The sequence below is a fragment of the Oncorhynchus nerka genome, linkage group LG4 (genome assembly GCF_034236695.1).
Source record: "Oncorhynchus nerka isolate Pitt River linkage group LG4, Oner_Uvic_2.0, whole genome shotgun sequence".
NCBI classification, from domain to species: domain Eukaryota; kingdom Metazoa; phylum Chordata; class Actinopteri; order Salmoniformes; family Salmonidae; genus Oncorhynchus; species Oncorhynchus nerka.
The window spans coordinates 17,952,455-18,218,544 of record NC_088399.1 but is presented as its reverse complement, the minus strand read 5'-3'; the positions used below and the strand labels follow the sequence as shown (position 1 = coordinate 18,218,544).

Here is a 266,090-nt window from a genome sequence, read left to right as displayed (position 1 = left end):
GTCCAGGAGTCTTGAGGCTTGGGGGTAAAAACTTTTGAAAAGCCTTTATGTCCTAGACTTGGCACTCCGGTACCGCTTGCCATGCAGTAGTAGAGAGAACAGTCTGTGCCTGGGGTCTTTGACAATTTTTAGGGCCTTCCTCTGACACCGCCTGGTGTCGAGGTCCTGAATGGCAGGCAGTTTAGCCCCAGTAATGTACTGGGCCGTACGCACTACCCACTGTAGTGCCTTGTAGTGATGCAACCATCCTGATGCTCTCGATGTTGCAGCTGTAGAACCTTTTGAGAATCTGAGGACCCATGCCAAATCTTTTTAGTTTCCTGAGGGGTGTCCCCCAGGGCTCTGTTCTAGGCCCTCTCCTATTCTCGCTATACACCAAGTCACTTGGCTCTGTCATAACCTCACATGGTCTCTCCTATCATTGCTATGCAGACGACACACAATTAATCTTCTCCTTTCCCCCTTCTGATGACCAGGTGGCGAATCGCATCTCTGCATGTCTGGCAGACATATCAGTGTGGATGACGGATCACCACCTCAAGCTGAACCTCGGCAAGACGGAGCTGCTCTTCCTCCCGGGGAAGGACTGCCCGTTCCATGATCTCGCCATCACGGTTGACAACTCCACTGTGTCCTCCTCCCAGAGCGCTAAGAACCTTGGCGTGATCCTGGACAACACCCTGTCGTTCTCAACTAACATCAAGGCGGTGGCCCGTTCCTGTAGGTTCATGCTCTACAACATCCGCAGAGTACGACCCTGCCTCACACAGGAAGCGGCGCAGGTCCTAATCCAGGCACTTGTCATCTCCCGTCTGGATTACTGCAACTCGCTGTTGGCTGGGCTCCCTGCCTGTGCCATTAAACCCCTACAACTCATCCAGAACGCCGCAGCCCGTCTGGTGTTCAACCTTCCCAAGTTCTCTCACGTCACCCCGCTCCTCCGCTCTCTCCACTGGCTTCCAGTTGAAGCTCGCATCCGCTACAAGACCATGGTGCTTGCCTACGGAGCTGTGAGGGGAACGGCACCTCAGTACCTCCAGGCTCTGATCAGGCCCTACACCCAAACAAGGGCACTGCGTTCATCCACCTCTGGCCTGCTCGCCTCCCTACCACTGAGGAAGTACAGTTCCCGCTCAGCCCAGTCAAAACTGTTCGCTGCTCTGGCCCCCCAATGGTGGAACAAACTCCCTCACGACGCCAGGACAGCGGAGTCAATCACCACCTTCCGGAGACACCTGAAACCCCACCACTTTAAGGAATACCTAGGATAGGATAAAGTAATCCTTCTCACCCCCCTCCCCCTTAAAAGATTTAGATGCACTATTGTAAAGTGGCTGCTCCACTGGATGTCATAAGGTGAATGCACCAATTTGTAAGTCGCTCTGGATAAGAGCGTCTGCTAAATGACTTAAATGTAAATGTAAATGACTAGGCTTTGTCGTGCCCTCTTCACGACTGTCTTGGTGTGTTTGGACCATTCTAGTTTGTTGGTGATGTGGACAGTAGCTAAATATACTTAACAAAAATATAAATGCAACGTGTAAAGTATTGGTCCCATGTTTCATGAGCTGAAAAAAAATCTGACATTTTACATATGCATGCACAAAAGGTATATCTCTTATGTTGTGCACACATTTGTTTACATGCTTGTTAGCAAGCATTTCTCCTTTGCCAAGATAATCCATCCACCTGACAATAAGCTGATTAAACAGCATGATCATTACACAGGTGCACATTGGGTTGGGGACAATAAAAGGCCACTCTAAAATGTGCAGATGTCTCAAGTTGAGGGAGTCTGCAATTGGCATGCTGACTGCAAGAATGGCCAACAGAGCTGTTGCCAGATAATTTAATGTTAATTTCTCTACCATAAACTGCCTCCAATGTCATTTTAGATAATTATGCAGTATGTCCAACTGGTCTCAACCGCAGACCAAGTCTGAAGCGCGCCAGCCCAGGACCTACACATCTGGCTTCTTCACCTGTTGGATCAACTGGGACCAGTCACCTGGACAGCTGATGAAACGGAGGAGTATTTATTTCTGTAATAATGCTCCTTTCTGGGGAAAAACGCATTCCGATTAGGCATACATTATTTTTCATGGGGATCTACTCTTGTGAATGGTGATTTTCATGGAAGGAACCGTGTTTCCTATTGGTTTGACGGATTTACGTATTACATTTTGATTCGTCACCGGTGTCCGGGAAAAATGGCGTCTGAAGAACAGTGCTCGGTACCACTTCGATGGCGGTCGATATCGCTAACCCACATAGAGTTCCCTGCTGGTAAGTGTATTTAAGCGTTAATATTCGCTTACATTCGTATGATAGATGCTTGACGATTTGGTAATCTGCAAGAGATCTTGGGATGATTTGCAACTGACTGGGCACGACCGACGGGAACTGCCAAATAGTGAGACCTGGAAAAAGCGTATACACAGCTCCGAACATGAACTGCCAAATTGTGTGATAGTTCCGCATGCGCAGTTGACCATAATGCCAAGCTAACTAGCTCGAGCTTTCATTGCTACTTTGACGTGTTGCATTTAAAAATGGTCATGTACAACCCATGCCCATAATGAAATGTATTCGTTAGAATATATCTTTGTTTGCCACTTGACTACTGGCTCCGTATAGCCAACTCGTTTTGACTGTGAGACCGTAAGGTAGCTAGCAAAGTTAGCTAGTTGAAATACACTGAGTGTAGTTGGCCAGCTAACGTTATGCCTTCCATGCCTCAAACACTGACAAAACATTTGTGGATCGTGTTACATTTATCACGCAAATTGATCATGTGTAATACATTGTACGAACATCTTGACGTTAGCTGGTTTAGATAACTTGCCAACTACCCAGTACACCAACCATCACCCATTTTAATGGAACGTGAAGATGTAAAAAAAAAAGTATCATCATACAATTTAGCTAAACTACCTTTATGGTGTTTGAATATTAACCCAAATTAGTTAGCATCATGCAGAAGTTAGTATCAATGTGATAACTACAGATTGTAACACCTGAAACTGAGTTTACCATGTATTTTTGGTATCCATTACTGGAGAGTTACAGGTTTGGTACTGTTTAGTGTAGCACAGAATTTTCCACCAACCGTAAAGATGTGCTATGCAGAAATCGCTCCACCATTTCCTGGTTGCAAAAATGTTAGTTTGCCTAATTTCCGTTTGTGACAAAACAAGCAAGGACATTGAATCATTGTTCCATCTAAACCGCTGTGAAGTATATTTTCCATTAATGATTAATGAATATATTGTATTTTCAGTCCTTTGAAGTTGGTGTACAAAACAGGAAGCATAGAAATGGCTCAAATAGAACATATCTACTGCATATTAGACTTGCTTTCTATGAGAATGACAGATCTAACATATTTCTATGTGAATTTGGTCAGGTTGCCCAAAAACATACACCATTTAGTCGACTCGCCGATTGTTTGGTCGAAAGGCTGTTGGTTGACTGAGATTTCTTTAGTTGAGCAGTCGGATTTTATTTTTTTCAATGATGCACAAAACACCTACCTGTCTGATTCGCACATGTCTCAGACTAATCCATTGCGGATGGCACAGTCAATCACTCGAAGACATGTGATACTGATTGTATATGGTTATATTATGTCAAGATAATGGTGCATCACTAATACATCATATTATTATTTTTTGATAACAAATGCGTTTTCTCCTGTGTTGGATATGGTCGCTGTCCTCTGTACTGAAACAATCTAGGGTGCGCAGTAGAATTGGCGCCTTTCACTATGTTGCTATGTGCATAATAGCAAAATTAACCTGCATATTGAGAGCAGCAGAGGCAATTAAACAGCCATTGCCTTAAACCCTATTCGGAAGGGATTCGTTTTACTGGGGTTGGTCGGGTAATGAATGTAATTATGTGCACAAGCACAAAACACATTTGTAATTTGAGTCCCGTCCGAATCTGCCATGTCAGTAATTTGTGCAGAGTAACAATTTCAGCCAGAATAACCTATTTTTTGGTGAACTCCAAGGTCCTCTGATAACTCTACACGCTTGCGAATCGACATCCATGTGTTTTGAGAGAAATGTCTGAGTTTGACAGGTGTTAATCATGGTTTGAGCAAGAAAACAATAACTGATTCGATACATTTAATGAAGTGCTACGCATAGCCTATATGAAGGGCCTACATGTATCAACTTTCACAGTGAATTATTTTGTTAAAATGTTTTTTATATATTGACAAATGCATTAGTAAAAAATATTGTGCCTATTTAATATAAGCCTTGCTGTTAATAGATTCCCAAGCAGCGTACAACTGGCCTAAACGTTCAGAAATTATACATTCACTTGCGCATATAGCCTTAAAACACATCTCAAGTGCACTGTTTAGCTCACATCTGAAGGCTGGTGGCCATTTAGTATGTCGACTACGGATTGCTAAAAAATCCTAATGATTATGATCATACTTGCTCAATTCAAATATTATGGCGACGTGGGAACCAAGCTCTAGTTATAAGTGTAGCCCTGTTATCGCCTGGACTTATTCCCGCCTATGAAAAAAAATAAAACTCTAGGCATCGGTCATAATGGTCCATTTATTTGTAGAAAAAGTTTGGAAAAAACGAATCCAGTCCGAATCACCCTCTGGAATAGGACATTCTGGGGTAATAATTACATAACCAACATCCTCTAGTAATACTAGTCACGTGCAAATAGGGCTTACCCTAATTGTCTAATAAAATTGAGAGCGCAAAGTCCAAAGTAATGAGGTCTATAATCAGTAGCCTAACTGTTAAATGTACGTGGCTTTATAATTGATCCATATACACTGCCATTCAAAACGTTTGGGGCCACTTAGAAATGTCCTTGTTTTTGAAAGAAAATCAAGTTGTTTTTGTCCATTGTAAAATAACATCGAATTTATTAGAAATACAGTGTAAACATTGTTAATGTTGTAAATAACTATTGTAGCTGGAAATTGCTTTATTTTTTTGTTTTTATTTTCCTGTGTTCCAATAGCACTTTGTGTTAGCTAATCCAAGTTGATCATTTTAAAAGGCTAATTGATCATTAGAAAACCCTTTAGCAATTATGTTAGCACAGCTGAAAACTTGTTTTGATTTAAAGTACAATAAAACTGTCCTTCTTTAGACTGGTTGAGTGTCTGGAGCATCAGCATTTGTGGGTTCGATTACAGGCTCAAAATGGCCAGAAACAATTAACTTTCTTCTGAAACTCGTCAGTCTATTCTTGTTCTGAGAAATGAAGGCTATTCCATGCGAGAAATTGCCAAGAAACTGAAGATCTCGTACAACGCTGTGTACTACTCCCTTCACAGAACAGTGCAAACTGTCTCTAACCAGAATAGAAAGAGATAAATACATTAATGTCTTGTTTGAGAAACAGACGCCTCACAAGGCCTCAACTGGCAGTGTCATTAAATAGTACCCGCAACGCTTGCTTCTATGTGCCAAGTTTGTAGCATCATATCCAAGAAGAGTCAAGGCTGTAATTGCTGCTAATGGTGCTTCAACAAAATACTAGTAAAGGGTCTGAATATTTCTGCAAATGTGATATTTAAGTGTTATTTTTATAAACTAGCAAAAATGTCTGGGGTATTGTGTGTAGATTAAGGCTGTAACGTAACACAATTCGGAATAAGTCAAGAAATCTGAATACTTTCCTGAAGGCACTGCCCTGCTGGATGTTCCCCTGAATGTTCACATTTTCCTGCAAGGGGATTGTGTTTAAGAATTTCTTGTTGGTTGTTCTCAAAGGTGATCTGACTGGACAAGTGTTGGCCTACACCAGCCTGCTGCCCATAGCGATCCTCGTAGGCTTTGTCACCCTCATAGTGTTCAAGCGTGAACTGCACACGGTAAGTAATGTAACCCAGATCCTTGCCCCATACGGCGTTACCCAACTCCCTGCTGGATCACTAAATGAGGACAGGACACGTGTCACACTGACACATGACACACGCTAAGCCATACAGTGGCTTGCGAAAGTATTCATCCCCCTTGGCATTTTTCCTATTTTTTTGCCTCAACTTGGAATTATAATAGATTTTTGGGGGGTTTGTATCATTTGATTTACACAACATGCTTACCACTTTGAAGATGCAAAATGTTTTTTATTGTGAAACAAACAAGAAATAAGACCAAAAAATGAACTTGAGCGTGCATAACTAATCAACCCCCCCAAAGTCAATACTTTGGAGAGCCACCTTTTGCAGCTATTACAGCTGCAAGTCTCTTGGGGTATGTCTCTATAAGCTTGGCACATCTAGCCACTGGGATTTTTGTCCATTCTTCAAGGCAAAACTGCTCCAGCTCCTTTAAGTTGGATGGGTTCCACTGGTGTACAGCAATCTTTAAGTCATACCACAGATTCTCAATTGGATTGAGGTCTGTGCTTTGACTAGGCCATTCCAAGACATTTAAATGTTTCCCCTTAAATCACTCGAGTGTTGCTTTAGCAGTATGCTTAGGGTCATTGTCCTGCTGGAAGGTGAACCTCCGTCCCAGTCTCAAATCTCTGGAAGACTGAAACAGGTTTCCTTCAGGAATTTCCCTGTATTTAGCGCCATCCATCATTCCTTCAATTCTGACCAGTTTCCCAGTCCCTGACGATGGAAAAACATGATGTTCTCGGGGTGATGAGAGGTGTTGGGTTTGCGCCAGACATAGCATTTTCCTTGATGGCCAAAAAGCTCAATTTTAGTCTCATCTGACCAGAGTACATTCTTCCATATGTTTGGGGAGTCTCCCACATTCCTTTTGGCGAACACCAAATGTGTTTGCTTATTTTTTTTCTGTAAAGCCCAGCTCTGTGGAGTGTACAGCTTAAAGTGGTCCTATGGACAGATCCTCCGATCTCCGCTGTGGCGCTTTGCAGCTCCCTCTAGGTTACATTTGGTCTCTTTGTTGCCTCTGATTCATGCCCTCCTTGCCTGGTCTGTGAGTTTTGGTGGGCGGCCCTCTCTTGGCAGGTTTGTTGTGGTGCCATATTCTTTCCATTTTTTAATAATGGATTTCATCGTGCTCTGTGGAATGTTCAAAGTTTCTGATATTTTTTTATAACCCAATCCTGTATTTCTCCAAAACATTGTCCTTGACCTGTTTGGAGAGTTCTTTGGTCTTCATAGTGCTGCTTGCTAGGTGGTGTCCATTGCTTAGTGGTGTTGCAGACTCTGGGGCCTTTCAGAACAGGTGTGTGTATATATACTGAGATCATGTGACAGATCATGTGACACTTAGAATGCACACAGGTGGACTTTAACTTGGGGCGGCAGGGTAGCCTAGTGGTTAGAGCGTTGGGTTGCAAGTTCAAATCCCCGAGCTGACAAGGTACAACTCTGTCATTCTGCCCCTGAACAAGGCAGTGTTCCTGAACAAGGCAGTGTTCCAAGGCCGCCATTGAAATTAAGAATTTGTTCTTAACTGACTTGCCTAGTTAAATAAAGGTAAAATAACTAATTATGACTTGACTTGCCTAGCTAAATAAAGGTAAAATAACTAATTATCTGACTTCTGAAGGTAATTGGTTGCACCAGAACTTATTTAGAGGCTTCATAACAAAGGGGGTGAATATGCATGCACCAGTATTCTGTTTCTGTTTTAAAAAATTAAACAAGTTATTTTTTTCATTTCACTTCACCCACTTGGGCTATTTTGTGTGTGTCAATTGCATGAAATCCAAGTAAAAATCCATTTTAATTTCAGGTTGTAATGCAACAAAATAGGAAGAACGGAAAGGGGGGTGAATACTTTTGCAAGGCACTGTACATAAAGAAATGCTTGTGCAAGGTCATATCGATATAGATATTGCCCATTAATAGTAAAGTTTAGGCTAATGTTGCAAGCTACATTTCTGTAAGAAAATATTTAAAAGCTGTAGTCCACCATGTGTATGAATAAGGCATATGATCACGCATAATCCTTTTCCCAATCCTCATCCCTAGATCTCCTCCTTCGGTGGGCTCGTCCTGAACGAAGGTGTGAATTGGCTGCTGAAGCATATTCTACGGGAGCCCCGCCCATGTGAAGGTGAGGAAAGCGACAATTCACTTACTGTAGTGACCCAGTACATTCGGAACGTGCCTTGACTTTTTAAAATATTTTTTTTAAGTCGAGGCGTCTGAACTTTCCAAAATATATATATTTTTATTTTTCTATTTCACCTTTATTTAACCAGGTAAGCTAGTTGAGAGCAAGTTCTCATTTACAACTGCGACTGGGCCAAGATAAAGCAAAGCAGTGCGACAGAAACAACACAGAGTTACATGAAATAAACAAGCATACAGTAAACACAATAGAGAAAAAAAAGAAAGTCTATATACAGTGTGTCCAAATGGCATGATGAGGTATGGCAATAAATAGGCCATAGTAGCAAAGTAATTACAATTTAGCAGATTAACACTGGAGTGATAGATGAGCTGATGATGATCAGATGCTGGTGTGTAAGTAGTGATACTGGTGTGCAAAAGAGCAGCAAAGTAAATAAAAACAATATGGGGATGAGGTAGGTAGCTTGGGTGGGCTATTTACAGATGGATTATGTACAGCTGCAGCGATCGGTTAGCTGCTCAGATAGCTGATGTTTAATGTTAGTGAGGGAAATGTAAGTCTCCAGCTTCAGCGATTTTTGCAATTCGTTCCAGTCACTGGCAAGAGAGAACTGGAAGGAAAGGCGATCAAATGAGGTGTTGGCTTTGACCAGTGAGATATACCTGCTTGAGTGTGTGCTATGGGTGAGTGTTGTTATCGTGCCCAGTGAGCTGAGATAAGGCGGAGCTTTACCCAGCATAGACTTGTAAAATGACCTGGAGTCAGTGGGACCGGAGACTAATATGTAGCAAGGGCCAGCCAACTAGAGCATACAGGTCGCAGTGGTGGGTGGTATAAGGCGCTTTGGTAACAAAACGGATGGCACTGTGATAGACTGCATCCAATTTGCTGAGTAGAGTATTGGAAGCTATTTTGTAGATGACATCGCCGAAGTCTAGGATCGGTAGGATAGTCAGTTTTACTAGGGTAAGTTTGGCGGCGTGAGTGAAGGAGGCTTTGTTTGCGAAATAGAAAGCCGATTCTAGATTTGATTTTGGATTGGAGATGTTTGATATGAGTCTGGAAGGAGAGTTTACAGTCTAGCCAGACACCTAGGTATTAGTAGTTGTCCACTTATTCTAGGTCAGAACCGTTCAGAGTAGTGATGCTAGTCGGGCGTGCGGGTGCTGGCAGCGAACGGTTGAAAAGCATGCATTTGGTTTTGCTAGCGTTTAAGAGCAGTTGGAGGCCACGGAAGGAGTGTTGTATGTCATTGAAGCTTGTTTGGAGGTTAGTTAACACAGTGTCCAAAGAAGGGCCAGATGTATAAAGAATGGTGTCGTCTGCATAGAGGTGGATCAGGGAATCACCCGCAGCAAGAGCGACATCGTTGATATATACAGAGAAAAGAGTCAGCCCGAGAATTGAACTCTGTGGTACCCCCATAGAGACTGCCAGAGGTCCGGACAACAGACCCTCCAATTTTACACACTGAACTCGATCTGCGAAGTTGTTGGTGAACCAGGCAAGGCAGTCATTTGAGAAACCAAGGCTATTGAGTCTGCCGATAAGAATACGGTGATTGACAGAGTCGAAAGCCTTGGCCAGGTCGATGAAGACGGCTGCACAGTACTGTCTTTTATCGATGGCGGTTATGATATAGTTTAGTACCTTGTGCGTGGCTGAGGTGCACCCGTGACCAGCTCGGAAACCGGATAGCACAGCGGAGAAGGTACGGTGAGATTCTCAATGGTCAGTGATCTGTTTATTAACTTGGCTTTCAAAGACTTTAGAAAGGCAGGGCAGGATGGATATAGGTCTGTAACAGTTTGGGTCTAGAGTGTCACCCCCTTTGAAGAGGGGGATGACCGCGGCAGCTTTCCAATCTTTAGGGATCTCGGACGAAATGAGAGGTTGAACAAACTGGTAATAGGGGTTGCAACAATGGCGGCAGATAATTTTTAGAAAGAGAGGGTCCAGGATTGGTCTAGCCCAGCTGATTTGTACGGGTCCAGGTTTTGCAGCTCTGCCAGAACATCTGCGATCTGGATTTGGGTGAAGGAGAAGCTGGGGAGGCTTGGGTAAGTAGCTGCGAGGGGTGTGGAGCTGTTGGCCGGGGTTGGGGTAGCCAGGAGGAAAGCGTGGCCAGCCGTAGAGAAATGCTTATTGAAATGTTCGATTATCATGGATTTATCGGTGGTGACCGTGTTGCCTAGCCTCAGTGTAGTGGGCAGCTGCGAGGAGGTGCTCTTGTTCTCCATGGACTTTACAGTGTCCCAAAACTTTTTGGAGTTCGAGCTACAGGATGCAAATTTATGTTTGAAAAAGCTAGCCTTTGCTTTCCTGACTGACTGTGTGTATTGGTTCCTGACTTCCCTGAACAGTTGCATATCGCGGGGACTATTCAATGCTATTGCAGACCGCCACAGGATGTTTTTGTGCTGGTCAAGGGCAGTCAGGTCTGGTGTGAACCAAGTTCTACATTTTTTGAAAGGAGCATGCTTATTTAAGATGGTGAGGAAATTACTTTTAAAGAACGACCAGGCATACTCGACTAACGGGATGAGGTCAATATCCTTCCATGATACCTGGGCCAGATCGATTAGAAAGGCCTGCTGGCAAAAGTGTTTTAGGGAGCGTTTGACAGTGATGAGGGGTGGTCTTTTGACCCCGGACCCATAGCGGATGCAGGCAATGAGGCAGTGATCACTGAGATCCTTATTGAAAACAGCAGAGGTGTATTTGGAGGGCAAGTTGGTCACGATAATATCTATGAGGCGGCAGGGTAGCCTAGTGGTTAGTGTTGGTCTAGTAACCGAAAGGTTGCAAGTTCAAATCCCCGAGCTGACAAGGTACAAATCTGTCGTTCTGCCCCTGAACAGGCAGTTAACCCACTGTTCCTAGGCCATCATTGAAAATAATAATTTGTTCTTAACTGACTTGCCTAGTTAAATAAAGGTTGTTTTTTTTTAAATGAGGGTGCCCATGTTTACAGATTTAAGGTTGTAGCTGGTGGTTTCCTTGATAATTTGTGTGAGATTGAGGGCATCTAGCTTAGATTGTAGGACTGCTAGGGTGTTTATCATATCCCAGTTTAGGTCACCTAACAGAACGAACTCTGAAGATGGATGGGGGGCCATCAATTCACATATGGTGTACAGGCCACAGCTGGGAGCTGAGGGGGGTCTAAAACAGGCGGCAACAGTGAGAGACTTATTTCTGGAGAGATTAATTTTACAAATTTGAAGCTCGAACTGTTTGGGCATAGACCTGGAAAGTATGAAAGAACTTTGCAAGCTATCTCCGTGACGACGAAGGGACTGGGCCAGATGACGAAAAAGGTATTGTGGTTGTGGGAATTTAGTTTGCTAGCCGGGAGATGTGCCTGGCTCTGGGCTAGCTTCGGGGCTGGGTCACTCAGTGGCAGCTAGCTAGCTGTGATGATCAATGGTCCAGGGTTTACGGCAGGAATCTGGCGTCGTAGTGGAGAAAAACAGTCCCGAGGCTGGCAGGTATTATCCAGGCTAAAAAAAACGTCTGGTGCCTGAGCAGAGGGTAAAGGCCGCTAGCAGTGGCTAACAATGACTAAATTGATAGTAACTTAGTTAATTAGCTGGCTACCTTCTGATAAAAGTTTTGGCTATAGGGTCTAAAAAAAATAGTGGATCCGTGTCACATTGAGTGAGGCGGGTTCCCGGAAGGTATATTTAATTTAAAAATGGAAAAAGAGATGAAAAATACAAAAAGTAAACGAGAGGACAAGAAACCACGTCTGCACTGCTACGCCACCTTGGATATGTCTGTACACATACAAATAAGGCCAAAACAGGGTCTGTCTGTGCATCAAATAAATATACAGTAGGTGTATTGTGTTAATTCTCAGAGTAAAACACTCAACGGACACTGAAAGCTTAAAGAAGTTTATTCTTCCCAGAGGGTCAAGACAGCTGCATTAGACAAAAAAACATTTTTACACAAACACTGATATTTAACCATTCCTCATAAGCTGAGTCTCCTTCTACCCATCTGTACAAACATCATTCTTTACTGCTAGGCAGGACACTAGTGATACGCCCCCCCCCCCATCACTAATCCATGGCTCTCTCCCCTTACCATTCACGCCTGCCACATGTAATCGCTCCCCTACACTCATCACAAATACACATGAAGTATATTTCATATTCTCAGAACCCAACAATGGTAACATAAGTTCATATTGTAGGCAAGACAGAATGCAGAAATGGTACACAGCATTACTAAGTTCATGCTTCCAGGATGCAGCCAGACACAGATTTTGTATTAGTCAAAAACAAATGAGCCAATCGCTTTTGTATGGGTCACAGTGCAGAGAACGGGGAGCATTCTCAGTTGTCAGTCGATTTAACGTAGTAGGTTTTATTAGTTTCTTTCAGTCATAGACCGAATTGTACACCAATTTATAATCTTCACATCAATTATATAATCCCAAACTAGCAAAACACTTCATATGATAGTGATAATATATACACAAAACAACAATACTATGGGTGGCAGCTTGTTGAAGGCATTTCTAACGGAAGCATCTCTGACATTAACTGTCACGAGTTTGACTAATTTGAGCTTTTGATGGACAAAAATGCCCATAAATATTAGTAATTAATGTCATAGCATGTGGTTTAACTCTGTTCTATTTGTGATTGTCATAGCGTGTGGTTAAACCCTGTTCTTCTGTATCTTTTCCCAGGAGCTCACACAACCCTGACAACAGAGTATGGGATGCCCTCCAGTCATTCCCAGTTCATCTGGTTTTTTGTTGTTTACTTCTTTCTTTTCCTTTATTTACGGTGAGTTACCATTCTCTCGCAGACTACATTTATTTAAAAGGGGAAGAAATGATGCATTGTAACCATACATAACATTTGATGTCGGCTGACGCACTTTGCCCCCTGTGTCTAGAATGCATCAAACGAACAACGCTCGGTGTGTGGAGCTGCTGTGGAGACACATACTGTCCATCACCTTGTTGGGCGTGGCCTTATCAGTGTCATACAGCAGGTGAGGGACAAGTCTAATTTATCTAGATTTTAATGTATTTTTAGACCATGACACATTTGTCAATTTGGTCCCAACTCTTAACCATTTAGCACAATTGCACAATTTGTATTTAAAAAATGCTCAATGTACCTTTTCGCAGGGTGTACCTGTTGTACCACACTTGGAGTCAGGTCTTCTATGGGGGAGTGGCCGGTAGCACCATAGGAGTAGTCTGGTTCTTCTTCACACAGGAGGTGCTTACACCGCTCTTCCCCAAGATAGCAGCATGGTAAAGAACAGGGACACCTCTCAGGGGGGCACACAGGCTTAGCAAGAAGTGAACCATCAGAGCCTGGTACAGATTTGGGCAGCGTATACTGTAGCTACTGATGTGTTCATCTTGATTATCTGTTGTGTACTTTTCCCTTTCTCAGTGTGTCTCCATTTTTTATTTTGTCCCACCTCTCTCGCCATCCTTAACTGCTGACAGGCCGATATCAGAGTTCTTTCTGGTGCGGGACACGAGTCTGATCCCCAACATCCTTTGGTTTGAGTACACAGTGACCAGGTCAGAGGCGAGGTAAGGGACATATTTTAATAACCACATTAGGTGGGAATCTGTGTGACTCCAAATAGAGTTGATGTTTTTAACCATGTTTACATGTGTAGTAATGATTTGAATGTCTGCTTATCCTCCAGAAACAGACAACGGAAGCTTGGAACAAAGCTTCAGTGATCTCAGCAGTTCCTTGGAGAAATTGAGTAAAGGAACATGCACACACACTCTCACTCACTCACTCATTAAAAAACACACTGGAGAATCAATTATCTTCTGGACTGACCTGGTTGAAATGGTATAAAGGCCATCGATTTACAGGTGGACCAAAAGAGTGTCTGGACTCGGCCCGGATTCCACAGCCTTAGCAAGTCCGTCCATATGCCTCTCCTTGTATAGCTTGCCGAAATGCTCCCCCAATGCATGCAAGACTGTGCAAGAGGTATACTATTTAATGATAAATTAATATAAACTCAGCAAAAAAAAGAAACATCCTCTCACTGTCAACTGCGTTTATTTTCAGAAAACTTAACATGTGTAAATATTTGTATGAACATAACGAGATTCAACAACTGAGAGATAAACTGAACAAGTTCCAATGTCATGTGACTAACAAATGGAATGTGTCAAAATCAAAAGTAACAGTCAGTATCTGGTGTGGCCACCAGCTGCATTAAGTACTGCAGTGCATCTCCTCCTCATGGACTGCACCAGATTTGCCAGTTCTTGCTGTGAGATGTTACCCCACTCTTCCACCAAGGCACCTGCATATTCCTGGACATTTCTGGGGGAGAACGGTCCTAGCCCTCACCCTTCAATCTGATCCAACAGGTCCCAGACGTGCTCAATGGGATTGAGATCCGGGCTCTTCACTGGCCATGGCAGAACACTGACATTCCTGTCTTGCAGGAAATCACACACAGAGCGAGCAGTATGGCTGGTGGCATTGTCATGCTTGAGGGTCATGTCAGGATGAGCCCACAGGAAGGGTACCATATGAGGGAGGAGGATGTCTTCCCTGTAACGCACAGCGTTAAGATTGCCTGCAATTGCGTGCAGTCCGATGATGCTGTGACACACCGCCCCAGACCATGACGGACCCTCCACCTCCAAATCAGTCCCACTCCAGAGTACAGGCCTCGGTGTAACGCTCATTCCTTCAACGATAAACGAGAATCTGACCATCACCCCTGGCAGACAAAACCATGACTCGTCAGCGAAGAGCACTTTTTGCCAGTATTATCTGGTCCAGCGACGGTGGGTTTGTGCCCATAGGCGATGTTGTTGCCGGTGATGTCTGGTGAGGACCTGCCTTATAACAGGCCTACAAGCCCTCAGTCCAGCCTCTCTCAGCCTATTGAGGACAGTCTGGGCACTGATGGAGGGATTGTGCGTTCCTGGTGTAACTCGGGCAGTTGTTGCCATCCTGTACTTGTCCCGCAGGTGTGATGTTCGGATGTACCGATCCTGTGCAGGTGTTACACGTGGTCTGCCACTGCGAGGACGATTAGCTGTCTGTCCTGTCTCCCTGTAGCGCTGTCTTAGGTGTCTCACGGTACGGACATTGCAATTTATTGCACTGGCCACATCTGCAGTCCTCATGTCTCCTTGCAGCATGCCTAAGGCATGTTTATGCAGATGAGCAGGGACCCTGGGCATCTTTCTTTTGGTGTTTTTAGATAGTAGAGTCAGTAGAAAGGCCTCTTTAGTGTGCTAGGTTTTCATAACTGTGACCTTAATTGCCTACCGTCTGTAAGCTGTTAGTGTCTTAACGACCACTCCACAGGTGCATGTTCATTAATTGTTTGTGGGAAACAATGTTTAAACCCTTTACAATGAAGATCTGTGAAGTTATTTGGATTTTTACAAATTATCTTTGAAAGACAGGGTCCTGAAAAGGGACGTTTCTTTTTTTGCTGAGTTTATATTTTAACTGTAAAAGCACATGCGCAGATGGTAACCATGTACTGTAAGAAAAAGATTTTCAGAAAAGCCAAGAAAGAGGGCTCTGTCAAGTACAAATATTGGCTGATGTTAAAACAGCATGAAATTAGTTATTTTTTATATTGCATAATTCTAGGGGGAAACAAGCAAACATTTTTTTTGGGCTCTTGTATTACGAAAAAGAGAATAAAAAAATAAAAACTTGTGTAAAACGTAATATAAACACATTTGAACTCTGAAAATGTAAGAAAAAGGTGGAGGAGAAAGATACCTCTTTCCTGTCTCTGTATGACTGCCAACCCTATGTATTCGTTTCTAAAATTGACTTACAGGCGTTTAAGCGCTCACATACTGTACAAGCTGGGGCTAGTTTACCTGCTGTACAGCAACGAATTCTGGATTTCTGTTTGTTGGAGATGATCGAGAAGCAGAGAAATAAGCGCCACAACACAAGGGGAAGTGTTTTTCTGCACCTCTTACTCACACAGTGAGCAAAGGATTGTTTTCTCAACCCCTTTCTCCCTGCATGTCTGACACCCCAGGAGCAGAAACCTAGGATTTGTTTCTTTTTTTTCCATTTTTGTTGCAGTTCGAGAGAACATGAAATGGTGGATTGCCACTTGTCTTTCCAAACATTCTTTTCACCTACCTTTCCAAAACATTCCATATCTTTTGGTGGAAAAACAAACGAGATGACTGCTGAGGGAAAAATGTGTTTTTTTGTTTGTTTTTCAAAGGAAACCTCAGGTCAATTGTAGCATTTGATTACGCTGTGTTCCTCTCGTAAATGCAACAACTGATGTTTGAAGCGGTCTGGTGAGGGTCAAAAGCTGATTTGGAAATGTCATTAACTCCATAAAGGGAAGTAGTTCTCTTAGATTATCATTTTTTTTTCATCTAGTGTAACCCATATCAGGCTGAATAAAGACATTTCGTGTTTATGTACAATTGTAGGCTTCTTTTCCCTCCAATTCTTCAGTGAATAGTCAACAAAAAGTGGTCCATGGTATGGAAATGGACAGAGGTCCAGATAAGCATCATTATGTATTTTATAGATATTTAGATAGATATTTTGGGACTATTGAACAAAAATGTTGGACATATTTTTAAGGTCATGAAGTGTCAATCATGATATTTGGATGAAACCAGATCAAATTACTGTATGATAACAAGTATGAAAAATTACTGTTACTTTCACATTGACAATGTTTGATCATAGTTTATGGTTCCCTCCCCCATGTCAAACACTTGGATTCAGGAGGCAGGATTATTAAGGGGACAGCGTGATGTCATCCTAACTCTCCGTTCCATACACCAATGGTAACATGATATTCTTACCTAATTTAAATAAGTACTGCCTTGAAACCAACATCAGAGAAGGTGTGTTTGCAGAGGGCTGTGGTTTATAAAGACTGCTTGGTTGTTTAGCAACAAAACCAATGCATGCACAACTATGGGTCTAAACAGACAGGATCGCATTACATTATTGACATGTAAGCTATATTTCATCTCAAATGTTTATTTAAAACCTACATTTGCATATTGACCACTTGTGTCCAATACGTCGTTACAGTTGTTGGTTTGCGAGCTAGAAATATTTACCCTATTGACATGAAATCAGTCAAAACACCTCAAAACAAGACATGGTATCAAGAACAACCTGAAATGGGCCACTTACGATACCCCACACATGGCACTTTCTTCCCTTACAAAAAAAGATTGCAGTTTTGAAACTGCAATAAAAGTGCAGTAACTGCAGTTGCCTGGTATTTTGGATGCAGAATAACTGCAGTGTACTGCAATTGAACTTTAGGTAGACTGCATTGTAACTGCAATTACCCTGCAAAAGTACTGCAGTAATACTTTTTTTTTTAAGGTGTAATTTTGGACATAGTATTTTTTTGTGTACTGCAGTAATACTCTTGACTGCAATCTTTTTTCTTAAGGGATATTCTTCCAAGCAATTTGGCCATCCAGAATCATAACAACTTCTTGACTTCTGCCCCATGGAAGCGTGCACATTGTTTTCATGACGACGTCCACTAACCCATCTATAGAGGGCTTCAGTGTTGCAATGTTTCTGGTTTTCTTGCAAATTGGGCTACTTTGAAAACAATGTCATGGGTGAATATGTATTGGTTGCGGGAGGCAGGTTTTTGGGCTACTTTCGAAAATGTACCACTGCCGCTATGACATTTTTCTTTCAAAAAAAAAATATATATATTTCACTGTGACCTTCTGTTGACTATCAGGCAATGACCAGGCTGTTACTGAGTGAGTGAGAGCTCATTGGCTCCTTTTGGCAAAAAATGTAATTATAGTTGGAGATACATGTAGATAAACTCCCCCCCCAAAAAATTGCAATGACTTATACAGGAAACTAGAGGAAGACATTGCATAGATAACAGCACTGAAGGTGGAGGAAGAGGAACACATGGGACAGATAACAGCACTGAAGGTGGAGGAAGAGGAACACATGGGAAAGATAACAGCAGTGAAGGAGGGTGTGAGAAAGCTGAGGAGTGACAGCGAGCAGGACACTCCCCCAGAGAAGCCAGCACAGCAGCCCACCTCAGACCCGGAACCAGAACGCCAACACCACAATGGGACAGACGACACAGGACCCACCAACCCAACAGACCCCACCCCCTCCTAACTGCCCCCCTGTCAGCTCCCCTCATTGCTCTCTTGACAACCCCCACACATCCACTAAGGACACACAAAAGCCAGAAAATGTGCTCCTCATTGATTCAAATAGCAAATACATTCAAGAGATTAAACTTTTTCCCAAACACAAAGTGGCTAAACTCTGGTGCCCAAACACTAGGCATGCCTTGGAGAAGTCCGAGGACAGACTAGGGTCCCCCAGCCACATTTATAGTTCACAAAGGCACAAATGACCTGAGGGCCCAGCAGGAACGGGTGGCCACAGCACTCAAGGGAGTGATTAAAAAAGCTTCTTCCACTTTCCCCAACACACAAGTGGTTATCCTACCACGAGAAGACATTCACCTTGCCACCACACAGCGGGTGAACGCAAGCATTTCTCGGGACTGTGCCTCAAAACCTAATGTCTACCTGGCCCACCATTACACCCTGGACTTGAACAGTCTTTACAACCAGGTCCACCTCTACAAGGCAGCAATCCCAACTTTTTCCAGGACCCTTAAGGACATCACCCTCAACCGCAACACCCGGAACCTCACACAGGAGCAACAGACACCCCGCCCAGACCAGCGAGACCCCCTCCCGAAGGACCTCCACCGAGAGAACCCACGCCAAGAGGACCTATACCCAGACCACAGCTTCACCAGCCACACCCCAACCAGCTGAGACCACCCCAAACAAACCCTGGCAACACCCTAGATCAGACCTATGCCCCTTCTGCCACCCCATGCCCCCGGTCCTGCAGCAAGGACCTCAACATGACAGCCACACATATGCCCAGGCCATGAGCAGAGCAACAGGCCCAACCCCCACTAATGTGTGCACCCCCCCTCCCCCCCAACCTAGGAGGTTTGTATCAGATGCTCAACATGCTCTGCTCACACCTACTGTGATGATCCGGGCCTAAACCACAGGAAAACAACACTAGACACCATGGAACACAAAAGCTTTTACTATCTCATCCTGGAATATACAAGGTCTGAGGTCATCTGCCTTTGGCCTAAAAAGCAGGAACCTAGACTTCATCAAATAAATTGGAAATACAGACATTGTCATCCTACAAGAAACATGGTATTTATTTATTTAACCTTTATTTAACCTTTATTTAACCAGGTAGGCAAGTTGAGAACAAGTTCTCATTTACAATTGCGACCTGGCCAAGATAAAGCAAAGCAGTTCGACACATACAACAACACAGAGTTACACATGGAGTAAAACAAACATACAGTCAATAATACAGTAGAAACAAGTCTATACACAATGTGAGTAAATGAGGTGAGATAAGGGAGGTAAAGGCAAAAAAAGGCCATGGTGGCAAAGTAAATACAATATAGCAAGTAAAACACTGGAATGGTAGTTTTGCAATGGAAGAATGTGCGAAGTAGAAATACAAATAATGGGGTGCAAAGGAGCAAAATAAGTAAAATAAAATAAATACAGTAGGGAAAGTGTTGTTTGGGCTAAATTATAGATGGGCTATGTCCAGGTGCAGTAATCTGTAAGTTGCTCTGACAGCTGGTGCTTAAAGCTAGTGAGGGAGATAAGTGGTGGAAAGAGGTGGAAACTGAGCTGCACTTCCTAACCTCCTGCCCAATGTATGACCATATTAGAGAGACATATTTCCCCCAGATTACACAGATCCACAAAGAATTCGAAAACAAATCCAATTTTGAAAAACTCCCATATCTTTTGGGTGAAATTCCACAGTGTGCCATCACAGCAGCAATATTTGTGACCTGTTGCCACGAGAAAAGGGCAACCAGTGAAGAACAAACACCATTGTAAATACAACCCATATTTATGCTTATTCATTTTATCTTGTGTCCTTTAACTATTTGTACATTGTATAAATATAATAATATTTGTAATGTCTTTACTGTTTTGAAACTTCTGTATGTGTAATGTTTACTGTTAATTTTTGTTGTTTTTCACTTCTATATTCACTTTGTATGTTGTCTACCTCACTTGCTTTGGCAATGTTAACACATGTTTCCCATGCCAATAAAGCCCTTGAATTGAATTAAGTGTTTCCAGTTTCAGAGATTTTTGTAGTTCGTTCCAGTCATTGGCAGCAGAGAACTGGAAGGAGAGGCGGCCAAAGAAAGAATTGGTTTTTGGGGTGACCAGAGAGATATACCTGCTGGAGCGTGTGCTACAGGTGGGTGATGCTGTGGTGACCAGCGAGCTGAGATAAGGGGGGACTTTACCTAGCAGGGTCTTGTAGATGACATGGAGACAGTGGGTTTGGTGACGAGTATGATGCGAGGGCCAGCCAACGAGAGCGTACAGGTCGCAATGGTGGGTAGTATATGGGGCTTTGGTGACAAAACAGATGGCACTGTGTTAGACTGCATCCAATTTGTTGAGTAGGGTATTGGAGACTATTTTGTAAATGACATCGCTGAAGTCAAGGATTGGTAGGATGGTCAGTTTTACAAGGGTATGTTTGGCAGCATGAGTGAAGGATGCTTTGTTGCGAAATAGGAAGCCAATTCTAGATTTAACTTTGGATTGGAGATAGAGGAGACAGACCCATTGGTTGACCTTTAGGTTACAGAGAGTTGGTAGTCCCATCCACCAAACGACCAGGTGTAAAACAGGGAAGAGACTCTGGGACTGTGGTGGAAAAGTACCCAATTGTCATACTTGAGTAAAAGTAAAGATACCATAATAGAAAATTACTCAAGTAAACGTGAAAGTCACCCAGTAAAATACTTGAGTAAAAGTCAAAGTATTTGGTTTTAAATATAAAGTTGAAGTCAGAATTTTACATACACTTAGGTTGGAGTCATTAAAACCCATTTCTCAACCACTCCACAAATGTCTTGTTAACAAACTATAGTTTTGGCAAGTCGGTTAGGACATCTACTTTGTGCATGACACAAGTAATTTTTACAACAATTGTTTACAGACAGATTATCTCACTTATAATTCACGGTATCACAATTCCAGTGGGTCAGAAGTTTACATACACTAAGTTGACTGTGCCTTTAAACAGCTTGGAAGATTCCAGAATATGATGTCATGGGTTTAGAAGCTTCTGATAGGCTAATTGACATAATTTGAGTCAGTTTGAGGTGTACCTGTGGATGTATTTCAAGGCCTACCTTCAAACTCAGTACCTCTTTGCTTGGCATCATGGGAAAATCAAAAGAAATCAGCCAAGACCTCAGAAAAACAATTGTAGACTTCCACAAGTCTGGTTCATCCTTGGGAGCAATTTCCAAACGCCTGAAGGTACCACGTTCATCTGTACAAACAGTAGTACGCAAGTATAAACACCATGGCACCACGCAACCGTCATACCGCTCAGGAAGGAGACACGTTCTGTCTCCTAGAGATGAACGTGCTTTGGTGCGAAAAGTGCAAATCAATCCCAGAACAACAGCAAAGGACCTTGTGAAGATGCTGGAGGAAACAGGTACAAAAGTATATCCACAGTAAAACAAGTCCTATATCGACATAACCTGAAAGGCCGCTCAGCAAGGAAGAAGCCACTGCTCCAAAACCACCATAAAAAAGCCTGACTACGGTTTGCAACTGCACATCTGTGTTGTTGTATGTATCCAACTGCTTTGCTTTATCTCGGCCAGGTCGCAGTTGTAAATGAGAACTTGTTCTCAACTTGCCTACCTGGTTAAATAAAGGTGTAATAAATAAATAAAAGTGTGGACAAAGATTGTACTTTTTTGAGAAATGTCCTCTGGTCTGATGAAACAAAAATAGAACTGTTTGGCCATAATAACCATCGTTATGTTTGGAGGAAAAAGGGGGATTCTTGCAAGACAAAGAACACCATCCCAGGGGGTGGCAGCATCATCTTGTGGGGGTGCTTTGCTGCAGGAGGGACTGGGGCACTTCACAAAATAGATGGCATCATGAGGAGGACAATTATGTGGATATATTGAAGCAACATCTCAAGACATCAGTCAGGAAGTTAAAGCTTGGTCGCAAATGGGTCTTCCAAATAGATAATGACCCCAAGCATACTTCCAAAGTTGTGGCAAAATGGCTTAAGGAAAACAAAGTCAAGGTATTAGAGTGGCCATCACAAAGCCCTGACCTCAATCCCATAGAAAATTTGTGGGCAGAACTGAAAAGGCGTGTGCGAGCTAGAAGGCCTACAAACCTGATTCATTGTGGGAAGCTTGTGGAAGGCTACCCGAAATGATTGACCCAAGTTAAACAATATAAAGGCAATGCTACCAAATACTAATTGAGTGTATGTTAACTTCTGACCCACTGGGAATGTGATGAAAGAAAGAAATCATTCTCTCTACTATTATTCTGACATTTCATATTCTTAAAATAAAGTGGTGATCCTAAGTGACCTAAAACATGGATTTTTTTACTAGGATTAAATGTCAGGAATTGTGAAACTGAGTTTAAATGTATTTGGCTAAGGTTTATGTAAACTTCCGACTTCAACTGTATAAGTATCAAAAGTATACGTAATAGTTATATACACTTGGGGCTCCTGATTGGCGCAGCGGTCTCAGGCACTGCATCTAAATTCTAGAGGCGTCACCACAGACCCTGGTTCAATCCTAGGCTGTATCACGCCCGGCTGTGACCGGGAGTCAAATATGGCGGTGCGCTATTGCCCCAGCGTCGTCCGTGTTAGGAGAGGATTTGACCGGGGTAGGCCATCCTTGTAAAATAAGAATTTGTTCTTAACTGACTTGCCTAGTTAAATTACAAAGTAAAAGTAATGATCAAAATGATCAAAATCCAGAAAAGAACCTAATGATCTTAATCCAGAAAAGAACCGTTAAATTCTACAACCATCTAAAAGGAAGCGATTCCCAAATCTTCCATAACAAAGCAATTACCAACAGAGTGATGAACCTGGAGAAGAGTCCCCTAAGCAAGCTGGTCCTGGGGCTCTGTTCACAAACAGACCCCACAGATTCCCAAGACAGCAACAAAATTAGACCCAACCAAATCATGAGAAAACAAAAAGAGAATTACTTGACACATTGGAAATAATTAACAAAAAAACAGAGCAAACTAGAATGCTATTTGGCCCTAAACAGAGAGTACACAATGGCAGAATACCTGACCACTGTGACTGACCCAAAATTAAGGAAAGCTTTGACTATGTACAGACTCAGTGAGCATAGCCTTGCTATTGAGAAAGGTCGTTGTAGACAGACCTGGCTCTCAAGAGAAGACAGGCTATGTGCACACTGCCCACAAAAAGAGGTGGAAACTGAGCTGCACTTCCTAACCTCCTGCCAAATGTATGACCATATTAGATTACACAGACCAACAAAGAATTAGAAAACAAATCCAATTTTGATAAACTCCCATATCTATTGGGTGAAATACCACAGTGTGCAATCACAGCAGCAAGATGTATGTGTGTAGCTGAGACTGCAGCTGAGACAATGCTCGCCGTGACAACTTTTTACAAGTTGTAGGTAGGCTATTTAGATTGGTCATTATGGAGACACCCTGTTTCCATTAAACATATTGGAGCACTAGAACTGAGAGAACGGGAACAAAGCATTGGAAAACTACTTTAGACGTTTCTTTCAGAGGTGGTTTAAAGTAGAATTCATTATAATGTAGACTTAACACTATCTAGTGAAGGGTTTTACTCGTGCACAGTTCTAGGGTCTGGAGCACTGCGTGAGTGGACATTTGGAATGGAAGTTACTTCCTTGTGTGCTGGTGTTATGGTCAAAAGTCCACATTGAAAGTGGATAATCATAGGTTACATTTGCATATACTGGCCATCAAGTAGGCTATTACTTTATAAGCCATTGCAGGCTACCGTAACCTACCATTTGATACAATACATATATATTGAAATGATGATATCACTGGAGTCATTGCAAATCATTTTGTGCCACTTATGTAGTCTACCTAGAGCTGACAAACAGATGTAATTAACAGCCTATAATTCTGTTTGTTGTTGTAGCCTTGTGTGATTTTGCCATTATTAATGGCCATGTTTAGTTAATTCAATTGGAAGCTGTCAATTGTGATCTTGGTCACAGCTCTATCGCAAATGTATCATTCTCCACATGTAATGTCAGTTTCATTGTGGACTTTTTCCTGAAATTAGATGTTGGCCTATCAGGGGCTATAGCCTACCTGCATCTAGCTCAGCAAACCATGGCAAAATGTAATTGCAATTATAAACCCAGATTTTAGTCAGTAGCCTATGCCTAATAAAATAAGTAAATCTCACATATAGGCCATTTATAACGGTTTGTAGTCTTAACCTCTGGCACATAATAATGGCACAATTGCCAAAATATAGTCTAACATTAGTTTGTTTAAGTTCATCCAAGTGCTTCTTGCACAGAGATTTCAAGATCCTGTCTAACTTTCTTTGCTCAAACTCTCCTGTCGGATTTATCGATAGTTATGCACATGCGCAAACAGGATGGATTTACAATTATTAACTGGGTGTTTTGAGCCCTGAATGCTGATTGGTTGAAAGTCATGGTATATCAGAGGCGTACCACGGGAATGACAACTTACTTTTTACTGTTCTAATTATGTTGGTAACCAGTTTATAATAGCAATAAGGATCCTCAGGGGTTTCTGGTATATGGCCAATATACCATGGCTAAGGGCTGTTCTTTGTGGTATATGGCCTGTGGTATATGTCCTAAGAACAGCCCTTAGCCATGGTATATTGGCCCTATACCACACCTCGGGCATTGTTGCCTAATCATAGCAGTCAAAGCAAGTTGACTGACATCCATTGATGGAAAATTATCTTTAGAGTTTAATAAGGGCGTCTTGTCTTTTCTCTTGCAACATATCCTTAAATTAGCTTTCATTATTATTTTGATGGAAAACCCTAATTTTGCTTCTTAGCCTACGTTGTTAAAAATAAAGTCGATATTCCTTCTTATTTCGCTCGAAAACGTAATAGGAAAAGGGTTTATTGGATAAATGTGGCAACTCCCCTCTTGCTGCAAAAAGGCCTTGTGAGTGGGTTTTCACATGTCATCGGGCTAGAAATTTTAGTTGGACCTGGCAACCCTGGAGAGCTTTCAGTTGACGTAGAACGCCTCCTGGCGGCTATGTTGGAAGACTACTGCATTAATTATTCTGACAACAGCCGAGGGGCTAGCTACCCCAAACTGAATGATAAAAGTGACTAGAACTAGTTGATTCATCACCACGGTCATTTTCTGTGGAGTATATGGCTGCTCAAACGAGGCCGGAAACACAAAGGGGGGAAAAGATGTTTACAGATTCCACGCAATCATGAAACACCATTTTGGCAATACCAATGAGATAAGACTCAAGAACTCAGAGAAGCGAAGAAACCTTTTTGCCCGTCAAGACCTCAACCCAGACAGCTGTCAATACAGGGTTTGCTACGATCATTTCATCATTGGTAGGTCAAGTCTTATCGATTTTGATTTTAGTTTCGCTGTTATGCTAACCAGGCGTTAACAACACTAAGTTAGTTGGCTCGATAGCTTGTAGTCTAGCTTTTAGCATGTGTCGCGTGAGTTTCAAGTTTTGGAAATCCATTTTTTTTCACCATAAAAATGCCTCTTATAACAAAGTATTGCATGCCTCTATCGTCGCATTTGCGGGCTAATGTGAACCTACTATTCCTAATGTGATGAGTAGATTGGATAGTGATCATTTAGGCTGTTAATAAGCGCGTAGTGGCTTATTAGAGACGTTTCTTTCCTTTGCACGGGAAAAATGTGGCCGTTGATAACTTTGGGGCGGCAGGGTAGCCTAGTGGTTAGAGCGTTGGACTAGTAACCGGAAGGTTGCAAGTTCAACCCCCCGAGCTGACAAGGTACAAATCTGTCGTTCTGCCCCTGAACAGGCAGTTAACCCACTGTTCCCAGGCCGTCATTGAAAATAAGAATTTGTTCTTAACTGACTTGCCTGGTTAAATAAAGGTAAAATAAAAATGCAATTCTACTACACTTTATATCACTGGAGACATTAACAGAATATTTTTTTAATACGATGGTAGTCTAGGCCTACTCTACTGACAACAGATCAATTAGAACGACCTTGTCTTGAAAGCAACCATGTAATCTAGACCGAGGTAAAGAGTATCGAGTTGGATATTCGCCTGTAGTTTTCCTTACGTCCACCAACAGTAGTTATGGACCGTCAACATAGTGACAAATCAAAATTTTCACATTTCAATAGCTCTTTAACCATTACTCCAAACACGTTCAAAACTGGTTGTAGCTAACCCGATTGCATAGACATTGCACACCCTTTAGTTTGTCCATTTTCATCTCACATGGTTTTACATTAATTTTTCAAAATGTAGAATTTCAATAGCTCCTTGGTCATGTGACCTGGTGATTTTAAACACGGTTCAGAATGTCCACTTTTACTACCTTCTTTATCGCACACCCTTTAGTTTGTCCATTTTCATCTCACATGATTTTACATACATTTTTCAAAATGTAAAATTTCAATAGCTCCTTGGTCATGTCCGCTGACTACCCTTCTATATTGCACACTCTTGTTTGTGTACTTTCTAGAGGTCGACCGATTGTGATTTTTCAAGGTCGATACCGATTATTGGAGGACCCCCAAAAAAAGCTGATACCGATTAATCTGCCAATTTTTTTAATTTTATTTTTTAATTTGTAATAATGACAATTACAACAATACTGAATTAACACTTATTTTAACTTAATATAAAACATCAATAAAATCAATTTAACCTCAAATAAATAATGAAACATGTTCAATTTGGTTTAACTAATGCTAAAACAAAGTGTTGGAGAAGAAAGTAAAAGTGCAATATGTGCCATGTAAGAAAGCTAACGTTTAAGTTCCTTGCTCAGAACATGAGAACATATGAAAGTTGGTGGTTCCTTTTAACATGAGACTTCAATATTCCAAGGTAAGAGGTTTTAGGTTGTAGTTAATATAGTAATTATGGGACTATTTCTCTCTATACCATTTGTATTTCATATACTTTTGACTATTGGATGTTCTTATAGGCACTATAGTATTGCCAGTGTAACAGTATAGCTTCCGTCCCCCTCCTTGCCCCTACCTGGGCTCGAACCAGGAACACATAGACAACAACCACACTCGAAGCATCGTTACCCACCGGCAAGGGGAATAACTACTCCAAATCTAAAAGCGAGTGACGTTTGAAACAATATTAGCGCACACCCAGCTAACTAGCTAGCCATTTCACATTGGTTACACCAGCCATTAGGCTGATAGGCTTGAAGTCATAAACAGCGCTGTGCTTGCGAAGAGCTGCTGGCAAAACACACGAAAGTGCTGTTTGAATGAATGATTACGGGCCTGCTGCTGCTCAGTCAGACTGCTCTATCAAATCAGACTTAATTATAACATAATAACTCACACAAATACAAGCCTTTCGTCATTAATATGATCGAATTCGGAAACTATCATTTCGAAAACAAAACGTTTATTATTATTTCACTGAAATCCGAAACCGTTCTGTATTTTATCTAATGGGTGGCATCCCTAAGTCTAAATATTCTTGTTGCATTGCACAACCTTCAATGTACGTCATAATTACGTAAAATTCTGGCAAATTAGTTCGCAATGAGCCAGGCAGCCCAAACTGTTGCATATACCCTGACTCTGTGTGCAATGAACGCAGGAGAAAGTACACAATTTCACCTGGTTAATATTGCCTGCTAAACTGGATCAGTAGTTATAACTAGTGATTATGATTGATTGTTTTTTATAAGATACGTTTAATGCTAGCTAGCTATTTACCTTGGCTTCTACTACATTCGCGTAACAGGCAGGCTACTCGTGGAGTGCAATGGTTAGAGCGTTGGACTAGTTAACTGTGCGGTTGCAAGATTTGAACCCCTGAGCTGACAAGGTGAAAATCTGTCGTTCTGCCCCTGAACAAGGCAGTTAACCCACAGTTCCTAGGCAGTCATTGAAAATAAGAATGTGTTCTTAACTGACTTGCCTAGTTAAATAAAAGGAATAAAAATGAAATATATATTTTTTATTTTTAATAATCGGAAATTGGTGCCGATTACCGATTGTTATGACAACTTGAAATTGGCCCTAATTAATCGGCCATTCCGATTAATCGGTCGACCTCTAGTACTTTCATCTCATGCTATTAGACTTAAATCTGTAGGCCTTCATTTCACATGGGTGTAAAAAATAAAATTATTTTTTTAAATAAAAAAATGTACCAGCCTTGCAATAACTATCTTTCACATGGATACTGAAAAGATCCGCAAATGGCTGTACAGTGGGTCAGCCACCAATTTTTTTATTTTATTTTTACATTTGTAATAATGACAATTACAACAATACTGAATTAACACTTATTTTAACTTAATATAAAACTGTGAAAGTTCTCCCACTTAAAAAGATGAGAGAGGCCTGTAATTTTCATCATAGGTACACTTCAACTATGACAGACAAAATTAGAAAAAAAAATCCAGAAAATCACATTGTAGGATTTTTAATGAATTTATTTGCAAATTATGGTGGAAAATAAGTATTTGGTCACCTACAAACAAGCAAGATTTCTGGCTCTCACAGACCTGTAACTTCTTCTTTAAGAGGCTCCTCTGTCCTCCACTCGTTACCTGTATTAATGGCACCTGTTTGAACTTGTTATCAGTATAAAAGACACCTGTCCACAACCTGAAACAGTCACACTCCAAACTCCACTATGGCCAAGACCAAAGAGCTGTCAAAGGACACCAGAAACAAAATTGTAGACCTGCACCAGGCTGGGAAGACTGAATCTGCAATAAGTAAGCAGCTTGGTTTGAAGAAATCAACTGTGGGAGCAATTATTAGGAAATGTAAGACATACAAGACCACTGATAATCTCCCTCGATCTGGGGCTCCACGCAAGATCTCACCCCGTGGGGTCAAAATGATCACAAGAACGGTGAGCAAAAATCCCAGAACCACACGGGGGGACTAGTGAATGACCTGCAGAGAGCTGGGACCAAAGTAACAAAGCCTATCATCAGTAACACACTACGCCGCCAGGGACTCAAATCCTGCAGTGCCAGACGTGTCCCCCTGCTTAAGCCAGTACATGTCCAGGCCCGTCTGACGTTTGCTAGAGAGCATTTGGATGATCCAGAAGAAGATTGGGAGAATGTCATATGGTCAGATGAAACCAAAATATAACTTTTTGGTAAAAACGCAACTCGTCGTGTTTGGAGGACAAAGAATGCTGAGTTGCATCCAAAGAACACCATACCTACTGTGAAGCATGGGGGTGGAAACATCATGCTTTGGGGCTGTTTTTCTGCAAAGGGACCAGGACGACTGATCCGTGTAAAGGAAAGAATGAATGGGGCCATGTATCGTGAGATTTTGAGGGCATTGAAGATAAAACGTGGCTGGGTCTTTCAGCATGACAATGATCCCAAACACACCGCCCGGGCAATGAAGGAGTGGCTTCGTAAGAAGCATTTCAAGGTCCTGGAGTGGCCTAGCCAGTCTCCAGATCACAACCCCATAGAAAATCTTTGGAGGGAGTTGAAAGTCCATGTTGCCCAGCAACAGACCCAAAACATCACTGCTCTAGAGGAGATCTGCATGGAGGAATGGGAGAACTTGCACAATTGGTGGCTGACTAAATACTTTTTTGCCCCACTGTATGTGGTATGGATCAAGGACAGGACAGGTGTTCGAACAGAGGTGCTTAAAGGAAGGCGCACAGGTAGGCCTCTTTTTAAATCACAGTAATAGGCAGTGATTTGTCGGTCACAGTGAGCTTGATAACGTGAAATAATAATTTTCATAGTATCACTTTCATATACTGTACATTAAGACAAATAGAGTATTAGAACGCATTTTACATAACCTGATAATGACTTGATATTTGAGTGCATTCACAACAAGCCACCTGCAGACAACTTACAAAATGCAATATTGCATTTGAGGGTTAGTTTTTCTGATGAAAATAGTTATTTGATGCATGGCCTACCATTTATCTAACTGGGAAAATAAATTCCTATGTCTTGTGTGTAGAATCCTTTTTCCAAAATTGATTTAGGTACTTTTTTTGAAGAGGTATGAGGGTTGTGGTTTTTGGTTGACCCTGATGGACAGAAGGAGAAGGAGGAATCGGAACACGCTGCATTCAAATTCAGATCTTAGTTATTCAATTGTACTGGATCTAAGTGTAATACTTTTTTATGACATACTGTGAAAAACTCTCTTGGCTGCTGGCTCTGTCACTTTCAGACATGTGCAGAGCAGACTTGAACCACAGGGGTTCTCTGTAAAGAGAGAGTAATCCAATAGGCACAGACACACCCCTTGACTTTCAATTGGCACCGTTGACCTGTATGTATTCTCTCCTGATTGGCTCTGTGGTGCACAGTCAGGCAGTCTGACTAACGTGCCAGAGGTATGAGGAGAGACATCCTCCTTTGTATTTATGGGAACAAATATTTCCTAACACTTTGGATCCTATTCTTGGACAGTTAGAAGACAATGCAAAAATGTATTACTGTCCATGAGTAACCTCAACCTTGTGGGTCTATGGGTGTTTGGGCCAATAAAGTGCCAACTCAATTCTACCACTGACTAGTCTCTCATCCTCTATGAACGGAGACACAGGGCAATAGTTTTTCATCTAAATCAGCTTTTTTTACTGGAGTACACTAACCCCTAATTGGGGCTCTTTTCTTGACAGCAGTTTACCAGATAAGAAGTTAAGAAGATCAAAAAGTAGATTGTTGTAAGGGTGTATTCCATCTTGTGCTGGCCTCATTGTCATATCCATTCTGGATTCTGAGTGGTAAAATCATAGTCGAAAAATGCCTCTATGTATGTGTATACATTTTCTGCCAAGACAGATCTGCCAAAGGGGGTGGAGTTGCAATCTACTGCAGATACAGCCTGCAGAGTTCTGTCATGCTATCCAGGTCTGTGCCCAAACAGTTTGAGCTTCTACTTTTAAAAATCCACCTTTCCAGAAATAAGTATCTCACTGTTGCCGCTTGTTACAGACCCCCCTCAGCCCCCAGCTGCGCCCTGGACACCATATGTGAATTAATTGCCCCCCATTTATCTTCAGAGTTTGTACTGTTAACTGGGATATTGTTAACTGGGATATGCTTAACACCCCGGCCGTCCTACAATCTAAGCTAGATGCCCTCAATCTCACCCAAATTATCATGGAACCTACCAGGTACAACCACAAATCTGTAAACTCAGGCACCCTCATAGATATCATTCTGACCAACCTGTCCTCTAAATACACCTCTGCTGCCTTAAACCAGGATCTCAGCGATCACTGCCTCATTCCCTGTGTCCGTAGTGGGTCCGCGGTCAAACGACCACCCTTCATAACAGACAAACACTCCCTAAAACACTTCAGCGAGCAGGCCTTTCTAATCGACCTGGCCCGGGTATCCTGGAAAGATATTGACCTCATTCCGTCAGTAGAGGATGCCTGGTTATTCTTTAAAAGTGCTTTCCTCTCCATCTTAAATAAGCATGCCCATATTTCAAAAAATGTAGAACCAGGAACAAATATAGCCCTTGGTTCACTCCAGACCCGACTGCCCTTGACCATCACAAAAATATCCTGTTGCGTTCTGCATTAGCATCGAATAGCCCCCGTGATATGCAACTTTTCAGGGAAGTTAGGAACCAATATACACGGGCAGTTAGGAAAGCAAAGGCTAGCTTTTTCAAACAGATATTTGCACAAACTCCAAAAAGTTCTGGGACACTGTAAAGTCCATGGAGAATAAGAGCACCTGCTCCCAGCTGCCCACTGCACCTCAGCTAGGAAACACTGTCACCACCGATAAATCTACGATTATCGAGAATTTCAATAAGCATTTTTCTACAGCTGGCCTTGCTTTCCACCTGGCTACCACTAGCAACTTGCCCAAGCCTCCCCATTTCTCCTTCACCCAAATCCAGATAGCTGATGTTCTGAAAGAGCTGCAAAATCTGGACCCCTAAAAATCTGCTGGGCTAGACAATATGGACCCTCTCTTTCTAAAATTATCCGCCTCAGTTGTTGCAACCCCTATTACTAGCCTGTTCAACCTCTCTTTCTTATCGTCTGAGATCCCCAAAGATTGGAAAGCTGTCACGGTCATCCCCCTCTCCAAACTGTTTCAGACCTATATCTATCCTACCCTGCCTTTCTAAGGTCTTCGAAAGCCAAGTTAACAAACAGATCACCGACCATTTCGAATCCCACCGTACCTTCTCCGCTATGCAATCTGTTTTCCGAGCTGGTCATGGGTGCACCTCAGCCACGCTCAAGGTCCTAAACGATATCATAATCACCATCGACAAAAGACAATACTGTGCAGCCATATTCATTGACCTGGCCAAGCCTTTCAACTCTGTCAATCACCGCATTCTTATCGGCAGACTCAACAGCCTTGGTTTCTCAAATGACTGCCTCGCCTGGTTCACCAACTACTTCTTAGATAGAGTTCAGTGTGTCAAATGGGAGGGCCTGTTGTCTGGACCTCTGCCAGTCTCTATGGGGGTGCCACAGGGTTCAATTCTCGGGCCGACTCTTTTCTTTTTTTTCTTTTGTATACATCAATGATGTCGCTCTTGTGGCTGTTGATTCTCTGATCCACCTCTACGCAGACGACACCATTCTGTATACTTCTGGGCCTTCTTTGGACACTATGTTAACTAACCTTCAGACGAGCTTCAATGCCATACAACTCTCCTTCCGTGGCCTCCAACTGCTCTTAAATGCAAGTAAAACTAAATGCATGCTCTTCAACCGATGGCTGCCCGCATCTGCCCGCCCGCCTAGCATCACTACTCTGGACGGTTCTGACTTAGAATACGTGGACAACTAAAAATACCTAGGTGTCTGGTTAGACTGTAAACTCTCCTTCCAGACTTCCAGATATTAAGCATCTCCAATCCAAAATGAAATCTAGTATCGGCTTCCTATTTCGCAACAAATCAGCCTTCACTCATGCTGCCAAATATACCCTCGTAAAACTGACTATCCTACCAATCCTTGACTTCGGTGATGTCATTTACAAAATAGCCTCCAACACTTGACTCAGCAAATTGGATGCAGTCTATCACAGTGCCATCCGTGTCACCAAAGCCCCATATACTACCCACCACTGCGACCTGTATGCTCTCGTTGCCTGGCCCTCACTTCATATTCGTCGCCAAACCCACTGGCTCCAGGTCATCTATAAGTCTTTGCTAGGTAAAGCCCCGCCTTATCTCAGTTCACTGGTCACCATAGCAGCACCCACCCGCAGCACGTGCTCTAGAAGGTATATTTCACTGGTTACCCCCAAAGCCAATTCCTCCTTTGGCTGCCTTTCCTTCCAGTTCTCTGCTGTCAATGACTGGAACCAATTGCAAAAATCACTGAAGCTAGAGACTCATATCTCCCTCACTATCTTTAAGCATCAGCTTTCAGAGCAGCTGTCACATTCTGACCTTTATTTCCTTTGTTTTGTCTTTATTTAGTATAGTCAGGGCGTGAGTTGGGTTGGGCAGTCTGTTTGTGTTTCTATGTTTTTCTATTTCTGTGTTTGGCCTGATATGGTTCTCAATCTGAGGCAGCTGTTTATCGTTGTCCCTGATTGAGAACCATATACAGTGCCTTGCGAAAGTATTCGCCCCCCTTGAATTTTGCGACCTTTTGCCACATTTCAGGCTTCAAACATAAAGATATAAAACTGTATTTTTTTGTGAAGAATCAACAACAAGTGGGACACAATCATGAAGTGGAACGACATTTATTGGATATTTCAAACTTTTTTAACAAATCAAAAACTGAAAAATTGGGCGTGCAAAGTTATTCAGCCCCCTTAAGTTAATACTTTGTAGCGCCACCTTTTGCTGCGATTACAGCTGTAAGTCGCTTGGGGTATGTCTCTATCAGTTTTGCACATCGAGAGACTGACATTTTTTCCCATTCCTCCTTGCAAAACAGCTCGAGCTCAGTGAGGTTGGATGGAGAGCATTTGTGAACAGCAGTTTTCAGTTCTTTCCACAGATTCTCGATTGGATTCAGGTCTGGACTTTGACTTGGCCATTCTAACACCTGGATATGTTTATTTTTGAACCATTCCATTGTAGATTTTGCTTTATGTTTTGGATCATTGTCTTGTTGGAAGACAAATCTCCGTCCCAGTCTCAGGTCTTTTGCAGACTCCATCAGCTTTTCTTCCAGAATGGTCCTGTATTTGGCTCCATCCATCTTCCCGTCAATTTTAACCATCTTCCCTGTCCCTGCTGAAGAAAAGCAGGCCCAAACCATGATGCTGCCACCACCATGTTTGACAGTGGGGATGGTGTGTTCAGGGTGATGAGCTGTGTTGCTTTTACGCCAAACATAACGTTTTGCATTGTTGCCAAAAAGTTAAATTTTGGTTTCATCTGACCAGAGAACCTTCTTCCACATGTTTGGTGTGTCTCCCAGGTGGCCTGTGGCAAACTTTAAACGACACTTTTTATGGATATCTTTAAGAAATAGCTTTCTTCTTGCCACTCTTCCATAAAGGCCAGATTTGTGCAATATACGACTGAGTGTTGTCCTATGGACAGAGTGTCCCACCTCAGCTGTAGATCTCTGCAGTTCATCCAGAGGGATCATGGGCCTCTTGGATGCATCTCTGATCAGTCTTCTCCTTGTATGAGCTGAAAGTTTAGAGGGACTGCCAGGTCTTGGTAGATTTGCAGTGGTCTGATACTCTTTCCATTTCAATATTATCGCTTGCACAGTGCTCCTTGGGATGTTTAAAGCTTGGGAAATCTTTTTGTATCCAAATCCGGCTTTAAACTTCTTCACAACAGTATCTCGGACCTGCCTGGTGTGTTCCTTGTTCTTCATGATGCTCTCTGCGCTTTTAACGGACCTCTGAGACTATCACAGTGCAGGTGCATTTATACAGATACTTGATTACACACAGGTGGATTGTATTTATCATCATTAGTCGTTTAGGTCAACATTGGATCATTCAGAGATCCTCACTGAACTTCTGGAGAGTTTGCTGCACTGAAAGTAAAGGGGCTGAATAATTTTGCACGCCCAATTTTTCAGTTTTTGATTTGTTAAAAAAGATTGAAATATCCAATAAATGTTGTTCCACTTCATGATTGTGTCCCACTTGTTGTTGATTCTTCACAAAAAAATACAGTTTTATATCTCTATGTTTGAAGCCTGAAATGTGGCAAAAGGTCGCAAAGTTCAAGGGGGCCGAATACTTTCGCAAGGCACTGTAGGTAGCCTGGGTTTTCACTGTTGGTTTGTAGGTGTTTGTTTCCGTGTGTGTGTTTGTCACCACACGGTACTGTTTCGGTTTGGTTATTTCACATATTCGTTTATTGTTTTTGTATTTCGGTGCTTTTCTTATTAAAATCGTCATGAACACTTACCAATGCCGCATCTTGGTCCGATTCTTACGAAGAGGAGGAAATCTGCCGTTACAGCAGCTTACAGATCATTGCACCTGTACGTAGCCCATCTGTAAATAACCCATCCAACTACCTCATCCCCATATTGTTATTTATTTATATTTTAAAAAATTGCTCATTTGCACCGCAGTATCTCTACTTGCACATTCATCTTCTGCACATCTCACTCCAGTGTTTATATGCGAAATTGTAATTATTTCGCCACAACGGCCTATTTATTGCTTTACCTCCCTAATCTTACTTCATTTGCACACACTGTATATAGACTTTTGTATTGTGTTATTGACTACGTTTGTTTACTCCATGTGTAACTCTGTGTTGTTGTTTGTGTCACACTGCTTTGCTTTATCTTGGCCAGGTCGCAGTTGTAAATGAGAACTTGTTTTCAACTGGCTTACCTCGTTGAATAAAGGTGAAATAATATATTTTTTAAATACTGTATGTGGGAATGTCCATCCTACATGTAGTGTTGGTACATGGAATATTCCTCAACTGCATATATCATACATTTCTATTGCAAATAGAAGTATTATGTTCAACAACTGATATTTTCAGATATTATTTTGACAAACACACGTTGGTGTTTACAATTCATTCTCTATTGTCATAGATTTGGTGGGCACTGTCATCTGTGATCTTTGTGATATGACTTTCTTTAAGCACGTACTGATGAAACTGTCACTTCCATATTTTTTTCTTAAAGTCTACAAACGCTCTACATTTATTCACTCTGTTATAGAGTTGGATCCTATATGCTACTTTTATTATTGTCCTGTAAATGGTTCAGTGCCTATAATTTAGGCTGTGTGAAGAATGGGGAATAAAGGAAATGAATTACTAAATAAATTACTACTAGATTATAGTTATAAGGAAAACAGCATACAAAGTTGGCTTGTGTATCCATTTGCCTATAACTAATCATAATTCCATGATTTTTACATAAAAAGAGAATACTTCTAAACGGAAAAGACTGGGGGGACATAAAGTGTAAAGGAGGGGAAATAACTCCCACCATGCAGCAGGACACCTTCAGCTGTGGGGTCTTTGTAATGCAGGTTTGATAGTTATATTTTCAATAATGAATGGTTAGCTGTTATGTCCAATTAGGTCAAAAACCCTCATTTATTTTTTGGTGTAGATGGCCAAGGAAGTTGCAGAGAACTTCCCCAACATCGCCTTCCAAATTGATATGGAACCTTCAAAAACACATGGAGCAACTGCGGAAAGAAATGGCAGAGGATAGACAAAAAATGTCTGGTATGTACGGACGTTTAATTCGAAGTAAATGTAAATTCTTTATTTTTATGTAGTTGTGTCGGACAGCCATATGTTCAGTTCATGCCTATGATTTCAGAGTTCAACAAAGTCAACAACTGCTTCATGTGTGCCACTGATAAAGAACCTGGATGTGGCACAAAGACTGACTGGGTTAGTAACTTTATTTAACATGTTTATAATATTTTGACAAGAGTGACGGCATGTAAGACCATTTATGATATAACAATGGATGGCTAATTCGTCATTCCTCAGACTGCATTGATGTTTGATGTTATTTATAACGTGTTACGTTTTGTTTTGATTGAATGTTTAGCGTTCCAACGGTGATGTGCTGTGCCTAGGAATGAAGACAAGAGTTCAACAGAGTAAAGAACACAAACTGGAAGTGCTGTCTTTGTTGTTAAAAATGTATGCTATACCCCATCCACACTGAAGAGGCTCTGACATGTACATCAACTAGGGATAAAGAGAAAGTTAACACGGTGAAATGTTTCATACTTAACTTCAATTAAGTGTCTGACATGTTGGAAAAGATGAAAGGTCTACAATTTATGTTTAATTTGTCAATATTAAATTTTTATTCATTGATTTACTGGCCACCATTACTGTGGTTACATGTTCAGTATATGTATTGACCAGCAAACCCACTGCAGCCTACCTCACCAGCTCACTCTCCATCCCTGCTTTGGACAATTAATAGCATGACTCTCATACTTTGCCCTTTTCCTTTATGGTTGATATTAACGACGAAAGGAGATATTATCTGTCTCTCCTATTGTGTACCACTGTTAAATACTGTGGACAAATAAAAAAACTGGGAAAATAGCTACTTAGAACTACCAATTATTGTAGATAAATATTAAAGAAAAGGGTAAACACAACACTGGACTGAACCCCCTAATTGTCAAACTAATATTAATGTACAACAATATAGAAGATACATGACTAGAGATTATGCAACATGGGTGTACATCCACTGCACACTTCTTAGGTGTGTAATTGACATGACCAAGGAGTTATTGCAAATTTGAAACTATGAAAAATGTACATGACACCGTGTGATTTTACAGTACACAAACAAGAGTGTGCAATATAGAAGGGCAGTCATTGGACATTAGGTCACATGACCAAGGAGCTATTGAAATTTTACATTTTGAAAAATGCATGTAAAACCATGTGAGATGAAAGGGCCAAAGGGTGTGCAATGTGTAGGCCCACGGAGTGGACATTCTGAACCTTGTTTGAAGTCACTAGGTCACATGACCAAGGAGCTCTTGAAATTCTACATTTTGAAAAATTAATGTAAAACCATGTGAGATGAAAATGGGCAAACTAAAGGCTGTGCAATATAGAAGGGTAGTCAGTGGACATTCTGAACCTTGTTTGAAGTCAGTAGGTCACATGACCAAGGAGCTATTGAAATGTGAATGTAAAAAAACATTGTACTTTGTTTATGCTCCCTAACTAATTCAACTTGGAATACAAAATGCTGCTCACATTTCCACATTTATTAGCTTTGGAAAGCAAATTATTGTCCGAATCGTGAAAATAAGACCTGTGCAATCTTGTGCACAATTTTTCCAACATCATGACAGTTATTTGGAGACTGTGGCTCAAGTGGTTTGAAAACTTAAAACTGTCTTTACCTCTGTGTAATAATCTAGGCTGAAAAGCGGTCTTGGCTAAAAGGGATCCAGTTTTTCGCAAATTGACGTAAAAAGTTTTATTTGACTTTTTAGCTAACCTTAACTTGTTTCACGACCTTATCCTAACTCTTCTAACCCGCTTGCGTATATTCTCAGTATCTGCTATGAAATGCAAAATATTACGTTCATTTTACAAAAGGTTTCCTTCTTGCCATGACCATGAAAAGGGTAGACACAAATTGTACAATATGAAGTCCATATAGTCTGAAAGAAATTATTGTTAAAAAAAACATTCATATGATAACTCAATGATAATTTTATAACTTTATTCATAAGATGAGGGAAAATGTATGGACATTACCGCATAGGACAAAGGCCTCAATGGAATATGCTGGAGCAACCAATGGTAATGGTTGCTCTAGCCCAACAATAGATGTAATCTTTATATAACACTAAAACACCTGAATCAATGAAACACAACCAAACACTTAAGAGCCCCGGTGGTATAGGGGACCTGAAGATTTGATATTCTAAATTCAGGTGTGCTTCTCATGTGTTTATGTACAGTAGGTTCACCAGCTGACCTATATCAAGACACCCATGTTGACTGGATTCCCCTGTGAAGATGAGTAATGCTGCAGCAGCATCAGTTTCTACTACTTCTTCATCTTTTACCAGACATGAAAGAAGACTCCCCACAGTTATATGACATGGTTGTCATATGCTGTGCTTTGGACAATTTGAATGATTCTGTTGTGTCAATTGAGTAGAGCACCTTGTCATGACAAAAGTGCCCCCTTAAACTGTATGAATATAATGTATTTGGAACGTTTAAAAGACTTGTTGATATTGTAAACATACTGTACTTTAAGCCATGTTGTTGTCCAAGTGTAAAGACAAGTATTTTGTCATCTTTGCTTTGCCTAGCCCCATTGAATAAAAAGTATTTCTTATGGCCCAACTGTTGCCATGTTCCTTGCTTTTCAGAAACGTGGTTCTGAAACCAGATGCACCCCATGGCTATCCAACTCCATGGATTCTTCATTCACCGGGCAGACAGGATAGTGGCGTCGGCTATCCAACTCGATGGATTCTTCATTCACCGGGCAGACAGGATAGTGGCGTCGGGGAGAGGCTGCCTTTCTGGTTCCGCTCATTTTAATTTGGCGTCACTAAATCAAAAAGATATATAATTCACATGCGCCAAATACAACAGGTATAGATAGACCTTACAGTGAAATGCTTACTTACAAGCCCTTAACCAACAATGCAGTTAAGAAAAATAAGTGTTAAAGTATTTACTGAAATAAACTGAAGAAAATAATGAATTAAAAAATTAAGGTGCAACAATAAAATAACATTAGTCGAGGTAATATGTACATGTAGGTAGAGGTAAAGTGACTATGTTTGTATAATAAACAGAGTAGCAGAAAAGGTTTGTCATGGGCTCTCAAATCCTGAAACGGTTCTACAGCTGTACCTTTGAGAGCATATGGACTGGCTGCATCACTGCTTGGTATGGTAATAGCATCGCCCTCGATCACATGGCGCTACAGAGGGTTGTGCGAGCAGCCCAGTACATCACTGAGGCCGAGCTCCCTGCCATCCTGGACCTCCATATCAGGTGAAAGACCCCAACCACCCAAGCCATATATTCTCTGCTGCAGCACAGCAAGAGCTTGAACAGCTTCTATCCCCAAGCAATACGACTGATAATTAGCTAACAGAATTGCTACACGGACCAAGTTTACCTTGCATCTTTATTGACCTTTTATTTCAGTGTTTTGCACCATCTATGCACACTCACAGGGCCCTACACACGGTCACTCCAAAACAAACACTCCATTTTCTCACTCACACATAATATGCACATACATTTATACAAGCTGCTGTTACTCTGTTTATCTTATATCCTGTTGCCTAATCACCTTACCCCTATACATATCTACCTCCATCACCCCAGTATCCCTGCACATGTAAATATGGTATTGGAACAAACTCTTTTAATATTTCCTGTATATAGTATGTTTGTTTACTTTATTGTGTATTTCATATTTCTTGTGTGCTTTTTTCTAGAAATACATTTGATTATTGCATTGTTGGTTTTTGAGTTTGCATTAATTAAAGGCATTTTACTGCGCATGTGACATTAACTTGAAACGTGTCATTCCTTTACAATTTAAACACATTTAGTGTAGACAATGTAGTTGTGGTAGTCTTTAAAACGATCTTCAATATCACGGTGGTGCCTCCAAGTGCCACTCAGACCCTCTGGGAGAAAAGTATCTGGCATTGAACTTGGTAGTAGTTGTATGTTTTAAGCTAAGGATCCCATCTGCTTCCAGACATTTCACCACCTCGATTGCAAGGGTTGGATATGAACTAAACAATCTTGTCAGCACAAGGCATGTAGAAAATCTAGTATAATGATCAGCCTCATACATTGCCTACTGGTATAGTTTTTAAATTGATAACATATAGCTGAACAATACAAACATTGTGTGGGTTAAGCTATTATCTAATTCAGATGCACAATGTCAAGGTGTAGAGTTTTATTCTAGCCCCAGACAAACAGACCTGATTCCTCTTGTCAACTAATTATCAGGCCCTCAATGAGTTGAATCCGGTGTGCTGTTGGGGGTACTCAAGGACTGGAGTTGGGATCCACTGCTGTAGGCATATGGCTGCATTGGTGTCGCATGCCATTATCAGCTGCATAATAGGTTCACTTTTAAAAAATTATTTAACCTTTTTTTAACTAGGTGTCACTGGAATTTCATAATTCCTATTAATTATACATCAATTAAATCACTGTCTATTTTATAAAAATGTGTAAGATTCCTATTTACATAAAATAGACAGAGACCAGTCTTATCAATATTAGATAATAGTATTTATTCTCGGAGCGCGCTCCCATGTAACCACAAACAACAGTTTATATACAAAATGTGAGGTCATAGGTTATAAAACATTTGTCCTCCTATCAACCATTCCAACCCCTTTGCTCTCTTAGTCCAGACACACAGTTAAATCAAGATAAACTTCTGAAGTTTTCATCCATCACCATTCAGCAGACAGTTCCAGCTAATGGAAAACCTGAGAAAACACACTCTGCCTTATCTAAACATCACAGAGCTAAGTTGAGTCTGCTCAACCATAGGTTAATAACCTTTTCTGCTTACTTAAAAACCCACAATTCCAGTCCCCTCTAACCTGGCTGGAATGGTATTTATTTTATTACCCCCTGTTTCATGCTCCACAATCCCTTCCTTATGAAGTAATATTGTTAATCAGATATAATAAAACAGAGTAGAGTTTAATTAGTTATAGTTCTATTTAAAATGTAGATATTGTTTAGTCATTATTCCTATCAATCCAAAAAAATCCTATCACTAGGCAAGTCAGTTAAGAACAAATTCTTATTTACAATGACGGCCTTGGGTTAACTGCCTTGTTCAGGGACAGAACGACAGATTTTTACCTTGTCAGCTCGGGGATTCGATCAAGCAACCTTTTGGTTAATGGCCCAACGCTCTAACCACTACCTGCCGCCTCCCACATGGCTGATATCCTGAAAAAATTGTGACAATCAAATAAATCTAATTGGAGAGGATATGACTGACAAAATGGTCATGTTCATTTGAGAAACAAACACAAACATTCCATTCCCCTCTTTATTGCAGGATTGTGATCTGTAATTAATCAACATTAACACTAGTTAATCTTGAATAATAGTTAAGTTAACAATTAAAACATGTTTAAACACTTAACTTCAAAGAATCAACACTGTTTCATATCATTTCAAAGTGTACAAGTAAGCTAACTCAAATGTAAAGTTTTAGTAACAAGTAGGCTATTTATCACAAAAGCATAATTACAGGTAAACAAAAATAATTCAATACCGGAGGTGGCCAACCTCACTCCACTGATCCCTGATCTACTGGGTGAGCAGACTTCCGTTCCAGCCCAACAATAGCACACTTGATTATAAACTATTTAGGTTTGATACCTTGAATCAGGTGTTATTTCTGGGCTGAAACAGAAGTGTGCACACCTAGTATGGTTGGCCTGCTCCAGTTGTCAAAGGTTTATACATTGCATGACTTTTAAACTGTATTTTTGTTTACAAACTTTGCCAACATAGGTACACATATAATATATATATATAATACATATAATATATATAATACATATAATCAATGGTATACAAGGATGCACCCTTTTTCTCTTGGGACATTCATTGAAACTGCCTGCAGATATAGAGGTCCCGTGGCTCTCTGAGGACAGAAGACATCACAAAGAAACAGGCTGCAGATGTAGAGGTCCTATGGCTCTCTGAGGACAGAAGACATCACAAAGAAACAGGCTGCATTTTTACTCAAATTAGACAACCCTAATTATTTTACTACATCTCTGTCCTCAGTTTCTTCTTGCTAGGGACTAGAACTGGAGAATATTTGCATAATGTCCTCCCACAAAGGTACCTGCTCTATCCAGAGTAGTCTGCTCTCCCTTCTTTGACATCTAGAACTGCTAGCGAATCCTTTCACCGTCTTCCATGATTGTTAGCTAGCTAGCTACAAATGCATTTAGTTACAACAATAAAAACATCAAGATAGCTAACTAGCTAATATGAAGTTAGCAAGCTGGTGATATTTAATTAACTTAGCTAGCCAAACAATATGTAAAGCACAGGAGGTTGGTGGCACCTTAATTGGGGAGAACGGGCTCGTGGTAATGGCTGGAGCAGAATCCGTGGAATGGTATCAAATACAAACGCATGGTTTCCAGATGTTTGATATTCTATTTGATTCGTTCCAGCCATCATTATGAGTCGTCCTCGCCTCAGCAACCTCCACTGATGTAAAGGCAGTGAACGTTACCTTAGCAGCTCATTTGAGTTAGTCTGCACATTACATTTCTGTAGCAAGCTAAGTTAGCTAATAATACATTTTTGATCATATATGTTCTTACTTGAATAGAATCTCCCACTGCCTCAGTTTTCTGGGTTCATAGGAAAAAAATACAAATAATGGGCAATCTTCCCAAAGTTTCCGGTGGCAGCCACCAAGTGGACAATTGGAGGTATCCAGAAGACTGAGGCTTCGGTCCAAACACTTAAACCTCATAGAAGAAGAAGTGTGTCTTTTAACGGCGGTTGGCATCCACCACCTACTAGACTGGAGTACAACTCCCTTATACTTTACTTGAAAAATAAAAATGTATAAATAAATACCCTACCATCTAACAGTATACTCACTCATTTCAAAATTATATAAAATAAACACCCCCCTACTCCACTAATTAAATGTATGTATTCCTACCTCAGGCCATCACCCTGAAAGGATGGGACATCACCACTTAACACATCCTGTAACTCTTCTGCTGTCAAGTCTCGTACACCCAAATAGCTCTCTGCAGCTGTCACCACAACCCCAACTTTATGAGATTTCCAATCCATCCCTGCAGTACAGTTGATAACCATTGATATAAATGCTAAAAATCCAATCTTACTGAAACTTATTTCACTTTTTGGCCTCTCCCTCTGTACTGGTATATCTCTACTACTCTCCCCACTCCTCCCTCTGTTTTGGTATATCTCTACTACTCTCCCCACTCCTCCCTCTGTTTTGGTATATCTCTACTACTCTCACCACTCCTCCCTCTGTTTTGGTATATCTCTACTACTCTCCCCACTCCTCCCTCTGTTTTGGTATATCTCTACTACTCTCACCACTCCTCCCTCTGTTTTGGTATATCTCTACTACTCTCCCCACTCCTCCCTCTGTACTGGTATATCTCTACTACTCTCCCCACTCCTCCCTCTGTTTTGGTATATCTCTACTACTCTCACCACTCCTCCCTCTGTACTGGTATATCTCTACTACTCTCCCCACTCCTCCTCTGTTTTGGTATATCTCTACTACTCTCCCCACTCCTCCCTCTGTACTGGTATATCTCTACTACTCTCCCCACTCCTCCCTCTGTTTTGGTATATCTCTACTACTCTCCCCACTCCTCCCTCTGTTTTGGTATATCTCTACTACTCTCCCCACTCCTCCCTCTGTACTGGTATATCTCTACTACTCTCCCCACTCCTCCCTCTGTACTGGTATATCTCTACTACTCTCCCCACTCCTCCCTCTGTTTTGGTATATCTCTACTACTCTCCCCACTCCTCCCTCTGTACTGGTATATCTCTACTACTCTCCCCACTCCTCCCTCTGTTTTGGTATATCTCTACTACTCTTACCACTCCTCCCTCTGTACTGGTATATCTCTACTACTCTCCCCACTCCTCCCTCTGTTTTGGTATATCTCTACTACTCTCCCCACTCCTCCCTCTGTACTGGTATATCTCTACTACTCTCCCCACTCCTCCCTCTGTTTTGGTATATCTCTACTACTCTCCCCACTCCTCCCTCTGTTTTGGTATATCTCTACTACTCTTACCACTCCTCCCTCTGTACTGGTATATCTCTACTACTCTCCCCACTCCTCCCTCTGTTTTGGTATATCTCTGCTACTCTCCCCACTCCTCCCTCTGTTTTGGTATATCTCTACTACTCTCCCCACTCCTCCCTCTGTTTTGGTATATCTCTACTACTCTCCCCACTCCTCCCTCTGTACTGGTATATCTCTACTACTCTCCCCACTCCTCCCTCTGTTTTGGTATATCTCTACTACTCTTACCACTCCTCCCTCTGTACTGGTATATCTCTACTACTCTCACCACTCCTCCCTCTGTTTTGGTATATCTCTACTACTCTCACCACTCCTCCCTCTGTACTGGTATATCTCTACTACTCTCCCCACTCCTCCCTCTGTTTTGGTATATCTCTACTACTCTCACCACTCCTCCCTCTGTACTGGTATATCTCTACTACTCTCCCCACTCCTCCCTCTGTTTTGGTATATCTCTACTACTCTCACCACTCCTCCCTCTGTACTGGTATATCTCTACTACTCTCCCCACTCCTCCCCCTTAACCCAGCTTCCTCTACTTTCTTCACTGCCTCAGCATGACAACTTCTGCTCTACTCTAACCCTGGAATCCTGCCTCTCTCGCACAGGACATTTCTGATCCCCAGCTCCATAGGCACCCCTACAATTAACACATTCCACTACTTTCCCAAATACTACACATTCCTTTGTCTCATGCACTTCTGCACATTTCTCACACATTGAACCTCCCTCCTGCACTCTTCTGCCACATGCCCATAAGCTTGACACCTGTAACATCTTAATGTATTCGGCACATGCGCTCGTACAGGATAACACATATCCTAACTTCACTTTTGCAAAGACTCAACTTCAAAACTCAAAAGGACAGACAATGACTTCTGTTTCTCCACTCTTGCTACCCTGTCTCCGTCGCATCAAACAACGAGCATCATATACACCGGGAATCTTTGCCCTCAGCTGGTCAACATTCATATTTATCTTTCATTTGCTTTCTCTAGGGACTCCATTTTCCCCTTCCGAAGTTCTGCTCATGTCCGCAATAACGTGCAATAACGTGCATAAAACAACGTAGCTGGGCCTTCCGACCTTCCAATACAATTCACGCCAGTCCGTTCTGTCGACAATCGGTAGGAAAAACTCTTAAGACACACCTTTTAATTTTATATTTGTCTTTTTAAAATGTATTTTTTATTAACAAATCAATACAGGAAGTACATGTGGGAACACAATGATATATAAATAATATACAAATGACAATTGGAGCTAGGGGGTCCAATATCACATTACACAAGGACCTTAAGGGACATACATACACTTATAATTGTCAGGATTGTCGTATGAAGCGGACCAAAATGCAGCGTGGTATGTGTTCATGATGATTTTTTAATTTAAAAAAGCACTGAACACTGAATACAAACTATACAAAACAATATACGACCGTGAAGCTATAATGAGAACTGTGCTGACACAAGCAACTAACAGACAATCACCCACAAACAAACAGTGAAACCCAGGCTACCTAAGTATGATTCTCAATCAGAGACAACTAATGACACCTGACACTTTTAATTTTACCAGGCAAATCAGTTAAGAACAAATTTTTATTTTCAATGACGGCCTAGGAACAGTGGGTTAACTGCCTGTTCAGGGGCAGAACGACAGATTTGTACCATGTCAGCTCGGGGATTCGAACTTGCAACCTTTCGGTTACTAGTCCAACGCTCTAACCACTAGGCTACCCTGCCGCCCCTCTGATTGAGAACCATACTAGGCCGAAACATAGAAATCCCCAAATCATAGAAAAACAAACAGACTAAATGGCCCCACTGGACTGAGGGGCAGCTCTGGACTGAGGGGCTCCGGCGCCTCTGGACTGAGGGGCGGAAGCTCTGGCAGCGCCGGACAGGCGGGAGACTCAGGCGGCGCCGGAGAGGAGGGAGGCTCTGGCGGCGCCGGAGAGGAGGGAGGCTCTGGCGGCGCCGGAGAGGAGGAAGGCTCTAGCGGCGCTGGAGAGGAGGAAGGCTCTAGCGGCGCTGGAGAGGAGGAAGGCTCTAGCGGCGCTGGAGAGACGAGGCGCACTATAGGCATGGTGCGTGGTGCCGGCACTGGTGGTACTGGGCCGAGGACACGCACCTCAGGGCGAGTGCGAGGAGGAGAAACAGGGAGTACTGGGCTCTGGACACACACAGGATGCCTGGTGCGGGGGGCTGCCACCGGAGGGCTGGTGCGTGGAGGTGGCACTGGATAGACCGGCCCGAGAAGGCGTACTGGAGGTCTTGAGCACCGAACCTGCCCAACCTTACCTGGTTGAATGCTCGCCGTAGCCCACCCAGTGCGGCAAGGTGGAATAGCCCGCACTGGGCTGTGCAGGCGAACCGGGGACACCATGCGTAAGGCGCCATGATGCCATGTATGCCGGCCCAAGGAGACGCACTGGAGACCAGATGCGTAGAGCCGGCTTCATGGCACCTGGCCCGATGCTCAACCTAGCCCGGCCAATACGAGGAGCTGGGATGCACCCGCACTGGGGACACCGTGCGCTCCACAGCATAACACGGTGCCTGACCAGTACAATGCCCTCTCTCACTCCGGTGGGCACGGGAAGCTGGCGCAGGACTCCTACCTGCCTTGGCCACACTCCCCGTGTGCCCACCCCTCAAGAAATGTTTGGGGCTGCCTCTCGGGCTTCCTTGCCAGCCGTGTTCCCTGGTATCGCCGGTTCCTCTCGCCGGCTGCCTCTGCTCTCCTAGCTGCCTCCACCTGTTCCCAAGGGAGACGATCCTTTCCCGCCAGGATCTCCTCCCATGTGTAGCAACCCTTGCCGTCCAAAACGTCCTCCCATGTCCATTACTCCTTCGTGCGCTGCTCCTGCTGCCGTTGCCTGTTACCACGCCGCTTGGTCCTTGGTTGGTGGGTGATTCTGTCAGGATTGTCGTATGAAGCGGACCAAAATGCAGCGTGGTATGTGTTCATGATGATTTTTTAATAAAAGAAAGCACTGAACACTGAATACAAACTATACAAAACAATAAACGAAATAACGCCCGTGAAGCTATAATGAGAACTGTGCTGACACAAGCAACTAACATAGACAATCACCCACAAACAAACAGTGAAACCCAGGCTACCTAAGTATGATTCTCAATCAGAGACAACTAATGACACCTGCCTCTGATTGAGAACCATACTAGACCGAAACATAGAAATCCCAAAAATCATAGAAAAACAAACATAGACTGCCCACCTCAACTCACGCCCTGACCATACTAAATAACGACAAAACAAAGGAAATAAAGATCAGAACGTGACAATAATTCTTAACAGCATTTTTTGTTAGTAGAGTGTTTAATTGTCTTAGAATATAGTTCAATTTATTTTTGTACGGTAAGGAAATGTGGTGTTTTGTTTGTAAATGTATATTTGTGAATATGAAATTTGGCCAAAAGAATAATGAAATTAATTACATAAAATTGTTTCAGCTTATTTCTAATCATAGGTAAAGAATCCAAGCAGTACATCTTTAAAATCTTCATAAATGTGTTCAATTATAAATCTACTAAAATCTTGCCACAGTTTCCTTACATGAATACAATGCCAAAAAAGAAGCAACACCGTTTCTGGGTGGTCATTACAAAAGGTACAATTTGAGTTTATGTTTTCCTTTTGTAAACTTTGCTTTGAGTAGAAATTCCAGTTTTGATTTGACCGAAATTCAAACTCGATAGACAATATGCTCTCTATCAAATCAAAACTGGATTTTTTTTTAAGAATGCTAGACATTTATCAAATAAACCATACCTAGTTTCATGTTTCTGTGACAAACAGTGAATTAGTTATTGATTTTTACCGCTTTAAATGGCATTTTATAGATTTTATGTATTTATATGAAATCAAAACAAAAATTTGTATTCAAAACAAAGGTTGGAAAATTATGCAAGACAGTTATAGAATAAACCATAATTAATTTTATGTTTCTGTTACAATCAATTAATTAGTTTAGATTTTTACCATTTTAAATGGCTTTTGGCGACTGTCTGTGGACTGTCCGTTGAATGTCTGTTGACTGTCCGTTGGCTGTCTGTTGACTGTCCGAATGTGTGAATATAAAACCAACTTTACCTTGGTGATTAAAGTGATGTAACTGTGGGGACGCCGATTGTGTGGCATATGGGGGTTGTGCAGTGGTGAAAAGACAGGTGGAACTTGTCTTTTCGTGGACTTCAGGAAACACCAGAGGGTGCACACCCTTATATACAGGTACATCGGCGGGACCGCAGTGGAGAAGGTGGAAAGCTTCAAGTTCCTTGGCATACACATCACTGACATACTGAAATGGACTACCCACAAAGACAGTGATGTGAAGAAGGCACAACAGAGCCTCTTCAACCTCAGGAGGCTAAAGAATTTTGGCTTGTCACCTAAAACCCTCACAAACTTTTAAAGATGCACAATTGAAAGCATCCTGTCGGGCTGTATCACCGCCTGGTACGGCAACTGCAGCACCCTATGTCACAAGGAGGCCAAAAAGATCATCACCGACATCAACCACCTGAGCCACTGCCTGTTCCCCCCGCTATCATCCAGAAAGCGAGGTCAGTACAGGTGCATGAAAGATGGGACCGAGAGAGTGAAAAACAGCTTCTATCTCAAGGCCATCAGACTGTTAAACAGCCATCACTAGTACATTAGAGGCTGCTGCCAGTATGCATAGACTAGAAATCACTGTGCAGTTCAAGGAATGGAACACCAGTCACTTTAATAATGTTTACATATCTGGCATTACTCATCTCCAATGTACAGTTGTGGCCAAAAGTTTTGAGAATGACACAAATATTAATTTCAGATGAATTGCAATTAATTGCTAATTAATTCCTCTTAGCCATGCAAATGAACTGAATCGCCAAAAATTTCCACTGCAATTCAGCCCTGCCACAAAAGGACCAGCTGACATCATGTCAGTGATTGTCTCGTTAACACTAGTGTGAGTGTTTACGAGGACAAGGTTGGAGATCACTCTGTCACGCTGATTGAGTTCGAATAACAGACTGGAAGCTTCAAAAGGAGGGTGGTGTTTGGAATCATTGTTCTTGCTCTGTCTACCATGGTTACCCGCAAGGAAACACGTGCCGGCATCATTGCTTTGCACAAAAAGGGCTTCACAGGCAAGGATATTGCTGCTAGTAAGATTGCACCTAAATCAACCATTTATCGGATCATCAAGAACTTCAAGGAGAGCGGTTCAATTGTTGTGAAGAAGGCTTCAGGGCGCCCAAGAAAGTCCAGCAAGCGCCAGGACCGTCTCCTAAAGTTGATTCAGCTGCGGGATCGGGGCATCACCAGTACAGAGCTTGCTCAGGAATGGCAGCAGGCAGGTGTGAGTGCATCTGCACGCACAGTGAGGTGAAGACATTTGGAGGATGGCCTGGTTCTTCTTGACAAAGGGCAGCAATCAAGCCACTTCTCTCCAGGAAAAACATCAGGCACAGACTGTTTTCTGCAAAAGGTACAGGGATTGGACTGCTGACAACTGGGGTAAAGTCATTTTCCTGTGTCATGCCAATAGTAAAGCATACTGAGACCATTCATGTGTGGGGTTGCTTCTCAGCCAAGGGAGTGGGCTCACTCACAATTTTGCCTAAGAACACAGCCATGAATAAAGAATGGTACCAACACATCCTCCGAGAGCAACTTCTCCCAACCATCCAGGAACAGTTTGGTGACGAACAATGCCTTTCTCAGCATGATGGAACACCTTGCCATAAGGCAAAAGTGATAAGTGGCTTGGGGAACAAAACATAGATATTTTGGGTCCATGGCCAGGAGACTCCCCAGACCCTAATCCCATTGAGAACTTGTGGTCAATCCTCAAGAGGTGGGTGGACAAACAAAAACCCACAAATTCTGACAAACTCCAAGCATTGATTATGCAAGAATGGGTTGCCATCAGTCAGGATGTGGCCCAGAAGTTAATTGACAGCATGCCAGGGCAGATTGTAGAGGTCTTGAAAAAGAAGGGTCAACACTGCAAATATTGACTCTTTGCCTCAACTTCATGTAATTGTCAATAAAAGCCTTTGACACTTATGAAATGCTTGTAATTATACTTCAGTATTCTATAGTAACATCTGGCAAAAATATCTAAAGACACTGAGGCAGCAGACTTTGTGAAAATTAATATTTGTGTCATTCTCAAAACTTTTGGCCATGACTATATATACTGTATTCTATACTATTCTACGGTAGCTTAGTCCGTTCCACTCTGACATTGCTCGTCCATATGTATAAACTCTTAATTCATTCCTACTTAGATTTGTGTGTATTGGGTAAATGTTGTGTAATTTGTTAAATATTACTGCACTGTCAGAGCTAGAAGCACAAGCATTTCGCTACACCCGCAATAACATCTGCTAATCACGTGTATGTGACCAATAAAATTTGATTTGATTTGGGTATGACGCTACAAGCTTGGCACACCTGTATTTGGGGAGTTTCTCCCATTCTTTGCAGATCCTCTCAAGCTCTGTCAAGTTGGATGGGGAGCATCGCTGCACAGCTATTTTCAGGTCTCTCCAGAGATGTTCGATCAGGCTCTGGCTGGGCCACTCAAGGACTTTCAGAGACTTGTCCCGATGCCACTCCTGCGTTGTCTTAGCTGTATAATTGGGGTCGTTGTCCTGTTGGAAGGTGAACCTTTCATCAAGAAGCTCTCCGTACTTGGCTCTGTTCATCTTTCCCTCGATCCTGACTAGTGTCCCAGTACCTGCCACTGAAAAACATCCCCATAGCATGATGCTGCCACCACCATGCTTCACTGTAGGGATGGTTGCAGATTTCCTCCAGATGTTAAGATTGGCATTCAGGCCAAAGAGTTCAATCTTGGTTTCATCAGACCAGAAAATCTCGATTCTCATGGTCTGAGAATCCTTTAGATGTCTTTTGGCAAACTCCAAGCGGGCTGTCATGTGCCTTTTACTGAAGAGTGGCTTTTTTTTTTTTTTTTGGCACCCTTCCCTAGATCTGTGCCTTGTCACAATCCTGTCTCGGAGCTCTACGGACAATTCCTTCTACCTCATGGCTTGGTTTTTGCTCTGACATGCACTGCCAACTGTGGGACCTTTATATAGACAGGTGTGTGCCTTACCAAATCATGTCTAATCAATTGAATTTACCACAGGTGGACTCCAATCAAGTTGTAGAAACATCTCAAGGATGATCAATGGAAACAGGATGCACCTGAGCTCAGTTTCGAGTATCATAGCAAAGTGTCTGAATAGTTATGTAAATAAGTTATTTCTGTTTTTTACATTTTAAATACATTTGCCAAATTTCTAAAAACGTGTTTTTGCTTTTGTCATTATGGTGTGTTGTGTGTAGATTGATGAAAATAAATGATGTAATTTAGAATAAGGCTGCAATGGTAAGGGAATGGTTCTGAATACTTTCCGAATGTACTGTATGTCAGTCAAAGACACTCATATTGTACCACAATTTGGTACACATGTTGCTAACACTGTCAAGACTCAACATATGCGAGAACAATCATGTTTATCTCTTGGTCTGTATGAAATTTTTCACACATGCTCAGGGATATGAGTCTAGCTAACCCACACGATATCTCAAACACCACTAGCCTGACTTTTACGAAACTCGGGTGAATGATGCATCTTGCCATAGACATCCGGTATGTACATCATTCGTGGGGGACAACATGTTTACTGTTTCCTTGTTTTGGATTGAAAAGGTCTAGGTAGACTAGCAACCTGAAGTTTGAATATATACCAAATTTGATCACATTCACATTTTTCCTTAACACAAAAAAATGGGCCTATTTTAGGCTTTAAATACCTAGTGTAGGCTATAAATATTTTAACGCTACCACTTTGTTTCCCCTGGCCATAGGGGATCCGAGCGTATAGGCTTCTCTGGGCTATCTGCAGCTGTGGTTATTATCGGTTGATCATATTGAAGCACAGATTAATTGTGCATGATTGGATAAATCATGTGGCAAATCAGTCTAAACAACAGTACTTTTTCTGCTTTTCAACGCTTTTGTGTCAAAAGTGCTGGGGCAAATGTCAGCTAGCCGTACGTTTGCCAGCAGCCCTGCTGTGCTGATCTCTGCATTAAGAATATATGGAAATCGGCACGCAATGCTACAAATTAAGAAACTTATCCTATATGTAAGCTCTATCTCTATCTAAATGTTTAGATAGTACTGATATTAAAAATGATTATTATGTATTATTATTACTACATATCATCATTAATGATATTCATTCAACTGAGTTAGTTTCCCTGTGTGTTTATTTGTGTAATAAATAACTAGTCCCTGAGTCGGAGTACTATGTCAGGCCTTACCTAAAAACAGACTGTTAGAATTACAGTCTGACTGAAGCAGTAGTCTTTACAAGTCAGAATGTTGAATATAATTACATTTGAACCTACTCTACCAGTTGTACATGCTGTTGGTCCTTTTGGTGGTAGCAGGTGGAGATGAGTAAAACAAGATTTTCCAGTGGATACCCTTGTTCGCCCAACTTTTTACAGCACCAGTAGGTTCTGTAGCATCGCTTATTTTCCATCTCTTGCAATACGTAAATAATAACCGAATGTAACCAAACATAGTCAACCGAAACACACTCACTGGCAATCAGCTGGAAGTGTTTGGAGCCATATTGTGCAAGTGTTTGTCACATGTGGATTGTATCAGTATTGAAAATAAAAACCGGAAATACAAACTGATATGCAAACCAGTGTACTGAAGGTTAGGTTGATAACGCTTCCCTGTAGATATTTTGTATCAGATTAACTCAGACATAGGGACAAAATCTGCGGACAACAGGTGAAGTAAGTTGAAAGAACATTTGTTCAACATTCTAACTTGTTCAAGAATGCTGAACCCACATGTTAGACGAGAGAGTGAGTATTTCACTCTTGGATTCTAAAAGGCTACATCAGGCACACTTCTCTCTAAAATAGGTCCACTTCTCAGTAAGTAAGGAATGTGGAAAGAGCCTCCCTTGCAGAAGGAAGATGGCGGAGAGGTGGTGGGGTGTTGGACGAAGGCCGCTGTGGGGAAGATGGCGAAAAAGGAAATAAGGAAGAAAGTGGAGTATATTCTGACTAAATGAGTGGGGGATTACACAGGCCTTCTGAAATATCTGGTGAAGGAGAAGATGATGAACAAGAAAAAAAGGAGAGACAGAATATTTTTTGAGTGAATATGGAATGGAGGATTGCACAGAATTTTTCGAAGAGCTTGGGGAGGAATTGGGACAGGATGAGAGTGAGGATACATTTAAATGTAGTTGCAGGTGCAGTGATGACTGCCGAGAAGAAGTTGAGTGTAGAGGGAAGTAGTGTGGTGAGGAAAGTCGGCGTCAAGTGCAAAAACAGGGATATGTGCTCCAGTAGTTCAGAGATGGAACTTGTTGAGTGTGATTGCCGAGTTTGGGCCTAGTCCCAAGGAAGATCAGGATGATTTTGGCCCAGTGGGAGTGAGATTTGTAGAGATAATGGATCCTTGCTGTTTGGTTGATTCATATGTGGTGTCAAGTTGGGTGGAGGAGAGGTTGGGGACTGTTGAGTTGGTGAAGGTAACTCGGAGTGCACTTGTGATGATTTATTGTGTTTCCAATGCTCAGAGGAGAGGGCGCTCCAGATTACGAGATTAGGGATAATAATTGTGACATGCTTTGCTCTCCGGAGCAGGGTGCCGTTGAAAGGAATGATAACAGGGGTGGCATTAATAAGTGCTGAGGAAGAGCAATTGAAATGGAAGATGTGTCTATGACACCTGCAACTTGATAAGACGTAGATCCGGTAGGGAAACTGAGAAGACATTATCTGTCATGCTGAGTTTTGATGCAGAATCATTACTAGATAAGGTCAAGGCAGGAAGTGTCAGTTATCCCGTGAGAGTTATGCGATGAAAATATTACGTTGTTTTAGGTGTCAGGGTTATGGGCATATTACAGCAGTGTGTAGGAGGGAGATGTTAGTTGTACTGCAGAAATGTATCTTAATTCACAGAAAATAGAGAGAAGAGAAGTACTTGGGATTGTGAGAATTTACTGCAGAACAGCTGCAGTAGGTGTTGAGTGGTAGTGATATCCTCTCAGACCTGGTCTGGAGTAGGTCTAGGTGGGGTTAAATAGTGGATGGGTGGTGTTGTTGTTTTTTTAGATGGGGCTAATATGTGGTTGGGTAATTTTCCTTATCCTTTTCCTAATTTTGTGTCTAAGATTATAATGTAGGTATGCCGTGAAAGGCCTCACACACCAGTACAGTAGGTGGCGGTGTATGCACCTAAATGTTGGATGCGATCTGCCAACCAAATCCCAAAGAAGAAGTAATAAGTAAATCAGCAGGGGACAAGGGGAGTGAGAACATCACTGGTTTGGCTCAGAGGAGGTTTTGTTCTAGAATGACCGCGTGTGTTTGCAGTGTAAACAGCACGTTAGCGAGAAATGTAATTGAATGTTCGTTATATTGGGAATCTATATATCTACCAAGATGAAATAAATTAGTGCACCGTTTGGATTAAGCACTTGTTCAACATGGTGAGTTCTGGTTAAACAAGACGCGACTTTGTAGCTAGCTAACGACTTTCCAGACCTCGGCAGGGTTCGACTCATGCCACCAGGTTTACATCCTTGCTTTCACCAGACAACTTTGTCGACACAACTGGAAGCTAGACTACAAACGTCTCTAAAATCGCCAACAAATTGAATGTCGTGACATTTGCTGACAAGGAAAACAAGTAGCTAGCTAACTATTAAAGTTGGCGTCATATCTAGCTAGTTAAGTTAGTTACATTTAAAATGTTCCTGTTTGTTGTGCATCTAGCTGAAGCTAACGGTGCGTTAGCCGGGTAACTAGCTACAATTTGCGCTGCTAGTTGCTAACTACCTAACCAGCCACTTGACGAATCACTTGATGATTTACAGATTTAAAACAACATTTAGACAGTCACGCACACCAACATATGGAATATTAGCGATATTGGAGCTCTTTTGTTGGTGAAATGGGGCCTGACACTGCTAGGCCAAATAGATATGGCCAATGTCACTGTAAACGGTGTTAGTAGTACAGTAGACGGCCTAGTAATGTTATTACTAAATGCTCGTAGTAACGGTAACTTGGTTACAACTTTCGCATGTGTCAACATCAAACATTTCTCAAGCTTTTTCTACTAGTTATATAAGACTTCAAGTTGGCATATTCACTTTAACAGCAGTTACGGTACCAAAAACGACCTTAAAATAAAAAGGCATACTTACTGTAATTTAGCTAGCTATATCAAGCCCTGTTTACTGTACTTTAGCTAGCTAAAATACAGGAAGTAGGCCTTTTTATTATTTGACGGTAGTTTTTGGGACCGTAACTGCTGTTAAAGTGAATATTTGTACTTGACAACTCCAGGTGTTTAGAGTTTTGGGCCAAGTAACCGAAAGGTTGCAAGATTGAATCCCTGAGCTAACAAGGTAAAAATCTTTCGATCTGCCCCGGATCAAGGCAGTTAAACCACTGTTCCTAGCCCGTCATTGTAAAATAAGAATTTGTTCTTAACTGGCTTGCCTAGTTAAATAAAAAATTGTCTCAAACTGTGGTTTCAAACCATGGTGTTTGAGACAAAGTAAGCTTGAAGTGCCTGTCTTCTGCCAGTTTTCTCACCTCCCGGACAGGGTTTCACACCCAACTCAATGGGATTGTTTATGTTGGATAAGGCTTCCTGGGGTACTTGTTTCTTGAATGGGAACTTGTGACCTTGCTGTACTATCCACTTAACTATTGTGACTGCTCAGCCAAATCCCAGTGTCATAAACATTTACCAGTTTGTAGCACCAAATACATTTCTACAGATTTGATTTAGGCGGCCAATACTACTCATTGATAAAGTGGATGTGTGTCAGCAGAACCAACGAGTTCATTGTCCTCAAAGGAGTACATTCTTGCATGTTGGATGTCAAATGATCACAAGGTCTAGCAACACTCTCATCTTGTCCCTTGTAGATGAGCATGTGCCGTTGGTGCACGTCATTGGGTGACGATGTTGCAAAACTGCTCCAGAGGTACTGTGCTGTGTCTTGGTTAGCAGAGGATGAGGAGGCAGTCAACGAGAAGGCGGCACTCAACGATGACCTCGATAAGTGCCTGGAGTGTGTGGTAGCGTACCATCGGGCGAAGGAGGAGTTACCTGGACTGCACCGGGTAAGGATGAACCAAACAGTGGTTGCTCAACTGAAAGTTTTGTAATACTGCGTGACTTCAAAGTAATGTGTGGTTTAGTACGGTACTCTGCATCACTACTTCATTGCTCCAGACCAGCGCAAGGGGGAGTTAGAGCACGGATTATGATTTTGGGTCCCAAGGTGCTACTTTGTCGAACTGACAGTGAATTGGCGACATAAACCAAATAGAAACTGATAATCGTGCGTGTCTTCAAAATTGAATTTCAATAAACTGAATGAGGATGAAGGTGATTGAATATAGAACAATACTGTAAGAATTGCTAATCCTCTGTCCTGCAGCTCACACCCAGATAAATACACAGATTTTTTTCAAATAAAATTGTATTAGTCACATGCGCCAAATATGGCAGGTAGTATAGTGAAATGCTTACGTACGATCCCCTAACCAACAGTGTGGTTTTAAAAAATATGGATAAAAATGAGAAGTAATTAGAGCAGCAGTAAAAAAAAAAAAAAATTATTTGCACACATACATACAGGGGGGTGCCGGTTAGTTAAGGTAGTATGTACATGTAGGTAGAGTTATTAAAGTGACTATGCATAGATGGCAACAGAGATTGGCAGTGGTGAAGGGAGGGGGTGGCAATGCAGATAGTCTGGGTTGCCATTTGACAAGGTGTTCAGGAGTCTTATGGCTTGAGGGTAGAATCTGTTTGCCTCTTGGACCTAGACTTGGTGCTCTGGTACCGCTTGCCGTGTGGTTTATGGTTAGGTACATTCGTGCAATGTTTGCTTTTGTTAACTCATCCTTCGTTTGGCAAAGTAGGCTGTGATTCAATGATAAATTAACAGGCACAGCATTGAATATATGCAACGCAGGACAAGCTAGTTAACTACACATGGTTGATTTTACTAGGTTATGTGAAGATTGATTGTTTTTTATAAGATAAGTTTAATGCTAGCTAGCAACTTACCGTGGCACCTTACTGTACTCACGTAACAGGTGGTTAGCCTGCCACGCAGTGCTCGTGGAATGCAATGTAAACGGCCAAACTGTTAGACGTATATCCATCCTGCCCTGCCTATCTAAGGTCTTCGAAAGCTAAGTCAACAAACAGGTCACTGACCATCTCGAATCCCACCGTACCTTCTCCGCTGTGCAATCTGGTTTCCGAGCCGGTCACAGGTGCACCTCAGCCACGCTCAAGGTACTAAACGTTATCATAACCGCCATCGATAAAAGACAGTACTGTGCAGCCGTCTTCATCGACCTTGCCAAGGCTTTCGACTCTGTCAATCACCATATTCTTATCGGCAGACTCAGTAGCCTCGGTTTTTCTGATGACTGCCTTGCCTGGTTCACCAACCACTTTGCAGACAGAGTTCAGTATGTCAAATTGGAGGGCATGCTGTCCGGCTTTCTGTCGGCTTTCTATTCCGCAACAAAGCCTCCTTCACTCACGCCGCCAAATTTACCCTAGTAAAACTGACTATCCTACCGATCCTCGACTTCGGCGATGTCATCTACAATTCGGCGATGTCATCTACAAAATAGCTTCCAATACTCTACTCAGCAAACTGGATGCAGTTTATCACAGTGCCATCCGTTTTGTTACTAAAGCACCTTATACCACCCACCACTGCGACCTGTATGCTCTAGTCGGCTGGCCCTCGCTACATATTCGTCGCCAGACCTACTGGCTCCAGGTCATCTACAAGTCCATGCTAGGTAAAGCTCCGCCTTACCTCAATACTTTACTGGTCACGATGGCAACACCCACCCGTAGCACGCGCTCCAGCAGGTGTATCTCGCTGATCATCCCTAAAGCCAACACCTCATTTGGCCACCTTTCGTTCCAGTTCTCTGCTGCCTGTGACTGGAACGAATTGCAAAAATCGCTGAAGTTGGATACTTTTCTCTCCCCCACCAACTTCAAACATCTGCTATCTGAGCAGCTAACCGATCGCTGCAGCTGTACATAGTCTATCGGTAAATAGCCCACCCAATTTTACCTACCTCATCCCCATACTGTTTATATTTATTTACTTTTCTGCTCTTTTGCACACCAATATCTCTACCTGTACATGACCATCTGATCATTTATCACTCCAGTGTTAATCTGCTAAATTGTAATTATTCTCCTACCACCTCATGCCTTTTGCACACAATGTATATAGACTTTGTCTTTTTTTCTACTGTGTTATTGACTTGTTAATTGTTTACTCCATGTGTAACTCTGTGTTGTCTGTTCACACTGCTATGCTTTATCTTGGCCAGGTCGCAGTTGCAAATGAGAACTTGTTCTCAACCTGGTTAAATAAAGGTGGAATAAAAAAATCTAAATAATCGGCTTCCAAAAATGCTGATTAATTGGTCAACCTCTAGTATGTACAGTTGAAGTCGGAAGTTTACATACACTTAGGTTGGAGTCATTAAAACTCGTTTTTCAACCACTCCACAAATTTCTTGTTAACAAACGATAGTTTTTGCAAGTCGGTTAGGACATCTACTTTGTGCATGATACAAGTCATTTTTCCAACAATTGTTTACAGACCTATTATTTCACTTACAATTCACTGTATGACAATTCCAAAGGGTCAGAATTTTACCTCCACTAAGTTGACTGTGCCTTTAAACAACTTGGATAATTCCAGAAAATTACATCATGGCTTTAGAAGCTTCTGATAGGCAAATTGACCTAATTTGAGTCAATTGGAGGTGTACCTATGGATGTATTTCAAGGCCTACCTACAAACTCAGTGCCTCTGCTTGACATCATTAGAAAATCAAAAGATATCAGCTAAGACCTCAGAATAACAATTGTAGACCTCCACAAGTCTGGTTCATCCTTGGGAGCAATTTCCAAACGTTCATCTGTACAAACAATAGGACGCAAGTATAAACACCATGGGACCATACAGCAGTCATACCGCTCAGGAAGGAAACGCGTTCTGTTTCCTAGAGATGAACGTACTTTGGTGTGGAAAGTGCAAATCAATCCCAGAACAACAGCAAAGGACCTTGTGAAGATGCTGGTGGAAACAGGTACAAAAGTATCTATATCCACAGTAAAACGAGTCCTTTATCGACATAACCTGAAATGCCGCTCAGCAAGAAAGAAGCCACTGCTCCAAAACCGCCATAAAAATGCCAGACTACGGTTTGCAACTGCACATGGGGACAAAGATCTGACTTTTTGGAGAAATGTCCTCTCGTCTGATGAAATAAGAATAGAACTGTTTGACCATACTGACCATTTATGTTTGGAGGAAAAAGGGGGAGGCTTGCAAGCCGGAGAACAAATCAAAATCAAATGTATTTATATAGCCCTTCGTACATCAGCTGATATCTCAAAGTGCTGTACAGAAACCCAGCCTAAAACCCCAAACAGCAAGCAATGCAGGTGTAGAAGCACGGTGGCTAGGAAAAACTCCCTAGAAAGGCCAAAACCTAGGAAGAAACCTAGAGAGGAACCAGGCTATGTGGGGTGGCCAGTCCTCTTCTGGCTGTGCCGGGTGGAGATTATAACAGAACATGGCCAAGATGTTCAAATGTTCATAAATGACCAGCATGGTCGAATAATAATAAGGCAGAACAGTTGAAACTGGAGAACACCATCCCAACCGTGAAGCACAGGGGTGGCAGCATCATGCTGTGGATGTGCTTTGCTGCTGGAGAGGGACTGCTGCACTTCACAAAATGGATGGCATCATGAGGAGGCAAAATTATGTGGATACATTGAAGCAACATCTCAAGACATCAGTCAGGCAGCCAAGTTAAAGCTTGGTCGCAAATGGGTCTTCCAAATGGACAATGACCCCAAGCATACTTTCAAAGTTGTGGCAAAATGGCTTAAGGACAACAAAGTCGAGGTATTGGAGTGGCCATCACAAAGCACTGACCTCAAACCTACAGAAAATTTGTGGGCAGAACTGTAAAAGCTTGTGCGAGCAAGGAGGCCTATAAACCTCACTCAGTTATTCCAGCTCTGTCAGGAGGAATGGGCCAAAATTCACCCAACTTATTGTGGGAAGGCTACCCAAAATGTTTGACCCAATTTAAACAATTTAAAGGCAATGCTACCAAATACTAATTGAGTGTATGTAAACTTTTGACCTGATGGGAATGTGATGAAAGAAATAAAAGCTGAAATAAATAATTCTCTATTCTGACATTTTCACAATCTTAAAATAAAGTGGTGATCCTAACTGACCTACGACAGGGAATTTTGACTCAGATTAAATGTCAGGAAACTGAGTTTAAAATATATTTGGCTGTGTATGTAAACTTTAGACTTCTGTACGTACTGTCACTGTGAGGACGATGTCATCGATGCACTTATTGATGAAGCCAATGACAGATGTAGTGTACTCCTCAATGCCATTGGGGGAATCCCGGGAAAATATTCCAGTCTGTGATAGCAAAACAGTCCTGTCGTTTAGCATCTGATTCATCTCACCTCTTTTTATCTAGTCACTGTTGCTTCCTGCTTTAATTTTTGCTTGTAAGCAAAAATCAGGAGGATGGAATTATGGTCAGATTTGCCAAATTGAGGCCAAGGGAGAGCTTTGTATGCATCTGTGTGTGGAGTAAAGGTGGTCCAGAGTTCTTTTCCCCCTGGTTGCACATTTTAACTTGTTGATAGAAATGAGGTAAAAAATATTTAAGTTTCCCTGCATTAATCTCTTGAAGCTAGGGGGCACTGTTTTTATGTTTGGAAAAATAACGTTCCCAAAGTAAACGGCCTATTTCTCAGGACCAGATGCTAGAATATGCATATAATTGACACATTAGGATAGTAAACACTCTAAAGTTTCCAAAACTGTCAAAATGTTGTCTGAGTTAAACAGAACTGATACTGCAGGCTAAAACCTGAGGAAAATCCAATCAGGAAGTGCCCCTGTTTTTGAAACCTCTGTTCTTAATCATCCCTATTGCCCATTTTTATATCAACCATATGATATAAATCAACCAGATTCCTTTTTCTATGGCTTCCTTAAGGTGTCAAAAGCCTTTAGACATAGTTTCAGGCTTTTATTTTGAAGAATGAGCGTGAACGACCACATTGCGTAAGTGGATAGGTGGGGGCTCTCGGAGTGTTGTGCGCAAAAGAGAAAGGCGGCCATTGTTACTCCCGGTCCTAGTGAAAAGCCAACTGTCCCGGTTGATATATTATCGAATAGATATTTAAAAAACACCCTGAGGATTGATTATAAAAACCGTTTGACATTTTTCTGTGGACATTATGGATATAATTTGGAATTTTTGTCTGCGTTGTCGTGACCGCTCTTTCCGGTGGATTCCTGGGCATAACGCACCAAACTAACGGAGATATTTGGATATAAAAAATATCTTTATGGAACAAAAGGAACATTTGTTGTCTAACTGGGAGTCTCGTGAGTGAAAACATCTGAAGATCATCAAAGGTAAACGATTAATTTGATTGCTTTTCTGATTTTCGTGACCAAGTTACCTGATGCTAAGTGTACTTATTGTTTTGTCGAGCGACCGATAGACTTACACAAACGCTTGTATTGCGTTTGCTGTAAAGCATCATTTCAATCTGAGACGACAGGTGCATTAACAGAAGGCTAAGCTGTGTTTTGCAATATTGCACTTGTGATTTCATGAATATGAATATTTTCTAGTAATATTATTTGACTGTGGTGCTATGCTAATCAGCGTTGCTGATGTCAATTATACCGGATCCGGGATGGGTGGTTCAGGGGTTGAAGTCCTTGGCTACTAGGAGCGCCGCCTCTGGATGAGTGTTTTCCTGTTTGCTAATTGCAGTATACATCTCACTGAGTGCAGTTTTAGTGCCTGCATTGGTCTGCGGTGGTAAGAAAAATACAAACTCTCTAGGTAGGTAGTGTGATCTGCAGTTTATGGGAAACTCTTCCTCAGGCAAGCAATAGCTCGAGACTTCCTTAGATATCGTGCACCCGCTGTTGTTTACAAAAATACACAGAGCGCTGCCCCTTACCAGAAGTCGCTGTTCCATCCTGCTGGTACAGCGTATAACCAGCCAGCTGTATGTTGATATTGTCGTTGTTCAGCCACGACTACGTGACGCCATAAGATGTTCGTTTTTCATTTCCCGTTGGTAGTTTAATCTTCCCAATAACTCATCCATTTTGTCCAAAAATTGCATGTTTGTGAGCAGAATTGAGGGGAGTGAGGTTTTTTTCGCTGGCCTCTTTCTCCGCCGGCCTCTTTCTCCACCTCTTCAAGCAGATCACTGGGGTCGGGGCCTGTTCCCGAGGGAGCCGTATATCCTCTGGCTCGTCAAAGTCATGAAAGAAGAAAAAGGACTCTGCTAGTCTGAGTAATCGCAGTCCTGATGTCTATAAAATATTCTCGGTCGTAAGAGACTGTAGCGGCAATATTATGTACAAAAAGAGTAAAATAAATAAATTACGAACAAAAAACACTATTGGATGGGGACACGAAAAACGTCTGCCTTCTGCACTTGCGCCATCTTATCATTTTTGTTACTACTTGTCAGTATTACTATTATTAAAACTGTTGCTCTTAAGGTTTTTATTCTAAGAGAAACTTGGATTACAATTAGGGTGTTTAAATGTTAGTATTATTTTGCTCCTACAGTAGTACTCCTGACCGGTCACGTTGTACAGCCCCCGAGGGGTGCAGTGGTCTAAGACACTGCATCGCAGTGCAAACTGTGTTGCTACAGATGCTGGTTCTCTCCCTCTAAAACCAGAAATAAATAATTCTATATAACAAACTGGCTTTATTTACAAATTAGTAACAATGTCTCACCCCATGTTCAAGAATGGGTTTTTCCCCACTCACTTTATGTTATTTGAAAACAAAATAATCTCTAAAATATCGTAATTTTTATAACAAAGCTATTAATTAATTTAGAATTATATAAAAGCCCCTTAAATATTCTCAGATATATTACCACCCTTTTTCACAAGTGTAGCAGGCTGTGAATTCTGCAAACAATGTTTCTAGCAGGACATTGTATATTGGTCATGGCTCCTGAGTGGTGCACAATGGGATTGCCTTGCAGTTCTCCAGCTTTATCCACTGAGATAGTGGTAGGCGCACAAGGTTCAAGGCACAAGTGCAGGAGGCACGGAACGGGCGGCAGAGCAGCACACAGAAGACTGACCTAGCCCATGGGGAAGGGAGGAGGAGGGTGGCGGGGTGGACCCCCTTCCCACTGGGTAGCACAGAGCAACATTTTAAGGGCCATTGCAGTAATAATGGCGCTGACTAGGTGAACGTTCACGCTGTTCTTAGTGCCGGTTTGTTTTAGTGTGAACTTGCAATGAAACTAATAATGGTGTGAAAAATGCTCCTTAGATATGAACTCAGAGGGCAGAAATGATTCAATATTAGAGCATTAGACCTGTCACTAAAGGCATCAGTCAAAAGATCTACTTAAATCCGAACTGGATTGATCTACCATTTCTATCATGGGCTGCTGTAATCGATGGGGGCTCAGGGCGGTACCATTTAGGTCATCTGATGAAGGTGCACATGGATCAGATTCAAACTTTGAAGACCGAGATCAAGTCATTGAAGGCAGACCAGTAGAAAGAGAAGCATTATCTGAGGGCAGAAAATACAGGCAAAAGCTAATGCGTTGGTGGAGAGTCACGCGTCATTGGCGGAGAGTCACGCGTCATTGGCGGAGAGTCAGGTGGAGAATGACGCATTGAAGAGGGCAAGGAACAAAATGGAGTCACAATCCATGCCAGGCACACCTGTGAGCTCTGAAACTCCACTTCCGACAGGCAGAGCCAAGATGGGCGGGCAGCGTAGCCTAGTGGTTAGAGCGTTGGACTAGTAACTGAAAGCTTGCAAGATCAAATCCCCGAGCTGACAAGGTACAAATCTGTCGTTCTGCTCCTGAACAAGGCACTGTTCCTAGGCTGTCATTGAAAATAAGAATTTGTTCTTAACTGACTTGCCTAGTTAAATAAAGGTAACCCCCCCCTCAAAAATAAACATAACGGTATTTGAATGTTTGGTTTGTTAAAGGTGATATGCCATGTGTAATGTCAATTTTTATAGTTTAATTTGCTACTTGAGTCATCGCTCTATCTCTCCATGCCACTTTCCACACTGACCTAGCCATGACCCCAGTCACTCAAGGAGGCCATTTGATGTTCCTCAACCACGAGACACTTGCGTTCAGTCTGCATGGTCAATGCAGCACATGCAACAATGTTGATGATAACAATGCTGTTTTCACTTTGTTTCGTAATATAAATCCACTAGCGTTCTATAATGACACTCAGTTTGTTTCTTACATCAGCAAACCGCTAGTTTGTATTTTCTTAGCAAGTTGCCAGGAAACTTGACACTAATTGTTATCTGCTAATAGCTAGCTAGCTAATAAATGTACTGAGTAAGAGCAAACGTAGCTAGCTAATACAGCCTGATAATACCAGTGACGTTGTAGACCTAAATCAGCATGTTTGTGCAACAGTATCTTCTAAATCAAAGAGGAATATGCAAAGCAAGAATATGTTAGCTACATGAAGTAGCTAAGAGAGAACATGCAATGTAGCCAAAGCTTATAGGGTCCCCTAGGAAACACTTATCAACACTTTAGTTTGTACCCTGTCTCAATAACTGCCTGGCATTTTAATTTGTTGTCATATCAAACACTGTATATAGTTATTCTATCTTCAAAGTAATGACTCGGAACATCGGGTTGAATTGAAAGCTTCTTTTAGTAATACTACTTGTTCACGTTACATTTAACAACTTTAGATTCTGCAAAACAAAGTTGCTAGCGAGAGTCTGGATAATCACTTGTACATAACTGCCGAGTTCTCTCTCTCTCTCTACTTCCTGACGCAAGGCATTCTGAAACTTGCAGTCAAAAGCGTAATCCAATACTCACCAATACAACAAAATATGAATGTAGTTCTCTCAATCTCCAACACACATTCTAATACAATTACATATGTAAATAACTGTAAAGAAAATATCTTTAGATACAGCTCAATGAATTAACTGTAAACATTAACTCTGTAACCCATTCAAGTTACAACATCCTCCTCCCGATGAACAACTGTGATCATCTAAATCTCTCGGCAGTATATCAACTGAATAGGTCTCCACGAAGTTCCTGAAGCAGTGTGAACTGAACATGACCTAACTAGGCCATCTCGGCCTGGAAACACTTCCTCAATCTTTCCTAGTTTCAAGGTTTGTCTGGGTGTATTATCTTGTATAATCCTCTCCTTGATGACTCTTTTTAGAGCTAACAGGAATGTCTCTGACTGATCTGAGACCAGTCCCAAATGCACTGCTCTGGTTACAGCACAAGTGAACAGTGCAATGTATGACTTCTTCACAGAACCATTTTCTTTCACGTTGAGCGGTCCTGCAAAATCCACACCTGTGACTTCGAATGGTGGGATTCAATTATTCAGACTTTTCGGTAAAGGTGCGGTGACCTGCTGTCCGGCCCTGGCCTTGCATCTCTTGCACACTATACATCTTACCACTGTGCTCTTGGCTAGCTGCCTAGCAAGCAAGATCCAGTATCGCTCTCTGATTTGTACTTGAGTGTGTCTTACTCCAGAATGCATCACCTTCTCATGGTGGTACTGTATCAGCATTTCTGAGTATCTGTACTTGTTGGGCAGAACCCATGGGTGCTGCTCTCAATGTGAAGTTGGTCTGTTGCAGTCCTCCTCCTACACTGAGTAGTTTGTGTTCGTCCAAGAACGGTTTCAGTTATCTGATTTTTACAGTCATTGTTTAGACCTTTTCCTGCCTTCAGTAGTTTGATCTCCTGTCCGAAACTCTTGTTACCTTGATCCAGTACTTTTCTGCATCGAACAGTTCATCAGCAATCAGTTCACCTTGCATCTTTGTTTGTACGAGCATTGGCTATGAATCTCTTTATCAAGGCGGTGACTCTGAACACTCTTTTCAGTTTGCTGTACCTTTTGAAGCTCCAACACAGGGTCAGTGATGTCTGTGCTGTTTGCTGCGAGTTGTACAGTAACCTGGCGACTGGACTTAAGTTCTGCATTTACCTCTTCTGGAACCTTGTTATCATCAGGCTCCTTGGACTGATTGGGTGATGTCAGAATTCTGGGTCCATTCCACCAAAGCTGGCTCTGTGGCAAGTTTCGAACAGTTTGTCCTCTTGTAGGGCTGGATTCATTTTCACTTCAATATGTGACCATGACTCTGGATTGGTCAAGGACTGGATCTCTCACTTTGTTCGCGATAAACTGTTTCCATTTCAGTGCTGAGCTGCAAATCCAATGCAGCACGATCATCGAGTCTGTCCACATTTTGATCTGTTTTTCTTCTTTTTCCAGTGTGGTCATTAGGTTGTGTGCTAGTCTCGCTCCCATGAGCTAATTTTTTTTGAGTTGGGCTACCCTGGACTTGGATGCAACTAGACATGTCGTTGTTTCCCTGTCTTGTGATTAACCTTGCATGTTAGCTACTGCACCGTAGGCCCTTTCACTTGCATCACAGAACACGTGTAGTTTCAGGGTGTGGCTCTTCTCTGGCCGCATGGCTGTTCTGTACCACCTTGGTATGGTGAGCTGGTGTAACTGGGGTAGTGTTGAACACGACTGTTGCCATTCTCCTGTCAGATCAGGTGGTAATTCTTTGTCCCAGCTGAGTCCCCTCCTCCACATTTCCTGGAACATGCACTTGATCCTAATGGTGAAAGGGGTCAGGGAACCAAGAGGGTTGAAGATGCTTGCAGACGACTGCAGAACACTTCTCTTTGTGTTTTCCTTTTGCGTTAGAAAATGCTCAGTAGCGGCCTGAGGTGAAAGTCATCTGTTCTCAATCTCCATACTAAACCTAAAACCTTCAGCACTACTCCTTGTGTTTCTAGTGTCAATGGGTGGAAATTTGTCGTACTCTCCCATTTTGTTTTCAGTTCAGGAGAGTTGGTCATCCACTTGCAGAGGTCCATGTCTGCAATCGACAGCATTCGCTTTGCAGTTGTCACAATGTAAGCCTCTTCAACGTTGTGTGAACTTGCGATGAAATCATCTACATAGAGAAAGTCACTATCTCTACAACTTCTGGTTGTTCTTTTTCATATTGTTTCAGGTGCTTCCTGATTTTAACTGCCAGCAAGAATGGACTTGGGGGAAGCTCCAAATACCACTCTTTTCATCCTCAGCACACGCAGCTCCTCTTCATTTTCTGAGCCATAGGAATCTCACGCAGTCTCTGTCTTTCTCTGCTAGGGATATCTGCAGGAAAGCTTTCTTGATGTCTGCCATGAATGTGATTTCATGTAGTCTGAACCTCATAAGAACGCTGAGCAGATCCGGATTCAGGTTTGGTCCTGAGAGTAGACAGTCATTGAGGGATGGACAGCCATCTTCATGGGACGAGGCATCAAACACCACTCTCAGTTTTGTCGTCACCTTATCTTCTTGGAGTACTGCATGGTGAGGTAAGTAGTATTTTACATTGTCTACGCTTTATGCGTTGTCCTTGGGCACGTCCTCAGTACAATGTCACATCCCTCAGTCTTTTCTTCAGACCTTCAAACCGTTTCTTGTATACTTGTCTTGGAGTTCTGGCATTTCTCATTTCCATGGCAACTCCACGTGCTATCGTCCATCTTTGAAGGTGGTTGTTTCATCGAACTTCTGTAGAGCCTCGTTTTCCTCTGGGTTCTGTGTTTTCTCCCTTATAATACCCAGAGACTCAAGCTCCCAGAATGCATGCAGTTGTTTGGAGACTAGTGTGTCTTCATCAAGTGGGATGAACATGCATGTTGCCTTGGCGACACTTGACATGGACACTGGTCCCTGCACCGACCATCCAACGGTGCTCTCTAAAGCAACTAGTGTCTCCGTCAGTTGCTCCACTCTGCCTGATACTGTCTGCCAGTAGTAGTCTGCTCCTATCAGGACAGAGTTCAGGATCATTGTCATCTCCTGGAACGTCTGCAAGCTGCAGTCCCTTTCTATTGAGCTCATGTTGAATCTGTTCACTATAAACTTTCATCACAGCTGTGCACACTTGTAGGATTTCAATTGTCTTTATCGCTAGTCTCTGCTGTTTGTCCCCGACATTCTCCAAGATGACTCACTGTGTTGCGTTTGGACGTTGCTGGAGCAGAGGAGCCAAACGTGTGAAGAGTGAGTGCCTCTTGTCTGATTTACTTCAAGCCCTTCACAAGGTTTTCATGTACAAAGCTTCTCTGACTGCCTCCATCTAGTAAGCAATGAGCGATCTTCCTGCCCGATGGGCCTTCTACCCATGCCTTTGCTGTTTGTAGCAACAGTGTTCTATCCATCTGGTTTCATCTTCACTGAATGGGGAATAACTGAGGAAACAACAGCATCTGCAGATACAGTAGGGGGTTGCACCTCACTCCTCTTACCGGCACACACAGCAATGTGATGTCTGCTTCCACATGTTGCACACATCTTTGACTTTACAGAATTTTGCAATGTGTTTCTGTCCTAAACATACAAACCATATTCCCATTTTCTTTTTCTCTTTGCGTATAACAATATTGTGGTCAGGGCAGTTTTCTGATTTGTGGTCTGCACTGTCACAGAATAGACAGTTTTGTTCCTTCTGGCTGGATGTGTGCAGTGCTGCAGCAGATGGCATGTTGGGTCTTTTTTTTGTTTTCATTTCATTGGAGGAGCATGACTTGTTCCATGGTTTGCTCTCTTACTGTTGGTTGCATGATCTTGTCATTTGTAGTGCTCTCTCCCTGCTCTGAACCACCTCCTGTAGGAAACTGACAATCTCAGACACTTTCCATTCATCTACTCCCCTCTGACGAATATAGTCGAGCTATGTCCTCTGGAATCATCTGCAGTAAGATTGGGCATAGTATGCTTCCATAGGTTTCTGACACTACACCCAGTGGTTCCAAGCTTCTAATCTGAATTTCACATTCATCATATACCTGCCTCAATGCGTTTAGGTCAGAGGATTTCTTCATATGAGTGAGATTCAGCAGCTTTGACATGTGAGCACTAATCACAAGATCTTTCCTTCCAAATCTGCTCTTGAGCAGAGCGATTGCATCACAGTTACTGTCTGTCTAGCATCAGTCCTGCTACTGCCTTTGCAGCTGGTCAAGTGAGATGTTTTCAGATAGGTAAACTTCTTTATTACACAGTGAATCATTGTTGTGAATAGCAGTCTCATACTGGCTCCAAAACATCTCCTTACTGATTGTCTCTGTGATCTGTTTGAGTTAGCGTCACTCACCCGTGCTGGTAGTGGATTGCGGTCCTGTGTTTTTCTTTATCACTCGTTGTGCACGGCTCTTCAGCATAACACGCTCTTTATAATCATCCGTGCATGCAATCCCCGCCTCCAGTCTGCCCAATGGCATTAACTGTTAAATTCCACGATCAAGTTCAAACAAGCTGTCCTCTTTAGCTGACAGCAATTCCAACAATGTATCCAAGTGATCGGTATCCGAATTTGACTGGGTTATTTCCACGTCAAACTGAACCAAAATCCGTGTTGTGGCACCTCGAATGGTACCCCGCTTTCGTCTCATTCTTTCTGCTTCATGCCGATGCTCCTCCTCAGCCATTTCAGCCGCTTCATCCCTACGATCTTCGTTGCAGCTCATACTTTTCCCGGGCTTCGGCACCAAAATATAGAAGAACTACAAAGTAATGACTTGGGACGTCGGGTTTGAAATGCAAGCTTCTTTTAGTAATACTACTTGTTCACGTCACTTAACAACTTTAGATTCGACAAAACAAAGTTGCCTGCGAGAGTCAGGATAATCACTTGTTCATAACTGCCGAGTTCTCTCTACTTCCGGTCGCAAGGCATTCTGGAACTTGCAGTCAAAAGCGTAATCCAATACATATTTTGTTGTATGTAGTTCTCGCAATCTCCAACACACAAATTCTAATACAGTTACATATGTAAATACCTTTTAAAGAAAATATCTTTAGATACAGCTCAATGAATTAACTGTAAACATTAACTCTGTAACCCATTCAAGTTACAACACTGTATTCAAAGTGCCCACTATTATATTCTAACAATAGAATTAGAATAGTCATTCTATTTCCAACAGTTTTGCTCTAATTCACAAGTTAAATCGCAATTGCAACATTTGGTTAACTTCTTGATGCACCCATCCCATTAGCGGGATCATTTGTCAACATCCGCTAAATTGCAGAGCGCCGAATTCGAATTAACTAAAAATATTACATTTTCATGAAATCACAAGTGCAAAATAACAACACAGCGTAGCTTGTTGTTAATCCACCTGGCATGTCAGATTTCAAAAAGGCTTTTCGGCGAAGGCATACCAAGCGTTTATGGAAGGACATCTCTCTCAGCAGACAAAACATTAAACAGCTAACAGCCAAGTAGATTGGTCACAAGTCAGAAAAGCAATAAAATGAATCGCTTTGATGATCTTCGGATCTTTGCACTCACGAGACTCCCAGTTACACAAACTTTCCATAAAGATTTTTATATCCCAAAAACCTCCATTTGGTTGTTGCGTTTTGTTCAGAAATCCACAGGCTCGAGCGGTTACGACCGGGCAGACAAATTCCAAATAGTATCCGTAAAGTTCATAGAAACACGTCTAACGTTTTTATAATCAGTCCTCAGGTTGTTTTTACAATAAATAATCAATATTTCAACCGGACTGTAGCTTCTTCAATAGGAGAGAGAAAATGTCTGCTCCAGCCTGTTGCACATGGAAAACGCTGCTGGCACCCAGCCATCCAATGACGCTATGTGATCTTTCTCGCTACTTTTTCAAAATAGAAGCCTGAAACTGTCTAAAGACTGTTCACAACATGTGGAAGCCATAGGAAAAGGAATCTGGTTGATATCCCTTTAAATAGAGTGAAGGCAGGCAATGGAACAGAGAGCTTTCAGGAAAAAAAGCACGTCCAGGTTTGATTTTCCTCAGGTTTTCGCCTGCAATATCAGTTGTTATACTCAGACAATATTTTGACAGTTTGGAAACTTTAGAGTGTTTTCTATCCTAATCTTACAATTATATGCATATTCTAGGCCTGAGAAATGGGCAGTTTCATTTGGGTACTTTTTTAATCCGAACATCAAAATACTGCACCCTACACAACAGGTTTTAAGAGAACTAGATGTCACCATTTTCTTTATATTTACAGATCGCCAGGGGCACCCAACACTCAGACATAGTTTACCATCAAAGCATTTGTGCTTAGTGAGTCCTCTAGATCAGAGGCAGTAGATGACCAGGGATGTTCTCTTGATAAGTGCGTGAACTGGACCATTTCTGTCCCGCAAAGCATTCAAAATGTAACGAGTACTTTTACATGTCAGTGAAAATGGCGTAAGAAGTACAGCATTTTCTGTAGGAATGTAGTGAAGTAAAAGATGTCAAATAAAAAAATTAAGTTCAGATACCAAAAAGGAATACTTCAGCAGTACTTCAACGTATTTTTACACCACTGCTCAATTGAGAATTCCCACACTGCCACGTAGGACTGCACTATGGGCAAATAATCTATGGTTTAACTTCTTGCGACTAGGTGGTGTTAGAAATTGGATATGAAGATGGGTGAGCCGGTCAAGGATCGATTCAGACTAAGTGGTAAATTTTATGACAAGTAAACAGTTTATTCAGAGTGAAAATATGTAGTACAGCGTAATTACGGCTCTTCCGTTAGTTCGTGTTGGAACAGCAGGCAGAGAGCGAGTAAACAGTCAGCACAGCCCTTATATACGTCACAGAAAGTAGGTTGACTCTAGGAAGATCGGATCTCCGGATTGGTTCAGCTGGTTGTAGTCTGTAGTCTTCCGCCATTGGCTCAGTTGTCTGTCCGTCATCGTAGAATCTTCTTCGGGCACACAGTGTTCGGTTAAAAGGGAGATTATGTGTGTAATGTGGGAGCTATCCTGTAGGGGACCCCACAGGCTTTACTGTGAAAATACGTTGCTATGTGTTGTCTCAGTTATAACAATGCAATAGCCATGTATTTAGCAGTAGATTGGTCTCCTGCATAATAGCAATTCTTTACAGTGGCACTATTAAATTTTTTTGCATGAAAAACGTTCCCGTTTTAAACAAGATATTTTGTCACAAAGATGCTCGACTATGCATATAATTGACAGCTTTGGAAAGAAAACTCTGATGTTTCCAAAACTGCAAAGATATTGTCTGTGAGTGCCACAGAACTGATGTTATAGGCGAAACCCAGATAAAAATCCAAACAGGAAGTGCCGCATTTTTTGAAACCGCCTTATGCCAATGACCCCTTATATGGCTGTGAATGAGCTTACGTTTTCCACGTATTCCCCAAGGTGTCTACAGCATCTTTTTAGGCATTTCCATTGAAGAATGGCTGTAAGGGACCATATATAGCAAGTGGTCACATGTGTCTCCCGCAGAAAATCTTGCATAAAATACTGAGGTAGCCATTTTTCCAATCGCTTCTTATGAGAAACCAATTGCCTCGACGGATATATTATCGAATATATGTTAAAAACACCTTGAGGATAGATCCTAAACAACGTTTGCCGTGTTTCTGTCAATGTAGCTAATTTTGAAAAAAGTTTGGCGTTGTAGTAGTAGCATTTTCCGGTCGATTTCTCAGCCAAGGATGATGAAGAAACGGGAGCTTTTTCGCCTACAAAAACCATCTTTTTGGAAAAAAGGAACATTTGCGATCTAACTGGAAGTCTCCTGAGTGAAAGCATCTGAAGTTCTTCAAAGGTAAATGATTTAATTTGGTTGCTTTTCTTATTTTCGTGACAATGTTGCCTGCTGCCAGCAGAGCCTAGCATAGCATTATGCCATGATAAACTTACACAAATGCTTGTCTAGTGTTGGCTGTAACGCATATTTAAAAAATCTGAGATGACAGTGTTAACAAAAGGCTAAGCTTGTGTTTGAATATATTTTATTCAACTCATTTGCGATTTTCATGAATAGGAAAAGTTTCTAGTGGTATTTGTGTCCTCTGCGTTATGCTAATGCGTTTGAGGCTATGATTACGCTCCCGGATACGGGATTGCTAGTCGCAAAAGGTTAAACCCTCTTAGAGCTACCCCTCTACTTGTTTCAATTTCCGCCTGAAGACATACCCAAATCTAACAGCCTGTAGCTCAGGCACAGAACCAAGGATATGCATATTCATAGTACCATTTGAAAGAAAACACTGAAGTTTGTGTAAATGTGAATTGAATATTGGAGAATATAACACAATAGATATGGTTTAGATAATACAATGATAAACCATATGTTTTTTATTTTTTGTATCTTTAAAATGAACAAGATAAAACAAACATTCAGATAGGATGATGGGGACAATTTCAGTGAAAAATTATAAGAGGGCAACAGTACAGAATAATAACTTCCAAAATGAGTGTGTTTACATGACATTTATCATGAAGTCACCCAGGTGTCCCACACAAGTAGCCCAAATGTACCCAAGTGGCCAAATTGGTGAAGGTATACGTTTTGAAACCAATAACAATATACAAAATAACATGGGTAACTATTTACACACTTTAAATATTTGGAAGACACTCAGTCTATCAAATCAAATGTATTTATATAGCCCTTTGTACATCAGCTAATATCTCAAAGTGCTGTACAGAATCCCAGCCTAGAACCCCAAACAGCAAGCAATGCAGGTGTAGAAGCACGGTGGCTTGGAAAAACTCCCTAGAAAGGCTAAAACCCAGGAAGAAACCTAGAGGAACCAGGCTGAGGGATGGCCAGTCATAATCTCCACAGAGAACATGGCCGAGATTTTCAAACATTCATAGATGACCAGTAGGGTAATAATAATAATAATAATAATAATAATAATAATAATAATCACAGTAGTTGTAGAGGATGCAACAGGACAGCACCTCAAGAGTAAATATGAACAGTTTAGGGTTCCATAGCCGCAGGCAGAACAGTTGAAACTGGAACAGCAGCAAGGCCAGGTGGACTGGGGACAGCAAGGAGTCATCATGCCAGGTAGTCCCGATGCATGGTCCTAGGGCTCAGGTCCTCCTCCGAGAGAAAGAGAAAATTAGAGAGCATACTTAAATTCACAGGACTCCCGATAAGACAGAAGAAGTACTCCAGATATAACAAACTGACCCTAGCACCCTGACACAAACTACTGCAGCATAAATACTGGAGGCTGAGACAGGAGGGGTCAGGAGACACTGTGGCCCCATCCGATGAGACCCCCGGACAGGGCCAAACAGGCAGGATGTAACCCCACCCACTTTGCCAAAGCTCTACACAATATTGTGCTGCTGATGCCAGGTGCCATAGTGGTCTCTTTCTGCTGTAAAGCATGTGGCGCAGTTGATGGAGGACTTAATTTAGCAAAGAACACAGTGACGCCTCCATGCTGTGCCCTTTTGGCACTGAGGCACATCCATGTCTGCAGAAATAATATATATATATATTATTATATATATGTATTATTATTATTATATATATTTATTATTTATATTTATTATTATTTATATTTATTATTATTTATTATTATTATTATTTATTATTATTATTATATATGTTTATTATTATTATAATATATGAATATGTTTATTATTATATATATTTATTTATTTATTTTATTATTAGATTGAATATACACTGCTCAAAAAAATAAAGAACACTTAAACAACACAATGTAACTCCAAGTCAATCACACTTCTGTGATATCAAACTGTCCACTTAGGAAGCAACACTGACAATACATTTCACATGCTGTTGTGCAAGTGGAATAGACAACAGTTGGAAATTATAGGCAATTAGCAAGGTGATGACCACTTCTCAGTTCCTATGCTTCCTGGCTGATGTTTTGGTCACTTGAATGCTGGCGGTGCTTTCACTCTAGTGGTAGCATGAGACGGAGTCTACAACCCACACAAGTGGCTCAGGTAGTGCAGCTCATCCAGGATGGCACATCAATGCGAGCTGTGGCAAGAAGGTTTGCTGTGTTTGTCAGCGTAGTGTCCAGAGCATGGAGGCGCTACCAGGAGACAGGCCAGTACATCAGGAGACATGGAGGCCGTAGGAGGGCAACAACCCAGCAGCAGGACCGCTACTTCCGCCTTTGTGCAAGGAGGAGCAGGAGGAGCACTGCCAGAGCCCTGCAAAATGACCTCCAGCAGGCCACAAATGTGCATGTCTGCTCAAATGGTCAGAAACAGACTCCATGAGGGTGGTATGAGGGCCCGACGTCCACAGGTGGGGGTTGAGCTTACAGCCCAACACCGTGCAGGACTTTTGGCATTTGCCAGAGAACACCAAGATTGGCAAATTCGCCACTGGCGCCCTGTGCTCTTCACAGATGAAAGCAGGTTCACACTGAGCACATGTGACAGACGTGACAGTCTGGAGACGCCGTGGAAAATGTTCTGCTGCCTGCAACATCCTCCAGCATGACCGGTTTAGCGGTGGGTCAGTCAGTGGGGTGGCAATTCTTTTGGGGGGGGCGCACGGCCCTCCATGTGCTCGCTAGAGGTAGCCTGACTGCCATTAGGTACCGAGATGAGATCCTCAGACCCCTTGTGAGACCATATGCTGATGCGGTTGCCCCTGGGTTCCTCCTAATGCAAGACAATGCTCTAGACCTCATGTGTGACCTCTTGTTTTAAGGACATTACATCAGTTGGATCAGCCTGTAGTGTGGTTTTTCAGTTTAATTTCGAGTGTTACTTCAAATCCAGACCTCCGTGCGTTGATACATTTTATTTCCATTGATTTTTGTCAGCACATTAAACTATGTAAAGAAAAAAAGGATTTAAAAGAATATTTCATTCATTCAGATCTAGGATGTGTTATTTTAGTGTTCCCTTTATTTTTTGGAGCAGTGTATTATGACAGATCAGCTAGATCTACTGTCTTTATTATATTACAACGGTCCAGCTGTATCTACTTTCTCCATTTCACTTTGGCCATTATTGTGGGCATGCCCTCCCCTCAACAGCCTCAAATAGGCTATTTCATGTGGTTTGGGGTGGGGCGGCAGACACACGCATCTCACATTTCATGACATTACATGTTTATATATTGCTTCTAAAAATTTTTAAAAATCACATTTTATATTATTAATTTCAAACCAAGGGCATTAGCATGAGAAGAACTTACCAGTCCAAAACGATGTCCTCTCTCGTTCAAAAAATATTCCTCCACTTGGGAATCGCAAAATGAATCGTCCTACAACAATCCCTCACTTTCCCAATCAATTTATTCTAAAATTGTGTGTACATCTGTATATTTAGATTTAGCTTTCCCTGACGTAGTCGCCATAATGATTGAGATATAAATAGCTGAATATGCGAAACAACGCTGTGCGTAATGTGTTGCTCCTTCCGGTATGAAACTTCAATAGCGAATTACTCTCTACGCCGGAGCTTACTACATGGGTTGGTCTTGCAACACATAAACATGACCTATTGCCGTTTACCTCAGCTCATTGACTATCTACCCAGCTAGATTTCAAGACGATCAGTTGTCATTGGGTTAAAATACAGTCAATCAACGAAACAGGGCAAATCATTGGTGCAGAATGATGTCATTACTTGTCTTCAAATCTGCTTCTTTCAGTCAATACATCCTGCGAAATGACCCATCAGGTTTGATTGGGAGTCCCATTTGGACATTTCTCTCCCTCTAAAAACATAAATATTTTGCCCTTTATTCAAATTACAATCGCTCACTTTTTTTGAAAAATGAAGTAATCTCAAATATATTTTATTTTCATATATAATCAAGTTGATGGCACAGTCATATAGCCCCGGCACCTACATAAAGCTTATGCTCTTAGTACTGTAGCCTACTCCCGATCGTCACATTGTACAGAGCCATACTTTCGGGTTCCATCCTAACAAAAACCCAGAGGGTTTCGTTTTTCTTGCAATAGAAACGACAATGTTCATCAAATTAAGCAAAATGTGGTAATCAATCTATGTTCTTACAAAAAAGGTTTTAAATTCTATAGTAATGCCAATTTTAAAGACTATCAAATGCTTCTCAAAGATTCCCTCTGGTGGTAAAAATGTATGACAATTAAATCAAGTGCCATAGAATTCTGCAGCAGCCCACACAACTTTTAAAGGAGGAACTGTTAAGAGAATTAAGTTCTCATGTTAATTAACCAATTCAATTAAACTACTGTCTGCTATATCAGGATTTGTAGGATATTGTAGACTGACAGAGGCCAGTCTACAATAGTCATGAATGTTTATTTATGAGAGCTCTGCCTATCATTTCCTGTACATTGGTCTATATACCTCACATTTTGTCATAAATGTCCCTCCTCCTCTGAGACAATGACAATATAGTTCACAAGTCTTCTCCTTCTCATACATTGTCTGCCACCTGTTATACAATCTACTACAAGCCCAAGGTCTCTCCCCTCCCTGGGTGGGGAGAGAATGTCCTGTAAGTAACAGTAGTACAGCTTGTCTGTCAATAGCTCCTCTTATCATTTGTTTCACTCTTGCACCCTGCTTACGTACTAAAAAGGAATAAAAAGTCCTAGTTCTAATTCTGACTAGATTTATGATTCTAATGAATTTCATACAATCGTACAGTGACAGGGTAGAATTCTGTTAGTTATAGTTCTATGTTAAATGTATACATAATTGAGTCATTTTTCATAACAGGAACCTCTATGGTTTGTGGTAGATTAATCCACAAAGATGAGCATTAAAATAAGACCACAATATGGAGAGGCAGGTGTGATCACAAAAGGCACTTACTTGAAATACTCTAGTCAGTGTCCACATACTTTACCTACGTTTTTATCTACTCCTTTCCTCAACACAACCCCTTTGATCTCTTGCTCTTTCTCCCCCTCTCACTCACTTATCCCCCCCCCAAAAAACTCTCTCCCAAACAGAGGCTATGGGAGTTGGAGACGTCCAGGCTCCTGGACTTGTTTTCACATGCAGCAAAAGACGCACAGCCGGCAAAGGACCTCAGCTATGTAGAAGAGGACGGTCGGGAAATCGGAGTGTCAAACATCAGCCCCGCAGTGTACGAGGACCGTCTTGGGGTTCCCCTGTCAGAGGTCCTCAAATACCCCTACCTGCTGGCATCCCCTGAATTGAGTGAGTACTCTTTCATTTCAATTTAGGTGATGAATTCCCTATAAATGCCCCCAAACCAAATGTAGGAATGAAACATGCTTGATTAAGTCCTGGACTGTGTTCTTGGTGGGAATAAATTCATCAGATGTTCTCTATTCCAGGTGAAATGTGTGTTGAGGCAATTTGTAAGATGGAGGAATATAACTCCTTCCGGGTGTGTTCTAAAGATCCAGGGATCTACCTCCTCCTCGTCCACCCCAACGAGACGGTAATAACTTGCTGAATTGTTACAAAAAACAAATGTGGACTTTTATGGTTCGATGGTAATAAAACAAAAAAATTATACATTTGGTTTATCTAACACGTCTTTATATTTGCTAAAGAGCTTAAGGCTCTCGTCTGTCTGACATGGTCACAAAAGCTTCTCGAAGTCTCTACGGTCATAACTTCTGCTGTTATTTTTTCTTTCAGGTTAGGCGGTGGGCAATTGGTGCTGCAAGGTCTTTAGGTAAGGTGGACCGAGACGACTTTTATGACCTTCAGGACATCTTCACCTGCATGTTCTACATTGTCGAGCTGAGAATCCCCCAGAACTTCCCAGACATGGATACGTCCTATGATCCGACGACTAAGATGACATTGCTGCAACCGCATCTTTACGATTCCAAAAATGCAAAAAACTACTGGTTGGGTATGTTTCTTTGCCCTGTGTTCACATTTTGGGGTCTTCCAGACCTTTCTCCAAGAGTATGTTTTTTTGTGAAACAAATGATAAATGCTCGACGTTAAGTTAACCATTTCTAAAGTGCAAACAACTACTAAACCCGTTATATGATCCACAGCAGTGTTTTATACACCAAACAAAATATATTAACGCAAAAGATTTTACTATTACAGTTCATATAAGGACTCAATCAATTGAAATAAATAAATTAGGCCTTAATCTCTAACTCCCCATCCCGGGTCCGGGAGCGTAATTATCGACTGACACTAATTAGCATAACGCAACGGACATAAATATTCCTAGAAAATATTCCTATTCATGAAAATCACAAGTGAAATATATTGACACGGCTTAGCCTTTTGTTAATCACCCTGTCATCTCAGATTTTCAAAATATGCTTTACAGCCAAAGCTGCTAGACAAGCATTTGCAAGTTTATCGATAGCCTAGCATAGCATTTTGTCCAGCTAGCAGCAGGTAACTTGGTCACGGAAATCAGAAAAGCAATCAAATTAAATCGTTTACCTTTGAGCTTTGGATGTTTTCACTCACGAGACTCCCAGTTAGATAGCCAATGTTCCTTTTTTTCCAAAAATATTATTTTTGTAGGTGAAATAGCTCCGTTTGTTCTTCACGTTTGGCTGAGAAATCGCCCGGAAATTGCAGTCACAAACACAGAAAAATATTCCAAATTAGCTCCATAATATCGACAGAAACATGGAAAACGTTGTTTATAATCAATCCTCAAGGTGTTTTTCAAATATCTATTCGATAATATATCCACAGGGACAATTGTTTTTTTTTAGTGGGACCGATTGGAATAATGGCTACCTCTGTATTTTACGTGAGACTCACTCTGAGAGCCATCAGGGGACCACTTGCGCAATGTAGCCGCTTATTCTTCAACATAAATGCGTAAAACTACGTCACAAAGTAATCTGGTTGATAGCCCATTCACTGCTCAATTGGAACGCAGAGCTTTCAAAAGATGAGTCACTTCCGGATTGGATTTTTCTCAGGCTTTCACCTCTGCAATATCAGTTCTGTTATACTCACAGGCAATATTTTTACAGTTTTGGAAACTTTAAGCTGTCAATTTATATGCATATTCTAGCATCTTGTCCTGGCAAAATATCCTGTTTACTACGGGAACGTTATTTTTCCAAAAATGAAAATACTGCCCCCTAGTCACAAGGTTAATCTATGAATTTCAAATGACTGGGAATACAGATATCCATCTGTTGGTCTTTGTGTATCAGAATCATTCAGTATCTGGTGTGACCACCATTTGCCTCAAGCAGTGCGACACAACTCCTTCAAATAGTGTGGATTAGGCTGTTGATTATGCGCAGTGGAATGTAGTCCACTCCTCTTCAATGGCTGTGCGAAGTTGATGGAAATTGGAGGCAACTGGAACACGTCATACACATTGATCCAGAACATCCCAAACATGCTCGATAGGTGACATGTTTGGTGAGTATGCAGGCGATGGAAGAATTGGGACATTTTCAGCTGTTAGGAATTGTCTACAGATCCTTGCGACATGGGGCTGTGCGTTATCATGCTGAAACATGAGGTGATGGCGGCGGATGAATGGCACGGCACGACAATGGGCCTCAGGATCGCATCACGCTATCTCTGTGCAGTCAAATTGCCATAGATAAAATGCATTTGTTTGTTGTCTGTAGCTTATGCCTGCCCATACCATAACCCCACTGCAACCATGAGGCACTCTGCTTACAATGTTGACATCAGCATACCGCTCACTCACATGATGCCTTTGACGCTGTCTGCCACCTGCCCGGTGTAGTATCTGGGATCTACATCTGTTTATATTAGTTACTGTGCTGTTACTAAGCAGTAATGCATTACGGCAGTGTTACGTTACTACACCTAATAGGAAATGCACATGCGCACTGGAAAGCCGGGAACTGTAGAGCACGAGGGGTTTTTGACTAAACGACAACTGTACTCCCGTCTCCTGCCTGGTCATTTCTCCACAACACAAATATTACACCCGGTAGAATTTAAACTTCCCTGGGACGGTTTCTGACAGTTTGTGCAGAAATTCTTTGGTTGTGCAAACCCACCGTTTCTGGACGTCCTGGGCTGGCGCGGTTACATTTGGTCTGCGGCTGTGAGATTGGTTGGACCTACTGCCAAAGTCTCTAAAACGAAAGAGGTGGCTTACAACCTCATCAAAAAAAGAAACACAACTTTTCAGGACCTTGTCTTTCAAAGATAATTTGTAGAAATCAAAATAACTTCACAGAGCTTCATTGTAAAGGGTTTAAACACTGTTTCCCATGCTTGTTCATTGAACCATAAACAATTAATGAACATGCACCTGTGGAACGGTCGTTAACTTTTTATGGCTGCAGGGGCAGTATTGAGTAGCTTGGATGAAAAGGTGCCCATTGTAAACGGCCAGCTCCTCAGTCTGTTGCTAATATATGCATTATTATTATTATTATTAGTATTGGATAGAAAACACTAAAGTTTCCAAAATTGTCAAAATATTGTCTGTGTATAACATAACTGATATTGCAGGCGAAACCCAGAGGAAAATCAAACCAGGTGTCAAGGTGTCAAGTCTTCAGACATAGTTTCAGGCTTTTATTTTGAAAAATGAGCCAGAACGATAACATCGCGTCAAGTGGTCACATGAGTTTTGCTCACGCAACAGAATTTGGACAGCTGTTGTTTTTCCCTCTCCTACTGTGAAAGACATTTGCGGTTGATATATTATCGATTATATATTTTAAAAACAACCTGCCAATCGATTATAAAAAACATTCAACATTTTTCTGTGGACATTATGGAAACTTTGGAATTTGTCTGTGTTCTCGTGACCGCTCTTTCCTGTGGATTTCTGAACGCGACAGAGGTATTTTGGATATAAAAATCATCTTTATGGAACAAAATGTAACTGGGAGTCTCGTGAGTGAAAACATCCGAAGATAATCAAAGGTAAACGATTCATTTGATTACTTTTCTGATTTCTGTGACCGAGCGAAGTGTACTTAATGTTTTATCGTGCGATCGCTAAATTTACACAAACGCTTAGATTGATTTCGCTTTAAAGCATAATTTCAAAATATGAGACAGGTGGATTAACAAAAGGCTAATCTGTGTTTTCCTATATTGCACTTGTGATTTCATGAATATAAATATTTATATATTTATTGTATGTAGCGCTATGCTATTCAGCGGTTGTTGATGACACTTTTCCGGATTGCAGCCATAAAAAGTTAAGACACAAACAGCTTACAGACAGTAGGCAATTAAGGTCACAGTTATGAAAACTTAGGACACTAAAGAGGCCTTTCTACTGACTCAAAACACACACAAAAAGATGCCCAGGGTCCCTGCTCATCTGCGTGAACGTGCCTTGGGCATGCTGCAAGGAGGGATGAGGAATGCAGATGTGGCCAGGGCAATAAATTGCAATGTCCGTACAGTGAGATGTCTAAGACAGCGCTACAGGGAGGCAGGACGGACAGCTGATCGTCCTCGCAGTGGCAGACCATGTGTAACAACAGATCGGTACATCTGAACATCACACCTCCGTTACAGGTGCAGGATGGCAACAAACTGCCCGAGTTAGACCAGGAACGCACAATCCCTCCATCAGTGCTCAGACTGTTCTCAATAGGCTGAGAGAGGTGGACTGAGGGCTTGTAGGCCTGTTATAAGGCAGGTCCTCAACAGACATCACCGGCAACAACGTTTCCTATGGGAACAAACCCACCATCGCTGGGCAAGACAGGACTGGCAAAAAGTGCTCATAACCAACGTGTCACGGTTTTGTCTCACCAGGGGTGATGGTCGGATTCACGTTTATCGTCAAAGGAATGAGCGTTACACCGACCATTATTCTGGAGCGGGATCAATTTTGAAGTGGAGGGTCTGTCATGGTGTGGGGCGGTGTGTTGCTGCATCACGGGACTGAGCTTGTCATTGCAGGCAATCTCAACGCTGTGCGTTACAGGGAAGATATCCTTCTCCCTCACGTGGTACCCTTCCTGCAGGCTCCTCCTGACATGACCCTCCAGCATGACAATGCCGCCAGCCATACTGCTCGTTCTGTGTGTGATTTCCTGCAAGACAGGAATGTCAGTGTTCTGCCATGGCCAGCGAAGACCCTGCATTTCAATCCCATTCAGCACGTCTGGGACCTGTTGGATCGGATGGCTAGCCCCCCACCCCCCCAGGATTGTCCGGGAACTTGCAGGTGCCTTGGTGGGAGAGTGGGGTAACCTCTCACAGCAAGAACTGGCACATCTGGTTGCAGTCCATGAGGCGGAGATGCACTGTGGTACTTAATGCAGCTGGTGGCCACACCAGGTACTCACTGTTACTTTTGTTCAGGGACACATTATTCCATTTCTTGTTCAGTTTGTCTGTTTAATCTTATGTTCATACAAATATTTCCACGTTAAGTTTGCTAAAAATTATCGCAGTTGACAGTGAGGACGTTTCAATTTTAGTGTTAGGTAGTGAAATAAAAATTACGTTCTCTGGCAACAGCTCGGGTGGACATTCCTGCAGTCAGCATGACAATTGCATGCTCCCTCAACTTGAGGTATCTGTGTCATTGGGTTGTGACGGCTACGTTGTAGTGTCCTTTTATTGTTCTTAGCACAAAGTGCAACTGTGTAATGATCATGCTTTTAATATGCCACACCTGTCAGGTGGATGGATTATCTTGGGAAAGAAGAAATGCTCACTAACAGGGATGTCAACAAGTTTTTGTACAACATTTGAGAAATAAGCTTTCTGTGTGTAAGAAATTTTAGGTGAGATTTAATTTCAGCTCATGAAATGTGGGACCAACACTTTACATGTGTTTTGTTCAGTATAGATTTGATTGAGCAACAGGGTAAACAGTATAGAATGTGAATAGAGAACTTGTTTATGAGCAATGGCGTCAATATTAAGCATCAGTTTATGCCCTCTCCCCACCCCCAGGTATCTGTATGCTTCTGACACAGCTGGATGCCCAGGCTATGGACTCCCTGTTCCTGGGGCCAGACAAACAGGCCAACATACTGCTCTGTATCCTTAATGCCTTGAAGGGTAAAGGAATAGCTACTTTATATCTTATCGTAAAATGTTTTTCTTTTACCATTGTGCCAAATTAACATAATGCTGGTCAGTAGAGCTAATTTGCTGTCTTCAGTTTCATCTTTGCGAGTAGTAACCTTTAATTTAACCAGGAAAAGACCTTAATGGTTAGAAACCTATTTTGCAATAGGAACCTGGCAAGCGGTCAGTAGGAAGAAGTCTGCATGTACATACATACACTGCTCAAAAAAATAAAGGGAACACTTAAACAACACAATGTAACTCCAAGTCAATCACACTTCTGTGAAATCAAACTGTCCACTTAGGAAGCAGCACTGATTGACAATAAATGTCACATGCTGTTGTGCAAATGGAATAGACAACAAATGGAAATTATAGGCAATTAGCAAGACACTCAATAAAGGAGTGGTTCTGCAGGTGATAACCACAGACCACTTCTCAGTTCCTATGCTTCCTGGCTGATGTTTTGGTCACTTGTGCTTACAGCCCAACACCGTGCAGGACGTTTGACATTTGCCAGAGAACACCAAGATTGGCAAATTCGCCACTGGCGCCCTGTGCTCTTCACAGATGAAAGCAGGTTCACACTGAGCACATGTGACAGACATGACAGTCTGGAGACGCCGTGGAGAACGTTCTGCTGCCTGCAACATCCTCCAGAATGACCGGTTTGGCGGTGGGTCAGTCATTGTGTGGGGTGGCATTTCTTTGGGCGGGCCGCACAGCCCTCCATGTGCTCGCCAGAGGTAGCCTAACGGCCATTAGGTACCGAGATGAGATCCTCAGACCCCTTGTGAGACCATATTCTGGTGCGGTTGGCCCTGGGTTCCTCCTAATGCAAGGCAATGCTAGACCTCATGTGGCTGGAGTGTGTCAGCAGTTCCTGCAAGAGGAAGGCATTGGTGCTATGGACTGGCCCGCCCGTTCCCCAGACCTGAATCCAATTGAGCACATCTGGGACATCATGTCCCGCTCCATCCACCAACGCCACGTTGCACAACAGACTGTCCAGGAGTTGGTGGATGCTTTAGTCCAGGTATGGGAGGAGATCCCTCAGGAGACCATCCGCCACCTCATCAGGAGCATGCCCAGGCGTTGTAGTGAGGTCATGCAGGCACGTGGAGGCCACACACACTACTGAGCCTCATTTGGATTTGTTTTAAGGATATTACATCAAAGTTGGATCAGCCTGTAGAAATTCAGACCTCCATGGGTTGATAAATTTGATTTCCATTGATAATCTTTGTGTGATTTTGTTGTCAGCACATTCAACTATGTAAAGAAAGTATTTAATAAGAATATTTCATTCAGATCTAGGATGTGTTATTTTAGTGTTCCCTTTATTTTTTTGAGCAGTGTGTAATACATTCAAAATAATTGCAATGGTCAATTTGAAGAAAATGTATCAGGGTTCTAAACACTGACAGCGATGTCTTCAGTTTTTTAGTCTTTAGTAGTTTGTTCCAACACCAGAGAATGTTATAGGATATATATATTTTTTGTTCTTGCACATTTCAGCCCTAGGAACTGGGAAAGAGCCCTGACTGAGCATAGGCTGTGGGATTGTGATGTTAGTTGGGAGCAAAGATATGTAGGGAGTTGCCGAGCACTGCCTTGTACTCAAGTATGTTCCCGTGCTTAACCATAGTCCAACACAGATAAAAATGAACCTTCCTAAATGACTTAGCTAGTAATATGTTAACGTTTATTTCCCCAGATGAAGAACCATCCAACGAGATGGATCCCTTCTGGCCAGTCTTGCAATGTTTTATGGTGATCTTGGATTGTTTGGGCTCCAGGTTTTGGGGTCAGATTGAGCCATCCCAAGCCTTCCAGGCCATCACACAAAGCCCTAGCTACTCTGGAGAGCTCGATAGCATCCGACAACAAACCATGATGTACATTTCACTCTTTATCTTGCCTTGAATTCTTTCATATTGTTATTTCTTCCAAGTTAAGAATATGGTTGATACTATTCTTCTTTTGCTCCTCCGTAGATCACGGGTTAAAACAGAAACTACATATGATGATGATGACATGGTGACCTGCAGTCAGATGGTATATGACAGTAACGCCAAAGTGAGCAAGGTAATAACAACCATCTGTTGCATTTGTATATTATTAGTTGTATCTAATTCCTTTGTACATCTGTGGTTAGTGTTGTGCACTTGAAGCTTTCCCAGAACATTACCTTTAGAGTAAAACGCACGATGCGGAACAACACCGCTTTAACAAGCTCTTCTCAAGCTCTTCTCCCTCATCTTTCTTACAGAAGGATTCAAAGCTTGTTTCATGTGCTACCAGTCAAGAGCGTCCACTAGTCAGGGACAGTGTTGAGGTTATTTATTGCGAGCTGTCTTAACAAGTCCAATACAGCAAATGAAAGAGACACATCTTGTTAATCTACCCATCGTGTCTGATTAAAAAACAAAAAAAACATTGTTTTACAGCGAAAACACGACATATATTTGTTAGATCACCACCAAATCCTAAAAACACAGCCATTTTCCCCAGCCAAAGATAGTCACAAAAGCAGAATTAGAGATAAAATTAATCACTAACCTTTGATAATCTTCATCAGATGACTCATATGACTTGTTACACAATACATTCATGTTTTGTTCGATAATATGCATATTTATATCCATAAATCTCGGTTTACATTGGCGCCATGTTCAGAAATGCCTCCAAAATATCCGGAGTAATTACAGAGAGCTACATCATAACAGAAATACTCATCATAAACTTTGACGAAAGGTACATGTTTTACATATAATTAAAGATACACTGGTTCTTAATGCAACTGCTGTGTCAGATTTTTTAAAAACATTACGAAAAAAGCATACCATGCAATAATCTGAGACGGCGCTCAGACGTAAATATATTTCTCCGCCATATTGGAGTCAACAGAAATACGAAATTACATCATAAATATTCCCTTTGATGATCTTTCATCAGAATGCAGTGCAAGGAATCCTAGTTCCGCAATAAATCGTTGTTTTGTTCCATAATGTCCATGACTAGAGTCCAATTAGCTACTTTGCTAGCACGTTTAGTTCACATGTCCAAAAACTGGCACTGGTCCAGGCGAACTCGGATAAACTTCAAAAAGATATATTCCTGGTCGAATAAACTGGTCAAACTAAGTAGAGAATCAATCTTCAGGATGTTATTATACATTTACATTTAAGTCATTTAGCAGACGCTCTTATCCAGAGCGACTTACAAATTCATATATCCAATAACGTTCCAACCGGAGCATTCGTTTTTGTCTACAGAGTAATGGAACGCAAGGCGATATAATGACTACTATGCGTAACCAGGACGTAGGAAGTGCGAACAGATCCATATCTTATTTGGATGTGAATAGGCGATGAGTTGAAAATCAACCAGCCCCAGAATTTCCACTTCCTGTTTGGAAGTTTGCCTGCCCTTTGAGTTCTGTTATACTAACAGATATAATTCAGACAGTTCAGACAAACTTCAGTGTTTTCTATCCAATAGTAAGCATATATTAGCATCTGGGACAGAGTAGGAGGCAGTGAGTTAAACATGTGGGGTACATCTCTGTGCAGTGGCCTTTAGTTTGATGGAGCCATTCTAGGTGTGACATGGTTTTATTACATGTCATATTACAAAATACATTGAGTTGAAGGTATGTTAACTTCCTATGCATTTCTCTAATCTTATGTAATACCATGATATGTATTACTATTTTATTTTGTAGGGAAGCAGACGCTCACGTGGTGTGGATAGCAATGTGGTCTATGAGGATATGAGTTCTCTGGTCAACCTCCTGCATTCAGACGTTGGACAGGCATTGCGTGTGCACGACAGCACATTTCTCTGGTTCATTCCCTTTGTAAAATCTGTTATGGACCTTGACGAACACAGCGTCCTATACATTACTGAGGTTGTCCACTACCTATGTGGGGAGATCAGCACAGACCTCCCGAAGCCCCAGGTTCGCATATGTGACAAGGTCACAGAGTTCTTCACTCTTATTCTGGTCCATATCATCGAATTGCACCTGGGGAGTGGCCGCATGAATATGCTCTATTACTGCGCTCCCAAGTGGGTGGGCGTGTTAGTGAAATGTGCCACCCTGCCAGGTGACGCTTTCGTCCATACCTCGGAAGGTCCAGTTTCTCACTCTGTGTCTTCCACATCCTCCTTGAGGGTCAGTGTGCCACGAAAGGCCTCTACTAGCAGGGCTGTTCCACAGGCATGCATGCATATCATCCGGTCCCTGCTGAAGGAAGGGACCAGGTTGAACCCCAACAGCAAGTGCCACCACTTCCTGAACCTTCTGAACAAGCACCTCAGAGACGGGCAACAGAGGGAGTGGAAGCTGATTAGGCCAGAGATTCAGGAGCTTCAGATCTGTTTGAAGGACTATGTCAAGATGATGATGAACAGGCCAACCATAAGTACTTCTCCACCTGAACCGCTGGACATTGAGGCAGGGCCTGTGGCACCAACCACACCTCCACTTCAGTCAAGCAATGACCCCTCGGGACCTAGCAGCTTAGCTGAATTTAACCCTCCTATAAAACGGGAAGGGTTGTGGGATGATGTCGAAGGCAGTACATCTGGTGGTGGGGATTTTTCTGGAGTTCAGAGGGGGTGGGACATAAACATAGCGTTGGTGAAAAAGGAGCCCCTAACGCCTGAAGAGGAGTTTGTAGAGCCGACTAATGATTCTAGACCAACCCAAGACAACTTAACTTCCTTGAGGGCAGATCCAGAGAAAATACAGGTGATCAAATCCAGACTCGGCCAGCTTATGACCAAGAAGTCCAAGTCTGAGAGAGCGAGGCCCTCTGTAGGGCTCAGTGAATTCGGTAAAGAGAAACCTGAAAATCTGCTCACCAGCCGTAGAGAGGAGGCATCCAACCTTCAAGGCATTAGCAGACACCCTCCATGCCTCCAAGAATCCATGGACAATGTGCCTCTCTCTGTTTTAAAAAGTTATCTTAAAGGGAAAGAAGGCTCCAAATCCTCACGAGATCTGAGTAAAGGAAACTCGAGACAATTTGACCGACCGCAATCCCCACCAAAGTCAACTTCAGATGTAATTGTTATATCTGATGATGAGGCTACATTAGATGTTGGTAGAGCAAGAAGGCCTGAGTGTTTGTCTGAGACCTCCCAAATAAAAAATGAACCAGATGCCTCTGACCAGAATCCTAGTCCCTGGCGTGATTACGATGGAGACATGAGTGAATCTCAGGTGTTTGAATTTGAAACACAGGAAGATATGGTGTCTGCCTGGTCCAACAGAGATTCGGAAAGTAACATGCCACCCGAAAAGCCCAAAGACGATAGCCCTGTCAGTCCATCTTCAAGAGAGCCTTTATCAAGCTGGGAATGTGATACACAACCGATCTATGACGAGGATATCGAAAGAGCCTGTCAGCAGGTTGAGAAGGAGCTTGAGAAGCCTAAGACCCCACCTCAAGGGCTCAAACGGGCCATTGTTGTCAAAAAAAGAAATCTTCTTGTTGATGCAAAACCATTGGCCTCCAAATGCCTGAGCAAGAAACCTACGGTGGTAGAAAAACGAATCAAAGAGCCTGTGAAGGATGCTCCCCATGCAGTCACACCGCCATTGAGAAAAAGCAGTTCAACGGTACGTTCAAACAGACTGGAAACTGAGACACACTCTTCCTTAACCACATCAGCTATCTCACACAAAACGTCATTAACTCCAGCCATTGTCCCTCCTAAAAAAGTCAGAAAAGCCACAGAGCCTGTTTCCACAGCTGAGAAGCTTGGCCTTAAGAAGAAGGTGCGAAAGGCCTTTGATCTTTCCCAGGGATCACGTGATTCTGTTGGTGATCTGAGGCACCACGGCGCTACAGTCAATGTCCCACAGGCCAAGAAGCCGACCCGACAGACCAAGAGGTCGAAGGTGACCTTCCCTCAGAAGGGAGTGGTCAAAGGGAGTAACACTAAGCTGTTCCAGTTCTTCAGGCAGAGCAAGCAGGCATTGGGAGCAGGAATTTCTGAAAAGGCAGAGCCAATGAAGAGAAATCTGAAAAAGATTGATGAAATTCAAACTCCCAGTTTTGCTACAGAGGAGGACGATGAAGACGAGGACCTGCAGTGTTCCCAGCAAGATCCTGCCTGTCATGAGGAACAGCTGACGTTCAATCGCAGCTCTCAAAGAGCCAATGAGGACAAACCAGCATCCTCTAATACAGTGAGTAGTGTGTTGTCTAACATGGACAGGCAGATCTCTCCATACTTTCAAAGGAATGATGTCACACCTGGACCTTCTGGTCAAGTCCCCAAAAGCAATGAAGGTGAAGATTATGATGCAGACTGGATGCACCTCACCCAAATGGAGCCAACTGAAATGGAGATGTGCACGCAGTTGGAGGAGGAAGAAGATTTCTTCTACACACAGCGGGACCCTGTAGACATGGACATTGACGCAGACAGCCAGAGGCCCTTTGAGGATAAAGGAGGGTCTTCAGACTTGACATGGTTTAAACAGGCAGACGAAGGGCAAGAGGCTCCACTTGCCACACAGACTTTTAAGAAACCGGCTACTCCGCCACCCTCACGCTCTAACTTGACTCAGGATGATGAGCGCTTGTTCCTGAAACCAGGAATGTCTCCTATGTCAGTTAAAAAGGCCAAGCCGTCCACCACCAAGATCTACGCAACCTCTAGCTCCAGGAGTGCCTCCTTGGTGCAAGAGATGGAGAGGACTGCCAATGCTCCATTTTCGGCTTCTTCTGCACCTGCTGGAAGAGGTAGGCCTGCCCGGCCAGTTGTGCCTGCCCGGCCAGTTGTGCCAGGCCTGCCAGTTGTGCATGCACAAAGTCCCTGTGTACGACAACTTCCTTCTCATCAAGAGGTTGGTCAGTCTCTTCCACTGAATCGACTCTTATACAAACCCATCGCGCCACAACCACCACCTAAACCCATTCCACCAAAACAACCACCACCCAGACCTGAACAAAACCTCCCCCATCCACCTTGCCTGCCCCTCCGCCCTGTCCAGCACAGCAACACATGTTCCACCCCCAGCCCTCCACCTCCAGGCATGACGCCCCTTTCCGAAGTCAGATCCCCAACCCAGAAGTTGGCTTCAGATTTGACACTACCTTCCTAGTTCAACACATCCTGAAATGGACCTTTGATATGTTCAGTAACTACAAGCAGTTTGGTATACCCTCTGAGGTATGTGAGTTACCACTGAAGGAAGTAGGATCCAGCTTCAGCTCTTATGATGAATACTACAAGACCTTTTACCCCCTGCTTCTCACCAACACTTTTGAGGAGGTCAGTAGTCAATTTGTTACAAAATAGATTGTAACTCGTTTAGGTGTGACTTTTGTCCTGCTATGGTGCATTTAGGCTGAAGGCAACTGAAAAGAATGGCCAGTCTAGCATTACAAAGAATTAACATTTTGGCAAATTTTAGTGGTGAGTAATGAGTCACAAAATAGTTTTTAATGGCGATCTCTTGGAGTTGATCTCTTCTATTAAGGTCAAATTCTCTTCTCATCAAAGCTTGCAGGTGAATGGCTAAAGAACAAGGAATCAGGAAAGGTGGTAACTCAGAATTTAAAAGTTGTCGCACATGAGTACAGCCACAGTGTTTGGAATGTCAGCTTTACAGGTAAGCTTAAGTAACCATTTTTTTTATATAGAGTATGCTAACCATTTAAAAACAGCAATGCTTGAAGCTTGCACTAGACTCTACATACTGTAAACAATTGTTAATTGTCATGTTGTCCCAAAGCTGAGCCACGTAACAAACCTATTTTTGTCAGCGAGCATTACTGCCAGTGATGACTCCCGTCAGATGTTCCCACGGGAGGAGGACCTGGTCATTCTGTGGCTGCCCCAGAATAGAGGTGCTTACTCTTGGCATGAGCAGGACCTCTTGGATCCCCAAGAACAATTTGGATATGTGCAGAGATCCAATGTCTGCAACGGAGGCGTGGGTGAGTACATTTGTGTGTAAGAGGCCAGGAAGTGATACATTAACTTTTTATGGTATAGGGGACGGATGCTTCCCACTTGGGCAAAAAACAGGGAAAATGCAGCGCGGCAAATAAAATAAAAAATGATATAAAAATCAAACTTTCATTAAATCACACATGTAAGATACTCAATTAAAGCTACACGTTGTGAATCCAGCCAACATATCAGATTTTTAAAAGGCTTTTCGGCGAAAGCATAAAAAGCTATTATCTGATAGCACAATAGTAAACAAAGAGGGTAGCATATTTCAACCCTGCAGGCGCTACACAAAACGCAGAAATAAAATATAAAACATGCATTACCTTTGACGAGCTTCTTTTGTTGGCACTCCAATATGTCCCATAAACATCACAATTGGTCATTTTGTTCGATTAATTCCGTCCATATATATCCAAATGTCCGCGTTTGATCCAGAAAAAAACAGCTTCCAAAAAACACGTCACCACAAAATATTTCAAAAGTTGCCTATAAACTTTGCCAAAATATTTCAAACTACTTTTGTAATACAACTTTAGGTATTTTAAAATGTTAATAATCGATTAAATTGTAGACGGGTCTGTGTTCAATACAAGAAGACAACAAACCAACGCTACTTTTCACGTCTTGCGCACTCAACAGTATTACCCAGTTCCTAGATGGCCTACTTCTTCATTGCACAAATGAATAACCTCAACCAAATTCCAAAGACTGGTGACATCCAGTGGAAGCGGTAGGAACTGAAAACCGGTTCCTAAGAAATATAATTTGCCAATGAGAACTCAGAACACAGACAGAGATAAAAAACAAAACATTCTGAACGTTTAGTCCTCAGGTTTTGCCTGCTACATAAGTTCTGTTGTACTCAGAAATGATTCAAACAGTTTTAGAAACTTCAGAATGTTTTCTATCCAAATATGCATATTTTTAGTAGATCTTATATTCCTGGCATGAGTAGCAGGAAGTTGAAATTGGGCACGCTATTTATCCAAAAGTGAAAATGCTTCCCCCGATACCTTAAGAAGTTAAGAGGGAAGGGGGTTGTAATTGCTATGGAAAGACAAGTTGAATAGAAAAACCATTGTAGACCTCCAAGTCTGGTTCATCCTTGGGAGCAATATCCAAATGCCTGAAGGTACCACGTTAATCTGTACAAACAATAGTACACAAGTATAAACACCATGGGACCACGCAGCCGTCATACCACTCAGGAGACGTATTCTGTCTCCTAGAGATGAACGTACTTTAGTGTGAAAAGTACAAATGAATCCCAAATGGACCTTGTGAACATGCTGCAGGAAACCGGTACAAAAGTATCTATATCCACAGTAAAACGAGTCCAATATCGACATATCCTGAAAGGCTGCTCGGCAAGGAAGAAGCCACTGCTCCAAACCGCCATAAAAATGCCAAACTACGGTTTGCAACTGCTCATGGGGACAATGATTGCACTTTTTGGAGACATATCCTTTGGTCTGATGAAACAAAAATGGAACTATTTGGCCATAATGACCATCGTTATGTTTAGCGGAATAATGGGGAGGCTTGTAAGCCGAAGAACACCATCCCAACCGTGAAGCACTGGGGTGGCAGCATCATGTTATGGGGGTGATTTGCTGCAGGAGGGACTGTTGCACTTCACAAAATGGATGGAATCATGAGGAAGCAAAATTATGTGGATATATTGAAGGAACATCTCAAGACATCAGTTAAAGCTTGGTTGCAAATGTGTCTTCTAAATGGACAATGACCCCAAGCATACTTCCAAAATTGTGGCAATATGACTTAAGGACAAGAAAGTCAAGGTATTGGCGTGGCCATCACAAAGCACTGGACCTCAATCCTTTGGAAAATTTGTTGGTAGAACTGAAAAAGCGTGTGCGCGCAAGGAGGCCTACAAACCTCACTCAGTTATTCTAGCTCTGTCAGGAGGAATGGGCCAAAATTCACCCAACTTATTGTGGGAAGCTTGTGAAAGGCTACCCAAAACATTTGGGCCATCTGAAGTTAAACAATTTTAAAGGCAATGCTAGCAAATACTAATTGAGTATGTCAACTTCTGACCCACTGGGAATGTGATGAAAGAAATAAAAGCTGAAATAAATCATTCTCTCTACTATTTTTCTGACAGTTCACATTCTTAAAATTAAGTGGGGATCCTAACTGACCTAAAACAGGGCATTTTTACTAGGATTAAATGTCAGAAATGGTGAAAAACTGAGTTTAAATGTATTTGGCTAAGGTGTATATAAACTTCCGACTTCAACTGTAGCTATGCAGCGACGCTCCCCATCCAACATGACAGAGCTTGAGGGTGTGCCAAGCTTATAGCATTTATTAAAATCGATTTCATTTTACCCTTTACCCAAGAAGACTTAAGGCTGTTATAATTTCCGAATCTGCTTCAACAAATAATTGAGTAAAGGGTCTGAATACTTATGTATTTCCGTTTTTTTATTTGTAATAAATTTAAACATTTCTAAACCTGTTTCTTCTTTATCATTATGGGCTTTTGTGTGTAGAATGATGAGGAATAAACATTTGAATCCTTTTTTGAATATGTGGAAAAAGTCAAAAGGGTCTGAATACTTTCCGTGTGTGTATACAGTACCAGTCAAATGTTAGAACAAACCTACTCATTCAAGGGTTTTTCTTTATTTTACAATTTTCTACATTGTAGAATAGTAGTGAAGACACCAAAGCTATGAAATAACACACATGGAATCATGTAATAACCAAAAAAGTGTTTATTCTTCAAAGTAGCCACCCTTTGCTTTGGTCTAATGCCCATTGCTTGTGTTGCCCATTGCTCGTGTTTCCTTCCGTAATGGTTTCTTTGCAGCAATTCGACCCATGAAGGCCTGATTTCACGCAGTTTCCTCAGAACAGTTGTTGATGTCTGTTACTTGAACTCTAGTATTTATTTGGGCTGCAATTTCTGAGGCTGGTAACTCTCTAATGAACTTATCCTCTGCAGCAGAGGTAACGCTGTGTCTTCCTTTCCTGTGACGGTCCTCATGACAACCAGTTTCTTCATAGTGCTTGTTAGTTTTTGCAACTGCACTTGAAGATATTTTCCGCATTGACTGACTTAAAATAAAGATGGACTGTTTCTCTTTGCTTATTTGAGACTATTTGGTAAAATACTTGTTCTTTTACCAAATAGGGCTAAAACAACTGATTGGCTCAAATAAATTAAAAAGGAAAGAAATTTCACAAATTAACTTTTAACAAGGCACACCTGTTAATTTAAATGCATTCTAGGTGACTACCTCATGAAGCTGGTTGAGAGAATGTAAAGGTTACTACATGATTCGATATGTTCTTTCATAGTTTTCATGTCTTAACTATTATTCTACAATGTAGAAAGTTGTAAAAATATAAAAACCCTTGAATGAGGTAGGTGTGTCCAAACTTTTGACTGACACAATTTGTGTGTGTATGAGAGCCATTTATCCATTCACTATAATGGGGATCCAGTTGATGACTAATAATGCCTTGATCTTCTGTGGCTTCATTTAGAGGGGCCAGTCATTTTACCCAGAGGGGTATACTACAAAGGAGAATCATTGTTAGCCAGCTAGCTTTCATAAGCAACCGCAAATAACTATTGATTTGATGGTTCCTTAAAAAAGCTAAACTTGGATGTCTTTATGTACGTTAAATCAATTAGACCATGCCCATATAAAATCAAAGTTTGTCACGTGCGCCGAATACAACAGGTGTACCTTACAGTGAAATGCTTACTTACAGGCTCTAACCAATAGTGAAAAAAAGGTATTAGGTGAACAATGGTTAAGTAAAGAAAGAAAACAACAGTAAAAAGACGGGCTACATACAGTAGTGAGGCTATAAAAGTAGTGAGGCTACATACAGACACTGGTTAGTCAGGCTGATTGAGGTAGTATTTACATGTAGATATGGTGAAGTGACTATGCATATATGATGAGTAGCACTAGCGTAACTATTTTATATAAAGATATCAGAATATTTAGTAAAAGGCCTCCCGAGAGGTGCAGTGGTCTAAGGCAGTGCTAGCTGTGCCACTAGAGACCCAGGCTGGTTCGAGTCAGGATCTGTCGCAGCCTTCCGCGACCAGGGGAACCATGGGGCGGCGCACCATTGGCCCAGCGTCGTCCGTGTTAGGGAGGGTTTTTGCCGGCAGGGTTGTCTTTGTCCCATTGTGCTCTAGCGACTCCTGTGGCGGGCCAGGCGCATGCACGCTGACACGGTCGCCAGGTGTTCGGTGTTTCCTCTGACACATTGGTGTGGCTGGCTTCAGGGTTTAGCGGGCACTGGCTTGGTTTGGTCGTGTTTTGGAGGACGCACGCCTCTCGACCTTCGCCTCTCCCGAGTCCGTACGGGGGTTGCAGCGATAAGACGAGATTGTAACTACCAATTGGAAACCACGAAATTGGAGAGAGAAAGGGTAAACTTTTTTTAAGAGATCACCATTTTTTTAAATGTAGTAAACCTCAGCTGGCTGACTCCTTTTATCCAACTTTGTAGTATAGCCCTCTGGACCAGTTTTTGAAGGTAGTTTAGCAAGCCACTGCTAACTAACGGTAACTCTGAGACTTCCAGTCATTGCGCTGAATTCCTTCAACTGCACGCAGAGACATAAAAATGGTATCCATGACTTCATCTGACTGTACAAGTAGAAAAAGGGCTTAATTGCCAAAATCACTCACTATCCCTTTAGAGGATAGCTGATAAGTCATGTTTTTTAAAACTTCAGAGTTACCTTTGTCCATTCATCCTCATCATATATGCATATAAACTGGTTGGTTCAAACCCTGAATGCTGATTTTTGGCTGACAGCTGTGGTATATCAGGCCGTATACCACAGGTATTACAAAACCATTTCGTTTTACTGCTCTAATTTCATTTGTAACCAGTTTATAATTGCAATAAGGCACCTCGGGGGTTTGTGATATATCAACAATATACCACGGCTAAGGGCAGTGTCCAGGCACTCCACATTGCGCCTAAGAACATCACTTAGCCGTGCTCTATTGGCCATATACCACACCCCTCGGGTCTTATTGCTTAAGTATGCAATGTATTATTTTACTATATTTCATTACTTTTAATACAATACTGTGTTTTACTGTTAGTGTTGATTTAATTTTAAATGTACTTTATCCAATGCTGGATATGATGTATTTCTCTGCTGCCCTTCAGGCCAGTGCCCAACTCTGAACCTGATGATAAAGACCCTGGGGAATGTGAGGTTGGCGAACAAGCAGGCAGTGCGCTGTGATGTGGTGGGCTCCCTGGTCAGCACCATGAGGGAGTTCAGGGCAATCTGTCTGCTCAATGGCAGCTCTATGTGCAAGCCCCTCCTGGCCCCACATGTCTCCTACTTCCAACCTGGCCCGGAGGTCATCCCCAGCCTCAACCTGCCTGTAAGAAACCGTTTGAGTATGGAGTGTTTAGGGTTTTAAAAGGAAAGTTATTCCTTTGTGGAACTATTGGATAACCAAGTACTGAAGATTTGTGACTTTACTTTTAAGTCCGACATGACCAATTGTTTTTGTTTAATTTGAGGTGGCCCTTACATGTGTAAAAATGGCCTTGTATAGATGTAAACAGTATGTCTGTATGATGCGTTTGGCCCAGGATTACAACCTAGACCAGGTGAGGGCGGTGAGAACCGGTTTGTCCGTCATCAGGAACCAGCAACTCAACCCAAAAATCTGCCTGATACACGGACCCCCAGGAACGGGAAAGAGCAAAACCATCGTGGGTATACTGCAAAAGCTGTTCTCTGAGGTATGCTGTTTGCCTTGTTTCTGGACACTGTGTTTTGTTGTTCAATCCTGGGCTAAGGTCATTAAACACAAGACATTTTCAAAAACCAAAATGAACTTTTCTTTTGCTCTCGTGTTCTTTAGTGTTTATTTTTATTTCCTATTGAATAACCTTGGCTTAAGGGCATTGTGAAATTCTAACTTTCATACAATTCCCTGTGTTCCCCTCATTCTCATAACCATATCCAGGGAGTACAGAGCATGACTCCTCCAGTAAACAGGCATTCTGAACCCCGCCGCATGAGGGTCCTCCTGTGTGCCCCGTCCAACGCCGCCATCGACAACCTGATGAAGAAGATTATCCCGCTCTTCAAGGAGAAGTGCAGGAACATCCAGGGTACGCTACCTCAACTATGGAAATCCTCATGAATTGGGAAACTGAAATAGATTAATGAAATATGCCAATTTGGAAAAATGTTAATGGGTAAATGTTAAAAGGCAATTCAACCACAAATGATTGTTTCACGGAACTGATATGGTGAAGTTGACATTGTCCTGGATGGCTTTCTTTAAGGTAACTGTGGGGACATCAATCTGGTGAGGCTTGGGAACGAAAGGACAATCTCCAAGAATTTAAAACCTTTTAGCCTGGACAGTCAGGTGAAAAACAAAACACGTGAGTCTGGAGAGCGTGCGCGGGCACAAGTATGCACACGCCTTCCTCAAATCACCTCAATAAAAAACATGTGTTTTGTCCCTTTTCACCTGCAGAAAGGGCCCAGATGTCACAGGACTCAGACATCCACCGGCGCAGAGCGCAGCTGGACGAGAACATAGACAAGATCTCCAAGATATTGCCAAAACTGCAAAAGAAAGAGGAAATGGTACATGCATGCTTCACCCAGCAGAGGCTACCAGAAGGCTGGCCACACCTACAGTTACCCAAATCTCCTGTTCTACTCTGGGCTCTTAATTTAATTATGGGCCTCTGTTCAGATGCGTTTACACTCGACATGGGTTCAATTCCAGCCCACTGCCCTTTGACTCACCCTCTTTCAATCTCCCCTATCTTTCCAACACTTTACTATCTCTTCAATTAGAAATTGCAAAAGGAGTGGGATTGCCCCACTCCTTAAAATACCTTTAAAAATATGATGGAATGGCATGTTTTTAAATTGTTCTGCTTTTCATGATTTCTCTTCCTGTGTCTTCCATTGGCTGGTGTGTAGTACCATGAGCTGGCAGCACAGAAGTCCAGAATGCTCCAAGAGAGAGAGACACTCAGCCTCCAACTCAAAAAGGTAAGGCCCTCAATCACATGACCATTATATACACTACATGTCAAAAGATTTAGAACACTTACTCATTCAATGGTTTTTGTTTATGATTCTCTACATTGTAGAATAATAGTGAAGATATCAACACTATGAAATAACACATATGGAATCATGTAGTAACCAAAAAAGTGTTAAATCAAAATATATTTAAGTTTCTTCAAATAGCCACCGTTTGCCTTGATGACAGCTTTGCACACTCTTGGCTTTCTCAACCAGATTCAGGAGGTAGTCACCTGAAATGCATTTCAGGTGTGCCTTAATTTGTTCAATTTCTTTCTTTAATGTGTTTGAGGCAATCAGTTGTGTTGTGACAAGGTAGGGGGGTATACAAAAGACAGTTCAATTTGGTAAAAGACCAAGTCCAAATTATGGAAGGAACATCTGAAATAAGCCAAGTTGAATGACAGTCCTTTAATACAGGAAGGTCAATCAATGTGGAACATTTCAAGAACTTTTAAAGTTTCTTGAAGTGAAGTTGCAGAAACTGTCAAGCGCTATGATGAAACTGGCTCTCATGAGCACCGCCACAGGAATGGAAGACCCAGAGTTCCTCTGCTGCAGAGGATAAGTTCATTAAAGTTACCAGCCTTAGAAATTGCAGGTTAAAGGAATGCTACAGAGTTCAAGTAACAGACACATCTCAACATCAACTGTTCAGAGGAGACTGCGTGAATCAGGCCTTCATGGTCGAATTGCTGCAAGGAAACCACGATTGAAGGACACCAATAAGAGACTTGCCTAGGCCAAGAAACATGTGCCGTGGACATTAGACCGGTGGGAATTTGTCCTTTGTTCTAGAGTCCAAATTGGAGATTATTGGTTCCAACCGCTGTGTCTGTGAGATGCGGTGTGGGTGAATGGATGGTCTCCGCATGTCTATTTCCCACCGTAAAGCATGGAGGAGGTTATTTAGAATTCATGACACACTTAACCAGCATGGCTACCAAAGCATTCTGAAGCAATACGCCATCCCATCTGGTTTGCGCAACGTGGGTCTATCGTTTTGTTTTTCAACAGGACAATAACCCAACACACCTCCAGGCTGTCTAAGGGCTATTTGACCAAGGAGAGCTGACCTGGCCTCCACAATCCCCCGACCTCAACGAAAGTGACATTGTTTGGGCTGAGTCGGTCCGCAGAGTTAAAGAAAAACAGCCAAGTGCTCAGCATATGTGGGAACTCCTTCAAGACTTTTGGAAAAGCATTCCAGGTGAAACTGGTTGAGAGAATGCCAAGTGTGTAAAGCTGTCATCAAGGCGAAGGGTGGCTACTTTGAAGGTTCATCTAAAAATATATATTTAATTTTTTTGTTTCCTACATGGTCTAGTGTTATTTCATAGTTTTGATGTCGTCTATTATTCTACAATGTAGAAAATAGTAAAAATAAAGAAAAACCCTTGAATGAGTAGGTGTTCTAAATTTGACCGGTAGTGTACATGAATGACCTTAGCAACGTTGTCATGTGTATAAGGGCTCATTAGAGGAGTTATTATTCAGGATGGATTAAAGAAAGGAGAAAAACCGCTTTGATGGGAAAGACTTCGAATTAGAAATGCTTCTTTCTCTCATAACCCTCATGCTTTCTCTTCCCTCTTTCTGTCGAACCCGTTCTCTACATTTTTCTCTCTTCTTCCTCCCACTATCAGTCTCGCATTAGGAAGCAGGAAACCCAGGCCCAGGTACTGCAAGATGCCCATGTGGTCTGCTGCACCTTGAGCACCAGCGGCAGCACCATCCTGGAGTCGGCGTTCCGGCGCCTGGGACACAAACCCTTTAGCTGCGTCATCGTGGACGAGGTCAGATTTTGGAGCCGCATTTCAATAGTTGTTCCATCTACCAAAGTGGTCCTGGAGACTCACGGTGTGCAAGCACACTAGGCTGCTGCAGCACCCATAACTCACATTGGTGCCACAAATGAAAAGCAGAAATAAATTGTGCCGTTTTTGGACATTGATTAGTGATTGTCAAGGACTCGCACACAGACATGCCAAAATATGTGTGGAGGCTACAAAAGAACTTCATAGGCTATTTATCTGATTATGGGGTTTGAAAAACACGAGGTACAAAATAATTTGCTAGATCTTAAAGCGGCAGTTTTACGTAATTATTCAGACCTTTTATTATGAGACTTGAAATTGAGCTTAGGTGCATACGGTTTCCATTGATCATCCTTGATGTTTCTACAACTTGGAGTCCACTTGTGGTAAATTCAATTGATTGGACATGATTTGGAAAGGCAAACAACTATCTATATTAAAGGTCGACCGATTAATCGGAATGGCCGATTTTAATTAGGGCCGGTTTCAAGTTTTCATAACAATCAGAAATTGGTATTTTTGGACACCGATTTAAAAAAACTTTTTTTTAAACTTAACACCTTTATTTAACTTGGCAAGTCAGTTAAGAACAAATTCTTATTTTCAATGACAGCCTAGGAACAGTGGGTTAACTGCCTTGTTCAGGGGCAGAACGACAGATTTTTACCTTGTCAGCTCGGGGAATTTTTACCTTGTCAGCTCAATCTTGCAAACTTACGGTTAACTAGGCCAACGCTCTAACCACCTGCCTCACGAGGAGACCGCCTGTTACGCGAATGCAGTAAGAAGCCAAGGTAAGCTGCTAGCTAGCATTAAACTTATCTTATAAAAAAACAATCAATCAATCATAATCACTAGTTAACTACACATGGTTGATGATATTACTAGTTTATCTAGCTTGTCCTGCATTGCATATAATCGATGCGGTGCACATTCGCGAAAAAGGACTGTCGTTGCTCCAACGTGTACCTAACCATAAACATCAACGCCTTTCTTAAAATCAATACACAGAAGTACATATATTTAAACCTGCATATTTAGCTAAAAGAAATCCAGTTTAGCAGGCAATATTAACCAGGTGAAATTGTCACTTCTCTTGCGTTCATTGCACACAGTCGGGGTATATGCAACAGTTTGGGCCGCCTGGCTGGTTGCGAACTAATTTGCCAGAATTTTACGTAATTATGACATTACATTGAAGGTTGTGCAATGTAACAGCAATATTTAGACTTATGGATGCCACCCGTTAGATAAAATATGTAACTTCTGTATTTCACTGAAAGAATAAACGTTTTGTTTTCGAAATGTTAGTTTCCGGATTCGACCATATTAATGACCTAAGGCTCGTATTTCTGTGTGTTATAATTAAGTCTATGATTTGATAGAGCTTTCTGACTGAGCGGTGGTAGGCACCACCAGGCTCGTAAGCATTCATCCAAACAGCACTTTCGTGCGTTTTGCCAGCAGCTCCTCGCTGTGCTTCAAACGACGTGTTCCTGGTTCGAGCCCAGGTAGGAGCGAGTAGATGGACGGAAGCTATACTGTTACACTGGCAATACTAAAGTGCCTATAAGAACATCCAATAGTCAAAGGTATATGGAATACAAATGGTAAAGAGAGAAATGGTCCTATAATAACTACAACCTAAAACTTCTTACCTGGGAATATTGCAGACTCATGTTTAAAGGAACCACCAGCTTTCATATGTTCTCATGTTCTGAGCAAGGAACTTAAACGTTAGCTTTCTTACATGGCACATATTGCATTCTTACTTCTCCAACAGTTTGTTTTTGCATTATTTAACCAAATTGAACATGTTTCTTTATTTGAGGCTAAATTGATTTTATTGATGTATTATATTAAGTTAAAATAAGTGTTTGTTCAGTATTGTTGTAATTGTCATTATTACAAATAATTTTTAAAAATGGCCGATTAATCGGTATCGGCTTTTTTTGGGGGGGTCCTCCAATAATCGGTATCGGCATTGAAAAATCATAATCGGTCTACCCCTAATTTATATAAGGTCCAACAGATGACAGTGCATGTCGGAGCATAAACCAAGCCATGAGGTCAAAGGAATTGTCTGTAGAGCTCCGAGACAGGATTGTGTCGATGCATAGATCTGGGGAAGGGTAGCAAAAAAATCCTGCAGCATTGAAGGTCCCTAAGAACACAATGGCCTCATCATTCTTAACTGGAAGATGTTTGGAACCACCAAGACTCTTCCTAGAGCTGGCCGTCCAGCCAAACTGAGCAGTCGGGGGAGAAGGGCCTTAGTCAGGGAGGTGACCAAGAACCTGAATCTCAGACCATGAGAAACATTGAAGAAGAAGCCAAGATTGTGGTCTTTGGCCTGAATGCCAAGTGTCACGTCTGGAGGAAACATCATGCTGTGGAGATGTTTTTTGGTGCAGGGACTGGGAGACGTGTCAGGATTGTGGGAAAGATGAACAGAGAAAAGTACAGAGATCCCTGATTTATAAACCTCATCCAGAGCTCTCAGGACCTCGGACTGGGGCAAAGGTTCACCTTCCAACAGGACAACGACCCTAAGCACACAGCCAAGACAAATCAGGAGTGGCTTCTGGACACAGTCTCTGAATGTCCTTGAGTGGCCCAGCCAGATCCCGGACTTGAACCCGAATCCAATATCTCTGGAGGGGCCATGAAAATAGCTGTGCAGACCCTTCACATGCAACCTGACCGAGCTTGAGAGGATCTGCGGAGAAGAATGGGAGAAACTCTCCAAATACAGGTGTGCCAAGCTTGTAGCGTCATACCTAAGAATACTAGGCTGTAATTGCTGCCAAAGGTGCTTCAACTGATTAAAGGGTCTGAATACTTATGTAAATGTGATATTTCAGTTTATAATTTAAAACATTTGCAAAAGATCTACCTGTTTTGTCATTGATGTGTGTAGATTGAGGCGGGGAAAAACGCTTCCAAACAATTTTAGAGTAAGGATGTAATGTAGCAATGTGGGAAAAAGTCAAGTGGTCTGAATATTTATTGAATGCACTATATGAAAACACCTTCACACTGCCTCAGTATGAATGTGAGAAACCAAGAACATTTCGTTGTGTGCTGCAGGCAGGGCAGGCCACCGAGACGGAGACTCTCATCCCTTTGCTCTACCATTGCAACGCCCTCATCCTGGTGGGAGACCCCCATCAACTGCCCCCTACGGTTATCTCCCAGGTACTGCAGCTCACTGTCACTACCTGAAAATACACCTGCAAGATTCTTATTTTACTTGGCAAGTCAGTTAAGAACAAATTCTTATTTACAATGACGGCCTACTGGGGAACAGTGGGTTAACTGCCTTGTTCTGGGGCAGAAGGACAGATTTTTACCTTGTCAGTCGTTACTGGCCCAACGCTCTGACCACTAGGCTACCTGCCGCCCCTTTTCTTACTCATGTGAGTCTTTCAACACTTCTCAGGTCAATGATTCTGACTAACAATGAAACAGAAACTGTATTTTCATTGTGTTCCCCTGGCTGCTTGTTTCTCCCCATATAGATATCCATTACCAGTCAAAAGTTTGGACACCTACTCATTCAAGGGTTTTTCTTTATTTTTTACCCATTTCTACATTGTAGAAAAATAGTGAAGACATCAAAACTATGACATAACACATGGAATCATGTAGTAACCAAAAAAGTGTTAAACAAATCCAAATATATTTTATATTTGCAGTACTTCAATGTAACCACCCTTTTCCTTGACAGCTTTGCTTTCACTCAGCCAGCTTCATGAGGTTGTCACCTGGAATGCTTTTCCAACAGTCTTGAAGGAGTTCCCACATGATGAGCACCTGTTGGCTGCTTTACCTTCATTCTGCGGTCCAACTCAACCCAAACCATCTGAATTGGATTGAGGCCAGGTCATCTTATGCAAAACTCCATCGCTCTCCTTCTTGGTCACATAGTGATTTTCTTTGCAGCAATTTGACCATGAAGGCCTGACTTACGAAGTCTCCTCTGAACAGTTGATTGTTACTTGAACTCTGAAGCATTTATTTAGTCTTCAATTTCTGAGGCTGGTAACTTTAATGAACTCATCCTCTGCAGCAGAAGTAACTCTGGGTCTTCCTTTCCTGTGGTGGTCCTCATGAGAGCCAGTTTCTTCATCAGTGCTTGATGGTTTTTGCAAGTGTGCTTGAAAACGTGCAACTTTTTGGAAATTGTCCGTGTTGACTGACCCTCATGTCTTAAAGTGATGATGGAATGTCATTTCTCTTTGCTTATTTGAGCTGTTCTTACCATCATATGGACTTGGTCTTTTACCAAATGGGGATATCTTCTGTATACCACCCCTACCTTGTCACAACACTGATTGGCTCAAACGCATTAAGAAGGAAAGAAATTCCACAAATTAACTTTTAACAAGGCACACCTGTTAATTGAAATGCATACCTCGTGAATTTGGTTGAGAGAAGACCAAGAGTGCTAAGCTGTCGTCATGGCAAAGGGTGGCTAATTGAAATAATCCCAAATATATTTTGATTGAAAACTTTTGGTTACTGCATGATTCCATATGTGTTATTTCATAGTTTTGATGTCTTCACTATTATTCTACAATGTAGAAAATAGTAAAAATAAAGAAATCCTCCAATGAGTAGGTGTGTCAACTTTTGACTGGTACTGTACATTAAAAGGTTTAGAGTTAGGTAGATTAAGTGTTGCATTTAAATGTGTGATTTTTCTTCTGTCAGAAAGCGAAGGAGTTGAAGTACGGCCAGTCCCTGATGGCTCGGCTGGTGAAGAACCTGGATCGCTACTGTAAGGAGAACAAGAAGCCCAGCCCTGTAGTCTTCCTTAGCTGCCAGTACCGCATGCACCCCGAAATCTGCGAGTTCCCCTCCAAGCACATCTACTGCAAGGCCCTTAAAACTGACAGGTAGGTTCCCTGCCTGCCCACGCCTTCAAGACACATGGACTTGATTCAGTAGGAATGAATTGTCTAGTTATGGTTTTCATGTTCCTAAAGCTGGAGAGATTGTGAGCAAATATTTAATTACAACTTAATGCACCTAACATTGAACACAATTTGTTTGAGTGTAGTGGTGTGCACAGTGCTGCATTATTAATGGCGACTGTTCCTATTTTTGAAGATTTTTTTTTTTTAATGTTAATGCTATGGAGGTTTCCAAACACTTTCTTTATTTTATTTCTAGTTTTGTCTCGCTTTTGAGAAACCTACCCCAGCCGCAATTCACTTAGTCATTGTGCAGTATCAGGGCATGCAAAATACATTTTTGAAACTGACATACGGTATAGTGATGTAGGTCTTTAATGTTGTACACATATAGTGGCTTGTGAAAGTATTCACCCCCTTGGCAATTTTTCTATTTTGTTGCCTTACTACCTGGAATTAAATTAGATTTTTTTTGTATCATTTGATTTACTCAACATGCCTACCACTTTGGTAGAAATAAGACAAAAAAAACAGAACTTGAGCGTGCATAACTAATCAACACTTTGTAGAGCCACCTTTTGCAGCAATTACAGCTGCAAGTCTCTTGGGGTATGTCTCTGTACGCTTGGCACATCTAGCCACTGGGATTTTTGTCCATTCTTCAAGGCAAAACTGCTCCAGCTCCTTTAACCTGTTGCTCCTACCCTCTACTTTTTTGAACATTTTTGTTAAAAATCGCGCAACATTTCAGCGCCCTGCTACTCATGCCAGGAATATAGTACGTTCATATGGTTAGAATGTGTGGATAGGAAACACTCGGACGTTTTTAAAACTGGTTAAATCACGACTGTGGCTATAACAGAATATATCGGAAAGCGCAGGAAAACCTGATCACAGAAAATGGAAATAAATATCCTTGCGCCACTTCCAGCAATTGTTCACAGTGAGCCGAATTAGATAAGACCGAGCATTCAACTCCCACAGCATCCCCATGTTGTCTAGAGTCTTGTGAATTGAATCATCTTTGATTCTTGGTTGAACCGAAACAGGGGAACCACTTACCTCCAGTCTCCGCCCAGATCATTCTGGAAGAGCTCTCTCGTGAAATTTTTTCCAAGACGACAGCGAATGATTTTTACATCGCCTCCTGATGATTTTTATCGCTTATTAACGTTTACTAATACCTAAAGTAGCATTACAAACGTATTTCGAAGTGTTTTGTGAAAGTTTATCGTCTACTTTTTGAATTTAAAAAAATGACGTTACGTTGTGAAATCGCTGTTTTTTTCGTTTATCACACAGTCTACATATAACGATATCTTGGCTTTATATGGCCCGATTTAATCGAAATAAAGACCCAATAGTGTTTATGGGACATCTAGGAGTGCCAACAAAGAAGATGGTGAAAGGTAATGACTGTTTTCTATTTTATTGTGCGGTTTGTGTAACGCCGAAATGCTAATTATTTTGTTTACGTCCCCTGCTGTGCTTTTGTGTTGTAGTGTATTGGTGCATGCTATCAGATAATAGCTTCTCATGCTGTCGCCGAAAAGCATTTTAAAAATCTGACTTGTTGCCTGGATTCACAACGAGTGTAGCTTTAATTCGATACCCTGCATGTGTATTTTAATGAACTTTTGAGTTTTAACTAATACTATTAGCATTTAGCGTAGCACATTTGCATTTCCAGAGCTCTAGTTGGGACGCAAGCGTCCCGAGTAGAGGGAAGAGGTTAACCTCTTGATTCTAGCCATCCCGGATCCGGGATCGTGAATACAGCCTCAAGCTCATTACCATAACGCAACGTTAACTATTCATGAAAATCGCAAATGAAATTAAATAAATATATTTGCTCTCAAGCTTAGCCTTTTGTTAACAACACTGTCATCTCAGATTTTCAAAATATGCTTTTGAACCATAGCTAAACAAGCATTTGTGTAAGAGTATTGATAGCCTAGCATAGCATTTAGCCTAGCATTCAGCATGCAACATTTTCACAAAAACAAGAAAAGCATTCAAATAAAATCACAGATGCTGTTCTTGGGTAATGAGAGGTGTTGGGTTTGCACCAGACATAGCGTTTTCCTTAATAGCCAAAAAGCTCAATTTTAGTCTCATCTGACCAGAGTACATTCTTCCATATGTTTGGGGAGTTTCCCCACATGCCTTTTGGCTAACACCAAATGTTTTTTTTTACACTCTTCTGTAAATCACAGCTCTGTGGAGTGTACGGCTTAAAGTGGTCCTATGGACAGATCCTCCAGTCTCCACTGTGGGGCTTTGCAGCTCCTTCAGGGTTATCTTTGGTCTCTTTGTTGCCTCTGATTAATGCCCTCCTTCCCTGGTCTGTGAGTTTTGGTGGGCGGCCCTCGCTTGGCAGGTTTGTGGCGCCATATTCTTTCCCTTTTTAATGGTGCTCCGTAGGATGTTCAGTTTGCAAAAAAAAAAAAATTAAGAACCTATCCCTGATCTGTACTTGTCCACATCTTTGTCCCTGACCTGTTTGGAGAGTTCCTTGGTCTTCATAGTGCCGCTTGCTTGGTGTTGCAGACTCTGGGGCCTTTCAGAACGTGTGTATATATACTGAGATCATGTGACACGTAGATTGCACACAGGTGGACTTTATTTAACTAATTATGTGACTTAAGGTTATTGGTTGTGGCAGATCTTATTTAGGGGCTTCTTAGCTAAATTGGTGAATACATATGTATCACCACTTTTCAGTTGACGTTAACCTGTTTATCCACTTGTCCTTCAGACAAGGTGACTGAAAATGTTGTTTGATGCAAGAAACCACTTAACAAAATAAATGCATTATTATTCCAATAGCCTTATTACAGAGAATCAGACAAATTATGCTACCCTCTGCCTATTGGCTACTTAACTTATTCAAGCCTGTCTCAAAACACAACACTGCCCCTTCAAGACAAAAATGTTCTTTACTTGACTTGCTTTTCAAATAGCTCTTGGAGGAAGCAATCACTCCCCTATTGCTGCCTACAAATTATCTATAACTGGGATAGTAACTCACTAACTAGCAAAGGATATGAAAAAAATTTGCACACATGGCTACATGCAGCTCTGGCTTTGATCTCAAAACAAAATCTCCTCACGACTGCTCATGCTGTAAACACCGTCCAGTTCAACATAAATGGCACAGATCCATATATGACAATGGTCTTTTTGCATAGTGGCCTATCGCAGCTCTGATTTGGTTATGCCGCTCAGGTCTGTGAGTACCGGCTGAGTTAGAATTGCAATAGAATCCTACACTGAATTCGGCCTACAACAAAATCTCCTGCATAGTTATTTTTTGTTTCAGTATGTTGCTTTGAAAGTGGCTAATATTATGTATATACCCCAACCAGAAGCCATGGATTACAGGCAACATCCACACTGAGCTAAATAGTGGAGCTGCCGCTTTCAAGGAGCGGGACTCTAACCCGGAAGCTTATAAAAAATCCCCCTATTCCCCCCTCCGAACCATCAAACAGGCAAAGCGTCAAAACAGGACTAGGAACTGTCACGGTGCTGACTTTTGCCCAATGCCTGCAGCAAAAGCCTCTACCCCGTCCTCTGGCTGGGCAGAGTACTTTGGGACTTTAGTTACTTCAGTGTAACAAGGGCCTTGCCGTGCAGCCCTACCAACCTTCCTATGTATTCGTAATGGCCCTTCGCGTGAGTTGGGTTTGTTCCTTCTTTCACGTTGTCACTCACTTATTTTCCGGTCTAGTATGAGGCCTTGGATAGATATACTCCTATTTAAATATTCTTAAGCGTTATGGATTCCTCCTATATTTCCTTACCCTCAAGTTATCTTTACCTATGTATATATCAATACCTAATAACAACTCCTAGTAGTTATGCTCGTCAGCTAGTAGTCACTCGGAAACTAGTATTGGTATATGTTTTGACTTTCTTAAAAATATATTATTGTCCACACAATGAAATATTCTTTAGTGCAATCACTTTAACCTATAACCAGGGTCACTTTCTGTTCAGTGAGAGTGTCAAAGGCGTTTGCTCTCCAGATCGTTAATCTGGCCTAGTTGTCAAAGTTTCATGCTTTTATTAAGTCACTCTGTTTTTTGTCTTATACACATCATTACAATTCAATGGTTATACAGTTTCTCAATACAACAATAATGCTCAATCAATCCTCAATGCTTTAAGCTATGCCAGATAATATTGCAAAACTTTAAATGTGTTTAACACTTCTAACAGTATTGACTAAGTAGCAAAAATAGTTCAATTACCTTAAATGCTCAGCCCCTTGGTCACTTTCCCGTAATCGGTATTCTCGCAGCTATGACGCTAGATTCCGAATTCCAGTATCTTAATACACTTACAACTCTGTGTATGGACTCAATATATTGTAACTGGTATTTTGCTGTTTCCTTGTATTGCCAATCACATCTGTACCTGATGTCTCACTGAGTGACCGCCACTTCGTCTGTATTCAAGAGGTGTTTAGACCTCTGTTTTTCGTAGACTCAGTCTCGGGGTCACCAAATTCAACCAAGTATATTCAGATAGTGATCCAATAAGTACTTAGGCAAAGTAATCCAATTCTCTATTGTTCTATTCTAACAGAGTATAGTGCAATAGTAAATTTACCTGTGATGATCCTCCATATGAAGTCTGTCTCACATGTTAACGAGGATCATGCTGTCTTATGATCTCTGTTCTCTTTATATATCTTTTTAAAGGGGAAGTTCCCACTGGTGCTGTAGACCTACGTAATCTTAGGCCTGTGTGTTAAACGGAAGCTTCCTATTATTACCATTTAAGGTCATGCACTACTGACTCTCACATTGCTGCTTCCGTGTTACTGTTGGCTGATTCTACTCAATCATACCAGCTGGTTGATTCTACCAGATGTCTATGATAGGTATCTCCTCTGCTTCCCCCCGTTGTCCAGTTTCTGCAGGTGTCCATGGTTCCATGAGTTCCCGTGAATGCCCTGTGTTGTCCCCATTGCTTGATGTAGTGGGCAGATTCTTTTCATCTCTTGTCACAGAATGAATCGTACTACACCGTCTCCAACGCTCGTCGGATGTGGCAGGGCTTGCAAACTATTAGATTACAAAGGGCAGCACAGCTGTGAGCTGCCCAGTGACCCGAGCCTACCAGACGAGCTAACTAACTTCTATGCTCACTTCGAGGCAAGAAACACTGAAACATGCATGTGAGCATGAGCTGTTCCGCACGACTGTGTGATCACGTTCTCCGCAGCCTACATGAGTGAAACCTTTAAACAGGTCAACATTCACAAGGCCGCAGGGCCAGACAGATTACCAGGACGTGTACTCCTAGCATACTCTGACCAACTGGCAAGTGTTTTCACTGATATTTTCAAACTCTCCCTGTCCGAGTCTGTAATACCAACATGTATCAAGCAGACCACCATAGTCCCTGTGCCCAAGAACGCTAAGGTAACCTGCCTAAATGACCACCGACCTGTAGCACTCACGTCTGTAGCCATGAAGTGCTTTGAAAGGCTGGTCATGGCTCACAACACCATTATCCCAGAAACCCTAGACCCACTCCAATTTGCATACCGCCCCAACAGACCCACAGATGATGCAATCTCTATTGCACTCCTCACTGCCCTTTCACACCTGGGCAAAAGGAACACCTACGTGAGAATGCTGTTCATTGACAACAGCTCAGCGTTCAACACCATAGTCCCTTCAAAGCTCATCAACAAGCTAAGGACCCTGGACTAAACACCTTCCTCTGCAACTGGATCCTGGGCTTCCTGACGGGCTGCCCCCATGTGGTAAGGGTAGGTAACAATCACATCCGCCACGCTGATCCTCAACACGGGCCCCCCCAGGGATGTGTGCTCAGCCCCCTCCTGTACTCCCGGTTCACTCATGACTGCACGGCCAGGGAATGACTCGCACACTATCATCAAGTTGGCCGCGTCCACGTCACAAACTAACATGGTCCAAACACACCAAGACAGTCGTGAACAGGATATGACACAACCTATTCCCCATCAGGAGACTGAAAAGATTTGGCATGGGTCCTCTGATCCTCCAAAAGGTTCAACAGGTGCATCGCCACCTGGTATGGCTGCTGCTCGGCCTCCGACCGCAAGGCACTAAATAGGGTGGCGCGAATGGCGCAGTACATCACCGGGGCCAAGCTTCCTGCCGTCCAGGACTTCTATACCAGGCAGTGTCAGAGGAAGGCCCTAAAAATTGTCATACTCCAGCCACCCCAGTCATAGACTTATCTCTGCTTCCGCATGGCAAGCAGTGCCGGAGTGCCAAGTCCGAGGCTTCTTAACAGCTTCTACCACCAAGCCATAAGACTCCTGAACATCTAATCAAATGACTACCCAGAATATTTGCATTGCCCTTTTAAGCTGCTGCTACTCTCTTATCTATGCATAGTCAGTCTAATAACTCTAACTACATGTACACTACCGTTAAGTTGGGGGTCACTTAGAAATGTCCTTGTTTTTGAAAGAAAGCACATTTTGTCCATTTAAAATAACATAAAATTAGGCCAGCATCCCGGAGTCGCCTCTTCACTGTTGACGTTGAGACTGGTGTTTTGCGGGTACTATTAATAAAGCTGCCAGTTGAGGTGTCTGTTTCTCAAACTAGAGACTAATGTACTTGTCCTCTTGCTCAGTTGTGCACGGGGCCTCCCACTCTTTCTATTCTGGTTCGATCCAGTTTGTGCTGTTCTGTGAAGGGAGTAGTACACAGCGTTGTACGAGATCCTCAGTTTATTGGCAATTTTTCACATGGCATAGCCTTCATTTCTCAGAACAAGACTGATGAGTTTCAGAAGAAAGTTAATTTGTTTCTGGCCATTTTGAGCCTGCAATCGATGCTCCAGATATTCAACAAGTCTAAAGAAGGCCAGTTTTATTGCTTCTTTAATATCAGCACAGCAGTTTTCAGCTGTGCTCACATAATTGCAAAAGGGTTTTCTAAAGATCAATTGGCCTTTTTAAAATGATCAACTTGGATTAGCTAACACGATGTGCCATTGGAACACAGGAGTGATGGTTGCTGATAATGGGCCTCTGTACACTTATGTAGATTTTCCAATAAAAACCAGCCGTTTTCAGATACTATAGTCATTTACAACATTAACAATGTCTACACTGTATTTCTGATCAATTTTATATTTTAATGGAAGCAAATTTGTAATTTTACCTTTATTTTACTAGGCAAGTCAGTTAAGAACAAATTCTTATTTTCATTGACTGCCTAGGAACAGTGGGTTAACTGCCTGTTCAGGGGCAGAACGACAGATTTGTACCTTGTCAGCTCGGGGATTCGAACTTGCAACCTTTCGGTTACTAGTCCAACGCTCTAACCACTAGGCTACCCTGCCGCCCCAAATGTGCTTTCCTTTGAAAAACAAGAACATTTCTAAGCGACCTCAACTTATGAACAGTAGTGTACATATTACCTCGACTAACCTGGACCCCTCTGTATATAGCCTCGCTATTGTTATTTTACTGCTGCTCTTAACTTTTTTTTGGGGGGGGGGGTGTATTGCTGCGTTGTTGAAGGGCTTGTAAATAAGCATTTCACTGAGGTGACAAAAAATATTTGATTTGATATTGTGTTGATTTTATCACAATTGCCACATTAAAGGGAAACGTTGATCGTGTTAACAGGGAGAACTCTAGAGTTACGTCGAAGTTCAATCTCGTGCTGCTTTCCGTGGGCTGATATTTCTAATGCGCAGCAGTCCCAGGGAGCTGCGCAGCAATGTCGGGGATATTGTACGACTGAGCGCGGCTTAGAGGGAACATTGATTATGTTGCGGAGAAAGTTCAGAATGACCAACAGTACAAGTCAAAAGTTCAGACACCTAATTTCAAGGGCTTTCCTTTATTTGTATTTTGTTCTACGTTGTAGCTTAAACCTCTTAAAGCTAGGGGGCAGAATTTTCACTTTTGGATAAATAGTGTGCCCAATTTCAACTTCCTGCTACTCATGCCAAGAATATAAGATATGCATATTATTCATAGATTTGGATAGAAAACACTGAAGTTTCTAAAACGGTTTGAATCATGTCTGTGAGTATAACAGAACTTATGTAGCAGGCAAAACTCCGAGGACTAACTGTTCAGAATTTTTTTTTTTTCATTTCTTTTTTTCATCTCTCTTCCCTATATTGTCTTTGCCATTGGAAATTTAATAGAAATATACTTTCAGTTCCTACATCTTCCACACGATGTCGCCAGTGTTTGGAATATGGCTGAGGTTATTTCTTTGTCTTAGCAGGAAGTAGGCCAACTCAAAACGGGGGACCCTTTTGTGAGTTGCACAAGACGTGATGAGTTTTTTTATTTTCGTTCATGCATTGAATACAGATTACCCCGTCTACAATTTGATCGATTATTAACGTTTAAAAATACCTACCGTTGTATTACAAAAGTAGTTTGAAATATTTTGGCAAAGTTTATAGGCAACTTTTGAAATATTTTGTAGTGACGTTGTGTTTTTCTAAGCTGTTTTTTTATGGATCAAGCGGGCTTTATAAATGGCCATTTTCGATATATATGGACGGAATTAATCGTATAAAAGGACCAATTGTGATGTTTATGGGACACATTGGAGTGCCAACAAAAGAAGCTCGTCAAAGGTAATGCATATTTTATATTTTATTTCAGCGTTTTGTGTAGCGCCTGCTACGCTAGCCCTTTTGTTTACTACTGGTGCAGATGGGTGCATGCTATCAGATAATAGCTTCTTATGCTTTCGCCGAAAAGCATTTTTAAAATCTGACATGTTGGCTGGATTCACAACGAGTGTAGTTTTAATTGAGTATCTTACATGTGTGATTTAATGAAAGTTTGATTTTTATATCATTTTATTTGAATCTGGCGCTCTGCATTTCCCCTGGCAATTGGCCAGTTGAGACGCTAGCGTCTCCCTATCCTCAAGAGGTTTTAATAGTTAAGACATCAAATCTATGAAATAACACATGGAATCATATAGTAACCAAAAAAAGCGTTAAACAAATCCAAATGTATTTTACTTAGATTCTTTCCTGTAGCGGTCCTCATGAGCTGGTTTCATCATAGCACTTGATGGTTTTTGCGACTGCACTAGAAGAAACCTTTCAGAGTTCTGTATACCACCTTTACCTTGTCACAGCACAATTGACTGGCTCAAACGCAATAAAGAAAGAAATTCTACAAATTCATAAGGCACACCTGTTAATTTAAATTCTAGGTGATTACCTCATGAAGCTGGTTGAGAGAATTCCAAGTGTGCAAAGCTGTCAAGGCAAAGGGTGGCTTCATATTTTGTTTAACACTTTTTTTTTTTTGTCACTGCATTCCATATGTGTTATTTCATAGTCTTCACTATTATTCTATATTGTAGAAAATCGTTTTTTTAAATGTAAACTCTGGCATGAGTAGGTGTCAACTTTTGACTGGTGCTGTACATCACAATACTGAGAGCATGTCAGTTTCTATAAGGATGTATTTGGGTCTTTGATCTTTTAATGTCCTTTGCGTGCCCTGATACTGCACAACAAGAAATGAGGGTGTGAATTGCGGGAATTCTCCTTTTTAAGCGTTTAACATTGCATGTGAAACATTTTTTTATTTATCCTTGATTTAACTAGGCAAGTCAGTTAAGAACAAGTTCTTATTTACAATGATGGCCTACCGGGGAACAGTAGGTTAACTGCCTTGTTCGGTGACAGAAGGACAGAGTTTTACTTTGTCTGTAACCTTTCGGTTACTGACCCAACGCTTTAACCACTAGGCTATCATTTGTGTCTGTGTTCCTGTCTTCAGTGAGACTGCAGAGAGGAGGGGGAACTTTGGATGGCCTCTCCTGCCCTACCGTGTGTTTGACGTGACCGACGGTCAGGAGGTCAAGGAGGGAGCGTAAGAAATGCTCTGGATCAAGTTCCTATGACTTCTCCCATTTAATGAATTCTACTGTAGGCTTCATGTTAAAGGGATAGTTCAGTGACTTTGCATGATTTAGACATTTGGTTTCTTATCTCCAACATTCTAGGGCACATAATCATTCCATGGAGGGCAGTGTGTTTGGTTTTTCCTTTCAATTAAGCCCTAGACGACCAGGTGTGTGGAGTTCCTTAACTAATTGGTGACCTTAATTAATCAAGTACAAAGGAGGAGTGAAAACCCAGACACTCGGCCCTCCATGGAATAAGTTTGACACATTTGATCTAGGACCTTCAAACTCAACTCTGGACCTTGAAGCCAGTTCCACTGCTTGTTTTCATTATTCCCCTGTAATCAGAGACCTATTTAGACCTGCCGTACCAGGTGGGTGCAATTCATTCTCAGGTAGAACAGAAAACCAGCAGGCTCCGGACCTCGTAGGGTAAGAGTTGAATACCCCTGGTCTAGGGACAGGGAGTGGCTGCGATCCACACTTTGATTTTGTTAAACTAGCCACGGCCAACAATTGTTAACCATTTTTGGTCCAATTCCCAACCTCTTGCTGAACAATCCCTTTAATGACATTGCGAAAAAGTGCTTGTGACTGAATACATGTTGAATGACTGTTTGATTGCCGTCTGGCTGGTCACCAGGTCGTTCAGCAACCTGAAAGAGGTGCAGCTGGTAGTGTGCCTGCTGAGGCTGATGGCTGAGAAGCAGCAGGTCAAGGTGGGGGTCATCACGCCGTACAATGCCCAGAAGGACCGCATCAACCGCGAGATGGCCAAGGTGGTCAACAAGAACCTCACGTGAGTCAGGTGCTGCACCATAAATGCGCATTCTCATTGGGGTTAGTAGATTGCCAGGGTCCGTTCGCACTGCTGGTGTAAAAAGAAACCATTTGCCAGAAAAGGAATCCATTTCAGTAGTCTTGCTTGCAGAATCATTAGAGCCAAAATAAATGGCTTCCTTTCTGCTGTAGTTGTTCCCTGCTAGCAGTGTGAAGGGACTCTAGAAAGACCAAAAGAAATGGCTTCCTTTCTGCTGTAGTTGTTCCCTGCTAGCAGTGTGAAGGGACTCTAGAAAGACCAAAAGAAATGGCTTCCTTTCTGCTGTAGTTGTTCCCTGCTAGCAGTGTGAAGGGACTCTAGAAAGACCAAAAGAAATGGCTTCCTTTCTGCTGTAGTTGTTCCCTGCTAGCAGTGTGAAGGGACTCTAGAAAGACCAAAAGAAATGGCTTCCTTTCTGCTGTAGTTGTTCCCTGCTAGCAGTGTGAAGGGACTCTAGAAAGACCAAAATAAATGGCTTCCTTTCTGCTGTAGTTGTTCCCTGCTAGCAGTGTGAAGGGACTCTAGAAAGACCAAGAAATGGCTTCCTTTCTGCTGTAGCTGTTCCCCGCTAGCAGTGTGAAGGGACTCTAGAAAGACCAAAATAAAAATTGTATTCCAGGGTGGACGTTGACACTGTGGAAGGCTTCCAGGGCCGAGAGATGGACTGTGTCATTGTCTCCTGCGTCAGGGCGAGCCACGAGCAGGGCGGCATTGGGTGAGTGTACAAGCTTTCCTGGTAAGGTCATGTGACCAGGCCGTGTACTTGGTAATGATATAACAAATTGGATTTATGTAGCGCTTTACGTAAAGTAGTATTCATACTACAAGTACTGTGCTTACCTGGGGTATGGGTATAGTTTCTGATCTATGGTGGACCCCCCCCCCCAGATTCCTGGGGAATCGCCAGAGGTTGAATGTGACCATCACCCGGGCCAAGTTTAGCCTGTTCATTCTGGGCCATCTACGGACACTCCAGGTAATTGGCTCCACCTCCTGTATCTGTATGGAGGCCTGTGTCTGGTTGCATTTCCTTTTCCAGCCTCGTGTTGATTGTGTGTCTGTCCTAGGAAAACCAAGACTGGGGTGCGCTCATCAAGGATGCTGCGACACGAGACGTCATTATATCAACGAATGAGATGACCTTCAAGACGGATGCCAGGAAGATCTTCAAAAAGGAGCTGACCAGGAGCTCGTCTTACCCCCTCAGAGAACCAGGCCCTCCCTCTGCTGCCCCCTGTCCCATCGCCGATCCCCCCAGGCCTGCTCCCTTCCAGCTACGCCGCTCTTCTGAGCCAGCCCTGTTCGCCCAGGGCAGGGACTCCCCCCAGCAGCCCTGGTCGGCATCCCCTCCCCAGGACGCTGACAGGCCCAGAGACCCCCGTCTGGTAGTCCAGACACTCCAGCATAGACCAGACTGGAATCCGCGAGCTGAAAGAATCAGGCTCCCACAAGCCGAGATCAGAAGAGACCCACGAGCTGAGAGGGATCCACGAGGATGCAACAGCCCAGAACAGCGTCACCCAACTGAGTACCAAAACCAGAGATGGGCTGTCAGGGAGAGGGACAGAGAGCAACACCGTTCACCAATCACCGCGCCATACCCAGGAGATGGAGTCAACAGACCACCGAGGGACCCCAGTCAGAGAGACTATAATCGCTACAGTGCTACAGCCTTCAACCACCACACACACACTCACCCCCGGAAACGAGACCCAGACCCCCGATGGATCCCTCCCACCCACTCCAAGAGGGGGAGAGAGAGGACTGACCACTGACTCTGTTTTGGTTTGTTTTTTTATTGGTGTGCTTTCTGATAAATTCAGGGAATGGGAACGAGAGTGGAAGGGCAAGAGATTACGCAGAGTAGTTTGGTTGTCGAACAGTCAGTCAAAAACATCACTGTTCACCATCTCAAGCAGTAATATGATGCTGTTGTATCATTTACAAGTCAGTTAATTTTATTTCTGTAATAAATGTAATTGTTTTTGTAATACGCTGTTTAATGACTGTTATGGCTGGAGTATGTGGGTTGGCCACTGGCCTCTCTGTAAAAAAACTGCCCTTTGTTTGGACAGTGGGGGCGGGGCCTTTTGAAAGGGCACTTGTACTATAACACTGGTACTTGTGTGTTTCCAGTTTATTACTGAGAGATGTAACCAGGGTAATGCACTGTGCCTGTGACTTTTATTCATTTTCTTTTTTTGGTTCACAATTTTATAATTTTCTAATCTCATTTTCTTACGTGCTCTGCATTTGTATAGAAATGTTCTGGACTTCATAAAAGCGCAAAGACTAATGTCACTGGTGCTCAATGTTTGATACCTGGTTATTTATTAGTAGTATAGCCCACTTAACAGAATGGCTGTTACATTACAATTTTAAGTACACACTATTTCCGCTTATAGCATATATTAAGTGCAAAAGTATATCTCGTCAGCCATAGTTATTTGACTATAGGCAATTATTTTAGTTTTATTTTGCTTTTAAAGTGTCGTCCTTGTTTAGCACCAGGATGCTGATTAACTGAGGCAATTAAGGTTACATTTTGTGATTGGAATGGGCCTGGTTGTTACATTAAGCATCTTTCTAGAATTTGTAACATGGACCCATACGTAGTCTAAGTGAGCGCTGTAGCTGGAGGACCCATACGTAGTCTAAGTGAGCGCTGTAGCTGGAGGACCCATACGTAGTCTAAGTGAGCGCTGTAGCTGGAGAATGTGGGACAGATTTTGTATTTCTAAATAGGGAGACATGTTGTACAGTAGTTAAATGCCATTTTATGCCCCGGAGAAGCTTTGACATCTCTGGTCACTTTCTTCTGCTGGTTTGTCTGTACGGTATTGGATGCACTTTTATTTGTTGTATCACACTGTGCATTTACACAAGCTCGTTTTCACACACACACACACACACACACACACACACAACTCTATCAACAAAAGTCATTTTAGGTTACCTTTCTTGTGGACAGAGACGAGGTTATATGTATTATTCACCACTGTTGGACTTCAGTCCAGCTACCTCTTCAAATGTTGGAACCAAAGACTTCCTGTGACTCTCAGCAACTGCAGTGAAGTATACATGGCTTTATTCCTTCTGCGTGTCACCTGTCACGATACTGTCCAGTGTTTAGAAGGTAATGGTTCAAATCATTTCTTCTTCATTTCAATGCAATATAGTTTCTGGGAGAAATAGTTTTTCTAAGACCTGTGCCCCAAAAGAACCACAGTGCCAGTTTAAACCAAATCAAGTATGTAGATCTTTTTTTAAGTTGATAAATGAATCATCTTATTTGAACTTGAACAATTGTTTACATTTAATTTTAATCTGCAAAATTATTTAATTTGTTTGCAATTGGTGCTTGTTCACCTGGGGCATGTTCAACAGGACTCATTGTTTTGGAACGTTCAGAAAGAAACATGCATCTCTGACATGCAGAATAAGGAGTCGCGTCGGCTCTACTTGTGGAATCTATCTGCATCTTTCGAGAACGTTTTCGTACTGAATATGGCCTTGTATATTATTGTTCACCAAACCAATCAGCTGATTCAGTCTCTAAAGTGTTAGGGAAACTAAATTGACCATGTTCAACATTGTATGCTTTGTTTTTCTGAACCACTGCTAAAATAGTGGTCAAATAAAAATGTGCATTTTGTTATAGGCATCTTTCACTTTACACACTTTACACAGGTAGATGGTACAACTCTCATCATACCACAATCCTTTCACCAGTTCTGATCGGCATAGGTACAACTTTCCTCTAAGGCCATAGTTTCCATTCTCCTAATGCTTGAGTGTAGGACTGTGTGGTAGGGGAATCTGGTCCTAGATCAGTGCGGTTCAGCCAGGACAACTCCCACACTGGTCTGATCTGTGCCCCATCTCCCAGAGGATCTCCCCCCCACATCTCAGTTCATCCCACTGCCCTTCATGTTAACAATACAGACCTCTTCTGAAGTGGAGCCCAGAATAGAGATGCCTTACAGACAGACTAGAACAGGATTTTATTTTACCACCGCCTGAATGTCTTCTGTTTTATTACATGCTGACACCCACCCACCTTTTTCTTTTTTTTTTTTTTTGCATTCCTCCCAGGTGTTCGTGGTGCTTTTGTCTAAATGTGTTCATCCTGTTACGGCGTGAGTCCTGTTACGGCGTGAGTCCTGTTACGGCGTGAGTCCTGTTACGGCGTGAGTCCTGTTACGGCGTGAGTCCTGTTACGGCGTGAGTGCATTTCACCTGTAGTTCTCTTGTTTACATCCAATGTCACCGACTCCACTAACACGGGGAACTACTTTCTCAATGAAGTGTTTATTTTTTAATACAATTCTACTCCAAATAAAGGATGCCACACAGTACCTAGGGTGTCATTAGGATGATCCTTTAAACCCTGGGTTTCCACGCCAATGACGATCTCTTAGTGGGAGAAACATAGAAATAGTGTTTCAGGGGTCTTTTCCTATTCTAGTAAGTCTATTTCTATGTGGAGACTATGTTTTGGCCTATTACTGTCATTTTGTTCTCAGAAGCTTATGGGTATTTAAATGTTTGTTAGGACATTATGGTGCCATTTTTGGTTTAATTTCAGTTCTTCCTAATTCCCAATGGAACTGAGCTGGATGTGTTGGTGTCAATCATGTCCGCTCCTTTTCTGTTTGCATAAAACATGTCTGACCTGAATGAAATTACATAGGTGAGAGTGGAGTATGTTGAGCCATTTTTTTTAACATTCAGCATCACTACGTCAAGGGAAATGTAGTATTCTTTCTAACAACGATATCTACATATACACTATATATACAGAAGTATGCTGCAAACAAGCCAATGTCAAGCGTCGGCTGGAGTGGTGTAAAGCTCACCGCCATTGGACTCTGGAGCAGTGGAAACGTGTTCTCTGGATTGATGACGATACCTGCCCGACTGCATAGTGCCAACTAAAGTTTGTAAGAGGAATAATGGTCTGGGGCTTTTTGTCATGGTTTGGGTTAGGCCCCTTAGTTCCAGTGAAGGGAAATTGTAATGCTACAGCACACAATAACATTCTACAAATTCTGTGCTTCTGACTTTATTGAAACAGTTTGGGGAAGAACCTTTCCTATTTCTGTGCACAAAGCGAGGTCCATACAGAAATGGTTTGTTGATCGGTGTGTAAGAACTTGACTGGCCTGCACACAGCCCTGACTTCAACCCCATCATATACCGTTGAGATGAATTGGAATGTCGACTGCGAGCCAGGTCTAATTGCCCAACATCAGTGCCTGACCTCACTAATGCTCTTGTGGCTGAATGGAAGTTTGTGGAAATATTGAATCAAATATTTCTCAGATACCGTAAGTTGTAAATTCAAATATACTTTATTACAAAGTAACAGAGCCGAGGAATTCCATGGAACAACTGACTTTTCTTATTACAGACCTCAGGCTTTGTAGGTTTCCACCTTCAAATAACACAGTCACTCTTCTCTATGTAGATAATTAACTCCCCTTGGCTTTGAGCCACCAATATTTTGTCTCAATTCTTGCTTGTTAACGCCCACATCTGCTTCAGTTTAGATTATATTGGTGGCGGCGCCATAGTGTTCATCTAAAAAATAATACATTTATTGCATATATACTTTCCCAGTATAAGTGCTTTTCTAATAATACTTGATTAGTACAACCATGGATTCTTTTACATTTTCTGCCTATGTTGTGTTTTTACATTTCTAGTGGTTATTGACCCAGTCTGTACACTCTCTTATGGATTCTGTTTCTGTTGTGTTTTTACATTTCTAGTGGTTATTGACCCAGTCTGTACACTCTCTTATGGATTCTGTTTCCGTTGTGTTTTTACATTTCTAGTGGTTATTGACCCAGTCTGTACACTCTCTTATGGATTCTGTTTCCGTTGTGTTTTTACATTTCTAGTGGTTATTGACCCAGTCTGTACACTCTCTTATGGATTCTGCTTCGTTGTGTTTTTACATTTCTAGTGGTTATTGACCCAGTCTGTGTTTGTTTTTACATTTCTAGTGGTTATTGACCCAGTCTGTACACGTTGTGTTTTTTCATTTCTAGTGGTTATTCTGTTTCCGTTGTGTTTTTACATTTCTAGTGGTTATTGACCCAGTCTGTACACTCTTATGGATTCTGCTTATGTTGTGTTTTTACATTTCTAGTGGTTATTGACCCAGTTTGTACACTCTCTTATGGATTCTGCTTCTGTTGTGTTTTTACATTTCTAGTGGTTATTGACCCAGTCTGTACACTCTCTTATGGATTCTGCTTCCGTTGTGTTTTTATAGGTTCAATGGTTAACTCTTTGTTTATCCAGCTCTGTCCATTCACCTGAGCTCAGCCTTTTATTCTGCTTACACATGTCTTATTCATTAGCCCTATGTTTTCTGTCTGAATATGTCTGGGAGGTCATTTCTAGATACTTGTAAATCAAACAGTCATGAATTTTTCACCTGCAGTAATGTTCCAACATCTCGTGGAAAGCCTTCATAGGAAGAGTGGAGGATGTTATAGCAGCGAAGGGGGGACCAACTCCATATTAATGCCCATGGTTTTAGAATGAGATGTTCAACGACCAGGTATCCACATACTTTTGGTCATGTAGTGTATTTCAGGATGTTGTGTATCCCTGGAAATAATCAGAATTCATGTAAACATAAACTGTTGTCTAAACAGTGGTCTATTGGTATGGGGTAAGTTTAGCATGGATCCACCTCGGGGGTAAGTGTGTGATGTCCTGTGACATCGGGGCATGGTGCTGGTAGGTCAAAGTTTAATTCATGGAATGCGGGTGTGCTATATCGTATATCTTAAATGTAGGGCTATATTCAGATATAGATCTCTGTTCAAAATCACTTACCGTTCCATTTCTTGACCAGTTGTCTGGGACAAGTATGTAGTTTCAGTGTGCAAGGACTCTGCATTTTGAAGCTACTAAGCCCATGAAATCAGTCTGAAATGATTGACATGTTCATCAAGCTCAGACTCCATGTCATCAGATAAGACCTCGTGTGCCTCTGCTACTCCATCCTCTCCTTCACATGTTAGTTTTCTTTTTTGTCATTGTGCCTCTTCAGTGTCATTCTTATTTTGTCATCCCTTGCTGCTGCTCAAGGGGACTTATTCTCTTATGTCACTAAATTGGCTGCTCTCTCAAGAACCTCAAGGGTGGCTAAACCCCTGCTTGTTTTACTTTTGTATACAGAGGGCCTGATGCACAGTAACAAGTTAATATGCATGACACATTGCAAAACTACTATGCATAAAACTCATTAGGGATGCACAATATATCGGTGAGCATTTCGGAAACGGACGGTATTAATTTAACGCCGATGTGCAAAACCGATGTCAAAGCTGACGTGCATATACCTATATAACGTAGGTACATGACGTGCATATACCTATATAACGTAGGTACATGACGTGCATATACCTATATAACGTAGGTACATGACGTGCATATACCTATATAACGTAGGTACATGACGTGCATATACCTATATAACGTAGGTACATGACGTGCATATACCTATATAACGTAGGTACATGACGTAATGATGCCACAAAATATGATAATCTTGGTTGTGAATGAAACGACTGAACAACGAAACAGCACAGCAAGTAAGTGAAAGAAATAGGTTTTGTTTATGTTTTACTGGTAATGGGGACATGTGTAAATGCCAACAAAATAACTTTTTGTGTGTGTGTGTGTTTCAACTATTTAACTACTACAATGCTTAAAATGACTCAAATGTTTTCAATTGGTTATCGGTGTCAAGTTCTTTGGCAAGGAAAATATCGGATATCAGTATCGGCCAAAAAATGTCATATCGGTGCATCCCAAACACTGACCAAATGTAATCATTGGTGGCCATTGGCTCAACTTACCCCAAGGCAAACATTCTGACTGTATTAGCCCACACAGCTACAAGGATGCACTTTCATGCTAAGTTTAGCACCTCATTTTGTAGCTTGAAGAGAACCCAACTGATGTACAAAACAATCGTAAAACTATCTACTTTGGTTTAGACACAAGCATCATGAAACACATTCATCTGACTTTGAGACAATCTATTTTTTATTTTACCTAACTTACTTACCATTTTTTCCATGTGGATTTTTCCTTCACAGACTCTATGAAATGATGACCTCTTTCTAGATATTTGTTCACATGATTCATTTTGTGTACGGTTTCCTAGAAGTAAGGGGTGGCTCAACTTACCCCACTCCCCTACCAATAAATGAGGTCATCTTTTTGTACTTTTCTGCAACCTAGACACTTCCACTGGAGTAGACAACTGACCGTTTTGGTCGTGACACATTTGTTCTCTTGAAAGAATGTACAAGTAAAAACAAATAACACACATTTACTGTGAAGTTTACAGTGTAATAAAATGCTCATCTGGAATAGTTCATTTATTATAACTTCAAACAAAAATAATCTCTACAAAAACTATTCAAATAATGTCATTATATTGATACTTTTCTTTTTTTCTCTTCTTTCAGACTGTTGATAAGTTTAAATTCTGTTTTACTCCTGAATACTGTGTGAAGATAAAATCTTGCTAAACTGTGGCGACTCATTCCTATAACAACCATTATAGTGACTAAAATCTTAATATTGATAACCCTCTGGATATTGTAATAATGATGTATAATCTCAGCGTCTGTCGGTGGGCACATAACATACAATAACAACTGAAGAAGATGAAATAAAAACATGTCAAAGGTGAAAACAAGTCTGTAATTTTGAGTCGAAGATGTGAAACCTGGTTTACAGTATATTCTACATAGACCTCAGCAGCAAATCTGCTCCCAGCCCAGCCCTCCCCAAGTCTAGCCAAACACACTCCCCGTCTGTCTGTCTGTCTGGAGCAGTAAGTGCAGGGTCTCGAGAAGAGGGGCACATTAACTCAATGAATTAAGACAAAGGAAATGTACTTGTGTTACATCAGCAATTCCTCCCTTTTCTTCATAGTGAACAGTAGTGATTTAAAGTGTTAAACGAACAGTCGTTTGCTCGTTTAATAATAATTATGCTTTTTGGTATGAAATCGAGATTCCTCCAGCTCAAGATTAAAGGGAGAGAGACGGGGGGTTTGGTTGTATGATTTTCCTCCACCTTCCTCTGTTCTCTCTGAAGTCATTCTCTTGTTTTACTCTCACACGTTCCCCAAGTGAGGTGTGTGTGTGTGGGTGGGTGTGTATTTGCAGACCTTTCCCAACCTAACCTCTAAGGATCCACACACACAACAGTTCCCCCTGTGTTTGAGGGGGCAGCAGGTGACTCAGTGTGCAGTTAAAGTGGCCAGAAGGTGGGGTAGCAGGACACAGAGCAGTAGGGGGGCGAGGAGGTGGGGGGTACAGGCCCTGTTGCAGGCCTTGTCCCCCTCGCAGCGTGACTGTTGACACAGCACGCCCTTAAACTCTGGGGGACAGATACACTTCTGGTTCTGGGAGCACGTCCCGCCGTTCTGACATAGGAGCAGTTCTTCGTCACACACGTTGGCTGAGAGAGAGGGGGAGGGAGAGAGAGAGAGAAGCAGAAAGAGGTGGATGAAGTGATCGAGACGGTGAGGATGGAGAGAACGGTAGAGAAGGTGTGGATGAGGTAGAGGGAGAGAAGAGGATGAAAGCGAGAGAGGAGGTTGAGGAAGGTGATTGAAGGGATACAGGAAAGAGAGGGAGATATAGTGGCAAAACAACACGGTTCCATGAAAGATAAAAGGAGGATGGGGGAGTAAAGAGCAAAGAGAAAGAGAGTAAAATAGGAGAGAGATCAGGGAAAGATGAGAAGAGGAGTAAAATAGTAGAGAGAGAGATCGGGGAAGATGAGAAGAGGAGTAAAATAGGAGAGAGAGAGATCGGGGGAAGAGGAGTAAAATAGGAGAGGGAGAGATCGGGGGAAGATGAGAAGAGGAGTAAAATAGGAGAGAGCGATCGGGGGAAGATGAGAAGAGGAGTAAAATAGGAGAGCGAGAGATCGGGGAAGATGAGAAGAGGAGTATTGCCACAGAAATAACAAGATGGGGAAGAGAGATGAAGGGAGCAATGAAAGTATATCGATAGAGAGAGGGGGGGAAGAAATAAGAAAATATGAATTATCCTAGCCTCGAGCTCAGCAACGAATAACACCTGCCTTCTCTTTTCTGACATCTTTTTCCCTGTTCTTTTGGAGCAGGCACTTTCTCTGAATCAGAGTAATGTAATTTTTGTTCAGAAGTCTCTTATACATTTCTTAGTTGTCTGTAAATCATAGGCTGAATGAAAAAGCTGTAAACGGGGTGAGAAATAACATCCTGGTAGTTTTTATACTGTACAAGATATTTGGCCTAAAACACAGTGTGTGTTTACAAGAGAGTGTGTGTGTGTGTGTGTCACAGTGTGTGCATGCATCATGTGTGTGCATGTGCGTGTGGGTGTGTGACATAAAGACCTGTGAAGATTTGTAGGGCATGATGACAAAAGTATGCTCAAAGCTTTTATGTTCTGGAGCTCTCTGTGTATCATGCATATTTATGCCACTGAAAACCTTTTTACTCTCTCACCTTAATCTAATATGGGATCCACTATGCTCTACTGATTGACCCAATTGGCTAACTAACAACCTGCAGTAAGGAGGGATTCCAAAGCCAGCCTCAGAGAGAAAAGGAGTCTGGGGCTGTATGTGTTTGAGACTGGCCCTGACTCTATGGGATATGATAGGGGGAAGGAGGGTTAAGGTGTTACACACACAACCCCCCCCATACATACATACACTACCCCCCCCACACATATCTACACCCCACACACACACACAGCCAAGTGCATATCTCCCCCTCCCCCTGTATACTCACAGTAACAGCCTTGTTTCCAGTAGTACCCAGGGAAACAGTCATCACACTTGGGCCCCGTAGCGCCGTCTTTACACTGGCAGAAGCCTGTTCCATTACACCGGTCATGGACAGAACCCATCTGGTTACAGTTACACTCTGGGGAGAGGGGGATAGAGGGAGAGGGGTGTAGAGGGAGAGGGGGATAGAGAAAGAGGGGATAGAGGAAGAGGGGTATAGGGGGAGGGGAATGGAGAAAGAGATGGAGGGATGCAGGCATGTTAGAAAATATAATTATTTTTAAGTTAATTTGGTGTATGTGTGCATGTGTAAAACTCTCTCTCCTGTATTGATTCAATGCCAGTCTCTGTGTGCCAGTAGCCTGGCAGGTGAGCTAATGGGGCCCTCATTTGTGCTGACTCCAAGGCCTGGACCTGCCCCCACTGTGACAGGGTTATCCTCCCGACTCTCCTTGTGCCCCCCTTCTGCTCTCCTACCTTCTTCCCACCCTCCTGCTACCCTCCTCCAGCCCCCCACCTCTCACCTGCAGATGGACTACATCAACACTAGTCAGCTCCACAGAGAATCCAGGAGTAATAATAATCTGATCTACATTCAGCTCCACAGAGAATCCAGGAGTAATAATAGTCTGATCTACATTCAGCTCCACAGAGAATCCAGGAGGATTAATAGTCTGATCTACATTCAGCTCCACAGAGAATCCAGGAGTAATAATAGTCTGATCTACATTCAGCTCCACAGAGAATCCAGGAGGATTAATAGTCTGATCTACATTCAGCTCCACAGAGAATCCAGGAGGATTAATAGTCTGATCTACATTCAGCTCCACAGAGAATCCAGGAGGATTAATAGTCTGATCTACATTCAGCTCCACAGAGAATCCAGGAGGATTAATAGTCTGATCTACATTCAGCTCCACAGAGATTCCAGGAGTAATAATAATCTGATCTACATTCAGCTCCACAGAGAATCCAGGAGGATTAATAGTCTGATCTACATTCAGCTCCACAGAGAATCCAGGAGGATTAATAGTCTGATCTACATTCAGCTCCACAGAGAATCCAGGAGGATTAATAGTCTGATCTACATTCAGCTCCACAGAGAATCCAGGAGGATTAATAGTCTGATCTACATTCAGCTCCAGAGAATCCAGGAGAGAATCCAGAGAATCCAGGAGGATTAATAGTCTGATCTACATTCAGCTCCACAGAGAATTCAGCTCCCCAGAGAATCCAGGAGGATTAATAGTCTGATCTACATTCAGCTCCACAGAGAATCCAGGAGTAATAATAATCTGATCTATAATAATCTGATCTACATTCAGCTCCACAGAGAATCCAGGAGGATTATAGTCTGATCTACATTAGTCTGATCTACATTCAGCTCCACAGAGAATCCAGGAGGATTAATAGTCTGATCTACATTCAGCTCCACAGAGAATCCAGGAGGATTAATAGTCTGATCTACATTCAGCTCCACAGAGAATCCAGGAGGATTAATAGTCTGATCTCAGTGAGTCAGTGTTTTTACTGTCTTTATCTGTTTAGCAGTTTTTTCTGGCAGTTTGTTTGGAGATGCTGATCTCTAAACTGTATTTCTGATCAATGACGTCTTGGTGGATCAACATTTCATACTGTTTGTGTAACACACAATGCCTAATGATTATTCTGCAATACACACACACACACACACACACATTGTGACTGACCGATGCAGACACCCTCGTCATCTAGTTCGGCAGACGCGTTTCTGAAGTAGCCCAGTCTGCAGTGCTGGCAGTTCTGTCCTCTGGTATTGTGCTTGCAGCTGGGACGCACGTCACGATGTTCAGGTAGTCTATGTAGCTGCAGCGGTTAGAGTGGCCGTAGCACTCACAGTCTGGGAACAGAGAGGATAGTTAGCACTCACAGTCTGGGAACAGAGAGGATAGTTAGTGGTCGTAGCACTCACAGTCTGGGAACAGAGGATAGTTAGTGGTCGTAGCACTCAGTCTGGGAACAGAGAGGATAGTTAGTGGTCGTACCACTCACAGTCTGGGAACAGAGAGGGTAGTTAGTGGTCGTAGCACTCAGTCTGGGAACAGAGAGGATAGTTAGTGGTCGTAGCACTCACAGTCTGGGAACAGAGAGGATAGTTAGTGGTCGTAGCACTCACAGTCTGGGAACAGAGAGGATAGTTAGTGGTCGTAGCACTCACAGTCTGGGAACAGAGAGGGTAGTTAGTGGTCGTAGCACTCACAGTCTGGGAACAGAGAGGATAGTTAGTGGTCGTAGCACTCACAGTCTGGGAACAGAGAGGATAGTTAGTGGTCGTAGCACTCACAGTCTGGGAACAGAGAGGATAGTTAGTGGTCGTAGCACTCACAGTCTGGGAACAGAGAGGATAGTTAGTGGTGTAGCACTCACAGTCTGGGAACAGAGAGGATAGTTAGTGTGATGAAGAGTGGGAGCACTCAGTCTGGGAACAGAGAGGATAGTTAGTGGTGATGAAGAGTGGGACATAGGACTAGGTTCAGTCTGGGAACAGAGAGGATAGTTAGTGGTCGTAGCACTCAGTCTGGGAACAGAGAGGATAGTTAGTGGTCGTAGCACTCACAGTCTGGGAACAGAGAGGAGAGTTGTGGTGATGAAGAGTGGGACATAGGACAGATTTAGGTTCAGTACATGGCCAGACAGCAGGCCACAGAGAGGAGAGTTGTGGTGATGAAGAGTGGGACATAGGACAGATTTAGGTTCAGTACATGGCCAGACAGCAGGCCACAGAGAGGATAGTTAGTGGTGATGAAGAGTGGGACATAGGACAGATTTAGGTTCAGTACATGGCCAGACAGCAGGCCACAGAGAGGATAGTTAGTGGTGATGAAGAGTGGGACATAGGACAGATTTAGGTTCAGTACATGGCCAGACAGCAGGCCACAGAGACTGGGGGAATGAAGTTTCTAGTGTTTTCTGTATTGCATGTGTTATAGCGTATTGGTTTGTATGCTGACTTCACAAAATGAATGTCCATATAAATGGACAGTATATTGTATTACATAATGAGCCATAGAGATGGTTGTGGTATGGTGGAGACATGGCATACAGTAGGTGGGGAATGTTAGAGGATGGTTAGGACCAAAGAACGCTAGAGAATGATCCCATTGAGAAACGGTCTCTGGACCACCAGAATTGTTTGAAATCACATCCAGTCGTCGTGGCCCTTATTGTAAGAAACAGTTACAGTAGCTTTAGGTGTATGAATGATTTGGGAACGCTGCAAATATCGTGCCCTGCGTTTGTCCATCTGCAAGTCAAAAGGCATCCTCATGGATTCATTATCTTAGTGTCTGACTCACAACTTGTTAAAGACTTCAGATAACTCCCCCCACCTCCCCAAGACAGGGGAACGCTGACAGGGCTTTATCAAGCTCTACTGACAGCAGTCTATACTGGTGTGTGTGTGTGTATTTCGGGGAGAGGTTGTGTGTGTGTTGTCCTGTGTGTTTGCCTGTTTGTGTTATGCCTGTGTGTATATTTGTGCATGTTTTGTGCAAACATGCACGTGTGTGTGTGGTGTGTGTGTGTGTGTGTGTGTGTGTGTGTGTGTATGCTGGTCGTGTGTGTGTTGTGGTCAGGGATTTGTTTGTGTTTTAATGCAGGGAAGATTAGAGGCCTGGTGTAAGAAGATCCTCATTCCTGACACAACTTCTACCTCCCATTATACAGTAGGTCTTCATCTATTCTCTATCGATCTGATGTCTTAACTACATCCCAAATGGCACCCTATTCCCTATGTAGTGGACTACTTTTGACCAGGGCCCATAGGACTGTGGTCAAAAGTAGTGCACTATGTAGGGTATAGGGTGCCATTTGGAACAGAAGCTATACCTGCTTGTACATATGATACTGTCTGTTCTATACTCCTCAATCTGTGCAGTCCACAGGGTGACTTCCTTCAACTAAGTTGAATTTAATATGGTAAACCAGGAAGCTAAAAACCCATATGTCATAATCACCTGGTTTTATTAATGTATTTACAGACCAAATCTCAATGTAGCGCGTCCCCAACCAAACTGTGTGTGTGAGTGAGTGAATCCTTCCTGTGATATTCTTGGCTGAGGTTTGTACATAATTAAGCTTTTATTAAGCTTCAGAAGTCGACTGCAACGTGTGTGTGTGTGTGCGCTACGAGGCATCGCTGTCCTCTAAAGAGGAGTTTACCAAGCATGTTTATGCAAATACACATTTAAATGCACATTAAAAAGTCTAAGTTTAGCTGTTTAATCAGCCGTCAAATGATTATTTTATTATTGTTTGGTTGATGACGCCGCTGAAATATTTATGGGCTGTTTTGAGAGGGGAGAACCGCCGGTGAGAAGAGAGTCACATAAAATACACACACAAAATGCTTCTCTCAGCTATAAAACAAAGGTTAGGGGAGAAACGTTACACGGTAATTATATATAACTGCCCAATTACTCCACAGACGGCAGAGAGAGAGAGCACCGGGACATAGTTCCACAGACGGCAGAGAGAGAGAGCACCGGGACATAGTTCCACAGACGGCAGAGAGAGAGAGCACCGGGACATAGTTCCACAGACGGCAGAGAGAGAGAGCACCGGGACATAGTTCCACAGACGGCAGAGAGAGAGCACCGGGACATAGTTCCACAGACGGCAGAGAGAGAGAGCACCGGGACAGTTCCACAGAGCACCGGGACATAGTTCCACAGAGAGGCAGGGAGTTCCACAGACGGCAGAGCACCGGGACATAGTTCCACAGACGGCAGAGAGAGAGCACCGGGACATAGTTCCACAGACGGCAGAGAGAGAGCACCGGGACATAGTTCCACAGACGGCAGAGAGAGAGAGCACCGGGACATAGTTCCACAGAGAGAGAGCACCGGGACATAGTTCCACAGACGGCAGAGAGAGAGAGCACCGGGACATAGTTCCACAAATATATGCAAAGTCAAGATGGGACTTTATTTATGGAAGGCTGTAAAAGAAAATAGTAACAAGGGAGATACTGTTATTTTGAAGGTTTTGTAGGCCTATATTCCTGGACAGTTGTTAAATCTGGGGGACGAAATGATATCTGACACAAGAGAGGTGTTGGACAGGGAGCTAATTGACCTGTTTTAATGGTGAATAGTGATAGCAATGACAAGATCGTGACAGTAACTAGGACATCTTGATGCTTACCTTGTGAGCCATACAATACCAACATGATAAGAAATGACACAGTCAGAGAAGGAACAACTGAAACATGCAGAGAGATGGAATCTTTCCACAGTTTTTGACACCAATCTGGTCATTCAGACAGAGACCATTTCCAAAAACTGTTTTCTTCGATACTACTCTACTACTGACTCCATGCTACTCAACTAGCTCTACTGACTCAATGCTATTCAACTAGCTCTACTGACTCAATGCTATTCAACTAGCTCTACTGACTCAATGCTATTCAACTAACTCAAAACCACTCTACTAACTCTACTGACTCAATGCTATTCAACTAACTCTACTGACTCAATGCTATTCAACTAACTCTACTGACTCAATGCTATTCAACTAGCTCTACTGACTCAATGCTATTCAACTAACTCTACTGACTCATGCTATTCAACTAGCTCTACTGACTCAATGCTATTCAACTAACTCTACTGACTCAATGCTATTCAACTAACTCTACTGACTCAATGCTACTCAACTAACTCAAAGCCACTCTACTAACTCTTCACTAACTCAACTCAATGCTAGCTACTCCACTAGCACCACTGATGGTAAGCCTACAAAACAGGATTCCATGGCGCTCCAGTGTCCTGTAAGCATCCTCAGTCACTCCCCTGCTATTCTTGTTCAGTGTCTTACCTTTGAAATCATCGTATATGATCCCATACAACTGTCTGGCCTCAGGCTCTCTCCTGAGATCAAGAGCTTGAGAATCCCTTTAGGAGATGAACGAATCTTTGTTTTAGATGGGTTTCCTGGATCCAACCTGAGTCAATCTACACACAATACCCCATAATGACAAAGTGAAAAAAGGTTTTTGCAAATTTGTTAAATAAAAAACAGATGTACCTTATTTACATAAATATTTAAGTATTCAGTCCCTTTGCTATGAGACTCGAAACTGAGCTCAAGTGCATCCTGTTTCTGTTCATCATTGAGATGTTTCTACATCTTGATTGGGGTCCACCTGTGGTAAATTCAATTGATTGGACATGATTTGGAAATGATCACACCCGTCTATATAAGGTCCCACAGTTGACAGTGCATGTCAGAGAAACAACCAAGCCATGAGGTCGAAGGAATTGACCGTAGAGCTTCGAGATAGGATTGTGTCGAGGAATAGATCTGGGAAAAGGTGACAAAAAATGTCTGCAGCATTGAAGGTCCCCATGAACAGTGGCCTCCATCATTCCTAAATGGAAGAAGTTTGGAACCACCAAGACCCTTCCTAGAGCTGGCCGCCCGGCCAAACAGAGCAATCGGGGGAGAAGGGCCTTGGTCAGGGAGGTAACCAAGAACCCAATGGTCACTCTGACAAAGCTCCAGAGTTTCTCTGTGGAGATGGGAGAACCTTCCAGAAGGACAACCATCCACCAATCAGGCCTTTATGGTAGAGTAGCCACTCCTCAGTAAAAGGCACATGAAGGTTCACCTTCCAACAGGACAGCGACCCTAAACACACAGCCAAGACAACGCAGGAGTCTCTGAATTGAGTGGCCCTGCCAGATCCCGGACATGAACTCGATCAAACATCTCTGGAGAGACCTGAAAATAGCTGTGCAGCGATGCTCCTTGAGAGGATCTGCAGAGAAGAACGGAGAAACTCCCCAAATACAGGTGTGCCAAGCTTGTAGCATCATACCCAAGAAGACCCGAGGCTGTAATCACAGCCCAAGGTGCTTCAAAAAAGTACTGAGTTAAAAATCTGTTTTTTTCTTTGTAATTAGGGGGTATTGTGTTAGATTGATGAGGGGAAAAAAACAATTGAATCCATTATAGAATAAGGCTGTAACGTAACAAAGTGTGGAAAAAGTGAAGGTGTCTGAATCCTTTCCAAATGCTTTGTATGGAGAGGTAGGTCCATACAGATATACATCTAGAAAGGGTGATGTTATGGAGCAGAGCCCCAATGTCCTACAATGGAACAGTTTGTCAGACATCTTGCTTGAGGGCAGTTCTAAAACCAGCTAGTTTCATCTTTATGGGTTGGTCATCACCTAGTTATACAGTATTAAGGATATGGCTTGGGAGAGGTGGAGTCTACCGGATCCTAGCCTACATGGTATGTACACTACACACTAGCCAATGTACAGTACTTGAGTTCTACCTTTCTTTTTTGAAAACTCTCCCTCCTCTTCACTCTCTTCCTCCTCCCACTTTTTCTTCTTCTTCTCCTCTCTCCCAGGGGGCTCTAAGGTCTCCTGACCCCAGATTTCCCATTCAGGGGGTTTGGGAACTTCCTCTGGATCACCACAGAGGAAGAGTGAGAGATCTGAAATCTATTGCTCTACAGGTTGATTAGTGCTGTCTGACTGTTCCCAGTAGCTCCAACTTCGACAGGCTTCGACTGATCAACAGCTTTACACATTGACTGGTCATGTCTGAAGGAGAATCTACTGTACTCCAACTTGTATTTGCTTTTGAACTATACACATCTATGCACTGGTCTATACCAACTCATACATTCACTAGCACTACACACTAGCTCCATACATGTACAACTCATCTAGGGAAAATACCTTCAGGGTTGCTTTCTGTGTCCTCCTCTTTCCCCTCTTGCTCTCCTTCTTTCTCAGAAGGTTTTCCCGTCTCCTCTACTTCAGGAGTAGGAGAGACTGTGAGCACTAACAGGTCACATCATTCATTTGTTTGTTCATTAGTGTTTTTGTTTGTTCCTTCGTTCGTCCTCTTTTCATTCATTCATCTATTCATCCTTCCATTATACTATTGTACCTACTATTGTACTAGTCCAGTCTAGTTCATAGCAACACAATGAGTTCTAAAACTACTAACTAATGAAGTCAATTGAAATCCTACACAATGACAGATACCTTCTGCCTCAATCTCCTTCTCTTTCTCCACCACTGCTTCCCTTTCTCTCAGTCCCTCAGAGGGCCACTCTCTCTCTCCAGGGCCCTCTTCCTCAGGTTGGGGGGGAACTGTGAATGTCAGAAAGGGTCCAAAAAACAGACATCACAATTTGTTCACTTCGCCTTGCCCCCCCCCCCCCCCCCCCATATGAGCTAGAATCTACAGGTCACGCTAGAAAGAGAATATTGTTTTTCCCACTTTCTCAAATGATTTCACACAGCTAGAAAGCTAGAACCTTTATATCTCTCCTTCTCTGTTGTCTTCTCGTTCTTTTACATTTTACATTTACATTTAAGTCATTTAGCAGACGCTCTTATCCAGAGCCTCCATCCGCTCCACTTTCCTAGAGGGCTTCTCGCTTTTCCCAGAGTCCTCTGCTTCAGGTTTTGGGGAGGCTGTGTGCGAGTACCAGTGAAACATGAGTACTCTCAGAATGTATTTTTTTTACCATCAGGGTGGGACAGAGGGGACAGTTTCTTTGTACTGCACATCATATGGCTACTTCATCATAGTCACGGCTCAATTAACTAATGGCATGCTAATATGAACCATGACAATAGCAGGCTCTTGACAGACCTCATTTATCATCGATTTTCTTTTCTTTACCTGAAAGTTGGTGAGTAATGTGTATTACTCTGTCTGTTCACAACATCATGGCAACAAGTAGTCTTCTACACGTGAATGTTCCATTACACTCTAAATTCAATGCACAACGATAAGGCCTGTACCTTTTTCCAATCTTTTTATCCTTTCTCCTCCACTCCCTCTTTCTCCTCCACTCCCTCTTCTCCCCCACTCCCTCTTTCTCCTCCACTCCCTCTTCTCCCCCACTCCCTCTTCTCCCCCACTCCCTCTTTCTCCTCCACTCCCTCTTTCTCCTCCACTCCCTCTTTCTCCTCCACTCCCTCTTTCTCCTCCACTCCCTCTTTCTCCTCCACTCCCTCTTTCTCCTCCACTCCCTTTTCTCCTCTACTCCCTCTTTCTCCTCCACTCCCTCTTTCTCCTCCACTCCCTCTTTCTCCTCCACTCCCTCTTCTCCTCCCTCCCTCTTCTCCTCCACTCCCTCTTCTCCTCCACTCCCTCTTTCTCCTCCACTCCCTCTTTCTCCTCCACTCCCTCTTTCTCCTCCACTCCCTCTTCTCCTCCCTCCCTCTTTCTCTCACGCCCTCTTTCTCCTCCCTCCCTCTTTCTCCTCCACTCCCTCTTTCTCCTCCACGCCCTCTTTCTCCTCCACGCCCTCTTTCTCCTCCACGCCCTCTTTCTCCTCCACGCCCTCTTCTCCTCCTCCACGCCCTCTTTCTCCTCCATGCCCTCTTTCTCCTCTACTCCCTCTTTCTCCTCCACTCCCTCTTCTCCTCCACGCACTCTTTCTCCTCCACGCACTCTTTCTCCTCCACGCACTCTTTCTCCTCCACGCACTCTTTCTCCTCCACTCACTCTTTCTCCTCTACTCCCTCTTTCTCCTCCACTCCCTCTTTCTCCTCCACTCCCTCTTTCTCCTCCACTCCCTCTTTCTCCTCCACTCCCTCTTTCTTCTCCACGTCCTCTTTCTTCTCCACGCCCTCTTTCTCCTCCACGCCCTCTTTCTCCTCCTCCACGCCCTCTTTCTCCTCCATGCCCTCTTTCTCTAGTTCTGTCTTAGATGGAGTTTTGCTCTTCGCATTGTCCTCTGCTTCAGTGGGTTTGGAGGTGACTGTGAGCGATGTAGTCTTTTACAGTCCGATATGCATGTCTCTCTACACAACGCAAAGTACCACAGAACTACAGTACCCACATACTAGAACTACTACACATACTACTGAGGCTACAATACACAAGTTATACCTTTTTCAGTCTCTTTCTCCTTCACCTCTCCTTCCTCCCCCTCTTCTTCAAAGGGAATTTCAGTCTCTCCTGCATCTCCTGCCTCTTCACTATTAGCAGCTGAACAAAAAGCATTGCAACCTCCAAAAGGAGGATGTGCAAATGGATCATTATTGCAAACAGCCAGAAAGTTTCAAAGAGCTCTCTAACAAGTACCTCTAAACAAGGAATTACTAATCAGCCAAGGGAAGTTGGGGAAAGAGTTGTACATGGGAAACGTTCTCCTTTAATTTATACATTTAAGATGACCGGGCTATATTTAAGATGACCGGGCTACATTTAAGATGACCGGGCTACATTTAAGATGGCCAGGCTATTGACCAATCAATGACAAGGTATTGCTTCTGCAGCACTCCCCCTACTGGGTGTATGGGTTCCATAAAATCTATTCTGCATAATCCTTCCGTTTCTTTGCATGGATCCAAGTGATCCAGAAGTATTCTCTATCAACAGGGGCGTGGTGTGACAGCCTACCATAGAGATAGTAGAGATCTATACAATGTTTTTTCTTTGGCAGAGACATACAAGAGCCCTCTATTCCTCTTGAAGGAGCTTACCCTGTGAGCTAGTGTGTAGCTAACACAGTCCCTGCGGATTCCCCCAAGCCAGTGCCCCCTCCACGCCGACTGATCCCAGTACAGATTGTGCTGCTGAGCCCCATAGGGAGGGAACGCTGGCAGCAGTTCCCAACGCCCCCAGCCATCATGTTTCATCAACGTGACCCTCCCACCACCATTAATGTCTGACTCTCGCCCCCCTGACCCATTTTCAGAATAAGTAGAAAGCTGACACCCCCTCACATATGCACTCACATACACAGGGAAGCTGCATTTGCCTGTACACACAATGCGCGCACACACCAACACATCCTCTGTATGGGGTACACACCAACACATCCTCTGTATGGGGTACACACCAACACATCCTCTGTATGGGGTACACACCAACACATCCTCTGTATGGGGTACACACCAACACATCCTCTGTATGGGGTACACACCAACACATCCTCTGTATGGGGTACACACCAACACATCCTCTGTATGGGGTACACACCAACACATCTCTGTATGGGGTACACACCAACACATCCTCTGTATGGGGTACACACCAACACATCCTCCAACACATCCTCTGTATGGGGTACACACCAACACATCCTCTGTATGGGGTACACACCAACACATCCTCTGTATGGGGTACACACCAACACATCCTCTGTATGGGGTACACACCAACACATCCTCTGTAACAACACATCCTCTGTATGGGGTACACACCAACACATCCTCTGTATGGGGTACACACCAACACATCCTCTGTATGGGGTACACACCAACACATCCTCTGTATGGGGTACAACACATCCTCTGTAACACACACAACACATCCTCTGTATGGGGTACACACAACACATCCTCTGTATGGGGTACACACCAACACATCCTCTGTACACACCAACACATCCTCTGTATGGGGTACACACCAACACATCCTCTGTATGGGGTACACACCAACACATCCCAACACATCCTCTGTATGGGGTACACACCAACACATCCTCTGTACACACCAACACATCCTCTGTATGGGGTACACACCAACACATCCTCTGTATGGGGTACACACCAACACATCCTCTGTATGGGGTACACACCAACACATCCTCTGTATGGGGTACACACCAACACATCCTCTGTATGGGGTACACACCAACACATCCTCCAACACATCCTCCAACACATCCTCTGTATGGGCCGCACACCAACACATCCTCTGTATGGGCCGCACACCAACACATCCTCTGTATGGGCCGCACACCAACACATCCTCTGTATGGGCCGCACACCAACACATTCTTTGTATGAGTTGGGGGTGCTCTCAGGGACACTGCTGTTACACCTGGTGATCTTACACAACAGAAAGCATAAATGCATTTAATCTCAGCCTTGGGGGAAAGAGCGTTTCACCGTCCTACTGGTATTAATCTCTATCAGCTCGTCAGCTCAACTCGTACTGTCTGACACAAACACACACACAGACATGCACAGGGAACTGGGGTTAGATCTGCAAGAGTGTGTGTGGGTATTACGACTGTGCACGTGGGAGTGTGTTTGTGCGTGTTTGTGCATGTGCGCACGTGTGTGTGTTCAGGGGACGGCTTAGCAGAGCAGGACAGTGATGGAGCTTTCAAATCATCTGCTCTGGTCACTGGCAGCAGTTTGACACTTTTCACCCTCTAGAGCTTCCTGACTCCCAACACTAAAACAGCAGGCTGCCTCCCTACAGAACCATGTTCACAGAGCCTGTCAGCCTGCCATTCCAGCCACCAAAACACTTTGACATAAATCATACAAGTGTAATACAGCATATCAGGAAGTCGTGACATTTGATGACTTCCTAATATGGATGCCGTAGAGTTGGAGGTTCCCAAAGTCCACCTAGTGTTTAACATGAAGGACAAAGTGAAATTATTAATTGTCGAATATTAAGCTAATTGTGACTGTAGACCCATGACTTTGTCTGTTGAAGCAAGTCTGATCAAGTCCAAGCCCTCTCTATGAGCTTTAAACCATTCTCTATGTGGTTTGTTTCGTACTTCTCTCTCTCTCTCTCCCAGTGACTCCCCAGGGACCCAGTGTCTCTGAACCGTGAACCAGGGCCTTTATTACGACTGTGCACCAGGGCCTTTATTAAGACTGTGCACCAGGGCCTTTATTAAGACTGTGCACCAGGGCCTTTATTACGACTGTGCACCAGGGCCTTTATTACGACTGTGCACCAGGGCCTTTATTACGACTGTGCACCAGGGCCTTTATTACGACTGTGAACCAGGGCCTTTATTACGACTGTGCACCAGGGCCTTTATTACGACTGTGAACCAGGGCCTTTATTACGACTGTGAACCAGGGCCTTTATTACGACTGTGAACCAGGGCCTTTATTACGACTGTGAACCAGGGCCTTTATTACGACTGTGAACCAGGGCCTTTATTACGACTGTGAACCAGGGCCTTTATTACGACTGTGCACCAGGGCCTTTATTACGACTGTGAACCAGGGCCTTTATTACGACTGTGAACCAGGGCCTTTATTACGACTGTGCACCAGGGCCTTTATTACGACTGTGCACCAGGGCCTTTATTACGACTGTGAACCAGGGCCTTTATTACGACTGTGAACCAGGGCCTTTATTACGACTGTGAACCAGGGCCTTTATTACGACTGTGAACCAGGGCCTTTATTACGACTGTGAACCAGGGCCTTTATTACGACTGCCAATGCGCTCTCTCACTCTAGCTCTCTAGCCCCTCTCTTTCGCCTTCCTCGCTCTCTCTCTCTCACCCTCTCTCTCACGCTAGCCCACATTAACTGGGTTTCAGTGTCATTATCTAAATTGAATGAGCAGCTCTGACTTCAGATGTGATTATTGTGCAATATAACATACTTCCTCTTTATTTTTTAAATAGCCCTTTTTGTGCCAGGGAATCGATTATCTTTCTATGAAGCCACACCACAGGAATCTTTCAAATAAATCAGGAAGATTTCTAGATCTAGATTCAATGCTATAGATCTACTCTATTTTAAACTGCTACTCTATGGGTCTGGCTTACCTTCTCTCTCTACATCCATTGGCTCAGGCAGGTCCGTTGGGGGAGGGCTCTCAGTCAGGGCAGGTGACGTGAGCTCCACCGCGATTGGTGGATGGGGTGTGGATTCCTCTGTGATAGGCTGAGGGGATGTTGTAGGGGGTGTTGCCTCTGTGGTAATGATGATGGATGTTGTAAGTTCCTCCTGCTCTATAGGTGTAGGTGATGGGGGGGGCAGGGTGTCAGTGAGGGGGTTCGGGGTTTGTAATGGGGGGAGTCGGTTGGGTCCTTGGTCGGAAGGAGGGGCTCTTGAGGAGAGCGAGCATGTTCAAGGTAATGAGGGATGTATTAATTAATTAAAATGAATTGGAATGTCAGTGTACTTCCTGAATTGACTGGAATTTAAATGGAATTGACCCTGACTGTGACAGAGAGAATAAAAACAGTGATCTGGATAATTACATAATCTGGTGATGACACGTGCCTGTCTGTCTGCACAAATGGACTGACTGTCCTGTCTGTCTGCACTGACTGTCCTGTCTGTCTGCACTGTGACGACCCTCCCCCTCTGTCTGCCAAATTCTTTCTATTGGCTCCTGTTTTCCTTAATAGTATGGCGGTAGGTGGAGCCGGGAGGGAGGCTCGGGTGTGTCCCAGGGATAAATACATCTTTCCCTCATTCATTGAGGAGACTCTCTCCATGCAGACAAATGTTATTTTTGTTTGTGACATTTTGTTGCGTGTTTATTTTGTCACCTCAACACCCCTCATTACCACCATCTATGCACACAACCAACTCACACTGCTTGCTACACACATCATTGTTAATTGTATATAGTTGACTTTGGTTAATAAATATATTTCAGTTATTCCTTGATCTCTGTGTTGTCTCCCTTTTTGTTACGGGCTACGAGCCGGTTCGTGACAGCACAGATGAATTGACTATTATGTAGTCACATGACACACTTATGCGCGAGCACACGTACATATATGCACACATATAAAAACACACACTCTTACCCACCACGTCCTGTGTATTTTGTGTCTTTCCTGTCACATAAACACATTTGTGAATAATGAGACAATTTGTCACTTGTTTGGGTTAATGTAGGCAAGATAAATTATCACAATAACACGTAATGCCACCTGTCAGTCTGGGTGTCCCTGTCATTTGTTACCGTGGCTCTAGACAGCCATTTGCACAACGCTAATGATGATATTGTGATTCAGGGAGGGATTGAGAGACTGTTCCCAGAACACCTAATGACACCCAGATGAGTGACAGGATGGTTACTTGAACGTTTGACCTCCTACGGGCTACTTTATTACCATGTGATTTGGCTGGGTTTTAATACATGCTCATGTTTATGTTGAATTCTACTGGCCATTCTCTAAATCTGCTGAAGGGTCCGTTTGTACAAGATGGACTCCGTTTGTACAAGATGGACTCCGTTTGTACATGATGGAGTCTGTCTGTACATGATGGAGTCTGTACAAGATGTAGTCTGTTTGTACAAGGGTTTGTTTGTACATGATGGAGTCTGTTTGTACATGATGGAGTCTGTTTGTACATGATGGAGTCTGTTTGTACATGATGGAGTCTGTTTGTACATGGAGTCTGTTTGTACATGATGGAGTCTGTTTGTACATGATGGAGTCTGTTTGTACATGATGGAGTCTGTTTGTACATGATGGAGTCTGTTTGTACAAGATGGAGTCTGGTTGTACAAGAACCTTGGCGTGATCCTGGACAACACCCTGTCGTTCTCAACTAACATCAAAGCGGTGGCCCGTTCTTGTAGGTTCATGCTCTACAACATCCGCAGAGTACGACCCTGCCTCACACAGGAAGCAGCGCAGGTCCTAATCCAGGCACTTGTCATCTCCCGTCTGGATTACTGCAACTCGCTGTTGGCTGGGCTCCCTGCCTGTGCCATTAAACCCCTACAACTCATCCAGAACGCCGCAGCCCGTCTGGTGTTCAACCTTCCCAAGTTCTCTCACGTCACCCCGCTCCTCCGCTCTCTCCACTGGCTTCCAGTTGAAGCTCGCATCCGCTACAAGACCATGGTGCTTGCCTACGGAGCTGTGAGGGGAACGGCACCTCAGTACCTCCAGGCTCTGATCAGGCCCTACACCCAAACAAGGGCACTGCGTTCATCTACCTCTGGCCTGCTCGCCTCCCTACCACTGAGGAAGTACAGTTCCCGCGCAGCCCAGTCAAAACTGTTCGCTGCTCTGGCCCCCCAATGGTGGAACAAACTCCCTCACGACGCCAGGACAGCGGAGTCAATCACCACCTTCCGGAGACACCTGAAACCCCACCTCTTTCAGGAATACCTAGGATAGGATAAAGTAATCCTTCTCACCCCCCTTAAAAGATTTAGATGCACTATTGTAAAGTGGCTGTTCCACTGGATGTCTTAAGGTGAACGCACCAATTTGTAAGTCGCTCTGGATAAGAGCGTCTGCTAAATGTAAATGTACAAGATGGAGTCTGTTTGTACAAGATGGAGTCTGTTTGTACATGATGGAGTCTGTTTGTACATGATGGAGTCTGTTTGTACATGATGGAGTCTGTTTGTACAAGATGGAGTCTGTTTGTACATGATGGAGTCTGTTTGTACAAGATGGAGTCTGTTTGTACATGATGGAGTCTGTTTGTACATGATGGAGTCTGTTTGTACATGATGGAGTCTGTTTGTACATGATGGAGTCTGTTTGTACATGATGGAGTCTGTTTGTACAAGATGGAGTCTGTTTGTACATGGTGGAGTCTGTTTGTACATGATGGAGTCTGTTTGTACATGGTGGAGTCTGTTTGTACATGGTGGAGTCTGTTTGTACATGGTGGAGTCTGTTTGTACATGGTGGAGTCTGTTTGTACATGGTGGAGTCTGTTTGTACATGGTGGAGTCTGTTTGTACATGATGGAGTCTGTTTGTACATGATGGAGTCTGTTTGTACATGGTGGAGTCTGTTTGTACATGGAGTCTGTTTGTACAAGGAGTCTGTTTGTACATGGAGTCTGTTTGTACAAGATGGAGTCTGTTTGTACATGGAGTCTGTTTGTATAAGATGGAGTCTGTTTGTACATGGAGTCTGTTTGTACATGGAGTCTGTTTGTACATGGAGTCTGTTTGTACAGGATAGGGGCTGTTTGTACAGGATAGGGGCTGTTTGTACATGATGGAGTCTGTTTGTACAAGATGGAGTCTGTTTGTACATGATGGAGTCTGTTTGTACATGATGGAGTCTGTTTGTACAAGATGGAGTCTGTTTGTACATGGTGGAGTCTGTTTGTACAAGATGGAGTCTGTTTGTACATGATGGAGTCTGGTTGTACAAGATGGAGTCTGGTTGTACAAGATGGAGTCTGGTTGTACAAGATGGAGTCTGGTTGTACAAGATGGAGTCGGTTTGTACATGATGGAGTCGGTTTGTACATGATGGAGTCTGTTTGTACATGATGGAGTCGGTTTGTACATGGTGGAGTCGGTTTGTACATGGTGGAGTCTGTTTGTACATGGTGGAGTCTGGTTGTACATGGAGTCTGTTTGTACATGGAGTCTGTTTGTACATGGAGTCTGTTTGTACATGATGGAGTCTGGTTGTACATGATGGAGTCTGTTTGTACATGGAGTCTGGATGTACATGGAGTCTGTTTGTACATGGTGGAGTCTGTTTGTACATGGTGGAGTCTGTTTGTACATGATGGAGTCTGTTTGTACATGGAGTCTGTTTGTACATGGAGTCTGTTTGTACATGGAGTCTGTTTGTACATGGTGGAGTCTGTTTGTACATGGAGTCTGTTTGTACATGGAGTCTGTTTGTACATGGAGTCTGTTTGTACATGGAGTCTGTTTGTACATGGAGTCTGTTTGTACATGGAGTCTGTTTGTACATGGAGTCTGTTTGTACATGGAGTCTGTTTGTACAGGATAGGGGCTGTTTGTACAGGATAGGGTCTGTTTGTACAGGATGGAGTCTGTTTGTAGGATGGGTCTGTTTGTACAGGATAGGGTCTGTTTGTACATGATGGAGTCTGTTTGTACATGGAGTCTGTTTGTACAGGATAGGGGCTGTTTGTACATGATGGAGTCTGTTTGTACATGATGGAGTCTGTTTGTACAGGATAGGGGCTGTGTGTACAGGATAGGGGCTGTGTGTACAGGATAGGGGCTGTGTGTACAGGATAGGGGCTGTGTGTACAGGATAGGGGCTGTGTGTACATGGAGTCTGTTTGTACAGGATAGGGGCTGTTTGTACAGGATAGGGGCTGTGTGTACATGGAGTCTGTTTGTACAGGATAGGGGCTGTGTGTACAGGATAGGGGCTGTGTGTACAGGATAGGGGCTGTGTGTACAGGATAGGGGCTGTGTGTACAGGATAGGGGCTGTGTGTACAGGATAGGGGCTGTGTGTACAGGATGGAGGCTGTTTGTACAGGATAGGGGCTGTGTGTACAGGATAGGGGCTGTTTGTACAGGATAGGGGCTGTGTGTACATGGATATGATGGAGTCTGTTTGTACAGGATAGGGGCTGTGTGTACATGATGGAGTCTGTTTGTACATGATGGAGGCTGTTTGTACAGGATGGAGGGTCTGTTTGTACATGAGTCTGTTTGTACAGGATAGGGGCTGTGTGTACATGGAGTCTGTTTGTACATGATGGAGTCTGTTTGTACAGGATAGGGGCTGTGTGTACATGATGGAGTCTGTTTGTACATGATGGAGTCTGTTTGTACATGATGGAGTCTGTTTGTACAGGATAGGGGCTGTGTGTACATGATGGAGTCTGTTTGTACAGGATAGGGGCTGCGTGTACAGGATAGGGGCTGCGTGTACAGGATAGGGGCTGCGTGTACAGGATAGGGGCTGCGTGTACAGGATAGGGGCTGCGTGTACAGGATAGGGGCTGTGTGTACAGGATAGGGGCTGTGTGTACAGGATAGGGGCTGTGTGTACAGGATAGGGGCTGTGTGTACAGGATAGGGGCTGTGTGTACAGGATAGGGGCTGTTTGTACAGGATAGGGGCTGTGTGTACATGGAGTCTGTTTGTACAGGATAGGGGCTGTGTGTACATGGAGTCTGTTTGTACATGATGGAGTCTGTTTGTACAGGATAGGGGCTGTGTGTACATGATGGAGTCTGTTTGTACATGATGGAGTCTGTTTGTACATGATGGAGTCTGTTTGTACAGGATAGGGGCTGTGTGTACATGATGGAGTCTGTTTGTACAGGATAGGGGCTGCGTGTACAGGATAGGGGCTGCGTGTACAGGATAGGGGCTGCGTGTACAGGATAGGGGCTGTACAGGTGTGTACAGGATAGGGGCTGTGTGTACAGGATAGGGGCTGTGTGTACAGGATAGGGGCTGTGTGTACAGGATAGGGGCTGTGTGTACAGGATAGGGGCTGTGTGTACAGGATAGGGGCTGTGTGTACAGGATAGGGGCTGTGTGTACAGGATAGGGGGCTGTGTGTACAGGATAGGGGCTGCGTGTAGGATAGGGGCTGTGTGTACAGGATAGGGGCTGTGTGTACAGGATAGGGGCTGTTTGTACAGGATAGGGGCTGTTTGTACAGGATAGGGGCTGTGTGTACAGGATAGGGGCTGTGTGTACAGGATAGGGGCTGTGTGTACAGGATAGGGGCTGTGTGTACAGGATAGGGGCTGTGTGTACAGGATAGGGGCTGTGTGTACAGGATAGGGGCTGTGTGTACAGGATAGGGGCTGTTTGTACAGGATAGGGGCTGTGTGTACAGGATAGGGGCTGTTTGTACAGGATAGGGGCTGTTTGTACAGGATGGAGTCTGTTTGTACATGATGGGTCTGTGTGTACATGATGGAGTCTGTGTGTACAGGATAGGGGCTGTTTGTACAGGATAGGGGCTGTTTGTACAGGATAGGGGCTGTTTGTACAGGATAGGGGCTGTTTGTACAGGATAGGGGCTGTTTGTACAGGATAGGGGCTGTGTGTACATGATGGAGTCTGTTTGTACAGGATAGGGGCTGTGTGTACATGATGGAGTCTGTTTGTACAGGATAGGGGCTGTGTGTACAGGATAGGGGCTGTTTGTACAGGATAGGGGCTGTTTGTACAGGATAGGGGCTGTGTGTACAGGATAGGGGCTGTGTGTACATGATGGAGTCTGTTTGTACAGGATAGGGGCTGTGTGTACATGATGGAGTCTGTTTGTACAGGATAGGGGCTGTGTGTACAGGATAGGGGCTGTGTGTACAGGATAGGGGCTGTGTGTACAGGATAGGGGCTGTGTGTACAGGATAGGGGCTGTGTGTACAGGATAGGGGCTGTGTGTATGGCATGTAGACGTGTGAGTAAAAAAAAAAAGGTCAAGAAGTGTTTGTGCGTGTGTTTGTGCGTGTTTGACACAGGAGTCTGGTGCGGAGAGGACAGCTCATAATGGGGTGACTGGAATATTATCAAACCCATGGAAACCTTGTGTTTGTGTTTGACACCATTCCATGAATTCCTTTCCAGGCATTACTATGAGCCCATCCTCCCCAATTAAGGTAACACCAGCCACCTGTGGTGTGAGTGTAAGGTTTAAAGAGTCAGAGTCTGTGTTTTCTACTTAGCATAGAGGGAATCCTCTTGACCTGCCAAAACCTGACCTGCAAAGGCAGCTTTAGGAAGGGGAGGGGTCAAGGGGGGCCAAGGGTTAGGACTTGGTCTCTCTGGTCAGCCCTCATTTTCCCTCCCCCACACCCATCTGGCCAAAGTAGATCAGCCCGGCTAGCCACTAGACTGCTTGTCCCCTATCCATCTGAGCCTGCTCAATAGAAGGGACTGACTGACTGGCTGCCTGGCTGGCTGGGAGTGAGACTGACTGACTGGCTGGAGGAGGGACTCGCTGACTGGCTGGGAGAGGGACTGACTGACTGGGGGAGGGACTGACTGACTAGCTTACCAGCTGACTGGCAAGGGGAGGGACTGGTTGACTGGCTGGGAGAGGGACTAACTGACTGGCTGCCTGGCTGGAAGTGAGACTGACTGATTGGCTGGAGGAGGGACTGACTGACTGGCTGACTGGCTGGGGGAGGAACTGACTGACTGGCTGACTGCCTCTGGGTGGGAGGCCCAGGAGACTAAGGGAGCTGTTTCTGTAGTGTAGTGGCTGGCCCCATACACATGTTACTGGGCAGTTTAATCGGATAGACTCTGCTGTGTGAAGGGAAGCAGAGAGGAGCTTCTCTTTCCCCTATTATACAGCATAACACGCTTCCCCAACATACACTCTGCAGACAGACTTGTGTGGATGGAATGTGCGTTCTGTATGTAGGGAAGAAGGATGGTTACCCGTGTACAGACACACGCATACATGCACAAACCAACACAAACTCAATGAGAACCATACTCATGCTCACTCACTTGCACACACGCTCGCTCGCATGCACACGCGCACACACGCACGCACACCCCCCCAATCTAAACACAGACAGGTCATAGTGCTGACTCTTGAGACATTGTCAATGGGGACTGGAGTGTGGAGGGTTTGCAGGGCTTGGCACAGTCATTTGTTATGACTGGACTGGGAATTATAGGGTGTTCTATTCTTAGGTCTAGAGGGGTAGACTCCAGGTCAGACAGCATGTATTGTACCTGTAGGAAGGTGATGGGAGGTGGGGTGTGTGTGTGTGTGTGTGTGTGTGTGTTCCACCATCAGAGTAAGACCTCAGACCTCTGTTCCTCGGGAGGAAGAGGGGAGGATGAGGATGATTTATGAGTTTCACTGTGCCAAGCCATATGCCATCCACACACACACACACACACAGGTAATGAGACGCTCCAAACATCAGGGTCAGGCCCTAGCCAGATTAACTATTCTAACCACCAGATAAAAGATAAAGCAAGATAGCATCACATCTTAGTGGTAGCGCTAAGTATAGCAGATCTGAAGCCCATTGTCAAGTGTATCAGAGTATCAAGCTCAGAGAAAGCTACTGATATGGTGTGGTATGCTGTACACTCTTAGTATCTAAAAGGGTTATTCTGCTGTCCCCATAGGATAATCCTTTCAAATCAAATCAAATCCAATTTATTTATATAGCCCTTCGTACATCAGCTGATATCTCAAAGTGCTGTACAGAAACCCAGCCTAAAACCCCAAACAGCAAGCAATGCAGGTGTAGAAGCACGGTGGCTAGGAAAAACTCCCTAGAAAGGCCAAAACCTAGAGAGGAACCAGGCTATGTGGGGTGGCCAGTCCTCTTCTGGCTGTGCCGGGTGGAGATTATAACAGAACATGGCCAAGATGTTCAAATGTTCATAAATGACCAGCATGGTCGAATAATAATAAGGCAGAACAGTTGAAACTGGAGCAGCAGCACAGTCAGGTGGAAGTTGAAACTGGAGCAGCAGCATGGCCAGGTGGACTGGAAGGTATAACCTTCTACCTGGAACCAAAAAGGTGCTCCTATGGGGACAGCCAAAGGACCCTTTTGGAACTCTTTTCTTCTTCTAAGAGTGTAGTTTGGAAGGTTTGGGGTCAGCTCCATTCAATTCTGGTCAATTCAGGAAGTGTACTGACATTTCAATTCCAACTCCAATTCTCTTCAGTGCTTTTCAATTAGGATTTTTAAATATTTTATTTCACCTTTATTTAACCAGGTAGGCTAGTTGAGAACAAGTTCTCATTTACAACTGCGACCTGGCCAAGATAAAGCATAGCAGTGTGAACAGACAACACAGAGTTACACATGGAGTAAACAATAAACAAGTCAATAACACAGTAGAAAAAAAGGAGTCTATATACATTGTGTGCAAAAGGCACGAGGAGGAAGAATAATAATTACAATTTAGCAGATTAACACTGGAGTGATAAATGATCAGAAGGTCATGTGCAGGTAGAGATACTGGTGTGCGGGGCCTCCCGGGTGGCGCAGTGGTTAAGGGCGCTGTACTGCAGGCCATCAGAGACCCTGGGTTCGCGCCCAGGCTCTGTCGTAACCGGCCCCGACCGGGAGGTCCGTGGGGCGACGAACAATTGGCCTAGCGTCGTCCGGGTTAGGGAGGGATTGGTCGGTAGGGATGTTTGTCTCATCGCGCACCAGCAACTCCTGTGGCGCTAACCAAGGTTGCCAGGTGCACGGTGTTTCCTCCGACACATTGGTGCGGCTAGCTTCTGGGTTGGATGTGCTGTGTTAAGAAGTTGTGTATCGGAGGACGCATGACTTTCAACCTTCGTCTCTCTCGTGCCCATACGGGAGTTGTAGCGATGAGACAAGATAGTAGCTACTACAACAATTGGATACCACGAAATTGGGGAGAAAAAGGGGTAAAATTTAATTTAAAAAAACAGATACTGGTGTGCAAAAGAGCAGAAAAGTAAATAAATAAAAACAGTATGGGGATGAGGTAGGTAAATTGGGTGGGCTATTTACCCAATTGAATTGGAATTGGGATTTTGTTTACTTTCTGAATAGACTCGAATTGAAATGGAATGAACCCCAACCCTGGTAGTTTGTTAGACTGTGGTCTTCTCTAACAACAGTATAGCTGTCTCAGTGGTTGCCTAGCTGAAAATAAAACACACTGGAAATAAAATACAGTAGACCCACTTACTGCGGTATATAAAATGAGCAATGTCTTTAATTGTTTAAATGTCTTTAATTGTTTAAATGTCTTTAATTGTTTAAATGTCTTTAATTGTTTAAATGTCTTTAATTGTTTAAATGTCTTTAATTGTCTTTGTAGGAAATAGTATGCAATAATTGGTCAAATGTGACAATTCAAGTTTGTGTCACTACCTAACCTTGATCCTCACACTGTGGTCTTTGAAAAGTCCCTAAAGGGATTTAGACTGTGCTTCAGTCAGCTGCTCCTCAATCACAGCTTATCAGTGACTTTATCGGAGCTCCTGACGTAGGCCTAAAAAGTCCAAAAAGTGCTGCGCTGTTCAACAACACCACTTAATGGATTTCCTCAAAGAAAATTCTGACGACATCACAGACGACGTTCCTGGCATTCCCTCTTTCTTGGGCCTCTCCCTCCCTGCTTCCCACGTCCTAAGTGCTTTTCTGGAGGAACACGAGCGGCGCACCAGCTCCCTAGATGCCAGGTTTAAATTTAGCCTGGGACCGTCGTCAGTCGGAACAAGACCCGGTTCTGAGGACCACTTTATATTCATGGTCTTGACAGTGTGTGTTTGGTCCTGTCGGATATGGGCTCCTCAAACCCAGTCAGTCAAAAAGAATCCAGTCAGACAGTCCATACTGTAGCAGCTCAACGCCCACTCTCTCCTATGAATGAACTAGAGGGATTAGCCAGTAGCCACATATTGCATTAATGTCAACCAAGATGATGGCTTGACAATGATAATGCACAAGAGATAATGTACGTCTGAAATAAACACACACACCCTACCTATAACTACTATCTATAATTTTGGACCTATCACGACCTCTACCTTCTCTAGGTGCCCTCCTCCCTGAATACTAGCAGAGGCTTCCTGAGTAGCGGTTGTGAACAGATCTGATTCTGGTGTGGTAGTGGGGGTTATGGCTGTAGTTTCAGGTTCACTTTGACTTTCAGTTATGGAGGTAGTAGTGATAGTTGAAGGTGGTCAAAGGCAAATGTTCTGAAAGTTCTGTGGGAAAGAAGATTCCAAGTTGACTAACAAACATCCCCCTCTCCAATCAAAACATCCCCCTCCCGCCCAAAACATCCCCCTCTCCAATCAAAACATCCCCCTCCAAAACATCCCCCTCTCCACCCAAAACATCCCCCTCCCTGTTTCAACCTAAACAACATTGGAAGCACTAAGACTAGTCTAAAAGCATATGTCATATATTTAAATCAATAAATAGTTTTAAAACAAATCGAATATAGATCTGCGAGTTTTACAAGTCTGTTTTAACCACTGTCCCCCATCCAGTCCTATAGGGTGCCGGTTGTAACATGCAATATTTTGTGAAAAATGAGTTCCTTGTCACAAAAAGTAACGGCGGCCCAGTCAGCCTGTAGACTAACTAATGAGAGACCAGTGAGAGACCAGTGCTGTCTGTCAGGTCTGATGTTGCCACTTTGCCCATGGTTTCCATCTAAACGCTCGGAGCAGAGAGTGTCTCCACAGAGAGAATCCCTAATCAAATTCCCTTTTATTCATTCCTCTAGGAGTTCCTCTCCCGGAATCACACCGCATTACAGCACACTTAAACATTCACACTCCCTCCTTCTCTCTCTCACACACACACACACTCCCCTGTTCTCTCGCTCTCTCGCTCTCTCGCTCTCTCGCTCTGTCTGTCTGTCTGTCTGTCTGTCTGTCTGTCTGTCTGTCTGTCTGTCTGTCTGTCTGTCTGTCTGTCTGTCTGTCTGTCTGTCTGTCTGTCTGTCTGTCTGTCTGTCTGTCTGTCTGTCTGTCTGTCTGTCTGTCTGTCTGTCTGTCTGTCTGTCTGTCTGTCTGTCTGTCTGTCTGTCTGTCTGTCTGTCTGTCTGTCTGTCATCCTTTTCCCCTGCCTCTGCTTTACCACCCACACACTCGTTCCCCACCCCCCCTTTCCTCTTTCATTATCTCTTTCTCTTCCATGCTTCTCCACCAGTGTGACTTCAGTCCAACATAAGTAAGAAAGAACTGTGGAAAGATTCCTCCAGTGAAAGCTAGCGTAGCTGGGATGAAAAGGACATAACGGTGCCAACAGTACAGGGAGGCCTATCAATAATATAGAAGACAAGAACAGCGCTGCAACCAACAAAGAAGAACAGAGGGAGCTGGATGAAGAACAGAGAGATGGAACGATGCGTTAGATGGAGGGATAAAGGGATACATAAAAGAGAGAGTGGGGGTGAGAGAGAAAGTGGATGCAGCATCCTCTGCTTGGCTTGTTTTAACTTACTAGAACCACCGCCCACGGGGGCACCAGCGACTGCACCTGAAAAGGAGGGAGAGAGAGAGGGGGGGGGGGGGGAACAAAAGAAAGAGGATAAGTATCTGTTTATTTATGCATTCATTTGACAGTCTTCCCTCCCTCATTTATCATACTCTGTAGAAAGAGCAAGTAAATCAGCGTTCTTCAAATCTGGCCTGACCTGAGTGGGTGCAGGCTTTTGCTCCAACCCAGTACCAAACACACCTGATTCAACCAATGAACTACCGTTGATAATTAGTCCATGAATCAGTTAAATCCGTTGTGTTGGTGCTGGATGGGCACATTCCGTGGGACCAGGACAGCGGAACACTGATCTATATGCAGCTCGTGGCAGGACAGGAGTAGCTGGCCTAGATGATTATTTTATGATCGCTAGCCCCCCCCCCCCCCCACTACACAGCTTTGTTCTCTGCTCTTAGGTAAAGGGGAAAGAACTCTGCATCTCGATTTCTCTCTCTATCTCTTCCCCTCACTCTCTCTTTTCTTCCCCCTGTCCTTCTCTCTTTACGTAACTCATCTCGCTTTCATTCAGGACATTTGACAGAGACGTCTGGGGATTCCACATGCATCCTTCATACATGTTTCAAATAAATATTTATTATCAAAAATAACACGAACTTAACCTTTTATGCGTAAAGGATCCAACATAGTGTAACAAGTCCAGTAAAAAGTGTCTGCTAAATGGCATATATGTGACATATTATATATACAATTTGTGTTTCAGAATACTTCATCCCTTAAAATCAATTGATTACCAACCCACAGTTTTAGTAATTACATAGTAGATACATAGTTGTTACAGATCAACAACAGTGCATAAGACAAACCATTTTGGGCGACTATACTTGACAAAACTACAGTAAGTCGCAAACATGTATTGTTACCAGCAGTTTTCTTTCTATTCAGCGTACCTATAGTACCTATAGTACCTTACCTATAGTAAGTAGACATGTTAGAATAGAATATTCTGGAGTGAACTTTCTGTATGAGTGAGCTGTATAAGAGGGACCTGTTCAAAGGGAACATAGAATAGAAGTGGGATAGAACTGGGGCACATACAGGTGTTGGGGGATCCGTTGGGTGTGGGCAGGTATGAGCCAGCCTTCCAGGACTTGGCTTTGAAGCCCTTCTTGCAGCGCTGACAGTCCTGTCCCGTGGTGTTGTGTTCACACTGACACTGGAGGTCTCCCTCCTGCAGCAGGCACAGCGATGCATGTAGGTTACACTTACACCTGGGTACAGGAGACAGGAGGAAGAATGTGAGTGTGTGTGAAAGGAGAGGTGTGTGTGTGTGTGACTGTTTATGGATGTGCCAGATGTTTACACCAAGAGGGGATGACAAGTGAGTGTCTGTGACTGGGTGTGTGGGGGTGTGTGAAAGGGTAGCAAAGGCACAGGAGTGAGTGTGTACTATATTGTATGTTGCAGCGACCTTGATCCAACACCTAGGCACCTCGTCAACAGATTCACATCCCTTGACGTAACAGTAAAGGTGATGGGTTCAAGCCCCAGTCAGGACTACCTACTGACTCTCTAACAATATCTTAAATGAAACAATAACACAGTTGACCTAAACCAGAAGAATGACAAGTTTTGTATTATATATCACAGAAACGTTTGCAGGTTACATTTAGACACCTGAGTGGAGGGGAGAGGAGCAGTAGGAAGTCTCTTACATGCTGACTAGACCGGTTGAGAGCGTGCTGATTTTGTCCATCCACACCAGACGCGATCAGGACACACAGGTTGAAATATCAAAATGATCCAACTATATTCATTTGGGGACAGGTTGAAAAGTATTTAACATTCATGGAAATATAGCTACCTTGCTTGCTGTTGATAGCTAATTTGTCCTGGGATATAAACATTGGGTTGTTGTTTTACCTGAAATGGACAAGGTCCTCTACTCCGACAATTAATCCACAGATAAAAGGGTAAACAAAGTTTGTTTCTAGTAATCTCTCCCCCTTCAGGCTTCTGCTTCTTCTTCTTCAGACTCTATATGTCTGTTGGCAACCAACTTTAAGGTGCGTTACCACTACCAACTGGACTGGAGTGTGGACTTCAGTTCATCTTTCAATCACCCACGTGGGTGTATGCTCCTAAAAACCAATGGGGAGATGGGAGAGGCGGGACTTGCAGCGCATCAAACGTCACAAATAGAACCAGGTTCTATTTTAGCGCCTGGCTACACAGATGCACGCGAGCAGTTCGGATGCAATGATTAAATAGCATGTATGTGTACATTTATTTTGCAACGCTCACGCACGGAACGCGAGTGGTGTGGCCAGCAGGTTAGACACCTGGGTGGAGGGGAGAGAGGAGCAGCAATAGTAGGTGTGTGAACTCTAACTTGATTATAGTGACCACTTGGTAAAGTGTAATTTTTGATTTATACACACTTGCATTCAAGAGACAATAAGGAAGAATACAATGTGGATCTGGTACCATAACATCATTGACAGACAGCTCTGAACTCTGACTGATGCACACTCAACTACTGCTTGTTGTTCAAGAATAAATCTGCTCAGTTTGGTCGATAATTGCCAGGAAAGCCGGGCTGATAGGTTTGTGTGTTTGAGTGTGCATGTTTTTGTGTATGCGTGTTGTGTGCGCACATATTTATGTGTGTGTGTTTGCGTGCATGCGTGTTGTGTGTGACAAGGGGCAGAGCCCAGGTGGGTTGGTCCAGCAGTAAGAACCATGAGACAGGAAATGAGGATCTTGAGGATGTCACGGCGGCTCTGACTTTAAATTAGTCTTTTCCAGATGAGCGGCTGGATTCCAATCTGGTTTGTTCTGCTGGAGTGGACAGCTATCCGTCTACATCAAATATTCAATGAATGGGCTCTGTACACTGGCAAAATTACTACTTCAAGCTTCCTTCATCACTTCTCTGTCTCTCTCTCTCTCTCTCTCCATCTGGACCCTTTCTTTCTCTTTCTCTCTCACACTCTCCCAAATCAAATCAAATTGTATTTGTCACATGCGCCGACTACAACAGGTGTAGACCTTACAGTGAAATGCTTTCTTACAAGCCCCTAACCAACAATGCAGTTTTAAAAATAGAAATGAGAATAAGAAATAAAAGTTCCAAGTAGATAAAGAGCAGAGGTAAAATAACAATAGCGAACCTATATATAGGGGGTACCGGTACAGAGTCAATGTGCAGGGGCACCGGTTAGTCAGGGTAATTTAGGTAATATGTACATGTAGGTAGAGTTATTAAAGTGACAATGCATAGATGATAAAAGAGAGTAGCAGCGGTGTAAAAGGGGGAGGGGCAATGCAAATAGTCTGGGTAGCCATTTGATTAGATGTTCAGGAGTCTGATGGCTTGGGGATAGAAGCTATTTAGAAGCCTCTTGGACCTAGACTTGGTGCTCCGGTACCGCTTGCCGTGCGGTAGCAGAGAGAATAGTCCATGACTAGCGTGGCTGGAATAAATTTTTAGGGCCTTCCTCTGACACCGCCTGGTATAGAGGTCCTGGATGGAAGGAAGCTTGGTACTGGGCCGTACTCTCTCTATCTCATCTCTCTAGTTTCAGATGTACACCTCCCTCCCTGCGTCACCAGTCCTCTCCTTTAACTGCATTACCTACATTATTACCTTTCATTCCATTATAGCACCTAACTCTAGAACATAGTGGAGGAGTGTACACTAACACCCCAATCCACAAAGCATCTCAGAGTACGAGTGATAGGACCTAGGATCTGTCCATATAATATTATTCATTATGATCTAAAAGGAAAATCTGACCCTAGATCAGCACTCCTATTCTGAGACACTATGTGGATACGGACCCTGGACTAAAACTTTATAGATCACAGTGAATCACTGAATCCATTCAGAGAGAAGCACAGCCCTATATTCACCTAGACACATGCACGTACACGCACACACATGCAAACAAATGCGTATACATTGAGTTGCACCCCTGACTTTTTTACCCTCAGATCAGCCTAAATTCATTGGGCCATGGACTCTACAAGGTGTCAAAAGCATTGCACAGGAATGGGGGCCCATGTTGACTCCAATTCTTCCCACAGTTGTGTCAAGTTGGCTGGATATCCTTTGGGTGCTGGACTATTCTTGATACACACGGAAAACTGATGAGTGTGAAAAACCCAGCAGCATTGCAGTTCTTGACACAAACCGGTGCGCCTTGCACCTACAACCATACCCCATTCAAAGGCACTTATATTTATTGTCTTGCCCATTCACCCTCGGAATGGTACACATACAGTCCATGTCTCAAGGCTTAAAAATCCTTCTTTAATCTTAAGGATCCGCCCCTTTTTTCTTTCTTTTTTTTTTCACCTAAAATTACATACCCAAATCTAACTGCCTGTAGCTCAGGACCTGAAGCAAGGATATGCATATTCTTGATACCATTTGAAAGGGAACACTTTGAAGTTTGCAGAAATGTGAAATTAATGTATAAGAATATAACACATTATATCTGGTAAAAGATAATACAAAGAAAAAAACATGCGTTTTTTTGTCCCACCATCTTTGAAATGCAAGAGAAAGGCGCAATTTAGATTTGCATTGTATGTGCAAAGTTTTAGACTGATCCAATGAACCATTGAATTTCTGTTCAACATTTTGTGTTAAGACTGCTCAAATGTGCCTAATTGTTTTATTCATAATTTTTTAAGTTCATAACTGTGCACTCTCCTCAAACAATAGTATGGTATTATTTCACTGTAATAGCTACTGTACATTTGACAGTGTAGTTAGATTAACAAGAATTTAAGCTTTCTGCCAATATCAGATATGTCTATGTCCTGGGAAATGTTCCTGTTACTTACAATGTCATGCTAATCACATTAGCATACAATAGCTCAACCGTACCGAGAGTGGGATATCAATCTGTAGAGATCCTTAAGAGGATTTATTAACCTTAACCTGTCTCCTCCCCTTCATCTACACTGACTGAAGTGGATTTAACAAGAGACATCAATAAGGGATCATAGCTTTCACCTGGATGCACCTGTTCAGTCAATGTCATGAAAAGAGCAGGTGTTCTTAATATTTTGTATACTCAGTGTACGTGTGCACACTGGACATCTCTCTTTCTATGGGACAGGTTTACTGGACATCTCTCTTTCTATGGGATAGGTTTACTGGACATCTCTCTTTCTATGGGACAGGTTTACTGGACATCTCTCTGTCTATGGGACAGGTTTACTGGACATCTCTCTGTCTATGGGACAGGTTTACTGGACATCTCTCTTTCTATGGGACAGGTTTACTGGACATCTCTCTTTCTATGGGACAGGTTTACTGGACATCTCTCTTTCTATGGGACAGGTTTACTGGACATCTCTCTTTCTATGGGACAGGTTTACTGGACATCTATCTTTCTATGGGACAGGTTTACTGGACATCTCTCTTTCTATGGGACAGGTTTACTGGACATCTGTCTTTCTATGGGATAGGTTTACTGGACATCTCTCTTTCTATGGGGCAGGTTTACTGGACATCTCTCTGTCTATGGGACAGGTTTACTGGACACCTCTCTTTCTATGGGATAGGTTAACTGGACATCTCTCTTTCTATGGGATAGGTTTACTGGACATCTCTCTTTCTATGGGACAGGTTTACTGGACATCTCTCTTTCTATGGGACAGGTTTACTGGACATCTCTCTGTCTATGGGACAGGTTTACTGGACATCTCTCTTTCTATGGGACAGGTTTACTGGACATCTCTCTGTCTATGGGACAGGTTTACTGGACATCTCTCTGTCTATGGGACAGGTTTACTGGACATCTCTCTTTCTATGGGACATCTCTCTGTCTATGGGACAGGTTTACTGGACATCTCTCTTTCTATGGGACAGGTTTACTGGACATCTCTCTTTCTATGGGACATGTTTACTGGATATCTCTCTTTCTATGGGACAGGTTTACTGGACATCTATCTTTCTATGGGACAGGTTTACTGGACATCTCTCTGTCTATGGGACAGGTTTACTGGACATCTCTCTTTCTATGGGACATCTCTCTGTCTATGGGACAGGTTTACTGGACATCTCTCTTTCTATGGGACAGGTTTACTGGACATCTCTCTTTCTATGGGACAGGTTTACTGGACATCTCTCTTTCTATGGGACAGGTTTACTGGACATCTCTCTGTCTATGGGACAGGTTTACTGGACATCTCTCTGTCTATGGGACAGGTTTACTGGACATCTCTCTTTCTATGGGACATCTCTCTGTCTATGGGACAGGTTTACTGGACATCTCTCTTTCTATGGGACAGGTTTACTGGACATCTCTCTTTCTATGGGACAGGTTTACTGGACATCTCTCTTTCTATGGGACAGGTTTACTGGACATCTCTCTTTCTATGGGACAGGTTTACTGGACATCTCTCTTTCTATGGGACAGGTTTATTGGACATCTCTCTTTCTATGGGACAGGCTTACTGGACATCTCTCTTTCTATGGGACAGGTTTACTGGACATCTTTCTGTCTATGGGAAAGGTTTACTGGACATCTCTCTGTCTATGGGACAGGTTTACTGGCCATCTCTTCTATGGGACAGGTTTACTGGACATCTCTTCTATGGGACAGGTTTACTGGACATCTCTCTTTCTATGGGGCAGGTTTACTGGACATCTCTCTGTCTATGGGACAGGTTTACTGGACATCTCTCTGTCTATGGGACAGGTTTACTGGACATCTCTCTGTCTATGGGACAGGTTTACTGGACATCTCTCTGTCTATGGGACAGGTTTACTGGACATCTCTCTTTCTATGACAGGACAGGTTTGTCTATGGACAGGTTTACTGGACATCTCTTTCTATGGGACAGGTTTACTGGACATCTCTCTTTCTATGGGACAGGTTTACTGGACATCTCTCTTTCTATGGGACAGGTTTACTGGACATCTCTCTTTCTATGGGACAGGTTTACTGGACATCTCTCTTTCTATGGGACAGGTTTACTGGACATCTCTTTCTGGGACAGGTCTGGACATCTCTCTTCTATGGGACAGGTTTACTGGACATCTCTCTTTCTATGGGACAGGTTTACTGGACATCTCTCTTTCTATAGGACAGGTTTACTGACATCTCTCTGTCTATGGGACAGGTTTACTGGACATCTCTCTTTCTATGGGACAGGTTTACTGACATCTCTTTCTATGGGACAGGTTTACTGGACATCTCTTCTATGGGACAGGTTTACTGACATCTCTCTTTCTATGGGACAGGTTTACTGGACATCTCTCTTTCTATGGGACAGGTTTACTGGACATCTCTCTGTCTATGGGACAGGTTTACTGGACATCTCTGTCTATGGGACAGGTTTACTGGACATCTCTGTCTATGGGACAGGTTTACTGGACATCTCTCTGTCTATGGGACAGGTTTACTGGACATCTCTCTTTCTATGGGACAGGTTTACTGGACATCTCTCTTTCTTTGGGGCAGGTTTACTGGACATCTCTCTTTCTATGGGACAGGTTTACTGGACATCTCTCTGTCTATGGGACAGGTTTACTGGACATCTCTATTTATATGGGACAGGTTTACTGGATATCTCTCTTTCTATAGGACAGGTTTACTGGACATCTCTCTGTCTATGGGACAGGTTTACTGGACATCTCTCTTTCTATGGGACAGGTTTACTGGACATCTCTTTCTATGGGACAGGTTTACTGGACATCTCTTCTATGGGACATCTGGACATCTCTTCTATGGGACAGGTTTACTGACATCTCTCTTTCTATGGGCAGGTTTACTGGACATCTCTCTTTCTATGGGACAGGTTTACTGGACATCTCTTTCTATGGGACAGGTTTACTGGACATCTCTCTTTCTATGGGACAGGTTTACTGACATCATCTCTCTGTCTATGGGACAGGTTTACTGGACATCTCTCTGTCTATGGGACAGGTTTACTGGACATCTCTCTTTCTATGGGACAGGTTTACTGGACATCTCTCTTTCTATGGGGCAGGTTTACTGGACATCTCTCTTTCTATGGGGCAGGTTTACTGGACATCTCTCTTTCTATGGGGCAGGTTTACTGGACATCTCTATTTATATGGGACAGGTTTACTGGATATCTCTCTTTCTATAGGACAGGTTTACTGGACATCTCTCTGTCTATGGGACAGGTTTACTGGACATCTCTCTTTCTATGGGACAGGTTTACTGGACATCTCTCTATGGGGCAGGTTTACTGGACATCTCTGTTTCTATGGGGCAGGTTTACTGGACATCTCTGTTTCTATGGGACAGGTTTACTGGACATCTCTCTTTCTATGGGACAGGTTTACTGGATATCTCTCTTTCTATGGGCAGGTTTACTGGACATCTCTCTTTCTATGGGGCAGGTTTACTGGACATCTCTCTTTCTATGGGGCAGGTGTACTGGACATCTCTCTATGGGACAGGTTTACTGGACATCTCTCTTTCTATGGGACAGGTTTACTGGACATCTCTCTTTCTATGGGACAGGTTTACTGCGTTCCCCTATTAGCCATCCTGGTGCATTACTCAGAGAGAGGATGTGACATGACATTTCTAAGTGTTTTGGACAACCTGGGTTGCTCCCCTGCTGTTTCCGGCGCCTCGCAGCTGTTTAAGTTTAGGTATTAATTCCGAATGGGTAAATTAAGGGTTAATGTTTGAGATATGGTAAAAAAAATGCTGCCTGTCACTGGGATTGAATATGTGACCCTCGGCATCTCCTGTCGTCCTGGGTACCGTGCGGACATCGGACCTCAAAGTAGATCTTGAGCAATGGCTGACTGACAGGCTACCCCATTACTGTACCTTATCAGCACCTGTGGATTCTTTTATCTTCAGGAATAAATCTTACTAGGAAAATAGAGTAGAGTAGACCTAGAATTTTGAACAAAACAATGAGTCTTGATCAAAACAACGAGTGGTTTGCCAGGTACTGTGTGGTTCCTGTAATAATGGTGTACATGTCAGAGTGTATAGAGGATTATAGGCTTCCCTTACGTCAATTAGAGTCATGTCAACTGAAGAACATACAACCACGTCTTGATACATGCATTTAGCAAGGGAAATGGTCTGCCAACCTTCTCTCGCGCTCGTTCTATTGCTCTCGCAAACACACACTTCATGTAGTGCTCCCACACACACACACACACACACACACACACACACACACACAGAAACCAAAAAATTATAATTATAATTAGACAAGTATAGGTACAGTAGGGTTGAAAAATTCCAGGAACTTTCAATGAATTCCCTAGTTTTCCAGAAATCCTGGTTGGAGGATTTATTCCCTCCTGATTCTGGGAATCCTCTGAGCTGGATTTCGGGAGAACTAGGGAATTTATTGAACGTTAATAAATCGACATAATCCCACCCTTTTTCAGTGCTTTTTATTTTATTTGCAGCCTAATGAACATGACCCAGGGCTGGTTAAAGCCCAAACCAAAATGTGTAGCAAGATGCTGCAGCCCACCCTTAACCTGCTTTCCCCAACTCCTGACATACACACACCTTCCCCCTCTCCCATCTCCACCCCGGAACTACTGTCTTTTTCCAGATGAGTGATTGTAACACTCAGGCTTTTGAAGAGTGGGAGTTCTCCTTCTCTCTACTCACAGTCCCTCTGCACACTAATAATACATGGGCCACAATCACAATATGTTAATGTCTGACTGCTGCATCTCCCCCACTGCAGTCATCAAACTGAAGTGAGTGGAGCAGTGAGGGAGGGAGGGAGCTCTTAGCTGAGGACATCAGGATCCATCAGAGAGAGAGAGAGAGACTGAGACAGAGAGAGATATATGAAAACGCATCACTCTGTCCGCTAGGTAGTAGCTCCACTTGTACAGACAGACAGGTGGACAGAGACAGACACAGACAAAGCTGAACTGTGTTTGGATGTGATTGTGTGTGTCTGTCCGTCCGTCCGTCTGCCTGTCTATCTGGCTGTCTGTCATTCTGCCTGCCTGCCTGTCTTTCTGAATTAACTTGTGCACCTGTCTAGCGCTCTCTCTCTCTCTCTCTCGTGGCATTACAGTGTGTGTGGGTTCGTTGTGAGATGCGGGCAGGAGAGCCAGTTGGAGACAGCAGAGAGATGGGGCCATTAGAGAAATAAATACGAATAAAAGATAAACAAACATCAAGGGAGCATCATGTGGAGGAGAGGAGGATGGAGGCTAGGAGAAGAGAAGGGAGAGATGGAGGAGAGAAGGAGGGAGAGATGGAGGAGAGGAGGGAGAGATGGAGGCTAGGAGAGAAGGGAAAGATGGAGGAGAGGAGAGAAGTGACAGATGGAGGAGAGAAGGGACAGATGGAGGCTAGGAGAGGAAGAGGGAGAGATGGAGGCTAGGAGAGGAAGAGGGAGAGATGGAGTCAGGAGAGGAGGGAGAGATGGAGGAGAGGAGATGAGATGAGAAAGGAGAGATGAAGGCTAGCAGAGGAAGAGGGAGAGATGGAGGAGAGGAGAGAAGGGAGAGATGGAAGGGAGAGATGGAGAAGAGAAGGGAGAGATGGAGAAGAGAAGGGAGAGATGGAGAAGAGAAGGGAGAGATGGAGGAGAAGGGAGAGATGGAGAAGGGAGAGATGGAGAAGGGAGAGATGGAGAAGGGAGAGACAGAGGAGAGGAGAAGGGAGAGATGGAGGTTAGGAGAGGAGGAGGGAGAGATGGAGGAGGGAGAGATTGAAGCTAGGAGAGGAGGGGGAGATGGAGGCTAGGAGAGGAGGAGGGAGAGATGGAGGGAGACTGGGGAAACAGCTGGAAGCAGCCGTTAAAAGGCCTTCATCTCTCAGTCAGGAGAGGAGGGAGAGATGGAGGAGAGGATGAGAAAGGAGAGATGAAGGCTAGCAGAGGAAGAGGGAGAGATGGAGGAGAGGAGAAGGGAGAGATAGAGAAGGGAGGAGAAAGGAGAGATGGAGGAGAGGAGAAGGGAGAGATGGAGGAGAGGAGAAGGGAGAGATGGAGGAGAGGAGAAGGGAGAGCTGGAGAAGGGAGAGACAGAGGAGAGGAGAAGGGAGAGATGGAGGTTAGGAGAGGAGGAGGGAGAGATGGAGGAGGGAGAGATTGAAGCTAGGAGAGGAGGAGGGAGAGATTGAGGCTAGGAGAGGAGGAGGGAGAGATGGAGGGAGACTGGGGAAACAGCTGGAAGCAGCCGTTAATAGGCCTTCATCTCTCAGTCTTCTTTTACGCGTGTTCCTCTCCTCTCCTCTTCTCTCTCTGGGGACTCAACCATCTCTCTCTCTCTCTCTTCCCTCCTTGTCTCCTCCCTTCCATCCAATGGACTATACAATGTAGAGGTGTTGGGTTGCGGGGGCGAGGGAAGTAGGAGACAGAGGAGAGGAGGATGGAGGAGGCTTTACCACTCTGTGTGTGTGTGTGTGTGTGTGTGTGGGGGGGGGGGGGGGGGGCAGGCAGCCTTGATCCCTGACCGCAGGGGGAACACCAGGAGGACGGTCCGCATGGATGCTTCTCTAACCTGGGATGACAGACAGACTGCATCAATGCAGCTTCACACACAGCAGGGGAGATCTCCCTCCTGTCCTTTTTCTCTCTCTCGCTGTTCATTCATCCATCACGGAGAAAGTACTGTAGTGTACATGTTCGCAACTTACCTAGCTATCTTAAGATGAATGTGCTAACTGTAAGTTGCTCTGGATAAGAGTGTCTGTTAAATGACTAACACGTAAAGGTAATGTCTCTGTGTCTTCGCTGTTTGGAAGGAAATGACAGGGTTAGTTCTATTGCCATGGTGCTTTTCTCAATGACTGTGGCCCAAGTGGCATCCTATTCCCTTTGTAGTGCACTTTTGATCAGGCGGTAGGTAGCCTAGTGGTTAGAGCGTTGGGCCAGTAACCGAAAGGTTGCTGGATTGAATCCCTGAGCTGACAAGGTTACAAAAAATATGTCGTTCTACCCCTGAACAAGGCAGTTAACCCACTGTTCCCCGGTAGACCGTCATTGTAAATAAGAATTCGTTTTTTAACTGACTTGGCTGGTTAAATAAAGGTTAAATAAATACATTAAGAAGAAATAGGGTGCCATTTGGGACATTGTACTTGATCTGATTCTCAGTAGATCTACAGTAGAACTCCAAACTCACACTAGCTGGCTATTCTCCTCCTTCTGGTTCATATGCTCTAGGCAAACCAGGTGTGCTGTCTGGGACCACAACGCTTTAGACACACACACACACCCACGCACGTACGCACACTCACGCTCCATAGTGTGGAGACGGGTCATTGATCAGCAGGTCTTATTGGCCTCGCCTAATGTCTTTATCACCACCCATCTCCTCTTCCCCGTCTCCTCCCCTCCCTCCTCCTCCAATCGTAAATTCAGTGGAGCTAATTGGACATGACTGCGTTTATGTTCCTGCTTCATAAATTTCTTTACTCTGAAGGAGGATCGATTTTCCTGGAGTGCAGTGCAGTCTCTCGGAGCAGAGGGGTTTGTGTGTGTGTGTGTGTGTGTGTGTGTGAGAGAGCGATCTGCGACCTCCCTCCTTTCCTCTCACTCTCTCTCGCTCTCTTATCCCTCTCTTTCTCTCTCTCTCTCTCCCCCTTATCCTTCTCTCTCTCCCTTATCCCGCTCTCTCTCTCTGTCTCTCTCTCCCTTATCCCTCTCTCTCCCTTAGAGAGCGCTCTCTCTCTCTGTCTTTCTCTTTTATGGGCTCAGGTAATCTATAACGGAACTCCCCTTCAATGATCTGGTGACCGAGATAATTGTCGGTCTATTCACAGCTCTTCCCTCATTCAGACCAAGGGGTAGTTTAAAGTTTCAATCATTTCATTTTCATTACATTTTTCATCGTTGTAAAATGATTGTGACCATAAAAGCTCATGGAGTTTGTAATGTAGATGCGATCTAGTCTGTCTGTCTGTTTTCACTGTTGTTTTGGACTTGTATTCCAGATAACATCGGATGGAATCTCTCTCTGTTGTAACGTCTGTGGGAGCTTGGGACATGCTAAAGGGAATGTGCTTTTAGGGTAAATAAACACACTCCCCTGCTCCCATACACACACACTCCCCTTCTCTCATACACACACACTCCCCTTCTCCCATACACACACACTCCCCTTCTCCCATACACACACACTCCCCTGCTCCCATACACACACTCCCCCTTCTCCCATACACACACTCCCCTTCTCCCATACACACACACTCCCCTTCTCCCATACACACACACTCCCCTTCTCCCATACACACACACTCCCCTTCTCCCATACACACACTCTCCCCTTCTCCCATACACACACACTCCCCTTCTCCCATACACACACACACTCCCCTGCTCCCATACACACACACTCCCCTTCTCCCATACACACACACTCCCTTCTCCCATACACACACACACTCCCCTGCTCCCATACACACACACTCCCCTGCTCCCATACACACACACTCCCCTTCTCCCATACACACACTCCCCTTCTCCCATACACACACACTCCCCTTCTCCCATACACACACACTCCCCTTCTCCCATACACACACACTCCCCTTCTCCCATACACACACACCCCTTCTCCCCACACACACTCCCCTTCTCCCATACACACACACTCCCCTTCTCCCATACACACACACTCCCCTTCTCCCATACACACACTCCCCTTCTCCCATACACACACTCCCCTTCTCCCACACACCACTTCTCCCATACACACACACTCCCCTTCTCCCATACACACACACTCCCTTCTCCCATACACACACACTCCCCTTCTCCCATACACACACACTCCCCTTCTCCCATACACACACACACTCCCCTGCTCCCATACACACACACTCCCCTGCTCCCATACACACACACTCCCTGCTCCCCACACACACACACTCCCCTGCTCCCATACACACACACACTCCCTTCTCCCATACACACACACTCCCTGCTCCCATACACACACACTCCCCTCTCCCATACACACACACACTCCCCTGCTCCCATACACACACACACTCCCCGCTCCCATACACACACACTCCCCCGCTCCCATACACACACACTCCCCTTCTCCCATACACACACACTCCCCTTCTCCCATACACACACACACCCCCTCACCCATACACACACACACACTCCCCCGCTCCCATACACACACACTCCCCTCTCCCATACACACACACTCCCCGCTCCCATACACACACACTCCCCCTGCTCCCATACACACACACACTCCCCTGCTCCCATACACACACACACCCCCCGCTCCCATATACACACACACTCCCCTGCTCCCATACACACACACTCCCCTGCTCCCATACACACACACACTCCCCGCTCCCATACACACACACACTCCCCGCTCCCATACACACACACACTCCCCGCTCCCATACACACACACACCCCCGCTCCCATACACACACACACTCCCCCACTCCTCCTGCTCCCTCCCATACACACACACACACTCCCCTGCTCCCATACACACACACACTCCCCCGCTCCCATACACACACACACTCCCCGCTCCCATACACACACACACTCCCCGCTCCCATACACACACACTCCCCGCTCCCATACACACACACACACTCTCCTGCTCCCATACACACACACACTCCCCTGCTCCCATACACACACACTCCCCTTCTCCCATACACACACACCCCGCTCCCATACACACACACCCCTTCTCCCATACACACACACTCCCCTGCTCCCATACACACACACTCCCCGCTCCCATACACACACACACTCCCCTGCTCCCATACACACACACACTCCCCTGCTCCCATACACACACACACTCCCCTGCTCCCATACACACACACACTCCCCTGCTCCCATACACACACACACTCCCCTTCTCCCATACACACACACACTCCCCTTCTCCCATACACACACACACTCCCCTGCTCCCATACACACACACTCCACTGCTCCCATACACACACACACTCCCCTGTTCCCATACACACACACACTCCCCTTCTCCCATAAACACACACACTCCCCTGCTCCCATAAACACACACACTCCCCTGCTCCCATACACACACACACACTCCCTGCTCCCATAAACACACACACTCCCTGCTCCCATACACACACACTCCCCTGCTCCCATACACACACACACTCCCTTCTCCCATACACACACACACTCCCCTTCTCCCATACACACACACACTCCCCTTCTCCCATACACACACACACTCCCCCGCTCCCATACACACACACACTCCCCCGCTCCCATACACACACACTCCCCCTCTCCCATACACACACACTCCCCTTCTCCCATACACACACTCCCCTTCTCCCATACACACACACACTCCCCTGCTCCCATACACAGACACACACTCCCCTGCTCCCATACACAGACACACACTCCCCTGCTCCCATACACACACACACTCCCCTTCTCCCATACACACACACTCCCCGCTCCCATACACACACACTCCCGCTCCCATACACACACACACTCCCCTTCTCCATACACACACACACTCCCCCGCTCCCATACACACACACTCCCCTCCCATACACACACACTCCCTTCTCCCATACACACACACACTCCCCCCTCCCATACACACACACTCCCCGCTCCCATACACACACACTCCCTCTCCCATACACACACACACTCCCCTGCTCCCATACACACACACACTCCCCTGCTCCCATACACACACACACTCCCCTCTCCCATACACACACACTCCCCTTCTCCCATACACACACACTCCACTGCTCCCATACACACACACACTCCCCCGCTCCCATACACACACACACTCCCCCGCTCCCATACACACACACACTCCCCCTCTCCCATACACACACACACTCCCCCGCTCCCATACACACACACACTCCCCTCTCCCATACACACACACTCCCCTTCTCCCATACACACACACTCCCCGCTCCCATACACACACACTCCCCCTCCCACACACACTTCTCCCATACACACACACTCCCCTTTCTCCCATACACACACACACTCCCCTTCTCCCATACACACACACACCCCTTCTCCCATACACACACACTCCCCTTCTCCCATACACACACACTCCCCTTCTCCCCACACACACACACTCCCCGCTCCCATACACACACACACTCCCCTTCTCCCATACACACACACCCCTTCTCCCATACACACACACTCCCCTGCTCCCATACACACACACACTCCCCTGCTCCCATACACACACACACTCCCTGCTCCCATACACACACACACACTCCCCTGCTCCCATACACACACACACACCCCTTCTCCCATACACACACACTCCCCGCTCCCATACACACACACACTCCCCTCTCCCATACACACACACTCCCCGCTCCCATACACACACACACTCCCCCGCTCCCATACACACACACACTCCCCTTCTCCCATACACACACACTCCCCTTCTCCCATACACACACACTCCCCCGCTCCCATACACACACACTCCCTGTTCCCCCCTCTCCCATACACACACACACTCCCCTGCTCCCATACACACACACACTCCCCTGCTCCCATACACACACACACTCCCCTTCTCCCATACACACACACTCCCTTCTCCCATACACACACACCCTCACCCATACACACACACACCTCCCCCCCGCTCCCATACACACACACACTCCCCTTCTCCCATACACACACTCCCCTGCTCCCATACACACACACACCCCTGCTCCCATACACACACACCCCTCTCCCATACACACACACTCCCCGGCTCCCATACACACACACACTCCCCGCTCCCATACACACACACACTCCCCGCTCCCATACACACACACTCCCCGCTCCCATACACACACACACCCCCGCTCCCATACACACACACACTCCGCTCCCATACACACACACACTCCCCGCTCCCATACACACACACACTCCCCCGCTCCCATACACACACACACCCCCTGCTCCCATACACACACACACTCCCTGCTCCCATACACACACACACTCCCCTTCTCCCATACACACACACCCCCGCTCCCATACACACACTCCCCGCTCCCATACACACACACTCCCCGCCTCCCATACACACACACACTCCCCTGCCCATACACACACACACTCCCCTTCTCCCATACACACACACTCCTCCCCGCTCCCCACACACACACTCCCTTTCTCCCATACACACACACTCCCTCTCCCATACACACACACTCCCCCGCTCCCATACACACACACTCCCCTCTCCCATACACACACACACACTCCCTGCTCCCATACACACACACACTCCCCTGCTCCCATACACACACACACTCCCCTTCTCCCATACACACACACTCCCTTCTCCCATACACACACACACTCCCTGCTCCCATACACACACACTCCCTCTCCCATACACACACACACACCCCTGTTCCCATACACACACACTCCCCCTTCTCCCATAAACACACACACTCCCCTTCTCCCATACACACACACTCCCTCTCCCATACACACACACACTCCCCTGCTCCCATACACACACACTCCCCCTCTCCCATACACACACACTCCCCTTCTCCCACACACTCCCCTCTCCCACACACACTCCCTTCTCCCATACACACACACTCCCCGCTCCCATACACACACACTCCCCTGCTCCACCACACTCCCCTACACAGACACACTCCCTCTCCCATACACACACACTCCCTGCTCCCATACCCTTCTCCCATACACACACACACTCCCCCCTGCTCCCATACACAGACACACACTCCCCCTGCTCCCATACACACACACACACCCCTGCTCCCACCATACACACACACACACACTCCCTGCTCCCATACACACACACACACCCCTCTCCATACACACACACACTCCCCACACCCATGCTCACACACACTCCCCGCTCCCATACACACACACACTCCCCTTCTCCCATACACACACACTCCCCTTCTCCCACACACACACACCCTGCTCCTACACACACACTCCCCTGCTCCCATACACACACACACTCCCCCTGCTCCCATACACACACACACTCCCCTGCTCCCATACACACACACACTCCCTGCTCCCATACACACACACACTCCCTGCTCCCATACACACACACACTCCCCGCTCCCATACACACACACACTCCCGCTCCCCCACACACACTCCCCTGCTCCCACACACACACACACTCCCCTGGCTCCCATACACACACACACCCCGCTCCCATAAACACACACACTCCCGCTCTCCCACACACACACACACTCCCCGCTCCCATACACACACACTCCCCGCTCCCATACACACACACACTCCCCGCTCCCATACACACACACACCCCTTCTCCCACACACACACTCCCCCGCTCCCATACACACACACCCTCCCCGCTCCCATACACACACACACTCCCCTGCTCCCATACACACACACACTCCCCGCTCCCATACACACACACTCCCCGCTCCCATACACACACACACACACACACTCCCCTGCTCCCATACACACACACACCCCTGCTCCCATACACACACACACTCCCCTGCTCCCACACACTCCCTGCTCCCACACACACTCCCCTTCTCCCATACACACACACACTCCCCTTCTCCCATACACACACACACTCCCCTGCTCCCATACACACACACACTCCACCCCTGCTCCCATACACACACACACACCCCTGTTCCCATACACACACACACTCCCCTGTTCCCATACACACACACTCCCCTTCTCCCATAACACACACACTCCCCTGCTCCCATAAACACACACACTCCCCTGCTCCCATACACACACACACTCCCCTGCTCCCATACACACACACACTCCCCTTCTCCCATACACACACACACTCCCCCTTCTCCCATACACACACACACTCTCCTTCTCCCATACACACACACTCTCCCCGCTCCCATACACACACACACTCCCCGCTCCCATACACACACACACTCCCCGCTCCCATACACACACACTCCCCTCTCCCATACACACACACACCCTTCTCCCATACACACACTCCCCTTCTCCCATACACACACACACTCCCCCGCTCCCATACACAGACACACACTCCCCGCTCCCATACACAGACACACACTCCCCGCTCCCATACACACACACACTCCCCGCTCCCATACACACACACTCCCCTCTCCCATACACACACACACTCCCCTCTCCCATACACACACACACTCCCCTTCTCCCATACACACACACACTCCCCGCTCCCATACACACACACACTCCCCTTCTCCCATACACACACACCCCTTCTCCCATACACACACACACTCCCCTGCTCCCATACACACACACACCCCTGCTCCCATACACACACACACACTCCCCTCTCCCATACACACACACACTCCCCTGCTCCCATACACACACACACTCCCCTCTCCCATACACACACACTCCCGCTCCCATACACACACACACACTCCCCCTGCTCCCATACACACACACACTCCCCGCTCCCATACACACACACACTCCTTCTCCCATACACACACACACTCCCCCTGCTCCCATACACACACACACTCCCTGCTCCCATACACACACACACTCCCCGCTCCCATACACACACACACTCCCTGCTCCCATACACACACACACTCCCCTGCTCCCATACACACACACACTCCTTCTCCCATACACACACACACTCCCCCGCTCCGATACACACACACACACCCCCGCTCCCATACACACACACACTCCCCTGCTCCCATACACACACACACTCCCCTTCTCCCATACACACACACTCCCCTCCCATACACACACACTCCCCCGCTCCCATACACACACACTCCCCTCTCCCATACACACACACACTCCCTGCTCCCATACACACACACACTCCCTGCTCCCCACACACACACTCCCCTCTCCCATACACACACACACTCCCCTGCTCCCATACACACACACACACACTCCCCTGCTCCCATACACACACACTCCCTTCTCCCATACACACACACTCCCCTTCTCCCATACACACACACACTCCCCTTCTCCCATACACACACACACTCCACTGCTCCCATACACACACACTCCACTGCTCCCATACACACACACCATACACACACACACTGCTCCCATACACACACACACTCCACTGCTCCCATACACACACACACTCCCACTGCTCCCATACACACACACACTCCCCTTCTCCCATAAACACACACACTCCCCTGCTCCCATACACACACACACTCCCCTGCTCCCATACACACACACACTCCCCTTCTCCCATACACACACACACTCCCCGCTCCCATACACACACACACTCCCCTTCTCCCATACACACACTCCCCCGCTCCCATACACACACACACTCCCCTCCGAAACACACACTCCCCATACACACACACACTCCCCGCTCCCATACACACACTCCCCTGCTCCCATACACACACACACCCCCGCTCCCATACACACACACTCCCTCTCCCATACACACACACATACACCCCTCTCCCATACACACACACACTCCCCTGCTCCCATACACACACACTCCCTGCTCCCATACACACACACACTCCCCTGCTCCCATACACACACACACTCCCTCTCCCATACACACACACTCCCCTGCTCCCATACACACACACTCCCCTCTCCCATACACTGCCTCCCCCACACACACACTCCCCTGCTCCCATACACACACACACCCTGCTCCCATACACACACACACTCCCCTGCTCCCATACACACACACACTCCCCCTCTCCCATACACACACACACTCCCCCTGTCTCCCATACACACACACTCCCCTGCTCCCATACACACACACTCCCCTGCTCCCATACACACACACCCTCCCCCTGCTCCCATTCACACACACACACTCCCCTTCTCCCATACACACACACACCCCTGCTCCCATACACACACACACTCCCCTCTCCCATACACACACACACACCCCTGCTCCCATACACACACACACTCCCCTCTCCCATACACACACACTCCCACTCTCCCATACACACACACACTCCCCCTTCTCCCATACACACACACTCCCCTGCTCCCATACACACACACTCCCCTGCTCCCATACACACACACACACTCCCTGTTCCCATACACACACACACTCCCCTTCTCCCATACACACACACTCCCCGCTCCCATACACACACACACTCCCCGCTCCCATACACACACACTCCCCTGCTCCCATACACACACACTCCCCTGCTCCCATACACACACACACACCCCTGCTCCCACACATACACCCCTTCTCCCATACACACACACTCCCCTGCTCCCATACACACACACACCCCTGCTCCCACACACACTCCCCTGCTCCCATACACACACACACTCCCCTGCTCCCATACACCCTCCCCTTCTCCCATACACACACACACACCCCTGCTCCCATACACACACACTCCCCTGCTCCATACACACACACACCCCTGCTCCCACACACACTCCCCTGCTCCCACACACACACACACTTCCCCTGCTCCCATACACACACACCCCTGCTCCCATACACACACACACTCCCCTGCTCCCATACACACACACTCCCCTGCTCCCATACACACACACACATACACCCCTGCTCCCATACACACACTCCCCCTGCTCCCACACACACACATCCCCCTGCTCCCATACACACACACACTCCCCTCCCCTCTCCCATACTCCCCGCTCCCCACACACACACACACCCCTGTTCCCATACACCCACACATACACCCCCTGCTCCCACACACACTCCCCTGCTCCCACACACACACACCCCTGCTCCCACACACACTCTCTCCCATACACCCTGCTCCCATACACACACACTCCCCTGCTCCCATACACCCTCCCCTTCTCCCATACACACACACACACTCCCCCGCTCCCATACACACACACTCCCCGCTCCCATACACACACACTCCCCTGCTCCCATACACACACACACTCCCCTGCTCCCATACACACACACACTCCCCTGCTCCCATACACACACACACACTCCCCTGCTCCCATACACACACACACACTCCCATACACACTCCCCTGCTCCCATACACACACACATACACCCCTGCTCCCACACACACTCCCCTGCTCCCACACACACACACCCCTGCTCCCACACACACTCCCCTGCTCCCATACACACACACACCCTGCTCCCATACACACACACACACTCCCCTGCTCCCATACACACACACATACACCCCTGCTCCCATACACACACCCCTGCTCCCACACACACTATCCTGCTCCCATACACACACACACTCCCCTGCTCCCATACACACTCCCCTGCTCCCATACACACACACACTCCCCCGCTCCCATACACACACACATACACCCCTGTTCCCATACACACACACATACATCCCTGCTCCCACACACACACACCCCGCTCCACACACACTCCCCGCTCCCATACACACACACACTCCCCTCTCCCCACACACACACACTCCCCTGCTCCCATACACACACACTCCCCTGCTCCCACACACACCCCTGCTCCCATACACACACTCCCCTGCTCCCACACACACACACACTCCCCCGCTCCCACACACACTCCCCCGCTCCCATACACACACACACACATACACCCCTGCTCCCCCACACACACACTCCCCGCTCCCACACACACTCCCCTGCTCCCATACACACACTCCCCCTGCTCCCATACACACCCTCCCCTGCTCCCATACACACACTCCCCGCTCCCATACACACACACACACCCCCGCTCCCACACACACTCCCCGCTCCACACACACTCCCCGCTCCCATACACACACACATACACCCCTGCTCCCATACACACACACATACCCCCCTGCTCCCATACACACACACATACACCCCTGCTCCCATACACACACTCCCCCGCTCCCACACACACTCCCCTGCTCCCATACACACACTCCCCCGCTTACCACACACACTCCCCTGCTCCCATACACACACTCCCCTGCTCCCATACACACACTCCCCTGCTCCCATACACACACTCCCCGCTCCACACACACTCCCCGCTCCCATACACACACACATACACCCCTGCTCCCACACACACACTCCCCGCTCCCACACACACCCCTGCTCCCATACACACACTCCCCTGCTCCCATACACACACTCCCCTGCTCCCATACACACACTCCCTGCTCCCATACACACACTCCCCCGCTTCCACACACACTCCCCCGCTCCCATACACACACACATACACCCCTGCTCCCATACACACACACATACACCCCTGCTCCCATACACACACACATACACCCCTGCTCCCATACACACACACATACACCCCTGCTCCCATACACACACACATACACCCCTGCTCCCATACACACACACATACACCCCTGCTCCCACACACACTCCCCTGCTCCCATACACACACACACACCTCTGCTCCCACACACACACACACTCTCCCATACACATGCACACATACACATGCATACACACACACTCATGCATACTAGCACTTAGTCACACACGCAAACACACACTTACAATTAGACACGCATACACAGACACACTGCTAAAGGTTTGGGGTTGAGGGTTCACTGACCTTAAACATGACCCAGAGGAAAATGGGAGAGAAATGTCCAGCACTAAGACACTTTAAGTGTTGAAGTCTTTGAAATTACCTTGATTGCCTTAGTAATCTCTCTCTCTGTCTCTCTCTCTCTGTCTGTCTGTCTGTCTGTCTGTCTGTCTGTGTGTTTGTGAGAGTGTGAATGAAAGTCTGTCTGTGTCTGTCGTTTGTCTGTCTGCTTGTCTGTCTGTCTTACACTGTCATTCCCTGTGTCTACAGTCTGCAATGGGTATCCCTAAACATGTCCAGTATCCCTGTCCCAGTATGTCTGTCTATGTCAGTATCCTGTCTGTCTGTCTGTCTGTCTGTCTCCTGTCTGTCAGTATCTGTCTGTCTGTCTGTCTGTCATATGTCAAATCAAATCAAATGAGCGTCTGTTTATGGTCTGTCCCTGTCGTGTCAGCTGATATCTCAAAGTGCTGTCTGTCAGAATCTGTCTGTCCAGCCAATGAAAGTAAAACCCCAGACACAGAACATGGGTATGTCCAAATCAAATCAAATGTATTTATATAGCCCTTCGTACATCAGCTGATATCTCAAAGTGCTGTACAGAAACCCAGCCTAAAACCCCAAACAGCAAACAATGCAGGTGTAAAAGCAGGTGTCCAGTATCCCTGTCCAGTATCACATGTCCAGTATCCCTGGCCAGTATCCCTTCCCAGTATCCCTGGCCAGTATCCCTGCCCAGTATCATCTGTCCAGTATCCCTGGCCAGTATCCCTGTCCAGTATCCATTCCCAGTATCCCTGCCCATTGTAAATATGGTATTGGAACTGATACCAAATATTTCCTCTATATAGTTTGCTTACTTACTTACTGTACTATATTGTGTGAATACTTCCTATATTTACTATTCTTATTCATCATGTGTTTTGTTCTAGTAATACATTGTTATTCATTATTGCATTGTTGTGTTTTGAGTTTGCAAGAAAGGCATTTCACTGTACTTGTGCATGTGACTTTAAAACTAGAAACTAGATCTGTCTGTGTGCATGCGGAGGTTTGTGTGTGTGTGTATGTGTGTATATCTGTACTGCTGTGTTTGTGTATGTATACCTGTGTAAATAATTCACACAGGATGCATTAAATTGCTTTTGCGTGCCTAGCGCTGGACTGTGTGGAAAAAGAGAGAGAGGGAGGGAGGGAGGGACGGGAAGGGGAGAGAAGAGAGAGAGAGGGGGGGAGCGAGAGAGACCAATGCAGAGTGCAGACTGAAGTAATACAGGACCACTCTACAGTATGTACTGTATGCTGAACAGCAGCCGCCATATTGGAAATATATAAATAATGAGACTTTGCCACGGCCTGTTTGAAACTCTTCTCTTCTCAGAGGACTCTTCTCACGCACAGAGGTGCAGTAGTGTAGAAAAATAGATGGTGGAAGAACATGTCCATCCTAAATGGGACCCTATTACCTATGTAGTGCACTACTTTTGTTCCCTATATACTTCAGTCTGAGACTGACATCATTGAAGTCATTTGTGGTGACGTCAAAATGAGGGCTGTTGTACAAAACAAAGTCATCCGCGTTTGGATCATCTCTAACCAAATCAAAGTATCAAAGCAAATAAGGAATTTACAAAACCCCACCTTTACCCACGTGTGTTCTGGCTCTGGCCCAACCCATCACTTTCTGGACCAATCATCCGCCCTTGAGTGTTAGTGGATAGATCCATATAGGGCTGTGCTGCTTTGGATATTAGGAAGAGTTTGCCTGTGTGTGTGTGTGTGTCTCCAGAGTCCACCACTGCTGAATGTGTTTTAATGAATACTGCAGATGGGATGAGCGCTTTGGGAGGGATGGGGGGATGGCGAGAGGGAGGGATAGAGAAGAGGGGGGGTCTACACAGATATGGAGCGGTTTCAAAAAGAAAAGAGAGTGATGAGAAGAATTGAAAAGAAAGAGAGTAAGAAGTGAGAGCCTGGCCGAGGAAGAGAGGGATGAAAAAATGCTGAAGGACAGCAGCGATGGGGGGATGAGAGTTTTGGCGGGATGCCTCCTCTGTGTATGGGCCCCCAGGGTGCTGGTACAGGGTTACTGAAGATCTGCGTGCCTGCAAGGCCTACTGTGTGTCTTTGTATCTTTGTGTGTTTGTCTGTGTGTGTGTGTGTGTGTGTGTGTGTGTGTGTGTGTGTGTCTGTGAGTATATGTATTTGTGTATGTGTCTGTGTGTGTGTGTGTGTCTGTGTGTGTCTCTTTGTTTCTGTGTGTCTGTTTGTCTGTGTGCGTGCGTGGCTGTGTATGTATCTGTGTATGTGTGTCTGCGTGTATGTCTGTGTGTATGTCTGTTTGTCTGTGTGTGTGACTGTGTGTCTCTTTGTTTCTGTGTGTGTGTGTTTGTGTGTCTGTTTGTGTCTGTGTGTGTCTGAGTATGTATTTGTGTGTGTGTGTGTGTGTGTCTGTGCATGTCTGTGGGTGTGTGTGTCTGTGTGTGTGTGTAAAAGGATTGGAAAGAAGCAGGTAAACTGCAGATATTCCATCCTTTCCTTCAAGGTGTAATGTCCACTCCATGAACTTTGGATATACAATTTTAACTGCCCCCAAATGAAATCGCTGATGTGTTAAGAGACTATTTACACGCCAACACATACAGTCACACACACAGGGTCGCAGATGCAATCACAGGGTACAGTGAAATTGTAAAGCCCCGAGCACCAACAGTGCAATACATATTTACAGCTGTAACAGCTGTCCATTGGGGGGTTGGGGGCAGGGTAAATTCTCGTTGTGAGGCGGGAGCAGTTGCCGTACTAGGCCATGATGCAACCCGACAGTATGCTCTTGATGGTACTGCTGTAGAACACTGTGAGGGCCCTCGTGGACAGGCTATATTTCTGAAGAGTTGCTGCCGTGCTTTCTTCACCACGGTGTCCGTGTGGTTTCAACTCATCAGAGATGTGTACGCAGAGGAACTTGTGCAGAGGAACGCAGAGGCACCACGTCGTCAGAGTGGTTTGACCATTTCAACTCATCAGAGATGTGTACGCAGAGGAACTTGTGCAGAGGAACGCAGAGGCACCACGTCAGAGTGGTTTGACCATTTCAACTCATCAGAGATGTGTACGCAGAGGAACTTGTGCAGAGGAACGCAGAGGCACCACGTCAGAGTGGTTTGACCATTTCAACTCATCAGAGATGTGTACGCAGAGGAACTTGTGCAGAGGAACGCAGAGGCACCACGTCGGAGTGGTTTGACCATTTCAACTCATCAGAGATGTGTACGCAGAGGAACTTGTGCAGAGGAACGCAGAGGCACCACGTCGGAGTGGTTTGACCATTTCAACTCATCAGAGATGTGTATGCAGAGGAACTTGTGCAGAGGAACGCAGAGGCACCACGTCGTCAGAGTGGTTTGACCATTTCAACTCATCAGAGATGTGTACGCAGAGATGTGTACGCAGAGGAACGCAGAGGCACCACGTCAGAGTGGTTTGACCATTTCAACTCATCAGAGATGTGTCAGAGGAACTTGTGCAGAGGAACGCAGAGGCACCACGTCAGAGTGGTTTGACCATTTCAACTCATCAGAGATGTGTACGCAGAGGAACAGAGATGTGTGCAGAGGAACGCAGAGGCACCACGTCGGAGTGGTTTGACCATTTCAACTCATCAGAGGCACCACAGAGGCACCACTGTCGTCAGGAGTGGTTTGACCATTTCAACTCATCAGAGATGTGTATGCAGAGGAACGCAGAGGAACGCAGAGGCACCACGTCAGAGTGGTTTGACCATTTCAACTCATCAGATGTGTACGCAGAGGAACGTCAGAGTGGTTTGACCATTTCAACTCATCAGAGAGGAACGCAGAGGCACCACGTCAGAGTGGTTTGACCATTTCAACTCATCAGAGATGTGTACGCAGAGGAACTTGTGCAGAGGAACGCAGAGGCACCACGTCGTCAGAGTGGTTTGACCATTTCAACTCATCAGAGATGTGTACGCAGAGGAACTTGTGCAGAGGAACGCAGAGGCACCACGTCAGAGTGGTTTGACCATTTCAACTCACCGGAGATGTGTACGCAGAGGAACGCAGAGGCACCACGTCGTCAGAGTGCCTACCTCCTCTCTGAAGGCTGTCTCATCGCTGTTTGTAATCAGGCCTACTACTGTCGTGTTGTCAGTGGACTTGATGATGGAGTTGTAACTGTGTGAGGCCAAGCAGTTGTGGGTATACAGGGAGTACAGACGGGAACTGAGGACACCCTTGTGAGATCCCCGTGTTGAGGATCAGGCTGGAGGAAATAATGTTGCTTACCTTCACCGCCTGGGGGCTTCACGCCAGAAAGTCCAGGACCCAGTTGCATAGGGAGGAGTTCAGTCCCAGGGTTGTGAGCTTTATGATGAGCTTAGACGGCACTATGGTATTGAAGGCCAAACTGTAGTCGATGTACAGCATCCACACATATTTCATACAGTTACTTAAAGTGATTTTGTAATTTATACTTATACTCACCCCCCACTAAGCCACGCCTCCAATATAATTTCCCAGTGTGCCTTGCCTTTCGAGTGAATTGTAGAGTTACCACCCATGACTGTATTTGTTAGTGACAGAGACATGCTTGTTGAATTCCTTCGTGTTCTGTCCTGTGGCCTTCACCACATTAGTTCCTACCTGCAAGTCACATTATGCTGGCTTGCAAAGTGATGTGTAATTCCTATTGGAATCCAGTCAGTTAGGATATCCAATAGTTGGAATTTTTATTCACCAGCTTTCATAATGGCTGCCAGAGTTAGGAACAGTATTTTTTTAACTAGGCAAGTCAGTTAAGAACAAATTCTTATTTTCAATGACAGCGGGCTAACTGCCTTGTTCAGGGGCAGAAGGACAGATTTTGACCTTGTCAGCTCAGGGATTTGATCAACCTTCCAGTTACTAGTCCAACACTCTAACCACTAGGCTACGTGCCGCACCGTGTGATTACAGGTGCAAAAAATCTAACTAAGCGATTGGATTAGTTTAGAAAAATGTACGTTATTAATCTTTGTGTAGCATAATATTAATCAATCAATCACTCCATGTACATGTAAAAAAAAAAACACAGATATTAAAAACAATTTTAGAAATCTACCTGCAGTAGAGCATGCTGGTTAAAAAGTTAATTTGCTATCATAATTTTAAAAATGTAGTTGATGTGACCATTTCGTTTTGAGTCAGTACCACATAAAAATGTTAGGTAATAATTACATTTCATTGACTTTAAGTTGAACTTATTAGAAGTATTTGAGTTAAAAATGCCTTGTGGTTTACAGTGTAGGAAAGGGGGTTATCTAGTCAGTTGTACTACTGAATGCCTTCAACTGAAATGTGTCTTCCACATTTAACCCAACCCCTCTCAATCAGAGAGGTGCGGGGGGCTGCCTTAATTGACATCCACGGCGCCCGGGGAACAGTGGGTTAACTGACTTGCGCAGGGGCAGAATGACAGATTTTTACCTTGTCAGCTCTGGGATTTGATCCAGCAACCTTTCAGTTATTGGCCCAACACTCTAACCACTAGTCTACCTGCCACCCTCTGAGTGCTGATCTAGGGTCAGTTTAGCCTTCTATATCATAACGAATAAGATTACATGGACAGATCCTAAATCAGCACTGGTGCACCATCCTAATGCCTAGCATGTACCAGCCTGACCCCTCAAACTCTCTTGTGGTTTGCATGCTATGGGAAACATTTCTGCTCGGGGGTTCTACACAAAGTGCAAGGATTGTGTGAGTGTGTGTCTGTGTAACTGTTGGGTATGCCCGCAAACGTCTGTGTTTGTATACTGTATTTATAAGTGTGTGTGTATTAATTCAGAATTCAGGGTTTGCCCGGTGCGAGAAGAGGAGCTGAGATCAGCCAAAGGACAAGGGTTAATGTAATTATCCTGCTAAAACCTTGAGAGGGAGAGAACATCATTAGTCATAGAATAAATGGAGAACAGAGCTACCCCAGCCTCAGACCTGGGAGAGAGAGGGAGGGATGGAGAGCAGGGAGGGAGAGGAGGGGGAGGGGGGGAGAACAGAGCTACCCCAGCCTCAGGCCTGGGAGAGAGAGGGAGGGATGGAGAGCAGGGAGGGGGGGAGAACAGAGCTACCCCAGCCTCAGGCCTGGGAGAGAGAGAGGGAGGGATGGAGAGCAGGGAGGAGGAGGGAGGGAGGGAGGGGAGGGGGGAGGGAGGGAGAGGAGGGGGAGAGCAGGGAGGGGAGGGGGAGGGAGGGAGAGGAGGGGGAGAGCAGGGAGAGGAGGAGGAGGAGAGGAGGGGGAGGGAGGGGGGGAGGAGGGAGAGGAGGGGGAGGGGGAGAGCAGGGAGGGAAAAGAGGGAGGGGAGGGGGAGGGAGAGGAGGGGGAGGGATGGAGAGCAGGGAGGGATGGAGAGCAGGGAGGGAGGGAGGGAAAGAGGAGGGGGAGGGAGGGAGATGAGGGGGAGAGCAGGGAGGGAGGAGAGGATGGGGAGGGAGGGAAAGAGGGAGTGAGAGGAGGGGTAGGGATGGAAAGCGGGGAGAGAGAGGAGGGGTAGGGAGGAAAGAGGGAGAGAGGAGGGGTAGGGAGGGAGGGAGATGGGGGGGAGAGCAGGGAGGGAGGGAGGGAAAGAGGGAGAGAGAGAAGGGGTAGGGAAGGAAAGAGAAAGGGTGGAAGGTAGAGAAGAGGGGGGAGGGATGGAAAGGGAGGGAGAGAGACAGGCTATGTGCTCACTGCCCACAATATGAGGTGGAAACTGAGCTGCTCTTCCTAACCTCCTGCCAACTGTATGTCCATATTAGAGACACATATTTCCCTCAGATTACACAGACCCATAAAGAATTTGAAAACAAATCCAATTTTGATAAACCCCCATCCAGTATCTATTAGGTTAAATACAACAGTGTGCCACCACAGCAGCAAGATTTGTTACCTGTTGCTACAAAAAAAGGGGCAACCAGTGAAGAGCAGACAGCATTGTAAATACAACTCATATTTATATTTATGTTGATTTGTTTTCCATTTTGTACTTTAATAACTATTTGCACATCGGTACAACACTGTACATAGCCATAATATGACATTTGAAATGTCTCTATTCCTTTGTAATGTTTACTGTTAATTTCTGATTGTTTATTTCACTTTTGTTAGTTATCTATCTCACCTGTTTTGGCAATGTAAACATATGTTTCTCATGCCAATAAAGGGAGGGAGAGGTAGGGAGAGGGTGTGTGTGCGTGCACGTGGGTTTTTCTCATTCAAAATATAATTTCACAGCGATTTCGATGATACAATGATTCCATACACTATTCAGTACTTGTTCTCTCACATAAACTGAAATTGAGCAAACAGTGTCGAATTTTAGCAACCAGGAAATGACACAGCGATTTCCACTAGATAACACAGCCACAAAGTCAGAACAGCTTTCCCAGTTTGACAACAGATGTCGCTCCGCCAATCACAACACTAGTAATACTGTGAAATATTATCATTCCACTATTAGCAGCACATATATTCAGCCAGGTCCCCCGTTATACAAGTCAGCAGTTGCGACCCGTCAGTCAGGGCAGAGCCCCACCTGTTTTGAGTCCACCCCACCTGTTTGTTGTCTGTTTAGCATTTTACTTTGGCATTAATATGTGTCACATATCAGTTTGCAAACAATGTAAAATAAAATAATTGAGTTAATAAAGCTGCTGCTTTCTTGAGTAAAGGCAGCTCCAAAATGCAAGAGTTTCAGCCAAGCTCAGTGCTTTCTGTGGTTGTGGAGCAGCCAGCGGAAAATACAAGGCATAGGGGTTGGTAATGTTCTCTAGTTGCGCCTTGATTGGCTCAGTGTTCTGTCACCTTGATTGGCTCAGTGTTCTGTCACTCGTGGGGACACTACGTCACCGCAAAATCTACAGGGAGAGCTCTAAAATTCAAGCCCCTTGGGTACTGCCATAGATTTGAATTAGAAGTGCCCATCCAAGAAGGCTCAAGGTCATTGGCCACAGATACAATTACCTCAAATCACAGCCAACTCGGATTTCCAGGTCGGGAACTCGGCCTCTTTCTAGAGCGCTGACCTGAAGACCACTGACGCTATGATTCAACATTGTTTTTTCAGAGTTCCCAGTTGATGACAAAATTTGCCCACAAGAAGGACCACCTCACCACCTTCCTGTTCAAGTCAGCACAGCACAACAAGGTGAGTCAAAACATGGATTGTATGCTGCTGTATAAATGATGTAATATGCCAGGGAGAAATGTATACTGTAGCTAAGAAAGTAATACTAAGTGTATGTTGTGTAGTAAGCTGTTAGTAGCCCATGTGCCTCACTCTAATCATTTGACACCTTTCCCCCTCATAACTTAGATTACTGTTCTGACTTGGTGGTGCACATGTAGCCTAGAGCCTGTTTTAGAGAAATGTAATCATAGAATATTGTAAGAGCTTTCATTGTCTGTTTATATGCCTCCTTTATTTATCCTACGGTTCTGAATTGGTGTACAGGGAGAATACTGTAAGAACCGCCCATGTTCTGAATTCTATCGCTGTACATTTCAAAAGTGCTAAACAAATAGTTATATTGACTACGTCTGTCCTAGCTCGCTCATTAATGTCTTAATCTAAATTATCTGCTCGTCGTCCCCTTATGCCATAGTTTGTACATCTCAATTGTCAGTAGAAACCACATTTGTTTAAGCAAGTCAGCCATTTCAGCTATGTTTTTTTTTAAAGACAGTAAATAAGGCTGAATGAACTGTTTCGCTGCCAGACAAGGCCCACCTGATAGACAGGTGTTGCGGTCGTAAAGATTCTCCCTATGGTGCTGAAAAGAAAGCTCTGCTGTTGGGACCGTTTTAGGCCCTAACAGTTTGTGGGCACTGTTTGTCACTGTTATAGTGCAATTAATGTATTGTTTAGTGTTGTGTTGTTTTGTGGCTTTGCTGTAGTGGTGGCTTTGCTGGTCCCACCAAGATTTATATGCTAAAATCGCCACTGCAAGTCAGTATTCGAAGTCCATCCATGTCTGAGCATGTCGGTAGATGACGTGGAAACCGGCCACTAGGGACAACAGTGAGAACTGTTACCTTCAAGTAGGTTTTGCTTTTGCTAGGGCATTGTGGCTTCTAAGCTAATCGTCACGCAATCCTTTCTCAAAGTCAGGATATGAGTCGAAACATGCCTATTTTCCTCGAAAGTACGTAATGTCACAATTCCAAAGCTATACAATATTACAGAGAACATATTAGTTATCTCACAAAATTGTATATATTTTTTTGTATATGTACTTCTTGTTCATGAAATTCATGATAATTTTCATTTTTTGAGCTAGCTCCCAATTGACTCCCATTCAATCCTTGAAGGAGAACTCTCCTTGTCCCAGAATCACCCAGAATGCACCTTGTGACTTATGGGCGATGTACACAAGGGCTAGTTACTTCACATGCTGATTCTAATGGAGTATCTCTATGGGAAAGCAACATTACTCTGCTCTCTCTCTGGGCAGAGACGCTGTTTATAGCTCAGTGGCAGAGACACAAGTGAGGCAGACTCCTAAATTGATAGTGCAGTTTGTTTAGGCAATTTTACAGCTAGCTAGTTACTTCACATGCTGATATTGACTTTGGCATTATTATGTGTAGCTTTGTTTTCTAGCTAGATAACTAGCTAGCTAGCCAGCCAGGCTAGAGAGAGATAATTCAATGGTAGAAAATTACAAGATTATGTATAATACTGTTTATGCATTGAATAAGGTTTCTCAGTACTGGGGCTTGGCACTGGCAATTGATTTATGATGGCTTGGTGATAGAACCCACAGCCAGCATTCCATTGAATGTTTAGTGTCTGTGAAATGTTGGCCTGTCTGCCAGGGTCAGGCAAACCATCCCTCCAGTTTCTTTCTCATATGCAGATGAATACTGGACCTGTTGCATTAGTATCTGTGTTTTAAGGAGCGCAAAACTGAGAAGGTAACCCTGTATAAACAAGTAGTAAATTACCTATAGACAGAAACCTGGCGCAATCTACATCTTGCTGTCTGTTTCTTGATAGCACAATGTACCTTTGTATAGTTCTACACATCTGTTGTTTGTCATGTACATTCAGGGGGATGTACTTTGCTGTAACCCAAATCTGCTTGTCGGGCTCTCAACGATTACCAATGGGTTGTCATTGACCAGCTCCATTATTGCAATTCTTAATCGATAATAAAGATTGATTGTTTGAAGAAATAACAAAGTCCCGTATCACTTGGTTAGAATTTCCACCACAATTGCATTGTGGGTTTTGCGGTAGACTGAGCTGCAACAGATTTCCAAAAACTATTTTTACGTTTCTACCAACCTTGTTATAACGACAAAATCAAACATTTCACAAAAATTATTGTTTTCACATATCAGTATTATTTAACACTATTTAACACTGTAAATCATTAGAATTAGTGGTTTGGGGTGGATTATCACTTGGGGTGGATTATCACTTTAACCATTACCTTAACCGTAAGAATTTGGAGTGAATGCCTGAACTTAACCCTAACCTAAGAGTGAGGATTCTGAACTTTTGAGTTAGTCCCTTATACACTGAGAGAAAGTAACAGCAGTCTAATCAAAAGCATACATTTGTTTTATAATCATAGGTCATGACTGCATACCTGCGTGTCTGTCTTTATCTGTCTGTATGTCTGGTGTGTGTCTGTATGTTTGTTGTGTGGCTGTTGTGTGGCTGTTGTGTGTCTGTTGTGTGTCTGGTGTATGTTGTCGTGGAAATTCTAATCAATAATGAGGAGAGACAAGGTCAATCACCAATCAGGATATTACTTCAAAACGTATTAATAACCGATTAATTATTGCAATAATGAAGCTGGTCGACAAACCACCCCTGGATGATTTGTTAAGAGCCCAACGAGCGGATTTGAGCCAAAGCATTTTATAGCAAAGTACATCCTCCTGAATGTTCATGACAAACAACAGATGTATGGAATAGGTCACAAAGTTAGGATTTGTATGAAAGATACTAATAATTCACAGCAGACAGTATCTGCTGTAAAGACTGTTCTCATTGTGTAGAAACCCAAACCTGAACCATCTCTCCCTGGTACCTTCCAGTCAAACCGGAGCCATCTCTCCCTGGTACCTTCCAGTCAAACCGGAGCCATCTCTCCCTGGTACCTTCCAGTCAAACCGGAGCCATCTCCCTCACATGAATGGAATGTGACCAGAGGCATCGTAAATCTACTGTCAGCATTAAGCCCCAGAGGCCCACTCTCAGTTCACACAGATATAATATAATTATAACAACCCCCTATTCTGTTGCATAACACAACCGTGATGCAATAACCGTATGATGCAATAACAGTATTATAAAAGTCTTGTAATTTCACCTGCAACTATGTCTGTTGTGTGTCTGATGTGTGTCTGTTGTGAGCCTGTTGTATATATGTTGTGTGTCCGTTGTGTGTTGGTTGCATGTCTGGTGTGGGTCTGTTGTCTGCCCAATGTGTGTTATGTGTCTGTTGTGTGCATGTTGTATGGCTGCTGCGTGTCTGTTGTGTGTCTGTTGCGAGCCTGTTGTATATATGTTGTGTGTACGTTGTGTGTCTGCTGTGTGTTGGTTGTGTGTCTGTTGTCTGTCTGTTGTTTGTCAGATGTGTGTCTGTTGTGTGCTGCGTGTCTGATGTGTGCCTGTTGTATTTCCGATGTGAGTCCGATGTGTGTCCGTTGTGCGTCTGTTGTATGTCCGATGTGTGTCTGTTGTTTGTCTGCTGTGTGTTGGTTGTATGTTTTCTGTTTGTCTGTTGTGTATCTGATGTGTTTCTGTTGTATGTCTGTTGTATGTCTGTTGTGTGTCTGTTGTGTGTCCGTTGTGTGTCTGATGTGTGTTCTTTTCTGTGTCTGATGTGTGTCTGTTGTATGTCTGTTGTGTGTCTGTTGTATGTCTGATGTATGTTGTGTGTCAGTTGTCTGTTTCCAAGCACATGCATGTTCAAGTGTTTGCTGTCACCAGTGTGTCATTTCCTATCTCTCTCTTTCTTTCTTCCTTACTCTCTAGCCTCCTTTCTTACTCGCTCTCTCATTTATCTGGTCATTTATTCCTCCTCTATCTACAATCACAGACAAGCTGATGAGAGTAAAAAGGTGAGAAACACAAAATATAACAAATAAAAAAAACTCTGTAATAATATTATGCTAATGAGCGTGGCTTTCAGAGAGAAAATAAACAGTCTTTCCAAGGACACCCTCCACCCCTTCCCCCTACTTCCAATTCCCAGTGTGCATCTCAGCTTTAAAGGCACGCCTCGTGGTATCAAGACAATCCCCTCTTCTCAACAGATGCTGGGTAAGGCGCAGTGCAGGCGAGCGGGAGGCCGGGCTGTGCCGTTAACACCAGGGAGAGAGAGAATTATTTATTGTGTGAATTTAAAAGCATATGGAAAGAGGGGGAGGGTGAGAAAGTGTGTCACTGACTGGGGGGAGTATCTGGCGGGGGAAGTATGCTCGTGTGCATGTTGCGGGGGAAGTATGCTCGTGTGCATGTTATGGGGGAAGTATGCTCGTGTGCATGTGGCGGGGGAAGTATGCTCGTGTGCATGTGGCGGGGAAGTATGCTCGTGTGCATGTGGCGGGGGAAGTATGCTCGTGTGCATGTGGCGGGGGCAGTATGCTCGTGTGCATGTGGCGGGGGAAGTATGCTCGTGTGCATGTGGCGGGGCAGTATGCTCGTGTGTATGTGGCGGGGCAGTAGGCTCGTGTGCATGTGGCGGGGGTAGTAGGCTCGTGTGCATGTGGCGGGGGCAGTATGCTCGTGTGCATGTGGCGGGGGCAGTATGCTCGTGTGCATGTGCCGGGGCAGTATGCTCGTGTGCATGTGCCGGGGGGGCAGTATGCTCGTGTGCATGTGCCGGGGGCAGTATGCTCGTGTGCATGTGGGGGGGCAGTATGCTCGTGTGCATGTGGCGGGGCAGTATGCTCGTGTGTATGTGGCGGGGGCAGTATGCTCGTGTGTATGTGGCGGGGGCAGTATGCTCGTGTGTATGTGGCGGGGCAGTATGCTCGTGTGTATGTGGCGGGGCAGTATGCTCGTGTGTATGTGGCGGGGGCAGTATGCTCGTGTGTATGTGGCGGGGGCAGTATGCTCGTGTGTATGTGGCGGGGGCAGTATGCTCGTGTGTATGTGGCGGGGGCAGTATGCTCGTGTGTATGTGGCGGGGGCAGTATGCTCGTGTGTATGTGGCGGGGCAGTATGCTCGTGTGTATGTGGCGGGGGCAGTATGCTCGTGTGTATGTGGCGGGGGCAGTATGCTCGTGTGTATGTGGCGGGGGCAGTATGCTCGTGTGTATGTGGCGGGGGAAGAAAGCGAGATTCACAGAAAAGATCAGAAAAAAGGCCAACAGTAAAACTTTAAAAACTTTCCTCTTTTTTTTTTACAAAAAAAATGGCTGACTTTTTACTTTCGCCTGACTAGGAGGGGAAATAAACCGTGATGATCAAATCAGTTACAACCGTTGTGTCATAAATCACGGCGTATGATAAGAACAATGACACTTTCCTCATTGCCGCTTCTCTCCCCATCCTCTCCTCTTCTTCTTTCTGCATGCCATTTTTTCCCCACAAAGCCCTCTCATGAAGGATTTAAGGAGCAATCTGTTTTTTGACAGAGAGTGCTGTTTTCTGTCATGCAGGAAGTTAACTTCGGAGGGGCGGAGCTTGTGTGAGGTAACTTCTAAGGGTGTGTCTTGTGTGAAGAAGGTGTGGTTACTCATAGATCTATGCAAGATACTAACACTTTAATGTGAGGAAATCAATGCATGTGTATTATGTATCTTCCCTAGACACTCCTCACATGTAGGATCCAGCTCACACATAGGACCCAGCTCACACACAGGACCCAGCTCACACATAGGACCCAGCTCACATATAGGACCCAGCTCACACATAGGACCCAGCTCACACACAGGACCCAGCTCACACATAGGACCCAGCTCACACATAGGACCCAGCTCACACATAGGACCCAGCTCACACATAGGACCCAGCTCACACATAGGACCCAGCTCACACATAGGACCCAGCTCACACATAGGACCCATCTCACACATAGGACCCAGCTCACACATAGGACCCAGCTCACACATAGGACCCATCTCACACATAGGACCCATCTCACACATAGGACCCATCTCACACATAGGACTCAGCTCACACATAGGACCCAGCTCACACATAGGACCCAGCTCACACATAGGACCCAGCTCACACATAGGACCCAGCTCACACATAGGACCCAGCTCACACATAGGACCCAGCTCACACATAGGACTCAGCTCACACATAGGACCCAGCTCACACATAGGACCCAGCTCACACATAGGACCCAGCTCACACATAGGACCCATCTCACACATAGGACCAGCTCACACATAGGACTCAGCTCACACATAGGACTCAGCTCACACATAGGACTCAGCTCACACATAGGACTCAGCTCACACATAGGACTCAGCTCACACATAGGATCCAGCTCACACATAGGATCCAGCTCACACATAGGATCCAGCTCACACATAGGACCCAGCTCACACATAGGACCCAGCTCACACATAGGACCCAGCTCACATATAGGACCCAGCTCACACATAGGACCCAGCTCACACATAGGACCCAGCTCACACATAGGACCCAGCTCACACATAGGACCCAGCTCACACATAGGACCCAGCTCACACATAGGACCCATCTCACACATAGGACTCAGCTCACACATAGGACCCAGCTCACACATAGGACCCAGCTCACACATAGGACCCAGCTCACACATAGGACTCAGCTCACACATAGGACCCAGCTCACACATAGGACCCAGCTCACACATAGGACCCAGCTCACACATAGGACCCATCTCACACATAGGACCCATCTCACACATAGGACCCATCTCACACATAGGACTCAGCTCACACATAGGACTCAGCTCACACATAGGACTCAGCTCACACATAGGACTCAGCTCACACATAGGACTCAGCTCACACATAGGACTCAGCTCACACATAGGACTCAGCTCACACATAGGACTCAGCTCACACATAGGATCCAGCTCACACATAGGATCCAGCTCACACATAGGATCCAGCTCACACATAGGATCCAGCTCACACATAGGACCCAGCTCACACATAGGACTCAGCTCACACATAGGACCCAGCTCACACATAGGACCCAGCTCACACATAGGACCCAGCTCACACATAGGACCCAGCTCACACATAGGACTCAGCTCACACATAGGACCCAGCTCACACATAGGACCCAGCTCACACATAGGACCCAGCTCACACATAGGACTCAGCTCACACATAGGACCCAGCTCACACATAGGACTCAGCTCACACATAGGACCCAGCTAGGACCCAGCTCACACATAGGATCCAGCTCACACATAGGACCCAGCTCACACATAGGACTCAGCTCACACATAGGACTCAGCTCACACATAGGACTCAGCTCACACATAGGACTCAGCTCACACATAGGACTCAGCTCACACATAGGACTCAGCTCACACATAGGACTCAGCTCACACATAGGACTCAGCTCACACATAGGACCCAGCTCACACATAGGACCCAGCTCACACATAGGACCCAGCTCACACATAGGACCCAGCTCACACATAGGACCCAGCTCACACATAGGACTCAGCTCACACATAGGACTCAGCTCACACATAGGACTCAGCTCACACATAGGACTCAGCTCACATAGGACTCAGCTCACACATAGGACCCAGCTCACACATAGGACCCAGCTCACACATAGGACTCAGCTCACACATAGGACCCAGCTCACACATAGGACCCAGCTCACACATAGGACCCAGCTCACACATAGGACCCAGCTCACACATAGGACCCAGCTCACACATAGGACCCAGCTCACACATAGGACCCAGCTCACACATAGGACCCAGCTCACACATAGGACTCAGCTCACACATAGGACTCAGCTCACACATAGGACTCAGCTCACACATAGGACTCAGCTCACACATAGGACCCAGCTCACACATAGGACCCAGCTCACACATAGGACCCAGCTCACACATAGGACCCAGCTCACACATAGTACCCAGCTCACACATAGGACCCAGCTCACACATAGGACCCAGCTCACACATAGGACCCAGCTCACACATAGGACCCAGCTCACACATAGGACTCAGCTCACACATAGGACCCAGCTCACACATAGGATCCAGCTCACACATAGGATCCAGCTCACACATAGGACCCAGCTCACACATAGGACCCAGCTCACACATAGGACCCAGCTCACACATAGGATCCAGCTCACACATAGGACTCAGCTCACACATAGGACCCAGCTCACACATAGGATCCAGCTCACACATAGGACTCAGCTCACACATAGGACTCAGCTCACACATAGGACCCAGCTCACACATAGGATCCAGCTCACACATAGGACCCAGCTCACACATAGGACCCAGCTCACACATAGGACCCAGCTCACACATAGGACTCAGCTCACACATAGGACTCAGCTCACACATAGGACTCAGCTCACACATAGGATCCAGCTCACACATAGGACCCAGCTCACACATAGGACCCAGCTCACACATAGGACCCAGCTCACACATAGGACCCAGCTCACACATAGGACCCAGCTCACACATAGGACCCAGCTCACACATAGGACCCAGCTCACACATAGGACCCAGCTCACACATAGGACCCAGCTCACACATAGGACCCAGCTCACACATAGGACTCAGCTCACACATAGGACCCAGCTCACACATAGGACTCAGCTCACACATAGGACCCAGCTCACACATAGGACCCAGTTTGTTTGCATTCGTAATTGTATGGAAATATATATACATTAATAGACATGAAAAGTGGAATGATATGTGACCAGATATTTTTATTTAACTAGGCAAGTCAGTTAAGAACAAATTCTTATTTACAATGACAGCCTAGGAACAGTGGGTTAACTGCCTTGTTCAGGGGCCTAATGACCTAATTTGTTTTACCTTGTCAGCTCTGGGATTTGATGTAGCAACCTTTCGGTTACTGGCCCAACACTCTAACCACTAGGCTACCTACCACCAGGCTGGCTATTCAGAAATCATTGTATTAACTTCAATTTATTACCTGATATCTCAACATATGTTTGGTAGAACTGTTCACGTACAACAGCAAAATCATTTTTACAGGTGGAATGCTTCTCTCTCACGATGTAGGCAGCTGTATGTTGGATAATGTTTACAGAGCTTCATACACACACACACATTCATCACAAAATCACTTAGGCCCAGTCCATCCTACTGGGAGTTCATCATCTCTTCCTATCTCTCTCCTGGTATGGGTTTCTACCTACTCTCCCATCACCTTCACAAGGTAAATGACACCAAAGAAAACTTTGGCATAACTCAAGACCCAGTTTCCAAAGTCAATGTCCCACTAACTTCAATAATCAAGACCCAAAATATTTTACTGTGAAAATACAGAGTGAGAACAACAAAGGACTGCAATCCTTCATTCTCCCCGGGAGGTAAAGTAGATGGAGCCTTGAGACCTGAAATCACTCACTACTTGAGTCTAACAATCCTTCATTCTCCCCGGGAGGTAAAGTAGATGGAGCCTTGAGACCTGAAATCACTCACTACTTGAGTCTAACAATCCTTCATTCTCCCCGGGAGGTAAAGTAGATGGAGCCTTGAGACCTGAAATCACTCACTAGAGGTAAAGTAGATGGAGCCTTGAGACCTGAAATCACTCACTACTTGAGTCTAACAATCCTTCATCCTAGATCATTCTCACCTTGGGAGGTAAAGTAGATGGAGCCTTGAGACCTGAAATCACTCACTACTTGAGTCTAACAATCCTTCATTCTCCCCGGGAGGTAAAGTAGATGGAGCCTTGAGACCTGAAATCACTCACTACTTGAGTCTAACAATCCTTCATTCTCCCCGGGAGGTAAAGTAGATGGAGCCTTGAGACCTGAAATCACTCACTACTTGAGTCTAACAATCCTTCATTCTCCCCGGGAGGTAAAGTAGATGGAGCCTTGAGACCTGAAATCACTCACTACTTGAGTCTAACAATCCTTCATTCTCCCCGGGAGGTAAAGTAGATGGAGCCTTGAGACCTGAAATCACTCACTACTTGAGTCTAACAATCCTTCATTCTCCCCGGGAGGTAAAGTAGATGGAGCCTTGAGACCTGAAATCACTCACTAACAACATTTGAGTCTGAGACCTGAAAATCCTTCAATTCATTCTCCCCGGGAGGTAAAGTAGATGGAGCCTTGAGACCTGAAATCACTCACTACTTGAGTCTAACAATCCTTCATTCTGAAATCACCCTACTTGAGGAGGTAAAGTAGATGGAGCCTTGAGACCTGAAATCACTCACTACTTGAGTCTAACAATCCTTCATTCTCCCCGGGAGGTAAAGTAGATGGAGCCTTGAGACCTGAAATCACTCACTACTTGAGTCTAACAATCCTTCATTCTCCCCGGGAGGTAAAGTAGATGGAGCCTTGAGACCCACGGTCTAACAATCCTTCATTCTCCCGGAGGTAAAGTAGTGAGAAAGTCTAACAATCCTTCAGAGTAGATGGAGCCTTGAGACCTGAAATCACTCACTACTTGAGTCTAACAATCTGTCATTCTCAGAAGCCTTAGCTTGCTGTCATGGAGAAATCACCTGCCATAAAGACCTACTTGTACAACATACCTTACTTTTTTGTTTGTTTTTTGCTTTAAATAAATATGTATTTAATATTCAATGGATTTTTGTTGTTGTGGTTGTTGTTTTTTCACAATTTTTTTGCCTCTCCCTGTCTCACAGATACCTCCCACAGAACTCCCTGTCTCACAAATGCCTCCCACAGAACTCCCTGTCTCACAGATACCTCCCACAGAACTCCCTGTCTCACAGATACCTCCCACAGAACTCCCTGTCTCACAGATACCTCCCACAGAACTCCCTGTCTCAAATACATCCCACAGAACTCCTGTCTCACAGATACCTCCCACAGAACTCCCTGTCTCACAGATACCTCCCACAGAACTCCCTGTCTCACAGATACCTCCCACAGAACTCCCTGTCTCACAGATACCTCCCACTGAACTCCCTGTCTCAAATACATCCCACAGAACTCCCTCTCACAGATACCTCCCACTGAACTCCCTGTCTCAAATACATCCCACAGAACTCCCTGTCTCACAGATACCTCCCACAGAACTCCCTGTCTCACAGATACCTCCCACAGAACTCCCTGTCTCACAGATACTCACAGATACCTCCCACAGAACTCCCTGTCTCACAGATACCTCCCACAGAACTCCCTGTCTCAAATACACTCCCTGTCTCACCCACAGAACTCCCTGTCTCACAGATACCTCCCACAGAACTCCCTGTCTCACAGATACCTCCCACAGAACTCCCTGTCTCACAGATACCTCCCACAGAACTCCCTTGTCTCAAATACATCCCACAGAACTCCCTGTCTCACAGATACCTCCCACAGAACTCCCTGTCTCACAGATACCTCCCACAGAACTCCCTGTCTCACAGATACCTCCCACAGAACTCCCTGTCTCACAGATACCTCCCACAGAACTCCCTGTCTCACAGATACCTCCCACAGAACTCCCTGTCTCCCACAGAATACCTCCCACAGAACTCCCTGTCTCAAATACATCCCACAGAACTCCTGTCTCTCACAGATACCTCCCCACAGAACTCCCTGTCTCACAGATACCTCCCACAGAACTCCCTGTCTCAAATACCTCCCACAGAACTCCCTCACAGAACTCCCTGTCTCAAATACACAGAACTCCCACAGAACTCCCTGTCTCACAGATACCTCCCACAGAACTCCCTGTCTCACAGATACCTCCCACAGAACTCCCTGTCTCACAGATACCTCCCACAGAACTCCCTGTCTCACAGATACCTCCCACAGAACTCCCTGTCTCACAGATACCTCCCACAGAACTCCCTGTCTCACAGATACAGAACTCCCCCACAGAACTCCCTGTCTCACACAGATACCTCCCACAGAACTCCCTGTCTCACAGATACCTCCCACAGAACTCCCTGTCTCACAGACTACCTCCCACAGAACTCCCTGTCTCACAGATACCTGTCTCACAGATACCTCCCACAGAACTCCCTGTCTCACAGATACCTCACACAGAACTCCCTGTCTCACAGATACCTCCCACAGAACTCCCTGTCTCACAGATACCTCCCACAGAACTCCCTGTCTCACAGATACCTCCCACAGAACTCCCTGTCTCACAGATACCTCACACAGAACTCCCTGTCTCACAGATACCTCACACAGAACTCCCTGTCTCACAGATACCTCACACAGAACTCCCTGTCTCACAGATACCTCCCACAGAACTCCCTGTCTCACAGATACCTCCCACCGAACTGTCTGTCTCACAGTACCTCCCACAGATTCCACCCAGCCCTACCAACTTCAACAACTCAGTAGAAGGAGACTGAGGGACCCAGGAGTTCATCTTACTCTGCAGGGGGCAGGTATTACAGGAAGAAATACACCAAACGGGCACCATACAACACCTTCATCTGAAAAACACTACTCCCACTCCCAGGACTCAGACATTAGCATTAACATTAATCCTAGGGACATATGGTTTGAGGTAGTTTTAGGTGATTTTGTCTCAAACGTGTTGGGAAAGTAAAGAGGGGAAAAAGTGGATCCCTCAACTTGGGAATAGGGCTGTTCAAAGTCAGCTAAGAAAGTCTTAGGGTGATATTTACCTCAGCTGTGCTGTGAACTAACGCACCGCACAATTCTACTGTGTCCCAGGATTGCATTGCATGTGGTGCGTTACTTACACTTTGCATTAGCTCACAGCGCAACTGTCTTTGCGACAGGAAATTGGTGACTTTTTACAGAGGCATTAATCCTATTGGTTCAAAATAAACACTTTGTGATCTTGCACTCCTCATCAAACCATATTCACAGATACCTCTGAACTCTTCATCATGACCTTTCTGATCTCCAAAACACTTACCTGTTCCATTATCAAACACTAAAAACATACAGCACTATCCATTCCCCTCTAACAGTAATGGCCTATAGAGTAAAGAAGGATCAGAGAGGGCTCTCTGAGTACTTCATCTCCTCTATACCCCTAAATCTCAGCCAACCAATTCAATCAGACCCAGGAGTTGGTGGCGGTAACGTCCTGATTCCACCTATAGCCTGTCGCCCTGCCCTATGCTTTCTGCCCTATGTCGGATTATCAGGGAGACAAATGTGGGTCTCGCCCTTATCCCCGTCTGTCTCTGGCCCCGACATGGCTCTCAGTCTTGGGTCTGTAATCCACTTAGGTGGCTCTCTCTTCTCTTCCTGTATTGCTCTAAGCCGGGACGTTGATTCCATTATACAGACCTACTCTACGACCTACCTTCTATTCCATTAGAAAGGTCCAATCCACGACTGTGCACAGTCTTAATCCAAACACATTATACAGTCTAGAACGGTTTAGAATGGTAGCTGTAGGAAGTGGGAGGGAGAAGGAGATTGAGAGAGAAGGAGAGGGTGGGGGAGGGCAGGGTCTTAGAGCTCCGGTCATACAGTGAGTGGGGTACCTCTGAATAGGATTTCACAGATTTGAATGATTTCACTGATGATGTAAATGAGAATGGAGTGCTTCTGTTAGTGAGGTCCTCAACAACGAAGGGATAGCACCGTTTTATATGACTAGAAAGTACAGTAGGCCCAAGCATGGTATATCTACAGTAGCTGAATAGGACTAAATATCCTTATGAAAATAATTTAACCTCACTGGTTGGATAATATAGGCCTATAATAAGAGTCAGCTATGAGAACTATGCTACTTCAAACATTTGTGTGAGTAAGTCACAAATGAATAGTGAAGAATACAAAAACATGTAGATAGACAGACAGCTACTTCTTCCATCCCTCCATCACCTCTCTCCCACTTCTCCAACCTTCTCACTCCTCCGCCCCTCCATCCCTCCACCACCTCTCTCCCACTTCTCCAACCTTCTCACTCCTCCTCCCCTCCATCCCTCCACCACCTCTCTCCCACTTCTCCAACCTTCTCACTCCTCCGCCCCTCCATCACCTCTCTCCCACTTCTCCAACCTTCGAACTCCTCCGCCCCTCCATCCCTCCATCACCTCTCTCCCACTTCTCCAACCTTCTCACTCCTCCGCCCCTCCATCACCTCTCTCCCACTTCTCCAACCTTCTCACTCCTCCGCCCCTCCATCACCTCTCTCCCACTTCTCCAACCTTCTCACTCCTCCGCCCCTCCATCCCTCCATCACCTCTCTCCCACTTCTCCAACCTTCTCACTCCTCCGCCCCTCCATCCCTCCACCACCTCTCTCCCACTTCTCCAACCTTCTCACTCCTCCTCCCCTCCATCCCTCCATCACCTCTCTCCCACTTCTCCAACCTTCTCACTCCTCCTCCCTCCATCCCTCCATCACCTCTCTCCCACTTCTCCAACCTTCTCACTCCTCTGCTCCTCCATCACCTCTCTCCCACTTCTCCAACCTTCTCACTCCTCTGCCCCTCCATCCCTCCATCACCTCTCTCCCACTTCTCCAACCTTCTCACTCCTCTGCCCCTCCATCCCTCCATCACCTCTCTCCCACTTCTCCAACCTTCTCACTCCTCCGCCCCTCCATCCCTCCATAACCTCTCTCCCACTTCTCCAACCTTCTCACTCCTCCGCCCCTCCATCACCTCTCTCCCACTTCTCCAACCTTCTCACTCCTCCGCCCCTCCTCCATCCACCTCTCTCCCACTTCTCCAACCTTCTCACTCCTCTGCCCTTCCATCACGTCTCTCCCACTCCTCCGTCCCTCCACCTCTCTCTTCTCTATCTTTCTCCTTGTCCCTCCCTCCATCTCTCTATTCTCTGTACGTCTTCTTGTCCATCTCTCCTTCTCTCTCATTTGTCCACCTCCTCTTCATCCCTCCATCTCTGTCCTGTCTTCTAACCTGTATGATCTCCCACAGCCTTAGTGCAGTAAGGAGCTCATCATTCTGACAATGAAGCATTGTCTGATCAAAAAGAAACCCACATGTATTGGACGCCTTCTTGAGTGGAGAGTGGAGAGTGGAGAAAAATCTATTTAGTCTCAAATAAATAATGAAACATGTTCAATTTGGTTAACTAATGCAAAAACAAAGTGTTGGAGAAGAAAGTAAAAGTGCAATATGTGCCATATAAAAAAGTTAACGTTTAAGTTCCTTGCTCAGAACAAGTGAACATATGAAAGCTGGTGGTTCCTTTTAACATGAGTCTTCAATATTCCCAGGTAAGAAGTTTTAGGTTGCAGTTATTATAGGATATTGACTATTGGATGTTCTAATAGGCACTTTAGTATAGCCAGCCTAATCTCGGGAGTTGATAGGCTTGAAGTCATAAACAGCGCAATGCTTGAAGCACAGCGAACAGCTGCTGGCAAATGCACGAAAGTGCTGTTTGAATGAATGCTTACGAGCCTGCTGCTGCCTACCACCGCTCAGTCAGATTGCTCTATCAAATCATATAATAATAATATAATAACACACAGAAATACGAGCCTTAGGTCATTAATATGGTAAAATCCGGAAACTATCATTTCGAAAACAAAACGTTTATTCTTTCAGTGAAATACGGAACCGTTCCGTATTTTATCTAACGGGTGGCATCCCTAAGTTTAAATATTGCTGTTACATTGCACAACCATCAATGTTATGTCATAATTATGTACAATTCTGGCAAATTAATGACGGTCTTTGTTAGAAAGAAATGGTCTTCACACAGTTCGCAACGAGCCAGGCGGCCCAAACTGCTGCATATACCCAGACTCTGCTTGCACAGAACGCAAGAGAAGTGACACAATTTCCATAGTTAAAAGAAATTCATGTTAGCAGGCAATATTAACTAAATATGCAGGTTTAAAAATATATACTTGTGTATTGATTTTAAGAAAGGCATTGATGTTTATGGTTAGGTACACATTGGTGCAACGACAGTGCTTTTTTCGCGAATGCGCTTGTTAAATCACCCGTTTGTCGAAGTAGGCTGTGATTCAATGATAAATTAACAGGCACCGCATCGATTATATGCAACGCAGGACAAGCTAGATAAACTAGTAATATCATCAACCATGTGTAATTAACTAGTGATTATGTTAAGATTGATTGTTTTTTATAAGATAAGTTTAATGCTAGCTAGCAACTTACCTTGGCTCCTTGCTGTACTCGCATAACAGGTAGTCAGCCTGCCACACAGTCTCCTCGTTGAGTGCAATGTAATCGGCCATAATCTGTGTCCAAAAATGCAGATTACCGATGGTTATGAAATCTTGAAATCGGCCCTAATTAATCGGCCATTCCCTCTAGTGGGAGTGAGAAGTGGAGAGTGGGAATGAGGAGTGGAGAATGGGAATGGGGAGTGGGGAGTGAGGAGTGGAGAGTGGGAGTGAGGTTTGAGGAGTGGGATTGAGGTTTGAGGAGTGGAGAGTGGGAGTGAGGATTGAGGAGTGGAGAGTGGGAGTGAGGATTGAGGAGTGGAGAGTGAGGCTTGAGGAGTAGGGATTGAGGAGTGCAGGGGACACACAAGCCCTTAAGGAAGTGACTCTACCTCTCTACCTCTCCTGGCCGTCGATATCACCGCCATCATTGCCCTCTCTCATTACCGCGGCGACCTGGACTAAGAAGAGCCCCATTTGGTCTTCTTTTTAATAATATAAAACCCATTTCATCTCGAGCGGTCCCAGCGGTGCCTGCGCAATGGGTGAATATTCATTATTCATTATTCAAATCTTCTCCTGAGCAGTTTGGAAAACCCAATATGTTCTGTGCCAGATGAGATGGCTCAGCCTTATTGTCCAGAGGGAGCATTGACTAATCGCCAGGCCTCCAGAAATCGATATCCAGTGGTAAGCATCAGATACCTCCGATTATACAGTAGTGTCCGGGAGACCCCTCCCCGCCGGCCCACCGAGCTCCCCCCATCACCAAGGCATCCCAGAATAACAGCAGTGATTAGTTATTACGTTACGGGTGGTGATGGAGGAAGATATCAGGCCCCTCCCCCCATCACCAAGGCATCCCAGAATAACAGCAGTGATTAGTTATTACATTACGGGAGGTGAAGGAGGAAGATATCAGGCCCCTCCCCCCATCACCAAGGCATCCCAGAATAACAGCAGTGATTAGTTATTACGTTACGGGAGGTGAAGGAGGAAGATATCAGGCCCCTCCCCCCATCACCAAGGCATCCCAGAATAACAGCAGTGATTAGTTATTACGTTACGGGAGGTGAAGGAGGAAGATATCAGGCCCCTCCCCCCATCACCAAGGCATCCCAGAATAACAGCAGTGATTAGTTATTACGTTACGGGAGGTGAAGGAGGAAGATATCAGGCCCCTCCCCCCATCACCAAGGCATCCCAGAATAACAGCAGTGATTAGTTATTACGTTACGGGTGGTGATGGAGGAAGATATCAGGCCCCTCCCCCCATCACCAAGGCATCCCAGAATAACAGCAGTGATTAGTTATTACATTACGGGAGGTGAAGGAGGAAGATATCAGGCCCCTCCCCCCATCACCAAGGCATCCCAGAATAACAGCAGTGATTAGTTATTACGTTACGGGAGGTGAAGGAGGAAGATATCAGGCCCCTCCCCCATCACCAAGGCATCCCAGAATAACAGCAGTGATTAGTTATTACGTTACGGGAGGTGAAGGAGGAAGATATCAGGCCCCTCCCCCATCACCAAGGCATCCCAGAATAACAGCAGTGATTAGTTATTACGTTACGGGAGGTGAAGGAGGAAGATATCAGGCCCCTCCCCCATCACCAAGGCATCCCAGAATAACAGCAGTGATTAGTTATTACGTTACGGGAGGTGAAGGAGGAAGATATCAGGCCCCTCCCCCATCACCAAGGCATCCCAGAATAACAGCAGTGATTAGTTATTAAGTTACGGGAGGTGAAGGAGGAAGATATCAGGCCCCTCCCCCATCACCAAGGCATCCCAGAATAACAGCAGTGATTAGTTATTACGTTACGTTACGGGAGGTGAAGGAGGAAGATATCAGGCCCCTCCCCCATCACCAAGGCATCCCAGAATAACAGCAGTGATTAGTTATTACGTTACGGGAGGTGAAGGAGGAAGATTTCAGGCCCCTCCCCCATCACCAAGTCATCCCAGAATAACAGCAGTGATTAGTTATTACGTTACGGGAGGTAAAGGAGGAAGATATCAGGCCCCTCCCCCCATCACCAAGGCATCCCAGAATAACAGCAGTGATTAGTTATTACATTACGGGAGGTGAAGGAGGAAGATATCAGGCCCCTCCCCCCATCACCAAGGCATCCCAGAATAACAGCAGTGATTAGTTATTATGTTACGGGAGGTGAAGGAGGAAGATATACATTATGGGAGGTGAAGGAGGAAGCCCCTCCCCCATCACCAAGTCATCCCAGAATAACAGCAGTGATTAGTTATTACATTACGGGAGGTGAAGGAGGAAGATATCAGGCCCCTCCCCATCACCAAGGCATCCCAGAATAACAGCAGTGATTAGTTATTACGTTACGGGAGGTGAAGGAGGAAGATATCAGGCCCCTCCCCCCATCACCAAGGCATCCCAGAATAACAGCAGTGATTAGTTATTACGTTACGGGAGGTGAAGGAGGAAGATATCAGGCCCCTCCCCCCATCACCAAGTCATCCCAGAATAACAGCAGTGATTAGTTATTACATTACGGGAGGTGAAGGAGGAAGATATCAGGCCCCTCCCCCCATCACCAAGGCATCCCAGAATAACAGCAGTGATTAGTTATTAAGTTCACAAGGCATCCCAGGCGGTGAAGGAGGAAGATATCAGGCCCCTCCCCCATCACCAAGGCATCCCAGAATAACAGCAGTGATTAGTTATTACGTTACGGGAGGTGAAGGAGGAAGATATCAGGCCCCTCCCCCCATCACCAAGGCATCCCAGAATAACAGCAGTGATTAGTTATTACGTTACGGGAGGTGAAGGAGGAAGATATCAGGCCCCTCCCCCCATCACCAAGGCATCCCAGAATAACAGCAGTGATTAGTTATTACGTTACGGGAGGTAAAGGAGGAAGATATCAGGCCCCTCCCCCCATCACCAAAGCATCCCAGAATAACAGCAGTGATTAGTTATTACATTACGGGAGGTGAAGGAGGAAGATATCAGGCCCCTCCCCCCATCACCAAGGCATCCCAGAATAACAGCAGTGATTAGTTATTACATTACGGGAGGTGATGGAGGAAGATATCAGGCCTATGTCATTTCTATGGGGGCTATATTTGGCTCCCCTTGATACCGGATCCAGCAACACAGACAGTATTGTATTGTTGTAGCTGGATGTTATTATACAGTAGCTTCTCTATGGATGTAGATGTTAGGGGAGAGACTGAGAGATGAGGTACGTTCTGTAGGTAAGGCAATGATAATATAATACAGTTATTTAGTTAGCAGACGCTTTTATGCAAAGCGACTTATACAGTAGCTACTGAACATAAGTACTGACTATGTGGCCCTAGTGGAAACTCACACAATTACTGATAAAGGTATTGTATTTGATTAGGGGAAATTAGGGGGATGTTGGTAAGTGAAATATTGGTCAGAGTTGCTTGGTTTGGGAGATGGCTACGGTCAGAACTTACATCTAGGCTATACATGGGCTGTCACGGCAGATTTCCTCCTCTTCGTCTGAAGAGGAGTAAGGATCGGACCAAGGTTCCGGCGTGGTAAGTGTTCATCATTTTAATGGAAAAAACTGAACACTTTCAAAAACAAAACAACAAAGTGACAACCATGACGCTACTGAACCACTGTGCTAAAGAGCAACATAACATAGACAATCACCCACAACCCACAATGACAAAACAGGTTACCTAAATATGGTTCCCAATCAGAGACAATGACTAATACCTGCCTCTGATTGAGAACCATATCAGGCCAAACACAGAAACAGACAAACTAGACATACAACTTAGAATGCCCACTCAGATCACACCCTGACCAAACAAAACCTATAAACATACAAAGCAAACTATGGTCAGGGCGTGACAGAATACTAACCAATATACTAATATACTACCCAGGATATTAACCAGGGTACTAACCAGGATACTAACCAGAGTACTCTGGGATCTACATCTAGGCTAAACCTGGGCAGGATACTAACCGGGGTACTAAACAGGATACACTAGGATCTACATTTAGGCTATACCTGGGCAGGGTACTAACCAGAATACTCTAGGATCTACATCTAGGCTATACCTGGGCAGGGTACTAACCAGGATACTCTAGGATCTACATCTAGGCTATACCTGGGCAGGATACTAACCGGGGTACTAACCAGGATACTCTAGGATCTACATTTAGGCTATATCTGGGCAGGGTACTAACCAGGATACTCTAGGATCTACATCTAGGCTATACCAGGACAGGATACTAACCGGGGTACTAACCAGGATACTCTAGGATCTACATTTAGGCTATACCTGGGCAGGGTACTAACCAGGATACTCTAGGATCTACATCTAGGCTATACCTGGGCAGGGTACTAACCAGGATACTCTAGGATCTACATCTAGGCTATACCTGGGCAGGATACTAACCGGGGTACTAACCAGGATACTCTAGGATCTACATTTAGGCTATATCTGGGCAGGGTACTAACCAGGATACTCTAGGATCTACATCTAGGCTATACCTGGACAGGGTACTACCCAGGATACTCTAGGATCTACATCTAGGCTATACCTGGACAGAATACTAACCAGGATACACTAGGATCTACATTTAGGCTATACCTGGGCAGGGTACTAACCAGGATACTCTAGAATCTACATCTAGGCTATACCTGGGCAGGGTACTACCCAGGATACTCTAGGATCTACATCTAGGCTATACCTGGACAGGGTACTAACCAGGATACACTAGGATCTACATTTAGGCTATACCTGGGCAGGGTACTAACCAGGATACTCTAGGATCTACATCTAGGCTATACCTGGGCAGGGTACTACCCAGGATACTCTAGGATCTACATCTAGGCTATACCTGGGCAGGATACTAACCAGGATACTCTAGGATCTACATCTAGGCTATACCTGGGCAGGGTACTAACCAGGATACTCTAGGATCTACATCTAGGCTATACCTGGGCAGGATACTAACCAGGATACTCTAGGATCTACATCTAGGCTATACCTGGGCAGGATACTAACCGGGGTACTAACCAGGATACTCTAGGATCTACATTTAGGCTATACCTGGGCAGGGTACTAACCAGGATACTCTAGGATCTACATCTAGGCTATACCTGGGCAGGATGCTAACCAGGATACTCTAGGATCTACATCTAGGCTATACCTGGACAGGATACTAACCAGGATACACTAGGATCTACATTTAGGCTATACCTGGGCAGGGTACTAACCAGGATACTCTAGGATCTACATCTAGGCTATACCTGGGCAGAATACTAACCGGGCTACTAACCAGGATACTCTAGGATCTACATTTAGGCTATATCTGGGCAGGGTACTAACCAGGATACTCTAGGATCTACATCTAGGCTATACCTGGACAGGGTACTACCCAGGATACTCTAGGATCTACATCTAGGCTATACCTGGACAGAATACTAACCAGGATACACTAGGATCTACATTTAGGCTATACCTGGGCAGGGTACTAACCAGGATACTCTAGAATCTACATCTAGGCTATACCTGGGCAGGGTACTACCCAGGATACTCTAGGATCTACATCTAGGCTATACCTGGACAGGATACTAACCAGGATACACTAGGATCTACATTTAGGCTATACCTGGGCAGGGTACTAACCAGGATACTCTAGGATCTACATCTAGGCTATACCTGGGCAGGGTACTACCCAGGATACTCTAGGATCTACATCTAGGCTATACCTGGACAGGGTACTAACCAGGATACTCTAGGATCTACATCTAGGCTATACCTGGACAGGATACTAACCAGGATACTCTAGGATCTACATCTAGGCTATAGCTGGACATGATACTAACCAGGATACTCTAGGATCTACATCTAGGCTATACCTGGGCAGGATACTAACCAGGATACTCTAGGATCTACATCTAGGCTATACCTGGACAGGGTACTAACCAGGATACTCTAGGATCTACATCTAGGCTATACCTGGGCAGGATACTAACCAGGATACTCTAGGATCTACATCTAGGCTATACCTGGGCAGGATACTAACCAGGATACTCTAGGATCTACATCTAGGCTATACCTGGGCAGGATACTAACCGGGGTACTAACCAGGATACTCTAGGATCTACATTTAGGCTATACCTGGGCAGGGTACTAACCAGGATACTCTAGGATCTACATCTAGGCTATACCTGGGCAGGATACTAACCAGGATACTCTAGGATCTATATCTAGGCTATACCTGGACAGGATACTAACCAGGATACACTAGGATCTACATTTAGGCTATACCTGGGCAGGGTACTAACCAGGATACTCTAGGATCTACATCTAGGCTATACCTGGGCAGAATACTAACCGGGGTACTAACCAGGATACTCTAGGATCTACATTTAGGCTATACCTGGGCAGGGTACTAACCAGGATACTCTAGGATCTACATCTAGGCTATACCTGGGCAGGGTACTAACCAGGATACTCTAGGATCTACATCCAGGCTATACCTGGGCAGGATACTAACCAGGATACTCTAGGATCTACATCTAGGCTATACCTAGACAGGGTACTAACCGGGGTACTAACCAGGATACTCTAGGATCTGCATTTAGGCTATACCTGGGCAGTGTACTAACCAGGATACTCTAGGATCTACATTTAGGCTATACCTGGGCAGGATACTAACCAGGATACTCTAGGATCTACATCTAGGCTATACCTGGACAGGATACTAACCAGGATACACTAGGATCTACATTTAGGCTATACCTGGGCAGGGTACTAACCAGGATACTCTAGGATCTACATCTAGGCTATACCTGGGCAGGATACTAACCAGGATACTCTAGGATCTACATCTAGGCTATACCTGGACAGGATACTAACCAGGATACACTAGGATCTACATTTAGGCTATACCTGGGCAGGATACTAACCAGGATACTCTAGGATCTACATTTAGGCTATACCTGGGCAGGGTACTAACCAGGATACTCTAGGATCTACATCTAGGCTATACCTGGACAGGATACTAACCAGGATACTCTAGGATCTACATTTAGGCTATACCTGGGCAGGATACTAACCAGGATACTCTAGGATCTACATTTAGGCTATACCTGGGCAGGGTACTAACCAGGATACTCTAGGATCTACATCTAGGCTATACCTGGGCAGGATACTAACCGGGGCACTAACCAGGATACTCTAGGATCTACATCTAGGCTATACCTGGGCAGGGTACTAACCAGGATACTCTAGGATCTACATCTAGGCTATATCTGGGCAGGATACTAACCAGGATACTCTAGGATCTACATCTAGGCTATACCTGGGCAGGGTACTAACCAGGATACTCTAGGATCTACATCTAGGCTATACCTGGGCAGGGTACTAACCAGGATACTCTAGGATCTACATCTAGGCTATACCTGGGCAGGACAAACTCCAGGCCTTAGCAGGTGCCTTGGTATATTTAATTCCCTCTTTTGTCTGTCTCTTTCTATATACGTATAGAGAGAGCCTCTGAACAGTTGTATGTTGATTTGATAATTTGATTTGATGTTGAGATGTGTCTGTTACTTGAACTCTGTGAAGCATTTATTTGGGCAGCAATCTGAGGTGCACTCTAATAAACTTATCCTCTGCAACAGAGAGAACTCTGGATCTTCCTTTCCTGTGGCGGTCCTCATGAGAGACAGTTTCATCATAGCGCTTGATGGTTTTTGCAACTGCACTTGAATAAACTTCCAAAGTTATTAATTTTCCGCATTAACGGACCTTCATGTAATGATGGACTGTCGTTTCTCTTTGCTTATTTGAGCTGTTCATGCCATAATATGTACTTGGTCTTTTACCAAATAGGGCTATTTTCTGTATACCCCTCTACCTTGTCACAACACAACTGATTGGCTCAAATGCATTAATAAATAAATGAATTCCACAAATTAACTTTTAACAGGGCACACCTGTTAATTGCAATGCATTCCAGGTGCTACCTCGTGAAGCTGGTTGAGAGAATGCCAAGCGTGTGCAAAGCTGTCATCAAGGTAAAGTGTGGCTACTTTGAAGAACCTAAAAATGTAAAATATATTTTGATTTCTTCAACACTTTTTTGGTTAATACATGAATCCATAGGTGTTTTTTCATAGTTTTGATGTCTTCACTATTATTCCACAATGTAGAAAATAGTAAAAATAAAGAAAAGTCCTGGAATGAGTTGGTGTGTCCAAACCGTTTGACTGGTACTGTATATATATATATATAGGGTATATATATATATATATATATATATATATATATATATATATATATATATATATATATATAGGTATATATATATATATATCTTTTCCCCTTACTTTCCCTTTCTCTCTCTCTGCCTCTCTGTTCTAAGACTGAAAAGTGTTGGCAATACCTCCAGGCCCCCTCCTGTCTCTGACCACAGGCATGTGGGGCAGAGCTGTCTGGGGGGCTGAGAGGGGACTGTGGGGGCTGAGAGGGGACTGGGGGGCTGTGTCAGCATCCACTCAAGACCTCATCAAACACCCCTCCTTTCCTCCTCTCTTCTGGCAACCAACACCTCAACACAATCCTTTACTCACACGTTTCTCACTTATTTCCTCATCACGCTAAACACCTCCATCCCCTTCTCCTCTCCTCCCCTCCATCCCCTTCTCCTCTCCTCCCCTCCTACCCCCTCCATCCCCTTCTCCTCTCCACCCTCCTACCTCCCTCCATCCCACTTCTCCTCTCCTCCCCTCCTACCTCCCTCCATCCCACTTCTCCTCTCCCCCTCCTACCTCCCTCCATCCCCTTCTCCTCTCCTCCCCTCCTACCTCCATCCATCCCCTTCTCCTCTACTCCCCTCCTACCTCCCTCCATCCCACTTCTCCTCTCCTCCCCTCCTACCTCCTCCATCCCCTTCTCCTCTCCCCTCCTACCTCCATCCATCCCCTTCTCCTCTCCTCCCCTCCTACCTCCCTCCATCCCACTTCTCCTCTCCTCTCCTCCCCTCCTACCTCCCTCCATCCCCTTCTCCTCTCCTCCCCTCCTACCTCCCTCCACCCCCTTCTCCTCTCCTCCCCTCCTACCTCCCTCCATCCCACTTCTCCTCTCCTCCCTCCTACCTCCCTCCATCCCACTTCTCCTCTCCTACCCTCCTACCTCCCTCCACCCCCTTCTCCTCTCCTCCCCTCCTACCTCCCTCCATCCCCTTCTCCTCTCCTCCCCTCCTACCTCCCCTCCACCCCCTTCTCCTCTCCTCCCCTCCTACCTCCCTCCATCCCACTTCTCCTCTCCTCCCCTCCTACCTCCCTCCATCCCGTTCTCCTCTCCTCCCCTCCTACCTCCCTCCATCCCACTTCTCCTCTCCTCCCCTCCTACCTCCCTCCATCCCACTTCTCCTCTCCTCCCCTCCTACCTCCCTCCATCCCACTTCTCCTCTCCTCCCCTCCTACCTCCCTCCATCCCACTTCTCCTCTCCTCCCCTCCTACCTCCCTCCATCCCACTTCTCCTCTCCTCCCCTCCTACCTCCCTCCATCCCACTTCTCCTCTCCTCCCCTCCTACCTCCCTCCATCCCACTTCTCCTCTCCTCCCCTCCTACCTCCCTCCATCCCACTTCTCCTCTCCTCCCCTCCTACCTCCCTCCATCCCACTTCTCTCTCCTCCCCTCCTACCTCCCTCCATCCCACTTCTCCTCTCCTCCCCTCCTACCTCCCTCCATCCCCTTCTCCTCTCCTCCCCTCCTACCTCCCTCCATCCCCTTCTTCTCTCCTACCCCCTCCATCCCCTTCTCCTCTCCTGTCCTCCTTCCTCCATCCCCCTCCCTCCCTCCACCCCCTTCTCCTCTCCTCTTCCCTCCCTCCATCCCCCTTCTCCTCTCCTCCCTCCTCCATCCCCCTTCTTCTCCTCCTCCCTTCCTCCATCCCCCTTCTCCTCCCCTCCTACCTCCTCCAAGCCCCTTCTCCCCCTCCTGCCCTCCTCCTCCATCCCCTTCTCCTCTCCTATCCTCCTCCCTTCCCCCACCCCCTCCTCCCTCCCTCCCTCCATTCCCCTTCTCCTCCCTCCCTCCCTCCCTCCCTCCCTCTCAACGTAGATGTTAAATACCATTCAAATGTCACCCTGCCATATTGATTGGAATAATAATTCTGAGAGGTGGGAGAGATGCCTTGTTGATGCTAAGCAGGCAGTGCGACGGTGAAAGCCATCCCTCACTGTCACAAAGGTGCAGTGTAAGAGGTTCCCGGTTCCCGCCCGGCACCGCAGCACCACGTTAGATGTGGACGCAGGTTTACGTTAAGACCACCGAGGCTGTGTGTTAGTGTTGTTCATCATCATGCCGTAGTAGACCAATGACAGCGGGTGTAGTAGGATTCACAAAGAGTAAAGAGAGGGTCCGTGTAAAGGACCCAGCATTAGTGTGGTTATGTATGTTAGAGTGTTTGAATGTAAGAGCGATTTAAACAGCATTCTAAACAGACATCAGAGACGTGTTTGAACTATTTTCAGCGTGTGAACCGTGAATAGAACTAATTTACCCAGCAGCCAACACTCTTCCTTGTGAAACACCTAGGTCATGTTCAGAAGGGCCGAAAATCAGTGTTCTTATTGGATATAGTTCAGGTAGTACCTCCCAGTTTCACTCCATATCAAAACATTTTCTCGCTGAACACTACCCTCTGTTTAGCATGTATTAGTAACTCAACAACCCGAAGGAAATTGTAGACCGGCGCACAGTTCTGTACCCACTCTTCAAGGTGAAACGATTCGAAGGGAAACGTGTAGCGCTCGTAGTCCATAAACTGTATATTGATAACCAATTGTTCCGAGACACGAAGACTACTCAATGGCTATTCTAAATATTACTATATTTCCATGGAGGAGAAAAATAATGGAACACCCAATACTATCCATGGTAGGGATTGTAATAAAAACTGGAAAACAATCAAATACAACAATTGATAAAGAAATAACTACACCATTCCAGATGGGGAATGTTGTAAAATAATTAGTATTCCACATTCTATTTACAGTATTTATAAATAGATAAGACAGAATTAGAAGAAAGGATAATTATTTAAATAATACATCTTCAAATATAAGGAACTGGAACACAAAAGTATTGAATCAAAATGGTAGATATAAAACACAGCAAACGGAGGACATAGAAGGCACAGTATGTGGGTATGTGCGGGTGTATTGTGATAGATGGTGGGACGTGTGTTTATGTGTTTGGAAAAGTGTGGAGTTTAGTGGAATGGGGGAATGGTTGCAAATGGAAGAAGCGTGTGTGTCTGCGAGAAGAAGTTGTGACCGAGAGAGCTTTCCATTTCGTGCACATATGGGATATACAGTTGAAGTCAGAAGTTTACATACACCTTAGCCAAATACATTTAAACTCAGTTTTTCACAATTCCTGACATTTAATCCTAGTAAACATTCCCTATCTTAGGTCAGTTAGGATCACCACTTTAATTTAAGAATGTGAAATGTCAGAATAATAGTTGAGAGAATTATTTATTTAAGCTTTTTTATTTTATTTATTTCATCACATTCCCAGTGGATCAGAAGTTTACATACACTCAATTAGTATTTGGTAGCATTGCCTTTAAATGGTTTAACTTCAGATAGCCCAAATGTTTTGGGTAGCCTTTCACAAGCTCCCACAAGTTGGGTGAATTTTGTCCCATTCCTCCTGACAGAGCTTGTGTAACTGAGTCAGGTTTGTAGGCCTCCTTGTTCGCACACGCTTTTCAGTTCTGCCCACATATTTTCTATAGGATTGAGGTCAGGGCTTTGTGATGGCCACACCAATACCTTGACATGTTGTCCTTAAGCTATTTTTCCACAACTTTGGAAGTATGCTTGGGGTCATTGTCCAGTTGGAAGACACATTTGGGATCAAGCTTTGACTGATGTCTTGAGATGCTGCTTCAATACATTCACATCATTTTCCTTTCTAATGAAGCCATCTATTTTGTGAAGTGCACCAGTCCCTCCTGCAGCAAAGCCCCCCCACAACATGATGCTGCCACCCCTGTTCTTCACGGTTGTGATGGTGTTCTTCGGCTTGCAAGCCTCCCCCTTTTTCCTCCAAACATAATGATGGTCATTATGGCCAAACAGTTCTATCAGACAAGAGGACATTTCTCCAAAAAGTACGATCTTTGTCCCCATGTGCAGTTGCAAACTGTAGTCTGGCTTTTTTATATTGGTTTTGGTGCAGTGGCTTCTTCCTTGCTGAGCGGCCTTTCAGGTTATGTCGATATAGGACTTGTTTTACTGTGGATATAGATACTTTCATACCCATGATGTCAAGTAAAGAGGCACTGAGTTTGAAGGTAGGCCTTGAAATACATCCACCGTTACACCTCCAATTGACTCAAATCAGAAGCTTCTAAAGCCATGACATCATATTCTGGAATCTTCCAATCTGTTTAAAGGCACAGTCAACTTAGTGTATGTAAACTTCTGACCCACTGGAATTGTGATACAGTGAATTATAAGTGAAATAATATGTCTGTAAACAATTGTTGGAAAAATTACTTGTGTCATGCAAAAATCCTAACCAATGTGCCAAAACTATAGTTTGTTAACAAGAAATTTGTGGAGTGGTTGAAAAACTAGTTTTAATGACTCCAACCTAAGTGTATGTAAAATTCCGACATCAACTGTACATTTGAAAATAAATGATAAATAATGTTTATTTATTTATTGTCCTATCATGATGGAACGATCCCCAACCCTACACCCTCGACACCCACCTTAGCAACCCGTACACTAAGGAGAAGTCCTTATCTGTTTTACGGACTACTGTAGGTAGCCTATACACAGCAAAGACAGAAAGATAAATTAGGTCAGAGACCGACTAAAGCAGCACCGCCCCCTCAAGATTCTGAGCCTGCCTGGCAGGGTTGTTCCTACAAAGCCAAAGCCCCCTGATGGGAGAGCATAATATACAAGGAATTTCTCAAAGCTGCTAATGAGAACCTTGACGACCTTGTACCTAGCCGGTGTGGAGCCCCCACCAAGGCAGTAGCAGTGCTGGAAACACAGTAACCCATGAGGAGGGGGGTCACACTCGGACAATCAGAGAGGGGGAAAATTATTGTGGTCTGACAGCACAGAGATGGTTGGTAAAATGGTCACAACGAAGGGACCAGCGTGTGTGTGTTTCAGGGGAAGAGGATGTATCTGAGCTCCATCAGCTAGGACTTAACATTGGTTAATCAAATCTCCCCATTCATAATCAATTTTGCATGCCTTTTCAAACAGCTACAAATATATATGTAACAGTATAGCTTCCGTCCCTCTCCTCGCCCGTACCTGGGCTCGAATCAGGGACCCTCTGCACACATCGACAACAGCCAACCTTGAAGCATCGTTACCCATCACTCCAAGGGGAACAACTACTTCGAGGTCTCCGAGCGAGTGACATCACCGATTGAAACACTATTAGCGCGCACCCCGCTAACTAGCTAGCCATTTGACATCGGTTACATATATGCATTCGCACATCAAGTCCTTTCTTGAGTTGGGCTCAGGTATGGAACAACTTGAACATCTGAGCTTGTGGTTGTTTGTGGGGGAAGGGTGGGTGTGTGTGTGTGTGTGTGTGTGTAGCCCACATCTGTTGCTAGGGGGTAAGGATGTTAGGGACAATATAGAATGAATCGCAATAATTGCTTGCCAAAAATGTAATTTTTTCAATGGCAATCCTGGTTATAGGTAGGTAACAATCCTGGTTATAGGTAGGTAACAATCCTGGTTATAGGTAGGTAACAATCCTGGTTATAGGTAGGTAACGATCCTTTGCATGAACTGCCTACATTACTATGCATATTAATTGTTTATTGCGGAAATTAAGATAACAAATCCAAATATATTTTAGATTTTGGATTATTCAAAGTAGCCACCCTTTGCCTTGATGACAGCACTGCAAACTCTTGGCATTTTCTCAAACACTTCATGAGTTAGTCACCTGGAATGCATTTCAATTAACAGCTGTACCGTGTTAAAAGTTCATTTGTGGAATTTCTTTCCTTCTTAATGCATTTGAGCCAATCAGTTGTGTTATGACAAGGTAGGGGTGGTATACAGAAGAGAGTCCTATTTGGTAAAATACCAATATTATGGCAAGAACAGCTCAAATAAGCAAAGAGAAACGGCAGTCCATCATCACTTTAAGACATGAAGGTCAGTTAATGCAGAACATTTCAAGAACTTTGAAAGTTTCGCCAAGTGCAGTCGCATAAACCATCAAGCGCTATGATGAAACTGTCTCTCATGAGGACCGCCACAGGAAAGGAAGATCCAGAGTTACCTCTGCTGAAGAAGACAAGTTCATTGGAGTTACCAACCTCAGAAATTGCAGCCCAAATAAATGCTTCACAGAGTTCAAGTAACAGACACATCTCAACATCAACTGTTCAGAGGAGACTGTGTGAATCAGGCCTTCATGGTCAAATTGCTGAAAAGAAACCACTACTAAAAAGCACCAATAAGAAGAAGAGAAGAAACACAAGCAATAGACATTAGTCCGGTGTAAATCTGTCCTTTGGTCTGATGAGCACAAATTAGACATTTTTGGTTGCAACCGCCGTGTCTTTGTGAGACGAAGTTGGTGAACGGATGATCTCTGCATGTGTGGTTCCCACCGTGAAGCATGGAGGAGGAGGTGTGATGGTGTGAGGTTGCTTTGCTGGTGACACTGTCTGTGATTTATTTAGAATTCAAGGCACACTTTACCAGTATGGCTACCACAGCATTCTGCAGCGATACGCCATCCCATCTGGTTTGGGACTATCATTTGTTTTTCAACAGGACAATGACCCAACACAACTCCAGGCTGTGTAAGGGCTATTTGACCAAGAAGGAAAGTGATGGAGTGCTGCATCAGATGACCTGGCCTCCACAATCACCTGACCTCGACCCAATTGAGATGGTTTGGGATGAGTTGGACTGCAGAGTGAAGGAAAAGCAGCCAACAAGTGCTCAGCATATTATGTGGGATCTCCTTCAAGACTGTTGGAAAAGCATTCCAGGTGAAACTGGTTGAGAGAATGCCAAGTGTGTGCAAAGCTGTCATCAAGGCAAAGGGTGGCTACTTTGAAGAATCTAAAATCTAAAATGTATTTTGATTTCTATAACACTTTGTTGGTTACTACATGATTCCATAGGTGTTATTTCATAGTTTGATGTCTTCGCTATTATTCTACATTGTAGAAAATAGTACAAATAAATACAAATCCTTGAATGAGTAGGTGTGTCCAAACATATGACTGATATTGTATATTAAAAAATAGATATACAGTGCATTTAGAAAGTATTCTGACCATTTTACTTTTTCCACATTTAGTTAAATTACAGCCTTATTCTAAAATGGATGAAATTGCTTTTTTAAGTTGGAATGCCAAGCGTAGCGTCTGGAGGAAACCTGGCACCATCCCTACGGGGAAGCATTGTGGTGGCAGCATCATGCTGTGGGAATATCTTTCAGCGGCAGGGACTGGGAGACTAGTCAGGATCGAGGGAAAGATGAACGGAGCAAAGTACAGAGAGATCCTTGATGAAAATCTGCTCCAGATCGCTCAGGACTTCAGACTTGGGCGAAGGTTCACCTTCCAACAGGACAACGACCCTAAGCACACAGCCAAGACAATGCATGAGTGGTTTCGGGACAAGTCTCTGAATGTCCTTGAGTGGCCCAGCTAGAGCACGGACTTGAACCCGATCGAACATCTCTGGAGAGACCTGAAAATAGCTGTGCAGCAACACTCCCCATCCAACCTGACAGAGCTTGAGAAGATATGCAGAGAACAATGGGAGACACTCCCCAAATATAGGTGTTCCAAGCTTGTAGTGTTATACCCAAGAAGACTAGAGGCTGTAATCATTGCCAAAGGTGCTTGTAAAGGGTCTGAAATCCAATGTAAATGTGATTCTTCCATTTTTAGATTATTTGCAAACATTTCTAAAAACATGTTTTCACTTTGATATTAATGAGTTATATTAATGAAGTGATGCAGAAAATTACATTGATGGAACTTGATGCAATTTTAAAGCTGATCCACCCCCCCCCCTCCCCCCAAAATGTACAAAAAATAAATAAATACGAAATTGTACCCTCTCTTACCTGGCGGGCACCTCAATGTTGGAGATAGCGTAGAAGTACTTGAGCAGGTTGTCTCTCTGCACGTACGTTCCCCCCAGGGCTGGCCGGAGCAGCCTCAGCCGGAGGTTAGTGAAGGTAAAGAAGTCCCTCAAGCCCTTCATACTCTCCATGCGCGTGTACAAGCTGTCCATGTTGAGCAACCTCGGTCCGGCAAACACCGCAAAACGCTCACGAACCTCGAACTTCACATTCTTATCGTTCTTCGACCCCACCCAGCGTGAGAACTGCTCAGTGCAGATGACACGGGTAATATTTGCAGGCAACAGGTCACGGACAAGCTTCGGCGGCATGTTGAAGGCATCTAGACAATCATCGGCGTAGAACTGGTAGGATTGCCAAGTGCGACCATGGTCCATGGACTTGTCCAGCACCATGATGGTGGGGCGGCCATACTCGAAGGTGATGGCGACGTCATCGGTCAACTCCAGGCTCTTGTTCCAGGCCAGGGATATGTTGGCCAAGAGGGGTTCTGGGTAACGGGACCATGTAACTGTCTGCCAGTAGGTGATGCGGCCTGTGCGCTCGCGGTCCTGCATCAGCTGGGGAGGGTGGGCCAGGTCCGAGTTGGAGGCATCACACTCATCACTGCACAGGTACGGGTTCTCCTGGAGAGGGGGTGGAGAGAAGGGAGTGGAGGGAGGGAGAAGGGGAAAGAGGAGAGAGGGAGAGGGACAAGATAATGAGTTGCTAGTAAAGGGTTGCACTCACATATCAAGACTCTCTTGCAGGTAAGTTGGAATATACTGTGACTGATGAAAAACACACTGCTTCCAAGATATTGGAAAAAACCCAGATTTTATTACAATAGCTGTTTCGATCTATAGTCAGGCAAAATCATCAAAGCTTAGACTGAAACATTGGGTATCTTGAAACTTTATATGCGCATTAATTCATCCTTCTAATTAAGTCAGTGAACAACACCTGCACAGAAAACTAACCAGCCAGTCAAAAGCACACAACCAGCCTATAACAAAAGCAAGTTACAGTACTGTGGAGGCCGAGTTGATAAATCATCTGATTTATGGTGACACTGCGATAATAGAAAAAAACAACAAGCATAAGCAAAACATAGTGGACGTAGTTTGTGAAAAGCTATTCTCAGAAGAACCACTACTCAAATCCTAGCCTGAAGATATGTAGTCATACTGGTTCTTTCCTGCATAGCTGTACATAGCCCATCTGTAAATAGCCCACCCAACTACCTACCTCATCCCCATATTGTTTATTTACTTTTTGCTCTTTTGCACACCAATATTTCTACTTGCAAATCATCATCTGCACATCTCTCACTTCAGTGTTAATTTGCTAAATTGTAATTACTTCGCTACTATGGCCTATTTATTGCCTTACCTCCTTAATCCATTTGCACACACTGTATATAGATTTTTCTATTGTGTTATTGACTGTACTTTTGTTTATCCCATGTGTAACTCTGTTGTTTTTTGTCGCACTGCTTTGCTTTATCTTGGCCACGTTGCAGTTGTAAATGAGAACTTGTTCTCAACCTGTTAAAATATATTTTTTAAATAGTAGTTCATTGATTGAATAATGTCACTGACTGGCCCAGAGATTCCAAATCAAATCAAATTGAATTGGTCACATATGCGTGATTAGCAGATGTTATTGAAGGTGTAGCGAAATGCTTGTGCTTCTAGCTCTAACAAGTAATATCTAACCAATTACACAACGTATACCCCATAAACACAAATCTAAGTAGGAATAAATTAAGACCATAAATATGGAGATGAGTAATGCAAGATATGTAAACAAGTAAATGAGTAATAAGGGATAAGTAATAAGTAAATGAGATACCGTAGAATAGTTTAGAAAACAGTATAACTGTGACTAAGATACCGTAGAATAGTATAGAATAGAATAGTATAGAATACAGAATATACACATAAGATGAGTTATGCCAGATATTTAAACCTTATTAAAGTGACAAGTGTTCCATTCCTTAAAGTGGCCATTTCTAGTCTATGCCTACTGGCAGCAGCCTCTAATGTACTAATGATGGCTTTTTAACAGTCTGATGGCCTTGAGAAATAAGCTGTTTTTCAGTCTCTCGGTCCCAGCTTTGAAGCACCTGTACCGACCTCACATTCTGGATGATAGCAGGGTGATCAGGCAGTGGCTCGGGTGGTTAATGACCTTGATGATCTTTTTGGCCTTCCTGTGACATCAGGTGCTGTAGTTGTCCTGGAGGGCGGGTAGTTTGCCCCGGTAATGCGTTGGGCAGAGCCTTGCGGTTGCGGGAGGTGCAGTTGCCTTACCAGGCTGTGATACAGCCTGACAGGATGCTTTCAATAGTTTGTGAGGGTTTTAGGTGACAAGTCAAATTTCTTTAGCCTCCTGAGGTTGAAGAGGCTCTGTTGTGCCTTCTTCACCACACTGTCTGTGTGGGTGGTCCATTTCAGTTTGTCCGTGATGTGTATGCCAAGGAACATGAAGCTTTCCACCTTCTCCACTGCGGTCCCATCGATGTGGATAGGGGGGTGCACCCTCTGCTGTTTCTTGAAGTCCACGATCATCTCCTTTGTTTTGTTGACTGAGTGAGAGGTTGTTTTCCAGGCACCACACTCCCTGAGCCCTCACCTCCTCCCTGTAGGCTGTCTAGTCATTGTTGGTAATCAAGCCTACTACTGTTGTGTCGTCTGCAAACTTGATTGGAGGTGTGCTGGGCCACGCAGTCATGGGTGAACAGGGAGTACAGGAGGGGGATGAGCACGCACCCTTGTTGGGCCCCAGTGTTGAGGATCAGGAGAGTGGAGGTGATGTTTCCTACCTTCACCACCTGGGGGGCGGCCCGTCACGATGTCCAGGACCCAGTTGCACAGGGCGGGGTTCAAACCCAGGGCCTCGAGCTTAATGATGAGTTTAGAGGGTACTATGGTGTTGAATGCTGAGTTATAGTCAATAAACAGCATTCTTACATAGGTATTCTTCTTGTCCAGATGAGATAGGGCAGTGTGAAGAGTGATGTTAATTGCATTGTCTGTGGATCTATTGGGGCAGGTAAGGTAGAGGTGATATGATTCTTGACTAGTCTCTCAAAGCACTTCTAGATGAGTGCTGCAGGGCGATAGTCATTAAGTTCATTTACCTTTGCCGCCTTGGGAACAGGATCAATGGTGACCATCTTGAAGCATGTGGGGACAGCAGACTGGGATAGGGAAAGATTGAATATGCCCGTAAACACACCAGCCAGCTGGTCTGCACATGCTCTGAGGACGCGGCTAGGGATGCCGTCTGGGCCGGCAGCCTTGCGAGGGTTAACACGTTTAAATGTTTTACTGACGTCGGCCATGGAGAAGTAGAGCTACAGTCTATGGTAGCGGGCCGCATCGGTGGTACTGTGTTATCCTCACCCAGCTGCGTTGGGTTCAGTAGCACACAGTAGAACAAGTTTTTGAAACAGAAATGTATGTTTGTTGTTGTTGGACGATTTATCACACCATTTCAAAATGTTTGTTTCTGCTGAACACGGCCCTAGTGTTCCAGGCCATCAATCCTTGTTAAGAGAGGAAGAATGAAAAACCAGCAGCACAAGATATCTTGAGGCTACCGAATTGAACAGCCCTGCTATAGAAGATCTAACAGTGTGGGTGGCTATGACTTAATACTGAAACGACTGGGTCTTTTCTCCCAACAACAACATTAGATGAGATCCTCCCACTCTCACTAGGGAGACGTGGCACGCTTATTTCCTCTCAGATAACCTCATTAACTACTGCTGATATCACCCCCTTATTAGACGTAACACAACGAGACACAGACACAACACAGTAAAATAGTGAGAGATGCCTGTTAAACACAACATCTTGCTACTCCATAATACACAACTAGGGTTGCAAAACCCTAGAAACTTTCCCAAAACTCACTGGAAGATTCCAGGAATCAGCAGGAAATCAGCAGGAAATCCGGAATCCTCCAACCAGGATTTCCAACCGGAATCTGGCCCTAGGCCAAGAAAAGGTATACATTTTTGTCCACCCCTCACTCCTGCCTCCGATGGAGCAACTTACATTGGAGAGGATTTGTGGCCTGCCCTAAGGAAATGACCCCTGACCTCCAAATCTTATTGAAAATGATTACACTCAACTGACACTGTCACACTGTCCCAGATACACAAGGACACGTAGGTTACATAGCGGAACTGCATTAATGCAATATACAGGACAGAGTGGCGGAGGGTCTGTGTAGAGAATGACGCAAATACAGTGTGTGTATTTGTGGTTTACATGCACATCTGGATCTGGTGTGGGACTGAGCAGTGATGAACTAAATTATGCACTAAAAGCTGCACTTGACCTTATTGGCTGACCTCTCTGTTTCTTAGATAATCAGGGAGGGGGGAAGTATTTTGTTGTGTATGGGAGGGTTGCGTGAGTGGGTGCGTGTTGGTATTTGTTTAACTCTCCCCTCCCCTTTCCTTAACCCCTCTCCCCTCCTCTTATCTTTCTTCTACCCTGCCCCACATAGCTACCTCCGCCAGCAGTATGTACACACACACACACAAATCCCAGCCAACTGCTACGGCAGGTGGCCCGCACCGCTAATCCCATCCAGCATTTATCCTCGCTGGGATCCTGTTGCCGCGACGATGAGCACCACGGCGATGGAACTCTGTCGCCGTAAACATGCGGCAGTGATAAGCAGGTTCCCTTTTTTTTGGCGGGACGCGTCTCAATCGGAGCAGAAGCTTGCTCATTCCCTTAAGCTTAGGGACCTAGATCTGGCTCAGAATACACAATAACCATGGTCTAGAAACAATCTAACCTAAGTACGAGACTCAGTAAGAACACATGTAGTTAATTTTAGCCAGTTTGCTACAGCAAATGTGAAATATTATGTGGATTATAATTAACGGCCATTTTTGTAGGGGTTGATACATTTTTTGTTAGGGAAAATCAAGTCTGAAATTTCAAAGTGGGAATTCCAAACATTAGAAGCATTTTTAACTCAAATACACTACAAGTTTACATTTAATGCTGTGCGGAACAATTATCAGCAACAAAAGAGTGATCAAATTAAGATCTTACATCTGTAAATAGTATTTTATTAGCCGATATGACGCGTCCCAATTGGAACAAAAGCTTGCTTGCATTTCCCTACACCTGAGGGATCTAGATTTGGATACTGACACTCAAAATCTGAGAAATATCTTTTTTGTTGTGTGATTTGGAGAACATATGAAGCAGATGCAAATATAAATGGGCATATCCATCTTTATGAGAGGAATCACTCCAGTAAGTTACAGAGACAGCCGAACACTAAACAACTATGTACCAAACATAATATTCAATTCAAACAACTCACATTATCAATACAATTAGTCTGTTTGTCTAAGAAGGAATAGGACTCAATCAAATTCAAATGACCTACATCAAAATAAACAGAAGGCATGCTTTGTAATCTCTCTCGCTCTCATTCTCCTTGCCAGCAAGGGCAATAAAGACCAGGACAGCCAAAGAACACAATGTAGTTTCTTTGGAACAATCATCCAATGAAATAACCGTCCCATTAAAACAGCCCACAGTGAGAGACAGCCAGGGATATTGCTTCCTGGCTCAGTGTGTTTGTTTTGTTGTTTGCTGTGAGTTAAGGTCACCAGGGGACTGTCTCCCTTGCCCTGTTGGGGAATGTGATTGTCCTGTACATAAGAAGTGTATGTCTGTTCCATTTGAGTCATTTAGCAGACGCTCTTATCAAGAGTGACTTTAGGTAAAGAGTGCGCACATTTTCATTTGTCCTGGTCCCCAATGGGAATCAAACCCACAACCCTGGCGTTGCAAGTGCCATGCTCTACCAACTGAACCACGTGTGTGTCAGTTATTATGCTGGTGAGTGTGTGAGTGATAGTGGGAGTAGTAGTGTGATAGGATGAGTGATGAATTGTTTGAGCATGTGCACACGCACGTGTGAGCGTGTGGGTATCAGTGTCCCTATCAGTGTGAGTATGGCGCGCGTGTGTGAGAGGGAGTGTGTGTCTATGTGTATCTGCAACATTATGCTAAACCTCTTTGTCAGTCAAGATGGCGCAGACAGACTTTGCAGTATTTCGATTTTTTATGTACTATTTCTTAAATTTTTAGCACAGACAATCTTTTAAGTGTCATTACATATAGCCGGGAAGAACTATTGGATATCAGAGTGACATCAACTTACCAGCACTACGACCAGGAATACGACTTTCCCGAAGCGGATCCTTTGTCCGAACCACCCAGGGCATTTGAACTGATTCCAGAGGCTGACCCAAAACAACGTCGCTGGAGAAGAGGAAGACAGAGCGGTCTTCTGGTCAGACTTTGGAGGCACGCACACCACCCACCGCTTACGAGTATGATACTCGCTAATGTCCAGTCTCTAGATAACAAGGTTGACGAAATCAGGTGTGGAAGGTCCACCAGAGGGCAGGCTGGGCTCACGGATAGTAGCCCAACCAGGCATGTGAGTCAAGGTGACCAGAGGCAATTAAGCACAGCTGACGGTACTAATGAAATATTCTCTTTCTCCTACAAGAGAGAGGAAAAAGAAAGAATAAGAGTGGTTGCTCCACTAAAGGAGAGGACGTATCTTTTGGAAGGCGAGGAGAAGGAGAAGATAAACAATCTCTGGAGAATGGCCACCAAGAGAGGGGAGCTATCCTCGAAGAACCATTAAGATGGTGACAAACCCGTGATTTTGTTATAGTTTAAAGATAATCGTCTTGTGTTCCTGTTTCATCTGAAGAAGAAGATGTGTTTTTCCTTGGGACATTCTCATTGATTGTTTTGGAGTGTTTGTATTGACAGAAATCCCTCAATAGAGAACTGTGTTCAATCAAGAAAACCTACTCCTGTTTATTCCACCTTTCCGCTTTAGAGACACACCAAATTACTTGGTGAGCTCACAGGGCAAGGGTTGCTTTCCAGACGGACAGCAGGGATTGTAACATACTCTGTTTCACAGAAACATGGCTCTCTCAGGATATGCAGTCGGAGACGGTACAGCCACCTGGATTCTTTGTGTGTTGCACCGACCAAAATAAACATCTCTCCGGGAAGAAGAAGGGCGGTGGTGTATGTTTCATGATCGACGACTCATGGTGTAATTGTAACAACATACAGGAACTCAAGTCCTTTTGTTCACCAGACCTAGAATTCCTCACAGTCAAATGAACAAGGCTCAATCTCTCCCAAGAGAATTCTCTTCAGTTATTGTCACAGCTGTGTATATTCCCCCTCATGCTGATACCACGACGGCCCTCAAGGAACATCACTGGACTCTATGCAAACTTGAAACCATATATCCTGAGGCTGCATTTATTGTAGCTGGGGATTTTAACAAAGCAAATTTGAGAACAAGGCTCAATAAATTCTATCATTGTATCGACTGTAGCTGGAAAAACACTGGATCACTGTTACTCTAACTTCCACGATACATCCAAGGCCCTCTCCCGCCCTCCTATTGGCAAATCTGACCACGACTCCATTTTGCTCCTCCCTTCCTATAGGCAGAAACTCAAACAGGAAGTACCCATACTAAGGACTTTTCAACGCTGGTCTGACCAATCGGAATCCACGCTTAAGATTGTTTTGATCACTGGGATATGTTCCTTACCTGTCACCCTAGACCCACTTCAATTTGCTTTCCGCCCCAATAGATCCACAGACGATAAAATCACCATCATACTGCATACTGCCCTATCCATCTGTTAACTGACTATAGTTCAGCATTCAACACCATAGTACCCTCCAAGCTCATCATTAAGCTTGAGGCCCTGAACCCCACCCTGTGCAATTGGGTCCTGCCCCCAAGTGGTGAAGGTAGGAAACAACATATCCACTTCGCTGATCCTCAACACTGGGGCCCGACAAAGGTGCGTGCTCAGCCCGCCTCACGTACTCACTGTGCACACATGACTGCGTGGCCATGCACGCTTCCAACACAATCATCAAGTTTGTAGACAACACAGCGTAGTGGGCTTGATTACCAACAACGGGGCCTCCCGGGTGGCGCAGTGGTTAAGGGCGCTGTACTGCAGCGCCAGCTGTGCCACTAGAGACCCTGGGTTCGCGCCCAGGCTCTGTCGCAACCGGCCGTGACCGGGAGGTCCGTGGGGCGACGCACAATTTGCCTAGCGTCATCCGGGTTATGGGAGGGCTTGGCCGGTAGGGATATCCTTGTCTCATCGCGCAGCAGCGACTCCTGTGGCGGGCCGGGCGCAGTGCACGCTAACCAAGGTTGCCAGGTGCACGGTGTTTCCTCCGACACATTGGTGCGTCTGGCTTCCGGGTTGGATGCGCGCTGTGTTATGAAGCAGTGCGGCTTGGTTGGGTTGTGTATCGGAGGAAGCATGACTTTCAACCTTCGTCTCTCCCGAGCTCGTACGGGAGTTGTAGCAATGAGACAAGATAGTAGCTACTAAAACAATTGGATACAACGAAATTGGGGAGAAAATTTAAATTTAAATGAAAAGATTACCAACAACGACGAGACAGCCTACAGAGAGGAGGTGAGGGCTATCGGCGTGTGGAAAGGAAAAGGAATCTCTCACTCAATGTCAACAAAACAAAGGAGATGATCGAGGACTTCAGGTAACAGAGGGAGCACCCCCCATCCACATCGATGGGACAGCAGTGGAGAAAGTGGAACGTTTTAAGTTCCTTGGTGTACACATCACGGACAAACTGAAATGGTCCACCCCCAGAGACAGCGTGGTGATGAAGGTGCAACAGAACCTCTTCAACCTCAGGAGGCTGAAGAAATTTGTCTTGTCAACTAAAACCCTCGCAAACTTTTACAGGTGCACTACTGAGAGCATCCTGTCGGGCTGTATCACCGCCTGGTACGGCAACTGCACCACCCACAACCACAGAGCTCTCCAGAGGGTGTCGCGGTCTGCATAACGCATCACTGGGGGCAAACTACCTACCCTCCAGGACACCTACAGCAACCGATGTCACAGGAAGGCCAAAATGATCATCAAGGACAACAACCAGCCGAGCCACTGTCTATTCACCCCACAACCATCCAGAAGGCGAGGTCAGTACAGGTGCATTAAAGCTGAGACCGAGAGACTGAAAAACAGCTTCTATCTCAAGGCCATCAGACTGTTAAACAGCCATCACTAACACAGAGAGACTGCTGCCTACATACAGACTTGAAATCATTGGCCACTTTAATAAATGGATCACTAGTCACTTTAATAATGCCACTTTAATAATGTTTACATATCTTGCCTTACTCATCTCATATGTATATACTGTATTTTATACAATTTATTGCATCTTGCTCATGCCGCTCTGTCATTGCTCATCCATATATTTTAATTTATATATTCTTATTCCATTCATTTACTTAGATTTACAGTATGTGTATTAGGTAATTGTTATGGAATTGTTAGATTACTTGTTAGATATTGCTGCACTGTCGGATCTAGAAGCACAATAATTTTGCTACTCTCGCAATATCATCTGCTAACTGTGTGTATGTGACCAATACAATTTGATTTTAAGTTGGTGGTGACGAGGGCAGGGGTATCTGGCTGCTGCTACATCACAGGACAGTCTGTGTTCCGATTACCAACAACCAGGTCTGCTCTGAACAGGTCTGCTCTGAACAGGTCTGCTCTGAACAGGTCTGCACTGAACAGGTCTGCTCTGAACAGGTCTGCACTGAACAGGTCTGCACTGAACAGGTCTGCACTGAACAGGTCTGCGCTGAACAGGTCTGCCCTGAACAGGTCTGCTCTGAACAGGTCTGCGCTGAACAGGTCTGCTCTGAACAGGTCTGCACTGAACAGGTCTGCTCTGAACAGGTCTGCGCTGAACAGGTTTGCTCTAAACAGGTCTGCGCTGAACAGGTTTGCTCTAAACAGGTCTGCACTGAACAGGTCGGTTCTGAACAGGTCTGCTCTGAACAGGTCTGCGCTGAACAGGTCTGCTCTGAACAGGTCTGCTCTGAACAGGTCTGCTCTGAACAGGTCTCCTCTGAACAGGTCTGCACTGAACAGGTCTGCTCTAAACACGTCTGCACTGAACAGGTCTGCTCTGAACAGGTCTGCTCTGAACAGGTCTGCGCTGAACAGGTCTGCTCTGAACAGGTCTGCTCTGAACAGGTCTGCTCTGAACAGGTCTGCTCTGAACAGGTCTGCTCTGAACAGGTCTGCTCTGAACAGGTCTGCTCTGAACAGGTCTGCGCTGAACAGGTCTGCTCTAAACAGGTCTGCACTGAACAGGTCTGCGCTGAACAGGTCTGCTGGGGACTTACATTATAACAGGACAGGAGGGCAGCCAGGAAATCCTGGCCTGCTCTTCAGCTGTACTACTATGTCTACGTCCTGATTCTCCCCAAACTGTGAACTCCCTCAGGACACAACCTATGTATACCATGGCTATAGGAATACTTAACACTAGACTGTGTTCCATATACAGTTGTCATGACGTGGCCCTCTTTGGGTATAGCGTGTCTTCCCCTCTCTCTCGCCTACACCCAGGCTGCTGTTATCTCAGATCGTACATTCCTGGAGGAGACTCTCTTCCTCATGGCCAGACAGTATAGGAGAAAAGGGTTCACAGAGAGAACAAAGGAACTTCTTCCACCTCACAGAACTTGAGAACTGAACAATATTCATGTTCTGGAGAATGTATAAACGGTCGGTAAAGTAGCCAGCTACGAACTGGTCTGTTTTGTACAATTTTGTGAAACTCACGAGAGACAATACAGCCACATTACCATAACCCTGTTTATACAAGAGTCTCAGTTGTGAGGCTTGCATCTAATTGTTGTATAAAAGGAATGAGTAAAGATTAAACTATTTGTGAAATGATGTAATCTGATTTTAAACTGTTTAATGAAGGAAACTCCAATTCCCTTTGGAGTTTAACTAAATCATTGGCCCGCCCCATGAGCACAGACATCGACCTGGCATCATGGGACAGCCCCTTTCCGCTCTTCCGAATATAACCCCCACCTTGGGAATTTATCTAGAGACCATGCTTCTCTCAATTACGAGAGTGCTAAGATTTGAGTAGAGACCAGCTTACCTCGATAACCACGAGAGGGCTAAGGTTTCAGACGATTGCTGAACTCTTAACCATACCACGTGGTTAAACTCTGAGACTATCGAACTGACAGAAAAATAACAAATCTTTGATACTAATTACTAGTCTGCAGCTAGGAATGCGGTACCATTGAACGTGAAGAACGAAAACCACCGAAACATCTATTCTATAACAACATTGCTGAATGTTACTCTGAACTATCCATTCTAACCTCGGCAGAGAGAGAGAGGGCGGACAAACTCTCCAACAGAAACTAACTTTGCAACAGAGATCACGACGACACACTGAGCGTAAACATATATATTGATTGCAATTGTTCCCGAATGAGTGAGCGTTCATGTGCAAAGGATTAGCATTTCAATTGTTATAATTATCAACTTTGTCTTTTATCTCAGTCGACCCCCACTTCCCTTTTGTCCACCAAGCCGCGATGCCGGTTTAGCCCACTAGGGCACATTCCCCTATCATTTCCTTGTAACCATATCTACTTGTTTGTTTGTGCATTTCTGTGATTATCTAGTTAGTCAATAAATAAATGATTGAAGACAATTGATGTATGGATGACTCATAGTGAAGACTGGGTTCGTGCAGATAACCAACAATTTACGACGTTTGAAATGAGACTAACGTGAGGTAAAGAATAATTCATCAATTAGAAGACTAATTGATCAGATATTAAAATATCGGAAAGTTATATTAGGAAAATTATAACTTTGTAATCTGAATATTTTCCTTGGTGCCCCAACTTCCTAGTTAATTACAGTTACATGATTAAGTTAGTTTAATCACTTAATAATAATTACAGATAATTTCTGATGAAAATAAGTCTTCAGTTTAATGATGCCAAAGGCACGACACAGTACTCAGTCCACTTACTGCTAAAATAACACTCAGGGGGAACCACTGTTAGTCTACACCTGTTGTTTACGAAGTATGTGTCAAAGAATAAACAACAACAATTGATTCTTATACTCTTTGGGGACATCCTGCCATTCTTGTTTACTGTAATCCCATGAGAGAGGAAATCTTAACTAACTAACTAACCATATAGACTATGTTCCAAATATTGTACTCAATCCAAGGATCAGACCGGTGAAGTGGTATCATCGGGAGGCTTAGAGGTGGTTTGAGTTCTTCACCTTAAGCTGTCTGAGCCTTGCAACAGATCCTCCTTGAACTGCCCAAGACTCTACTGACTCTACTGATATTAGGCCACCAACAAGCCATGTGTTCCTCAATAGTATCACACACACACACACACACACACACACACACACACACACACACACACACACACACACACACACACACACACACACACACACACACACACAACCTGTGTAAGCTTATCACATGCATTGCCATGGAGGCATAAAGCGAAAATGAAATATTGACCTGACTACAGATGTAGGATCTTAATTTGGAACAGTTTGCTACAGCATGAAAATAATCCTGCAACCACAGTAAATGTGAAAATTATTATGGAAATTATTATGTGGATTATATTTATTGGACATTTTTGTAGGGATTATACATTATTCGTTAGGATGCTCTCAAATCAAATTTGACCTTTTAAATTGGAAATTACAAACTTTACAAGCCTTTTTAAGCTTCCTGAAAATGCTCAGCAACGAAACAGTGATTAAAATGAAGAAATTAAATGATGAAACCATTTTTTTTTTATAATGCCAAGACTATGTTAATACACTGATGATAATTGTCCATGAAGCAGAAGGCCTTTAACGTTGCAGGTATGGGTGTGGTTGGAGACGTGTCCAACCCACAAGTGCCATCTTGAATTAGACTATGGGTGTGGTTGGAGACGTGTCCAACCCACAAGTGCCATCTTGAATTAGACTATGGGTGTGGTTGGAGACGTGTCCAACCCACAAGTGCCAAGACTATGGGTGTGGTTGGAGACGTGTCCAACCCACAAGTGCCAAGACTATGGGTGTGGTTGGAGACGTGTCCAACCCACAAGTGCCATCTTGAATTAGACTATGGGTGTGGTTGGAGACGTGTCCAACCCACAAGTGCCATCTTGAATTAGACTATGGGTGTGGTTGGAGACGTGTCCAACCCACAAGTACCATCTTGAATTAGACTATGGGTGTGGTTGGAGACGTGTCCAACCCACAAGTGCCATCTTGAATTAGACTATGGGTGTGGTTGGAGACGTGTCCAACCCACAAGTGCCATCTTGAATTAGACTATGGGTGTGGTTGGAGACGTGTCCAACCCACAAGTGCCAAGACTATGGGTGTGGTTGGAGACGTGTCCAACCCACAAGTGCCAAGACTATGGGTGTGGTTGGAGACGTGTCCAACCCACAAGTACCATCTTGAATTAGACTATGGGTGTGGTTGGAGACGTGTCCAACCCACAAGTGCCAAGACTATGGGTGTGGTTGGAGACGTGTCCAACCCACAAGTGCCAAGACTATGGGTGTGGTTGGAGACGTGTCCAACCCACAAGTGCCATCTTGAATTAGACTATGGGTGTGGTTGGAGACGTGTCCAACCCACAAGTACCATCTTGAATTAGACTATGGGTGTGGTTGGAGACGTGTCCAACCCACATGTACCATCTTGAATTAGACTATGGGTGTGGTTGGAGATGTGTCCAACCCACAAGTGCCATCTTGAATTAGACTATGGGTGTGGTTGGAGACGTGTCCAACCCACAAGTGCCATCTTGAATTAGACTATGGGTGTGGTTGGAGACGTGTCCAACCCACATGTACCATCTTGAATTAGACTATGGGTGTGGTTGGAGACGTGTCCAACCCACAAGTACCATCTTGAATTAGACTATGGGTGTGGTTGGAGACGTGTCCAACCCACATGTACCATCTTGAATTAGACTATGGGTGTGGTTGGAGACGTGTCCAACCCACAAGTGCCATCTTGAATTAGACTATGGGTGTGGTTGGAGACGTGTCCAACCCACAAGTGCCATCTTGAATTAGACTATGGGTGTGGTTGGAGACGTGTCCAACCCACAAGTGCCATCTTGAATTAGACTATGGGTGTGGTTGGAGACGTGTCCAACCCACAAGTGCCATCTTGAATTAGACTATGGGTGTGGTTGGAGACGTGTCCAACCCACAAGTGCCAAGACTATGGGTGTGGTTGGAGACGTGTCCAACCCACAAGTGCCATCTTGAATTAGACTATGGGTGTGGTTGGAGACGTGTCCAACCCACAAGTGCCATCTTGAATTAGACTATGGGTGTGGTTGGAGACGTGTCCAACCCACAAGTACCATCTTGAATTAGACTATGGGTGTGGTTGGAGACATGTCCAGCCCACAAGTGCCATCTTGAATTAGACTATGGGTGTGGTTGGAGAGCATTGTTTGCTACTAATTTCAGGCCTTTTTACTCAACATTCAACATGTTTTTTGTGGAAATATACATTGAATATTTTAGAGCCATCATCTTCCATTGGACCTTTACATTTTCTGTTGGAGTATTGACTATTGATATTTGGGTTGTGTTGGGATTCTCTTTTTTGTATGTTTTTTTCATTGGTTTACAAATATTTATTTGGACTTGGGCTTCCATTCAAAGACTCAAAGACTCAACCAGAGGTTCTGGTATGACTTATAAAACATTATTTATAAAACAAAACAACCAACAATATGTTTTTTGAACGCTATAATTAGTTTAAAAGCATGATAGCTGCACTTTTAGTTTATGGTTGACAGATTGTTTTCCATTAGCAAAGCACGTGAATGCATCCAACTAAAAGCACGTGAATGTATCCAACTAAAAGCACGTGAATGTATCCAACTAAAAGCACGTGAATGTATCCAACTAAAAGCACGTGAATGTATCCAACTAAAAGCACGTGAATGCATCCAACTAAAAGCACGTGAATGTATCCAACTAAAAGCACGTGAATGTATCCAACTAAAAGCACGTGAATGCATCCAACTAAAAGCACTTGAATGTATCCAACTAAAAGCACTTGAATGTATCCAACTAAAAGCACTTGAATGTATCCAACTAAAAGCACGTGAATGTATCCAACTAAAAGCACGTGAATGCATCCAACTAAAAGCACGTGAATGTATCCAACTAAAAGCACGTGAATGTATCCAACTAAAAGCACGTGAATGTATCCAACTAAAAGCACGTGAATGCATCCAACTAAAAGCACGTGAATGCATCCAACTAAAAGCACGTGAATGTATCCAACTAAAAGCACGTGAATGTATCCAACTAAAAGCACGTGAATGTATCCAACTAAAAGCACGTGAATGTATCCAACTAAAAGCACGTGAATGCATCCAACTAAAAGCACGTGAATGTATCCAACTAAAAGCACGTGAATGCATCCAACTAAAAGCACGTGAATGTATCCAACTAAAAGCACGTGAATGTATCCAACTAAAAGCACGTGAATGCATCCAACTAAAAGCACTTGAATGTATCCAACTAAAAGCACTTGAATGTATCCAACTAAAAGCACTTGAATGTATCCAACTAAAAGCACGTGAATGTATCCAACTAAAAGCACGTGAATGCATCCAACTAAAAGCACGTGAATGTATCCAACTAAAAGCACGTGAATGTATCCAACTAAAAGCACGTGAATGTATCCAACTAAAAGCACGTGAATGCATCCAACTAAAAGCACGTGAATGCATCCAACTAAAAGCACGTGAATGTATCCAACTAAAAGCACGTGAATGTATCCAACTAAAAGCACGTGAATGTATCCAACTAAAAGCACGTGAATGTATCCAACTAAAAGCACGTGAATGCATCCAACTAAAAGCACGTGAATGCATCCAACTAAAAGCACTTGAATGTATCCAACTAAAAGCACGTGAATGTATCCAACTAAAAGCACGTGAATGTATCCAACTAAAAGCACGTGAATGCATCCAACTAAAAGCATGTGAATGCATCCAACTAAAAGCACTTGAATGCATCCAACTAAAAGCACGTGAATGTATCCAACTAAAAGCACGTGAATGTATCCAACTAAAAGCACGTGAATGCATCCAACTAAAAGCACGTGAATGTATCCAACTAAAAGCACGTGAATGTATCCAACTAAAAGCACGTGAATGTATCCAACTAAAAGCACGTGAATGTATCCAACTAAAAGCACGTGAATGTATCCAACTAAAAGCACGTGAATGTATCCAACTAAAAGCACTTGAATGTATCCAACTAAAAGCACGTGAATGCATCCAACTAAAAGCACGTGAATGTATCCAACTAAAAGCACTTGAATGTATCCAACTAAAAGCACGTGAATGCATCCAACTAAAAGCACGTGAATGTATCCAACTAAAAGCACGTGAATGTATCCAACTAAAAGCACTTGAATGTATCCAACTAAAAGCACGTGAATGTATCCAACTAAAAGCACGTGAATGTATCCAACTAAAAGCACGTGAATGTATCCAACTAAAAGCACTTGAATGTATCCAACTAAAAGCATGTGAATGTATCCAACTAAAAGCACGTGAATGCATCCAACTAAAAGCACGTGAATGTATCCAACTAAAAGCACGTGAATGTATCCAACTAAAAGCACGTGAATGTATCCAACTAAAAGCACGTGAATGTATCCAACTAAAAGCACGTGAATGTATCCAACTAAAAGCACGTGAATGTATCCAACTAAAAGCACGTGAATGCATCCAACTAAAAGCACGTGAATGTATCCAACTAAAAGCACGTGAATGTATCCAACTAAAAGCACGTGAATGTATCCAACTAAAAGCACTTGAATGCATCCAACTCATATTCACAACTTTACAACTGGTAATTAATAACTTAACCTTATGCTGCATTCACAACCAAGTGGTTTCAATTACATTGTGAATTTTGCTCTTTGGACTTTTGGCTCAGGACTATTCATGTATTGTTTATGATTGAATCATTATTGTGTTGCTTATGTTGAAACCCTATGATGTTCCTATCAATACACCATTATTGCCCTGACTGATTCCCCAATATTATATTTCTAACAAGTTTGTGTGGTTTATGCAAGCTAGTGGTTCTATGTTCCCAGAGTCAGATCCATCTTTAGCTGCCATTATTACTCCTTATAGAAGGTTTTTGGTGCAGGCTTTATTCCAGCCTAGTACTAACCCATCTGATTTATCTAATCAAGGTCTTGATGATTAGTTGCTCACTGCAGGTGGTAATCAGGTGTGTTACTACTGGCTGGTTTTACAGGAACAAGATAATCAGGATTGAAGACCTAACTCTCTCTAGGGGTTGGCGTCAGTCCCAAGGCCTGCAGGGTTTGGGTGTCCCTGTATGGATCTGTCTGCTGGCGCAGGGCAGGAAAGCTTGAGAAGGGGCAGATAAAGGCAGCATGGGCAGAAGTAGCCAGGGAAGGGGCAACGAGGGTAGCCAGGGCTGAGGTAGCCAGAGATGGGTTAGCCTGGGATGATGCAAAGAGGGCAGCCAGGAAAGAGGCAGCCAGGGGAGAGGCAGTCTGGGAAGGGTTATCTTGGGCAGGGGGAGGTAGCATGGCCTTGGGCCCAGTCTGGGAAGGGTTATCTTGGGCAGGGGGAGGTGGCATGGCCTTGGGCCCAGTCTGGGAAAGAAGTGATCTACTGACTGTTCTCTACTCCACAACACCACCAGCTGCCATCTTCCTCTCCTTCCAGCTGCTCTCTCTCTCTCACTCTCGCTCTAACTCTCTCCCCACCTCTCTCCCTCCCTCCGTTTCGCGCACTCACTCTCTCCCCACCTCTCTTTCTCTTTCCCCACCTCTCTCTTTCTCATGTCTATTTTTAGAGCTGGCTGATTTCTACCTTCTAAAACAAACAAACTCTGTTGTGGGACAGGAAGGTTTTTTCTTCTTCTTTCACACATGCACACACACACCGTCCCTTATCTGTCACTACACAGGCCCATACACATACATGGAGGCACTCTGTTGGTTTTGGTTCAAACCAAGCCACATGCAAGACGTACTGTACGCTAACGCAGGCTTTTCGTATGTGTGTGTGTGTGTGTGTGTGTGTGACTAATCCAGCTTGATACAGTACAGGAGCATCATCCTCAATAGAAAAAGATGGTGGCCATGTTTATAGGAACTACTACTACTACTACTACTAATTAAAAACAAAAAACAATGTTTTAAGTGAGAAGAAGCCATTGGTCCAAAGCCGAAAAATAATGGAAATTCACATGAGCGCCACAATGTCTACAAAACCCATGCTCTACCAAGGTTTTCCAGCACACAGCTTTGACCTACTACAGGAGCTATGTTGGTCTATTGTACTTCAAACAATGTGTACGCAGGTTGTTTAGGATTCAAACCTTCTCAAACAGCCTAAATCAAATCAAATTGTATTTGTCACATGCGCCGACCTTACAGTGAAGTTAGAAAGTAAGTGCTTACTTACAAGCCCTTAAACAACAATACAGTTTTAAGAAAATACCAACAACAAAAAAATAAAGAGATAAGAATAACAAATTATTCAAGAGCAGCAGTAAATAAATATAGCGGGGCTACATAAAAAGAATGCCGGTACTGAGTCAATATGCAGGGGGCACCGGTGTCGAGGTCATTGAGGTAATATGTACATGTAGGTAGAGTTATTAAAGTGACTATGCATTGAGAATAACAGAGAGTAGCAGCAGCGTAGGAGGGGGGGCAGCGGCAATGCAAATAGTCTGGGTAGCCATTTGATTAGCTGTACAGGAGACTTATGGCTTGGGGATAGAAGCTGTTTGGAAGCCTCTTGGACCTAGACTTGGCGCTCCGGTATCGCTTGCCGTGCGATAGCAGAGAGAACAGTCTATAACTAGAGTGGCTGGAGTATTTGACCATTTTTAGGGCCTTCCTCTGACACCGCCTGGTATAGAGGTCTGTTGGTGATGTGTTGGTGATGTGGACACCACGGAACTTGAAGCTCTCAACTTGCTCCACTGCAGCCCCGTCGATGAGAATGGGGGTGTGCTTGGTCCTCCTTTTCCTGTAGTCCACAATCATCTCCTTTGTCTAGATCACGATGAGGGAGAGGTTGTTGTCCTTGCACCACACTGTCAGGTCTCTGACCTCCTCCCTATAGGTTGTCTCATCGTTGTCGGTGATCAGGCCTACCACTGTTGTGTCATCGGCAAACTTAATGATGGTGTTTTCCACCATCTCATTTTGTCTGTCATAGTTGAAGTGTACCTATGATGAAAATTACAGGCCTATCTCATATTTTTAAGTGGGAGAACTTGCACAATTGGTGGCTGACTAAATACTTTTTTGCCCCACTGTATATACATATATACATATACATACATTAGGCATGGCTTGCAGTCGGCGTTCTAATTCATCACAAAGGTGTTCGATGGAGTTTAGGTCAGGGCTCTGTGCAGGCCAGTCAAGTTCTTCCACACCGATTTCGACAATTAATTTCTGTATGGACGTCACTTTGTGCACAGGGGCATTGTCATGCTGAAACAGGAAAGGGCCTTCTCCAAACTTTTGCCACAAAATTCAAATCAAATTTTATTGGTCACATATACGTGGTTAGCAAATGTTAATATGAGTGTAGCGAAATGCTTGTGCTTCTAGTTCCGACCATGCAGTAATATCTAATAAGTATCCTAACCTAACAATTTGGAAGCAAAGAATCATCTAGAATGTCATTGTATGCTGTAGCATTAAGATTTCCCTTCACTGGAACTAAGGGGCCTAGCCCAAACCATGAAAAACAGCCCCAGACCATTATTCCTCCTCCACTAAACTTTACAGTTGGCACTATGCATTCAGGCAGGTAGCGTTCTCCTGGTATCCGCCAAATCCAGATTTGTCCGTCAGACTGACAGATGGTGAAGCATGATTCATCACTCTAGAGAACGCATTTCCACTGCTCCAGAGTCCAATGACAGTGAGCTTTACACCACTCCAGCCGATGCTTGGCATTGCACATGGTTATCTTAGGCTTGTATGCAGCTGCTTGGCAATGGAAACCGATTTCATGACGCTTCCGACGAACAGTTCTAGTGCTGACATTGCTGCCAGTTTGGAACTCGGTAGTGAGTGTTGCAAAATAGGAAAGATGATTTTTACACGCTTCAGCACTCGGTTGTCCCATTTTGTGAGCTTGTGTGGCCTACCACTTTGCGGTTGAGCAGTTGTTGCTCCTAGACATTTCCACTTCACAATAACAGCACTTACAGTTGACCGGGGCAGCTCTTGCAGGGTAGAAATTTGATGACTTGACTTGATGGTTCCACGTTGAAAGTCACTGAGCTCTACAGTAAGGCCATTCTACTGGCAATGTTTGTCTGTGGAGATTGCATGGCTGTGTTCTCGATTTTATACACCTTAACCATGTTAAACCGGCTAGGGACAGCCATGGATCGTGTGTTGCAAACTATGGACAGATGGGAGAGAGGAGGCTTTCCTGTCAACGCTACTACACCACCACCCCCGCCTCAGCCTACACCAATGTCCACCCCTCCGCCGTCAAGTCCCAGTGGAATTCGGCTCTCGCTCCCAGGTGCGTATGACGGATCAGTTGCCGGGTGCCAGGGGTTCCTACTCCAGCTGGAGCTCTACCTGGCAGCTGTTCAGCCGGTTCCTTCCGGACGCGAGAGAGTGGGCGCTCTCATTTCCTGCCTGACTGGAAAAGCCCTGGAGTGGGCCAACGCCATCTGGGGAAGGGAAGGTCTGACTCTGGATGACTACGAGGACTTCTCCCTCCGCTTCCATCTGGGGAAGGGAAGGTCCGACTCTGGATGACTAGAGTTCAGCTCTGGCTTGGTTTAGATCTTATCTGGCGGAAAGATATCAGTTTGTCTCTGTGAATGGTTTGTCCTTTGACAAATCAACTGTAAATACGCTACGGTCACAAGACGCAGGCCTCCTAATTGTCCCTAGAATTTCTAAGCAAACAGCTGGAGGCAGGGCTTTCTCCTATAGAGCTCCATTTTTATGGAACGGTCTGCCTACCCATGCCAGAGACGCAATGACTACAGGACTTCTCCCTCCGCTTCCATCTGGGGAAGGGAAGGCCCGACTCTGGATGACTACGAGGACTTCTCCCGCCGCTTCCATCTGGGGAAGGGAAGGTCCGACTCTGGATGACTACAGGACTTCTCCCACCGCTTCCATCTGGGGAAGGGAAGGCCCGACTCTGGATGACTACAGGACTTCTCCCTCCGCTTCCATCTGGGGAAGGGAAGGTGCTACTCTGGATGACTACGAGGACTTCTCCCTCCGCTTCCATCTGGGGAAGGGAAGGTTCGACTCTGGATGACTACGAGGACTTCTCCCGCCGCTTCCATCTGGGGAAGGGAAGGTACGACTCTGGATGACTACGAGGACTTCTCCCTCTGCTTCCATCTGGGGAAGGGAAGGTCCGACTCTGGATGACTACGAGGACTTCTCCCTCCGCTTCCATCTGGGGAAGGGAAGGTCTGACTCTGGATGACTACGAGGACTTCTCCCTCCTCTTCCATCTGGGGAAGGGAAGGTCCGACTCTGGATGACTACGAGGACTTCTCCTGCCCGGAAGCGGGCAGTTTTTGATCATCCACCTGAAGGGAGAGTGGCGGGAGAGAGACTGTTTCATCTGAGACAGGGGATGAGGAGCGCTCAAGAGTTCGCACTGGACTTCAGAACTCTGGCAGCTGGTGCGGGATGGAATGAGCGGGCTCTGATCGACCACTACAGGTGTAGTTTACGAGAGGACGTTCGTAGGGAGCTAGCCTGCATGGACACTACTCTCAACCTGGACCAGCTGGTGGACTTGTCTATCCGGCTGGATAACCTGTTGGCCTCCCGTGGACGTCTGGATCAGGGTCTGCCCGTTCCATTACCCAGCACATTGGATCCCACACCTATGGAGTTAGGAGGGGCTGCTATGAGGGGGACCGGAGGGGGGACCATTCCCTGTATCAGTTGTGGCCGCAGAGGGCACACTGCTGGTCGGTGCTGGGGTGGTTCTCCAGGAAGTCGAGGTAGCAGGCGGAGCACTGGTGGGTCATCCCAGGTGAGTAGGAACACAACTCATCCAGAGCCCCCTGTTGCACACATGTGGTTACCTATAGAATTTCCTGAGTTCTCTCCACATACCCAGCATAAGGCACCAGTAGATTCAGGCACAGCTGGGAACTTTATTGACCGCTCCTTAGCACATAGATTAGGGATCCCTATTGTTCCTGTTGATGTTCCCTTCCCTGTACATGCCTTAGATAGTGGTCCTTTGGGGTCGGGGCTAATTGGGGAGGTCACAGCGCCCATTGCTATGAGAATGCAGGGGGATCACGAGGAGAGAATTAGTCTCTTCCTGATCGACTCTCCTGCGTTTCCTGTTGTATTGGGTCTTCCTTGGTTGGTCTCTCATGATCCTATTATTTTGTGGCAACAGTGGGCTCTCAAGGAATGGTCCTGTCAGTGTTCAGGGAGGTGTGTTGGTGTTTCCTTAGGTGCCACTACGGTGGAAAGTCCAAACCAGGTTTCCACCATGCACATTCCCCCTGAATATGCCGATTTGGCACTCGCCTTCTGTAGAAAGGCGACTCAATTACCACCCCATCGAAAGGGGATTGTGCGATAGATCTCTTGGTAGATGCTGCACTTCCCAGGAGTCATGTGTATCCTCTGTCACAGGAGGAGACGGTGGCTATGGAGACATATGTCACCGAATCTCTGGGACAGGGATACATTCAGCCTTCCATCTCACCTGTCTCCTCGAGTTTCTTTTTTGTGAAGAAAAAGGATTGAGGTTTGCGCCCGTGGTTTGCCAATTACTACCTGAGATTTATCCGGGGTTTTGGTCAGGTAGCGGCTCCCATTACCTCACTGCTGAAGGGGGGACCGGTGCGACTGCAATGGACAGCAGGGGCGAACAGGGCTTTTGGTCACCTGAAGGCTCTGTTTACCTCGGCTCCCGTGTTGGCTCATCCTGATCCCTCCTTAGCGTTCATAGTTGAGGTGGACGCGCCGAGGCAGGGATAGGGGCTGTGCTGTCTCAGCGCTCGGGTACGCCACTAAAGCTCCGCCCCTGTGCATTCTTTTCGAAGAAGCTCAGCCCTGCGGAGCGAAACTATGATGTGGGGGACCGGGAGTTGATAGCTGTTGTCATGGCTCTGAAAGCGTGGAGACATTGGCTTGAGGGGGCTAGACACCCTTTTCTCATTTGGACTGACCACCGCAATCTGGAGTACATTCGAGCAGCGATGAAACTGAACCCTCGTCAAGCAAGGTGGGCCATGTTTTTCACCCGTTTTGTTTTCACCCTTTCCTACAAACCAGGTTCCCAGAATGTGAAGGCAGACGCACTGTCCCGGCTGTATGATACAGAGGAGCGGTCCACGGATCCCACTCCCATAATTCCAGCTTCTCACCTGGTGGCACCGGTGGTATGGGAGGTGGACGCGGACATCGATCGGGCGTCACGTGCAGAGCCTACTCCCCCTGAGTGTCCAGTTGGGCGTCTGCACATTCCGTCTGATGTCCGCGATCGTTTGATCTGTTGGGCTCACACGTCATTCTCCTCTGGTCTTTCCTGGCATCGGTTGGACGGTGCGCTGCCTTGCTGGTAAGTACTGGTGGCCCACTTTAGCTAAGGACGTGAGGGTGTATGTTTCCTCCTGTTCGGTATGCGCACAGTGCAAGGCACCTAGACACCTGCCCAGAGGGAAATTACAACCCCTTCCCGTTCCACAACGGCCATGGTCACACCTATCGGCGGATTTTGTGACGGATCTTCCCCCGTCGTGGGGTAACACCACGATTCTGGTCGTTGTGGACCGGTTTTCTAAGTCCTGCCGCCTTCTTCCTTTGCCCGGTCTCCCTACGGCTCTACAAACTGCGGAGGGCCTTTTCACCCATGTATTCCGGCACTACGGGGTGCCTGAGGATATAGTTTCTGATCGGGGTCCCCAATTCAAGTCTAGAGTATGGAGGGCGTTTATGGAACGCCTGGGGGTCTCGGTCAGCCTTACCTCAGGTTTTCACCCCGAGAGTAACGGGCAGGTGGAAAGAGTCAACCAGGATGTGAGTAGGTTTCTGCGGTCCTATTGCCAGGGCCGGCCGAGGGAGTGGGCGGTTTACATCCCCTGGGCGGAGATGGCCCAAAACTCCCTCCGCCACTCCTCTACCAACCTATCACCATTTCAATGTGTGCTGGGTTATCAGCCGGTCCTGGCACCATGGCATCAGAGCCAGATCGAGGCTCCTGTGGTGGATGAATGGTTTCGGCACTCAGAGGAGACATGGAACACTGCCCGTGTGCGGCTACAACGGGCCATCAGGAGGCAAAAGGCGAGTGCTGACCACTACCGCAGTGAGGCCCCGGTGTATGCACCGGGGGATCGGGTCTGGCTCTCGACCCGAAACCTTGCCCCTTCACCTGCCCTGCCGGAAGCTGGGTCCGCGGTTTGTGGAGCCATTTAAAGTCCTGAGGAGACTGAACAGGGTTTGTTATAGGTTACAACTCCCCCCTGATTATCACATTAACCCCTCGTTCCATGTGTCTCTCCTCGGGCCGGTGGTGGCTGGTCCACTCCAGCAGTCTGAGGTGCGGGAGGTTCCTCCGCCCCCTCTGGACATCGAGGGGGTCCCGGCATATACCGTATGAGCCATCATGGACTCAAGGCGTCGGGCAAGGGGCCTTCAGTACCTGGTGGAGTGGGAGGAGTACAGCCCGGAGGAGAGATTCTGAGTACCGGTGGAGGACATCCTAGATCCCTCATTACTACAGGAGTTTCACCGTCTCCACCCCGATCGCCCTGCGTCCCGTCCTCCTGGTCGTCGCCGGTGTCGGTCAAGGGGGGGGGTACTGTCATGACTTCCGCCGAAGTCGGCCCTTCTCCTTGTTCGGGTGGTGTTCGGAGGTCGACGTCACCAGCTTTCTAGTCACTACCGATCCATTTTTCTGTTTCGTTTTGTCTGATTACATACAAACCTGTTTTACATTTACATTCCCTATTTAACCATCTGACATACATTTCTGTTCTGTCCGTGAATGTTTGTGTCATTAGTGGTTGTGTTCGTGTTAGAGTTTTGTTGTATGTTCCATTTTTGGAATTTTGCTTTATTCTTTGAGTAAACTCAGTTGGATTACTCCATACCTGTGTCCTGCGCCTGACTCCGCTTTCACTCTGCACCCAAATCGCTGACACTCTGTGACCGCTGTTAACTTCAGAACAAAGTTGACTACAATACAAAGACGCCAATGTCTTTGCAATTGTTATAAACAAGCAAAGGGTAAAAAGATGCTTCAAATGAGAACCGAAGTGATGGCATTAAAAGATAAATATAGTAGGCTACATAGGCCTGAGTGTACAAAAGTGTATGTGTGCCATTCAGAGGGTAAATGGGTCAGACAAAAGATTTAAGTGCCTTTGAACGAAGTATGGTAGTAGGCGCCAGGAGCACCAGTTTGAGTGTGTCAAGAATTGCAGTGCTGTTGGGTTTTTCACGCTCAACAGTTTCCCTTGTGTATCACAAGTGACCAAACATCCAAAGGACATACAGCTAACAGCAGACCAGTGGTAAAAATAAGGGTCGTTGATGAAAGAGGACAAAGGAGGCACGAATTGTGCAGAATTCTGGAGTTAGTCCACTGACAGTCCAGTACAACATTGGTACCCAAAGACCCATAAAAGAATGCACAACTTGTTGTACCTTGACATGAATGGTGTATGGCAGCTGTCGACATTACAGGGTTCCACTTCTTTCAGCTCAAAAATAAAACTGCGAGTGCAGTGGGCTACAGAACGAAAACACTGGACACTGGAGAATTGTAAAAACATTGCCTGGTTTGATGAATCCCGGTTCCTGCTGTTTTACGCTGATGGAAGGACTAGGTATGGAGAAAACCACGAGTACATGCATCCATCATGCCGTGTGTCAATATTGCAGGCTGGTGGTGTGTTTTCATGACACACATTGGGCCCCTTGATAAAAGTGGAGCAACGTTTGAATGCCACAGGATATCTGAACATCATTGTCAATCAGGTGCATCCCTTCATGGCAGCAGTGTATCCATCTGCAAATGTATTTTTGCAGCAGGATAATGCCCCATGCCACAAGGCTAGGATTGTCCTGGAATGGTTCCACAAACATGACAGTGAATTCAGCTTACTGAAGTGGCCTGCCCAGTCACCAGATCTGAATCAAATTGAGCATCTGTGGGATGAGATTGAACGAAATATTCAGAGTAGAGATCCACTACCAGCCAACTTGACACAACTGTGGGAAGCATTGGAGTCAACATGGACCATCATCCCCATGTAATACTTTCGACACCTTTTAGAGTCCATGCCCAGAGGTATTGAGGCTATTCTGAGTGAAAAAATGGGTGCAACTCAATATTAGGAAGGTGTTCCTAATGTTTTGTACACTGTGTATTTCAATCATATTTAAATAAATGTCATGTTCAATCAACTGAGTTCTATTTAGCTAATTGTAGGCTACCGTCTTTAATTTTTGCCTCAATTTCATGTGTAAGCCTAACAACATGTGGTCAATGATGTGCCAAATATTTGATTTAGTGCATAGCCTAAGCATTAGAATAAGCCTCCTCAATATTTGCAGCCAGGGGTGATATTTTCTTTCTAGGAGCTGACCCATGGTCAGTATCTAATGTTAACGTAAGATATGAATGGTGAACGCTGATCCGAGAGCAGCGCTTCCTTTCTTTCGATCCTATTAGCATCGACACATGCTCTAACAACGCACTTATTGAAAGTTCTCCCTACGTGGTGTTTTGAGAAACGCATTTGAGTTCTTTGGCCGTTATAGAAACGATACATTGTTAAAACACTCATAAGCTTAAGTTCCATCACTATCGGGAAAACGGGCCACGGCTATTACTTCATAGATATGGCTATTTGCATTTATGCAAAACATGTGGATTCTCCCTTTAAAGAGGGGTGGGGGGTGAATATCAACAGCTGATTTACATTAAGAACATACCCGTTCTTGTAAGTGACTCTTAAAGTACTGAATATGAGTGAGCATTAGGAAAGAAAACTCAAATTCAGGGCGAGTCCCCACAGACTCCCCTCCAGTTTTTTACTTGTTGATGGCTACTTCCCACTAAGGGGACCTACGCTGACATCTTTTGGGAGTCTTTTTCTTTGTTTGGTGCAGTCCGGACTGGCCTTGACTTCAACGTCCAAGACGGGACTCCCTAAAAAACAAGTGACTTCATCAGGGGGGGGAAGTACAATTAATTTATTCCCGGTACGGGACTTCCTATATGTGCACGCACTTCCGCGTGCAACAATTTTTTTAATGTGGTAATCATATAATTTCATTCATTCATTCATTCAATGGGATCTCTGTGGGCCTAGTCATAAAAAAAAATGCATTACCTTTTATTGTGGCATAAACACAACCAGTCATGATGTTTCATCTGATTGTCAGACAATCACGTCAAAGAGATCCACTACTAGGCTACCTGCACACGTTCATTCACTCACAACATATTACCAGCCTCCAAACAGTGGTGAATGGAAAGAGACTGTGACTCAAAACACCACAAAGTGTCATGACATTTGGCGATTGGCATTAGGCCAGAATTTGTGTGTCCACTGCTGTCGGGCATGTCTCGGTATTGGCCACTCATCTCTGCCTTGGCAAAATTATATAATTTTGTTAAACCCGATCACATTTTCTAGCGTAGGCTATACCACCCGTTTTCAAGTCCATTTGCTATTTTTTTTCCATGCCTCTGACATGCAGTAATGATAAAAAGTGGTGTAGTAGCCTAGTTTTGACATTTCATTTTAATTATTGTGATAGGCTCATGTTTTAACGGTAAGGCGTACAGCCTTACTTTCACCTCTGCTTTTTTTAGCAGGTTAGTTTTTCTAACCTGCTGCTTTAATGTTCCTAACCTGCTGGTATGTTCTCCTAACCTGTTAGAAAAAGTTGTAGCTGTATCGAAGGGAAATGTTTTTAGGGAATCTCATCCACGGATGTTGATTTCTGTTCTGGTCCGGCAAACAATGTTTGGTTCAGATTTGGTCCAGTCCGTACTGGACCAAATCTGAACCAAGCATAGACATCTATGTTTCACAAGTTTGGACAGCACCGTACAGGAGAGTAGTGGTTCTCAAACCTCTCCATGGGGACCCCAGGCTGTTCCATGTAATTGATCTATTCCAGCGCTAGCACACATGATTCAACTTGTCAACTAACCCTCAAGCTCTTGAATAGCTACAGCAAAAATCAATTTTCCACATATGGAAAATACATATTTTAAACTTCCTGAAAATACTTATTTTCACCTTTCATTCAGAACCTAAAATTAACCTAACTTCAATGTCTGGAAAATGTGTATTTTAAACAATTTTGCTTACTAAGTTCAGATCTTTGGGAATACACTTGGTCAGTCAGTGCAAATTTGGATTAAAATGTCATGAAGAAAATTGCATTGACAGAGGAGGGTGTACTGAATTAATGCATCATAATGTAAGGGCTGGAATTTTTTCTGGTTGTTCGAACATGTCTTCTGTCTCGTCTGTTGATCTAGCTAATTAGCTAGCTAGCTAATGTGTATACTCACTGTAATGCACAGCCGGTACGCTACTTGCAAGTGCATTGGCCAGGTTTTTTATCAAGACAATTTGTTTTATCAGCTACAGTTAGTGTTGTGAGAGGCTGGTCTTGGTTGAGAAAATGTAGGGTAGCTAGCACACGTAGCTATCTAGCCGATTTGACTGTAACATGCCGGAATAGATAGATGTATTATAAGTTAGCAACGTGGCAGTTTCCCAAAATTTGGTGTTGACTATGAACTTTACTTCGCTAGCTAGCTTGCTATGCTGTATGGAAGAATGTAGCTAGCTAGCTTATATTGTCAACATTGAGTTGTGAATGGTGCACAATCTATACAGCTATGGAACAGTCTTGTTGGCTTGTAGCTACTGGCTAGTTGGCTAGCTATCGGGCTATAATAGCAGACAAGGACGTTCGCTAGCTTATTTGTTGGTGCTCTGATTTAGTTTACACAGATGACTTCAACCATATGAAAAACCATCCATAGCTAAATATACCTAGCTAGCTAGCTTCTTTTGCTTGTAGCTTTCTTCTCATCTACTGGTGTTAGCTAGCTAGCTACAGCTGCTAGCCTGCAAGCTGCTTCTGTTGCACAGCAACCAAGTTGTTGGTCCTGGTTTTAGAACTCTGAGATTCGGCTGAAAAGACATTGCATTGTCATAAATGCTACAAAAGGCAGCACAATGTTAATTTTTAATTGACCGAAATGTGCACATGGGAGCGATAAATTAAACATTTTATTAGAACTGTTGCATCTATTGTACAAATGTATTCAGTTCAAATGGATCCAAGTCTAATTGTCCCCTTATGGACGCTGCAGTGTCTAGAATTTGATCAAGGTTTGGGCAAAAAATTGTCTGACAACCTTAATGCTAACAACCCTGTTTAAAATATGTTATAGTGGTTCTCAACAACGGACAGATGGATCATGACGAGAGGCGGAGAATGTGTTGTGTACCTACAATCAAGTTGACTAATTTTCATCGACGTTGGTGTCATATTGGCTTAGATATAATAGTAGGGAGATTTGAATTTAACATTGAGCTTCAATCAAGCCTTACTAATAATACATGGGACTATTATAAACTGGGTAGTTCGAGCCCTGAATGCTGATTGGCTGACAGCCGTGGTATATCAGACCATATACCACTGGTATGACAAAACATGTATTTTTCCTGCTCTAATTACGTTGGTAACCAGTTAATAATAGCATCAAGGCACCTCTGGGTTTGTGGTATATGACCAATAGACCACGGCTAAAGGCTGTATCCAGGCACTCCGCGCTGCAAAGGCTGTATCCAGGCACTCCGCGTTGCATTGTGCATAATAACAGTCCATAGCCGTGGTAAATTGGCCATATACCACACCCCCCAGGCCTTATTGCTTAAATATAGCGCTTTTAAATGACTGAAAGTATATATTTTTTGGTTCTAGTCAAGATTCTACCAGCCGTGTTTAGCACTAACTGAAGTTTATTTAGTCCTTTATCCGGGTGGCCAGAGAGTAGAGCATTACAGTAGTCTAATCTAAAAGTGACATAAGCATTGATGAGCTTTTCTGCATCAATTTTGGACAAAAAGTTTCTGATTTTTGCAATGTTACGAAGATTGAAAAAAGCTGTCCTTGAAATATTCTTGATATGTTCGGCAAAAGAGAGATCAGGGTCCAGAGTAACGCAGAGTGTTTTTTGAGACGTCTATACAAGCATCAAGATGAATTGTCAGATCCAACAGAATATATCTTTGTTTCTTGGGACCTATAACTAGCATCTCTGTTTTGTCCAAGTTTAAAATTAAAGTAAATGTTTGTCTGAAACACAGGCCTCCAGGGTAGGCAATTTTGGGGCTTCGCTGTGTTTCATCGAGATGTACAGCTTTGTGTCATCCACATAGCAATGAAAGTTAGCATTGTTTTTCCGAATGACATCTCCAAGAGGTAAAATATGAAGTGAAAACAACAGTTGTCCTAAAATGAAACCTTGAGGAACACCGAAACATACAATTGATTTGTCAGAGGACAAACCACACACACACACACACACACACACACACACACGGATGGCCAGATCAGCCAGGTAACCCGTGATACAAGTCAGTATTTGAGTATTCCAAAGGTTGCCAGTTTGAATCCAGCAATATAATTTATTTTAATTTTAAGCCTATCCCAAACCTTAACCTTTACATTAACCATTTGGACTGAATGCCTAACCTTAAAATTCCTGAGTTAATTCCTGAACTTAAGTTAATGCTTAAACACTTTGAAATTTGACTATTAGAACAACTTCTAAATTTGATGTTTTAGAAACATCTAATTAGTCTAATTCTGACTCGAGACAGTGTGAGCTGGTAGGACCAAATAGCTAGCAACATTGACAAGAAGCTGACGTGGTGAACCATAAGTGGCTCATTTAAGCTAGTTTTATCATGTCCTTGATACCATGTCTTGTTTTTAGGTATTTTGACTATGGAACTCAAACCATTTCACCCCCACAGAGCTGTCCACCAATGCATACGTAGACACATGCCGAACTGCACTAACACACGCACAAACATATACTGTAGACACACAGATTTTCTCAGTTTGTTACTTATTCCAATGAACACCAAGATGGCTTTTTTAAAAACTTATCTAAATAAAGGATTTTGAGAAAGTGAACGAGTGCACACTTCGGGGAAGGAAGGAAGTATGCAGAATGGTAAACCCAGAAGAAAGGCTTCACTGTAGCCTTTACATAAGAATTTGTTCTTAACTGACTTGCCTTGTTAAATAAAGGTTAAATAAATAAAAAAGTAAATAAATAAAGATCCCAGCCGATACTAAAAATTGCAGATCAGAAGAATCTGATTTCAATCAAATTTCACTCAATCAAATTGAATTATAAAGCCCTTTTTACATTAGCAGATGTCACAAAGTGCTCAAAGACGCTGCATGGTCATTCTGATGTCTGCATTGGTCATGCAGCATTTAAGGTGACAATGCCTCTGCAGAGCGCTTCGCGGAGTAGTGCAGCGCTGTTGTGAAGGAAGTTGTCAAGGAAGTGAGTTTGTGTTAACACAGGACCTCCAGCCCCCACCTACTGTCAAACAATCACGTCAATGCGGATGTATATGGAGCCCTCCACATTGTTAAAACTTTCGGGAGGTGCACGGTGAGAGCAGCCTCTGCGTGCTTCCGGAGGCGCCGCAATTGCATCACACCCTCAAGCGTAAATGGGCTTTTATACAGAAACCTCAAAGAGCAGACAATGCAGATATAGAAGCACGGTGGCTAGGAAAAACTCTCTAGAAAGACTCTGAGGGGTGGCCAGCCCTCTTCTGGCTGTGCCGGTGGAGATTATAATAGTACATGGCCACTAAGGCTAGATCGTTCAAATCCCAGATCCCCCCCATAACTCCTCCCCTATGAAACATTCCGGGAGAAGGGAAGGAGCCTACGGATGGGGAATGAAACGGAACGTACCATGGTGGCTAGCATCCTGGGGTCCTTGTAAGGTAGAAGCCCATTAAGGAGAGCATCAATATTTCATTGCTCAGAAACATAATTGTAGAAGTTTCCAGCAGCAGGCCCGGGCTGGGCCCTGCCATTAGGGGCAAGATACAGAACGCCCAAGTGTCTCTCTCACTCTATTTCTCCCTCTTTCTCAGTCTTCACTTTCCCTCTCTCTCACTCTTTTCTCCCTCTCTCTCCCTCTCTTCATCTCTCTCCTCTACGTCCATCTCTAATTTTCTCTCTACCTATCTGCTCTGCTTTACATTGTTAAATGGAGTCCTGTTGTTAGTCTCAATAGTGGGAGGGCCTCTAGTGTGTGTGTGTGTGTGTGTGTGTGTGTGTGTGTGTGTGTGTGTGTGTGTTTCTGAGACATCAGTGAATAATGAGTGAATCAATTGTCCCCTATTAAATTCATGTATCTCTGCCTTTGGTTGGAAGTCATCGCTCATCTGATTACCTCACTGACTCATCGACTGGGCAGCTAACAGGGACTGTCCAGACAGGTGGTACTGAACCTAACACATTAAGTAAACACATCTCAGATCGTGTCAAGTTGTGACAATTAAAAGGAAGCGGTATGCTGTAGCTCAGCTAAAGATGGCCTAAGTCTCAAACGTTCAAATCGTCCTATTTTTAGAGTTTCATTCCACTCAACAACCTAGCTGGGAAATACACGTTGAGAATTGCATAGTAATGCCCACTATTCTCCTGCAGTTCTCCACCCTCACCCAGTTAGTGTTCTTGAAACGAGAGGTACTACCCCCTCTCCCCTCTCAATACTTTATGCCCTTTACCAGGCAAAATTTGAAGTCCTTCGAAAAAACCCAATCAAGCCGGATGACAGTCTGCCAACACAATGCAAACAACACCCCCGGACCATTCTCAGTGAGCTCCAGCCCATTGCCAAGTAATTTCACTGGTGTCATGACTTTTGGTGCCCGCCAAACTTGGCCAAAGCCCACCCGAGCCCGCTTGAATTCACGCCGCATCAGGAGGTTCCGACCTGCCTAAGCCAAATAAAATGGTATGTTTTTTCTCCAGCTCTTTCCTTTATTGAGTGAAAATTCTGCTATCACCTTCTACTGTGTTATTTAACGCCTCCAACAAACTAGGCTTTCCCAATGTCATGCTGAGATAGGCTAGTGTTGATTGCAAATGACACACAATGCGATAAGTTATGCCTTGCTCAGATGTTCACTGAATTGTAGATTGGCCACCCTTGGTTGATGAAAGCAGCGCAGAGGTAAGATGGCCAGGTAACTACTGTTTGATTTGACAGGAAACTGAACTAGGGTTTGTAATCCCAGTGCTGAGCTAGTGTGTAGCAGCTAGTTGCTGTATGGCATGTGTTTGTCCTAGAATTGTATGCATGTCCCTTATCGACTGAGGTGAATGAAGCTACAGTACCAAGGTGATCATGGATGCAGTCATTTTGGCTTGTTTTTGTCGCTCTCTAAATAGCGTTGCTTTTGCCGCTCTCTAAATAGCGTTGCTTTTGCCGCTCTCTAAATAGCGTTGTGTTTGTCGCTCTCTAAATAGCGTTGTTTTTATCGCTCTCTAAATAGCGTTGTTTTTGACGTTTTCTAAATAGCGTTGTTTTTGCCGTTCTCTAAATAGCGTTGTTTTTCTGCTCTCTAAATAGCATTGTTTTTGTCGCTCTCTAAATAGCATTTTAGAGCTTTGATTAGAAATGCAGTAGGCCTAAATCAGCTTTCTATAAATTCCTTGGAGGGGAGAAACAATTCCTTGGAGTGGGCGTTAGCACTGAACATGATGTATCTAACTTGAATATTTTCATTTTCAAATGGATTAATTTGAATAAATTAGGGCAGATACAAATTAAGAGTTGAAAAAGTTATTCAATGCAATTGTGGCAGAGCCTGGGGAGAGGCCACTGCCACGGACCAGAGCTAAGAGTGTTTCAGGGTACAGAGGCTCAGTGAGGCAGAGTAAATGCTTCAAACTTAGGCTCTATTACATAATTTACCAACACAAATGCTTATAAATAAGGAACGTAAAGTATAAGTTTAATAACATTTTTTTATCCGTAACCTGTCTTCTTCCTCTTCTGCCACCTGTATTTCTGCCACCTACTTACTATACGGGGTATTGAAACACCAAAACAAAAATCAATTTGCGGGAATGGAGGGTGGGACCCGGCAACACACAGAATAATAATAATAATAATAAAAACCATCCCACTCCTTCAGTCACAGTTCAAATCCCATCCCTAAACAGGTGCAGGTGCCTGTGAGGACAGAGCATTCATCCACAGGATTCCTTGTAATGCCTCTGCTGTAAAATCCCAGAGTCCCAAAAAACACTCAGCTGCACTCACAATGATGCCTATTTCCTCAGATCTCCTTTCTGTTTGCGCTGTGCAGTTGATAACCAATGTAATAAATGCTACAAAGTCCACCTTCTTAACATGCAACATGTCAGGATCCCTCTGACAAGGAATATTCTCTGGTTCCTCTACTCCTACTACCATTACTTCCTCAACCCCACTGCTTTCTTCTAATCTTCTCAATGCCTCCAGATAGGAGACATGCTGGACAGCCCTTATTCTTACCACCTCCGTCTCATTCACCCTAACAGGACACTTCAGAAATGTGGGTGCATGTTCACCACCACAATTGCAGCATTTGGCTCAGCTGGTATACGATACCCCTCCTGTCTACATACACTCGACACATTACCAAATATTTTGCATTTATCACACTGCCTGGGTTTGGGCATGAAAGCTCTCACAGGGTACCTCATAAAACCTAAATGCATGTGAGAATGCATGTGAGAAAAAGCAATAGAATGGATGGAGTGGGCTTCCTCACTCCACCCATCATGCAGGTCAGTCAGTGTGCACCAACCACTTGATTCAATTCTTTACATATGCTTTGCATTCACTTCTAGTGCCACCCCAGCGATAACGCCCTTGATAGTAGGCACCTTGCTTCGAAGAGCCACACATGACACATTCCAATCCGATTTCTACAACGACAACAATACTCTCATCAACGCCACCTCATGCAACGCATCCACCATTTTTATAGAGACTTCAATCGGATCTCCCAGGTAACATCGATCCAAAAGCCCTTACTCGGACCAAAAAATAATCAGAACTAGGCTTGGATTTACTGGATTCCACTACCACTTTACTTCTCTTATTTCCTTTTGTATTCTGCACTGGAATGCAATCCTTCTCGCTCATCTCCTCTTGACACGCCATCTGATTCAAACGGAACATCCGCTTCTGCCATTTTCCCCCTCGAATAATCAGTCTGTCTCAGGACACAGCATTGTCTGCTGCGGTCTCTTTTTTCCCACAAATGTAAGCAGCTGCAGCCTAGTCAACTGTTGGGGCTGATTGACCAGTGTTAGTTTAAGACAATTTTCAAAGCTATTTCTGATACACGTTGCTGATTTCCCATGTCCACCCATAACTGGTGCTTGGTCACCACTAGGCCCCCCAACTAAACAAATCATTGCCCCTGCTCACAGCAGCAACTTCAGACATAAATTTCAGTGCAATCCAATAAACCAACCACGCCACTTATTCAACTTACCAGAGTGCAGAATCTCTCAGGTGGGTTCCCACAGGTGATGCCTGGTGGGTCCACCTTGACCCGCATGTAGTCCTTCATGGACTGGGCCTTGGGCTGGCATGCATACTGCTCCCACACCGCGCCATCGTCCGTGCTCACCAGGGACTTGCACAGGTCGTACTGGCCCAGTGTCAAAGAGGCGAAGCAGTGCAGGAGGAGCAACACGGCCTGACAGAGCATGGCAGGTCCTGGGAAAGCCACAAGCGAGGTCCGACGATGAGTGGGGTCTGGCGGTGAAGGGCAGGAGGGGCCACGGTAGTCAGAGCTTGGGCGAAAAGCATGGAACGCGACTAGGGATCATACAGAGACAGAAAGTAACTTTGGCATCACCATGATGAGTCTGCGTGCTCAACTGAGCGATAGGGGACGGTTCAGTGATGAGGGAAAACAAATACAAATGCACTAAGATAAATAACTGTAGAGCCGTTTAATAGAAGTGGACACACAAATAATCACAGCTTCTTTAGGAAATTACACTTTATTGTTTTGACGCCTGGTTTGGAAAAGACGGACAAAAAATGGACCAGGGGGAGGCGAAAGTCACTATGAAACTTCACATCTACTTCAACCATAGTGGTGCCAGTGCTGTGGTGGTGGCGGTAGGGGTCGTTGGGATATCAGCAGAACAAATCCATACTTCAGAGGTCCTTTTCCGCTGGGAGAGACAAGAGCTGTCCGCTACGAGGGAGGATGAGGGAAAGGTGACGACGTACTTAGATACATCCATCAGGTCGTGATGCCCCGGTCCGGCACCTTGCCTCAGTGATAGTCCTGGGAAAATGAGGGGAATTATGAAAATATTAGATATTATAGAAATGATAGAGTGAAAGAGAGAGAATATTATATACTACAGATATTATTGAAAGGGAGAGGTAGAGAGAGAGAGAGAGACCAGTATACCTATCAGTGAATAGGTCTAGTCTATCTTGATCATCCCATTTTTCTTATTTTCCGAGATGGGACATTTCATTCCTTATTTTTACCATCTGAATTTCTAAGAAATAGATCAAAACCATATAGATTGACAAGGATGAGATTTGTAGCTCAGTGTCAAACAGATGTTTGTATGTAATGCTGTACATCGTCGTCGTGCATGTAACATATTTCAGAGAGAATATTTCGAGAGTTACACACGAGCTTTTAAGTCATACAGGGTTTGATGCCAAGTTTCAAAAGTTGCGGGTGTGTGTGTGCTTTGGGGTGAGACGTATTGGATTGTTCATTATAGAGTGGAAAGCTCGTCCCCTTTCTTTGAAAAATAAGTTCGTATGCGTTATATGCATGGGGGGGGGGGGGGGGGGGTGAACTAGCAAGTGAATGTCACCCCACCACTTATTTAATTCGTTCCATGAAACATGAATTGTCCTAGCTTCAACTGCGTCACCATGCATTCATTTAACATGCTTATAGCTGACATGGCGCTTAATAAATTATTACGCACACCTCTGCTGTCCTGGTTGCGCCCCTGCGGAAATACACGTGCCAGTGCCGCCTATGCGTGAGAGTTTGAATTGGCATCAAAATGCTAGAAGACCAGAGGTCACAAAATACGTTTTAATGGGAATGACACTGACCCTCTTCACTGTCCGGCTACGATGTGGCCAGAATCCCACAAATATGTATTCCACGAAAAGTAGGTGAAGCTTTTTTCAGTTTATAGTTTTGAAGTGCCAAAGCGGTTATCTGGCTCGAAATACCTTATAGGGTGTGTCTGACAGACTGCTGCTTCTGCTCGCTTTCAGCAGCCCGAATCGAAAGTAACAACCGATCAGGCTGCATTTCAATTGGTCATAAATAACATTATTTCTAAACATTTATATAAAGTGACAACTTTTAATTTATTATAGAGTAGGCCTAACAACATTTAGAGTAGTGAGTGACAATTTAGTCTAATAGTCTCGAAGTGAGCGTTGCGTTTTGGTCTCACTTCGAATAGGTCTCGTAATCTCCTCAGAATTTATTTTAACAGTCAAGCATTCTGAAGCGGGTCAGATTTATTAGATAAAACACTTATTTAACCTACTTACTTCGAAGGTTCATCTGGGAGAGCCACTCCGTGTCCCATTATTATACGAACGCCCCTCTGCCATAAGCCCCGCACGGCTCCATTCACTACCGGGCTCCCGCCGTGGTGTTGGCTACTGTACTCCACTCTGGTTATCTGATGCGGTCTCCTTGTTACTTTTTTCTCGTGCCTGTTACTTTTTTATTACACCACGGATGACCGTGTCCTAGATCTGGAAATGGGAGTTGGAGAAAAAAAGCGAAAGCGTGAATTCCAGCTTGAAAGAGTATCAAAAGTATGAAAATATTGACGTTGAGGAAGGTCTGGTGCTCGTACTTTCCCACTTTACAAGCTCAGCTTTATCCGGGATGTTCAAGCGCAGAAAGAAAAAAAGCTTTGTGGAAAATCTCCCCCCTCTCTCTCTCGCTCTATCTATCTATCTCTATCTCTATCTCTCGCTCTATCTATCTCTATCTATCTCTCTCTATCTCTCGCTCTCTATGCCTGTGCTAATTCCTTTTTACCATCTCTTTCAATCACTATCCGTGCTTTTATCTGCTAGCCTGAGCCAGGGCGGGTTGCGCAACTTCTTACCCGCTCTCGACGCTCTCTATCACGGGCCAAGCGGCACCAAACTGAACCGTCCCACCAGCTGATCAGCAAGCGCCGCTTAAAGGAACAGTGGAGAAGTGGAGCTATAGCCTACTGTTTCATCCACTGTGTCCGAGCGTTCAGAGAGTTGTATCAGAAATGTTTAGCAGCAGATAAGCCAGAGTTGTTTGCTCACGTTGAAGGAAGTGGTGGATAGAGGGCGGTTTAGATACCGGACATAAACCACCGTTCGGGTTTACAGAGCCATTTTTGGTGGCTATTAAAGCTGTCTGTTCGTGCAAAAGAGAAGGCGCGTACCGCTATTACAATCAGCCATAGCATGTTGAATCAATTGCAAAATGCAGCGCTGCCTTTACACGTTTTGTAATGTAATACATGATACCTGAATCTATTACTTTAATTTAACAAATACTACTGTTTAGTCTTTTTTTTAGGCCTATGAGAATAATGGAAATAATCACAACACATTGAAGCACCCATGAAGTCTAGGCCTAGTTAGATTGTTTGCATAACAAAATTGTAAGCTATTTCATACTATATTTAAATAGCTTCATAAACTTAATTTCAATTGATTATATATTGATACGTTATAAAACGATTTGACTCAATCATTAATCATAAATATGAAGCAGCTTTGAGGGCAACTTCAGAAGGGAATTTGATACTGCTTTTCACCTGGCTACCACTACCCTGGTCAACTGCCCTGCACCCCCTACAGCAACTGGCCCAAGCCTCCCCAGCTTCTCTTTCACCCAAATCCAGATAGCTGATGTTCTGAAAGAGCTGCAATATCTGGACCACTACAAATCAGCCGAGCTAGACAATCTGGACCCTCTCTTTCTAAAATTATCTGCCGAAATTGTTGCAACCCCTATTACCAGCCTGTTCAACCTCTCTTATCGTCTGAGATCCTCAAAGATTGGAAAGCTTTTGCGGTCAAACCCACTGGCTCCAGGTCATCTTCAAGTCTTTGCTAGGTAAAGCCCCGCCTTATCTCAGCTCACTGGTCACCATAGCAGCACCCACCCGCATCACGCTCTCCAGCAGGTATATCTCACTGGTCACCATAGCAGCACCCACCCGCGTCACGCTCTCCAGCAGGTATATTTCACTGGTCACCATAGCAGCACCCACCCGCGTCACGCTCTCCAGCAGGTATATTTCACTGGTCACCATAGCAGCACCCACCCGCATCACGCTCTCCAGCAGGTATATTTCACTGGTCACCATAGCAGCACCCACCCCCATCACGCTCTCCAGCAGGTATATCTCACTGGTCACCATAGCAGCACCCACCCGCGTCACGCTCTCCAGCAGGTATATTTCACTGGTCACCATAGCAGCACCCACCCGCATCACGCTCTCCAGCAGGTATATTTCACTGGTCACCATAGCAGCACCCACCCGCATCACGCTCTTCAGCAGGTATATCTCACTGGTCACCATAGCAGCACCCACCCGCGTCACGCTCTCCAGCAGGTATATTTCACTGGTCACCCCTAAAGCCAATTCCTTCTTTGGCTGCCTTTCCTTCCAGTTCTCTGCTGCCAATGACTGGAACGAACTGCAAAAATCGCTGAAGCAGGAGACTCTTATCTCCCTCACTTACTTCAAGCACCAGCTGTCAGAGCAGCTCACAGATCATTGCACCTGTACATAGCCCATCTGTAAATAGCCCATCCCCCTCATCCCCATACTGTATTTATTTATTTTGCTCCTTTGCACCCCAGTATTTCTACTTGCACATTCATCTTCTGTACATCTATCACTCCAGTGTTTAATTGCTATATCGTAAATTCCTCGCCACTATGGCCTATTTTATTGCCTTACCTCCCTTATCTTACCTCATTTACACACACTGTATATATACTTTTTTTCCTACTGTATTATTGACTGTATGTTTGTTTATTCCATGTGTTACTCTGAGTTGTTGTATGTGTCGAACTGCTTTGCTTTATCTTAGCCAGGTCGCAGTTGTAAATGAGAACTTGTTCTCAACTAGCCTACCTGGTTAAATAAAGATGAAATAAAATAAATAAATATTGGCGCTTGCTATCTGTTCTAAAGTCGCTGTCCGTGGTGCTGAAATAGACGGACTGCTTCTCTTGTACTTTCACAATGCAGGGTGTACAATACATGCTGCAGCCCCGCTAGTGACAGCTGCGTTGCACTCCAAACATTTGAAAGCTGTCAAATGCATTACAAAAGAAGAAACTGAAGCTTCAGTATGTTGTCATAACAATGTTATGGGGGTTTCTGTGATTTTTGTAGGTGATTTTGGGAAGAGAGAGAGACAGAGAGAGAGACAGAGAGAGAGACAGAGAGAGAGACAGCGGGTGAGACAGAGAGAGAGACAGCGAGAGAGACAGAGAGAGAGACAGAGAGAGAGACAGCGAGAGAGACAGCGAGAGAGACGTGTGATTCGGAAGGGAACTCTCAACTTCTATCTGGGTGGGAACACTGACTGTACAGCATGGAATCGATCGATAGTTTGTCCTTGCAGCATCTCCTCTATCTTTCTCAAGTCTTTCAGATTCCTCTTAACCATTGCAGCGCCTACCTAAGCCCCCTTCACCCCCCCAAAATGATATCTACCTACCTTATATATCTACCTACCTTATATATCTACCTACCTTATATATCTACCTAGCTTATATATCTACCTACCTTATATATCTACCTACCTTATATATCTACCTACCTTATTTATCTACCTAGCTTATATATCTACCTACCTTATATATCTACCTACCTTATTTATCTACCTAGCTTATATATCTACCTACCTTATATATCTACCTACCTTATATATCTACCTAGCTTATATATCTACCTACCTTATATATCTACCTACATTATATATCTACCTACCTTATATATCTACCTACCTTATATATCTACCTACCTTATTTATCTACCTAGCTTATATATCTACCTACCTTATTTATCTACCTAGTTTATATATCTACCTAGTTTATATATCTACCTAGCTTATATATCTACCTAGCTTATATATCTACCTAGCTTATATATCTACCTAGCTTATATATCTACCTAGTTTATATATCTACCTACCTTATTTATCTACCTAGTTTATATATCTACCTAGTTTATATATCTACCTAGCTTATATATCTACCTAGCTTATATATATACCTAGCTTATATATCTACCTACCTTATTTATCTACCTAGTTTATATATCTACCTAGCTTATATATCTACCTAGTTTATATATCTACCTAGCTTATATATCTACCTAGCCTATATATCTACCTACCTTATATATCTACCTACATTATATATCTACCTACCTTATATATCTACCTACCTTATATATCTACCTACCTTATTTATCTACCTAGCTTATATATCTACCTACCTTATTTATCTACCTAGTTTATATATCTACCTAGTTTATATATCTACCTAGCTTATATATCTACCTAGCTTATATATCTACCTAGCTTATATATCTACCTACCTTATATATCTACCTAGCTTATATATCTACCTACCTTATTTATCTACCTAGTTTATATATCTACCTAGTTTATATATCTACCTAGCTTATATATCTACCTAGCTTATATATCTACCTAGCTTATATATCTACCTACCTTATTTATCTACCTACCTTATATATCTACCTACCTTATTTATCTACCTACCTACCTTATTTATCTACCTAGCTTATTTATCTACCTAGCTTATTTATCTACCTACCTTATATATCTACCTACCTTATATATCTACCTACCTTATTTATCTACCTACCTTATTTATCTACCTACCTTATTTATCTACCTAGCTTATATATCTACCTACCTTATATATCTACCTAGATTATATATCTACCTACCTTATATATCTACCTACATTATATATCTACCTACCTTATATATCTACCTACCTTATATATCTACCTACCTTATATATCTACCTACCTTATATATCTACCGAGGTCTTCAAAGAAACATGCTACAGTGGGAAACTAAATTGACCCTTGTTAGCTTGGAGTCACATATGAAATATGCATTATAAGATCTGACTTTCATCAAAGTTAGAAAAGCTGATCATTTGTTATGTATGAATCCGGATGTCTTTCTCAAAGCCCCACAAATGATTTAGCGTTGGCCAGTTGAGTGGTAATTTCCCTGACGCCAGACAGTGCTAGACCGTTTACTGGCCTGGCGCCAGAACACGTCCCTTATATTAGTTAGGATGGTGAAATGTAATCCAGTTCTATCACTTGAAACGAGACATGGCATCAAAACATTACAGCATCAAAACGTATATGAATGATCTCACTTTAGATATGGTTTACTTGTAGGTTTTTGTATTCAACGTTCTGGATTATAGTCAATTTATTGGGCTTTTATATTGCTAATTAAAGTATGCTAAAGTATGTTAAATCTTTCTGCAGGTGCCCTCGATTGTGTCTTGATATTTGCTTTTGTATTATCTGTATCATTGATACTTGTCTTGTCCTTGTAATCCTTGATGATGCTTCAAGTGACAAAAACTTCCCAAGTTGGGATCAATAAAGTAATACTCTACTCGTTCTACTCTAATGCATGTCAATGTATTTTCTGATCTTTGGTCTGGCTTGTGATGGCTAGGCCTTTGGCTAAAGCTATACAGAAACAATGCATCACATCTATTGCATCCCTAAACTGCATCTTTTATAACATCAGGTGAGAATGATTTAATAATACCACCCTCCGTGCATCTGCCTACCCTCGTCCCCGTGCATCTGCCTACCCTCATCCCCGTGCATCTGCCTACCCTCGTCCCCGTGCATCTGCCTACCCTCATCCCCGTGCATCTGCCTACCCTCGTCCCCGTGCATCTGCCTACCCTCGTCCCCGTGCATCTGCCTACCCTCGTCCCCGTGCATCTGCCTACCCTCATCCCCGTGCATCTGTCTACCCTCGTCCCCGTGCATCTGCCTACCCTCGTCCCCGTGCATCTGCCTACCCTCGTCCCCGTGCATCTGCCTACCCTCGTCCCCGTGCATCTGCATCCCCGTGCATCTGCCTACCCTCGTCCCCGTGCATCTGCCTACCCTCGTCCCCGTGCATCTGCCTACCCTCGTCCCCGTGCATCTGCCTACCCTCGTCCCCGTGCCTCTGCCTACCCTCGTCCCCGTGCATCTGCCTACCCTCGTCCCCGTGCACCTGCCTACCCTCATCCCCGTGCATCTGCCTACCCTCGTCCCCGTGCCTCTGCCTACCCTCGTCCTCGTGCATCTGCCTACCCTCGTCCCCGTGCCTCTGCCTACCCTCATCCCCGTGCATCTGCCTACCCTCGTCCCCGTGCATCTGCCTACCCTCGTCCCCGTGCATCTGCCTACCCTCGTCCCCGTGCATCTGCCTACCCTCGTCCCCGTGCACCTGCCTACCCTCATCCCCGTGCATCTGTCTACCCTCATCCCCTTGCATCTGCCTACCCTCGTCCCAGTGCATCTGCCTACCCTCGCCCCAGTGCATCTGCCTACCCTCGTCCCCGTGCACCTACCTACCCTCATCCCCGTGCATCTGCCTACCCTCATCCCCGTGCATCTGCCTACCCTCGTCCCCGTGCATCTGCCTACCCTCATCCCCGTGCATCTGTCTACCCTCATCCCCATGCATCTGCCTACTCTCATCCTCGTGCATCAATGGGTTGCCTAGTGGTTAGAGCGTTGGACTTGTAACCGGAAGGTTGCGAGTTCAAACCCCCGAGCTGACAAGGTACAAATCTGTCGTTCTGCCCCTGAACAAGCAGTTAACCCACTGTTCCCAGGCCGTCATTGAAAATAAGAATGTGTTCTTAACTGACTTGCCTGGTTAAATAAAGGTAAAATTAAAATTAAATAACAATGAAACACCCTGTCGAAGCACACGGCTAATAGAGCTATACGTTGCATCCCAAATGGCACCCTATTCCCTCATCCCAAACGGCACCCTATTCCCTCATCCCAAACGGCACCCTATTCCCTCATCCCAAACGGCACCCTATTCCTTATGTAGTTCGCTACTTTTGACCAGATGCAGACTAAAAGACCTAACACATTTCTGGCACTACTATACTATCATTTACACTTACAAAGTGCTGAGATTGAGCTTGACGTTTTCAAAAAGTCACTATCAAATCATAGTATTGTTTTATGGCAACTGCTTGGCATCAGACCGTAAGGCACTACAGAGGGTAGTGCGCATGTCCCAGTACATCACTGGGGCCATGTTTCCTGCCTTTCAGGACCTATATACTAGGCGGTGTCAGAGTTAGACTCTAAAAATGGTCAAAGACTCCAGTCACCCGAGTTATAGACTGTTCTCTCTGCCAAAAGGCTCCTTAACAGCTTTTACCCCCAAGCCATAAGACTGCTGAACAACCAATCAAATGGCCACCTGGACTATTTACATTGACACCCCCCCCACACCTTTGTTTTTACACTGCTTCTACTCGCTGTTTATTATCTATACATAGTCACTTTACAAATGACCTCAACTAACCTGTACCCCCGCACATTGACTCGGTACCGGAACCTCCTGTATATAGGCTCGTTATTGTTATGTACATTTCTTGTTACTTTTTGATTGATAACATTTTTTTTTTTTTACTGTTGTTGATTTAGTAAGTATTTTATTAACTCTTTCTTGAACTGCATTATTGGTTAAGGGCTTGTAACTATTTCACGGTAAGGTTTACACCTGTTGTATTCGGCGCATGTGACAAAAAACATTTGATTTGATTTGAACCTGCCAATAGACTGTTTTCAGAAGCTGTTGAGCAGAACATAGCCTTACTGAAGATACTATAAAGGTCCATTTGGGATGTATTAGGCTGTGAAATCCTGCACGCTCCTCGTCCCCCGCCTCAGGTGGAACAGACGTTGACCCGCCACTCGACCCTCAGGCAGGTGGTCGAAAACTGCCCAAAATCGACGAGTGAACTCTGCATAATGGTCCAATGCCGTGTCTCCTTCACTCCATACGGCATTGGCCCACTCCAAGGCTTTGCCTGAGAGGCAGGAGACGAGAGCGGACACGCTCTCACGCCCTGAAGGAGCCGGATGGACGGTCACCAGGTAGAGTTCCAGCTGGAGTAGGAACCCCTGGCATCCGGCAGCCGTCCCATCATACTCCCTCGGGAGCGCGAGCCGAATCCCGCTGGGACTGGGTGAAGGAGGGGTGGACAGTGGGGTCGGAGGTAGTGGGGCTGGTGGAGGCGCTGGAAATCCTCCTTCTCTCTCCCAACGATCCATCGTCTGCAGCATGCAATCCATGGCGGTGCTCAGACGTTGCAACATGGTGGCGTGCTGCTGGACGCGCTCCTCTACCGCCACAGGGATGGCGTCTGCTCCTGCTGACTCCATTCTAGGTGAGTGATTCTGTAATCGGCCTGTGTGTAGCTGGTGTGGAGGAGTCAGGCGCAGGACAGCAGATATGAGTAATGAGCGTACTTTACTCAAGAAAACAAATATATACAACATAATAAACTAGTCCACAATAACGGACCATTTACATACAAACAATCACTCACAAAAAACCATGGGGGAACAGAGGGTTAAATAATGAACACGTAATTGGGGGATTGAAACCAGGTGGCTAGAAGGCTGGTGACGTCGACTGCCGAACGCTGCCCGAACAAGGAGAGGGACCGACTTCGGCGGAAGTTGTGACATCTCTCTGCTATTATTCTGACATTTCACATTCTTAAAATAAAGTGATGATCCTAACTGACCTAAGACAGGGAATTTTTAGTAGGATTAAATGTCAGGAATTGTGAAAAATGGAGTTGAAATGTATTTGGCTAAGGTGTATGTAAACTTCCGACTTCAACTGTATATATGTCTTTTTAAAGACGAAAATCCGGTGTTTTTTATGTGAAATATAACAAAACTGTTTGAGTCTTCTGTGATGTATATAAAGTATATTATTGGGACGCAAACTCGACATTTTATACATTTCAACTCTATATCTGACATGGTACACGGGTTCCTCTTTTTTAAGCCCATAACCATGTGTGAGGTGTAAACTTATGTTTCAAAGTAGATTTGTTTAAGACTACCAATAAACACTTTGTGTGACCCTGATTTAGCCCACTGCAGTACAATGTTAAATTCTCGTTAGGATTTTATCTAACATTAGCATGAAAACATCCCAAAAACATAACAAAATCTTCTTTAAAAACATGTTTTTAATGAAATATCCTTGGAATGTTCTCCTAACATTCACTAAAATGTTGTGCACAACATCTGTAACAACCACCACAGAGCATTCCACAAAAGTTGTCATTAGGTTTCCACGTAATGTAAAAACACATTGTACCAGCAAACCAAAATTGGTCCTGTGAATGTTCCCAGAACATTAGTTAGGTTGCGGCAAATATTCTCATTACACAACAACTTTCACAGTTGTGCTGATGATTATACAATGTTTGTATAAAACGCCTGATGTTGCAAGAACACATGTTCCCAGAACACATGTTGTAAGTTCATCAAAGGTTCCCAGAATGTTTCGTTAGGTTTTAATGTTTCTTTTAGGGTGCAAAAAACATATATCTTATATTAGAAGAGCATTCTCAGAACACATTTAGTCTGTCCGTTAAAGTCTCCAGGAATGTTTCATTAGGTTGTGGGAACAGTCTGGTGGGAACATTATGGGGACATCATAAAAGATGTGTTCCCAAAACAGAAACACTGTCCAGCTGTGGCAATAATTCTGCAATGATTCTATTTTATTCCTAGAATGTTTCTTTAGGTTCTGGGAACATTGTGCGAATATGACAATAGATAGGTTCCCAAAACAATTAAACTGTCCAGTTGTGCTGACATTAAGATAATGTTTGTATCAGGGTGCACAATATTTCCTTTGATGTTGCAAGGATGTAGACAGAACAGCCTTACTGAGTTCTTTAAAAGCTCCCAGAACATTTAATGAGGTTGGTAGGTACAGTGTAGAATCATTGTAGAGTCATCCGCAGAACTGGACAGTTTTTGTGTTTTGGGAAAATATATTATGTGATGTTGCCACAATATTTCCACCAGACTGATCCCACGACCTAAGGAAATGTTCTGGGAACCTTTAAAGAACAGATCAAATGTGCTCTAGCAACATTCTTGCAATATCTGGTGAATGTTTTAAACAAACATTCTAAAATGATCAGCACGACTGGACCATTTTTGTGTTATGTGAACATACATTTACCACGACCTAACAAATGTTCTGGGAACTTACACAGAACCAACTGTGTTGTCTCTAGCGGTTTCCGAAATGGCACTCTATTCCATATACAGTGCACTACTTTTGACCGGAGACAATATATTCCCTCTTTAGTCTACTACTTTTGGCCAGATCCCATGGGTCCGGTCAAACTTAGTGCACTAAATAGGTGATAGACTGCTATTTGGGATGCAGCCTCTGTGTGTCCATGTGTCTGCGCAGAAGGTCGGGGTGGCTGATTAGCCTCGTTGGCAGACCTTGATAAAAAGATATACCCTTCATCGTGACGGCATGCAGTTTGGACTGAGTTCAGGACGATGCTCATCCACCCACCCACCCACCCTCTTTCTCTCTCTCTCTCTCTCTCTGTCCCTCTTTCTCTCCTTCTCTCTTTCACTTTTATATCCCATCTCTCTCTGTCTCTCTATTTCTGTCACTCTTTCTTTCTCTCTCTCTCACCCCCCCCCCCCCCCCCCCTCTCAGTTTACTGACGTCAACTTGTATGGGAGTCGTGCTTGTGCATGAAGCAATCTGGAAATGTGGTATGGCCCCAACGAAGTGGTGCATGATCTGTAATGTAATGCGGCTGTCCAGCACGGCCCATGGACACTGTCTTGACCAGACGGACAGAAGACACACACACACATATACACTATGTTTGCTTTGATTGTACAGAGAAAGTGAAACATAAAAATAAAAAACAGAGGGTCCCCCATGGACTGTGTTGTCATGGCCAGAATTCATTTGAGGATC

The 266,090-nt window shown here is 44.4% G+C and overlaps 3 protein-coding genes and 1 long non-coding RNA gene across 5 annotated transcripts; 3 read left to right on the top strand and 1 right to left on the bottom strand.

The window, feature by feature from the left end:
• The first annotated feature begins 2,174 nt into the window (after positions 1-2,174).
• On the top strand, positions 2,175-16,487 carry dolpp1 (dolichyldiphosphatase 1). 2 transcript variants are annotated; one of them, XM_029648420.2, is made up of 8 exons: positions 2,180-2,286; positions 5,763-5,863; positions 7,949-8,033; positions 12,757-12,856; positions 12,969-13,067; positions 13,207-13,335; positions 13,537-13,626; positions 13,746-16,487. In XM_029648420.2, the coding sequence occupies exons 1-8, from the start codon at positions 2,211-2,213 to the stop codon at positions 13,780-13,782; spliced, it is 717 nt and encodes a 238-aa protein (XP_029504280.1). In that variant the 5' UTR covers positions 2,180-2,210; the 3' UTR covers positions 13,783-16,487. The 2 variants fall into 2 exon arrangements, with proteins under 2 accessions (XP_029504287.1, XP_029504280.1); XM_029648427.2 differs by lacking the exon at positions 13,746-16,487 and having other exon boundaries at positions 2,175-2,286; positions 13,481-13,567.
• An 8,792-nt stretch (positions 16,488-25,279) lies between these two features.
• Positions 25,280-40,669, top strand: LOC115119572 (uncharacterized). The gene is made up of 5 exons (XR_003862005.2): positions 25,280-25,579; positions 36,737-36,855; positions 36,953-37,026; positions 37,190-37,284; positions 39,090-40,669. It is a non-coding gene; the product is annotated as an uncharacterized LOC115119572 (long non-coding RNA).
• A 14,704-nt stretch (positions 40,670-55,373) lies between these two features.
• On the top strand, positions 55,374-121,229 carry setx (senataxin). Its single transcript, XM_029648404.2, is given in 26 exon segments — positions 55,374-55,549; positions 57,003-57,200; positions 79,025-79,235; positions 79,376-79,482; positions 79,686-79,905; positions 84,909-85,016; positions 86,743-86,923; positions 87,023-87,113; positions 88,753-92,056; positions 92,059-92,321; positions 92,553-92,661; positions 92,816-92,989; positions 98,190-98,413; positions 98,628-98,780; positions 99,008-99,155; positions 99,333-99,434; positions 99,530-99,642; positions 99,988-100,059; positions 101,742-101,891; positions 105,003-105,110; positions 106,629-106,813; positions 116,625-116,717; positions 117,395-117,550; positions 118,191-118,286; positions 118,460-118,547; positions 118,639-121,229. Coding segments are annotated over 26 exon segments (7,365 nt in total). The 5' UTR covers positions 55,374-55,546; the 3' UTR covers positions 119,347-121,229.
• Positions 121,230-125,622: 4,393 nt separating this feature from the next.
• Positions 125,623-256,102, bottom strand: ntng2b (netrin g2b). Its single transcript, XM_065017296.1, is given in 10 exon segments — positions 125,623-127,075; positions 128,403-128,537; positions 130,108-130,207; positions 130,210-130,277; positions 153,798-153,833; positions 154,890-155,062; positions 217,831-218,474; positions 253,471-254,280; positions 255,537-255,746; positions 255,851-256,102. Coding segments are annotated over 8 exon segments (1,596 nt in total). The 5' UTR covers positions 253,690-254,280; positions 255,537-255,746; positions 255,851-256,102; the 3' UTR covers positions 125,623-126,854.
• Between the last annotated feature and the right edge of the window lie 9,988 nt (positions 256,103-266,090).

Coding starts and splice junctions, on each gene's coding strand:
- dolpp1 (XM_029648420.2), top strand. CDS start 2,211: ATGGCGTCTGAAGAACAGTGCTCGGTACCACTTCGATGGCGGTCGATA. Junction 2,287..5,762: donor CCACATAGAGTTCCCTGCTG/GTAAGTGTATTT, acceptor TTGTTCTCAAAG/GTGATCTGACTGGACAAGTG. Junction 8,034..12,756: donor GGAGCCCCGCCCATGTGAAG/GTGAGGAAAGCG, acceptor ATCTTTTCCCAG/GAGCTCACACAACCCTGACA.